At 42.3% G+C, this 245,710-nt stretch overlaps 3 protein-coding genes and 1 long non-coding RNA gene across 7 annotated transcripts; 3 read left to right on the top strand and 1 right to left on the bottom strand.

The window, feature by feature from the left end:
* Positions 1 to 36,999: 36,999 nt before the first annotated feature.
* Positions 37,000 to 158,005, bottom strand: MSH3 (mutS homolog 3). 3 transcript variants are annotated; one of them, XM_084833565.1, is made up of 24 exons: positions 157,555 to 158,005; positions 153,850 to 153,973; positions 151,772 to 151,980; positions 149,085 to 149,297; positions 147,936 to 148,052; positions 146,150 to 146,267; positions 145,258 to 145,400; positions 141,474 to 141,640; positions 120,059 to 120,171; positions 118,306 to 118,420; positions 107,870 to 107,954; positions 104,618 to 104,727; positions 79,856 to 79,988; positions 79,182 to 79,369; positions 72,284 to 72,452; positions 70,063 to 70,127; positions 63,420 to 63,536; positions 56,213 to 56,320; positions 55,829 to 55,943; positions 54,888 to 55,045; positions 43,623 to 43,809; positions 41,472 to 41,601; positions 41,031 to 41,199; positions 37,000 to 38,328 (listed from the first exon to the last, which is right to left on the bottom strand). In XM_084833565.1, exons 1-24 carry the CDS (start codon positions 157,744 to 157,746, stop codon positions 38,223 to 38,225), a joined length of 3,351 nt encoding a protein of 1,116 aa, XP_084689691.1. In that variant the 5' UTR covers positions 157,747 to 158,005; the 3' UTR covers positions 37,000 to 38,222. The 3 variants fall into 3 exon arrangements, with proteins under 3 accessions (XP_084689691.1, XP_084689689.1, XP_084689690.1); XM_084833563.1 differs by lacking the exon at positions 146,150 to 146,267 and adding an exon at positions 79,651 to 79,701 and having other exon boundaries at positions 145,258 to 145,380; XM_084833564.1 differs by lacking the exon at positions 146,150 to 146,267 and having other exon boundaries at positions 145,258 to 145,380.
* Positions 140,444 to 146,393, top strand: LOC146352241 (uncharacterized). The gene is made up of 3 exons (XR_014787642.1): positions 140,444 to 140,532; positions 141,132 to 141,243; positions 145,314 to 146,393. It is a non-coding gene; the product is annotated as an uncharacterized LOC146352241 (long non-coding RNA).
* Positions 158,006 to 158,010: 5 nt separating the features above from the next.
* On the top strand, positions 158,011 to 195,018 carry DHFR (dihydrofolate reductase). Of its 2 annotated transcripts, XR_014787641.1 has the most exons (7): positions 158,011 to 158,188; positions 159,892 to 159,941; positions 160,728 to 160,833; positions 162,291 to 162,417; positions 193,733 to 193,848; positions 194,310 to 194,500; positions 194,880 to 195,017. XR_014787641.1 is itself a non-coding variant. In XM_084833566.1 (6 exons), the coding sequence occupies exons 1-6, from the start codon at positions 158,103 to 158,105 to the stop codon at positions 194,386 to 194,388; spliced, it is 564 nt and encodes a 187-aa protein (XP_084689692.1). In that variant the 5' UTR covers positions 158,011 to 158,102; the 3' UTR covers positions 194,389 to 195,018. The 2 variants fall into 2 exon arrangements, 1 of the variants encoding a protein (XP_084689692.1); XM_084833566.1 differs by having other exon boundaries at positions 194,310 to 195,018.
* Positions 195,019 to 232,264: 37,246 nt separating this feature from the next.
* Positions 232,265 to 233,764, top strand: ANKRD34B (ankyrin repeat domain 34B). The gene has a single exon (XM_084832074.1). It carries the CDS (start codon positions 232,265 to 232,267, stop codon positions 233,762 to 233,764), a length of 1,500 nt encoding a protein of 499 aa, XP_084688200.1.
* The last annotated feature ends 11,946 nt before the right edge of the window (positions 233,765 to 245,710 follow it).

The raw sequence follows: 245,710 nt of genomic DNA, 5'->3' as shown, positions 1-245,710 counted from the left end.
CAAATTCAACAAGAGGAGCCTTTTCCTATCTTGGAAATGTAGTAATAACAAGAGAAACTGCAGCTGTTGAATCTCTCTGTGTTAGGCAGTTGTAAAAACGAATGGAACCCGGCCAGGAAAAGGGGGCAGTCCACAAGCAGATGAGAGGACAAAATCCACAGGTCGACAATACTTTTTATGAAAGCCAATAAGGATGCCACTAACTAGTGCGCAAGTTTCTGAGTTCTCCATCAGGTTGGATAGTACAAAAAGGAGGGGGTAAGAGAAAGCGGGAAAACAAGAGAGTACAAAAATTAGGCTAGATGTTGCCGCCATGAGATCTGCAAGACCCATGAGAAGGCTTCTAGGTCACAAGGTATGGCTCTGAGGTAGGCAAACCTCTTGACCCTTTCCCCCAGGTCTGCTAGGACCCAGAAGGGGAAATTAAACATCAAAATAAGAAATTTACTGTGTAAATGCCTTCATCATTTTTTCTTCAGAATATTAGTGAATAATTAGTGAATTATGTAATCACAAAACCTTGGGAGTTTTCTCCAAAGCACAGAACCTATTTTATTTTAGATTTAGGGATGATGCTTGATTCAATAAATCACAGTCAATTATGTGAGTTGGAGACTGCAATCCTATATAGCACTTACCCAGGGGCAAGTCCCATTGAAGTCAATATGACTTACTTCTAAGCTGACTTGTAAAGGATTGTGCTGTAAGCCCTTTATCAATTAATTCATCAATAAAATTTGCACATACATAAAACTAAATATTCTGATGGAAAATAATGTTCTTGCTTTATTTTTACTGCCATTAGCTTAAAAAGTATAAGAACACAGTTCTGTAATGATGTAGATATATCACACTCCCCTCCTTCCCAGAAACTAGAGTGGTCTATAGTGTTTAATGGAAACTAGTTCATGACAGAATAACTGCCTGATGCTGGTGAGATTAGAAAACAACTATACCCCCTCCACTATTTATTAAAAAAAAAACCACAGGTTGTTGCAATTATGTATTTACATTTAACATTTAACATTTACACTTAAACAAAAAAACAAAAACCAGCAAAAGTAAGACTGACAAACTCTTGCTGCAATATCAGCTCAACTCTAAGGTCAGTCAGACTTGCAAGATATCTGCCACAAGATCAAACAAACTGGCAAAATCTGAATTGACCAGCTGTTTGCAATTAGAATCTCTGTAGCACTGACATCCCTTGTCACTAATCACTGTACAGATTGCCAGCTACAGTTATACTGTAGCATTTTAACAGTAAACAGGATATGCAGTTTACAACTCATATGCCTAGCTCAAGAAACAAGTTATAGATTAATTATTTTTCTGTACAGTGATATACTTTGTTACCAAATTTTAGGGAACACATTTGTGAATCTTCTTTTCCATCTTAACAGACAACAAAACTCTGTCTGTAAAACCTCTCGCCATTTAAATGGTGCAGTCAAGAGGGTGGATGAGGAATACTTGCTCTCTAAAAATGGTTTATTTCTGGTTTGTGATTACCTTATAGTCCGAATACTTAAAATCTTATTTTAAGGACATTTTGCAGTTGCACGTATTATTATTTTAGGTGGTACATTCCCTAATTTTAAATGTGTATTTATTATTTACAGGGTTGTTGTTTTTTTACACAAATGCAGAATAATTATAACAATAAATAGATGGAAATTAGTCAGGGTGTGGAACTGAGAAAGCACAAAGAATCACTGTACTTTGAATTTGCTGTAAATTCATGGTTAATATACACCAACCCCATGCCTAAATGCCCTGATTTAGTTAGGATGGTGCACATGGAAACAAGCTTCCATGCTCATGTCATTTGGGGGTTAGGAGTAGACGCTACAGACAAGAGTTCCACACTGCAGAGTTCACATGGACCTCCAGTCAATTGGGCATAACCCCAGATTTTGGAAAATCCAAAATCTCTTAAATCATATTCACTGAAATTTACCACTCCATCTATTATCCTCAGTATGAAGAATAACATTGTTCCAAAATTGATTAGGTATTTGCCCTCCTGGTAATTAAAAAAAACTGGTGCTCACATTTTTTCCTTTATACAGTCCCAGTCCAACTGTAGTAGCATGCAACTAGTCACGCTGTGACAATTGACCTTGGCTGAGGAGGGTCCAGTGTTAGAGCACATGCTTTGCCTACAAAACATACCCTGTTCAATCCTTGGTACCCTTGAACCAATCCTTGGTACCCAATCCCTGGTAGAGCTAGCAAAGACTCCTGTCTGAAAAACCCTAGAGAGCTGTTGCCAATCAGTATTGAAAATAATGAGTTAGACAGGCCAGTGGTAGCTTGCTGTCTACATCAATAGACATATCGAAGGCCTTGTGTGAGTTCCAGATAACATTTGGGAAGAGCGTTCAAATTAACTCTTTCATGTGGAGGAGGTATTTGTCCATCATGACGAAGCCTGGATAATTGTTAAAACACCTAAATAATTCTCCAGTATCAGTGAACTGATTCTCCAATATGGGTAAACTGAAATAGCATGACAACAGAATTCAAAAAGCAAAATGTTTGGTATTGAGAAATGTATCAAAAGGAACTTGGTAACTATGGCAACAAAATTAGCACTAAAGCAACATGTTATATCAGGGTGAAATTTCACTGCTAATAGTTTATATTCAGCTTGAATGTTGCCCGAGAACAGATATTTGCAGCAACTGTGCCGCTAAGAACTATTGTTCCAAAATTTAGAAAGACTGTTTTTAGAAGAGAATATTTTGAAGGCAAGTTTCAGGCATTTTTGTTTTACAGGATAAAGAGCCCACAGACCTATTGATAAAGAAAAAGACAGCAACTGTTGGATGCATTGTTGAGAAACAACACTCCATGAGGCAAATGCACTGTGCAGACAAACTCTGTTAGAAAACCTGCAGAAATTCATTTCAATTCATAAACCAGATGTAGCTATCATTCCCTATAGTCCCCTCAAGAGAAATATTTAATGTATTATGCAATGGAGAACCTCTCAAAAATATAGTAGGAAACTCTATTTTCCACAAGCACATATGGCCTGTGGAAGTTTGCACATTAACTGAGTATAATCTTCCTCAAAATAAAGTGACTCTAGTCTCAAATGTGACTCCATTGAGAGACAGTCAAGTAAATAATTGGTGGATGGCAACTGAGAGTTCAAATCACTGGAGGATTTTACTTTTGATAAGGGGTTAGGATCAGTTTAGTTCTGGACCTGAATTCAGAATGGCTACATTTTTAATTTATTACTTTATTGTATTTAAAGTCCTGTTCAATATCTTTATCATTTAACGATTTCCAGAGGGGTAGCTGTGTTGCAAAAGCAATGAAGAGTCTTGTGGCACCTTAAGGACAAACAAATGTATTATGGCATAAGTTTTTTGGACTACTGGTGAATCTGATGAAGTGAACTGTAGTCTGTGAATGTTTATGCCATAATGTGTTAGTCTTTAAGATGCCACCAAATTCTCTGTTGTCTTATCACTGAAGACACTACCAGTAGCATTATTGCTTCCGTTTTAAAATGTTATATAAAAATTCAACCCATGTGGAGGTTGCTCTGCATTGTGACTATGTTCTATGCATTATGACTATGTTCACGTGTAATGCTAAACAGTAGTTTGCTGTGAGAAGAAAAGCATTCTCTGGTCTCTATAATGTTGGCCAGGGGGCTACAGACATCCCCTGCCTCCCAGAATGAGCATAATGGCAAGAGAAAGACTGACTAGGTCCTAGCACACTCTGGCCTCAGCCACCAGCCAGTGGAACAACAGCTACTGAGCCAGTTGCAGCACCTCTATCCAGGCAACTACCCTGACTCCTACTCTGTACAAATGCCTGTTTACAACTCTCCACTTTGTTCTGGCATTGTAAAACTGATCTTCCTCCTCTACCTTTTCCTTCCATCCCTCTTTCTTTGTGTGTCTTGACTTTTTAGTTTATATGCCTGGGAGCATGCCCCCTTCTTATTATTGATGTGAGCTGCTTTGGAAGACAATATGTGTTTGAAAAGTAGGATAAAAATATAAATAAAGAGTTTAGTATAACATGCATGAGTCATAGGCTCATACGCTGTCCCTTCCCTTTTCCTTTGGTTCGGTTATGAGAAGATTGGAAGCATGCACTGCCATGTGAAACTAATCATAGTTTGTTGTGATGTCCAAACCCAGACAAACTGTAGTTAGTTTTAATTATTATTATTTTTCAAACACACCAACTTCAAACATCCTGGCTTGTTCAGCTAGACAGTAGTTAACACTATCTGCAGTTCCTGCTTCAGACTTAATGGGACTATGATTCGTTGAAGACAGAAGGAAATTCTTGCAGTTTCATGGTCATGCCAGAGAAGAGAGGAGAGTATGAACCCAAGTCTTGTGCATGTACAATTAAATTACAATTAGTGTTATGTGCAAACCACACCCACATTTGGCTTGTCAACCCCTAGATCAATGCCATAATACATTACCCCAAAAGAACTGGGTTGCAGTGGTATATTTGGCAGATTAAGCTGACTAGCGCATATATATATATATATATATATATATATGGTTCACCATATGGAACAGATGGCATGAGGCTTGAGTTTCAAGTGGCCAGCATATGGCTGCTTGTTCATGTGAAGACACATACCTCTGCAGCATCACCAACTGCTTTTGCAATTCCCCTCCATTTAAGAATGAATTTGCCATGCAGTATCCTTCAGTGGGAGGGTATTACCAGTTAAGCAGTACTTTGGATTCTGGCTATAATCATGAGAACTTATGAGGGTACCTCTAAAGTAGGGATGGCCATGTTCAATATTCTTATGAGTCACTTTATTCTTCATACAGTGGTCTGAAGGCCAGATATGTACTTTGTTGCATAATGTGACCTTGTTACAGATAATCAGACGTTATTTAAAAAAAGTTTGCGCCACAATAGTAAAGGTTTTATAGCTGTGGCGCACATGCACCTGGGTACTGAATACAAACCTCAAAGCAGATATAACATTAACATGTGGAATATCTTGATCTCAAAAATTTTGAAAATGTGTTTACACATTTTGAAAATGTATCTCCCCCCCCCCCCGCCGCCTTTGCAGGTGAAGCTGGGCAAACCTTTTACCACATCTTCTTTCAAAGTTGGTATGCACACCAAGGGTCCAATTGGCCATTCTTGTACTAAGGCATTTTTTCTCCAGCCTGGTGCCCTTCAGATGTTTTGGGCTACAACACCCAGCATTCTTGATCATTGGCAATGCTGGCCGTCGCTGATGGGAGCTGAAGTCCAAAACATCTGGAGGGCACCCACGGTGGGGAAGTCTGTTCTAAGATATTAAATTCAAAATAGATGACTACATATATGGGGGAGAGATATTTTGTTACATCTGCAGATTTCATCATCAGTAATAATATTATGAATTCAGTGCAAGCATGATTGACAGCCTAGTTCTCTTACATCACTGAACCTGAATTATATAGGCCTTCCTCTTTGGGTTCTGTGCTGATGGTCACAGACAATGTATCTTGATCCCTTATGAATGGCATGATGTTTCTGGAATCAGGCTACCTTTACCCAGAAGGGTAACAAATATCTTCAGATAAATTCTGACCTAATCACATAGTCTAATTTGTTTGTTTTTAGTATGTATTATTAGCTTTCTTCAGTGTACATAGTTCTCTCTAAAGGTTGATTCCACTGGAGTTCAGTCAGGATTATAAAATGTTATAGTTATCATCACTTATTATTGTAATTATTTTGGAGGATTAAGCTTACCTATTCTGCAAAGCTGAACAAGTTTTCTACCCAAGGGTATGTCTTTATGTTTCTCTGTTATTCATCAGTAATGCAAGTTGACAAGCACTATAACCGGAGGATGGAAAATGAGGGTTCTGGATTAGAGGTTGCTATTATATAGAGAGGTATAAAGGAAAAAAATGACAGAAGAGTTAAGACTGAAACATCCTTTTGTCAGAGAAAAAGATGGACAATAATGAAAATATGGGGTGTTGACAGACTGGAAACATAACTCAGGTTAATTAATTTCTAAACTAGTGTGTATATGCTTTCCAGGAAGAAAACCGTCACCCTGATCCAACTCTTCTCATGCTTTACAAAGGTATTTACATGTGACTAATGCCAGAATGTGGATGTAGATGTGCATTTTAATGTACATACGCATCCCATTGACCTGCCCCTTGCTCCCGGAAGTACTACATCGCCTCCACAATTGGTAGGGGCCACTTTCAGACCAGGACCGGTGGAGCTGGCCATGTGCGGAAGAGCCCTATTGGATACTGCCTGAAAAGAGGAAACATTTAAAAGAGGAGGGAGAGGGTAGCCAAAGGAAGTTGGAAGGGGAGTTCAAGAGGATCAAACTGATTATAAATCACTATAATAAGACACACAGTAGTTTCTGCACACTTAGGGGGCAGCCTGAGTACTCAGAAACTCTGTAAATTACAATAAATAAAGGTTGAACCTCCACCCCAACAGGCCAAGAACCTCCAGGACCTACGAAATGCTGAGGGCAGTTGAGCCAGTGCTGAATGCTGTGTGTTTGTTTTTAAAGGGAGGGCAATGGGGGGGTGGCCTGCTTATATTTGCCTGGAAGTGCAGGTTGGGGGTGAGAGGATATGTGCCATGAAAATAATCCACTTCTCTTCAGAATATGGCAGGGGTGTACAATCCTCCCTTCCCTTTTTTCCCGTTTGCAGTAGGGGCTTTTGGAGGCTTCTTTTCCCACTTCCCGCTATAACCTCTTCACCCATTCAGCATGAGAGTTGTAGGGCTTTTGTCTGTCTAAACATGCATCGGATTGCACCCTAAGCTAGTGGCCATCATCACACTCCATGGCAGTGAATTCCATGAATTAGTGATGTGTTGTGTGAATTATTTTATTTTGTCTGTCTTGAATCAACTGCCAATCAATTTCATCAGGTGACCCTAGGATCTAGCATTATAAAAAAGAGGGAAATAATTATTCATATCTAATTTCTTTACAACATAAACCTATATCATACCCACCTCCACAGTAGTCTTTTTTTTAAACTTACTAGACCACTTTTTTCTAGTCTTTTTTCATAGGGAAGGTGCTCCAGCCACTTGATCATTTTGATTACACCTTTTTTGCACCTTTTCCAGCTCTATGGTGATCCTTTTTTTAGATGGGGCAAGCAGAATTGTACACAGTATTCCAAATTCAGCCACATTCTAGATTTATATAAAGGCATTATGATACTGACAGTTTTGTTTTTAATCCCTTTTCTACTAATCCTTAGCATGGAATTTTTCACCTGTGCTGCATAGTACATTGATATCATATTGACAAGCCAGATATCAATTTCCCAGTTCATCCATCATTTGATCCTGGTTTGTATTACTGAAACCTGGATGGATGAGCTGGGAAGAGTTTACAGTCAGGGCCAGAAATATGGGAACAAGGATAACTGTTTTGGCAGTTGGCCTCTGTACACCACCACATTGAAGTTGAAAGGAAACACACCCAGATGGGAGCAAAGTCAGGACTTTCAGCTGTAATTCAAGGGGTGTGACAAAAGTGGGGCACTAACCATTCAGGAAGGACAGCCAGTGGCATACACACTGGCCACACCCATCATTGGTGGCTCATAAGTAATGGAACGAATGGCTGACAAGCAGCTGCATGGCCAGGTGTGGCCTGTTTCCTGGGTACCCCATGACCAATCAAGCAGATAAAAGGCCTGGAGGTGGTTCTGAGTGTTATATTTGCATTTGGTAGCTGTTCACTGGAACTCCCAACATGAGGTCCAAAGAGGTTCTATGCGAGTGAAGGAGGCCATCATTAGGCTGAGGAAACAAAATAAAACCATCAGAGAGATAGCAAAAACATTGGGAGTGGCCAATATAACAGTTTGGAACATCCTGAAAAAGAAGGAATTAACTGGCAAGCTCAGCAACAGCAAAAGGCCTGGAAGACCACGGAAGACAACTAAAGTAGATGACTGCAGAATGCTGCTCATGGTGAAGAGGAATCCTTTCACAACATCTAGCAGGTCAAGAATGCTCTTGCGGAGGTAGGCATGTCATTGTCAACATCTACAGTCAAGAGACGGCTTAATGAATGTAAATACAGAGGCGTCACAACAAGGTGCAAACCACTGATAACGCTCAAGAACAGACAGGCCAGATTAGCCTTTGCCAGCAAACACCTAAAAAAGCCTGCCCAGTTCTGGAATAAGATTCTTTGGACTGATGAAACCAAGATTAACTTGTACCAGAAAGATGGGAAGAGAAAAGTATGGAGAAGGGAAGGAACAGCTCATGATCCAAAGCATACCACATCATCTGTCAAACATGATGGAGGCAGTGTTATGGCATGGGCATGTATGGCTGCCAATGGAACCAGGTCACTGGTGTTTATTGATGACTTGACTGCTGATAAAAGCAGCAGAATGAATTCTGAAATGTAGAGGGCTATACTTTCTGCTCAGATTCAGCTGAATGCTGCCAAACTGATAGGACGCCACTTCATATTGCAGATCGATAATGACCCAAAACATACAGCAAAAGCTACCCTGGAGTTTCTCAAGGCAAAGAAGTGGGATGTTCTTCAATGGCCAAGTCAGTCACCTGATCTCAACCCAATAGAGCATGCTTTTCACTTACTGAAGACAAGTCTGAAGGAAGAAAGACCCACAAACAAGCAGCAGCTGAAGGCAGCTGCAGTAAAGGCCTGGCAAAGCATTTCGAGGGAGGAAACTCAGCATTTGGTCATGTCCATGGGTTCCAGACTTCAGGCAGTCATTGACTGCAAAGGATTTTCATCCAGGTATTAAAGGCGATCCTTCAGTTTGAAATGATGTTGGTTTGTTCCATTACTTATGAGCCCCCAACAATAGGTGTGTGTGTATGCCACTGGCTGTCCTTCCTGAATGGTTAGTGCCCCACTTTGGTCACACCCCTGGAATTACAGCTGAAATTCCTGACTTTGCTCCCATCTGAGTGTGTTTCCTTTCAACTTCAATGTGGTGGTGTACAGAGGCCAACTGCCAAAATAGTTATCCTTGTTCCAATATTTCTGGCCCTGACTGTATCTCTCTCACCTCTTTTGATCTGGGGTTCTCAGAGCAATAGCAATTCCGTTTGATGGCCATGGAGGGGGGTCGCTGTAGTTCAGGCTTTCCCAACCTGGTGCCCTCCAGATGTTTTCAATTACAGCTCCCATTATCTACAGCTAGGGGATGATGGAAGTTATAATACAACACGTCTGGAGGGAGAGAGCTGCTTAGGGAGAGCTGCTGTAGGAATTATTCCTTTCCAGGATCCGTATTAGCCAGCCTGGGAGTAGGAATACTGAAGGGCAGAGTAAAAAAAACAATGATATATACATATAATTGTATTATAATTATATATACATATAATATACATACAATACACACACACACACACAATCAAGTTAGCAAAGAAAGAAGGACAAAAGATGAATAGCATTTACAACATACAGTTTCTATCTGTTTAATACTAGAATATCAAGTTTTGCTAGAGGTCGAATCATATAGATCCAGTTTGTACATAATGGTGGCAAATCATGGGTTAATGAATAATTAACCTACGATTTGCTAGGGTGAATGCCAGGTGTGTGCAACCTTGGGCTGATCAGAGGTTGCTCCATGATGTCCAAACCCAGACACTATGGGTTAATTGTGGGTTAAACAACCCACCGTTAACCTTCAGTTAGTTTTAGGTTAACTCTGGTTTGTAGAACCCAAGATGAACCCACAGTGTCCAAGATAGGACATCATGGAGTAACCTCCAATTGGCAGTTGCATATTCAAAATTGTACCAGCGATATGCTGCATAAATTATGGGTAATTTAGTTAACCCAAGATACGCTGCTCTTACATGAAAATGGGGCCATAGAGTAGGAAAGGAATCTTGGGGGTGATCCAGTCTAATTCCCTGCTCAGTGCAGGATTCAGCTACAGCATCTCTGACAGACAGCCATCCAGCTTCAGATTAAATATCTCCAGTGAAGAAGAGCCCATCACCTCCTGAGGCAGTCTGTTCCACTGTCAAACAGCTCATACCATTAGGAAATTTCTCCTAATGTTTAGCTAAAATCTGCTTCCCTGTAATTTCTACCCATTGGTTCTAGTCCTGCCATCTGGATTAACAGAGAACTTCTGTGTGTGATAGACCTTCAGATATTTGGAGACAGCTATGCTAAAATACCCATCTCTTTCAACTCTTCCTCATAAGACCTAGGGGGTGTCTTCATGAGTGATTTACTCCGAACTGGCTGTTTGGAGGTCATTAGGGATACGTGACATCATGGCCATCCAGCAACCACCTCGGAGCTTATCACAGAAACACCAGCTTTCCTGAGACTGCTTAAAGTCCAATAGTTTTCTTTCAGTTGGGTTCTGTGCAGTATAATTGTTGTGTGCCCCAACCCATGCATTTACCTCAGGTATGCTAGTCTTGCCCAGGGGTGTGCCTTTCACCATGGCCCCGGTCAAGGGATGTTTCCTGTGTATTGCCTGTCCCTGTGTTTCCCAGCACAAACCAATTAGTGTCTGCTCAAAAGTAATTCCCATTTTGGTCAATGAGGCTTGTCCTCTGAATGTGCACATCAGAATTTACAGAGATTCCCCCCCCCAACCCCCAATTGAAATAGCACATTTTAAAGCATTCATTCCCTAAAAGCTTTAAAGTTCTTTCCTGAAGCTGCGATTCTCCGTTGTTTTGTTTCAGAATTAACTAATTCACACCTTTGTTCCTGCACAGCATCAGGTTAGAAAGGGGGCTGGTTTCCCAGCCCTTTCTTTCCCTTCCCTGTCTTTCCCAGCACAAACGTATGTGTCTACTCAGAAGTAACTCCCATTGTGGTCAACGAGGCTTCTTTCCAAAATGCACACTCCCCAAATTACTGAGATTCCCATGAATCAAAATAACACATTTAGAGAGCAGTAATGTCAAAGCTTCAAAGTTTTGCTTGATCACAGCATGGCAGCAAGAACACTGTGTTCCTCTAATGATTATTTATTTAAGGAAGAAAGTAGTGGGGTGGGGGAGAGAAGGAGATTGTTCCTGTCCCCCCTCTGTTACCCAGCACAAACCAATTAGTGTCTACTCAGAAGTAACTCCCATTGTGGACAATAAGGCTTGTCCGCCGAAATGCGCATATTAGAATTTACAGAGATTCCCCCCCCCCCAATTTAATAGCACATTTTAAAGCACCGACTCCCTAAAGACTGTGGAGGAAATCTCCCAGAATTTTATCAAAGGAGAAAGGGAAGGGGAGCCTGGATAGGGGGAGGAGGCTGTCTTTTTGGTTGAGCAGCTCCCACCAGTCAGATGACATTCATTCCAACCCCCACCCCACCCAACTCCCGGAAGTATATTCTGTGCAGCAACTTTTACTGGTGCAATACACTTGCTTGTGGAGCCCTGCATGGACCAAAGCCAGGTCGTTGAAAAATCCAAGTAAGCCACATTTGGCTTCTCCTTCCATCATCATGGAGAAACCCCCTTGGTTCCCAGATCTCTCACCATCCTGGTTGTCCTCCTCTAGATATTGTAGACAAGTATCATAATGAATTCATTATATGTTCTGTCACATTATTTATTAAGCAAGGTAAGTATACATGTTACGGTTATCTAGATTTTTGCAAGAATCCAAGTTCTTGCACTGGAAGAGAAATGGACATGAAAATGGCACTATATTATTTAAGGAAAGGGTTTCTTTTTGAAAAACAAGTTTAAGATAAGATATAAGAAGATTCAACTTGAGGAATGAGGTGAAGAAACTTTTAGAACAGGCTCAATTTTAAGCTTATCTTGTCAAAGACATCTTAAAGCACTATAGTGAAACGCATCCAAATACCATTATGATTTAAAAAAATTACAGTAACATTGAAGACAGTTTCATAATTGCTCAAGTAATAGTTCACACTCCTTTATCTGTGTTCCACAGTGAGGAAGAAAATATAATAACTGGGGAACTAAGGTTCTATCTCCAGTTTATGTTTACCGTCTTAACAAATTGTCAACGCACATATCTTGAACTAGCACTTTCAAATGGATAGCCCTTAAAACAGGACTGGTGTCACAGATCTGGGAATCCTTTGAGGAGTGCCTGGCTTTCTTTTTACCCTAGCATTCCAAAGCAAGGCATATAATTCAAATAACAATTATGCTTATTTGTATGTATAATTACACTTTCCCTCAACTTTTTTTTTGTATTTCTCTTTCAGTGATTGGGGAAAGGGGGCTTGAAATGACACGGAAACATTTGTGTAATGTGAACAAAGCGCAGTGAGTTGCAGGAAGTATTCCCCTCACTCTAAATTTAGTTATTTGCCCTCAAACTATGTAGCATCATGATGTCATCAGGCTCAGCACATGTATCCTACTCAGCACAGAGTATGGACGATGCATTGCTTTAAACTTTGCTCTTACTCTGAATTGGCTTCATTTGCCTTCAGGAATGTAATTACATAGCCAAAGCCGAGCAGTGATGTGATGGCTTCACTGTTCTCAGGAAGAAAATAACCGAAGAAAAGAGGTGGGTGGGATAGTGCTGAAGCAGCACCTAATCAGCAAAGAAGATCTAAACAAGGCCATGTTCAGAAGCTAGGATTTCACACACCTTTAACCATGAACTGAAAATTATTAAATAATCTCAGTTGTACAAGGCTCTGCAAATGCCAGCTGGAAGCAGTCATGTCCGTTGAAATGTCTATGCAGATCTAATTATTAAGTTTCAGCTTTTCATTCTTTTTCAGCTTTGTTTCTGAAAGACTATAGCATTTTTACACCAACAGCTTAGTCTGAACAGTAGGGACAAAATAGAGGACAATTGGGTCTTTTCTAAGAATCATGCCAGAACAGAAGTCTAATATAATTTAACACAAATATTTGTATAAAATACACAGAATTCTGAAAGTTATTTTTTTTTTATTCTTTAAAAAAAATGAAACTGCCTTGAGAGGACTTCACCTTAAAAGCTGGCCTATAAATACTTTAAGTAAATAAATAAGTTAATAACATAAATATATTATAATGCTAATAATTATATTAGGTGCTTAAATGGTGTTTCTTGCAGGTTTTGGTACCAGATTAGCACATAATAAAGTGAAGATCCCAGAACATACTTGACTACGCTGCAGTGCCCTTCCTCTTGCTATGCTAGCTGTGGGATTTCCTTTAATTTTTCCTGAGTTAAGGGTGTTTTCACAAATGGACAAAGTTTTATTTCTCTTGGCACTTGCAAATGACAGTAATGTGGCATATGATGGGCCAGAGAAACCCATTTCAAAGCACGCCAAGAGCCAAAATGGAAGGGAGTTATATTTGCATGTATGACCAAAACTGGTGCATTTTGGTCACCTCTGACTGAATGGAATCTTAAAGACCATGCAAGAGAACCATGTCTGAAAATGAACCCTTCTCAGGAATTATTGGAATTAAAAGTGGCGAAGTGTTGCAATTCATGAGAAGTTCATTAAAATATCAATATGAGTAATTTAAACAGCTATTTCTGCATCACTTATAGAAATGATGAGACATTAATGCAGATCAGTGCATTAAAGGAAGCATTAAAGTAGTAAATAAATATAAAGGAGGCATGGAACAACAGGAAAATAATCATATATAATATTGGCCAAAAGAGAATTGCTCAGCTTGTATAAGCAAAAGGGACAGTTTGTCCCCATGCCACACACTGCAGTTTTCATTTGGTTAATTGCAAGGGAGGGAAGTGTTGTTTTGATTTATTTTTGCCTAGAACTTGGCAGAAACATCAGAACTCAGCTTTTTGACAGTAGCTTCTGCAACGTAGCAGTCTGACACATTTTAACTGATTCTGGTAAATTTTAATCTTTACCATTATAATCACACTAATTCAACTGTAATTTTATTAGCAGGAGCTGCTGACAGAATGTGTTCTCTCTGACAAAAAAACAGAACAAAAAAGAAGTATATGGCTGTGTTTGTGGAAGGCTCTAGGAGCTTTTGCACAACATTTCTATGTTGAAATTATTTTATGTAGTCCATTTCTGAATTACATTCTCTGAATTCTAAACTACTTCAGATTTAATGTGTTAGGGAAATTGTGTAAAAAAAAATACAGAGGAGGTGCTGTTTTTTATTTTAAATAAAAAAGAAATTGCTGTGCACTGTGGGGCATGTTGGATTTATAACCATAGTTGCAAATGCTTATTTATAATCAAATATCTAAACACTGCTCAGGATGAATGTCCATGTTATTCCCAAAATACTTGGGTATACTCAGTCACATCAGTGTGTCCAGCTCAGTATTAAAAACATCTGTATGTGGTTCTATTGAGCATGAATCTTCATGTATTTTTTAAACAATGTGTGGTTTATTGCATCCCAATCTAGTACTCTCCTGCTGGCACAGTGGTTCCAGTAATACATTTCAATATGCAAAAGGATGCATACACAGGACTGACATCTCTGCTGAAATGACATTCTAATGCACTTCTGTTTCAGAAAACAAACATCTTCTAGACTCCTTTCCAAGATTTTGCATTGTAAGCATGTATTTATTACATGTTTATCTCACTATTCCTCCAAAGCACTCAGGGTAGTGATGCAGGAGCTGGGCTAGATAATTGCTGCTGTAAGGAAGAGGAAGAGGCATGAAGAGGGGGTGTTTAATCCTTTTCCCAATCAAAATCATCCCACAACTGCTATTAGCGCCCAAGTGGAAAACATACAGGGAGGATTAGGCATTCGCATACAAAGTGCCCCTACTCCAATCAAAATTGCAGCTGCCCCACAACTACTTTAAGGATTAAAAAAGGGGGAGCTGCAATGACATCTCCCACATCACATCTGTTTTAGTCCTAAGAAAAGCCACTGTGGAAAGTCTAATTTGAAATAGAAGAAACACAATGTTTGTTTGTGAACTGATTTGGAAATCCAAGGGACATTATCATTTTAAGGCATCCTTATAGATTTTGCAGGGTGCAATCCTACACATGTTTAGTCCTACAACTCCCAGCATTTCCCAGCCAGCCATGCAAACAACAAAGCAATCAAGTAAACACAAGGCATCAGTTAAGTCATGAAAAATAAGCTTCAATTAAACTTGCTGTTACTAAAAGAAATACCCCCAAATTGGCTCTTTCTACATCACAGAACCAATACCATAGTGTAAAAGGAATTAAGCATTGCTGGCTGGGGCATGCTGGGAGGTGTAGGCCTTTTCTCTGTCTAAGCATGCATAGGATTGCACCCTTAGTGATTGAAAATGTATCAGCTAAAGAATTGTAGGCAGGAAGAGTAGGAGGTTTGTAAAATAAAAAGTTATTTTCTATGTGCATAACAGTGTGAAAACCAAGGCCGTGATTGCAAACATTTTTTAAAGCAGTCATTTCCTCTTTTAAATGTAAGTCTCGTTTAGGTGGGGTACAAATAAGTAATACACGACCAGATATCTTCAAGTCCCAGAACTATATCACGTTATATCCAGCATCTGGCAATAAACTATCTCCTCCAAATAGAAAAATTTAGTTAGTAGACAAATATGATTGCAAATAATTAGAGGTAGCATACAGATTTCTTTTTTGAATAATGTGTTATTAACTAGCGCAGATTGTAGCATAAGACAATTTTAATTCCTCTCTGCAACTGTTTTACTTACATAACGTGTTTGCCTTCCTACAACTCCTTTCAGGGGAAGATTTAGAAGCACTTTGCAAACATTAACACTTTATGGATAATGCCATCACTGCAGTGGAAGAATCGAACCATTATCGCTTACATTTTAGAAGTGGGAAAAGAGACAGCAGTATAGGCACCAGATAAGAGCAAAACTCAGAACAGAATCTAAATTGCTGACAGTTAAGGTAACCCATTCATACCTACATGGCTGTACTGGAACAGCATAGTTTTGGACTTCCATCTTACACTGACGTATGGATATTCATAATAATCCAGTGATCTAAATATGCATTATGTGCAAAAGAAAGAACTACATGTTTCCAATGGTTTGACACTACATTACAAACTCCTTCCGTTTTGAGAACAAAACTAATTGACAGAGAGACTTATCTGTCACATGTAGACAAGGTGAAAGATTGCCTTTATTTTATAAAGCTAAGGCATAAAAAAACACACCCCACCCGATTACAAGTACATGTCAAATTTTATAATTTGGCAAAGGTTACATTGTGTAGGGCCTCCATAGAACCTCTGTTTGTGAGCCTAGCAACAGATCACTCACCATTCAGAGCAGAAGTTTCATGAAATCCATTGAATTTATAGCACAAATTAGTTTTTTGATGAATGAAAGTGTGTGTGATGGGGGGGTGGGGAAGAGAGACAGAAAACAGCAACCTTGGCAACAATCAAAATAGCTGATGAATCTCTTTGGGGGTATTATTGTCAGCTCCATTCAAGGCATAGGGGAGACCTTGGGATCAGGAAAGGATATTGTCCATAACACCACTTCAAACTGACAGCCTTGATCAAAAATATTGTGCGTCTATGTACTGCATATGCACTCAGATTAGCCATTTAAATGGACAGGGACAAAGTTAATGTGACAATTTGGTTACCTGCAGGATGTTAAGAATAAAGGACACACATGCGCTTCACAGGCATAATTGCTACATGCTTGAAAAAAGGCAAGAAGACTTGGAATCTTCCCCAACTCTGGTTAATGTGTGACAACACCAGAGCAGTGCTGAGGAGTCATCTAGATTAAAATGCATTTTATACCTGGTAAATTCATCAACACATAGAGTTGGAAGGGATCTCAGTTAGCCCAATCCCCTGCTGATGCAGGAAATCCACTGCTACAGCATCCCTGATAGGTGGCCGTCCAGCCTCTGCTTAAAAGTCACTCACAAAGAAGAGCTGACCACCTTCCAAGACAGCTTGTACTGTCAGGAGGTTTTCCTAATGTTTAGTCAAAATCCCATTTATTGTAATTTGACCCCATTGGTTCAGGTTCGATAAAGACACAATTGTTGGATAACAGGAACAAGTTTGCATGCTTCCAGACACTAGGGGCCAATAGAGAATGTCCTGTAGCTTGATTAGCTCATATTTCCTGCTCCCTCCCTTTCTTCCTCCTCTTGCTTCTTCAACAAGTGCCATGCGGCTCCCTCTAGAGAGCAAGTAAGTAACCACATCTCATGCCTTCACCTAGCTTTAGGGGGTGCTTCTAGTTAAACAGTTTTAGATAGCCTTCTTTGACGATGTGTATAAAAGCACTGATATAAGTTGATTTGAATTTATTTTAAACAGGCTCTAGCCTGAGTTTATTGCCTCCAATACTAAATGCTGTGTTGCCACACTTTCTCTATATAAGGCAACTCCGCTGTGAGCCACACCAGACTTTCCAACAATTATAACATCTATAATAATAAAAGAGAATGTGTTTGCCAGTCCATCCACCTGCCAAGACTCTGAAACCTAGACACCTGAAACTTGATATGCATATTAAGGGGACTCTAGGGGTGTGCGGCTGTGAGAGCTGGACTATAAGGAAGGCTGAGCGCCGAAGAATTGATGCTTTCGAACTGTGGTGCTGGAGAAGACTCTTACGAGTCCCCTGGACTGCAAGGAGGTCAAATCAGTCCATCCTAAAGGAAATCAACCCTGAGTGCTCATTGGAAGGACAGATAATGAAGCTGAAGCTCCAATATTTTGGCCACCTAATGCGAAGAGAAAACTCCCTGGAAAAGACCCTGATGCTGGGAAAGACTGAAGGCAAAAGGAGAAGGGGACGGCAGAGGATGAGATGGCTAGATAGCATCACGGATGCAATGAATATGAACTTGAGCACACTCCAGGAGAGAGCGCAGGACAGGAAGGCCTGGCGTGCTATGGTCCATGGGGTCACGAAGAGTCGGACACGACTGAACGACTGAACAACAACAACAGGGGTGTGCAGCTCAGGGTTATTTTGTTTTTAAAATGTGTTAATTAATTTTAATTACTTTAAAGATGCAATCCTATGGCCACTAGACAGCAGCTAGATGGCCATAGAATTATTTGGTTTATGGGAATGGACCTTGGAGCCAGTGGTCTGAGGCTGGTTCCCAGAAAACTACTCCCTGCCCCCGCTGCCTTGTAAGAGGCACGTTTCATCCCTGGCTCTGTGCTCGTAAGAGCAGCACAGAGCAGGGGGAAAGGGGATGTTCCTGGGGGCAGGGAGGAGATGGTGGAAGCGTTGTTACAACGCTTCCTATGTGCAGTCCGGCCTCCTCCCCCCACCGCTCCGACCCACTCCAGCTAGTTAGCCGAAATTGGCCATCTAGGTGCTAATGCAGGGTGGCTGAAGCACGGAGAAGAAGATCCCCTCCACACTCTGACCACCCTGCATCAGATAGTAGGTCACTTCCGAGTTGGAGGCAACCGACTATCCCCACTGGATTGCGCCCTATGTTATCTGTGTGCTTGAAGTCTGCAGTAACATCTTTAGCCACTAGGGGCAGACTTCCCTAAACAGCAGGTAGCTTTGCAGTCCATTCACTTTCGACCCAGGGGAGATTGCATGCCTGCCATCTCACCCCTGCTGTGGGACAGCCCCCCCCCCCGGAAATGGAGTAGACAGACCCGTTACTCAGAGGTGCACCATGGCAGGGGATATGCCTGGGAGTGCCAGGGGTATGGCTTCTCTCAGACAGAGTGACCACAATATGTCCAACTTTGTGTAAGTTTGCTTGAAGGCTTCACTGTATAAACTAAGGGCTATTCCAACTACTGCAAAGCCAGGTCCATTCACTAGTTTTTAAAGAATTTTTCACACACAAAACCTAAGGAAAGCAGAGCATTAGTCTGCTGAGAGACTACTGCCATCTGGCTCCTCCTCTCCCCAAACTGTTTCCATTCCAAATTAATAATAACCTCTGTGTAAGGTTAAGAATTGGTGCCTCAGTTTGCTTATTTTTCTCTTCCCTCTTCATCGCTTTTTCCTTCTCTGTCATACCCTTTCCATTGTAAATATGTGGGAAGGGACCATCTTGTTTTTATTGATTTTATATAAACCACCCTGGTTCCTGCTTCCCATAACAAATTAATGGGCTCAGGGGTAGTTCAGATTCCTGGGTACTTGAGACCTATGTCACTATGATGATTGCTCTGTGAATATGCTTTTCACCTGAACCCACTGTTCCTGTTCAGTCATGCTGGCACTTAGAGCATATGGCCAGTAAAGAGAAACTAGGCACTGTGGTTTAATCTGGAAGGAAAATATGAAAAGCTCTGAAGTCTTTGCCTGAAGGGTTCATTATATAAACTAAGTGCCTTTTCTACTGCAGGGCTGGGGCAGTAAAGGACCCGCACTTTTTTTCATTGCTCTCGGATGACCCCATGATCCACTTACACAAGCCCATTCTTGATTTAATTGAATATTTGACTCAGCCAACTAATAGGTGATAATTTGACCACTCTGTTGACCAGCATTTCAAGACTATTTTTCTTTGCATTCAGAATTACACATAGGGTTAGTTGGAAGTAACTTACATTGAAACAGATGGGTCTTGCTTCAGAGGTAAATTATTTAGGATTGAGCTGTAACCTGCTCAAACAGTTAATATTCTGATTTAAGTCAATTAGATTACCCATCTTCTCTTCAATTATTAGAGCATGTCAAAGTAATCAGTATAAGTTCTATAAATGAGCACTCTCTGCTATGCAGAAACTTTGCAGTTGCTCCACATAATACCTCAATTCTAATTTTACATATGCAGAGAAGAAAAATCTCTTTCAATATGTAGGCAGGAGAAAAAGCTCTGTACTCCTCTGAAACTTTAGCTTGTGTTACATAAGCACAGAAGATATAAATATCTAGAAATCTTTGCGGATTTTTTTTAGTAAGCACTGAACATCCAGAATTAAAAAGAACATTCAAGCCCTCTGATAATTTTAATTATCACGTTTTTAAATATAATTTTATGAAAACTAGCAGATGATCAGATTAATAAACATATTATCAGGTTGATTAGACAGAGCTATTCAACAAGTAATAATTTGTGTGTGTTACTAAATAATTATATTTTGTAAACATGAATTAAAAATCAAGCTCACAATCCAGCAAGTGACAACACCTTTAAACTCAACTGATCTGCAATGCAAGTGTACGTTTAATCCATTGAAATCAATAGGACTGGAAAAGGTAGTAAACTTTTGCTGGATTGTGTTTTTTTCTTCTTCATGGATAAGGCTTTATTTTATCTGTATTCATAAGCAATCCCATTCCTTGAATGAGAAATCATAGTACAGATGCAGGTTGTCTTTCTTTAACCTGGGAGAGCTGATGTATATATTAACCACTGCAGCATGAAGCCACTTCCATGTGGTAGAATTCCACACTGCATCAGTAACACCTTTACTTGAGATCATAGGGGACAACCAGATGAATGGCATATGATCACTTCCTATACCAAATGCCTGAATGGAAAATAAATGTAGGGGAAATAGCACACCTACTGGAGGCAGAGCCTTTGATATCCTAGAATATTAAATTATCATGATCTTAAGACCTTCTAATTGAACATATCCCAGAGGCCTCAATACGCATGGAATTTGACTAGCTTTATGGCCTTAAAGGGGCTTGAACAGCCTTCCTTGTCCAACTGATAAGCTATTATCTTGACAAGGCATTCCCAAACTTTAAGATTTCAAGGGTAACACCGAACCTCACACAACTCTTTCTCCACTCCCGTTTCTCTTTCTCTTCTCCCCTCTATACACAGGATTCCTGCCTGATTAGCCATGTTTTAGGACCTGGAAGCCTTGATCCAAGTGTATAGGCTTTATGGTCACATAGTCTTGACTCATAGGTGGTTGAGTCCCCCACAACACCAATGTTGCTTGTGTGCAGGAACCACAAGGAATAGGTAGATGACATTAAATCAGTCTGCTAGTGAATTCAGTGGGTGTTACTTTATAATTAAGATTTTTTTCTCCAAAAGAGTCAAAGGAGTAAGGCAGCTTTCACCAGCTTATTGCCCTCCAGATGTTTTAGATTTCAACTCCCATCAGACCTAGCCAGCATAACCAATGGACAGGAATGCTAGAAATTGTGGTCCAGAACATCTGGAGGGCACCAGGTTGGGGAAGGCTGAAGTAAGGCAAAGAAAGCATATCACCATATAACATTACCATATTTGTATGTCCAGCCATATAATATTGCCCCATTCTCATTACGTCTATTGAGTGTCTATTGGTAAATGATGGGAAGTGTGAGGGGGTATGAGAGGAAGTAGCTGAGTGTAAGGAAGGATGTTGAGAATTTCCAGAGATCTCATGTAGAAGAATGAAAGGTGTGTTTCTTGCTTTTGTCCCATGTTGCAGTAGAAACTAGAGCTTTACACTATCAGGCTGGGGCAGGTAAAGAGAAAAGGAAGTGACTTGGAAGATTCAGTACTCTCCTTTTGTACAAAATGGACTTGTGGCATTACTGTATCACTTTCATGACAAAACATATCACCCATATATTTAGTAGGGAAAGTTAGCATTATAAGCTACTGACAGAATACTATGTAAATGTTTCTGGATCAAAATCTATACTTTTCCTATAATAGGAAAAAAATAGTTTAAAAACTATTCACATTATCCTTAATTCTCACAGCAAAGCTTCACAGTGACAATCTTGTCTCTGTGTTTTTAATAGTCTATGAACGTGCAAGCTTTAACAAGTACTCCCTGAAGAAGCCACACTTAATGGAATCTTCCCTTCTCCACTACTATTTAAAGGGTAGGTGTCCTCTCAGGGGCTGAACCTGGCAACCTCCTACCAATTTGGTAGGGAAAGAACAAAACCAGTGACATTTGGGAGAAATCTTTCTTTTCAATATAGCCCACTAATACAGTTATTCCTTTGTAGTAAAAGTGATCCCACTTGCAGTTAAATCCCTGCATAGGTTAATCCTTTAGTCTCATCCTACCTACAAAACCCTTTCAGATTAGAGTTGAGGACTACTCAGAACAGAACATAATAATACTGGTTGAGACAAGAAGGAATGGTGATGTGTAAGAGAAGCTCTTGTCGCCTTCCACCATTGTAGCCTGATATCCAGCACGAAATGAGCTGTGACAATGTGACAACCTAGCATGCAGTTGCTCTGCCTCCTCTGCTATGCTCAAGTGCTGGAGGGGTGGAAGAGCAAAGAGGTAGAGCAGGGCTGAAGAACCTGTGGACCTCCGATGTTGATGGACTCAGTTGCCATCAGCCACAGCCAGGAAGGCTAATAGTGAGGGATGATGTAGTACAACTTCCACCATCCCTCACATCAACATCTGGAGAGCCATAGGTCCCTCTGCCCTGAAATTGAGCCTGATAAGCTCTGGTATAGAGCGTCTTTTCCTGGAGTGTATCCTATGCTTCCATAAAATATTACTGGTCATTTGGGGCACAGATAATTTTCCAACAGAACAGGTATTCTATTAAGTTAAGAACCATTGTATATGTAGCACTTAGGAAGCTGAAAAATACAACTGGTCATTTATAGGAGGTTTTTATAAGGATCAAGGGTTGCTATTTTTTCTGGCAGGGCTCCTGAGCCTTTAAAGATAGCATGAAAATTCAACAGCTGAGGTTTTTCCAATACTACATCTACATGCCAGAAAAAAGGTACCAACCCTACAAGGATGTCAATATTGGTTTATTTTATTGAATTTATATCCCACCTTTTTTCCTCTTGCAAGGAACCCAAGGTGGCTTACATTATCCTTCTCCTCTCCATTTTATCCTCACAACAACCCTGTGAGGTGGGTTGGGCTGAGAGTCTGTGACTGGCCCAAAGTCACCCAGTGAGCTTCCATGGCTGAGTGAGGACTAGAACCCAGATCTCCCAGCTCCCAGTCCAACACTCTTGCCACTACACCACACTGGCTCTTATCTCAAGTAAACATGCTTTTTGCCCTCAGAAGTGATGCATTTAGCTATTTACTATTTTAAAGTAGAACTGCAAACATGAGAAAAAAAATTATATGTCACTATAAAGATACATTCTTGACAAGTTTAGAATAATTTTCAGTATCCATGTCACCTTCATGGAGATCAATAGAATCTTTAGAAACTGTCCAGCAGTGCATGTTCTGATGACATTTCAGAAAATATACAAAATTATTTAATTCCTCCATAAGCAAGGTATATTCCATTTCTATTAATTACCTTTGGGCAAAAATAACTCAGCAATAATTCTTAGAAGGAAATGTATGCCAATAGGATAGATAACTAATTCAGAAAAAAATATTATTCTCACATTACTGTACAATCCTCAATGTTCTTATACAACCAAATATTTTGTAAAACAAAATATTAAAAGCACAATTCTTGACAGTAGGCTCAGGTCACAAACTACTGCTGCGACACACGATCCGTGAATTTAAATAGGGCTTACATGTGGACCTATTCAGGCCCTATTGAAATGTGCTGCAGTAGCATATATTGGATTGCATCCATAATATTTTGCATTTCCATTGCTGTACACAGTGATTCCTTGCACTACTTTTGTACTCCCCAACCAAGCAATTCAGTTGAGCTGTTTATACAGCCACACATTTCGAACAGGAACAATAGAACTGACACCAACTTTGAAGATTTTTTCTGCTGCAATATGATCAAGTAATGATGTGGTTGAACCTGCAGTTCATATCTAGAATTAAATCATATTTTTAAAATTATTTTCAAGCCCTCACAATGCTCCTACTTCCAAGAGGCCTCTGTGAAGCTCAACTATGGCTACACTATGGCAACCTGGCTACTGTGTAATTCAGCTATGAGCTGCAAAGTGGCCATGCTGGTTTCAGAAACAAGCAGGGCAATAGCAAAAGGGGCAGCCTTGACCATTTTTGGTAGCACTATTTACCCATAATGTGCTATGACATCATGATGTGGCCTGTTGAAAAAAAAAATGGGCTACATGCTTGCAGACAGGTATTTTATTCTACTTGTTATGTGGAATTAATTGTGTACTTGAACCAAGCAGGAACATCGACTGCATGTTTAGTTCCTAATGTCTACTCCGGAGAATTTTGCTCCCTATTCTAATTTTAAAGTAATGTAGCAAAACCTGAAAAGCAATTAATGGTAATTACTAAGCCAAGTAATGACTACGGAGATACACAGCAGGAAATATTTATATCATTAATTTTGCTGAAGTTAAACATATAAAAGGATAACTTCAACAATATTAAAAACAAAGATTTGCCATCCTTGTATTGCCCAATTTCAAAGTTAAATCTCTTTATGCAGGTTATTAAGGAAACTTGATTTTTGTACTTCAAAAACTCCACATATTATTTTTCTTCAACATTATTCTTATTATAATCCCAGTTTACATTGTAAACTTCAAAAACAATACAAAACAGAACAGATTTACATTATAAACCATAGACATAATAAATCTACTTCAGTATCTTGACTGCAGTATGTTTACTTAGTATAGGTTATCATATTCATAGCTTTCTCTTTAAAATTTGAAACTAACACCAGTACACGTAAAAAAAGAATAAATTATGTTGGATGATTGTAATGACACATCATAGTTGTTCTTTCCAGACCACAAACATTTTTCAAGTACCTGTCATATCTGTTAGTACATGATGTTGTATTAATCATTAATTTTCTGAAGTATGGTTGTCTTTGGGGTGGGGAAACAATGATGTAGTACAAAGATCTTTCATCCTTTTACGTTTGACACTTCTCATTCATAATATTGTTATTTTTCTTTTGTCAGGTTCACATTTCAGCGCATTTTCCTATTCCTTATAAACTTATTTATAAATAACTCTTATTTACATAGGATCATTTACATAGCATAAGAATTTGCACCCATAGCTGTCTTCCATTAGTGCTTGTACCAGAAGTGTGCTTTTGTGAGTCCGCTATCTCAGTGTATGACATTATAAGCAAATTCTTACTGTAGGAAAAATGTAGCGAGTTAGCAATCCTACAATGTAGTGTAATTTTATAGATTTGATATGACAAGGTAAAACCTTTTTGTCATGAAACAATAATTAACAATTGATGAATTACACTAAGGAAATATGTCTCAATCCTTTAAACATGTGCTTTAAAAAAAACAGGTTTCTTACCTGTAATTGTGGTTCTTCCAAGTTGTCATCCGTGGTCATACATATGGGTTCTGCATCTTCACTGAGCAACATTTGAAACTTTTTAGAGGTAGGTGAAAAAGCTTTGGTGGGAAGCCCACCACCTTTCCTCAGTACACATGTGTAAAGGAGAGTGGCTTTCACCTTCCTGTTTAGTTCTTAATGGACCGCTAAACAAAGAAGCAGCAGAACGAGGATCAAAATTACACCTGCAGCAGGGGAGGGTGGATTGTATGACTGCACAAATGTTCTTCCTCAGTTTGGAAGAAACCTCCCTCAGGCCTGGTTCTGAACTGCTGCTCTAGTTTGCAGCTTGAAGGCCTGGCCTTTCACCTCATCCATCCAATTTCATCCAAACACCTGATCTATCCCTCATCCTTTTACTACTAAGTATTGATCCTGTATTTATTAGTTGTTTACTCCTTAGGTTCCCCTTCATGGATCACTGCCTTGTTGTGGCGAAGGGGCTTGCGTAACTCAGTGAAGCCATAAGCTATGCCGTGCAGGGCCACCCAAGACGGACAGGTCATGGCAGAGAGTTCTGACAAAATGTGATCCACTGGAGAAGGAAATGGCAACCCACTCCAGTATTCTTGCCAAGAAAATCCCATGGAAAGTATCACAAGGCTAAAAGATATGACGCCGGAAGATGAGCCCCTCAGGTCGGAAGGTGTCCAATATACTACTGGGGAAGAGCAGAGGGAATTTCCAAGTAGTGTCAGAAAGAGTGAAGCGGCTGAGCCAAAGCCAAAAGGACACTCAGCTGTGGATGTGTCTGCTGGTGAAAAGAAAGTCCAAAGTAAAGAACAATATTGTTTAGGAACCTGGAATGTAAGGCCAATGAATCAAGGTAAGCTAGAGATGGTCAAACATGAGATGGCAAGATTGAACATCGACATCCTGGGAATCAGCGAACTACAATGGACAAGCATGGGCGAATTTAATTCAGGTGACCATTATATCTACTACTGTGGGCAAGAATCCCTTAGAAGAAATGGGGTAGCATTCATAGTCAATAAAAGGGTGGGGAAAGCAGTGCTGGGGTACAATCTCAAAAACGATAGAATGATCTCAGTACAAATCCAAGGCAAACCATTCAACATCACAGTAATCCAAGTCTATGCCCCAGCTGTCAAGAGCGTCCTAGCTGCCTCTTGCAGCCCCCTCCAATAGCCAACTCAGGACACAGACGATGAGGATTCTTTCCAAGGCTTTATTCCTTTATGACTCTTTCAGATACTAATCACTAGCGACTAAGCAAGGAACAGCACTGGGGAAAGATAGCAGAGTAGCCTAAGCTCCAGGTAAGGCAGTTGGTCCCAGTTTGAAGGAGAACCATGGGAAGACTCTGAACTTATGGGCTATGGAGAGATCCTCCCTCTTTCCCTTGGGTCCTCGGGATGCGACCGTTGTTTGAGCGCCAAATGAGCGGAGCACCTCGTTTCGGCACCCTCCATCTGTCGTTGCTCCCTGCGTCTGCACCGAGCATCCAGCAAGCCCCCCTCCAGCGCTCTCTCACTGCCAGGGTCACTATCCCAGGAATGCTGGCAGGAGGAATCTCTGCCAGCTGCTGTGCTTGTGAGAGATGAGCGAACTCCTCTCTCATGGATTGCTATTCTTCCTCAGAATCAGAACTGCTCTGGGGCTCTATGGGCTCAGTTTCCACCCTGAAACTCAATATGCCAACACATTTGGAACACTCAACAGTGGCCACAAGACTGGAAAAGGTCAGTTTACATTCCAATTCCAAAGAAGGGCAATGCCAAAGAGTGTTCAAACTACCGTACAGTTGCGCTCATTTCACATGCCAGCAAGGTGATGCTCAAAATCCTACAAGCTAGGCTTCAGCAGTATGCGAACCAAGAACTACTGGAAGTACAAGCTGGGTTTCGAAGAGGCAGAGGAGCTAGAGATCAAATCGCCAACATACGCTGGATCATGGAAAAAGCAAGAGAATTCCAGAAAAACATCTACTTCTGCTTCATTGACTATGCTAAAGCCTTTGATTGTATGGATCACAACAAACTGCGGCAAATTCTTAAAGAGATGGGAGTACCAGACCACCTTACCTGTCTCCTGAGAAACCTGTACGAGGGTCAAGAAGCAACAGTAAGAACTGGACAAGGAACAACCAATTAGTTCAAAATTGGGAAAGGAGTACAAGGCTGTATATTGTCACCCTGCTTATTTAATTTATATGCAGAGTACATCATGAGAAACGCTGGGCTGGTTTTCCCAGTAGTAACGTATGGCTGTGAGAGCTGGACTATAAGGAAGGCTGAGCGCTGAAGAATTGATGCTTTCAAATTGTGGTGCTGGAGAAGACTCTTACGAGTCCCCTGGACTGCAAGGAGGTCAAATCAGTCCATCCTAAAGGAAATCAACCCTGACTGCTCATTGGAAGGACAGATACTGAGGCTGAAGCTCAAATATTTTGGCCACCTAATGCGAAGAGAAGACTCACTGGAAAAGACCCTGATGCTGGAGAAGATTGAAGGCAAAAAGAGAAGGGGACGGCAGAGGATGAGATGGCTAGATAGCATCACCGATGCAATACTTGAGCACACTTCGGGAGAGAGTAGAGGACAGGAAGAGCTGGCTTGCTATGATCCATGAGGTCACGAAGAGTCGGATACAACTTAACGACTGAACAACAACTCCTTATGTTAAATAAAGATGAAGATTTGAGTTGTACAGAAATGGATTAGATGGAGTGGATTTGACTGTATGGATAGTATTATGGTCAGATGTAATAGACCATATCCAGGCCCAGGGAAGGTTGGACCTGGGTACCTTCACTGTGGAATTTTCAAATGTGTACATGACCACCCCCACTCTCTCTCTCTCCCTGAAAAATGCAAGATCTACAAAGTTCTGAAAAGCAGTTTGCTTAAGCAGCAAAAGTTTCTATATGTGAACAAGCCACATAGGGAACTGCCTGTATGTTGCCATTGTCCAGACAGGCCAGCCAATGGTTTAAAAACTTGTGGTTAAGCTAGACTTTCTTTTTAGTCAACAAGCATTCTGTGCATGATAGGTGGCTGTGTAATCAATTACCTAATAAAAAGTTAGTGGTGTCTAGCATGAGGGGAGGAGTTTATTTCACTGTGCAAAGAGTGAACTCCCCCACTGCAGCATTGTTTTCTTGCTATCAAATAAAGGTCTGTTGTTACCTGAAAGTGTCTTTGAAGGTTGGGCCAGGACAATAAACACACAGCCCAACATGTGTTGAGGCCAGAACACTGCCTTGAAGGGCTAAGTATGGCAAAGCCAAGCAGAGAGCACTAAGTTTGCTAGTCTGCCTCACAGAGATGATGGCCAACAGAAAAATGTCCTCAAATGTGAGCATGTTCAGGTCACAAGTAGCCAAGACTCAAACAACTGTCAGTCAGTTAATTTTATTGCATATAACCATAGGTTCTTACAATTTTGCAACAACAAAAAGGAGACATAGTCACAGAAAGCAAACAGTTGAACAAGGCACTCAAATCAGTTCATCACTGCAGTCTTCTGGTTTTTAAGATTTTTGCCCACATCTTTTTAGCAGCCACTGCGAATAAGGCTACTTGATTAGTTTCATAAGGATCTGTATCTACAAGTAGTTTACACATCTCCTCAGCCAAAGTTCTATCAGACATTCCACCCAGCAGTGGTTCAGCAAATCTTTTCCTGGGACTGGCATTAGGTTCACAAAATATATACAATTGTTCTATTTGAGGAGCTCCACATATACAAAGGTACTAAAGTATGGGAACGTTTATATATCTCCCATCCAGATATCTGGAAATGTAATTCTGTAAATGGCTTCCTCCGTTCTGAGTGAATCTTACCGAATTAAGGTAATTAGAGAAAGATTGCTCACCCTTGTAAAGATTGTACTACCTGCTAAATCCTGTTTGTTGAATTGTTTTCACATCTTTATTAGCAACCCACCTCTAATTTTAACCTTAATTTAGATGAAAGGTAGTCTATGAGAGAGAAAAATGCTGCAATTTTTCAAAACAGGAAGTCTAACTAACCCTCTCCTTCTGTTTCTATATAGCAAAGTACAGCCAATTGGTGGTCAGGCATATTGATTAGGGATATTGGAGGAATCTGGTGGGACAAGTCTGTTGAACTTTCAGCAGCTCACCCCCCGGTCTCCGGCACACATACCCACGAGCTGGCCCGACTTGATCCATATCAGGTTGGGCCAGCCTGCTGATTTGCGGGTGTTTTTTTCCCACCTCAAAATCAGCATTTATACAAGTTGCGGACACAATTTGCATAAGTTATGCAAATTTCAGCTGTAATTTGTGCAAATTACAGCCAAAATTAGTCTAATTCATACAGATTGCAGCTGCAACTTGTGTAAATGCTGATTTAAAGGGGGGGGGGAAGAGAGCCAGTGTGGTGTAGTGGTGAGAGTTTTGGACTGGGAGCCGGGAGATCTGGGTTCTAGTCCCCACTCGGCCATGGAAGCTCACTCGGTGACTTTGGGCCAGTTACAGGCTCTCAGCCCAGCCTACCTCACAGGGTTGTTGTTGTGAAGATAAAATGGAGAGGAGGATAATGTAAGCCGCTTTGGATTCCTTGCAAGAGGAAAAAAGGGATATACATGCAATAAATTAATAAAAACTGCAAACGTTCCTGGATTTCAGGAAAAAGCCGCCAGCTTGGCTTGCTAATGCAAGCCGTGCCAGGGACTCTGGGGAAATCCAGCAGGCCCCAAAAGAGCTGGATTTTCCCACGATGTATATCCCTAATGTTGATCAATCTTTTCAGATAAAAGAAAATGGCCTTGTTCACTCTGACAGATGTTGACGGTAGCATGAAGTGCTGGAGTATTAGGAGGAAGGCCTAAAATTAATGCCTTAAAGAAATTCATTCTATATAACCTCCATATAGTCTGTTTTACCCAGACCCAAATTTTTTGCACCACACAGAATTTGTGTCAAGATCTTCTGCTCAAATATTTTCAATGCTGGGTACACCAAATGGCCTCCATTAGTTCTGACTAAGGTATAACAAGCTTTTGCCAACCTGTTTATGCACCTTCCAGGACAGATCCCCTGAGAAATGTATACTCAAATATTTGTATGATGCGCATTGTGCAATACAATGATTATCCGGGTACCATTTATGTTTTTTGGGTCTTTTGCTTTTACCATAATTTTGGTTTTATCACAATGAATTTTGAGAAATTCAGTTTTACAATAAGTTCCCATGTTTTCAATAATCTATGTATCCCTATCTGTGTAAGGGATAACAAGACCATATTGTCTGCATATAAGAGGACAGAGTTCTTAGGTAGTCCTGTGGGGGGCAGCTGGGGGTGGGGAAGAAGAAGATACTTCATCCATGATATTGAGGTAGAAGCTAACAAACACCCCTGTCTTACCCCTCCGAGAGTTGTGATCTTTTCTGTCAAAGTACCCAGACAGTCCATGCATACCTGCATACTTGTATGGGTGTGAAGCTCTTGAACTACAGTAAGAAGCCTCCTATCAATGTTTGTGGCCAGCAATTTATTGCATAGTCTGGTCCTGTTTACAAAATTGAATGCTGATGGAAGATCAACAAAAGCAGCAAACATAGATTTCAAAGATCCATAAACTGACTTCTGAATCAGATGCTGTGAAATAAACCTTGATCGATTGTACTGAACCCCTTACTAAAGCCAGCTTGTTCAGGATAGATTATCATATTAGTCTCTGCCCAGTCTTATAACCTATTTAATAAAAATCTAGAATAAAGTTTAGAATATCTACTCTCTAATAAATGAATAGATCTAGAATTACTGGAGTTTTGTCACTTTTTTAAAAATGGGGAACACAATCCAGTTTTTCCATCCCTGGGGCATCCAACCTGAAGTGTTAATAAAAGAGAATAGTCCTGCTAGAATTGTTGTTGTTGTTCAGTCGTTAAGTCGTGTCTGACTCTTCGTGACCCCATGGACCATAGCACGCCAGGCCTTCATGTCCTCCGCTCTCTCCCAGAGCGTGCTCAAGTTCATATTCATTGCATCGGTGATGCTATCTAGCCATCTCATCCTCTGCCGTGCCCTTCTCCTTTTGCCTTCAATCTTTCCCAGCATCAGGGTCTTTTCCAGTGACTTTTCTCTTCGCATTAGGTGGCCAAAATATTTGAGCTTCAGTATCTGTCCTTCCAATGAGCACTCAGGGTTGATTTCCTTTAGGACTGATCTGACCTCCTTGCAGTCCAGACTCCAGCACCACAGTTCGAAAGCATCAATTCTTCGGCGTTCAGCCTTCCTTATAGTCCAGCTCTCACAGTCATATGTTGCTACTGGGAAAACCATAGCTTTGATTATACGAACCTTTGGTGGCAAGGTGATGTCTCTGCTTCTTACTATGCTATCTAGGTTTGCCATAGCTTTCCTCCCAACGAGCAAGCGTCTTTTAATTTCATGGCTACAGTCACCATCTGCAGTGATCTTGGAGCCCAAGAAAATAAAATCTGTCACTGCTTCCATTTCTTCCCCTTCTAGATGCCAGGAAGTGATGGGGCCAGATGCCATGATCTTAGTTTTTTTAATGTTGAGTTTCAGACCAGCCTTTGCATTCTCCACTTTCACCCTCAACAAGAGGCTCTTTAGATCCTCTTCACTTTCTGCCATTAGGGTGGTATCGTCTGCGTATCTGAGGTTGTTGATAATTCTCCCGGCAATCTTAATTCCAACCTGTGATTCATCCAACCCGGCGTTTCTCATGATATACTCTGCATATAAGTTAAATAAGCAGGGCGACAATATGCAGCCTTGTCGTACTCCTTTCCCAATTTTGAACCAATCGGTTGTTCCATGTCTGGTTCTTACTGTTGCTTCTTGACCCTCGTACAGGTTTCTCAGGAGACAGGTAAGCTGGTCTGGTACTCCCATCTCTTTAAGAATTTGCCACAGTTTGTTGTGATCCACACAATCAAAGGCTTGTCTATCAAGTCTAATCCCTTAAATCTATTCCTTACCTCCACTGTATATTCATAAGGGATATGATTTAGGTCATACCTGAACGGTTTAGTGGTTTTCCCTATATTCTTCCATTTCAGCCGAAATTTTGCAATAAGCTCATGATCTGAGCCAGTCAGCTCCAGGTCTTGTTTTTACTGACTGTATAGAGCTTCTCCATCTTTGGCTGCAAAGGACATAATCAATCTGGTTTTGATATTGACCATCTGGTGATGTCCATGTGTAGAGTCACCTCTTGTGCTGTTGGAAAAGCGTGTTTGCTATGATCAGCGTGTTCTCTTGGCAAAACTCTATTAGCCTTTGTCCTGCTTCATTTTGTACACCAAGGCCATGCTTGCCTGTTATCCTGGTGATTTTGTGACTTCCCACTTTAGCATTCCAATCCCTATCATCAAGAGGACATCTTTTTTTGGTGTTAGTTCTAGAAGGTGTTGTAGGTCTTCATAGAACCGATCAACCTCAGCTTCTTCGGCATCAGTGGTTGGGGCATAGACTTGAATTATTGTGATGTTGAATGGTTTGCCTTGGATTCGTACTGAGATCATTCTATCATTTTTGAGATTGTACCCCAGTACTAGGGTTGTACGAGTCACTTACCTTTCGCACATTATGTTGATGGGGGGGGGAGGTGTTCCGTCCCTCCCCCTGGAATCCTGGACGGGGGGGGGAGGCGCTCCGTTCCTCCCCCCCCGGAATCCTCTGCGGCCAGCTGTGCTCCGCAGCAGCTCTGCGGAGCAGCCGGCCAGGCCCAGCCACGCCAGAGCCGTCCACAGCCGGATTTCCGGATGCAGAGGGCTCTGGGGGGAAAAAAACAACAACCGCGTATGCAAATGGCGGCGGCTATAGCCGCCGCCATTTGCGTTCCTTATTTTTGACGTCTTAAATCTACGTAAATATTTACGTAGACTAAGACGGTGAAAATAAGGGGAACGCAAATAGCGTAGTGGACGCTATTTGCGTTCCCCTTATTTTTGCCGTCTTAGTCTACGTAATTATTTACGTAGACTAAGACGGCCCAAAATAAGGAACGCAAATGGCGGCGGCCATAGCCGCCGCCACTTGCGTATGCCTTTTTTTTTTTACCCAGTTGTTTTAGGCTACATAAAAACTTACGTAGCCTATCACGTCTCTGTAAAAAAACACAAAAAACTGCAAATGGCAGCAGCGGAAGCTGGTCGGAAGACCAGCTGCCGCAGCCCGGAAGATCCACCCCAGGTAAGTCTCATCCCGGGGGGGGGGGGATCCATGGGGGGGCAGGCCATTCCGCCACAGATTTCGGGGGGCCGAATGCACTGGTATTCGGCCTCACCGAGATCCGTGGCAGAATTCTCTGCCATCCCTACCCAGTACTGCTTTTCCCACCCTTTTATTGACTATGAGTGCTACTCCATTTCTTCTAAGGGATTCTTGCTCACAGTAGTAGATATAATGGTCACCTGAACTAAATTCGCCCATGCCTGTCCATTTTAGTTCGCTGATTCCCAGGATGTCGATGTTCAATCTTGCCATCTCATGTTTGACCACCTCCAGCTTACCTTGGTTCATTGATCTTACATTCCAGGTTCCTAAACAATATTGTTCTTTACTGCATCAGATTTTCTTTTCACCAGCAGACACATCCACAGCTGAGTGTCCTTTTGGCTTTGGCCCAGCTGCTTCACTCTTTCTGGCACTACTTGGAAATACCCTCTGCTCTTCCCCAGTAGTATGTTGGACACCTTCCAACCTGAGGGGCTCATCTTCCAGCGTCATATCTTTTAGCCTTGTGATACGTTCCATGGGGTTTTCTTGGCAAGAATACTGGAGTGGGCTGCCATTTCCTTCTCCAGTGGACCACATTTTGTCAGAACTCTCTGCCATGACCTGTCCGTCTTGGGTGGCCCTGCACGGCATAGCTTATGGCTTCACTGAGTTAAGCAAGCCCCTTCACCACAACAAGGCAGTGATCCATGAAGGGGCCTGCTAGAATAGGTGCCAACCAATCTTTGGTTTTCTTTGAATAACTCTGGTGGCAGTATGTCCTCTCCTGAGGCTTTACCACTGGTCCGCTGAGAAATCAGTCTTTTGATTTCCTCAGCAGTTACAGGAGCCTATCCTGGAGTATCCTTCAAAGACCTCTCCTCCACACAAGGCCTCTCTTCTTTTGACTCACGAAAGATGGCTTGAAAATGATCAACCCACACAGAAAGTGTAATCTGGGCCTCAGAGAGAATTTGTACTTCTCAGACCTTCTCCAAAACCTGTGTTCTTTTTGTGGAGACAAGCCAATCCCAACTCTTGCCACAGATACTTAGAATATTCCAATTTCTTTGTTTTTATACAGACATTGTTTCTCAGCGATAGCCAAAACTGCCTGTTTGGTTTTGGAATATCTTGCCTTCCTTTGAAACCAAACTAGTTATTCCCTTGCTTTCTTGCACTCATGATCGAACCAGGAGGCTTCAAAAAGATAGCTGTTTCTAGGTTTAAAGGTTTTAACCAGATGAGGTGTCAAACTATTTATTATACTAACATAGGCATTTCTAATGTCTCCATTGCCATTTACAAATTTGCTCTAAGATGGATCATACTCTTATTTTATTTTGAAGTTGATTCATTCATTCATTCCATTTCTATACCGCCCAATAATAGGGATGTTAGAGGAATCTGTCCAGGGGATGATGTTCATAGAATCATAGAATAGTAGGGATGGAAGGGGCCTACAAGGCCATCGAGTCCAACCCCCTGCTCAATGCAGGAATCCAAGTCAGAGCATCCCTGACAGATGGCTGTCCAGGCTCGTCTTGAATGCCTCCCGTGTGGGAGAGCCCACCACCTCCCTAGGTCATTGGTTCCATTGTTGCATTGCTCTAACAGTCAGGACGTTTTTCCTGATGTTCAGCCGGAATCTGGCTTCCTGTAACTTGAGCCCATTATTCCGTGTCCTGCATTCTGGGATGATCAAGAAGAGATCCTGGCCTTCTTCTCTGTGACAACCTTTCAAGTACTTGAAGAGCGCTATCCTCTCTCTCCTCAGTCTTCTCTTCTCAAGGCTAAACATGCCCAGTTCTTTCAGTCTCTCTTCATAGGGCTTTGTTTCCAGTCCTCTGATCATCTTTGTTGCCCTCCTCTGAACCCTCTCCAGTTTGTCTGCATCCTTCTTAAAGTGTGGTGCCCAGAACAGGACACAGGTCTCCAGATAAGGCCTAACCAGTGCTGAGTAGAGGGGAACTAGTACTTCCCGGGATTTAGAAGCGATGCTTCTATGAATGCAGCCCAAAATAGCATTTGCCTTTTTTGCAGCCACATCACATTGTTGGCTCATATTCAGCTTGTGATCGACAACAATTCCAAGATCTTTCTCGCTTGTAGTGTGGTTGAGCCACGTATCCCCCATCTTGTCACTGTGCATTTGGTTTCTTTTTCCTAGGTGCAGAACTTGGCATTTATCCCTATTAAATGTCATTCTGTTGTTTTCTGCCCAGCACTCCAGTCTATCCAGATCACTTTGAATTTTGTTTCTGTCTTCCGAAGTATTAGCTATCCTGCCCAATTTTGTGTCATCTGCAAATTTGATCAGCATTCCCTGCACTTCCTCCTCCAAGTCATTAATACAAATGTTGAAGAGCACTGGGCCCAGGACTGAGCCCTGCGGTACCCCACTCGTTACCTCTCCCCAGTTTGAGAAGGTCCCATTGATAAGCACCCTTTGAGTCCGATTCTGTAGCCAACTGTGGATCCACCGGATTGTTGTTTCATGTAGCCCACTTTGAGCTAGTTTGCTCATCAGGATATCATGGGGCACTTTGTCGAAAGCTTTGCTGAAGTTGAGGTATATGATGTCTACAGCATTCCCACGGTCCCATGCTCCCCAAACTTTCAGCAGCTCAGGCCCCCCAGACTCCGGCGGGCTTATCCAGGAGCTGGACTGACTCTATCTGTATTGAGTCAGGCCAGCTTGCAGATTTGGGGGGGGTGTCCCCCTTTAAATTGTCATTTACATGATCTACAGCTGCAATTTGTGTAATTTATGCAAATTTTGGCTGTAATTGGACAAATTGCCGCCATAACATGTTTAATTGCGCAGGTGCAGCAGCAATTTGCATAAATGTCAATTTAAGATTTAAAAAAACCCAAGAGGTTCTCAGATTTCAGGAAAAAGTCCACAGCTTGGCTCACAAATGCAAGTCAAGCCAAGGGCTCCAGGAAAATCCAGCGAGCCCAAAAAGGGCTGGATTTCCCTGCAACAGCCATCCCTACCCAATAGCCAAAGCTCTCTGGGTGGTTTACAAGGATTGAAAACTTTAAAAATACAATATTGCATGTAATATAAAAAATATTAACATACAGACAATATGCACACATACGCATATCTTTTTTTTTAAAAAAAAATTAGGTAGATGGATCTCTTATTCCAAAACTCAGACAATTTGAGACTCCTCTGTCCCATTCTCAAACCTTCCAAGATGCCCTGCTCTTGGTAGGATTTATTCCACACTTTGTTTGATAGAAACAAAATGAATGACAAGTGATTGCTCTCAGCTCACTCCTCAATTTGAAACTTTGCCACATTGGGCAATAATGTAGTAGACATAAAAATAGTCTACCACACTTCTATTCCTAGAGAGCAAAAATGTAAAATATCCATCAGATTTATCAAGATAATTCCTATGTACACCCATTAACTGATATTTATAGAGAATCTTCAGTAGTTCTCAACCACTAGAATTTAAGATCTCATCTAATGAGCAATGGTCCAGAGGAAAAAGGCCTTCCCTGTAGGTAGAAATTGGACTACCCTCAGACTTCACTCTTGTGCCTACATGAGCATTAAAATCTCAACATATTGGAAGGTCAATACCAGGGTGGCATAATAAGATAGTTTCCAGAAGCCAGTCCAGACTATTCCCTAAAGACAACTCTGCTGGAGAAATGTAAACATTAATAAAAATAATCCTTCTACCCTTCCCATTGTGACTCATCAAAGTCTGGATGTATTGACTATTTATTAAGGGCAGGTCTTCCACTACAACCGTCAAAGTGAGAGAGATCAGAAGTCTCAAACCACCCCTGCCTCTCCCCATTTTTTGAGTTTTAATGGCTGGTTGATCATACATGATAAATGCTAGAAGTTATAAATTGGTATTCTCTAAACGCCATGTTTCTTGTAGACAAATTATGTCATAACACTTTAAGAATTAAAAAAAGTTCTTCATCTAAACTGATGGTCTTGCTATCGGTTGTGTGAGAACCAACAAAAGGCTCCAGGGAGGTGGGGGAAATCACAAATAAATGAATTACTATTCTCACTGTAATTATGTTAAGAATCAACATACCATTTTAAAGCCATTATTTTATTTAATACAAAATTATTTTCCTATAATTTATAAATATGATTTTCATGTTTTCCATCAGCAATTACAGTTAACGTCATCTAACAGCAAAAACCTGTTATATTCCACTGTATTTAAATAATAGCTGGAACCAATTCACAGGGACCATTTTTTGCTACAGATTTTTCTTCACATGATTACACCCGATTATGTCAAGAAGGTACCATGTGAAAGGTAAATTCTGCAGTGATTTCCAGTTACAGTAGCTACAATAGTTTATATAGGTCCAAAGTAGACAAGATGGGAGGAGACCCATGAACAAATCTCCCATGATTGTTTGTTTTAATGTTCAAAGCAGCTACAGGCACATTCCAAACTGAATCAGGCTACTGCACTGGGGAAACAGGGCTTAGCACATCCTGAATGTTTTCCTAAACTATGGAAATGTTTTTCCTCCCTGAACCACACAAAAAAGCTGCTATATGTACCCGGGGAGAAAACATACAAGTGCCATAATGGTTCCCTTTATGTTTCTCTCCACTGTGCAAATGCCAGTTTCAGGGTGTGGGTGTGTAGGAAAGTGGCATGGGATAGAAGGCCCCAAGCCCTGTGGCCGCTTTAAATTTTAAAAAAATTATGGAAGTTCTAAACATGGATCTCCTGATGTCTTAACTAGTTTGACTCACAGTATGCAGCTCTACATAACTACCTCTATGGTGCAGTTTACACAAATGACCATGTGAATCAACCATTAGCCAGTTAAAATCCATCTGTTAAGTGATCTGAAATTTCACTCTGTATGAATATATCTCTTTGTGTGATAAGTTATATTAAAACTATGTTATTTCCATTTTCAATTGGCAGGCTTTGAGGAATTTTTAAAGTTGGCTCAAATCATTATCCGTTTCACACACACTTTTCAAACTTTGCAGTTCTCCAGGATCGTTAGTATTCCATAGTTTAGCAAATGTCATCAGCCTTTTTCTACAAAATAAAAAAATGTTTAGTATTAGAACTTATTAAACTATCAATTTGTTAGCACTTAAATCTCTAAGTAGATATTTTATAAACAATAACTGACCAGCTAGGTAATTTATTCTCCAAATTAAACAAAGCATTATGAACACAATTCTCTTTCATATCAGAAGGATGATGTAGAAAGAAAAGAACAAGACAAAAATCCACCAGGAAGTTCTGCACAGGTCTCAGTGAAATTGAATTTTTATTGAAATAAAAGCTATGTTAAAACACATTACATTATAACTACAGTTGTTGTTGGTGGTGGTTGTTACTGTTTTTTGGAGAACGTACTGTTACTAAAAGAGGAAGGGCACAGTTCAGTCTGTTCCCTGCATGTGACAATGGGGAATCCCACACTTTGAGCAGCACATCAGGAATAGGAGAAATAGAAGCAATGAGGGGCTGGATTATCCCCTAATTATTGATTTTAGCCTCTGCTTCTTACGAATGAGTGAAAATTATGAGTTTTCTTGCTCAAATGCTCACTTTCGATATCTTCTAAAATAAATTCTCACATTTACTTTAATACCAATAATAATTAAGGGTGCAATCCTATTGGGATGGCTGTACGCCTCCAAACCTATGGCCATCCAATGCAGAGCAGGAAGAGTGGCAGAGATAATCTTTGACTCCATGCTCCTCCGGCTCTGTATTTTAGCTAGATGGGCTTTTTCGCCCATCTAGCGGGGGCATGTTGGAGGGGGAGGGAAGGAGGCTGGAGAAGCCTGGGGATACAGCGTAGCCTAGCCTCTCCAGTCCCTTCCCCCACCCACCGGAATGCCTCCTTTGCACCCTCGGAGAGACATCCAGCATGGTTCTTTCCACACCGGCTGCAAAGGGGAGGGGGTGGGGAGAGCAGATTCCCAGCTCTGAGGTTGGAGTGGTGCCTCTGACCTTGGATCTAGGAATCTGAAATATCCTATGGCCCCCCAGTTGCTGTCTAGGGGCCATAGGACTACGCTCTAAGTTGCCAAACATTATCAGTGATTTTGAAGTACCTTCAAGATGAGGCTGGACAGCCATCTGTCAGGGATGCTCTGACTTGGATTCCTGCATTAAGCAGGGGGTTGGACTTGATGGCCTTGTAGGCCCCTTCCAACCCTACTATTCTATGATTCTATGATACTGTATTTTCCTTGGAGAGAATAAAATGCAAGAGTGTTATAGCTCCCTAGTATTTAAGATAAACATTTCTTTCTAAAATTAAAGCACTGTATTCTTAGACAGTGCCTCACATCTTTGACTTTCTACAACAGAAAAATAATGTGCAATAAGAGCACAATCCTATGCATTTTTAGACAGAAAAAAGCCCTACAACATGCAGAATTTTTTCTATCTAAACATGCACAGGATTGCGCCCTGAAGTATTTTACACCTTTTTTTACATCAGAAAACAGAAGAAAACAAGTTTTTGAAAACATTAGGGCCATAAAAATTGTGATTCTAAATTCCCTGCCTCTTTCAAGACATTCAGTTGCAAATTTACTAAATGTAAGCAGTTTACATTTTTATTACAGTGAATTATTACCAAAAAAATCACCTACTAATGTATTTAGCATGTCAGGATGGCTGTGACCAAAACTATTTTTTAAAGCATACAGTTACATTTTCTTCTTGCCCTGGCACCTTAATGCAATGAACTGTGCTAGTTGAGACTTTAAAAATGCACATTTATTTTTAATACATTCTTTAAATATTAACCTTTTGTTAAGTACCCTGAGCCTTGGACAACCGTGGGACCAAAATAGTAATGAATTAGTACTGGCTCCTGATGAGCATGTCATGAGTACTGGCTCATTTTGTCTTTCCTCCACATTTTTAGAGAGTAAACCCCAGAAGTCATTTGTGTTTCCGAATCCTCACTTCAGAATTTAAAATTACATATTTCACCCCTACATATACTTGAGACATGTGCATGAGTCCTGAAAGTGGTGACTATAGTACTGTATATGGACATGCACATGGATAACGCTGGCCCTGAGCCATGCAATTAAATGTGGAAGTCATGGCTAGCATAAGCTCAATCACAATTAAGTTTTATTGTATCAGGCCATTATATGAGAAGTCATCACAATTTGAAAAGAAAAACCTAAGTTCCCTAAAAATCAGTTTTCTTTAATTCACAGAATTAAGGTGCAATCATATGGGTATCTTGCTGGCAGGATGGGTTGAACAATGTAGGTGATGTTTGCCTATCTGTCCTCCTCTGGATTTTTCCCCACTCTAGATGGTCCTATATGACTGTCTAGAGGAGTCACACTGCTGGGGCCACGGGATAGAGCTGATCCCAGCCTCTCTCCTCCTCCAAGAATGCCTTCCTTTTTTACCTCTATAAGGTCATCAGGGGTTGCTTTTGCTACCTTGGAAAGCAAGCATGGTGGTTCTTTCTGTGGTGACTGCTAGGGGCAGGTGAGGGATCAGATCAGATCTCAGAGTCCCTTTCACAGCTTCAGGACAGTGAATCCAAAAAATCCTATGTCCCCATAGGATTGCTCCCTTAATGTAACATGTTTAGCTGTCTAAACCATAGGTCATAACAACAACAAGTTAATGTAATTGAGCATTTAGGCATCTCTCAACCATACTTGTTATGGCTACTCAGGAAAACTTATCTAGCTACAGAGAGTTTTATTACTAATAAAATATGAATCAATTTATACTCTAACCTTTTCATATTTGTTAATCTCTCTAGTTCTTTTGATTTTTGAGCTGCCTTTTTTAGAATTTCTTCAGGAACATCTGCTAGTTTAGCAACATTTAGTCCATAACTCCTTGCAGCAACTTCTCTTGTTATTTGATAAAGGAAAGTGACAAATTCAGGATTCTCTTCAGATCCTAGAATAAAACACACTGTTGCATTAATCACAATTGAATTCACTTCAAATTCAGTTTATATTTGACTCTTTCAATAACTCTGCCAATCTCTGAAGTTACTTCTCACTAACTCCCAACTACAACCAGGTTTTCAACAACTCTAGTCACATTCCTGCAAATGTTAAAGTGTGGCAGGAAGCAGTACAACTGATTGAGGCCATCAGCCATTCAACCAAACAATGTTCAGGCACTACCAAAAAGAAGCTACAAGTAAGATATATTTAATATCATACCCTTTTCCTGTTCACTGTTATCTTCATTCACCAAAAAAGCCATGTGGTAGTTCCCAACTTGTCTTGGGTAGGCACTTTCTAATTCACACAATGGGGGATAATGGGTGACAAACAGTGTCAACGAACCCACCTAGAGAAATAAATACATTAATATTCCTAAAAGAGAAGTCATAGAGGGTAATAATGAGCCATTACTAAACATCTTTCATCACCTCTCCCCAGTGGCTGGAGGAGTTTCACCACTCACTATTCAACACATAATATCCTATCTTGCCCAAGTAGTTTGAGCTATGTGTCATCAGTACGCTGATGCCACATGGCTAACTCTTGCCTTTTCATCAATCCAGATATTGCAGTCTTTGGCTAGGATCCACAGCACTGTGTATAGAGAACTTTTCAGTGTCCCCCTTCTAGTGCCACCTCCCCCAAAGGTCAGGGGTCCTTTAGAGTAGCATTTTACAGAGCTCAAAGCACTACCAACCAGAAGTAAAAATCAGCTGGCACCCTATTCACATTTGTGTACTCTTCTGTGTGTAGAACCTTGAATATAACCCATAAACGCCTAAGCAAGTAAGCCCACTGAAACAATCCATCTGCTAGGGAAAGAAGGATGGGCAAACTGGATGAGTGGGCTCTATTTGTATAAACATTTATGATATAAGCCCACTTTATATTTAAAGTTCTGTGTGCAGTGGAGGAGACAGTGTGAGCCCCAAACCTATTCCCACGCCCCACTACATGTGCAATCCATACACCATGGTCATGTGTGAACTGGCCATGACAGATACAGGAGGTTGGTAGAAAGGGTATTAAAAACTGAGATTCAGCTTCCCTAGACTATACAGGTTCACAATCTTGGGATGCTACATCCCAAGACCAGATGGTCCAAGAGTGCCTTTCACCTCACATCTGGTGACGACTAACTTTTTCTAAAGTAGTGACAATCATTTATGCCTCCATAACTTAAGTCTAGAATACTATAATACTATATACTGCCCTTGACTGTTGGAAGATTTACCTGGTGCAAAATGCTGTTACCATGTTAAAGAGACATATAACCTTTGTACTACACCTTCAGCACTGGTTTCCTTTTGTCTTCTGAGCGCAATTCAAGGTCCTGGTCTTGACCTTTAAAACCCCTAAATTGCTTGGGTTCAACATATTCAAAACCACCTCCCTTATAGTTTGCAGTCCCTGTACATTAGAACCAGAGCTGGTGCCATTGCTCAAAGAATGGTGGAATGCTTAAATTGCAGATTACAGAGGGAAAATGTTTGGAATTTCTTGTTCACAAATACCTGGAATTGCTACATGGTAGAATGGGACCAAAACCACTCCTTCTCCCTGCAAGTCAACCCCAGTTTACATAAACCAGGGAAATATGATCTGGTAGGGCCAGAGGGGCCTGCTAGGGAAAGTCCACTGCTAGGAAAAGTGGAAGGCAAAAGGAAGAGGGGCCGACCAAGGGCAAGATGGATGGATGATATTCTGGAAGTGATGGACTTGGTCACACTTGGCCCTAGTGTGTTGGTTTCAAGTGTGATAGGGTGCGGGTGCTTGCACCCTCTTCCCCTCTGCATACAGAACCTTGATCATGAGCTAAGGTCTATGTTCATAAATGCCAAATGGAGCAGGCTCCACTCATGCAGTCTATTTCCCATGACACATGGACTATATAAGTTGTGCCTACTTGCTTAGGCACTTATGGGTCACATTCAAGGCACTATACACCCTGGGGACAAGGCTTGCTCTGCTATATGCTGAGGCTGTGTGCAAGCTAGTCCTTAGCTACAGAACATGAGCACCCTCTTAGTAAGACTGTTTCTGTGTCTCCTCTGCATTTGAACACCCCAGTGGAAGACTATCCAAAGTCAGGGTCTGACAATCCTTCAGGAGCACTGTACAATCAGGTATGAGGGTGGCTGGAGTTAACATGATGGGCCCTAGTTTTTAACATGCATTTCTACCTGTTTTACATACATTAATTTTTCTACGTGTCTTATATTAAATGTAAACTATCCAGAGACTTCAGGATTGAGGGGTTTTTTGGCTAAAAATCAGTTCCTCATTAAAAAATTCAAGATGTTCTGAGTGTACCAGTAGATCACACATTTTTACACCTAGATCCATTCAAAAAGACAGATAACATACTTCTCTAATAAAATGTTCTAGAGTAGCATAAGCAATTGCAATTCCATCATGCGTACTAGTGCCTCTCCCGAGTTCATCCAAAATTACTAGTGAATGTGAAGTTGCTTTTCTAATTATCTCAGCTGTGTCTGTCAGTTCTTCCATAAATGTACTGTGGCCTTTAAATATTTTGTCTGTGGCACCCATTCTGCAATACAAAACAAGACCATTCAGGTTTATTAGGACCAAAGTAAGCACAAACACACAATGCTATCCTGTTCTGGAAAACAAGCACACACACTCAAATGATGGCTTAAAGCCGTATGATCTTCCCCTAAATAATTCTGGTGCAGTCCTTATCCATCAAAATCTTATTTAGCTACTGGAATACATAAACAAAAAACCAAATGTATTATAAAATATTAAAATAGGCTTGTTGTATTATCTGAACCCAGGGACTGTAGAACCCAGGCCATGGTTTCTGTGAGTGTTGTTTTGCCCTTGCATAATCCACAGTACCTGGGTTCAGATGACACGACAAGCTGCAGCTTGAATATTCAGGATGGTGCCCATGGGCGCTACAGCTCGTTGTGGCTTAAATAATCCACAGTGAGCTGCGACAATCATGAGACCCCAGTCAGTGGGACTGTTTGCATGACATGACAGCCCAGCTGTGGCACATCTGGGGTATATGTGGCCACTGTTTTGAACATGCAACTCCTGCTCAAAGTTTGTTGTATTGTGCGAACCCAGTGAGCATGGTTTAAGCAAGGATAAAACAACTTTCGCATAACCCTGAAACAGACTATGCGTTATGTGAGGGTTGTTTAACCATCACATAACGCATGCTCACCAGGATTGCGTGACACGACAATCCTCCAAATGGGGGTTGGATATGCAACCTGGCTTGTCGTGAGTGTAGTGTGTTGTCTGCACCTGGTCAGTGTACCATTTTTTGGCCTGCTCCCAGTTCTCAAACTGTGTTTTACATTACATTCAAGGAAACTGATTTTTCAGAACTTCCTGAATATCAGTGGCCTTAAATTTCTGAGCCTTTTGCAGAAGCAGCTGTAAAAACAAATATTTCTTTCATTCACGATAAGCAACAAATCTACTCTGTCATGTACAACAGTGATAAAAGGTACAAATGATACGTAAAATCCACTGGATAAGAAATGAACTTACCATTCTGCATTTATTGCACACAGTATGAACTTGATACTGTGTGAGCGAACAGGGAGAGCAAACAGGAGTTGGCCAGGGGAGTTGAAGTGGAGGAGACAAAGGCAAAGAGATAAGTGGGCTGGAGGAAGCCCAGGGGGCTGTCCTTTTCCTTCCGCATGGCTGTGAGCTCACCAGGTGCTCCTGAGAGCTCCAACTGAATTGAGGAGGTGTGGCCTGAGTACTCCCAGCAGCTGTGTGGGCAGGAAGTTTCAGTTTGTTTCCCACCTCCCAGCTGAGCAGAGCAGAGCAGAGGAAGCTGCTCTGGCTGATCTAGGGACTATAGAAGCAAGCAAGCTCCCAGAGAGCGAGCGATCAGACAGAGCAAACAGGGAGAGCAAACAGGAGTTGGCCAGGGGAGTTCGGCGGGGGAGGCCCCTAACGGGTTTTTCTCTCTCTCTTTCTTTTTTTAAAACTTATTTTTCTTGTAACACATACTTCCATACCAGTGGGCAGGTGTTTTTAACCTCCAGCGAGTAGAGTACCAGGCACAGGGTACTCTAGAAGAATCAGAAAGCTATATACAAAAAGGGAATCGAGGCTATGGAAGGAAAAGACTCTCTAGTGGTGGTGACCTGCAACATTTGTGCCATGTTTGTTTTCTTGCCTGAGAACAACATGGCCTACACGTGCAACAAGTGCAAGTTGATCACGCTGTTTGAAGAAAAAGTAAGAGCGCTGGAGCAGCGAGTGTCAACCCTCCAGGGAATAAGAGAATACAAAGAGTTCTTGGACAGAACGGTGGAACTACAGCAGCAAATTGAAGAACAGAAGCTAGAAGAGCAACAGCAAGCTGAAGCAGAAGAGGAAAATGCTGAGGTGAGGAAAAATGCAGTAGAGAATACTCCTTGGAAAAGGGTGACAGGAGCAGAAGAACAAGAAGCCACTCTGCACCAGTGGAGGCAGTGGAGCTGTGGAATCATTTCCAGGTACTTGAGGATGAGACTGGAGGACAGCCTGCAGAGGAAGAATTACAGGGCAACCTGCATGAGAGTGAGCAAGAGGAGGAAGGTCAGTCAAGCAGAGGCGATGAAACCAAGGCCTACAAGAAGAAGAGAAGAGTAATAGTAGTGGGAGACTCCTTGCTGTGTGGGATTGAAACCCAAGTATGTCACGAAGACCACTCGCCAGGTATGCTGTCTCCCAGGAGGATGGATTAGAGACATGACTGAAGGGTTACCTGCACTCATAAAAAGCCCACTGACACGTATCCCTTTCTTCTCATCCATGTGGGAACAAATGATACCACCAAGCGGAGCTGTGAAGAAATTTGAAGCTTTGGGAAGGAAACTCAAGAACTTTGGGGCCCAGATAGTTTTCTCATCCATCCTTCCAGTAGTTAGAAGAGGGATAGAAAGGGAAAGAAAAATATGCCCGGGTGCATGGCTACGAAGGTGGTGCCAGTGTGAGAGATTTGGCTTCTGGGACCACAGGCTATACTTCCTGGAAGATGGGCTGTTGGCAAGGGATGGGTTGCACCTCACAAAGGATGGGAAGAATGTGTTTGGCCACAGCGTGAAGAACTTCATCAGGAGGGGTTTAAACTGAATCCTACGGGGAAGGGAGACATAAAGTTGGGGGTAACAACGGATGAAGGCTCATGCACCACAACGGAGAGAACAGCTCCAATAGCACCCAATAATAGTCTTCACAAACATGTAGGAAGAAAGCCAGACTATAAAGCACATGGTCTTCAATGTCTATACACTAATGCCCAGAGTATGGGAAACAAACAGAACGAACATGAACTCTTAATACAGGATGGAAATTATGACTTGATAGGTGTAACTGAAACTTGGTGGGATGATTCCCATGACTGGAATACAGCAACTGAAGGATTTAACTTGTTCAAAAAGAACAGGGGGAACAGAAAGGGAGGTGGGGTTGCACTATATGCTAAAAATACATATCTCTGCACAGAAATACAGGAGGATGAGCTTGGTAGCCCCATCGAGAGCATCTGGGTTAAAATAAATGGAGCAAAGAATAAAAGAAACATGGTGTTGGAGTCTACTACCAGCCACCCAACCAAAGAGAAGACGAGGATGAAACTTTTGAAAAACAAATAGCTAATGTTTCAAGGAAGCATGATGTAGTAGTAATGGGGGACTTCAATTTCCCTGATATTTGTTGGGAGACAAACTCTGCAAAACATGGCCCTTCCAAGAGATTTCTGACTTGTGTTGCTGATAATTTCCTCCTACAGAAAGTAGAGGAAGGAACTAGAGGATTGGCTAACCTTGACTTGATCCTAACCAACAGAGATGACGTAGTGGATAAAGTAGCAGTTACGGGAACTCTGGGGGAAAGTGACCATGTTATACTTGAGTTCTTGGTTCTAAAGGAAGCAAAAGCCGAGTTTTTGGTGGGAGTTTTTAAAAAAGGAAATTCTAAAGGCATAATTACAAACAATTCCAACAAGGAAAAAAGGCAGAAGACAACAGAAGAAGCCAATGTGGCTTCACAAAAAGCTTAGAGATGACCTGAAAACAAAAAAGGACACTTACAGGAAGTGGAAGGAAGGCCAAGCTAAAGGAAGAGGGCAGGGAGGTAGCACAGAATTGCAGGGATGGCATCATAGAATCATAGAATCATAGAATAGTAGGGTTGGAAGGGGCCTACAAGGCCATCGAGTCCAACCCCCTGCTCAATGCAGGAATCCAAGTCAGAGTATCCCTGACAAATGGCTGTCCAGCCTCGTCTTGAAGGCCTCCAGTGTGGGAGAGCCCACCACCTCCCCAGGTAATTGGTTCCATTGCCGTATTGCTCTGACACTCAGGAATTTTTTCCTGATGTTCAGTCGGAATCTGGCTTCCTGTAACTTGAGCCCATTATTCCGTGTCCTGCACTCTGGGATGATCAAGAAGAGATCCTGGCCTTCTTCTCTGTGACAACCTTTCAAGTACTTGAAGAGTGCTATCATATCTCCCCTCAGTCTTCTCTTCTCAAGGCTAAACATGCCCAGTTCTTTCAGTCTCTCTTCATAGGGCTTTGTTTCCAGTCCCCTGATCATCTTTGTTGCCCTCCTTTGAACCCTCTCCAGCTTGTCTGCATCCTTCTTAAAGTGTGGTGCCCAGAACTGGACACAGTACTCCAGATGAGGCCTAACCAGTGCTGAGTAGAGGGGAACTAGTACTTCCCGGGATTTGGAAGCGATGCTTCCATGAATGCAGCCCAAAATAGCATTTGCCTTTTTTGCAGCCACATCACATTGTTGGCTCATATTCAGCTTGTGATCGACAACAATTCCAAGATCCTTCTCGCTCGTAGTGTGGTTGAGCCACGTATCCCCCATCTTGTAACTGTGCATTTGGTTTCTTTTTCCTAGGTGCAGAACTTGGCATTTGTCCCTATTAAATGTCATTCTGTTGTTTTCTGCCCAGCACTCCAGTCTATCCAGATCACTTTGAATTTTGTTTCTGTCTTCCAAAGTATTAGCTATCCCTCCCAATTTTGTGTCATCTGCAAATTTGATCAGCATTCCCTGCACCTCCTCCTCCAAGTCATTAATAAAAATGTTGAAGAGCACTGGGCCCAGGACTGAGCCCTGCGGTACCCCACTCGTTACCTCTCCCCAGCTTGAGAAGGTCCCATTGATAAGCACTCTTTGAGTCCGATTCTGTAGCCAACTGTGGATCCACCGGATCGTTGTTTCATCTAGCCCACTTCGAGCAAGTTTGCTCATCAGGATATCATGGGGCACTTTGTCGAAAGCTTTGCTGAAGTCGAGGTATATGATGTCTACAGCATTCCCACGGTCTACAAGGGAGGTGACTTGATCAAAAAATGAGATCAGATTTGTCTGGCAGGACTTGTTTTTGACAAATCCATGTTGGCTTCGAGTAATCACGGCATTGTTGTCAAGGTGCTTCCAGATGGATTGCTTTATGATCTGCTCCAGAATTTTCCCAGGGATTGATGTCAGACTGACTGGTCTGTAGTTCCCAGGTTCCTCCTTTTTACCCTTTTTGAAGATAGGGACAACGTTAGCCCTCCTCCAGTCATCTGGCACTTCCCCGGTCCTCCATGATTTCTCAAAGAGAATAGACAGCGGTTCTGAGAGTTCTTCTGCCAGTTCCTTTATGACTCTAGGATGCAGTTCATCTGGCCCTGGAGATTTGAACTCATTCAAAGTAATGAGGTGTTCCTTGACCATATGCCTGTCGATCTCAAGCTGCAATCCTGCCCCTTCAGCCTGTACTTCGCCTTTGCCAGGGGGGTCATAGACCCTCTTTTGGGAGAAGACTGAGCCAAAGTAGGAATTGAGCACCTCTGCCTTTTCTTTGTCCTCTGTTATCATTTTGCCATCCTTATTTAATAGCTGAACAACCATTTCTTTCCTCTGCCTTTTACTATGCACGTAGCTGAAGAAAGCCTTTTTGTTGTTTTTAGCATCCCTCGCTAACCTCACCTCGTTCTCCGCTTTAGCCTTCCTGACGCCATCCCTGCAATTCTGTGCTACCTGCCTGTACTCTTCCTTTGTTACTTGGCCTTCTTTCCACTTCCTATATGTGTCCTTTTTTGTTTTCAGGTCATCCCTAAGCTTTTTGTGAAGCCACATTGGCTTCTTCTGTTGTCTTCCACCTTTTCTTCTTGTTGGAATTGTTTGTGATTGTGCCTTGAGAATTTCCTTTTTTAAAAGTTCCCACCCATCTTGGACTCCTTTTCTCGCTAGCATTGCTTGCCATGGGACCTTACTGATCATTGTTCTGAGTTTATTAAAATCAGCTTTCCTAAAATCCAGGGTACGCGTTTGAGTACACTCGGCTTTTGCTTCCCTTAGAACCAAGAACTCAAGTACAACATGGTCGCTTTCCCCCAGAGTTCCTGTAACTGCTACTTTCTCCACTAAGTCATCTCTGTTGGTTAGGATCAAGTCAAGGATAGCCGATCCTCTAGTTCCTTCCTCTACTTTCTGTAGGAGGAAGTTATCCGCCACACAAGTCAGGAAGGCTAAAGCTGAGAAGGAGCTGAGGTTAGTGAGGTATGCTAAAAGCAACAAAAAGGCTTTCTTCAGATACATGCATAGTAAAAGACAGAGGAAAGAAATGGTGGTGCAACTATTAAATAAGGATGGCAAAATAACAGATGACAAAGAAAAGGCAGAGGTGCTCAATTCCTACTTTGACTCAGTCTTCTCTCAAAAGAGGGTCTATGAGCCCCCTGGCAAAGGCAAAGTACAGGCTGAAGGGGCAGGATTACAGCTTGAGATCGATAGGCATATGGTCAAGGAACACCTAATTACTTTGAATGCGTTCAAATCTCCAGGGCCAGATGAACTGCGCCCTAGAGTAATAAAGGAACTAGCAGAAGAGCTCTCGGAACCACTGTCTATTCTCTTTGAGAAATCATGGAGGATGGGTGTAGTGCCAGATGACTGGAGGAGGGCTAATGTTGTCCGTATCTTCAAAAAGGGGGAAAAGGAGGAACTTGGGAACTACAGACCAGTCAGTCTGACATCAATCTCTGGGAAAATTCTGGAGCAGATGATAAAGCAATCCATCTGTAAGCACCTTGAAAACAATGCAGTGATTACTCAAAGCCAACAAGGATTTGTCAAGAACAAATCCTGCCAGACTATCTGATCTCATTTTTTGATCAGGTAACCTCCCTTGTGGACTGTGGGAATGCTGTGGACATCATATACTTCAACTTCCGCACAGCTTTCGACAAAGTGCCCCATGATATCCTGATGAGCAAACTAACTAAAAGTGGGCTGGATGAAACAACTATCAGGTGGATCAATGGTTGGCTACAGAATCGGACTCAAAGAGCGCTTATCAATGGGATCTTCTCAAACTGGGGAGAGGTAACAAGCGGGGTACTGCAGGGCTCAGTCCTGGGCCCAGTGCTCTTCAACATTTTTTTTAATGACTTGGAGGAGGAGGTGCAGGGAATGCTGATCAGATTTGCAGATGACACAAAATTGGGCGGATTAGCTAATACTTTGGAAGACAGAAACAAAATTCAAAGTGATCTGGATAGACTGGAGTGCTGGGCTGAAAACAACAGAATGAAATTTAATAGGGATAAATGCCAAGTTCTGCACCTAGGAAAAAGAAACCAAATGCACAGTGACAAGATGGGGAATACTTGGCTCAAAGATACTACAAGCGAGAAGGATCTTGGAATTGTTGTAGATCACAAGCTGAATATGAGCCAACAATGTGATGTGGCTGCAAAAAAGGCAAATGCTCTTTTGGGATGCAATAACAGAAGCATAGCTTCCAAATCCTGGGAAGTACTAGTTATCCTGGGAAGTACTCAGCACTGGTTAGGCCCCATCTGGAGTACTGTGTCCAGTCTGGGCACCACACTTTAAGCAGGATGCAGACAAGCTGGAGAGGATTCAGAGGGCAACAAGGATGATCAGGGGACTGGAAACAAAGCCCTATGAAGACAGACTGAAAGAACTGGGCATGTTTAGCCTTGAGAAGAGAAGGCTGAGGGGAGATATGATAGCGCTCTTCAAGTACTTGAAAGGCTGTCACAGAGAGGAAGGCCAGGATCTCTTCTCGATCATTCCAGAGTGCAGGACATGGAATAATGGGCTCAAGTTACAGGAAGCCAGATTTCGGCTGAACATTAGGAAAAACTTCCTGATTGTTAGAGCAATACGACAATGGGAGGTACTGGGCTCTCCCACACTGGAGGCATTTAAGATGAAGGTGGACAGCCATCTGTCAGGGATGCTTTGACTTAGATTCCTGCATTGAGCAGGGGGTTGGACTTGATGGTCTTACAGGCCCCATCCAACCCTACTATTCTATGATTCTTTGATTTAAGGAGGCTACAGAATTATTCAAAATCTATAACTTATAAATATATAACTAATGAAAAAAGTAAACATGTTAAGTAAAAAAATAAGCCATGGAGGGTGCAATCCTAGGGGGATAGTCGGTCGCCTCTGAACTCAGAGGCAGTCAACTATCCAATGCAGGGCAGGCTGAGTGCAGAGGGGATCTTTTCCTCTGTGCTTTGGCTGCCCTGCATTTGCGGCTAAACGGCTGATTCTGGCTGTCTAGTCAGGGCACCTTGGAGTTGTGGGGGGAGAGGCCGGACAGCACATAGGAAGCATCATAATGGCGCTTCCGCGGTTCCCTCCCTGCCCCTGGGAACACCCCCTTTTCGGCCACTCCCCACTGCTCTTACAAGCATGGAGCCAGGAATGAACTGCGCTGCCTACAAGGCAGCAGAGGAGGGGGCAGGGAGTCAGGTTCCTGGGAACCAAGCTCTGAGTGCTGGCTCTGAGCTTGGTTCCCAGAAACCGAAAAATCCTATGGCCATCTAGATACTGTCTAGGGGTCATAGGATTGTGCCCTTACCTACTTTATTCATTTATTTGCATTGTGTCAAAAAGTATTTGAGGTTTACTCAGCATTTTAAAATGATTATACATAAAAATACTTTAAAAATGATTTCATTATAAGTTAGCTTATCAACAAGGCCATGCTGCTAAGGCAGAACCTATATCCCCCCAACTTTAGCACAGAGAGTCAATCCCCAACAATCTATAGGCATATCTGCAGTTGAGAGAATACATACAACACAAGCTGGCAATACCAAGAGAGCTTTGATAGAACCTGGAAATAACTGTTTCTTTTAGTTGATATGAAAACAATTCCAAGAAAGTCAAAAAGGTTACATACAAATGTATGTATTATACATTTATGTATTATGTATGCATTTGTAATATTCCTTCCCCCCCCCCCAAAAAAATATGCATGTTTCTTAGACATGATTCTTTTTCCAGGTCTATTTTCAATTGTTATTAATAAATATGGTGAATGACCATCAAAACTACCTTGTCACTGAAATAATTGCCAATAATTTTTCATCTCTCTCTCTCTCTCTCTCTCTCACACACACACACACACACACACACACACACTAATACAGCTACATGTTGTAAACTGAGCAAAGAGATCCAATATAATGACTTCCTTTCAAGTGTTGATGAGAGACTCATCAGCACACAACAAATTTAATCTGGCTGGAAATAAACACTTAAATAATCTCTGAGCTAACCAAAAATACATTCCAACAGAATAAAGCATTTAACAATTCAAAGTTTTCAAACTTACTAAATTAAATAAACTGTTTGAAAACAAACTCATTCTTTCAAGTTTTTAAAAATCTGAACATGTGTGACATAAAAAATATGTTGCATTAGTTTGTCTTTGGTAAAGTTATAACAGATGATTGCCAATAATTTTTCATCTCTCTCTCTCTCTCTCTCTCTCTCTCTACTACTGTTGCCAGAATGTTTTTGATCCTTTTAAATGATGTGCACCAGGGGCTGATTTTCTTCACAGAACAGTAGCATTATTTTATTGGCTTCTACATTTGGATTAGATAGCCTGTACAAGAAAGTATACTCAATGGGTATGTGGAAGCACAAAGGGGAAAATGATTACTTGCTGTAGACCTAAATTATTAATATGAATGTTCAGTAATAATTACAAGCAATTGCATACAACTGCAACTCTGAAAAACAAAGAGCATTCAGGGAAATCCTAGTTTCTAGGAAATTTGTCCTGATTTCCAGCAGGAAATCACTTAAGCCAATAGGTGTATATTGCTTAGCAAAGTGGCCATGATAGAACCTATATGTTGCTTAAGATCATTACAGATGAACAATCATTTAATGGAAACATTCTGGAACCTGTTGATGTGGGAAATGCTAACAACTCCATTTTTGCAACCACTATTAAATGACTTGCTAACAGCAGCTGCTGAAGTTGGCTGTAAGCTGATTTCCCCCAGCAGTGGAAGCCTGTGTGCAGCAAAGCTGGGTCCTCAACTGAAGCTTCGGGTGGATGATCCAGCCAACATGTTGGCCCAGGACCAAATGACATTAGGGGGCATAGCCAGGCCCCCAGTCATCCTTTGGCCCAAGAGGGCTGGGTGGGAATCATCCAGTCACCCACCTGAAACTGTTTCCCCACCCCTGCCCTACCTGGTAAGTCTTTCAATGTTAGGGCTTTGGACTAAAGAATCTCCAAGGTCCCTTACAATTGTAAAATCCTATGATTCTATGAGGAGGAAGCTCAAATCAGGCTTACCATGTTAAGCATTCTATCCTGCTGAGTACTATTCCTGCAGTCTTGCACATTTTATGGGGAATTATGGAATTTTAAACAAATACCAATACTCTTTTTTTTTAAAGTTCAGTATCATCAACTTGTCATAGTGGGTTGAGGTCACTATTCCTCCCTGAAGCTACAAAATACACTTATATTTCTATACTAAAGTGAATTAATTTCTCCTTGAAATGGTGCAATATATTCAAACCATTTTAGTACCCACACTCCTAACCCAACTAAATAAGCATATCTCACATAGCTAAATTTAAGTGGTAAAGTCAATCACCCTTCAATTTGTATTATTTTAAAATAATGGAGAATAGAAACACACTGAAAAAATTCTGGTGTATATACAGTTTGCAAATTAAAAGTAAGAAATTTAACAGTCAACTTAAACTAAGCTAAATGGATTACACAGGAATCCTGATTCAGCATTCTCCTTCCTCCTCTTCTTTCAAAATTTGGAGCTTTTCTCTCAGGTCAGAAAAGAAAATGGGAATGTGACTCATAAGACAGAAAGATATTAGCCAAAACAGATGCAGGAATGGAGCACGTAGCAGTAGAAACAAGGAGCCACAACAAGTAAATAAACTTATTTCCTAGTTCAGGGATGGACAGAAAGTAGATCTCCAGATGTTTTGGACTTCAGTTCCCAGCATTCATGACCACTGGCCATGCTGGTAAGGGCTTCTGGAAGTTGAGGTCCAAAACATCTGAAGATCTACCTTCTGCCCACCCCTGCTCTAGCTAGTTCCTCCCAAATTCCTCCCAAATTATGCCTAGAATCTGAGCCTTTAAGCAGGCACTATCTTCATATTTCCAAACTATTCAGCAACCATGAGAGCTTCTTATAAAGTATGAAGCTATACATTTAGTCAATCAGCAGGTCTAGAAGACACTTAAAAACAGAAGTCTGATAAAGTGAAATTATCATTACTTTGAATCTATCCCCTATTCTTAAATACAGCTTTGATCTCACCTGGTGAATATACCATCCACAATACCAACTCTTGCTTCTTCAGCCGGTACATAGGAACCAATCTGTGCCATGACAGTTATCAATGCAACTTGCTTTATGTAAGAGCTCTTTCCACCCATGTTAGGCCCAGTAATTATCATTATTCTTTGACCATCTTCCTAGAAAAAGGAAAACTATAATTATAAATTTAAGAAATTGATTATTTAACAGTTTCAGAACTTCCATGGTCAGATAGTGATCATTTGAACTAGAAGACTTCCAAATTATTACTTGAGAGGTTTCTAATTTAGGGTTCTTACTAAGGTTTTACTTACTTATTAAATTTTCATTTCACTTTCCCCACCTACTCTTAGTATTCAGACCAGCTTAAAACACACATGTGTTTGCATATCGCTGTACCACAAAACTGTCTAAAATACAAATGGCACAGTGACAGGACCACCATCAGAAGTTGTTAAAGAAGTAAAACAAAATTATCAACTGAAGCCTAGGTGCTGGAACAAGGTGGTCTTCACTTTCCTCCTGAGAAGCTGAAGTGTTGCACTTAGAAGAGAACCTTTCTCAAGAGGGACCAGTACTGAAGGGTGTGTTCAAACCGATTGCTGTCCTTTGGCCAGGGCACATGATTGATGACTATCCTTTGACCAGGGCACGTAAATGGTCAAAATGCATCAGTTAAAAAAAAATCATTTGCATATTACCCTCCTGCCAGCATTCACTACTAATAGGTAATATAAGTAATAATTTTAATCTTCAGTAATAATCTAAAAAATGTAGCCTTTTAAAATGCCACCTATTGAAAAACCCATAAGATAATAGTCAAATATTTTTAGAGATATTGCAATTTGGAAATTAAGAAACCATATATACGGTGTTTTTTTCAGACTAAAAACAATGTTATCTTTTCCTGATCTATTTCCAATTCCTTATACCATACTTACCGATAAGTGTGTATCATTTGGAACATACTGCTCTTGCTCTCCCAATAACACATCTATCACAGGGTGCTTCCCCTTTTTTATCATTATCTCTGACCGTTCATCTTTTACGACAGGTCTGAAAAAATTATGTTATAGTATATTAGATGGAACATGGGTTGCGGAGTCTGAAATCAGACTTCTACCTTCTCCAATATGAAACAAGGCAGACCAAATTCTACAGGAAATGCAACTCTATCAATTCTATCCAAAAACAGCCTGATCTTGTAAGATTCTCTGTGTGTCTTCAAGTATGGCAAACAGGTGTTTGACAGTACTCATTTTTGTATTACACTAAATCAACAAAGTTCATCTTAATATGCTATTATTGTTTAGAAAGTAAATTACCTGCAATAGTCTCCTTGTTTGGCAACCTCAGCCAATGAAAAGACACAGTCAAGGGTTGCTAGGTGACCCACAGCTTTAGAAAGTGAGTGATAATGTTCACTAAAATGACTACACATAGGTAAGTTGGGGAGGGAGGGAGAGAAGAGAGAAACAAGTGAATTAAATATTAATATGGATAAATGTTTACTATCCAGTGCTGCCAAGGGAACTATTTTATAAAGTTCCTATATAAATAGTTGGAACTAAGCATTAGAGAAGAACAAAATGAAATTCAGGTTCCAGTACTATGTGCATTTCTTCCAAGAGTAAGTCCCTCTGAATTCAATGGGACATACTTCTGAGCAGTCATGCATAGGACTGCAGTGTAAATTAGACTGTGCAGCAGGTCTAGGGAACTTGTGGCCCTTCAGATGTTGATGAACTACTTTCCCCGTTGACTCTCACCACTGGGTAGGCTGACTGGGGCTGATGGGAACTGGAGTCCAACAACATCTGGAGGGCCAGATGTTTCCCAGTCTTGTCACACAGAAAGGATATTCTGACTGTGCAATGAGGACTGCAAAGAGAGTAAGAAAGAAACCCTCGTATTAAAAAAATGTTTTTGCCCTCCCTTTATGAGTTACTACAGCATGGCATTTTAAAAAAAGAACACAGATATCAGAGTATGACTAATATATACTTGCTGGCAGAACTTGTAACTTTCCGTTGAATGTTTATGATTTCTTTTTCATTCTTGAATATGCCTCAATAGAAGTACTGATCGTAGTAACGTACTTCTTGTTGGCCTTCCTACTACTAATCTTATGCCCCTCCACTCTATCTCAAGTATTGCTGCCCATTTGATGTTTTGCACTGATTGGTCAGATCATATTATTCCTTTGTACTATTCTCTTAGTTCACTTCTGTTCTTTTCTTGTTTTCTGTTAAAGCTTCTTACTGTTACTTTTAAATGTCTCTGTGGTCTCGCTCTATCTTTTCTTCTCTCTCTCTTTATATTCCTTTCTGGACACTTCATTCTGCAGGTAGCAATCATCTAATTCAGGAATAGGCAACATGCACCTCCTCCAGCCGCTTTGTAGCTCCCACAACGGTGAGTGCTGCAAAAAGCAGCAATTTTCTTTTAAAACAAGGTATGTGGGGAGTGCATGCCTCATTGGAAGGCAGAATCGCACACCCAGAAACCTCCTGGGACCACAGTTTTGCTTCTCAACAAAGCTCACTCTCCCTGCACACCTTGTTTTAAAGGAAAATTGCTGCTTTTCTGCCACTGCCACCACACTGCCAAATTTTGGCAGCAAAATCAGCAGCACAGCAGCTGCCTGGCCAGATGTAGGCCCTGGTGTGGGAAAATTGGCCCACGGACCCACAGAAGTTGCCCATCCCTGATCTAGTTAAACCTAAGATCACTCTGTTTTCCTCACCTACATCCCTTTTCCTTTTACCCGATTCTCTTCCTCTGTTTTTACATTGAAGCACTTCCTTAAAACACATTGATTTACTCTAACTTTTCCCAATTGTCACTTTTTTCCTTTTCCTTCCTTCCTAACACGTTTTCTCTTTACATTTAGATACAAGTCTGCAGGCACAGCCTGTTCTTGTTTTTAATTTTTATACAGCATCAAGCAGTTTTAGGTACTTTAATAATATAATAATAATGCTTGCTTCCCCTTCATGGATCACTGCCTTGTTGTGGCGAAGGGGCTTGCGTAACTCAGTGAAGCCATAAGCTATGCCGTGCAGGGCCACCCAAGATGGACAGGTCATGGCAGAGAGTTCTGACAAAATGTGGTCCACTGGAGAAGGAAATGGCAACCCACTCCAGTATTCTTGCCAAGAAAACCCCATGGAACGTATCACAAGGCTAAAAGAGATGACGCCGGAAGATGAGCCCCTCAGGTCGGAAGGTGTCCAATATACTACTGGGGAAGAGCAGAGGGAATTTCCAAGTAGCGCCAGAAAGAGTGAAGCGGCTGGGCCAAAGCCAAAAGGACACTCAGCTGTGGATGTGCCTGGTGGTGAAAAGAAAATCCGATGCTGTAAAGAACAATATTGTTTAGGAACCTGGAATGTCAGATCAATGAATCAAGGTAAGCTGGAGGTGGTCAAACATGAGATGGCAAGATTGAACATCGACATCTTGGGAATCAGTGAACTAAAATGGACAGGCATGGGCAAATTTAATTCAGGTGACCATCATATCTACTATTGTGGGCAAGAATCCCTTAGAAGAAATGGAGTAGCACTCATAGTCAACAAAAGGGTGGGAAAAGCAGTACTGGGGTACAATCTTAAAAATGATAGAATGATCTCAGTACGAATCCAAGGCAAACCATTCAACCTCACAGTAATTCAAGTCTATGCCCCAACCACTGATGCCGAAGAAGCTGAGGTTGATCGGTTCTATGAAGACCTACAACACCTTCTAGAACTAACACCAAAAAAAGATGTCCTCTTCATCACAGGGGATTGGAATGCTAAAGAAGGAAGTCAAGAAATCACTGGGATAACAGGCAGGCACGGCCTTGGTGTACAAAATGAAGCAGGACAAAAGCTAATAGAGTTTTGCCAAGAGAACACGCTGATCATAGCAAACGCTCTTTTCCAACAGCACAAGAGACGACTCTACACATGGACATCACCAGATGGTCAATATCAAAATCAGATTGATTATGTCCTTTGCAGCCAAAGATGGAGAAGCTCTATACAGTCAGTCAAAACAAGACCTGGAGCTGACTGTGGCTCAGATCATGAGCTTCTTGTTGCAAAATTTCGGCTTAAATTGAAGAACGTAGGGAAAACCACTAAACCATTCAGGTATGACCTAAATCATATCCCTTATGAATATACAGTGGAGGTGAGGAATAGATTTAAGGGATTAGACCTGATAGACAGAGTGCCTGAGGAACTATGGACGAAGGTCCGTAACATTGTTCAGGAGGCAGCAACTCAATCCATCCCAAAGAAAAAGAAATGCAAGAAAGCCAAGTGGCTGTCTGATGAGGCTTTACAAGTAGCTGAGGAAAGAAGGGAAGCAAAAAGCAAGGGAGAAAGGGGAAGATATATCCAACTGAATGCAGAGTTTCAGAGAATAGCAAGGAGAGACAAGAAGGCCTTCTTAAATGAACAATGCAAAGAAATCGAGGAAAACAACAGAACGGGAAAGACTAGAGATCTCTTCAAGAAAATCGGAGATCTCAAGGGAACGTTTTGTGCAAAGACGGGCATGATAAAGGACAAAGAAGGCAGGGACCTAACAGATGCAGATGAGATTAAAAAGAGGTGGAAAGAATACACAGAAGAACTATACAGGAAAGATCTTAATGTCCCTGATAGCCATGATAGTGCAGTCACTGAACTTGAGCCGGACATCCTAGAGAGTGAAGTCAATTGGGCCTTAGGAAGCATTACTAACAACAAAGCTAGCGGAGATGACAGTCTTCCAGCTGAGCTATTTAAAATCCTAAAAGATGATCCTGTTAAAGTGCTGCATTCAATATGCAAACAAATTTGGAACACTCAACAGTGGCCGCAAGACTGGAAAAGGTCAGTTTACATTTCAATTCCAAAGAAGGGCAACGCCAAAGAGTGTTCAAACTACCGCACAATTGCGCTCATTTCACATGCCAGCAAGGTGATGCTCAAAATCCTACAAGCTAGGCTTCAGCAGTATGCGAACCGAGAACTACCGGAAGTACAAGCTGGGTTTCGAAGAGGCAGAGGAACTACGGATCAAATCGCCAACATTCGCGGCATCATGGAGAAAGCAAGAGAATTCCAGAAAAATGTCTATTTCTGCTTCATTGCCTAAGCTAAAGCCTTTGATTGTGTGGATCACAACAAACTCTGGCAAATTCTTAAAGTGATGGGAGTACCAGACCACCTTACCTGTCTCCTGAGAAACCTGTACGAGGGTCAAGAAGCAACAGTAAGAACTGGACATGGATCAACCGATTGGTTCAAAATTGGGAAAGGAGTAGGACAAGGCTGCATATTGTCACCCTGCTTATTTAACTTATATGCAGAGTACATCATGAGAAATGCCGGGTTGGATGAATCAGAGGTCGGAATTAAGATTGCTGGGAGAATTATCAGCAACCTCCGATATGCAGACGACACCACCCTAATGGCAGAAAGCGAAGAGGATCTAAAGAGCCTCATGTTGAGAGTGAAAGAGGAGAGTGCAAAAGCTGGTTTGAAACTCAACATTAAAAAAACGAAGATCATGGCATCTGGCCCCATCACTTCCTGGCATATAGAAGGGGAAGAAATGGAAGCAGTGACACATTTTACTTTCTTGGCTCCAAGATCACCGCAGACGGTGACTGTAGCCATGAAATTAAGACGCTTGCTCCTGGGGAGGAAAGCTATGGCCAACCTAGACAGCATAGTAAGAAGCAGAGACATCACCTTGCCGACAAAGGTCCGTCTAATCAAAGCTATGGTTTTCCCAGTAGTAATGCATGGCTGTGAGAGCTGGACTATAAGGAAGGCTGAGCGCCGAAGAATTGATGCTTTCGAACTGTGGTGCTGGAGAAGACTCTTACGAGTCCCCTGGACTGCAAGGAGGTCAAATCAGTCCATCCTAAAGGAAATCAACCCTGAGTGCTCATTGGTAGGACAGGTACTGAAGCTGAAGCTCAAATATTTTGGCCACCTAATGCGAAGAGAAAACTCTCTGGAAAAGACCCTGATGCTGGGAAAGACTGAAGGCAAAAGGAGAAGGGGACGGCAGAGGATGAGATGGCTAGATAGCATCACCGATGCAACGAATATGAACTTGAGCACGCTCCGGGAGAGAGCGCAGGACAGGAAGGCCTGGCGTGCTATGGTCCATGGGGTCACGAAGAGTCGGACATGACTGAACAACAACAACAACACTTGCTTTCATCAGTGTGAGTAGAAAGCTTTAAAAAAGTACCGCAGGTATCAGTCATTGGCTCAATATTGTTTTCAGTCTATCCCAATAATTCATATGCCTCCATATGATGGAGTTGCTTTACTGAGAGCGAGACCTGGATTCTATTAAGAGGGAGAGACCTGTTGGAGAACTCCAAACCACTGATCAACAGCACTGTGTGTGCGCTGCTGGAAACCTTCCTTGGCACCCACCAAGGTGCTTCACCCCGCTCACTTATTATTATTTTTTTAAACTAACAAATTTTCTTACCAGCAGCTGGGATTACTTCACTGAAAGGGAGGGCCTCCAGCAACTGCCATCTTCATTTTCTATGAATGCCTCTGGGCCAAATATGGGCCCCAGTGACATTATTAGGAAATGAAGATGGCGGGCAGCTGCAGGCTAATGATTTCCTCTGCAGTGCAACTGCCAAGCAAGAAAAGAAGGGGAGAAAAGAAAAAGGAACTCCCGCCATTTCTGTCTGGGAAGCTGGGGACGGTGGGGAAGCTAAAGAGGGCAGTGGGGGTTAGAAAGAGCAGTGAAGAGTGGTAAGCCATCTGGGGAGGTCAGGGAAGCCAGCAAGGAAGGGGGTGAGGGACAGCAGCAGGAAGCCTGCAGGGGAATGGGGGAGCCAGTTGGGAGCAAACTGGGGGGTTGGAGGGTTGTGTGCTTGCATAAATGGAAGGGGGATGCATATGTGTGAGAAAGAGAGATGGAAAGAGAAAGGGTGTAGAAGGGGATTTTGGAGATCTTGAAAAGGCGTGCATTTTTGTGTGTGCTTGCATGCTTGCAGTTAGAAGGAGAAGGGCAGGAAGTGTGTGTATGCATGCATGATGTGTGTGTTTGTAAACAGATGGAGGATTTTGCCTGCAAAAAAGGCAAATACTATTTGGGGATGCATTAATAGAAGTATAGCTTCCAAATCACATGAAGTACTAGTTCCCCTCTACTCCGCACTGGTTAGGCCTCATCTTCAGTACTGTGTCCAGTTCTGGGCACCATACTTTAAGAAGGATGCAGACAAACTGGAGAGGGTTCAGAGGAGGGCAACAAAGATGATCAGGGGACTGGAAACAAAGCCCTATGAGGAGAGAGTGAAACAACTGGGCATGTTTCGCCTTGAGAAGAGAAGACTGAGGGAAGATATGATAGAGCTCTTCAAGAACTTGAAAGGTTGTCACAAAGAGGAAGGCCAAGATCTCTTCTCGACCATCCCAGAGTGCAGGACATGGAATAATGGGCTCAAGTTACAGGTAGCCAGATTCTGGCTGAACATCAGGAACTGTTAGAGCAATATGACAACGGAACCAATTACCTAGGGAGGTGGTGGGCTCTCCCACACTGGAGGCATTCAAGATGAGGCTGGACAGCCACCTGTCATGGGTGCTTTGACTCAGATCCCTGCATTGAGCAAGGGGTTGGACTCGATGATCTTATAGGCCCCTTCCATTCTATTCTATGATTCTATGAGTCTAGAAATGGCAGAGGATGTGGTGTGTACTTGCCTTCTGTGAAATAGGCTTCTCTTAGTGTTGAAAACTATGGGTTCAAAGGAGTTGTTTAGTGTGTTGGGGCTCAGATTAATCTCTGCCTTGTAATTAATCTTTTGGGCAGGTTACCGGTCCTTTGTGACTAGCCCTGCCTCCCATGACAGCCATTTTGTGGTGGCGTCTGGGACAGTTTATCAAATTGCCAAATGTGCTAATGAGTCCAAAAAGGTTGCCTAAACCTGTCCTACAAGGAACAGCTGCTTTCCCCAGCCCTGTTGCCAGAAATGCAGATGTGATGGTCTTGAGGTATGCTAATTGTTGCTTTTCTTTACTTTCCATAGATGTTATAGATGTTGCCTGGTAAAACAATGTGCCTGGTGGGAAGAAATGGGCAGTCTGTCACTATAGAATATTATTCTGAAAGTAACAAAGCCTGTCACTATAGAATTGTTACAGTTAAACACACCTGACATTGTTACTGTGTCAGTGCTTTTGATTAGCTTAGGGTTCTAACTAGGGTGCACTAGTACAACTAGAGGCGCACTGGCCCTTATTTGAAGCAGACTACAGATTAGGCTATCCTATAAGAACTATAAAATATGATATAAGCACTCAAAAAGATCATGATTGTTCCAAAATATTGGCTCTATGTATTTTAACTATGCCACCTTTTGAAGTTCAGGCAACCTTTTAAGCAAGCCAACCTATACACAATCCAATAACATTTAGTACAACAACAATAATAATCAGCTTCTACTTCTATTTTGAAGCTTACATTATAGTCTTATTTCAACAGCAAAACCTGAATTTTTAAACTCACTCTAAGAAGCGTAGCCATTCAGCACTGCAGTCAAGGACTAGCTGCTCACGTAGTTGATTCAGATGTCTGTAATTTTCTACAATAAAAGGAGTGTGGAAACGGCTGATGGCTTTTGTGCTAGAAGAGAAAACAAAATAGGAGATCAAGGTTACTAAGCAATCAGTCATATAGCAATGTGTAAAATTATACTATTTCTTTCTTAGGACTGGTTCACACAGTATATTTTTCCTACACAGAGGTAATCTCCATACAGAAAAACATATGATCCACATTATTTGAAGTGGGATTGTTCTTGAAGAAGCAGCTGCTGCTTATATCTGCTCACCAGTTAGTTTACTTGTAGCAAACATACCATGTGTACCACACATTAAAAAATACAGAACACACATTTACTACAATGGAAAAAAATGGAAAAGAAATTTCCATATAGAAAAAATGTAATGTGTGAAGCAGGCGCAATTCTCTATGTCTCTTAAAAACAGAATTCAAAAGAAAAGGTTATCTTATTATCTTATTGAACTCTGTTAATTCTGTTAATCTTCACTGCAAGTAAAATACCTGGTTACTAAGAACTATTAAGTAAGGAATACATTAAAAACGATCTTCAGCAAAGGAGATCGTTACCTTGTCGTGGTGCTGGAGCTTGAGCACCTCAATGACGTCATGAGCTAAACTGTGAAGGGACACCCAAGACGGGAAGGTCATGGCAGAGAGGTCAGACTAAATACGATCCCTGGGGAAGGAAACGGCAACCCACCCCGGTATTCTTGCCATGAAAACTAAATGGATCAGTACAACCAGAGATATGTCAGTATACCATCGGAAGATGGGACTCCCAGGTCGGAAGATGGTCAAAATGTTACCGGGGAGGAACAGAGGATAAGTTCAACTAGCCCCAGATGTGATGACGCAGCTAGCTCAAAGCCGAAAGGACAGCTAGCAGCCGATGGTGCTGGTGGTGAACGACGAATCCGATGTTCTAAAGATCAACACACCATAGGAACCTGGAATGTAAGATCTATGAGCCAGGGCAAATTGAATGTGGTTATTGGGGAGATGTCAAGATTAAATATAGACATTTTGGGTGTCAGTGAACTGAAATGGACTGGAATGGGCCATTTCACATCAGATGACCACCAGATCTATTACTGTGGACAAGAGGTCCACAGAAGAAATGGAGTAGCCTTCGTAATTAATAATAAAGTGGCTAAAGCACTGCTTGGATACAATCCAAAAAATGACAGAATGATCTCAATTCGAATTCAGGGTAAGCCATTTAACATCACAGTGATCCAAATATACGCCCCAACTACAGATGCTGAAAAAGTAGAAGTAGATCAGTTCTATGAGGATCTGCAGCACCTACTGGATAGTACGCCAAAAAGAGATGTTATTTTCATTATAGGAGACTGGAATGCTTAAGGTGGGTAGTCAAACGACTCCTGGAATTACAGGCAAGCATGGTCTGGGAGAACAAAATGAAGCAGGACATAGGCTGGTAGAATTTTGCCAAGACAACTCACTATGCATAACAAACACTCTCTTCCAACAACCTAAGAGACGACATTATACATGGACTTCACCAGACGGTCGACACCGAAATCAGATTGACTACATCCTTTGTAGCCAAAGGTGGCGGACATCTATGCACTTGGTAAAAACAAGACGTGGAGCTGATTGTAGTTCAGATCACGAACTTCTTATTGCACAATTGAGAATCAGACTAAAGAGAATAGGGAAGACCCACAGATCAGTTAGATATGAGCTCACGAATATTCCTCATGAATATGCAGTGGAGGTGAAGAATAAATTTAAGGGACTAGATTTAGTAGTTAGGGTCCCGGAAGAACTATGGACAGAAGTTCGCAACATTGTTCAGGAGGCGGCAACAAAAAACGTCCCAAAGAAAAAAAAACCAAGAAGGCAAGATGGCCATCTGCTGAGACACTGGAAGCAGCCCAAGAAAGAAGGAAAGCAAAAGGCAACAGTGATAGGGGGAGATATGCCCAATTAAATGCAAAATTCCAGAGGTTAGCCAGAAGAGATAAGGAATTGTTTTTAAACAAGCAATACAATGAAGTGGAAGAAGATAATAGGAAGGACAAGAGACCTCTTCCAGAAAATTAGAAACATCGGAGGTAAATTCCAGGCAAAAATGGGTGTGATCAAAAACAAAGATGGCAAGGACCTAGCAGAAGCAGAATCATAGAATCATAGAATAGTAGGGTTGGAAGGGGCCTACAAGGCCATCGAGTCCAACACCCTGCTCAATGCAGGAATCCAAGTCAGAGCATCCCTGACAAATGGCTGTCCAGCTTCGTCTTGAAGGCCTCCAGTGTGGGAGAGCCCACCTTTTTTGCAGCCACAAGAAGAGATCAAGAAAAGGTGGCAAGAATATACGGAAGATCTGTATAGGAAGGATAATAATATCATATTATTTGATAGATAATATGATAGATTTGACGGTGTGGTCAGTGAGCTAGAGCCAGACATCCTGAACAGTGAGGTTGAATGGGCTTTAAGAAGCACTGCTAATAACAAGGCAGCAGGAGATGACGGTATCCCAGCTGAACTGTTTAAAATCTTACAAGAGGATGCTGTCAAGGTGATGCATACCATATGCCAGCAAATTTGGAAAACACAAGAATGGCCAACAGATTAGAAAAAATCAACTTATATCCCCATACCAAAAAAGGGAAGCACCAAAGAATGTTCAAACTATCGAACAGTGGCACTTATTTCACATGCCAGTAAGGTAATGCTCAAGATCTTGCAAGGTAGAGTCCAGCAATTCATGGAACGAGAATTGCCAGATGTACAAGCTGGGTTTAGAAAAGGCAGAGGAACTAGAGACCAAATTGCCAATATCCGCTGGATAATGGAGAAGGCCAGGGAGTTTCAGAAAAACATCTATTTCTGTTTTATTGACTATTCTAAAGCCTTTGACTGTGTGGATCATCACAAATTGTGGCAAGTTCTTGGTGATATGGGGATACCAAGTCATCTTGTCTGCCTCCTGAAGAATCTGTATAACGACCAAGTAGCAACGGTAAGAACAGACCACGGATCAATGGACTGGTTTAAGACTGGGAAAGGAGTACGGCAGGGTTGTATACTCTCACCCTACCTATTCAACCTGTATGCAGAACACATCATGCGACGTGCTGGGCTTGATGAAGCCAAGGCTGGAGTTAAAATCGCTGGAAGAAACATTAACAATCTCAGATATGCAGATGATACCACTTTGATGGCTGAAAGCGAGGAGGAGCTGAGGAACCTCATGACGAAGGTGAAAGAAGAAAGCGCAAAAGCTGGGTTGCAGTTAAACCTCAAAAAAACCAAGATTATGGCAACCAGCTTGATTGATAACTGGCAAATAGAGGGAGAAAACATGGAGGCAGTGACAGACTTTGTATTTCTAGGCGCAAAGATTACTGCAGACGCTGACTGCAGCCAGGAAATCAGAAGACGTTTACTTCTTGGGAGGACAGCAATGACAAATCTTGATAAAATAGTGAAGAGCAGAGACATCACACTGACAACAAAGGTCCGAATAGCGAAAGCAATGGTATTCCCCGTAGTAACCTATGGCTGCGAGAGCTGGACCATAAGGAAGGCTGAGCGAAGGAAGATAGATGCTTTTGAACTGTGGAGGAAAATTCTGAGAGTGCCTTGGACTGCAAGATCAAACCAGTCCATACTCCAGGAAATAAAGCCAGACTGCTCACTTGAGGGAATGATGTTAAAGGCAAAACTGAAGTACTTTGGCCACATCATGAGAAGACAGGATACCCTGGAGAAGATGCTGTTGCTGATGCTAGGGAAAGTGGAAGGCAAAAGGAAGAGGGGCCGACCAAGGGCATGATGGATGGATGATATTCTGGAGGTGACAGACTCGACCTTGGGGGAGCTGGGAGTGGCGACGGCCGACAGGAAGCTCTGGCGTGGGCTGGTCCATGAAGTCACGAAGAGTCAGAAGCGACTGAATGAATAAACAACAACAACATTAAAAATGCTTTTCATAATAAAATGTGTGTGGCCAAAAGCTCAGCTTTAAATATTCTGGAGGTTTCCTCTTTAGAAAATCACAATGGAAAAAAATAGGTTGAGATTAATACTGATCACATGAAATGACATTTCAGAATGGACAGTTATTAAATGCACCTGTTTGAAATATGGCTTTCCCATTCACCCAGAAAGAAACTATCTGATGAACTTGACCTCTGGTGTTTTCATACCAAAAATATGTTATACACTCATATAAAGGTATTTCTGAAAGTTTATTAAGAAATGAATAAGAAATACTACAAAGAATAAATGAACACCAAGTGTCATTATTAGACTCTGAGCATTAAGTAATTGATAGCACAGGAAAAAAAGTTTCTCTCTAGCATGGCCAAGTGAAACTTAACTAAGAAGTGAATAACACATTATTATTTCACTGTACTGTTAGCAAGTCACTTGGTTTCAGAGCAGACCAAACAGACCCCATTTCGGTAAGCTTGGTATCTTTACCTCTTACCTCAGCTGAGGCAAGAAAACACAATCAAAAGGATAAGCCAAGCTGCTATGTCACATGTGCAAGGCTAGATTGGGCATCATCAGATTCTAATCAAACCTACAAATGTACATATGGCCAAAAGCAGGACAAACGGGGTAAAACTGAGCAAGGTATGCATATCTCACATAAAGTAATTTCTCGCCTGAATATTGCAGACAACCTGCGATGTGTCATGAATACGTTTCCTCAACGTTCATAACTGAGACAGCCATCTTCATAAAATGCTCCTTTTGTGTTAGAAATGGCTTGTCAGGCCCAGCTCCCTTGAAACACCAGCAACCAAACACGTGTTTAAACAGCAAACTCCTTTCTAACAACAGGACACAAACACAGGCACCCCACAACAGCCCATGGATCGGAGTTCTTAGTAAGCCCAAATTCAAACAAACTCAGATAATCCAAACAGGAGCCAGAAACAGGAACTTAAGGTCCAGCAGTATATTCCAAGACAGGGTCCCAAGGCATGATATTCAAGGCATGCAATACTGCAGGGTTTAGGAGGTGTCAGAGCAGATTGTCCAGTACCAGCGACATTGTATCCACAAACCTCTTTTGCCTCTGTGTCTGCTTTTATGCGGGGGCGGGGAAACTAAAGTTCTTCGCTGGTCAATTTACGGGAAAGATTCTCAGCATGGAGTCAAGAACCCCATCTAAGTGGGTGTCTTTGCTCTTGCCTTTTTAGCGGTTACATTGCAATAACCCTGGGCATGCCCCCTCCCCAGCTGAGTCTGTCTCTTGACAGCTTATTAAAGAATGTTTATCAGGATATGGCAGTTCGGGCGCTCCTTCCCAGGATAACTCCGGCTGCAGCTGAGGAGTAGCTGCCTCACCCTGATAGCATTCTTCTGTGAAACCAGGCAAAGACGAATTTCCAGCACCCTGACATTCCATACCTTGACAAGACCCTAAACCAGATTCTTCTATCTCTGAATCAGATTCTTCCTCTGACACCCCAGTATTAGGGGAAAGCATGACATAGCTTTTCCAGGAGGGACGATCAAGTCCTTTGGTTCAGGGCAAGCACTTCCATTTCCTATACCCAGGCAAGTTTTGCAAGACTTTAGCTGGGATTCCACACTAGTTGTGATGTCAGTTCTTTTGTTAAAAAAGTATAAAAAGTCAGTTATTTTAGTACAAAAATGTGCCATTTTCTTTGGGAATCAGTGCCAGCTGTGCAGCACTCTACCCTTAGGCATATCCTGGAATCTTGGCTCTTCCCCAGGTTCTGTTTGAGCAACAGTTTTAGGGCCAATCTCTTGGGGAGAAAAGCAAACCTAGCATCCATTTACTCTTGGACAAACCCAGCTAGAGATCCCCAGCAAGGGTATTGGATATTATATCTCTGTCCCCCTGGCCCTGCCCAGCCCCACCTCACTCTCTCTCTTGCAGTTTTTTACCCATCTTACTAAAGTCAGGTCTACATTTGGGGCCAATGATCACAATTTAGTTTAATCTACAAAGAACTGGAATTGTACAGAATAGTTCTCAAGGTAGCAAGATTGTAAGTTTTGATTTAAGTAAATATGTATAAGAACAGGCTGTATAGATTCTAATGGTAGCACATTTATTCTTGTTCTGAAATGGAACAGAACCTTATATTAGTGAGCTTCTGGGAATAAATGTAAACGCAGGAAATTTAGATTGCAGAGATACAAGTTATTTTTAGTCTAAGAACAGATAGATTAATGCCCTTTTCAAACTATTAAAAGGATGTCTGAACCCTGGTTTATCACACCTTCCCCATGAACACAGGAATGCTGGGGACTGAATATTTATTCTATCACATATTTATTTCATGTTCTTGAGATCTGAGCATTTTATAATTTTTATCCTACCATTCAAGGGTTTGAGATGTTTTCCTAGACATTATCCGCTTTATTGATCTAAACCAGCTGTAGGCAACCTGGTGCCCTCTAGATGTTTTGGACTACAAATCTTATCATCCCTGACCAGAGGGCCATGCTGGCTGGGGTATTTTGGAGTTGTAGTCCAAAACATTTGGAGGGCACCAGGTTGCCCACTCCTGATCTAAATAATAAAATTATGGGTAAACACATTAGGAATTATGTTATCTTTACATACCTGCTAACTTTAATCCAGTCAGGTGGTATGGAAGGCACAAGTGAGTTCTTAACTTCAATCTGAAACTAAGATATAGCAGATTTAAATATTAGATGAGTAACTGTAATTATATTTCAGAAAAAAAAGAATCTTGTGACACTCTAAAGACTAACAAATTAATTATGAAATAACCTTTGATGAGCCAGAGCATACTTCATCAGATATGTCTGGTCCACAAAAGCTTATGCCACAATAAATTAGGGTGCAACAAGACTCACTTTTTTTACAGAGTGAAATGCTGTATTTTACAATACAAAACTCTCAACAATATCAGTTCATCCACAAATGAGGAATAATCAGGCAACCATGGGATTAATAGGTGTACTGCTCCAAATTTCTACCACCTAATTAAGGCTATGTGTATCTAGGGAGGCAACATATGACCAAATGGCTATATCAAGCCCACATGGTTCAACTAGGGGGAGATTTTCATTTTAATTACGCACATCTTAGAGACCTTGGGATTCCTGGTATGCCCCAGTGGAGCTTCTGGGACTAACCAAGACAAAGAGGCTACAACCTATAGTTTATCATTATAGGAATGAGCCACAGCAAGCTTCAAGCTGGTGTGCTTCCCCATGCAGTCACAAGTTCAGATGCTTTCACTTCCATTTTTTTAATTAACCACTGCTTGTTGTTATGTCTGAACCCAGACAAACTGTGGTTAATTTTAACTATGGTCTATTGAAACAAGCCAACTTCAAACCTTGGTTATCATTACATCTGAAAGGCCAGTAAACAAGGGAAGCAATATAATTAGATATTGTATATTCACCTACAGTACTCAAGTACAAAACTTGGACCCAAATATCCATTTCCGTTGAGAGAATAATTTCACACATACTTTAAGTGAAAAAGGCAAAATGAGAGTAATATTTCCACCTTCAAAACTGAAAGAACGAGTCTTTTACCCATCTTGAATGACTGGCAGCTAGACAGGCTATATACTGTCAAAAAATAATAATGCCTCTGCAAGCTAAATGCTTTAGTATTTTTTTTCCTGATACCACATAGATATGCTACATAGTAGAAGTTAATCTTCACCGCTGTTTGTCCTACTGAAAAGTTTTAACAGGAGTGCAAATATAACAAGGACACCAATTTTATGGTACATGTGGTTCTCAGGTATGCAGTTCTTTTCAGTCAGACTGACAAAAGATCTATGATTTGTGTGATGATTACCAAATGCTCAGATCATAGATAACTTTAAATTACCATATTCCTTTGGCACACTGGTTTACCAAATGCCTCAGTTCTAAATCCTACATTTATTTTCCAAACTTCTCACCAATGTGCACACACGTAACCAGTATAGCTGCATAAATGTCAAATCATTACTGTCATTCTAATCCCATATATTAGATGCGGTTCTATATAAAGAGATTATCTTCTGTTGATAAAAGCAAAGAGCAAACAAAATAAGCTCAGGCTGTGGTTTTGCATTCAGGAATGGTTTTTAAAAGTATGCAACACTTGATGAATCAACCCCCCCCCAAACAAATAACATAATATTTAACAACAGTAACAGTAACAAACAATAAATGCAAGGGTTTGTGTGTACTTTAATTCATTAGAGATTTCTTGAGACAGTCTTCCCTAATCTGGTGCCCTACAGAAGTGTCGGACTGGAACTTCCATCATTCCCAGACAGCACAACACACCTGGAGAGCACCAGATTGGGGAAGGCTACCTTAGGATATTCCAAAAGATTCATTATTACGTTGAGTCGACGAAAAGTGTCTTTCTACGTTTCGTGGGTGCTTGGTGGTCTCATGTTCTTATCGTTATCATTTCTATAACTAATATTCAACTGTTGGCTTGTATTTGTACTTTTCAAGGAAGTACACTTTGAAAAAGGTTTTATCAGTTTTTCACTTATTATAGGATTCCTTTCAATGAAATTGCCATACAATTGTATTTTCAGAACAGAATTATGATGCTTTGAAAGAAGTTGTTTATTGCATTGAAAGTACCCATAGATAAACACATTAGTCAAAGCCAGTTATTCTTCACACGCTAAAAGCACTCTATTAAAATGGTACCAGTCTTGGAACAATTTAGGCAATGAAATATGATGGCTAAATATTTAATTAAAATGTGGTCATAATTATATGGTTGTGAAAAATCACAAAATGCTAGCACATATAAAAAGAAAAGAATATGAAGTCAATATTTATGTTACCTCTTGTCCTGATACTGTTACATAATCTGTAGAGGGGCAATTTAGCATTCTTCGTATATCCTGAAGATGTATCTGGATCTGACAGACTACTGCCTGAATCTCATCCTTCCTCTTCCTTATTAAAGGAAAATTTGTAAGATCCTTGAACAGTTGGGTTTTATCTCCAGTTCTAAGTATAGAAAATCCATTAAAAAAATTATATACCAAAAGTACACATATGGCTTAGTACTAACAAAAAGTGGTGAATATTCACATGTCTAACAATTATATAACTACTTTATTTACATATATCCCATCTTTCCACCAAAACATAGCACTCAAGCTGGCTTATAGGCACAATTAGAAGTGATTAAAACAATAAAACAATACATTAACGTACAATAAAAAATAACAGTTACTGGGAAGGATTAAAAACAGCACCCAACCCAACAGACCCACTTATGGACCAAAGGCCTTCCTGAATAAAGTGGCCTTTGCCTGCTGGCGGAATGAGGGCAGAGAGGGAGCAAACCTAGTCTCCCTTAGGAGGAAGTTCCACAGTCTGGAATGGCCACTGAAAAGGCCCTCTCTTGGGTCACCACCAAATGCACCTCTGAAGGTGGCGGTCTTGAAAGAAGAGCCACTCCAGAAGATCTTAAGAACTGGGCAGGCTTGTATAGGAGAAGGTGGTCTTTCAGGTAGCCTGGTCCCAAGTCGTATCGGGCTTTATAGATCATAACCAGCACTTTGAATTCTGCCTGGAAACAGATCACTAGCCAGTGAAGCTGCTCTACTAAGGAGCCACACACTCCCAGTAACCAGCCCCAGGCAACAGTCTGGCTGCAGTATTCTGGACCAGCTGAAGTTGCTGAAGTTTCCAAAAGCAGCTCCATATAGACATATTACATTAGTCCAAACAGGATGTAATTAAGGCTTGTGTGACCATGGCTAGAATAGGCATATCTAGGATCTACATACGTAATTAAATATAAAGCACTATATCTACAAACTTATGATGGGCAGAATCCATTGAGGTATTTATGCTCTCACCGATTCTTTTCTGCCCCAATGATTCCTTTCTGCAAGCAGTGGGGCCAGCCAATTCTGTTGCGCAAGAGGGACCCACCATTTATGAAAGGGACATCTAGCGTTTCGTAGGGAAGCCCTGAAACAAATGGAAATGCTTGTTTCTGGAGGGGGGCAGGTCGGCGGAGCTCCCTTATGTGAACTTGAGTGACCTGCCTCCTTCCAGAAATGAGCATTTCCACAGATTTCGGGTTGCCCCAGTAGCGCTAAATTGCTGTTGCGCAAGTGGGGGGGGGGGCACTTGCACAACAGAATTGGTAGGCAGAAGAGAATCAGCAGGAGCGGACGTGCCCTGTTGGATTCTACCCACAATATATATTAAGGGAAAATCATAAAAATCCATCAGCTTCCAAATTAAATATAGAACTTTAAGATTTTTGTACAACCAGATCAAAACTACATAAATAAGCCAAACTAAAGAGAAAGAAAGAAATCTGCCTTGGGGGATTACAAAGAAACTTCATACCATTTTAACACAGTGTTGTCAACTGGGATAATGACCACTGGATTTACAAAAAGGTAATAAACTGTAACCAATTAGGAGTATAATTACGCCATTTTTTACTTTGTTCTTGCACTCATATTGCACTCTTATATGATCAGAGAGTTAAGCCATTACAGCATAATCCCACCATTTTATAATACATACCTGGGCTGACCATACGTACTGTTTTAAACAAGCCAGTACCGTTTTTTTCATATTTCCCGACCATCCCGTCGTTTTAATATAAATGTCAATTTTGTCCCGTTTTTAATTTTTTGTAAAAAAACTGAACGTGTTTATCATAAGGCTCTATGCTAATCAATGCGTGCAGTGAAACTACTAGTGTGACGAAAGAGGAAGTTCCATTTACTTTACCCAGTCAGGGCCAGGCTTGAGTTAGCGACAATCAGACGCCACCCACTTGCTTGTCTGCAGTGGCGGGGAATTCAAGAGGTCGCTAAGCCCCATTCAGCGTGTGGGAGCCAGAAGGGCGAGTCTTACTGTTATTTCTACCATCATTCCGCCCATAGAGATTCTTTCTGCCCTACATTCAGTTTGATTCGGACTTTTCAGATTCATATTTCGGTTCAACAGGCTGTTAGCTATTTTTGTATTACAGCGGAACTCTCCGGTGGGACATTAGCATATACCAGCTCGTGATAGCAGTTGGGATGTTCATTCCTTTTTTCTTTCTTTTTGGTGTATGTTTATGATTTTTTGCAGTCTAGCCACTGTAGTCCTGCATTAGAGTGTTCAGTGTGGTATGCCATACAGATTTGTTTACTGCTCATGTGATAATTTATAGGTATTTTATATATGTATATTTATGAGTGTTTTTTGTCTGTATATGCAATAAATTAGTGCTATTCATTTGTGCCCCTTTCCATGTTCTTTTGCAGTGAGTTTAGGTTGTTTTTTAGGTCTCTTATAGCCTGAGAGACTACAAAGGGAGCTGCAGTTGTTTTTTATATTGTGGTTTTTCATGAATACAGAATATTACATAACCCCATCCCGTTTTTGTCATCCCAATATCCTGTTTTTGTCTCAAGGAAATATGGTCAGCCTATACATACCTGTATGTTAGGTATACAGAACGTCTTCCGATATTTTACATAAAGGACTCTAGCGACCATTCGTGTAATGAATAAATTCGTAATGCTGTATTTTAATGAAGCATCTCCGTTGAGTATCCTAAGTTTTTTTTTACATTCTTGTTTTCCTATTCCTCCAATATTTTTGACTAATGGACAAAGCCATCACATATGATATAAATCACCTCACCTCACATTTACAACACATTGGGCTACAAATAATATTTTGTGGATCTTTAGGCTATAATATACAATCTTGTCAATCATTTAAACAATTCTCCCTATATCCATATTCAAGAAAACATTACCACCTGATGACTACAGATGTTTCCAAACTGGTATTTCAACAGTAGTTTCAATGTCTTGAGCGCAGTGAATGAATAATAAATTGCTTGACCTATTTGATTTCACACTCATACTGTAAAAGCAGCATATGTTTCACACAATAAATGTTTAATATTAATGGAGATTATCATTTCAAACTCTGTGTTCCTTAACTCATGCTTGTTTCTCAAGTCCATATGTAAAAAAAATCTGGCATATAAGGGATACCATGCATGGAGGATTAATTCCATTCCCTTTATCTTTTAATTTAGCATATAATTCTTTTTATTTAATATCTTGATATCTCTAGATCTAATATTTCTTACATAACTGAGATGGTCCTATATCAAGATTAAAGTTGGGATCATGAATCACTGATACAACTGGAGATTTAACAGGACTAATCCTTCTCTTGAATTTATCCCAAATCTCAAATTATTATTAATTAAACTGTGTCTTTGAGCTCTTGCAATCTTAAATTTCTATAATCTATAAAAAAGCATGTAAAAGTGTTTTTATAAGTGTCTCTTTATTTTGATACTGAAGTATATATGTATTTCATACAACCCATGAGTCAATTTATACAATTCACATAATAATATACAGTACTTTTTACACTGGAGACAGCTAAGGCTCTACATCCTCATTGACCTTGTAGAATTAGTGCCTTGACTCATGATTTTTTATATTCCAACTACATTTAAATAAAACTTTTTACAGTTTCATTAGCTGATTATTTGTTATTTTGATTAGGATACTATTCAATAAAATATCCAATTTAGATAATAATACCATTTTAAATGTTGAAATATGACCCAAATAATAACTTCAGTTTTGATCATGGCTCCATTAATGCTGCAAAAAGTGATCAAAATTATTCTTATACGTCTTTTGTATTTTAAAAAAAGTTATATCCAGATATCCTATTGGTTTATTTATACAAAGATAGTTAACTTTTTTTTATTTGGCCTTCCATAATTTTTAACATATTTTATCTTTATTCAGTTATAATGTATGAATTATAATGTAACTCTGATGTTATTGAGTTACTTCAATGAGGTTTTGGGGTTGGTAAGTGTTAAATGTATGTAATCAGCATATAAATTATTTTATTACTGAAAGGGCTACCAGGGATATTAACAGTTTCTTGAATTAGAGTAATTACTGGTTCTAGGGCCATTACAAACAGAAGAGTAGGTAAAGGACATCTCTGGTGCTTTTTGATGAAGGAGTAGTAGGTGACGTGTCCATTTGGTATTACTTTAGCTTTAAGACAGGCATGTGTACATTTAATCCAATCTCTAAATATCAAAGCACAATTAAAAGAACTCAGAAACCACCTGATATTGTCAGTATCTTTTTCAACATCTAAAAAGAATAGGTATGTTTCTTCTTTAGTTTGATTCACTTTATCAATTAAGAATGCAATTCTATACATGTCTACTCTGAAGTAAGGTGCATTAAGTTTAATAGGAGAGGATTATGTCCAATTAGCCCCTCCTTCCAATGGAACACCTGCAGAATAGGGAGGGGGCAATTCCCCCTCTGTCCTGCAGCTCCTAACACACCCTCAAAATCTGCTCAATTTTTTTCTTTTTTTAAACTGAATAAAGTAACTTTTAGATCAACTGGGGTCATTAGAGATATATAACAATTTCAAGAATCCTGTGATATGTTACCAACTGATGACCATTTATTATTTATTTATTTTATTTATTTACAGCATTTACATACCGCTCCACATCTAAACAGATTCCGGAGCGGTGAACAATAAAAGATAAAAAGATAAAAGAAATAAAACACTGTATTAAAATGGTTATTTAAAGGAATTTGTTCCTTATAGGGCAATCCAAATTAGCTCTGTGGAAGAGCGGCATTGTGCCTGCTAGTGCCAGCCAGGGCAGAAGATGGGAGGAATGCCCTCTTTTTTTGCTACTCCAGTTCCAGGATCAGGCCCTTTGAAGGCTCGAGAGGATTTTGGACTGCGTCACCAATGCCCTGCACCTGGATCACCATGAAATACCCCACTTCAAGGCTTCCTGCTGTTCAGTTAGAGGCCCTTAATCTGCCACAGTTCCTAAAGTGAGCACAGACACTATTCTACATAGATATTGGGTCTATACAAAACTAATTATCTTAAAGCTAGTGTAGTATAGAGGTTGATAGACTTGAGTTGTGAGTCAGTAAGTCTGCAGTTCAAATCTTACGGATTTAACTGTAGCCCAGTGGTAGGGCGCATGTTTTGCATGCAGTATGTCCCAGGTTCAATCCCTGGCATCTCCAATTAAAAGGATCAAGTAGCAGGGATGTGAAAGACATCTAACTGAAGGCCAAACTAGATGTGCTGTTGGTAATATAGTTTATCCTTGCATGTTTTTGTTCTTGAATAAATAGCCAGTGTGGGATGGGGGATGAGCTGGATCGAGACCTTGGTGTGTTAGAATGGCCTTTAATTTCCCTGTCCTGGACCGGATATTCATAATAGCTGGTGTGTATGGTAAGTGGGCAGGATTCTGATCAGGACTGCAGCAGGGACAAAGGATTAAACCCCCCTCCCCTCACACCATGATCTGTATCTGACTCATTTCCCCACACCAGATATTTGTACAAGGGAAAACTACGTATCTGAAAACTATGTGACAAATATCTCATTTAATGTAGCCCAGTGACTCTGGAGAACCATTGCCTATCAGTGATCTGATCTGGTATAAGGCAGAAACCTATATTCCTAAATTTTAAAAAGGCTTTCATTGCTTTTGCTTTGTTGCATATGGTACATGAACATACACAAGCAGCTATCTGAATTCCACAGAGATTTGAATAGGTCACAACTGCGCCAGAATCCAAAAAAAGTAAACAGAAAGTAAGTGATCATTCAGAAGAACATCGCGAAGTCAATCATGAACTAGTGGAATATTATGTAACTCCCTCTCCCCATGACTCTGAGTAAGGTCTTGCTACCATAAACATTTTTATAAAATAAGGAAATAATGTGGAGCTTGAAAAATGTTTTCCAAGGTTTTCGCAAATTGATACAGTCCTTGAAAGAAACATCAGGATCAAGAACAGCCCCAGTCTCAGCCTTGAAATGTTTGTATGAGGGTATGAGCTCCCTTCGTACGTGATCAATCTCTGGCCTCTTATTGGTCCAGAGGTTTGCCCTCCTGACTCACTGAACCTGTAAAAAGGCCAGCTCTCAAGAGAATCAATTTAGCACCACTCTGATAAATAAACAGACCTGGATGTATGTGAGATAAGGTTAGATTAGGGCAAATGCAGGTGTTCCTTTACCTCAAGTGCACTGATATAGAAGCGCAACTTTTTTCCTTTTATGTATCTTACCCCTTAGACCACCTTAAAGCCATTTAAACCTTCTTTACTTTAAACTGCTTCTCTATGCATACGCTCATTTTCTCCACATGCTAGGTGGGTAGTGTGTCTAAGTTACTAGGTTAGGAGGCAAACACCTTTGCCTGAGGAGAGTTAAAGGGTAGTGTCACTCCTTGGGGGTAGCCCAGCAGGGAAGGAGGATTAAAAGAACTTCTGTCATTTATTTATTGCGTTTACTTATATGCTGCCTTTCAGGATACAAATCCTACCAAAGGCAGTTTATAAGTAACATAAAAATAATAAAATCACAATAAACAGTATTAACATTTTAAAAAATAATCAGGATCCTTATTACGGAGCAGTTGGTGGAATATGGCCCTAGGGGCAGGGAGCGTTCAGCTGGAAAATGAGTGTCTGGTATTATCGGCATCTATCTCCCTCTGTCCTGGAATTCTTCCTACACGGCAGTTGATGATAGATGGCCTTGTGGATGAGTGCAGCTGAGATCTTCCCCCACTCTGTACAACCACTACTTAATAAGATAAGGCCATTTCACCATGCTTTTCTAACACCAAATAACTAATCAAATGCTCAATTTACTTACTTTGCTGCTTCTTCATTAAGTATGCTTAAATATGTTTTTGTTGAACAAAGAAATTCAGGAATTTCCAAGAGGCTCTTATGCAATAAGGCTGCTTGCACCTGAGTACGTATAGCTGGAACCAGAGCTGTGATTGCTGTTTCCAACTGAGACAGCATGTTGACTACCAGATAGAACTCTTGAACGGAACACTGAAAGCAGAAACAATTGCAACTTGAAGGCTAATATTTTAAAATGAATGTTCCTTAATTCTCTCCCTAATTTTGGACATTTGCTGTAACTTCTACATCCCAATTAACAATGGTTTTTGGCATCTGAAGCACGAAGGGAAATTACATATCTATGATGCAATCAAATTGGTGAATTCTAATTAATGTTTTAAATCACATTAACACAAATGTTTTAATGCACAACTTGAAGCTGTAGGCCTACCATCCTGCTTAGTGGAGACACAAAGAAATCCACATTTTACCTTAGTCAGATGAACAAACATTTTCTTCAAGAGTTGTTGACTCTGACACTGCTAAAATAAAAAATGCTTTAAATTATCTCCTGTCTTTCAATATATAATCCTACACTAATCCTTAATCCTACACTGAATTTCAAGAAAATATTGTCTGTGAAAGCCATATTTAAATATAACGGATTATGGTTTTAATCATTTATAGTTCACTTACCTTTTTGTGATAAATACTACAGATTCCTCTCTCAACATCTGGCATCTTATACAGGAGAGTCTTAATTTGACCAAGGACACTTGATTCTGATAGGAGAACCTCAGACACTGCATCAAGTCGAGAATTAATTTCACTGTAAAAACAATAATTATATTTTTTAACTAAATTTCTAGTGTTCTCTACAGGACAATATGAAATTCTGATCTCTGTCAAACACTTTGTGGGGTGGGTAGACAGAAGGCAAAGTCACCTAAAGCAGTAACAGCATAAACATTAAAAAGCATTCAAAGTATTTTCTTAAGAAATCTTCAACATACCATCAGAAAAGAGTTTATAAGATCTCCAAGAAACAGAGTCAACTTTATATGATTCTGACACTACCTCGATGCTCTGAATATTTTAAAGAGTGTAATGACCATGGGGTCATGAAGAGTCGGACACGACTGAACGACTGAACAACAACAACAATGACCTCTGGACTTCTTTATTAATAGAACTGTGTGGAAGAAGGATGCATTGATTCTCTGAGTGCCGATCCTTATGCAGCCAAAACAATCCATTTACAAAAGGGATATATCAACAGGCTTAGAGGAATCCCAAGGTTTTCAGAAGTACAAAAAATACTTAGGAAAAAAAAACCCTATAGTTTTTTTGGGGGGAAGCATCCTGAAACAGTCCAATGGGGACTGCCTCTGCTTGGTAGGGGCGGGGGGATGGAAAATCAGAGGGGAGCAAGAAAGGGAAAATAAAATGGCGCATCATGGAAACAGGCATGGCTAGAACCCTAAAACAGAAACATTCCACGATGCAACATTTTGCTGCAGGTTCTACTCATATGATTTAATAAGCTATTAATTTGGGCAATAAAGCCCCATCTGCGTGGAAAACTACCAGGTCACTGTATCTTTATACCAAACCTAATTACATGTAGATCACATGTTTCATAGCTATAACCTCCAAATAATGCCTGCATATACTTTCTAATTGATGGAATTCACTGCCATAAGATGGCGGCCACTAGCTTTCAAAGAAGATTAGACAAATTTATGGACAATGTATGATGTCCATAAATGATGGTTATATGGAACTTTCAGGTTCACCACTGAATACTTGTAGGTAGGGAGAAACATTGACAGATGGCTATTGTGTTTTTGCCTGACCTGCAGGCTTCCTAGAGGCCTTCTGTTAGCCATTATGGGAAGCAGGATGCTGGACCAGATGGGCCTTCATCTTATCCAGCATGGCTTCTGTTCTCATCTTGAAGGGTCTTGAAAAAGGAGGGTTATATCTGCCTTTATTTTTTTTTAGATCAGTGGCTTAAGCAAACATTACTCTGCCTAGAATTGGGCTGAAAAGCATAGTTGATCAGTTTAGGGGAGATGTAAGGACTGGAAAGATATTCCAGAACAGTTTCCACTACATACATACACATAGTAATTTTAATGCAACCTAATAATAGGATATAAAATGAACAGTTTTATGAAAGCCTAAGATATGTAATTTTACCAAAAACAATTCTTCTGAGAGAAGTAATATTTATATATTCTTCGCAACCCACTGTCTTGTCAAAAAAATCTGATTCTTTTCCTGCCTTCCTAGCACAACATTGCAAATGTTCTCTCCTGTGTGTTGACCGGAAACAAATCACATAGTAATTAGTATGAACCTACTCCATTCTTCAGAAAGGGTAACCACTCCTCCTCCACTTTGACATTCTTTCTGTTCTTGTTCCCCATCACTTTTCTTTTTAAAAACTATACGGATATTGAACTTGTTCGATGTTGAACACAAATTTTCTGCTAAATCACTCCCTCGTGGTACCCCCTCCAACTCTGCTAGATGCTTAAACTCACATAGTAAAGAGAATAATCTTTGGAGATATCTGTGTCTGCCTTCTCTTAACCTCACTGAAAAATGGGTGCTGTATAATAAAGTGGTACTAATACATCCATCCACTATTTGTCCTTCTGTGATGAATTTCTGAACTATCTTTAGAATGAATGGTCAAGTTTTGCCTTGAATCTTGCTCTTATGAGCAAGGGGCCAGTAAAGTACTCCACACATTGGGGCACTTTTGGTAGCACAGAAAAGTGGGAGGAGACATAAACCTCTTACCTGGGTAGCTGATTAGTTGTTAGTTATGCCTACTTGCCACAGGATCTTGTCCAAAGCAAAATACGCATGCTAATATATGGCTAGCCTAGTAGCCTCAGATAAGGGTATGAAGCATGGGCTACAAGGAAAACATGACTATGGATATGAGGAATATTGACCACCCTTACAGAATTGCTGAATTTAAAATTTAAGTCATATCCAACACCAAAGCTTGTGCATCCTTTCAAATATCTAACTTATACAGGTTATAGATGGGCCTTCCTCAACTTGGTGCCCCCCCAGATGTTTTGGACTGCACCTCTCATCAGCCCCAGCCAGAATGGCCAATGGGCAGAATTGATGGGAGTTGCAGTCCAAAACATCTGGAGGGCACTAGGTTGGGGTTAGGTGATGATGCTACAGATGATATTATAGACTGTTCCTGTAAGTCCTTTGAGGGATTTTCTTTCCCTATTAAACAACATATAATATGGTTTCCAACATTTCTGGAAAAGTTTTAGTTTATATGTTTTGTTTGCTTTATGTAAAAAAGCCAAACACAGCTACTTATCCTGCCTGAAAATGTTTTGTTCTCTCTAGATTAAAGGATTTTGGTAAAAGGATTTAAGCCCACCTAGTACTAGTGTTAAAACAAAGCATAATTGAAAAATTTTAGGTAAGAAGATTCACTGTGAGCTTATTCACCTTTCTAGCCAAAGTTATAGCCAGAATATTAACTTATTTCATGATACTTAAGTCTCTCAAATATCCTGCTATTGATTTAGAAGTCTGCATTAGGTGCAAGAAAACTAAATTCATATCCCCAGTTGGCTCTGGCTTCCTAACCTGAGGAAACATACAATTTAAGCCCATTAAGAAACCCTCTTCCTATCTGTATGAGGTGTCACATACATTTATTTTCCACCCAAAGATTTGCAAAGAGTTACAAAATAGACTTTAGCGAGCAGGGAGATAAATCAGAACTCTAAATGTGTCAATAGAGCAGTAAATGTTTCAGCCACAAAGCATTTATTTATGCAGTTCAATAAATCATTTTTCCTTTTTCTTTAAAGATTAATGGCTTGGATCCAAACTTTCTGTCTGTGAATGGAACAGAGTTTATTTTCTTGGAACAGTTCTTTCCTGCCTTCCCCTTCCCTGTGCAGCCCTCTGCACATTCTGAAAATCTGCTCCTGGAAATTGAAGGAAACCTTGGGAGTGGGGGTGGTAAGCCCCTGCAGATTTGGGGAGGAACTTGTGGAAATTGCCCCTTTGTTTGAACAGAGGCATGACTTACGACCTAAGCCAATGTTTCATTGAACTATATTGTCATGGTGCGTGTTACCAATTTGTTCGATTTCTCTAAGTTGGAGCTAAAATCCCCCTCCTTTTTTTTTTTTTTCATCACAATGCGAATAGAATCATGCGAAGAATTTTGGAATGGTTCAAATAGTTACTCTCTGACATTGTACTTTGACTCATCTTTGTTCAGGTAATAAAGCCTGATGGAACAATAGTTATTCTCTCCTACCTTTCCATGTGGTGAGAACTTGGGCTCTGCTGTCATAGATGCTGTGTAAACCATGCAGATGCATCTGACCCTGGCACGTACTGGATAACCAATGCTACAATTCTCCTCCTGCCATCTTTTTGCTATTTTTGTGTACCTTTTAAAATGTATTCACTTAGCTTTAGATGCAGATCATTTATCTGCTGAATATCTGCTCAACAGGGAAAAACATGCATCTGGTCCTATAAGCAAAAATAAAATGTGCAGGATACTAGAAAAGTTCTCTTGCTTTGCCTCCAGCAGGAGTATGCTTATAATTTCACAAGGGTTTTTTTTAAAGCTGCATTATGCCCTGTTATTGTGCACATCTCTCCTGAATGTTCAAAAGAAGAAGACTACGGTCAATTTTCTAATGTGCTATAGATAGCAGAAAAAATGCAGGTTGCTAACCTGTAACTGTAGTTCTTCAAGTGGTCATTTGTGCATTCACACATACGGGCTCTGCGCCGGTGATGAGCCTCTTTTTTGGGAAACTTCTAAAGCTGAGGAACGTTTTTGGTGGGAACACTCCCGCACTGTCCATTGCATGTGTACCAGCAGCTTCCTGCCCTTTCCCTCAGTTCCTTGAGACCGACTAGCGTGGCCCTGAATCCAAGGGAAAAAACACACCTTGGTACCAACACTGAAGTCGACATCGACACCAAAGCGGGGACAGTGCATGGTTTGTGTGAATGCACAGATGACCACGCGAAGAACTACAGTTACAGGTAAGTAACCTGCATTTCTTTTTCGTGATCTCTGTGCATCACATGTATGGGCAATTAAAAAGCTCACTTACTGGTGGTGGGTAGGTGTCTCACGACAAGACTGATGACAGCACAACTCTCCCAAAAGCACAGTTGGAATGTGCCTTGACATCCAGTTTGTAATGCTTTACAAACATTGACGGTTTCGACCACGTTGCCACTTTACATAAGTTGACAATGGCAAACATCTACAGCCTTTGCCGAAGGCTGTAGATGTGGCAACTCCTCGCGTGGAATGCGCCCGAACATGAGATGGATGCTTCAAGCCTGATACGTCATAGGCCAGACCAGTAGTCTGCACAAATCATAAGGAGAGCCTTTGAGAAGAAACAGGGAGACCCTTCTTGGGACCACCACAACATATGAAAAGTCATTGCGTCTTACAGAAAGATGCTGCCCTCGACTTATAAAAAGCCAATGCCCTCTTTATATCCAAAGCATGCAACTTCTTTCCGGGTCAGAAGAAGGATCCGGGGGAAAAAGTTGGAAGTGTGATGGATTGGTTGACATGGAAATGAGAGACCACCTTTGGTAAAAAGTCAATGTCTGGCCTCAGGTCAATCTTGTCCTTAAGTTATGGGCTGATCAACTTGTAAAGCACAAATCTCACTAACACGTCTGGAGGACATGATGGCAACCAGAAAGGCCATTTTCCACGACAGCAACTGAAGATCTGCCATGGCCATAGGTTTAAAGGGCTTCCAGAGATGGACGGGCAAAACAACATAAACACTCCACTGAGGTACTATAGTTCTCACTGGGGGAGCCAAATTCTTTAAGCCCCGCAGAAACTGATGAATAGTAGGGTGAGTGAACAGCAAAAAACCTTGAACTTGCCCTCTATAAAAAGAAACCGCTGCCAAGTAGACCTTTATGGACAAAAACTGTAAACCTTTCTGAAACAAATGATGCAAAAACAAAAGAACATTTTCAATCAATCCCTTAAATGGATTGAAACCATGCAGACCAACAAACTTTGAAAACGATGACCACCTAGCCACATAGGATCAATGCATAGCCAGCTTTCTAGCGACGTCCAAAATTGCCTGGACTTCCAAAGGGAGTTGAACATCAGTATTCACTGCTGAATCCTCCGAGCTCTGAGTTTCAAGGTGTTGAGATCTGGATGTCGGATCCTGCTTCGATCCTGAGAGATCAAATCCAAGGATTGTGAAAGACGTAGGAACTGTCTTTTGGGCAGACGCAGCAGGGCTGCAAACCATGACTGCCTCAGCCACCAAGGAGTGATCAAAATGCAGTGCGTCCCATCGTGTGCTAGTTTTTGGAGCAGCCTTGAGAGAAGGGGAAATGGGAATAAGTGAAACAGCTCCCCGTACCATCGAAGTTGAAAAGGCATTGCCCAACAATGATTGGCTGATCCCTGCTCTCATGCAGTATCTCTTGCAGATTGCATTTGATGTGGTGGTGAACAAGTCTGTCCGGCCAACATTGGGAAGTCAAAGCCACCGCTTCAAAGAAGAGTCATCCTTCCATGACCTTGGCGATACTTCGAAGAAAGAGCGGTCTGCTTCTTCTGCTGCTGAGGAAGTTGGTAACAAGGATAACAATCAAACTGCTGCTTGGCTGAATACGATTGATGGTGGAACCATCTGTGTGACTTGTACTGGTGTTGTGGCGGTTGAGGACCCAAACCTATCTTTCAGGAGGTTGTCTTTGCCTTTTGAACAGAGTCCATTTGTTCATCAGTCTTGGCATTAAAGAGCACTTCACCATCTGTATTGGCCCCAGGAGCGTAGCCAAGTCATTTATAGTGTTAGAGGGGCCTAGAGATCCATAATGCTTGCTTAAGTACATTATTGGTGCAATTCCCTTGTTGGTTAAGTCTCTGAGCATATGCAGATGAGTCAAAAGGCCAATAACAGCCTTCTCAGTGCATTCCTTACTAATGAGGAGAAAGCCTTATCAGGCCATGCCTGAGAAGTGAAGCTGTGTGTTTATGCTGAGCTCCAGGTGGCTGTGCTGAGAACCAAGTGCTGTTAGTCTATGCTGGGAATGAAGCATAGGGGTGCTTGCTGGTGTTGTGCTGCCTCATGGCTAACATGTATGCTATAAAACCGATTGTAACCCATGGCTCGTGGTTCAGAGGAGCTGTCTGATCCAACCATGGGGTATGCCTGTGTGCTGTAAGTTACCCTATAAAGTCTCCTTGTAAGTAAACCTTTGAATCTGATTTATCACTATCCTGGCACCTCTAACCTAAGAGTTCAATGCCCACGGCCGGGAGACACACCATCAAAGGGCAAATCTTCAATTCACAATCAGGCCTGAGGAGTTAAGCGTGTAGACCGCAACCAAGCATGCCTCCAGAACGCGATCGCACCCACCACTGACTTGGCACTACAGTCAGCTTCATGATGGGAAGTATTAATCTGCTGCCTGGACAACTTGACAGCTTCTGCATGGAAAACCCTGGTTTTTCATCCACAGAAATGATGAGGTAACTATCCCTTTGGTCCTCTGGGAGATGAGTGCAAATAGAGTCCACTTTCTTCCATAGGAACAGCTAGTATCTGGCCGTTATGGCCAGATAGTTTGCCACACGGAGACCAAAAGCAGAGGAAGAATACAACCATCTCCCTAACATATTTAATCTTCTATCCTCCTTGTCAATGGGTGAAGCATGAATCTTCTGTGACCACCCACGATTCCATAATGATAGAATTTGGTTGTGGATGTGAATATAAAAATGCTGCATCTTTCTCTTGTATGCGGTACAGCCGCTTAGATTTGAGCCGCTTAGACATCGGTGCCGTGGAAGACAGGGCTTTCCATGATTGCTGAATTGTTTGGAGGAGGGTTGGTTGGAAGGGGACCGCGACTGGTTTCAATTATTCAGTATGGACTGCATCAAAAACCGGGTCCTGGACATGCTGCTCCAATTGCTGCACATCAATACCCAGTGAATGGGCCATTCTCCTGACCTGTTCAAAATTAAACATGTCCTCCAAAGGAGAAGGTCCCTCCTGCATCCCTGAGACATCATCCGGAGAAAGAACCGAAGATGGAACGGAGGAATACAATGAAAAGTCAGACTGGTAATCATCCACAGAATTATGAGGTGAAGACGGTCTAGAAGCCGGGACATATGGTGGACTAGTTTGCCCCACAGGTGAAGGTGGCAGCTGGTTGGCTTGAACAATGTTGCCTGGCTTTGTCGTAAGGATGACAAGCAGGGCAGCACAGGTGGAGGTTGAACAAAATAATCTCCCGCAGGGGATGAGACTGAGTCACTGACGGCCGAGGATGGTACTGAGGCGAAGTTGCCCCAAGACATCTTGTTCTGTTATAATAATATTCTTGATCCCAAGAATAATGCCAATCCTCGATCACATAGCGACGTGGCAGCGGGCAAGACCACTTAGGAGTTTCTATCCCAATCACCATGAGGAGACCTGGACCTCACCCTATACTGATAGTCATGATGATGTTTGCCATAAGGAGACCCGAATGCCTCATTAGGAAGGAAATGATGTTCTCGGTCCCAAGGAGGGGATGGTAATCACTGTCGAGAAGCCTCATTACTTACTGGGGATGACAACTGGTGATCTTCAATGGAGAATTTTCTTGGTCCCAAGAAACCGGCTGTGGAGGAGACAGCTCCAGTATTTCACCTTCCAACGCCATAGAAATTCCCTTGATTACAGGAGTGCTCGGTACTGACGGCAGTACCTGGATAGGTGAATCCAATAACGGTGGAGGGGTCGGAATCTTAGGATTAGAAGGTTTATCAGCAACCCTCTTTTCCTTTTGTTTCTTGATGCTATCAGATCCCAACTTTGGAACTTTAGCCTTTTTCGAAATCTTCCTCGCTACTGAAAGTGCTAAAGAGCACCCCGGAGTCGGAAGGTCAGCCCATTCAGCAGAACTGGAAGGACAGGGAGATGATGGCTTTGACAAAGACATAGCAGCCACTGCCTTCTTCACATGAGAGCTGTCCGAGTTTTGGGCATCTGTGGCCAACACAGCCCTCCTCCACAACTCTGCCTTGAGTCTGTCAGACCGGTTTTTCTGCACCTGTTTAGTGAATGACTGGCACAAAGAGCAAGCATCGGGTAAATGAGCCTCACCCAAGCAAAAAAGGCAAAGAGACTGAGGGTCAGTGGAGGGCAACTTATTTCCACATTTGACTCATTTACAAAATGGGGCCTTTGCAGCCAAATGAAGACTGCAGCCGCAGCAAACAAAAAGAACAGACGACGGATAAACTTCTCTCTTTTTTGAGGCAATGACCAAAACAAGAAAAAAATATTGGAGAAGATGAAAAAGAGAAAGGACCTCAGTGTCAGGGTGGACACTGAGCCCATAGAATCCCAGAGTAGTTCTGATTCTGAGGAAGAGCAGTCGTTCCTGGGAGAGGAGTGCGCTCCTCTTTCCCAGGGCCCACAGCTGACGGAGATTCCTCCCACCAGCATTCCTAGATTAGAAAGCAGTCCAGGGAGTGACCGAGCACAGATAGCAGACTTGGTGGATGCGCGACACAGACGCAGAGAGCGGCGCCAGATGGAGGGCGCGGAAAGGAGGCATAGTGCCCGGTTGGCGCGCAAACAAAGGCTGCGCCCAGAGGATCCAAGGGAAAAGGGGAGGGACTTTCCCTAGTCCTTAAGTTCAGGGGTCTGCCAGTAATTCCCTTTCAAACGGGGACCAACTGTTTCAACTTAGGGCATAGGTACTCTGCTGCTCAGATCTAGTTGCTACCTGTAGAGTAGTTAAGTTGTAAAAGAAGAATAAAGCTTTGAAAGGAATCCCTTTGTCTGTGTCTGGACTTGGCTATTGGATTAGACTGAGAGAGGCCTCCAAGGAGCCCTTGACACTCAGCACCAGTGTGAAAAACACTGACAAAAACTCTCTACAAACAGAGGAAGCTCCTGAAAAGGCTATCGCTAGGCAGTCGTAAGAGACCTGAAGGAATGGGCAGGAACCCACTGGTACATGCGCAGTGGACAGTGGGGGAGGGTCCCCAGCTTTAGAAGTTTCCCAAAAGAGGCTCAGCGCAGGCACCGTGCACATATATGTGATCAGAATCAGAGTTCTGACAAAATGTGGTCCACCGGAGAAGGAAATGGCAACCCACTCCAGTATTCTTGCCAAGAAAACCCCATGGAACTTATCACAAGGCTAAAAGAGATGACGCTGGAAGATGAGCCCCTCAGGTCGGAAGGTGTCCAATATACTACTGGGGAAGAGCAGAGGGAATTTCCAAGTAGCGCCAGATAGAGTGGGCCAAAGCCGAAAGGACACTCAGCTGTGGATGTGTCTGGTGGTGAAAAGAAAATCCGATGCTGTAAAGAACAATATTGTTTAGGAACCTGGAATGTCAGATCAATGAATCAAGGTAAACTGGAGGTGGTCAAACATGAGATGGCAAGATTGAACATGGACATCTTGGGAATCAGCAAACTAAAATGGACAGGCATGGGCGAATTTAATCCCAGTGACATTCTACTACAGTCTACTACTGTGGGCAAGAATCCCTTAGAAGAAATGGAGTAGCACTCATAGTCAATAAAGGGGTGGGAAAAGCAGTACTGGGGTACAATCTCAAAAATGATAGAATGATCTCAGTATGAATCCAAGGCAAACCATTCAACCTCACAGTAATTCAAGTCTATGCCCCAACCACTGAGGCCGAAGTAGCTGAGGTTGATCGGTTCTATGAAGACCTACAACACCTTCTAGAACTAACACCAAAAAAGATGTCCTCTTCATCATAGGGGATTGGAATGCTAAAGAAGGAAGTCACGAAATCACCAGGATAAGAGGCAAGCATGGCTTTGGTGTACAAAATGAAGCAGGACAAAAGCTAATAGAGTTTTGCCAGGAGAAAACGCTGATCACAGCAAACACGCTTTTCCAACAGCACAAGAGGCGACTCTACACATGGACATCACCAGATGGTCAATATCGAAATCAGATTGATTATGTACTTGGCAGCCAAAGATGGAGAAGCTCTATGCAGTCAGTAAAAACAAGACCTGGAGCTGACTGTGGCTCAGATCATGAGCTGCTTCTTGCAAAATTTCGGCTTAAATTGAAGAATGTAGGGGAAACCACTAAACTGTTCAGGTATGACCTAAATCATATCCCTGATGAATATACAGTGGAGGTGAGGAATAGATTTCAGGGATTAGACCTGATAGACAGAGTGCCTGAGGAACTATAACTGAGGTCTGTAACATTGTTCAGGAGGCAGCAACTCCATCCATCCCAAAGAAAAAGAAATGCAAGAAAGCCAAGTGGCTGTCTGATGAGGCTTTCCAAGTAGCTGAGGAAAGAAAGGAAGCGAAAAGCAAGGGAGGAAGGGTAAGATATATCCAACTGAATGCAGAGTTCCAGAGAATAGCAAGGAGAGACAAGAAGGCCTTCTTAAATGAACAATGCAAAGAAATCGAGGAAAACAACAGAACGGGAAAGACTAGAGATCTCTTCAAGAAAATCGGAGATCTCAAGGGAACGTTTTGTGCAAAGACGGGCATGATAAGGGACAAAGAAGGCAGGGACCTAACAGATGCAGATGAGATTAAAAAGAGGTGGAAAGAATACACAGAAGAACTATACAGGAAAGATCTTAATGTCCCTGATAGCCATGATAGTGCGGTCACTGAACTTGAGCCGGACATCCTCGAGAGTGAAGTCAAGTGGACCTTAGGAAGCATTACTAACAACAAAGCTAGTGGAGATGACAGCATTCCAACTGAGTTATTTAAGATCCTAAAAGATGATGCTGTTAAAGTGCTGCACTCAATATGCCAACACATTTGGAACACTCAACAGTGGCCACAAGACTGGAAAAGGTCAGTTTACATTCCACTTCCAAAGGAGGGCAATGCCAAAGGGTGTTCAGACTACCGCACAATTGCGCTCATTTCGCATGCCAGCAAGGTGATGCTCAAAATCCTACAAGCTAGGCTTCAGCAGTATGCGAACCGAGAACTACCGGAAGTACAAGCTGGGTTTCGAAGAGGCAGAGGAACTACGGATCAAATCGCCAACATTCGCGGCATCATGGAGAAAGCAAGAGAATTCCAGAAAAACGTCTATCTCTGCTTCATTGACTACGCTAAAGCCTTTGATTGTGTGGACCACAACAAACTCTGGCAAATTCTTAAAGAGATGGGAGTACCAGACCACCTTACCTGTCTCCTGAGAAACCTGTACGAGGGTCAAGAAGCAACAGTAAGAACTGGACATGGAATGACCGATTGGTTCAAAATTGGGAAAGGAGTACGACAAGGCTGCATATTGTTGCCCTGCTTATTTAACTTATATATAGAGTACATCTTGAGAAACGCCGGGTTGGATGAATCAGAGGTCGGAATTAAGATTGCCGGGAGAATTATCAACAACCTCAGATATGCAGATGATACCACCCTAATGGCAGAAAGCGAAGAGGATCTCAAGAGCCTCTTGTTGAGGGTGAAAGAGGAGAGTGCAAAAGCTGGTTTGAAACTCAACATTAAAAAAACTAAGATCATGGTATCTGGACCCATCACTCCCTGGCAAGGGGAAGAAATGGAAGCAGTGACAGATTTCATTTTCTTGGGCTCCAAGATCACCGCAGACGGTGACTGTAGCCATGAAATTAAAAGACGCTTGCTCCTTGGGAGGAAAGCTATGGCCAACCTAGACAGCATAGTAAGAAGCAGAGACATCACCTTTCTGACAAAGGTCCGTCTAATCAAAGCTATGGTTTTCCCAGTAGTAACGTATGGCTGTGAGAGCTGGACTATAAGGAAGGCTGAGCGCCGAAGAATTGATGCTTTCGAATTGTGGTGCTGGAGAAGACTCTTACGAGTCCCCTGGACTGCAAGGAGGTCAAATCAGTCAATCCTACAGGAAGTCAACCCTGACTGCTCGTTGGAAGGACAGATACTGAAGCTGAAGCTCAAATACTTTGGCCACCTAATGCGAAGAGAAAAGTCACTGGAAAAGACCCTGATGCTGGGAAACATTGAAGGCAAAAGGAGAAGGGGACGGCAGAGGATGAGATGGCTAGATAGCATCACCGATGCAATGAATATGAACTTGAGCACACTCCGGGAGAGAGTGGAGGACAGGAAGGCCTGGCGTGCTATGGTCCATCGGGTCATGAAGAGTCGGACACGACTTAACGATTGAACAACAACAACAACATGCAGATCTGGAGCCTTGCAACCCTGAGGGCCCCAAATGCATTCGCCACAACAGACATTTACAGAAATCTTTTTAAAAAACTTACAGAAGAGGTTGATCATGCTGCAGAGTGAAGCTGCAGTCACACCCTAAGCCCCTTGTGGGTCCAGAGGCACTCTGGAGAAATTAAGATGCTGGGTGCAACTGCAGCACTGTTCTTCAGTGCTCCCATATTTTTTGTATGTTGTAAAAAAGATGCTGCTGCTGACCTGGTAAGGGTTAAAGCATGAGCTGTGGAGGTTGGAAAGAGCAACAAGAGAGAGAACACACAATGATGTGTGTGGAAATAGTGAGGGGATGTATAGCGCACCAGGAAAGAGCAAGGGAGGGAAGAGAAACGGAGGAGGTGGAGTGCCCAGAATAGGGCAGGGGGTGGAGGGCATCTTGCCCTCAACCCTATCAGTATCACTGTATTCCATAACTGTAGTTTACCTCAGTTACTGTAGCACTAAATTGAAAGTAGTTCTAAACCAAAGAGATACCAACTAATGCAGGGATTTGCCAGTTTATATTCTGCTAGCCATGCTGATCCTACGAACATGTCTGGATGAGCAGCCATCTACGTGCATGGGGAATAATATAATGCCTGTGCAGCTTGCAGAAGTTAAGAAACCTAATTCCGCATACCTGACACACAAACTTTTTTATCTGAAGTTTCCAGAGTTCCAAAAATAACACCTAAGTCATCTTAAAATGGCTTAGCCATCTAAAAACCCATCTAAAAATACTAAGCTACCTAAAAATACTACTTTTATTAGTTATAGATTATATTGGGGCTGAAAAAAATATGTTTTGATTTATGAGATTTATTTATGTGTTCATAATGTACCAGCTAGAACCAGTAAGTGTAAATTGGGTGGGATAGATAATACCCTGGAAGACAGAAACAAAATTCAAAGTGATCTTAATAGGCTGGAGCGCTGGGCTGAAAACAACAGAATTAAATTTAATAGGGATAAATGCCAAGTTCTGCACCTAGGAAAAAGGATCTTGGAATTGCTGTAGATCACAAGCTGAATATGAGCCAACAATGTGATGTGGCTGCAAAAAAGGTAAATGCTATTTTGGGCTGCATTAATAGAAGCATGGCTTCCAAATCACATGAAGTACTAGTTCCCCTCTACTCAGCACTGGTTAGGCCTCATCTGGAGTACTATCTCCAGTTCTGGGTACCACACAAGAAGGATGCAGACAAACTGGAAAAGGTTCACAGGAGGGCAACAAAGATGATCAGGGGACTGGAAACAAAGCCCTACGAGGAGACTGAAAGAATTGGGCATGTTTAGCCTTGAGAAGAGAAGACTGAGGGGAGATATGATAGCACGCTTCAAGTACTTGAAAGGTTGTCACAGAGAAGAAGGCCAGGATCTCTTCTTGATCATTCCAGAATGCAGGACATGGAATAATGGGCTCAAGTTACAGGAAGCCAGATTCCGGCTGAACATCAGGAAAAACCTCCTGACTGTTAGAGCAATGGAACCAATTACCTAGGGAGGTGGTGGGCTCTCCCACACTGGAGGCGTTCAAGATGAGGCTGGACAGCCATCTGTCAGGGATGCTCTGACTTGGATCCCTGCACTGAGCAGGGGGTTGGACTCGATGGTCTTATAAGCCCCTTCCAACCGTACTATTCTATGATTCTATGATATACAGTAACACAGAATACAGATAAAACACTCCTCTCTTGAAAGGTTAATCTGCACTTTAATCATTTTCACATATGGCTATGGTACTATAGCTCCAGTAATCTAACATAAAAGAAGCATTCATACACTTTCCCTGCTGTAATCCTCAATATTAAAAAAGGGGATCAGGAGAACATAATCCAATATCAAGTGACCTATTTTTTCACCTCACTAGCACAAACACATTTTTGAAATACTGTTCCAAGAATATTGAAATATAAAGCCCTATAGAGAATTATCTTTAGTTCACATATGGAATAAACACGCCAATATAAAAAAGGCAGTTTAAAATATGTTTTTGCTTCTCTTACAAGCTGTTGCAAGTACAGTATAGCAAATATTATGAGGAAGTAACAGTTCAGTTTATTCCATTTTAGTCTAGTCTAATATCTATATCTACTTGAATAATCTATATTTTTATAAACGATATTTTATAAAAACCTGAATTGTGCTCCAAGTTTATTTAAATTTTAAAAGATTTACAAATTTCTTTATTCAGATTAAGTGTGATATAGCTTATTTCTCAGCAAAACACAACTGTAACACAAGACTAGTTGCAAAAATACTTAACATATTTACCTTAAAAACAGAACACAGTATCACTCATTCTGTAATATCTGTACAGATATTTAAGAATTATTAAATCAATATGGAATTCCTTTAAATTCTTATAACCTCTTTCCACAAGCAGTCTGTAAGGACATTATTAGATGGTTGATGCAAATGGATATGGAAATCTACAGTACAGAACGAAGTTCTTACAGCCAAACTAGTCATGATAGTGGCAGACCAATAAGGTTCTGCCCAAATTACATGTGAAATGGGAAATAGGAGGAAAATTTGTAGAGCAAATGGGGCCCATGGGTGAAGAAACTGAACACTCCCCACAACTTCTGGGAGGTATACTAGACCCCCCGCTCACCCCTTCCTACTATGTGACTGGGGCAGACCCATCTTTAAATAAATCAGTACGCTGTCACAGTTAATTTGGATGGAGCTAGAACCTGGATTTGCAAATCAACTTGTACAAATGCAACAAATCCTTCTAAGTCATTATGTTTCAGTAGCAGAATGTTGAATATGAACTAGCAGGATGACCTCAGATGAGGGGTAGGCAGCACGGCACCCACAGGTACACCTGTGCCCACCAAGACCCCCCAATGCATCCGCCAGACCCCTTTTGACCCCCACCACTCACTTTCAGATTGTCCTTCTCCTCCTCCCATCTGCCATCACAGCTAGTTACCCGACATTTCCACTTGCTTTTCTAGTCTCCTCCTTCCCCACTTTGCCAGCTAGGCTTCCTCTCCTTCCCCTCTGCAGGTGCCCTGCTGGAAAATTGCTTGAGAAGGAGGAATCTCATCCCTCCACCAAAGACACTTGGGGCAACAGGGTCCTTGGTGGGGAACAGGCTTCCCTCCCAATCAAACCATTTTTCAGCATTCATCAAACCCTTTCTCCCAGATCTAATAAAATCAATGGAGTGAGATTGCTCCACAGATGTTAATGGAGGTGGGGGAAAGGATCCCCCTGCCAAAAAATGGCTTGTGGAGAAGCTCACCATCTATCAAGGACCCCTGGGGCAAAAGGGTGCTTGGTGGGGGTTGAGCTTACCTTCCCTCAAGCTGTTTTCTGGCAGGGCACCTTTTCCCCAGCTCTATTAAAGTCAATGTTGTCTGAATGCAGCCAGAGTGGCTTGTTAACCATGCAGTGTGGCTTATTTTTCTCGAACAAGCCACCTTGAGAACCCATGGTTTGTTGTTGGGTTGTTCAGGTGGTGAACAAGCCACACTGCATGGTTAAAAAGCCACCCTGGCTGTATTCAGACAACACGATAACCCACCCTGTGGAAAGCATGCTGCATTCAGACAACACACTAATCCACGGTTCAACAATCAACCTATGGCTGCAAACAACTTCTTGATCATCCCAGAGTGCAGGACACGGAATAATGGGCTCAAGTTACAGGAAGCCAGATTCCGGCTGAACATCAGGAAAAACTTCCTGAGTGTCAGAGCAATACGGCAATGGAACCAATTACCTGGGGAGGTGGTGGGCTCTCCCACACTGGAGGCCTTTAAGACGAGGCTGGACAGCCATTTGTCAGGGATGCTCTGACTTGGATTCCTGCATTGAGCAGGGGGTTGGACTCGATGGCCTTGTAGGCCCCTTCCAACCCTACTATTCTATGATTCTATGAACCCACACTCAACTGCTGAGTGTGGGCTAGCATGTTGTGTGAACAGCCCCAGTAAGAAAGTTTCCTTTTCTTCTTCCAACCTTCCAATCATTGAGAGTCCTGAGAGACCACAACCTCAGCTTGAAACACATCACCATGGGTTAAACAACCCTCAAATAACCCATGGGCTGTTGTTGGGTTATTTGAGGGTTGTTTAACCCTCCAACAAGCCATGCCGGCTGGCTTCAGATGAGATGACAAACCACACCCAGGCAGTGATTATTCAAATTGTGCCCGGCACACGCTATGGTTTGATCATGCGAACCAGCTTCTACCACTACCGTGCAGCCCCTTTTTAGCACTTTTGAGATAGGCCCTCTTGTTTTTTGGTATATAATAGTGCAGCCCTTTTCATGTCTGCTGAACAACAATAGTGAAAATATGCATGAATGCCTCTAGAATGATTACTAGTAGTATGCAGATCTATATCCACATCTGTTAAATGACAATCAAGGGCTTTTGTTGTGCACAAGTAAAGTGTAATTTCAGCAACACTCACCATGAAAAAGGAAACTGAATCAACTGGAACAGATGATTAAACATTTACCAGTCTACAACAGTAAGTTGCCCATCTATTTAGCTCAGTGATTTCTATGTAATTTATATTTCAGTATAACTTCACAGGTTACAAAGATGCACATCTGTGGCCATTTTATGGCTACTTCCCATGTTACTTTTCCCAACTCACACTCTTAAAATGTTTTGTAGGGAAGCAGCACTTCAGTGTAACAGCACTTGAGAATATACCACATCACCATCTCCTTCCAGTGCAGCAGAGTAACAATGGCCTTGACAGGCAACCAAGATTTTTTACAATTCTGTGAACATGGTGTTTATTTTGAAACCAAGAAGATAAAACCATTTTGTTCACATTCATCATGATATAGATTTCCAGGCAGTGTCCTTACGAAGAGATCCAGAAGACGAAAAAGAACTCCTCAAGGCACTGCAGAACCTGACAGTTAGCTCACGATACCCTGGATTTCAACTGTTCTAGGCCATTAGTGCTGCTTCATACTCCTGATTGATACTCTGTTTCTTATAGCAGTGCTTGCAAACAATAGGGGTTTACAAGTTTAAATGCTCCCCCCACCCCATATAAAAACAATTTTCAAGCCAAACCTTCTCCCTTCTAGTTTTCTACGTTTTTATATGGAGGAGCATTCAGATATCCTCGTTTCTGCAGGCTATAGGTGTACAGTCCAGCAAGAGCTGTACTACATGGCCTGCTTAGTATGTTAGCTGGAGTAGCACGTGGTTGCTTCCATACCATTTTTGAAAAGAAATTATTAGGCCACATTTAATAAACATGTACGAGCAACATAAAATGTATAAAATCATTAACATCAATAAGACCGAAGCAGAAGAGAACAACCAAAATCAGCCAAATGCAATCTGGAACAAATGGTGCTTTCTTTTTTTTACATTCCTTCTGGAAGGCAGTTAGGGGAGACTTCCACAGGGAATTTCTTCCACACCAATTACAATAAAGGCTCCTTGAGGTTAATTTCTAACTTTGCCAGCAAAATGACTTGAAGGGACTTGCATCTTGCTTAAGATCCTGCAGGTGAACCTTTCCAGCAAAGGGAACGTGAAATGCATCTCAGTGTTAAATGATCTCCCATGAAGAAAAATGCTTCTGTGACATCTTGATATAATTTAATATATCTCAGGTATGTTTCTATTCACCAAACAAACCAGACAATGAGTTGAAAGTTTGTATGTGTGTGGGCACTATGACTCTGATTTACCTATTGTATATGCTGTGTATTTCCCTGTAAGGTGTGTTTTCCAAGGCCCAAGGCTACTTATAGACGTGTGCATGACTGAACTGCATTGGCAATATCCAAGGCACTTCCAGATGAGGCTTTTATTGTGCCATATTGCTGCCTCACTCACCAAATCTTATGGAGCCCAGACAATGACATATTCCACATGTAGCCCTCCCATGTTTTCCCACTGCTTCTTCTGTCTTTTTTCTTACAGAGGAAAATCCATAAGCAAGAAAAGACAGAATAGCAGCAGAATGCATTCTGATTATTAGTGCTAGGACCCCTCTATCTGGAAGCACCACCAGTTGTAATCCTATGGGATTTAAATATAATACTAACCACAAAGTATTTTTCTTCAAAATATTCACAGGAAAACCACAGGGATACACATCTTCAAAAAGCTCTTCCTCATTCATATAATCTTGAAAGGAGTTTGTCAGTTTGGTCTGACTCTTTTTGTATCTATTTCAAATTTCATTTGTTATGTTTCTGTTCTCTGCAGTCATCACTTGTTAAAGCTATATATTCACCATAATAACACAAAGATTACTAATTGAGAAGTAAATGATTGATAAACCAAATATGAATGCAAGGTAATAACAAGACAACATTTGTGTATCAGCATCAATTCCCCCCAGCAACTGCAACCTCCTAACGGATAAAACAAAGCTTTATATACTTCAAAAGAGTTGGTCAACGTTGGTATACCACCTTATCTGCTATAAAGCAGTATACAACCATTTAAAACAATAAAACCTTGCAAAAAAACCAATAAGAACATTAAAAACATAAAAATCAGATTTTAAAAGGCGAAGTTGAAAACGTGCCTTTGCACCCTTTCTAAACCACAAGAGAGTGGGGGCCAATCGCAGTTCTTGAGGGAGCGCATTCCATAGTTTGGGGGCAACGCAGGAGAAAGCCATTTCCTGTGTGCCTGACAAACTGGCCTTTGTGGGTAACGGTGTCCTCAAATGGCCTCTCCTGCAGATCTTAGTACTTGGGGAGGTTCACAGATAGGCAGTCCCTAAAGGATTAGGCTTGCAGCCTTGGGATGCTTATTGATCCAGCATTGTCATTAGAGGCTCAAAGTGCCTTTTATTAGCTTTGCCTGATATACCAGCTGCAACCTTACCAGGATGGAGATAACTCGGCCACAACTATCCACGGTCTGGTAACTTACCATTTAGACTATTGCAATGCGCTATATACAGGGGTTCCTTTAAAAATGGTTCGGAACTGCAGTATGTCCAGAATAGGGCTGCAAGATTATTAACGGGGACTGGGCAGTTTTACCATATTACACCTGTACTTTTCTTCCAGTCCACTTCTGGCCCAAGTTAAAGTGCTGGTTTTAATCTTGAAAAACCTAAACAACTTGGGACCAGGTTCTCTAAAAGACCACCTTCTCTGATATCTACACACCAAAACCTTAAGATCTTCTACGGAGGCTATGCTCTGAGTGCCCCTACCTAATGAAGAGAGGTGGGTAACCACCAGGAAGAGGGCCTTTTCAGTAGTGACAACCCAGTTATGTAGCAGCCTTTCCATAGAGGTTCATCTGGTACTATCCTTGTGGTACTATCCTTTTCAACAACACCTTTCTCTTCACCCAAGCCTTTAAATAATTCATGCAGTTATCTCAATTTTAAAATCTGAATTTTAGCTCTGGAGTTGCTGTGAGTTTTCTTTTCTTGTATTTATGCTGCTTTTAATTTTATGTTTTTGTTTTTATTTATATTGTTTTTATATGTATTTATGAAATCTGCCCAGTGCTTTCTTCATATTATGGGGCAGCATAACAATTCTATTTCTCCTTACCATCAAATCTTGGGTAGCGCTTGCGGTCAAGAAACCATGTTTGGATTAGCAACAGACTGAATTAGAGTGATTAAACTAACACTTAATCTGGACAAGATGGAGGTGTTGATGACTGAGGGAGAAGGGAGGGAATCAGCCTAAGGGTAGGTGTAGATACTGTTATCAATGGGACTACAGTCCTGCACTCCCCTTGCAGTCTGCAGGTGGTCCTGGTGAAGGCTTGGGGTGCAGCTGGCAGACTGGGGACACTCTGGTGAAAGCTTGGGGTGCAGCTGGCAGACTGGGGACACTCTGCCCCAGTAATTTGTGTGACATAGTGCTGTCAGTTTAAGAAGTCCAGCTTGGTACCCAGTGTAAAGGCAAGCCTGAAAGGAACTTCTCCAACCAGAATGAGTAAAAAGGCCAAAACAAGCCATCATGCCATGAGGTCATTAGCATCTGGTGACATACTAGGGACAGAAATTCAGCACTATGATTCAATCAAGGCACACCGAAATTCAGTTACTCATGATTTGGTTATGGCATACCTATCAGGAACTAGGCATGAATACACCCCAAGCAAAGAATCACATACCTTCAAGGTATTGCATAATTAGTAATAAGTAGAGTGGTTGGGTGGCGGTCCCCCACCCTTAAGCACCACAATCTCAGGGAGAAGTACTGTCTTAATTAGACTTAGCCCATCCTGACTGACTCTATTGAGACAATCGTCTGTTCTGCCCAAAGTAATCTTCCCTTCTTTTGTCTGCGTGGTTTACATTGGACCCAGAGCTTTTGTCCCTTTGTGCCCTTTGTAAAAACACCCAGGGCTCCAAGACTCAGGGTTCCAGGCTTCCAGAAAGGTTTAGTGCCCTACATCTCTAGCTGCATGACAAGTTCAGTGTTGCTGACACACCCTCTCGCTGAAATCACTTTAAGCCAAGGAACCTGAAGTTCTGTCAAAGAGCCTCATCAACCGTCCTTCCCAGAACACTTGTTCTGGGCACCTAGTGCCTTTTTCCAGCTTAGGTGGGAATACCAGATGCTTCCTCTCCTTGACAAGAAAGATCCGGCCAAGGCCTCAAGCTCCAGGCTTGAGGAGATCATGGGAAAAGTACCCTTAGTGCCCTTCAATGGCCCTACTGCCAGTAGACTTACCAGGAGATGGGGGCAGAGTGAACAATGGAGGGGGCCATAGCTCAGTGGTAAGGCACATGCTTTGCATGCATAAGGTCCCAGGTTCAATTCCCGGCATCCCCAGGTAGGGCTAGGAAAGAATCCTGCCTGAAAACCTGGAGTGCTGCTGCCAGTCAGTGTCGACAATACTGGGCTAGATGGACCAATAGTCTAACTCAGCTTCCTATGTTCCTAGTGGAGGTACAGGTGGCACAAATAGGAGCACCATGTAGCTGCAGTAAAGGAAATGCTATTTTAATCCTCTTGATGTCCCCAATTAGCATTCCTCCAGAGTGACATTATGTCAGACACAATGGGGAAGGATTAAACTGATGACTCCTTTGTGCTGCGGGGTTGGCACACTTCTGAGCACCAATCCATGAGGAAAAAGCATTCTTAAAGGGACCACCCAGCCCAGTACAACTGCCTGGTGGAACCTTTTAAAAGATTTTTAATTTCTGCTCGGTTCTGAGAGGAGCTCCAAGTGGCTGCAGCAAGCAAGGGAGCTGTCTGTTTAATCACTCTCCAATGTCCCTAATATAGTCCTGTTTTGGAGTGCAGCTACATGGGGAGGGATTAAAATGATGGCTCCATCGCTCCTCACTTCAGCTGCTTGGCACTTCTCTCAGTACTGAAGGACAAGAGGAAAAGACTTAGACGAGCCCATCCAGCCCAGTGCATTGGCAAGCAGCAGTGGGCCTGGATCTGACCATCACTCATGCTAATATCCAAAATAGAGTAATGTAATGCACTCTCCATGGAACTGTCTTCGAAAAGTGTTTGAAAACTACAACTGGTCCAGAATAAAAATCCCACATACACTTTTTTTTTTTTGGCCCTTCACATCTCTAGTCCAGAATGAGGAAATAAGAGTTAACTGGAGAATACTGTCTTCTTCATTTTTGAATCAACTCAAATTCTCTCACCCATAAAGTTGTCTTTGGTTCCATCTCCTTCAATACCCTGAATACGGAAGGTTTTCCTGTAAATCCAGCTATTTCAACAGAGCCCTTTACTATTTCTTACTTTTCTTCCCAGTTCCAGTGGGAATGAATCAGGGGGCTAGCCTCTGGAAAGAACCACAATTTTTAAAATGAGCTTTATGTTTGGAGGTTGCCTGTTCATGTTTTTCACGAATGGACTAGAATAAAAGTTAAAATCCGGTAGGCAATAGCAAATGAATCAGTTTCTTTTGTGTGTGCGTGTGTACTATTAGAAAATAGACCAATTTTTTTCATACACTGAAATGTTCTTGCTGCACAGTCAACACATCCCTATTGCTAAAAAAAAGTGGAGACGCAACATCACTATCTGCAGAGTGCTATCCTTCTAAAATAGCTCTGCACAGTTAAAAGAATGTGTGTGTTAAATTTTACACTGCAGTGCTAGCATTCATAGTTTTCTAGTCAAATCAGTGTAATTCTCAAGGGAGGAAGGGAGAGCCATTTAGTCCCTGTTCATGGGGCAACCTCTGCACTTTTCAATATTCGTTTCTGACCAATACGCTATTCTCTTTTCTGTCTGCAGTCACACAAAATGGCTAACTGCCCTCCCTGTATTTCAGCCATATCCAATTTTTCCTTCCTATAACAGTACCTTGGATTTCTCCACAACTGGGAACATGTTCACCGCTCCCCTGTCCTGCGAGATATTTTCAGCAGTGGGGGAAAAAATTTTAGTGCCTGTTATAAGAAACAGGATCACGACCCATGCTGAGTTGCATTCTTAACTGCATTGCAGTAGGAGAGGAGCCATTCTATAGCATTCTGTACAGGACAGTCAACCCAGCCATGCTTCTACAAAAATAATAATAATTTGCACCATGATTCTTACTTTGGGCTAGTTGATCTGAAAATCATTACAACTGACCATGAAAAACTTTTAGTCTGGGTAAGCCCAGCCCAATAGTGGGGTCAGCAACTAGATCATTTCACACATGACTCTTAGATCAGACACATCAGTCTCTCTCTCAAGATAAAGTATCTCACTCTTACATTTTCCTCAGAAGTCTTAGTTCCAACCAATTTATGTTAACCCAGTTCTCAGCAAAATTTACTATTGTGTCTAAAATAGGCTTTAGCCATATACATTCCATTTTTTAGAGACAGATGAGCCATCTAGTAGAATGCTTGTATAATGAAAATCTGCTACTATCATAAATGATTCTGAATTACAATTACAACATATTTAACTGCATCCGTAGTCATTCATGATGATAAGTTAGGAGAGGAAGCTGCTTAATGTACACTGATTAGGAGAAAAAACTGAATAAAAGAAACAGCATTCCAAGAGACACATCAACCAAGTACCATTTTTTCCGTTTTCATTCACATATTACTGTAAATAAACTGCTGACTAGTATTTTATATACAGCTCTAAATTCTGAAATTTGTTATGAGGCACCAAGCAACTACAAGCTTCTAGCTAACAGAATTCTGTCCCCTATCAGCAATCATCCCCCTCTAGATCAGTAAAAGAGGATGCTTCTCCAACTGATTCCATCTATTTCATATTGTATCATCAAGTTTAGAAAGCCAGACAATTAACATTCTTTGGTAATCATCATATCATTCCTTAACTGGACATAGTTCCTAGGATGAGGCATGTATCTGGTAAGCCCCAATGGACACAATGAAACTTACTTCTGAGATTGATTGATTGATTGATTGATTTAAACAAACAAACAAACAATTTTGTGGCCACCTTTCAGGGCAGAAGCTCTCCCTGAAGCCCTGAAAGTAATTTGATACCTAAATAAGAACACCCAACTATATTAAGAGTAAAATATAAAACATAAGCAAAAATGGCAAGCCAATGCCAATATATTTCAAGAGCAAACAAGAAAATGCATCTTTTGTGATTAGTCAAAATCTAACAAACCACATTTTATTTATATATATAGGACAGGGTCCAATAGGGGCCTTGCACATACGGCCAGCCCTGCTGTTTGCAGTCCAGGCATGCCCTGCGATGTAGCACTTCCGGGGGCAAGCACCAAAACAAGCAGAAATGCTCTTTTCTGGAAGGCACAACCTGGCCCTTCTGGAAATGAGCACATCTGCGCATTTCAAGGCTTGCTCCCGGAAGCACTACACTGTGCCTGCAAGCAGTAGGAGCTGTGTGCAGGCCACAACCCATGGGGCTGGCTACGCATGGACCGGAACCGCCCAGAGATCTTCGGCTATTAGGCAGTATAGAAATTAAATAAATAAAGCGGTGGTTCTGGCCACGTGCGCAAGGTCCCTACTGGAAACTGCCCATTGATTTTAGATACCCGAAGGCTGCTGGAACTTCTCTCTTTCTGATAAGAGACAGAGTGACAAGTGGCAGAGCTGGCCTGAAAGCTGAGACTTCCTCCTTCAAGAAAGCATCACTAAACTCAGTCTAAGACAGCCCTTACCCAGACTCTCACCAAACAAGATAGAATAATTTTACTCAACAAATCAAGATTCAGCTCAGGTGTTGGATGATAAAGCTATTTGGTAATAAATACCTGGATTTCAAGAGAGGTTGTGTCACCCATTTCTTTAGTCTTCGTCGCCCAAATGAAGTTTTTGTATGATCCAAGACCCAGAACAAGCTGCCTTTTGTTTTCATATCAGTCTACAGTAATGACAGTAATCTTTTATTCAATGAATTAAAGCACACATTCAAAATAAAGCATGAATAAATGGAACAATTTAAGGATCTCGTGTCTTTAAACATATTCTTCTAAATTTTTCAAGCACATTACGGTATGATAAAAAGGCACACAACAAAATATTTAAGCAAAAGAAGCTGTCCTTTCCCCCCTATAAAGTAATTTCCTTGATTCCTTATGGATCCCTTTTTACAAAATAGTTTTCATTGGCTACCATGGCCCTCTGATAAGGAGACTGATGTCTACGATAGTTACACATCTTAATTAAAATATTAACAAGTTCATCTCTTAATTGTTTAAGAGCTCTTGGGTAAATTACATATGGCCTGTGACTAATTACTTTATATTTCATCTGTTAGTTCTACAATTTAGTCATTTTTCACATCTAACATAGTTCTGAAAGCCTGAGAAGAATGCTCCAGACCTTCTGTAAACAAATAATGTAGTTCACTTCAACTTTCTCTGCCTTTCCTTCAATATTCTTTCTGGCTGAATTCATGCATCTAATATATTTAAACAAAGTTTATTTTTAGTTTTCATATCTTTAGCAATTATATATTTTTAGGAAATTCCTTCTCTGCTTGGCCTATTTTCTATATACAGTTGTGTTGCCAGAGTTGGTACTTTTTGTTCTTCTCAAACGGGCAAGAGGCATACTTTTAAAAAAGGAATTAGCAGCAGCAAAATAATAATAATTTCAACCAATGGCCTTTCAACCATTGTGGAACTGAAAGTTGTGCACATGATGGGCATATGTATAGGGTTTAGCTAAATCCAAAATCCAATGAGGTTGCTTTGGAAAGATTGGTTGGCTTTCAAAAGTGAAGCAGGATTCCCTTCACAGTGACGAGATCTAAATCTGGACTCTTCTGAAGTTTTGGGAACAATTTGATGCTTTGGGGGGCTGTGGAAAAGCAGACAGTGGCCCTGTTTAGACATGCATGACGGGGAGGGTGGTTAGGGTAACTATGGAGGGGAGGGTTGGGGCATTTAGCGAAACCACGATGCATGCACCTGTCACACAACTGGGAACCATGCAGCACCGCATGATTCTCGTAACCACTTCCCTCCGTAGTTACTGTAACCATCCTCCTGCCACCACCAGTGATCCCAGCGGCCTTCATGCCATGAAAACATGTGCACTGGCCGCTCCATCTAAATGCTGGTGATCAGAGAAAGTCCACACTGGCTAGACTGTCGCCAGAAGTGCAGGACACTCTAGACCACTGTCTCTATGGTCATGGCCTAAAAACCAGCAGGAGCCCATTTTAACCACCAGAGAGCCCGCCACATGTAATGGTAAGCCACACTGGGGGCCCTTAACCCTGCTGCAGGGGGATGGTTACCCAGAGTAGTTTTGGAACCACAGTTAACTCCCCCCCCCCAATGATACACTAAGCCACCGTGGTTAGCGCAAATTCCCTAACCATCACGGCTTCGCGTTACATGTGAACAGGGCCAGTGTGTCTACAAAAAAATGGCTACTTTTGCTTTTCCATATATGGAAAATGTCAGGGTGGAGAGAGGGAGAGGAGTTCAGTGACTGACATGTCTGTCGTCTAATTACAGGGAATGTTTTACCAGGGCTCTCCAATCACAGTGCATAAGGGTAGGGATGTTGAGTCTTACATAATTCTTTGCTCAAGTCTTTTCCTGCTTGTTGTTCTGTCTTTTCCAAGCACGAATGTTTTGAAGAGCTTCAGTGGAGTGAGAGTTCTTTGTGTCTTGTGTACTTAATCCTTTCCTTATGCTTCCAGACAATCCTCATTCTTCCAAACAATCTTTATTCCAACCTCTCAGCCCTTTTCTTTTCCAACCCATTCATTCACTTCCTGATCTTTCATATAGAAGTTTCATTTACTGTAGCTGGTGCCTCTTAGTATGTTTTGTTACAACTTAGTTGTACAGGCAGTGACACATCAATTTCCATCTACCCGTCCCCGACCTCCCTGCAACATCATTTTGGCCCTAGTTCTATAGGTTAGGTAGACACTGACATTCCTGAGGAACTCTCTGATGTGGTGGACATGCTGGCAAAGGAGGGAGATGCCTTTCACAATCCTACTAAGTTCCCTGAAGGAGGCAGCAACATTTCTGCGGCAAGCGCTGGGGAGGAGCAGGCAGACCACTAGCACAACAGGAACTAGCAGTTTCTGAAATAACCGGAAACAAGCAGCAACATCATTTCCAGAACAGGGCAGGACGAAGCTCCCCTGACTTGTCCCATTCTGGAAATGAGCATTTTTGCTCATTTTGGGGGTTGTTTCAGGAACTGCTAGTTCCCGTTGTGCTAGCACCTTTGCTAGAGCAAAAGAGTGCATGGAGGTGCAGCAGCAATATAGGATATTGCCCAATGTGTATAGTGGGCCAGAAATTAATAAACTTCACTACAGTCTGGCTTTGACTCACTTAGCTCAAAAATGTATGGTGAGACCCACTTCCGAAAGACCGCCTTCTCCCATATGAGCCTGCCTGGTCTTACGATCTTCTGGAGAGGCCCTCTTTCAAGACCACCACCATCAGAGGCACATTTGGTAGCAATGCCAGAGAGGGCCTTTTCGGTGGCCATTCCCAGGCTGTGGAACTCCCTCCCAAGGAAGGCTAGGTTCACTCCCTCTCTGCTATCCTTCTGATCACAGGCAAAGACCGCTTTATTCAAGAAAGATTTGGCCTGTAAATGGGTTTGGGTTTGTGGTTTCGGTGCTGTTTTTAGTTTGTAATTGTTATGTTTTTATTGAATATTAATGTGTTTTATTTTAATCTATTTAAACTATTTTTGTACACCATCTTGAGTGCTGTTTTTACAGTGGAAAGGCAGGGTATAAATCAAATAAATACATTAATACTTTACTAAACACCAATATCCTTTTTCTCCTACTCCCTCTTGCTCACTCACATCGCTCTTCGTGTGCACCAGGGGTGACTAATCAGGCCCTATGTATTTTTAAACTTATTACCAGCTTCTAGGATGTTGAAATTGTACTTAATCAAAAGCAAACAGAGTGCATTTTATGTAGTGGCCCAAGAGGTTTAGATAAACAATTTACATTCTCTGGGAATATTAATCTAGCAAACAAATGCACAGGATGAAGCATATTTTCTTACTTGATTCTGTAAGATTTCAAGACTCTTCAGTGTAGTCCCAGTAAGTGTCATGTATTCAGCTTCACTTGATAACTTCTTAAAATTACTGAAGGAAAAAAAAAATCCAGCTATAGTAAGGACACAAAGTAGTTACTGTTATGCTAGAAACTTAAACAATAACAGCATAGTATGTTGCTGGAAAAACACATTAAATATGCAGGATAAATAGCATCTAGGAAACATGCAAACTATTTTACTGATATGAAAAAGATAGCTTAAGACCAACTAGCAATGTTTATCCTTCTTAAAACAAGCTCATGTTTAAGTTCACAACAATTCTACTGAAATAGTGACTTCTTTCATTATGCAGGATTCTACCTCAAGGCAGATTTCATGCCTAAGACTCATCCATATGTGTTTCTTGAATTTAATTCTCCAAGTGATATTAAGTAGTCTGTCAGAGCAGTTATAGTATTACTCTGATCTGCTTCATGAAGAATTGCTGATAATGAATTAATCCTAAACCACTCTCATGCTGGAACATAGACAGCAGTCTAAGGTGAGCTGGAAACCAGGAGCTGTGGGACAAAGCCAACGGACAAACCAAAGGATAAATAAATATAACAGAGCTCAGGAAGACCTTGTTGCTCAAGCAAAGTTAACTGGAACAGGAAATCCTCTTATAGTCCTTCCCATCTAGGAGGAAACAACAGCCAATCTGAAGGAGCAGGGGCAGTCCAGGGCCCAAGGATATTAAACTGCCTGGGCAGATACTGCAATACACAGACCAATGGCACATGGGGGAGTTACACGCAGATCTGAAAGTTCCCAGTGAGAGCCCCAGCAGTTCATGACAATACTTCTCCTTATACCAGCAATGGAGGAGAGTTTCTCCACACCTTTAAGGATCAGGTTTGTCAGGTAGAAGGGCAGGTTGCTTACCTGTAACTGTAGTTCTTCAAGTGGTCATCTGTGCATTCACACATATGGGGAAACCTCCATAGCTGAGGAATGCTGTTTTTGGCGGGAACCCTCCCCCACCATCCTACTGTGCATGTCCGAGTGGGTTCCCGCCAATCTCCTCAGTTCCTTGAGACTACATATAGTCTCAGATCTGAAGAAAAAATCCTTGGTATCAATACCAAAAAGATACTGACACCAAAAAGGGGATGGTGGGAGGGTTGTGTGCAGCCCTCTACTGAATGCTGTAGACATTGACATCGCTCTCGTCGAGTGAGCTCAAATCTGAGACAGAGTATCTTGACCCATAAGCTGGTATGCTAATTTTATAATCTTTGTTATCCAAGCAGCCAGTCTTTGGGATGATACAGGTAAGCCCTTATTGGGTCTGCCATAGCAGACAAATAATCTTTGCGATTTTTGAAAAGATCCAGTTCAAGCTTTGTAAAAAGCTAGCGCCTTGCGAACACTCTGAGATAGGTGACGAGGAACAGGCTGGAATAATCACTGGCTGATTATATGAAATTCTGATGCCACCTTCAGAAGGAAAGAAATGTCAGGACAAAGAACAACCTTGTCCTTACAAAACACAGTAAATGGACTGTTGATACGAAGAGCACACAAGTCACATGCCCTCCTCGCTGAGGTGATGGCTACCAGAAAACCACTTTCCAAGAAAGCATACTAATGTCAATAGTAGCCATTTGTTCAAATGGTTTTGATTTCAAAGCCTATAACACCGAGGAAAGGTCCCAGTCTGGCACTATCCATCTCACAGAGGGAACCAGATTTCGTATTCCACACAAGAATAGCTTGGTGAGAGGATGGGTAGACGCCAAAGAGCCTTGTATTTCTCCCCTCAGGACTGATATTGCCTCTGCATAAACTCTAATGGACAAATATTTAAGGCCCTTCCGAAACAAGTGGTGAAGGAACAACGAAACTTCTGTAACCAAACACGACATGGGGAGAAACAGATTCCGCAAACTTCCTGAAAGTTGCCCATTTACTATTGTAAGAGTGGTGGGTAGCGAGACACCTTGCCACATCCAATACTTGTTGAAGAGGACCATCTCAATCCAAGGGATGAATCCTCCACACCATCAGCTTCAATGTGTGCATGTCCAGGTGCCAAATTCTCCCCCAATCCTGGGAGATCAGACCTCTGATGAGTGGAAGATTAATGTAACTGCCCTTCACCATGCCTGACAGGATGGTAAACCACGCTTATCTCGGCCACCACGGAGCGATCAACAAACAACTGGTCTTTGCTATGTCCTAATAGATGCTGGATGTCGTATGTGGAAAGCTGCCTTTTTTGGTACAGAGTGCTTGCCAATTGAACTGCCAGTTGAATTACATGGTCCTGAGGGAGATAAGCATGGCCAGTAGTAGCATCCAAGAGCACACTTATGAATTTTATAGTCTGAGTAGGGGATAAGCTGGATTTCTCCTCGTTGAGGCAGAGTCCTAGAGCGTCGAGAAGACTGTGAACAAAAAAGACTGAATGATCCATGGCCTCTTTGGAATTGTCGAGCAGGAGCCAGTTGTCTAAATACGGGTAAACTTCAATGTTCTTGAACCGGAGATATGTGCAGACAACGGCCACGCATTTTGTAAATACTCTCGGTATCATCTTGTAAGGCTGAACGGTAGCAGGCGGAAATGAAACATCTCCGACCCTATGGCAAAACAAAGGAAACTCCGGTAGGACTCTTCAACTGCTATGTGGAAGTAAGCATATTTGAGGTCCGCTGCCATGAACCAGACGCCTTTTCAAAGGAGGGGAAGAATTATTGAAAGTGTCGTCGTCCTAAATTTCTTGGGTGTGATAAACTCATTTAACTTCCACAGATACAGAATATAACGAAGTCTACCGTCCCGCTTTGGAACTGTGAAGTAACGGGAGAAAAAAGTCCTGTTCTGCTCCTTGGAAGAAATGTGCTGGATGGCCCCTTTCCAGAGAAGGGACTCCATTTCTAGATATAATGGTACTGACGGTGGGGTCACTTACACACTTCCCACTGGGGGAAGAATGTTGAATTCAGTCTTGTATCCGCGATAAACAATAGCTAACACCCAGTGATCCGAGGTTATCGCACACCAAGTAGGGAGGAACAGAGAAAGATGATCATGAAACTGCTGGAGAGGGACCGATTTGAGTGAGGGCAGAGTCAACGATGCCACTTAGATGAGTTGTCAGGCTTAAGGTGGTTGGTACGAAATCTAGCAGTGGAGTATTGCTTCCTCTGCTGTTGCAGCTGGTACCAAGAGGTATGGTCTGCCACTTGTTCCTGAAAATACGAAGGCTGATGTCTGAACCAACGACAAGGTTGGTATAGTTGTTGTTGTTGTTGAGGCTGCCAAAGTCCCAATCTTTTTTGCCGTCATTCTGGCCTTTTCTACGGAATCCATTTGGTCATCCATCTTAGAATGAAATAGACCTTCTCTGTTCAGCAGTAAGTCTTCAATTCTAGAATGAGCTTCAGATGTTAATCCTGTGGACCAGAGCCACGTGTGACGCCTTAGAGCAACTGAGCCCATCATCAACTTCGCATTGCAATCCATGAGGTATTGGTTTGTTGGTGTGAAAGTTGGACTGCTTCAGGTTGGAACATTCTGGCTAATTCTCTTTGATCTTCCAACAGGTAGGCACATAGGAAAGCCACCTTTTCCCACAAAAATGACTGATAACGGGACATCGTGACTTGGTAGTTTGCAACACGGAGTCCCAACGCCACCAATGAATAAAATCTTCATCCCATGAGGTCAAGCCTTCGGCCTTCTTTATCCACCAGAGATACATGAGTTTGTTGAGACTGACCCTGAGCTGACTTCACTGTTATTGAATTGGGGCATGGATGCGAGAAAAGGAATGCAGCATTCTTTTCTTGTACCTTATACATTGACTCCAATCTTTTTGAAGGAGGCACCACAGAAGACGGGACAGACCATGTCTGTTTCACTGATTGAAGAAGGGTCGGCAGGAATGGGATCGCCACTGGTACCAAAGATTCAGAATATACCACGTCAAAAACAGAGTCCTGTACCTTTTCTGTTGGCTGCTGAACATCTATTCCTAACAGTTGCGCCATTCATAAGACTTGTTCTGAACAATGTCTCGCATCTTCCGAAGGATAAGTTTTACCTCATGTACCTACAACATCATCAGGAGGCAAAATAGATGGCGGAATGGAGGAATAAGATGAAGAATCTGACTGGTAATCCTCCACTGAACCTTGAGACCGTTCATTGTGATTGGCAGTCCTTACTTGCTCACTTTGCTCCTGTACAGGTGGAGCTGGTAAGTGATCTGGCAGGCCCCGATATGTAATATCTCTAGCCACTTGCAAAGAAGTCGAGCGCAGGGTCATCAGTGGTGGCTGCAGGAAAATATCCGTGTCCAGTGGGCATGAAACTGAAGCTGATGGCCGTGATGTGTATCAAGGCAAAGTTGCCCCTAAATATCTTGTACGATCATAGTATAGATCGTAACCCCTTCTAAGAGACCAGTCATCGCATTGGTACGACCTTGGAGGAGGCATGGGCCATCCTGAGTATCGGTCCCCCTCCTAATGAGGAGAGGGAGATCTGCTTGCGGTAGTCATTGTCATAACAATGGAGGGGTGACTGAAACCAAGAGGAAGAATCTCCATGAACTATAGACCCTTGTGGTCTTCTGTACTGGCAGGGTTGCAATCCTCAGCCACGGGATTGTGTTTCTGGAGATTGAGAACGCTGGATCCGAGGGCTGAGACTGAGTCATAGAATAGTAGGGTTGGAAGGGGCCTATAAGACCATTGAGTCCAACCCCCTGCTCAATGCAGGAATCTACGTCAAAGCATCCCTGACAGATGGCTGTCTAGCTTCATCTTGAATGCCTCCAGTGTGGCACCACTCCCTCCCTAGGTCATTGGTTCCATTGTCGTATTGCTCTAACAGTCAGGAGATTTTGCCTGATGTTCATCCGGAATCTGGCTTCTTGTAACTTGAGCCCATTATTCCATGTCCTGCACTCTGGGATGATCGAGAAGAGATCCTGGCCTTCTTCTCTGTGACAACCTTTCAAGTACTTGAAGAGCGCTATCATATCTCCCCTCGGTCTTCTCTTCTCAAGGCTACACATGCCCAGTTCATTCGGTTTCTCCTCAGAGGGCTTTGCTTCCAGTCCCCTGATCATCTTTGCTGCCCTCCTCCGAACCCTCTCCAGTTTGTCTGCATCCTTCTTAAAGTGTGGTGCCCAGAACAGGACACAGTACTCGAGATTAGGCCTAACCAGTGTTGAGTAGAAGGGAACTAGTACTTCCCGGGATTTGGAAGCTATGCTTCTATTAATGCAGCCCAAAAGAGCATTTGCCTTGTTTGCAGCCACATCACATTGTTGGCTCATATTCAGCTTGTGATCTACAACAATTCCATGATCCTTCTCGCTTGTAGTATTGTTGAGCCAAGTATCCCCCATCTTGTAACTGTGCATTTGGTTGCTTTTTCCTAGGTGCAGAACTTGGCATTTATCCCTATTAAATTTCATTCTGCTGTTTTCTGCCCTGCATTCCAGCCTATCAAGATCACTTTGAATTTTGTTTCTGACTTCCAGCGTATTAGCTATCCCGCCCAATTTTGTGTCATCTGCAAATCTGATCAGCATTCCCTGCACCTCTTCATCCAAGTCATTAATCAAAATGTTGAAGAGCACCGGGCCCAGGACTGAGCCCTGTGGTACCCCATTCCAGTTTGAGAAGATCCCATTCATAAGCACTCTCTGAGTCCGATTCTGTAGCCAACTGTGGATCCACCTGATAGTTGTTTCATCCAGCCCACTTTGAGCTAGTTGGCTCATCAGGATATCATGGGGCACTTTGTCGAAAGCTTTGCTGAAGTCGAGGTATATTATGTCCACAGCATTCCCAGTCCACAAGGGAGGTTACCTGATCAAAAAATGAGATCAGATTACGCTGGCAGGATTTGTTCTTGACAAATCCATGTTGGCTTATAGTAATCACTGCATTGTTTTCAAGTCGATGCCAAACGGGGAGAGTTCTCTAATCCCCCCCTTCGAAACCATAGATGGAGGGTCCAACGGTATGGTGGCAGTCAGTACTGAAGGCAAGGTCAGTATTGGTGAATTTAAAAGAGGTGGAAGAGGAGGGATCTCCAGTTCCAATGATTTTGGTGGGGTTTTCTTAACCTTCATTCCCTCTTTTTCTTAGGCATAGCCTTTGTCACCGGCTTAGCACGCTTAGCCTTTTTGGCAAGTTTCTTAGTCACCGAAACTGCTAGCAAATGTCCAGGAGTAGGTGGGTCTGCTCTCTCCACTTCTGCCGAAGATCGAGGAGAGGCGAAATCAGAAATCGCCATCTCCTTAGCTCTTGAGGCACCAGATTTAGACCGAAGCTTCTGGGTGTCCACCGCTTGTAGAGCTTTTTGCCATAAAATCGCCTTAAGTCTATCAGAATGATTTTTACAGGCTTGCTTAGAGAATGACTGACAATGGTGGCAAGACTCCACGATGTGAGCCTTCCCAAGACAAAGAACAACAGTGGCAACTTGCTGCTGCAGTGGACGCACTTTCTGAAGGGGGCCTTCAATGCCATACACCTACAAGATGAGAAGAAAAAACAACTAATTACTATTCTAACCTGATAGATAGATAGATAGATAGATAGATAGATAGATAGATAGATAGATAAATAGATAGATAACAAGAGAACCATGAGCAAAGACTAAAGACAAAAGATGAAGAGGAGAAAAACTCAGCCTTAAAGTCCTAACAAAACGGACGAAGTTTCCAAAGAGGCAGCCATAATGGTGGTCGAAAAGGAACTGAGATCTATGGGAACCCACTCAGACATGCGCAGTGGGACAATGAAAGAAGGTTCCTGCCAAAAACAGCATTCCTCAGCTATGGAAGTTTCCCAAATAGAGGCTCTGCGCAGGTGCAGAGCTCATATGTGTGATGCACAGAGACCACGAAGAAGAAAGTGTGGAAAGCAAGCACCTTTGCTGGTGTATGGTCTGCTGGTTCCAGCATGTTGTTATAAAAACGGTAACTTTAACAACTGGTGCCTGTTTGCTTTTTTCTTCTTCCCTCTTTCTTCCCCTTTATTTGTGTTGTGTCTTTTAGATTATAAGCCTAAGGGATGGACTGTCTTGTTTTTTTAATTGATCTATAAGCTGCTGTTTTTTTCAGCTGAAGAACAAGGTAAAAAGACTTTGAACAAATGAATGAATAAATAAAGTGAACTGAGGAATACACAGCTGTTATTTAGATGGAGATCAGATGAGCTGGAGACTGCTGCTAAGCTTGCAGGCTTTGGCTGGCATACAAATGAGTTAGCAGGGCTCTCTGGACCTGGGGGCAGAGTCCACATCCTCTTCAGTAGAGCAGAGTTCATCTTTTTGAGATAATGTATCTGCTTTACCATGCTTTGTGCCAGGGCAATACATGACAACAAACTGGAAGGATAAAAAACAGGGTTCACAAGGCCTGATGGTGTTTTAGACATGTCATAGTCTCGAAGTACTCTAGGTTTTGGTGGTCTGTTGGATGGGGTGTGGAACCCATTCAAGTCCCTTCCCTTCATCTCCAATAGCTTTAGCTGGGTCCCTCACTTAAGATTAAATAACAGGCATTCCAGGCAGATGATCTCTTCCTTTGGGGGGCAGGGGAGGGAATCGCTATTGATACTGAAGCACTGCCTGTCTAGTACCGATTTTGGTCCACAACTGAAGAGCCCTAAGGGAGGATTTTTTCTCCCCCATCCACTTGGGTTGAGCCAAGGAAAAGAGCTTCAGTCCACTGACTTGCTCTTCTACCCCACAGTAAATAGACAGCCCTTCTGCACTTCTTGTATCACCTTTGTCCCCAGATCCAGGGGGTTTCCCTTTGCAAATGAAAAACTATCAAGACATCAGACCAAACAACTTCCATGGCCTCTCCTCCCTCCCTCCCTCCCATTTCTATACTGCCCAATAGCTGAAGCTCTCTGGGAAAATTTCTTTGATTTAAATACAGTAATCATTTTCCCTGTCCAGCAGCCCAGTACTGTACTTCAGTTGTAGGAGGCTGCACCCCTTGCCTCCCAGGAAGAACACCACAGCAAGGGAGAGGCTAACCTGGCCCCACACAACAGCCAGAGAGGGAATAGCTGTGGGGAATTTGCTTCATACCTCCTTGCCAGAAGGAGCACACAGCTCCAACTGATATTTCCCTGGACCTGCAGACCCTGGCTTCATCCATCGGCAAGAGAACCAAGGGCCACTGGGAGGCTGCACCCCCTGCCTCCCAGGAAGAACATCATAGCAAGGGACAGGCCAACCTGGCCACATACATCAGCCAGAGAAGGAACAGCTGCAGGGCACTTTTTTACCCTTCCCTGCCAGAAAGAACAGCTATAAGAACCTGGAAACAAGGAACAGGTGCCTTGAGTTTTGCTTTTTTCCTCCTCCCTCCCAATCCTTTTTCCTGTTGTGTCACGTCTTTTAGATTGTAAGTCTGAGGACAGGGACTGTCTTGTTATTAATCTTTTTAAGCTGTTCTGGGAGCTTTTTTGGCTGAAGAGTGGGATAAAATGCTGTAAGTAAGTAAATTAATAAGATTTCTGTGAACTACAAAATGTGACAGCAGATTGATTAGGAAAGCCAAGAGACACAGTTAAAGTCCAGCTCAGTATTAGTGGCTGGAGGAAGGATCCCCATCTTCCTCCCTTCTTCTTTCAACCTGTTCACCTTAAGGGCCTGACAGGCAACAGCAGAGCTATCAAAAAGGCAAAAGAGAGTGAAAAACCAGTAAAATAGCTGTGATTGATCAGCATTAGCTGGGGAAGCAAAACTTTGATGTTAATCCTGTCAGCCAATGGAAGGTGTGTTTTCAGTCTCATCTGTTGCTAGACAAACTTTAAAATACATTTTCTTGAGAACTGTAATAGTTACTGTAATAGCACTGGTTACCAGTTGTTTTCCGGGCCAAATTCAAGGTGTTGGTTTTGACCTTTAAAACCCTATATGGTTCCAGCCCAGCCTATCTTAAGGAGCGCCTCCAGCAGCACCAGACAGGCCGCTTAACAAGATCAGCCTCGGATGGCCTTCTCTCTGTGCCATCAGCCAGGACAGCTAGACTGGTGGGGACAAGGGAGAGGGCCTTTTCTGTGGTGGCCCCCACTCTGTGGAACTCCCTCCCTAGGGAACTCCACCATGCCCCCTCTTTAATGAGCTTCCGTCATGCATTAAAAACGTGGTTGTTCAGGCAGGCATTTGAGGTGGGTTAGGGTATTTTAGAAATGTTTTTATTGTAGAATTTTATTGTTTTAACCTGTTTTATTGTATGTTGTACATCGCCCAGAGTGGCTGGGTGACCAGCCAGATGGGTGATTAATAAATTTAATAATAAATAAAATAAATAAAAATAAACAACAGTTTTGTTCCTCCACCTACTTGAGTATCTTATTCAATCAATGACAGGACTGTTACCAATATCTGAGAGTTAGGAGAAATCCCCATTATACAAATTCCAAACAATCTGAGACACTTTTCAAAAACATGTCCGATTTGGACATATTTAAAATACAAGTTGAAAGCTGAAGAATGTACTTTGAGATCAACTATTTACACAAATAGCAAACAAGTGCAATTCTGTAAAAAGCCAAATATTTTATGAACGGGTGTCACAGAAATATCAGAAGCACCAGTCCTGTCCCCACAAAACATGCACAGTGTACAAGTATATTTATCTTAACTACACAGTGTACAGTGTATTTACTTATCTGTAAAACCTTTGCTGGATCACAATAGTTCTTTGCCTGTTCTATGTTAACCATTATCAGTAAACTCTTATCAACTCATTGTTAGGCTTGACACAATGTCAAAATTTAGATCTTCTTTTGAAAGCTTAATTTATTTTTGCATTTCAACATTTTTGGCTTCCATATTCTGTTAACAAATGAATTATTTCAGATTATATTCCTGAACAAATTGCAAGTTTATAAATTCTATAGTCTTGAGTGAATCACAGAAGGAACCAAGTTATTCAAGGATTAATTTGCACAATATTCATTATTAAATGTTTTCTTCAAATTCTAACTAGAGAGTGAAATATGGCACATCTTAGATGAATATGACAAAAACACCCAATTATAACCATTGTTCTGGCCCACAAAGTAGAACAAAAGTGGTGATTTGATAGAACAGAAAGGATTTTTTAGAAATTAATATCTCCTTCCCATAGCAGTTCTCCAGTTAATTTGTTTTTAATTACATCTGGTTATTGCACAACCTGTGTGAACTACTAGTAACACTAAATGGAACCATATAGTTTCGTATTGTTATTGTTTTCCCTTTTTTAAGCTTTAATTAAAATAGTTATAAAACACTGGTTTACAACAACTCAGTATCACAAGCACAGCGCATTAATTTTGTGAAAGGGAACTTGCTAAGTATGCAAAAATATCACCATGATATTATTTCTTCAGGATTCGTTTTCTGAAATTAAAATTACTTACCTAGGGTTGTAGAGTATCTTTTCTAAATTAAATTCTTTAAGATACATGATTACACCAGCCAAAGAGCAGAACACTTGCTTATCCAAGTTTAAAATCATGGACAATGTTTGCGAACCTGAAAAATACAACTGTAATTTGTTTGGTTGTATTCCAGCAGCTTGTACTGCAGCATCATATAAAATTCAGCTTGTAGGAGTTACTAGTCTTCTTCCACTATATTTTAGCCAGCTCTCCAAATTAGCATCCTAATCACCACTACAGCAAATATTTCTTTTGCTACCATATACATTTTCACAGTACAGCCAAGACAGCTCCTCCAGCAACTTATACGTAGCAACACATACAAACAACTTATATGTAGTTCACAGGAAAGAATCAATAATCATAAAGTTTCTGCAATTTACATTAATACTTTAAGACTGAAATCCTTTACCCATTTACATGTGAGTTCACCCATAGAACTCAATGGGAATTACTTCCAAGTAGATACATATTGGATTGCACCGTAAATTTGTTGAAATAGCTTAAGAAAGAGACTTTTTACCAGTGGAAAACAGGAACAAATTGTGTTGCCTGACTTGCTAAGGGGTATTATCAAATTTAGCATATTTAATTTACTGACATGTGTATCTAGATTCTACTTTCAGCATTCCTGTTCTGCACAGTGAGGAGGGGAGTCCCTTCCCACAATGCAGCAGAGTAGCCAAATGTGTCGGGTCTGTATGTGTGTGTGAGAAAGTGAGTTTGTGCGTAAGAGATGGGGACGGGAGCATGTGTGTTTATGTACACGTTTGTCACAGCCCATCTTTTTTATAATCCCACCCAATGCCGGAATGAGGTCCCTGGCCACTTTCCCTCAGCCTGTGTGTGTAGGGAGGTGGGGAGAAGAAGATTCCTGAACCCTGGTCTAGAACAAGCTTGCTCTATGAGCTTATCTAGAATAATTGTTTTCTACACTTGCATTAGCCCAGATTCACTAGTGCAATTTTCTTCTCACATCTAATGGATGTGGGTAGTTTTATATACAGTGCTGTGTAAGCAGAAGAACAGCATTGCTGCAGGGGAAAGAATAGCCTGGGGAAAATGATACTCTCATAAAATGTTGCTATTGTATATCACTTCATGGTTGAGGTGCAATTATCATCATCTCTATCTCTTTAAGGGAAACTGTCTACATCCAACACGAGTAACTAAGCACTTGTTGCTTGAAGAACTGGTTGCAAGAAAGAGCCTAAGGATGTAATTTTATGCAAACTTACCTCGGAGTAAGCTTCACTGAACTCAGTTCTGGTAACTTCTGAGTAGACATGTATAGGATTTCACAGTCAACTAGGAAATGGCCTGCCCACTAAAATGATCCTAATCAAGTATTCTACAGTGCTTATGTTGCTGTTTTTCTCAAAAGTAAATGGGGCCCAACACGCTATTCGATTTAATAGTGCAAATTATTCCTGAATTATCCTTTAAGTTTTCATCTGAGTCATTTGTAACTGAAGGCAAGTTTCTACTGGCCATCAGGAAATAATGATGACATAGCCTCTTTCTGCTACTTACACACTACAGTAAATAAAACAAAAGAATTTCTATAGACACTACAACATCTTAACAAGCATTGTCTCTGAATATTTACTTTTTTAAATTATGCAAAACTAACAATATGACACTGAAATCCACTTTACAAAATAATTAAGTAATCTTTAATACATATAACAGATAATCAGACAAATCTCAAGGACTTTTCTGAATTAGATACCTGTGCCATCAAGTGCGTGACTGCCATAGAAATCTGTGATAAGCTGGAAAGCACTGCTGTACTCAAAATGCTTGTTTTCCATTCTCTCTATTCGAATTCTGTCATCTCGTAAACTGGAAAAAATAAGTATTTTCAACCTTGCTCTGCTCTTATAAAAAGAACTAAAAGAAAACCACAATATCAGAAGCTCTCCTTGTCTTATTTCACTACTTGTAAACAAATCAAGACTAAGGCCTGTTTCATCCGTGAAATGTTTAAAATCAAATTTATGTTTAGAGTGTGCCCTTTCCTCAATGCAGTTTGATGGAATCACTTTGTAACTAACAGATTCGATTCCTGAGTAGTTTCATAGCTCAGTCTTTAAATTTTAGATGTTACAATGTTTTTTCTTCAGCTAAGGCCAGCAGCATTGACATATTTAGAAGAATGACTTTAATTGCACTCTTATTTAGTTAGTTTGATTAATAGCCTGATTCAAGGCTCAGAACAGATAACAACATTTTGTCACTTAATTCATCCTCATAACATTGTGATAAAAGCCTCTTGCTTAGGTTTGTAACATGGGTGGAATTAGGAAGTCTGCTTAGGATCTTCACCTTCTGACCAGCATTAAACCTAATCCTTTATTTTAGGGAGTTGAGTGTGCTTACTCAGTTGAAGGGAGATAGATTTTGCCATGTTTGTTTTTTATTATGGTATTTTGTTCATTTTAAACATTGTATTTTGTTTTCCTACACCTGTAAGATGTCCAGAAAATATCTGATGGGCAGCCATAAAATTGAATCTTATCGAATCAAATGCTAAGCGGCACTTTTTTTGCCAGCAAGCACAAAGTAAGCAAAATATACTTAACACATGCTATGGGAAATAAAGATTCCTGTGACCAAAAACAAGTGAAATATGTGTGATCCCCAACTGAAATTAAGCACTAAAAAATTGTTCTAGCTGGAACGGTGAAGCTGTGACAAACCTAGTTGGAGAAAAAAACTAGCAACCAGGGCCAGGTTGAAGTTTTTATGGCTCTGAAATTGAGCTTCTCCATCCACCATACAAAAGCTTGCCTCTCCCGTAATTAGAGTATGCTGTTCATAACGCTGAAATCACTCCACAATGGTATCCTGCATGCCAAGACTAGGAATGGATTAGGGATTGTGCTGGGTCCAATGCTTGGACTTTCAATCAGGCTCAGACATGGACTGGCAGACAGTGCAGATGGAAAAGTACTGACATAGTATGACCACCTTGGCCAGTCCCTTCTCACAGTCTTACTCCCCTATTTTGGCTGAAGTTTCCGGACCAATTTCAAAGGCAACCCCACATATAACAAATTGTCATAATCCAAACGAGAGATCAGAGCATGGATAACTGTAGTTAGGCTATCTCTGTCCAAATAAGGGCATAGTTGGTATATTAGCCTAAGCTGATAAAAGGTGCACTGCGCCATTGTGCCTTGAGTGACAGTTCTGGATCCAAGAGCACCCTCCAACTATGAACCTGATCCTTTATGGAGAGTGCAACCCCTTCGAGAACAGGTTGAACATCACTTAGCTGGGCAGACAAACCACTCATTAATAGTACCTCTGTCTTGCCTGGATTGTCCAATAAACTGAACTCCAAAACACAAAACCACTTGTTCGAACTCACATTTTTCTTTCACAGATGAGAAACTGCTGAGGCTGAGAGACGTAGCACCCAGACACATTTTTGGAAATAAAGATGGTGCTGGAAGCTGACACTTTGCTTCGGAGCATGCCAGCTTCCCACTTAATTTAATTTAAAATATTTAAAAATAAAAAGCAGGAGGGGCAGGGAACCTAACAGACACTATGGAAGGTACATCGGTGCCCTCAGAGACCATATTGGAGACTACAGACCTAGATGATTAGCACCTGAAGAGTGAAGGGTCCAAAGAGGAACACATAGAAAAATAAGAAGTTAAATACAGAGGAGTAAAACCATGGAGGCATTTGCAAGTAAGTACAAGAAGCTTAAAAGTTAAATGGCAAGAGAGAGGAAACCAATGAAGAGAACTTACAAAGGAGCTATATAAAAGAGTAGCATGCTAATCTACAGATGAAGAACTCAAGCAGGGACTGTTTTAATCAAAGAGACTAATAATACTTCTAGGCATTTAGAGAAATAAGAATTGAAGCACAGATTAAACTGAGTGAAAAACTGACTAAACACAACTGCAAGTAGAGAGATAAAAATGTGAGTTTAAATTGTTGGGCTGCACACGCTATGACAATCTGCAGTGCACACCACCACTGCACAGCCAGCCAGCAATGAGAATCTGCACTAAAGCAAATAGTGGACTGGACAAGTAACTTAAATGGGGTCTGTAGCAACCCACTGATCAGCAATGCCACCATCCTCCATCACCAAAACACTTTCCAAATAACCCAATGCATTAATAATTGTACAGTTACAAGAACATCCCTGCAAAACATCAAGGATATTTAGCTTACCTTACCTATTTCAAAATTACAATGACTTTCCAAAATGTTCTTATAGCACTCAAGCTTCAATTTGAAAACATGAGAATGACAGCCTTGCTCTAGCTTTAGGGGTGCGCTGGGGTGATGCAACCATATCATACACTAGACACGGGCATGCACCATGAATCAACTGGTATGATGTTTTAAAGGATTCCATGGAAAATTTAGCCACGACCTATTCTTTAAGTATGAGCTCTGAAATATGCAGTCAACTGGGAGCGTATAACGTAAACTAAGCTGCTTGAGGGTGACCTGACACAGAAAGGCTTTAATTAGTTGCAAAAAATTATCTTACATTCATTTAGCAGTTTCCTTAACAGAAGGTATTGGACAGGAAGCAGTGGACAGCTGATTATGCAATTACTCTTCTAATTAATGCTTCCTTTGATAAGCTGATGCAGATTTAAGAAGCCATTACGGGTGAGGAAAATGCCCTTGTCAATTTTCCAATTAATGATTTTAAGCTTTCCTGGCAGATTTTTGAAAATGTTTTAAAGTATATTGGTCTTGCAATTTCTTTATTAAAAGTCCTAGTAATCATATTTCTCAATGATTCTGTATATTTCAGTAGACATTGTATATATGTAATAAATGAACCATTTACACAACCAGGTGGTTTTGTTTATATGTTTCATTCCAGTAGTGTCAGGATTAACTGGAACGTGAACTATGAGCTCACAGATAATCTACCTTTGAGGGTTTTCGGACTATCGTGGGGGGAAAAGAAGCCACCGTGGCTTCTCCCCATCTGCACGACTTGTGCACCCGTCGTTTACATAACCCATGCTGCAGCGCAGGTTGGCATATTGTCCAAACACGGTGCAGCGGGAGTGACTTCATACTCACCCTACAACCCCTACTGCAAGTCATGGATTGTAGGGTGGACATGAAGTTACTCCCCACCACACACCAGGTTTAGATGACATGCCAACCTGCTGCAGCATGGGTAATTATGTAAACAAAGGGTGCACGTGCAGCACACACAAGGGCAGGAGGAGCAGCCACATTGGCGTCTTTTTCCCCTGTGATCATTTGAACCTGGACACTATCTCTTACATCTAACTACAGTAATAGAGAGTGTAGGAAAAAGAACATTGTATTCTCAGGTCTCAGCATGGTTCTACCCCTAAACAGTCCACTGTATCCTCCCGGCCTGGCCATAAAGGCTCCTGCCTCACAATTAATCTTTGCCTGGGCAACAAGATGATTTTGGCACTGGTTGTGCAGTTCCCTAGTTTTGCTAGAGGTGTTTCTGCCTGTCAGCCTGCCTCTCTATTCTGCTTCCCTGATCCTCTTTGTCTACTAAGAGGGTCTGCTGGCTCAGATATTGGCCTGTCGTTAACTGCCTCCACATTGACCCTTCTTTGAGTCTTCCCAGTCAGTGTTCAATCAAAATCTGATCCCAATCTACTGGGATCACATTTCAGCTCCCTGGATACTTGGCTGCCTGCTGACCAGTGCAGGAGAACATTTTTAAGTTGAAGCAGTACAGATTATCATACACATCTATGATATGAAAAGTTGTACTGCAGCATATCCAAGAGGATACTGGATCTTGGACTCCGACTGAACATATTTACTGTGTGCATAGCTGGTTTAGAATAGATTCTTCTGAGACAATTTCAATTCCAGCTATTACATTCATCATTCTCTTAGTGGAATGAGGATTTCCTTAAATCCAACTTTTTGTGAAGACTGCAAACATTAAGTATAAACAGGACAAAGTTACTAGCAATCAGTACTGGTTTATATTTCCTAGCAGGTTTTTTCTGCATAACAAATTAAGTGTATTTCTTTTAGAACAGGAACAGAAATAAATGAAGTTTCAATGAAAGGCCTTCTTTTAACAAAGATTCATAAGAATTGGTGTCTACATTTATGCAGTTTGCTGCAAAGCCAAGCAACAGATCATATTTTCCACTCTTTTTATAATCATACGTGCATAACTATCAATCCTGAATCTGAAAGCAAGTTAAGCATGATGGACTTCTCTAAGCTGCTCTCTCAATGCCAGTATCGGCAACTCTGAAGCTGAATCTAGTTATAACTGGTGAATTGCCAACAGCTGCATGTATATAGATGAGGCCAGCACAGGGATCTAGGAAGCACATGTCTGCATTGCATGAGGACTTTAATAAAGCAGCAGAAAGGAAGAAACATAAGTGTCCAGCAGATACAACAATTGTAACTCCATTATGTAGTTGCCTCACTCAGAGGGAAGAATTACGTAAGAAATTCCTCCCCATCACATGTAACTGATATTGCATAAAACATGTCCTAAAATGGATCAGGGAAACACAAATAACCTTAATAAATTTGGATGAAGCATATTCCAGATCAACAAGACACCCTGCAATTTTCTTCAGAGGATGCAAGATAGTCTTCAGAGTGATCCACAATATCTGTCAACCAAACTAACCTCTCCCCTGGTGCATGAGAAGAAATAGTTTGCATTTATAGCATACACTACTTTATTCATTTTATTATTTATGAATTTACAATATCTGTGTACTGTATCCACATCCAAAGATTCTGGAGTGGTGAACAGTAGAAAGGATAAAAGAATAAAAACTTGTTGAAATAAGTACTATTTTTAAAAAGAAACAGAGTTCGGCTCAAACCAAGTTATTTACCACATTATTTAATTGCTATTGCTTGTTAAATAACTTGTTTTGGTAGCAGGCCAAACCTTTCCAGTCCTTTAGAAAATTAAAATGGTTTAACTCACATCGATTAGGGCTGGAAATCTGGATTTCAGGTATTTAAACAACTGATTAGACTTTTATTAAAGAGCTTTATTCTTTCAGTCTACTCCTTGCCAATCTTCAGTGTTAGAATAATTACTGCATATATCACAGATAAGTGATTTTATTATACTCTGAAAAATGGAACAGAATGTGTTTGATAATCACAGACAAGCAAAGCAATGATTTGAACTTTGTGCAGATGTAATCCTGCCCAATTCAACTAACCATAATTAAGCAACTGAGAGCTCATCATGGGCTTGCACACTTCTCTGTCTTTCACTCTCATGTAGGCAATGACCCCTCAGTTTCAGTTACCTATGGTTAGTACTACAGATGGATTATTAATGGTAACAGTTAACTCAAATCATACAACTATGGTTTGGCGCTAACAAAGAAGTTTTAATGCTGGACACTACAAAGAAGTTTTTTTTAAGGAAAAAAAGGAGTCTTCATCTCCTGCTAATACAATGCTCAAGAGCCCCCCAAACTGCCAAAAGCCTATCCCCAAATTTGCCAGCTGCAAATGGGGCAGTGAATTTGGCGGAGGGAGTATTTTCATTCATCACTAATCAACTGAGTCCAGACATAACATTAATCATAGCTAGCTCAGAAACTGAAAGAGGAGGCATGAAATATCTGTGCAAGATGGAGAGTGAAGTAGGCAATGTTACATCTGCACTAGGCTTTACATATCATTATAGCTCTACTGAAACAAAATGATCTGTTGATTTGCAAATAGTTGAACTTACATATTAACTAAAATGTATCCCTCATTTCAGTCCATTGGATATTGCACTGTGAAGTGATGTAATTGTGCTATTCATAGGATGTACACAGTGCTGCAAAAGAACTAAGTGCTTTACATTATAAAAAATTACAAATGTAACTTCTTAACTATCAACCAGTTCTGTTACAATTCTGGCAGTAATACTTGAACTATGAAAATCCTGTCCCCAAATTTGCCAGCTGCAAATGGAGCAGTGATTTGGGGGCAGGGGGGATTAACTAAACATACCCATATTTTGTTTCCTTCCTCAGTTCTCAACATACTCGCTTTTTTACTCTTGCATTCCTCACAGTTAAGAGCAGAATATGTAATAGAAAGTGAAATGAATGTCACAACTTAGAGCCTGAAGGTATCACAACTGGAAGCAGTTGAGTAGCATGAACTTATTCAGCTCACACCACTGTAGCTATTCTGACATCCTATGCCTGGCAAACTGCCAGAGCTGGGTTGTGTGTGCAGAAGTCTATGGCAAACCAGGAGCTGGGAACCAGGTGTCATAGACAAGCCAGGAGTCAAGACCAAAGAGCAAATCGGGCCAAACAACATTGCTCTTCCTTGCCTCTTGCTAATTAGAAGTCAGGACCAAAGGTCAACCAAAAGATACAGGAACTTGTTAGAACATGGGAACACTTTGTTGCTCAAGCAACTGGAACAGGAAACCCTGTTATAGTACTTCCTGTACATGAGGATCCAATAGCCAGCCTGAATGGGCAGGGTCATTCCAGGACAGAGGATACTAAACTGTTTGCTTGCCCTGCTGCCACCACTTCCTCCTCCTCCGCCTATCCCTGCTTTTTCCTATCGCCATGCTCACCTCAGGAGCAAGGAAGCAGGAAGTCTGCCAACTTCCTGCTTCCTTGCTGTTGAGCTGAGTGTGGCAGGAAGAAGCAGCAGCGGCAGTAGTGGGGGAACAGGGGTCCTGCTAGGCACACCTCCTGGTGCTTTCTGCTGCATTTCAGTGCCACCACTCAGATGAAAAAGTGGTACTGCAGCTACTGGCTCAGCAGGTACAACCACTGCTGCTGATTGGCCTGGCTTCTCAGTCTGAGCGACTCACCAGTCAGGTGAGCTCTTACACTGTAAGAATATCTGCTTGTATCATCTCCAGACAAACAGCCTTTACAGTGAAAGTGGAAAGACAAAACATGAGCACTGTACATGGGACGGGGTGGGGGGAGTGAAAGGAAACTGATCAGTCCAGTGAATGATCTCTCATTTAGCAGAATGCAACACCTGGAACTCTGCTACCATGTGGAATTTGAGTCATTAATATCAGCTTGTCCTGGAACACAGAAAAACATAATGGCCAAAAATTCAGCTCACTGCAGCATTAAGGCACAAGGTTAGGAAAATTTCAGTGCCAAAAAGCAGAGACATCCAAGATCAAGTAATTTCTTTCCCCAGTGGTCTCAGTTGTCTTACTCACATACTCCTCCGCAATGATATGGGTTTTCCAGACAAATTTAAATCTGAAATAAACTGAAATCTGCTTTAACTTTTTAAAGAGATAAACAACATAAGACGAGCCCTCCTGGATCAGGCCAGAGGTGTATCCAGTCCAGCATCTTATTTCGCACATGCTGCATAAGTATCTTCAAAGTTTTCCCAACAGCCAAAAGTAGAACTGAAATATTTTACTGGGAGAGGGGGATCAATAATTTTGATAATAATTATTAATAATTAATGTGGCTGAAATGTTATAGCCAAACAAATTCAAAGCTTTAGTTGGAAAATATTTTTATTGGAAAACTTGTAAATATCTTAAGATGACTATTTAACAGCATATACTTAACTATATAGTTTAAAACAATTTAAGAAATTAAGGCACTGAAAACTGCTATCACACTAATTTTAGCACAATACTTTTATTATTTATTGTAAAGTACACATTTTTCAGGGGATCATCACATGAATTACAATTTTAAGCTACCATTTGACTGGCATTGTCAAATTGAATGCATTTTATGAAACAATGCATTTTTTAAAATACTTTTTTCTGTGGAAAATATAGCAGCAGAGAATTTTCCACCTCACATCACTCTCGCACACACATTAACTAAACCCAGGATCACCCCTAAGACCTATTGTGCCAGCAGAGCCTGAATACACACTGGCACAGGGAATCTATGACAGTGTACCTACTGCCAGCAGAACCCTTATACAGGCAAAGCATTCAGTTGACCAATAATTACTGCAAGTTAGCTGTGTTAAATAGAATATTTTAGAGCAAAAGCAAAGAGATATACTAATATCCAAAACAAGATGCCTCTAGCAGCACTTGATGGTCTGATGCCAGAAGGGAGTGAAAAGTCAGCTCATGTCAAATTTGGTACTTATATTAGAAAAAAAAAAGATACTGAGGAAGCTAGACTATTTCAGGTCACTGTAATAAAAGAATGCTGTTGTTAGTAGAGGGTTGCCCTGAAGGCTCAAATAAGGTTACACCAGAATGTGCAGATGTAAACCAAATTAAGAGGCGCTCAGATAAATCAATGATGCTGATATGTCTTCATTACTACAAGTCACTGACATCTAAATCACTGTGGATATGCTGCAGTGAGACAGACCCTGGACACCAGTGAGAGTAGCTATTGCCAGCACTTTCAGAGGAAAGGGAAATATCAAGTACTTTGAAAGGATATTTGAAGAAAAAGGATTTGGGATGTATTAAAAATGTGATGAACCTCAGAGAGAGCAAAAGAACCTTTAACCTTAAATTATGTAGGCTTCTTGTAAACAGAGAAAAAACATGGAAGACACTGCTCACCCCTTTATTCTGAACCAGGCACGGGGAAGCAAATACCATAAAGCAAAAAAAGTATTTTGAAAATAAGTTCCCCAGAGGAACCACGCTTACGAGCTAATTTTTGCTGACTGCTAGAGTCATGCCCTTTCATCGCATCGCAATAAAAATCCTAAGGTATTCTGGTTATGTTAATCACAGTAAGAAAGCCTTTGGCTTATTTGGAGGACTGAGAAACTTGGATTTTTCACACATTTAGCTATGTCATTAGGGAAAAGGTTCAAAGTTAGAAGAGAATTCTTCAGGACAGAGCTTACCAGTGGGGGGATGATGATGTATTCGATAAATATCCCACCCAGCAAAGTTAAACCATCTGTTCAGGTAGTCTGGGTAAAAAAAATATGGAGAAGCTGTTAAACAAACCCCCTAATAAAGGCTAGGGTAAATCCCCTATGGGACACAGAGTTGACTTGGACAGTTGATATGATTGCACCCAAGTGCCCTCTCCCACTTGGCCAAGCCAAATTAGTTTCTTGGTATACCTCGGCGCTGAGGGCGATAAAGCAAGATGAACATCAGTTGGAACGCAAGTGGAGAAAGGGTTGTGCTGAATGCAACTGGACATGGGTTAGAGCCCATTATCGAGCCTATTCTGTGATGGTGGGAGTGGCAAAGAAGGAGTTCTTTTCCTTCTCCATTGCATCTTCATGGTGTTGCCCAGCAAGCTGTTTCAAGTGCTGAAGGAGTTATTACAAACTGACCCTAGAAGGAAATTGGTCATACCCTCGGTGGCACACTATGATAAATTTACAAGACAATTCAAAGGTACATTTTCCCATATGTGACATGACCTAGACTCCACAGTTAGTGAAGTCCCATTAACTGAGGTAACCAGAGCACTATGAGGTCCAGCTGTATTGGATGAGTTTCAGTTGTTGAGGCACAAGGTGCTTGGTTGGATCTGACTGGCCACTTGTATGATCAAATCTTGCCAATCTTGGCTTGTTACATCCAGTATGGAGGGGAATACTGGTTAGGTCCAGAAGGTTATGAATTCCTCCTCAAGAGAGGGAGTGATACCAGCCTCTTTGAACGAGGCAGCAACAAGACCACTCCTGAAGAAACCTAACCTGGACTCAGAAATAGAGGACAACTAGAGGATAGTTGCTAATATCTCCTTTGGGGGCAAAGTGCTCAAGCAGTTGCCAATCAACTCCAGCATTCTTGGATAAAACTGATTTTCTAGATCTTTAGGCCTGGTTTTGGGACAGAAACTGCCTTGGTTGCCCTGTGGGATGATATTTGCTGAGACAGACAGTGGGAGAGTGATCCTGTTGATTTGATCGGCTAGCTGGGTTAGGAATTAGGAGCACTGTTTTACAGTGGTTCCAGTCCTACTTGGATGGCCATTTCCAGAAGGTGGTGTTGGGGAATTATTGCTCTGTGGCGTGGCAGTTATGTCACAGGGTTTTGCAGGGCTCAATTTTATCCCCCATGCTATTCAGTATCTACATGAAACTGCTGGGGCAGATTATCCAGGGACGTGGGCTGAGGTGCCATCAATATGCAGATGACACACAGCTTTCACTCTACTTTTCATCTAGCTCAGGTGAGGCAGTGGATGTCCGGAATCGGTGCCTGACCAGGGTAATGGGCTGGATGAGGGCCAACAAACTGAAACTCAATCCAGATAAGACATAGGAACTGTTAGTTGGTGGTTTGTCTGCACAGCTAAGTGATGCTCAACCTATTCTGGAAGGGGTTGCACTCCCTCTGAAAGGTTAGGTGCACAGTTTGGGGGTGCACCTGGAGCTATCATTGTCACTTGAGGCATAGGTGGCCTTTTATCAGCTTAGGTTGATACACCAACAGTGACCCCTATATGGACACAGATAACCTGCTGACCATTATCTTCATTCTGACAACCCCCCAGTTGGATTATTGTGTTGTACATAAGACTACCTTTGAATATGGTTCTGAAACGTCAGTTCATTCAAAATACAGATGGTAGGCTACTGAGACTAGGCAATGATTATGTTTTGCCAGTACTTCATCAGTGCACTGGCTTTTTACCCATTTCAAAGTGTTGGTGTGGAACTTTAAAGCCCTAAACAGCTTGGGACCAGAGTCCTAACCCTAAAGGAATGTCTCCTCTTGTATGTAACTGGTCTGACCCTTAGGTCATCTTTGGAGGCCCCACTCTGGGTGTCCCTGCCAAAGGAAGTTAGGTGGGTGTTTAAGAGAGAGGGGGCTTTCTAAGTTGTGATGCCATTTGTGGAATGCTCTCCCCAGAGAGGCTTGCTTGACGCCTATATTGTTATCTTTTTGGTGCCAGGCAAAGACCTTTCTTTTCCCACAGGCATTTTAGAGTTTAGTCTTTATGGCTGCCTTTTTATATTTTATATTTAGTTCAGTGCTGTTTGTTGTTTTGTACTGTAACTTACTTGTTGCTTTTATGCTTTTATATTATATTTTATTCTTCTGACTTTTGTAATCTTCCCAGAAAATGTCTATGACTGGACAGATTAAAAATATAAGAATTAAGTAAGCAGACATTAGACATTTGAAGTGTGTGTGTGGCGGAGGGGGGACATTGTTTACAAAATCAAAAACAAAGTGACCAATTAATAAGCACCTAATTGTTAACAGCTGTTCCAAATAATGGCAACTCCATGCTGCTATACATCAGCCTATAACACAACGCTTACAAAACCCTGTGACAAACCTTAATGCCACATATTTCTTACTGCTGTTTGATTAAAACAGACAGAAGACTTTCTCAGCAACCTCCTATTTCCAGGTGCACCCTCATCTCTACCAGTATAATAGGTATGAGTCAACCTTCCTGCTGCTTTCAATCTTCACAGAAAAAACTACGGAATTCCCAAGTGTACAAAGGTAGTGAATACAGTGTTAGTGTGAATGAGCAGAGCCACTTTTGAAGACCTTCATCCACAGCGAAGTTAGGTTTGCTTTTCTTTGCAATGGACCTGTTCAGTCACACTTAGACCCTGGCTACATACCTACTTCACTTTCCTTTCATACTGAATACAGAGTCTTAGGCTTGCAAGCACCTTCACAATGTTCAGTAATAAAACAGGAAGATGTTCTTCAGATGGATCTTTGCAGTTCTACAATACAGAACGTGCACGTGCAGACAGGCTGTAGTACAAGGTGTACTCCCCCTTCCGCTCAACAAAATCTTTTACCTGCCTTTCTTCATCTCAAGGGGAAAGGGAACATATACCTCCTGTCTTCCAATTCTTAACTGAACTGCTGTAAAGATACCTGCAAAAGCTGCCTCTTTCTTCATATTAACATATATGGCATAGTGCTTGATAACAGCTAACAGCACGGACAGTGACTACTTTAGTTGAACATCTTGACAGCTGCAGATATTGCTTGTGCTCTAGTTGAATGTGCACACATTTCCAACAGACACTGCCCTTGAGCTAGGCTATAACCAGTTTTGATAGCCAAAACAATCCACCTAGATTGGTATTTTTTCAGAACTTCTTTTTCCTTTATCCTTTTGCAGATATACAAAAATGATAAAAGTTCATCCTGAAATCTCCTCTCCTTCATTTATAAAAAGGCAAAGCTCTTAATCCCCTTCATGGATCACTGCCTTGTTGTGGCGAAGGGGCTTGCATAACTCAGTGAAGCCATAAGCTATGCCGTGCAGGGCCACCCAAGACGGACAGGTCATGGCAGAGAGTTCTGACAAAATGTGGTCCACTGGAGAAGGAAATGGCAACCCACTCCAGTATTCTTGCCAAGAAAACCCCATGGAACGTATCACAAGGCTAAAAGATATGACGCCGGAAGATGAGCCCCTCAGGTCGGAAGGTGTCCAATATGCTACTGGGGAAGAGCAGAGGGTATTTTCAAGTAGCGCCAGAAAGAGTGAAGCGGCTGGGCCAAAGCCGAAAGGACACTCAGCTGTGGATGTGTCTGGTGGTGAAAAGAAAATCCGATGCTGTAAAGAACAATATTGTTTAGGAACCTGGAATGTCAGATCAATGAATCAAGGTAAGCTGGAGGTGGTCAAACATGAGATGGCAAGATTGAACATCGACATCTTGGGAATCAGCAAACTAAAATGGACAGGCATGGGCGAATTTAATTCAGGTGACCATCATATCTACTATTGTGGGCAAGAATCCCTTAGAAGAAATGGAGTAGCACTCATAGTCAACAAAAGGGTGGGAAAAGCAGTACTGGGGTACAATCTTAAAAATGATAGAATGATCTCAGTACGAATCCAAGGCAAACCATTCAACATCACAGTAATTCAAGTCTATGCCCCAACCACTGATGCCGAAGAAGCTGAGGTTGATCAGTTCTATGAAGACCTACAACACCTTCTAGAACTAACACCAAAAAAAGATGTCCTCTTCATCATAGGGGATTGGAATGCTAAAGTAGGAAGTCAAGAAATCACCGGGATAACAGGCAGGCATGGCCTTGGTGTACAAAATGAAGCAGGACAAAAGCTAATAGAGTTTTGCCAAGAGAACATGCTGATCATAGCAAACACTCTTTTCCAACAGCACAAGAGGCGACTCTACACATGGACGTCACCAGATGGTCAATATCGAAATCAGATTGATTATGTCCTTTGCAGCCAAAGATGGAGAAGCTCCATACAGTCACTAAAAACAAGACCTGGAGCTGACTGTGGCTCAGATCATGAGCTGCTTCTTGCAAAATTTCGGCTTAAATTGAAGAACGTCGGGAAAACCACTAAACCGTTCAGGTATGACCTAAATCATATCCCTGATGAATATGCAGTGGAGGTGAGGAATAGATTTCAGGGATTAGAACTGATAGACAGAGTGCCTGAGGAACTATGGACGGAGGTCCGTAACATTGTTCAGGAGGCAGCAACGAAATCCATCCCAAAGAAAAAGAAATGCAAGAAAGCCAAGTGGCTGTCTGATGAGGCTTTACAAGTAGCTCACGAAAGAAGGGAAGCGAAAAGCAAGGGAGAAAGGGGAAGATATACCCAACTGAATGCAGAGTTCCAGAGAATAGCAAGGAGAGACAAGAAGGCCTTCTTAAATGAACAATGCAAAGAAATCGAGGAAAACAACAGAATGGGAAAGACGAGAGATCTCTTCAAGAAAATTGGAGATCTCAAGGGAACGTTTTGTGCAAAGACGGGCATGATAAAGGACAAAGAAGGCAGGGACCTAACAGAAGCAGATGAGATTAAGAAGAGGTGGCAAGAATACACAGAAGAACTATACAGGAAAGATCTGAATGTCCCTGATAGCCATGATAGTGCGGTCACTGAACTTGAGCCGGACATCCTAGAGAGTGAAGTCAAGTGGGCCTTAGGAAGCATTAGTAACAACAAAGCTAGCGGAGATGACAGTCTTCCAGCCGAGTTATTTAAAATCCTAAAAGATGATGCTGTTAAAATGCTGCATTCAATATGCCAACAAATCTGGAACACTCAACAGTGGCCACAAGACTGGAAAAGGTCAGTTTACATTCCAATTCCAAAAAAGGGCAACGCCAAAGAGTGTTCAAACTACCGCACAATTGCGCTCATTTCACATGCCAGCAAGGTGATGCTCAAAATCCTACAAGCTAGGCTTCAGCAGTATGCGAACCGAGAACTACCGGAAGTACAAGCTGGGTTTAGAAGAGGCAGAGGAACTAGAGATCAAATCGCCAACATTCGCTGCATCATGGAGAAAGCAAGAGAATTCCAGAAAAACGTCTATTTCTGCTTCATTGACTACGCTAAAGCCTTTGATTGTGTGGATCACAACAAACTGTGGCAAATTCTTAAAGTGATGGGAGTACCAGACCACCTTACCTGTCTCCTGAGAAACCTGTACGAGGGTCAAGAAGCAACAGTAAGAACCAGACATGGAACAACCGATTGGTTCAAAATTGGGAAAGGAGTACGACAAGGCTGCATATTGTCACCCTGCTTATTTAACTTATATGCAGAGTACATCATGAGAAATGCTGGGTTGGATGAATCAGAGGTCGGAATTAAGATTGCTGGGAGAATTATCAACAACCTCCGATATGCAGACGATACCACCCTAATGGCAGAAAGCGAAGAGGATCTAAAGAGCCTCTTGTTGAGGGTGAAAGAGGAGAGTGCAAAAGCTGGTTTGAAACTCAACATTAAAAAAACGAAGATCATGGCATCTGGCCCCATCACTTCCTGGCATATAGAAGGGGAAGAAATGGAAGCAGTGACAGATTTTACTTTCTTGGGCTCCAAGATCACCGCAGACGGTGACTGTAGCCATGAAATTAAAAGACGCTTGCTCCTGGGGAGGAAAGCTATGGCCAACCTAGACAGCATAGTAAGAAGCAGAGACATCACCTTGCCGACAAAGGTCCGTCTAATCAAAGCTATGGTTTTCCCAGTAGTAATGTATGGCTGAGAGAGCTGGACTATAAGGAAGGCTGAGCGCCGAAGAATTGATGCTTTCGAACTGTGGTGCTGGAGAAGACTCTTACGAGTCCCCTGGACTGCAAGGAGGTCAAATCAGTCCATCCTAAAGGAAATCAACCCTGAGTGCTCATTGGAAGGACAGATAATGAAGCTGAAGCTCCAATATTTTGGCCACCTAATGCGAAGAGAAAACTCCCTGGAAAAGACCCTGATGCTGGGAAAGACTGAAGGCAAAAGGAGAAGGGGACGGCAGAGGATGAGATGGCTAGATAGCATCACCGATGCAATGAATATGAACTTGAGCACGCTCCGGGAGAGAGCGCAGGACAGGAAGGCCTGGCGTGCTATGGTCCATGGGGTCACGAAGAGTCGGACACGACTGAACGACTGAACAACAACAACAACAAAGCTCCTAATGGATGCAATTAATGTCAGTTCCACATGGGCCTTCCTAAATCCTTTGATTCCTTTATGATTAAACAATCATCTAGATATGGGGGAAGGGGGGACCTGTAATCTGCACTTGTAGATGGACTACCATCACTGTCATAAGATGAATGGGGCTATAGATAAACCACTAGGAAAAACTGAAATGGTGCATACTATATTGGAATTAAGAACTTTCTGTGCATTTGCCTTATAGAAATGTTATTCATATTTTAAATATAAAGCCAAGAATAAAACAGTCTGTCTTGGAGTGACTGAATAAACTCTAAATAAATTACGGACTTAGATTTATGGACTTGGTTCAAATTTGTTGAAGGTTCTCAAATCCATAATCGGTTGTTTTTCTCTCTTCTTTCTGTCTGTTAAAGAGAACTGTAAGTAGAAACCTTCCCCTTATATTTTGGAAGCACCTTTTAAAAGAATCCATCTGCTTTAGCTGAGCTAGTCAAGCAGAAGTCCAATGATCCTCAGAACCTACAGAACGGTACGGCGTGAATCTACAGTGCAGGCTATCGGTAATATGAAAAGGAGCTATTGATCTGTTATCCTTGACCAGTGATCGCTGAAGGTGGATAATCTGTTGCTTAACTGGGCATACATGAATCCTCTGTCCTTTTAGTCTGTAAAGCAAATCCCTTAAACTAGAGCCAAACTTATATCCTAAGACTGACCAGTTCACATGTAATGAGAAGCCACCGTGGGTGAATTTCTAAGCGCGGCTTCTTGTTGTGATGCTGGTCACCATTTTGAAAATTCAAGCCACAACAGGGGTGCATTGCAGCTTGTTGTTACATGTGAACCTGGCCATGGTGGTTTGCTGGGATGGTTAACAAGCCACCCACAAACCTAAAACAGACCATGGATTCTGGGTGGCTTATTAACCACCCCAACAACCCACCCTGGCCAGGTTCACACATAACAACAAGCTGCAGCATCCCCCACTGTGGCTTGAATTTTTAAAATGCAAAACAGCAAACCCTGCAGGGAAATTGACCTCCATGCAAACCAGATCACTGGCTCAGTTGGGACTTCTGACAGAATCAGAGCAACAAAACGTCATCCTCTGGTTCTGAATTGGTCTGAATTGGATTTTACTTCTGAGTCAGGTAACTGCTTAGCTGGTACCTCAGTTGAGCTTTTGTCTCCAACACTGCATGTAAAAAGGATAAAGGAGGATAAAATGGAGGAGGATCGTATAAGCTACTTTGGGTTCCTTGCAAGAGGAAAAAAGGCGGAATATAAATGTAATAAATATAAATAACTGCAGGTTCACTTGTTTTATCTCTATAGTCTGATCCATTAGACTTGCAAAGAAACATTACCTCTTCTCAGAACCTAAAATGTATCAACTGTGGAAGAAAAGGACCATGCCAACTTGTATGTTGTCTTTCACTTACATCACACAATGAAGAACATTAGTCCTAATCTCATAATGAGTGATTATGCCAATGAGATTCGAATCGGCGGAATTGCGTGCTGCAAACATCTACTTGAACACAAGGCCATCTAAGGGATATCTCTCTAGGGATTTGGCATAGCATGACATACCCTTATTCATCTTCACATTAGTTATGGGTGCCAAAATCATAGACTCTTCATCCTATCTCTGATCTTCTGATACAGAAGGGATCACCTCCATATCTGACAACATATTCTCTCTCTGACAGAATAATCTCCCTTATCTTCTCCAATATGTATTATCAACACTCAATGAAAGTGGTTTCTTAAATCTTATCTCACATAGTTCCAAAACAGACTTGTAAACACTACCTTTATTTAGGTCAGTACCCGATCGTCTTTAGGTATATAACCTACTCTTTATCAAAGTCATGCTCTTTTGATTTCTGTTCCTTATGCGTAGCTGCAGCAGCAGCCTTTGGCAAGGCCAAAACTATTTTTTCCCCCGGACTCACTCAGCAGGGAAGCATTTCCTATAGCAGATGTATTCCCTATGGCTAAGACCTTCAATCATGAGACTCTAACAATTCTGCCTTCCATCGTGAAGCTCTAACACTTTGAACCTTGGGAGTGAATGGTAGATATATATTGCCTTTATATTGGCATATATTGTCTTTAGCGGCAGCACTATGCTCCTCTTCCAAACAAGGCATACAAAGTGCATTACCATCAGATGGATCAACCTTTCCATCACACATGGCACATTGTTTTAACAACCCCCTCTGTGCTATGAGTGCAACCCAACAAAATGATAAACTTATCCAAGGGCAAACATTAAATTATTATACTTTAATAACTATCCTGACAGGTACAACTTTGATCAGCTTGGAGAAGCTCTACTGATCCTTTCACCAAAGTGGCAAAGAGAGATTCAGGGAGGATTGGTGGATTTTCTCTCTCCTCAAAATGAGGAAAGACAGGCAAAACCATTAATCAATAGGACAGGGAACATGTCTTACGCTCAGGAGGAGTTCTGGGAATTTATGTGGCTGGCCTGTACATCTGCAGTCATGCAATGGGAAGTGATTAAGAGCTATGAAGAAAAATTAATGACTGAACAGTATCAATATCACTACTTGCTCACTTCTCATAACGGGTACAGAAGTTTGAAAAGGACTTCATAGTACAGTTGAAAATGGCATTCCATAGGGGATAAGTAGATTGTTCTTAATCTGCATGAGGTTTTTTAAAAAGAATATATCATTGTTTTTATTATGCTTATAGGCCATCCTGGGAAAGTTTTTGAAAGGCGAGATATAGATCCCTAGAATAAATAAATGCTTCCATTTCTTCCATTAAAACCAGTGACCTAAAGGTATAATTTTGAATAGATTGTGGCTACAAAAAGTATTTAGGAGTAAAGGCAGTAGCATTATAGGAGGCACTAATCAAAATCAAATATTGTAGGGCCCTCTAGTGGTGAAATGTTTATCATAGTAAACCATTTCATTATACAACTTTTCTATTTGAAAAATTAAAGCATTTTGGGGTTTGGGGGGTTTTAATTCCAGATTAATTACGTACATTTAGCCTGTGAAGCTGGTCTGTTATCATTCCTTTAGTAGGGTGAAAAAGTTATAGCTGCAATCAGTCAGGAGCTTAGCAAATATCAAATTCTTCCTAAAAAAAATAACACTAGTACATTCTTATTAACACCAGGTGCATATGTTGGGGGAAAAGGAAGAAATAAAGCTAATCTTATAAACGTTTGCTAACTGGCTTAAAACTGTAATGTTTTCAAAAATATCTGCTTAAAAATAACTTTTATCAATCCCAAATGCAAGACTAATTCTGAACTGGCTACCAATTCCAATAAACTCTTATCAAAGTGCACTGGGAACATTAGGAAATGATAATAAAATTAAAATGTATTCCATTACATTCCACTATAGCAAAATAAAATCCATAGGACAGGTCTGTTTGCTAGGTAGACTGACAACCAGGAGAGGTGACAGGTCAGCTCCAATACCACTGGGGGCTCCAATACCAGTGGTCTTGGGTAGGAGAAATATGGTGTGGGGCAGGGGCTATCCAGGTCAGGGGATATCCATCACAGAGAGCTTTGTTCTGTGCCACATTTCAGCACTTCCTCCAATTGTGGGTACGGCAGTTGTCTTATCAGTCAGCCCTTGGGCCTGAGTTGCTGATGCTGAATGCCAGATTGGATCTTAATAAAATCTTCCTTAGTCATACTCTGATCATGAATGAAGAGGCTGACCTGGCATAAAACTGAGGCCCATGCAGCTGAACGGAGGTGGGGTCCCTATTGTGCTCCCCTGGGTTTTCAGAGGGTCAGGAAAAGGGAGTTGCTGTCATCGGTAGGAATACCATCTCTTTCTCCTTTCTAGAATTCCTGTTCTATTGAGTGCCAGTCTAGAGTGTCTGTACTTGGCGCTGGGTGAACAGGACAGATTAGAAATTCTGCTAAGTACCACCTACCTCAGTGGCCACCTCACTGAGCTGGCAGAGTTGGTCTTGGATATGGTGTTGAGATCCCACAGGCTTGTTTGTTCTGGGGAATTTCAATGTCCATATCAAAGCTGCTGGATCTTGGGTAGCCCAGGTTTTCATGGCTGCCATTACAGCCATGGGACCATCCCAACATATCATCCACTCAATGCATGTGGCTAGACATACTTTTGATTTGATGTTCCCTATGGAGTAAGAAGGTGGTAATCTGAAGGTGGGAGAGCTCACTCCATTCCCTTGTCATGACCAGATTACCTTCTGGTGAGATTCAGAATGTCAGTGGCTCTCTCCTCTGCAGAGGTGGGGGATACATAAAGATGCTCTGCCCCTGGGCACTGATAGATCCTTTTGGTTTCCAGACAGCTCGGAGGAGGGGGTGTTCCAACTGACAAGACTGGCTCTCCTATCAAAGCCCTGATTGATCTATGGAATTCAGAGATGGCCAGGATAGTTGACACAATTCCACCTGACTGTCCTATCTCACTTAGCCAAGTCCAACTGGCTCCAGAGCTTAGGGCAATAAAGCAGGTGGGAAATGACTAAAACGCAAGTGGAGAAAGACTCCTTATGTATGCAATTGAACACTACTACATCATCAATATTGAGCCTACTTAGTGGCGGTGAAGACAGCGAAGAAGTGCTAATTCACTGCCTCCATTGCTCCCTATGCTGACCAGTGAAGCTTTTCCGAGTTGTTTACATGCTGACCCAAAGGTGATTGAACCCTTGGTTGCCTACCGTGGTTTATTTACTAGGAATTTGGACGATAAAACTGTTTGCATTTGTTGGGACCGTGATCCCACTGTTTTAGCAGATCAATCTCAAGAAGTGTCCAGAGCGTTGCTTAGCTCAGTGTTATTGGATGCGTTTGTTAGTATGTCCTGAGGATATGAACAAGGTGCGTAGACAGGTTTGGGCGGCCACCTGCATTTTTGGCCCTTGTGGCTGGTAAAATCTAATAGGAAGGGGGATGGCTGGTTGGCCCTGGACTGCCTGGAGGAGGGGGAGGTAAAACTTCCTCTTAAGGAATCCTACCTGGACCTGGAAAATCTGAATAACTATCGGTCATAAATGTCCCCTTCCTGGTCAAGGTTCTTGAGCAGGTGGTGGCCAACCAGCTCTAGGTACTTTTGGATAGGACTGATTTTCTGGATTCATTTCAATCAAGGTTGCAGCCTAGTTTTGGTGGAGACTACCTTGGTCACCCTGTATGATGACCTCTGTTAGGAGAGGGACAAAGGAGCACGTCTCTGTTGGTACTCCTTGATCTCTCAGTGGTTTTCAATACCATCAATAATGTTATCCTTCTGAAATGGTTCTCATAGTTGGAGACACTGCTTTGGGGAATATTATTGGGCTCTGTGAAGCCTCCAGGGTGGGTTCAATCTTGTCTCCATGCTGTTTAACATCTACATGAAACTGCTGAGTCGGGTCATCTGGAGTTTTGGAGTGTGTTGTCATCAGTATGCTGATGAAGTTTTTTTGTCCTTTATATAGTGAGCAGATGTGGCAGTGGATGTGCTGAACTGGTACCTGGCCTCAAAAATGGACTAGATGAGAGCCAACAAACTGAAGATCAATTCAGATAAGACTACAACATCGTTAATAGGTAGTTGCTTAGTCCAGATGGGTAAGGTGCAAGCAGTTCTAAAGGGATTACACTCTGCATGAAGGAGCAAGCGCATATCTTGGGGGTACCCTTCGATCCATCATTATCACTGGAGGCACATTTTAGTTTTTATATCGTCTGACTCCTCCCATTGTTGCCTTGGTCTATCTCAAGTCTGGCACTGATATCCAAATCAAAACATCAAATGCATCTATTACCTAGAAGCTTACCTTACAGAAGTCATAGTGTTGATAAGTTTCTCAGTTTGATCTGACACATATTTGGGAAGAATAATTTCAACAGGCTGCAGGCGTAAAATTAGACTTTCCAACTCTAAACGAACTACAGAATCCTGAAAACTGGTAAAGATAACTTCTCCTGTAGTAGGCTGGACAGCCTGAAAAAGCAAATGTAAACATAATAAAATATTTAGGCAGCAATCCTATACCCACTTACCTGGGAGTATGCCCCATTGAATGTAATGGTACTTCTGAGTAGATAGGTATACTGTTAATTTATTAAATTGCTATTGTAGCATAAACCTATACAGCTCAAAGGGTGCTTGTGTCTGCCTCTGTAACACAGTTATTGAACACAGAAATGGAGAAATTTTGAAGACTGCTATAATGAATCGGCAAAGAAAAATATCATACAGTTTCAGTTATTTATGAAAAGTCTTGTTTTCTTACTAGGCCAATAATTGATTTAAAGCAGGAAACAAAAATATAATGTAAGACATGAGAAAAAAGAAAAACAGAACAGTCTAAATAAGTTTGTTATCTCAAATACACTTCATATAATTCTACATGGATGTACTGACAATCACATCCCCAAACATTAAGAATACTATATAACCAAAATGTATTAGGAGTAAACTATGGACACTTAAATTCAGTGTCCTGGTTTGCATGACAACAATCCTTCGTGGGTTAACTTACTTTCAAGGAGCTGCGGTGTGTGCCAGCCGCCATTATGAATATGCAAGCCCTGGCCAGGGCTTGTTATGTTTTGCGAACCCAGCTGGCATGGTTATTTGAGAGTTAAACAGCCCTCAGATAACCCATGGTCTGTTTTAAGGTTATGCTGTTTAACGCTCAAATAACCCCTGCCAGCCAGGTTTGCATGACAAGCAAGAGCAACCTCCATCCAGGGCTTGCACATTCATAATGGCGATTGGCATGCATCACAGCTCCTCAAGGGTAAATTAACCCATGATGGGCTGTCTTGTCATGTGAACTGGCCCAATGCTTTCACCAGATTGCTACTTTATAGCCAAGGTTAAATAGAATTGTCTTCTGAGTTTTATAAACCTAAAGCATGAAGATCCAGGTCTTCCTGAAATCTACACATAAAAGCTGCAATTCTACACACAGGCTTCTTAACTCATTATAGGCAATGGGAGTGATAAGAAGTCTAACGGCATGCAGGACTCTAGCCTATAACCACAATCTAGGTGCTAAGTGCCACAAACAGACTGGGCTTTCCCACTATGGAATGGCTTCATAGACCTACGCCTTCTGTAGTCAGAACAGATTACAAATCGCTTGCCACATCAAAGCTAACTTCTTTCAAAAGTTATGTGCACTACTACTAAAAGAATGCTGCCCTCATCATGGAACTAAGGTAAGATCAGACCAAGGTTCATTTACTCCAGTATTTTGCTTCCAGTAGCAGCCAGCCTCTGGGTGTTCACAGGCAACACCTGACATTCAAAGGCTCCATTTAGCCATCATGACTAATAGCCATTAATGACATATCCTTCCTGAATGTGCCTAAATCCTTTTAAAAGACATCTACACCAGTGGCCATCACTACATCTGGTGAGAGTTCATTCCATAAATTAATTGTGCATTTTGTGAAGTAGCTCTTGATTTCCTTGTTCCACTGTCAATTAGTTTCATTAAGTGAAACCAAATTCTAGTATATGAGAACTAGATTCTCTGAAAAGAAGTGTAGATAGGCTTTTCTTTGCCATCCCAGAATACATCTCTGCCATCTCAGCAAGTGACCGTGTGTGGTTCCATTGCTGCTGTACATGAGCAGCCAAACAAGTGACTAAATTAATGGAGCAGAATTAAACCCTGTTAATTCTGCTCAATCCCTCATCAGCTTTTGATACCATCAACGGTATCTTCCTGGATTGACTCCGTGGGATGGGTGTCAGAGGCACTGCGCTACAGTGGTTCCAGTCCTATCTATGGGGCCAATTTTAGAGAGTAACATTGGGTGACTTTTCCTCAGCCCCTTGACAATTGAGCTATGGGGTTCCACAGGGTAACATCTTGTCCCTAGTGCTGTTTAACATCTATATGAAGCCGCTGGGAGCAGTCATTACAGGATTTAGAGCTAAATGCCATCATTATGGTGATAACATGCAGCTCTATCTCCCTGTGAGATCTGAATCAGGAGAGGCTGTGCAAGTCCTGAATCAGTGCCTAGACTCAGTAAATGGGCTGGATGAGGGCCCATAAACTGAAGGTGAATCCTGGCAAGACAGAAGCCCTGTGGGTGAGTGGTTCCTGAGTTTGGGAGATAAGTTCATTGCCTGTTCTAAATGGGGTTGCACTCTCTCTGAAAGATCAGGTTTGTAGTCTAAGGGTACTCCTAGATCCATCAGTGTCGCTGGAGGCCCAAGTGGCTGCAGCTTCCGAGTGCCTTTTACCAGCTTCAGCTGGTTCGCCAGCTATGGCCTCTAGTGGACAGGGATAGTTTGACCACGTGGTACAGGCATTAGTAACCTCAAGACTGGATTACTGCAACATGTTCTATTTGGGGCTGCCCTTAAGGCTGGTCCAGAAGCTGGAGCTAGTGGAGAATGCAGCAGCAGTTGTCAGGAGCTGCCCCTTTTCAGCATGCAACTCCTTTGGTGAGGGAAATGCACTGGCTGCCTATTCACTACTGGGTCAGGTTTAAGCTATTAGTACTAGTGTACAAAGCCCTAAACAACTTAAGACAAGGATACCTGACAGAGTGCCTCCTTCCTTACCAACCTGTCCAGCTATTGAGGTCATCGGAGGGCATGTACTTGGTGATTCCACGTGGACCCACGGCCTGGTTGGAGTCCACCAGGAAAAGAGCCTTCAGTGTGGTGGCTCCCTTCCTGTAGAACTCCCTGCCTTTGGAGGTCAGGCAGGCGCCAACGTTATGTTCCTTCTGGCACCTCCTGAAGACGTTACTAGCTCAGGAGGCCTTCCTTGAGTGACCAGCCGCAGTTTATTAATTTTTTTACATGGTGTTTTATTCCTTTTATTCTTGGTGTTCACCACTCCAAAATCTTTTGATGTGGAGTGGTATATAAATATTGTAAATACTAAATAAATAAATGTAGGTGTGGCATTGTATCTAGGCTGTCAATACCAAGCAATTTTCAAGATTTCCTCATATCAGGTTGCATCCAGTCAAAGTGAGTTGCACTTAGCTCCCATTCAAATCAACGGGACTGAAGTGCAAATTAACCTATATCCAACCCATAAATTCTTGTATAAAAAAAACTTAGCTTGGATCCAAAGAAGGATGTGGGCAAAATATTATTTTCCCACCCTCTCCTTCCCCTGGGAGCATCCTGAAAGGCCTATCCCAAATGCCATGGGACTCTCCTAAATGGTTTGTGTTGTAGCACGTGGGGGTACACTAACTGGGTTTGTCAAAAATCAGGCAGATGCACCTTTGTTGAGTGGGAGCTCAGATCATAGATGACTGCCCCACACCTGCTGATTTTTGACCAACCTCCCTCTTCCCCACAGCCCCTCCACACCACAACCCACCCCATTCAAGACAGTCCCTCAACCCTCAGGAGGCTTTTTGAAGGGCAAGCTGCCAGAGAGGAAGCAGTGAAAAAGTCACCTTCTACCCACCCTTTTCAGCTGGCACTTCTGTGGATCAAGTCCAACAAATGGTAGTATACCAAAACCTAGTTAGAGATACTGTTAACTTCTTTATGAACCCCCTCAAGCTATAAACAAGTACAAGTACAAAAAAGTATCAAGTCCACAGACGTTCCTCAAGAATACTTACCACTATGCCTATGACAATGTCCTGTCTCTTATCCCTTAAATTTTCTTTGCTTTCAGAGATACAGAGGAGATAATTATCACAGACATCAGATGGTATTTCCTCAGCATCCAAAAGACTGTCGAGCTTCAGAAGAGGATTCACATTTACCAAATGTTAAAGAAAACAGATTTTTAGATAAAGTATAGTTCTTACCTAGTCCAATATACCATGGTTTATTGGTTTGAGGTAATTACATCTGAACCAAGCCATTGTGTGAAGAAATACTCTCTCACACTCCAGTCAGGGTCATTTGGGTCACCCTGAATTCTAGTATTAAGGGAGAGGAAGAACATTTTCTGTTTTTCCACATGGGTTGCTTTATAAAACTCCCGCAAATGCGTTTGCCTTTTCTCAGAGGGAAAATAATTTAATCCTCCTGATCATTTTAGTTGTCTTTCTCTAGCTTCATGAAATAAACCTAACTATATACAGTATTATGACTATGACAACATCACAGATCTCTATCATGTGCGCCATTATATATCTATATCATGTGTACCATATAATGCAATACTATCTGAAGACAATGAAAAACAGTCGGGTGCAGGAAAGCCATTATTTCTAACTTGACAGACTGGGGAGGGAGGGAGAAAGTATGCATATGTTAATATGGACCATCTGCCTGCCTCCAAAGGAGGATTAGAGTGACAATCCAATATTTGCCTATTCGGAAGTCACATTAAGTTCAAGGGTGCTTACTAAGTGAGTGTAGAACTGCAGCCTGAGAGGATATGACATGAAGTAAGGAAAGAAAAATTTCATCAAAAAGAAAAACTGGATGAAGCCCAACATATTACTTTACTACAGTTATTCCTAAGAAAAACAATCCATATCGATTAAAATATAAGGATATCTTCTCCTAGAATTGTAGATTTTGTATACAATGCAGTTAGTTTTCGGGCAAAGAGGGAGCTTCTGTTCTCTCCAATAGCCTTCAAAGCAGCTGTTTCTGTTTGTTTTATAACTCCTACCTACAAAGCAAGCAAATGTAAAGCAACTAAGAAACAATGATTTATGAAAAAATCACATTTAATACTAAGTATAGCATTATGATGGCGTGGGGATAAAAATCAGGCCTATTAAATCATTCCAACTGCAACTTTCTTGTCCTGAAATCCAGATATAGAGTACACTCATCATGCACCATATTGAAGCAAAGGAGCAATGATTTGTTCTCTGTTCTACATAATGAAGTTCAACATTCAGCAGTGAAGATAGAAAAAAGGAGTAAAAGAAGTGTGGTAGTTATTCAGCTGCAATAAGTATTTGCTAATTTCTATACTTAGTCCAAAATTAGCACATTCAATTCAGCTGAAAATGACTGAAAAACACTTACTTCACTGCCAGAATTACATTATTTTGATGCTGTTCTGTATGAAGTGCTGCATCTTCTCAGCACCATTCTCCCCTTTGTTCTCATTGTCTTTTAATCTGAACTGTGGTGACCCACATGACTTTGTTATGCCATCACAACCAGAATTTGACAATTTTGCTCACCTTGCTCAACATAGCAACTCCTCAGTCAGGCTCTAGCAAGTGAGATGAGCCCAAGGATTCCTTCCAGCATTAGATCTGCAGAGGGGAAGGAATGATCCTCCCCTCAAACATGAAGTCGGGGATGGTTGGCACAAGCAGGAACTCAAAACAAAAGTCTCCCTTCTCTGACTCTGAGCTGGAGGAGGATAGCTGAAGTGTGTCAACTTGTATTTGTGTCTCCCAGGTAGTTGGAGCTTCAACAGGTCCTAAAGATGCAGAGGCTGAGAAAACTGGCAAACCTCTGCAGTCCCTAACCAATTCTGAACTGGAAGGGGATAGCAGGGTCATGTTGGCTTGTCTCTGCACCTGCCACGTAGTCAAAGTGTCAACTACCTGGCAAGTCCAGAGGCACACTTCTGTTGCCCCTAACCAGCTCCAAACTGGAGGGAAACAGTGGAGGTGCAACAGCTTATTGTATTTGAGAGGTGCAACACAAAATCAGGCACAACACCCCTTGGAGCAGGGGTATGACCTGGAGAGCACAAAATTTTGGTTGGCCACCAAAGCAACCCGAAATCTGTCAAACCCTGATCACAACACTATGCTTAATGTGATGTCACAGATACCTGTAAACAAAAACACATGGGTTGCCACAGCCAATCATTAAATAGCAGTGAGGGGAATCGAGGGAAGGGCTGTAGCTCAGTGGCAGAGTCCATGCTTTGCATTCAGAAGGCTGAGAAAGAACCCTCTGGCAGTCAGATTAGACAATACCTAGCTAAATAATCTGACTTGCTACAAAGCAGCTTCCTGTGTTCTTAGGCCAAGGGCATAGTAGTAACAAATGATACAGAAAAGCAGAAGAAAGGTAACTAGGGGAAGAAAAGGACACCAAATAGCACTGGAAAAATGCAGATAGGCTCACAAATAAAATCAGTGAGAACGAGAGGCACCTTCTGATGCTTTGGTAAACAGTTTGTCTCCACCTAATCATAAGTCTGGGTTCCTAATCAACTACGAAGGCTGAAACAGAAAGTACTAGTAGAGGGAAATAATTTATTTTGGAAATATTTAAATTTATTTGTAAAAAAAGGAAATTATAAAGCTATGGAACAGTAAGCTCAAATAAAAATAGAGTTAGATAACTAGTTTTAGAGCCAAACCTTATATCCCTTTGCTACAAGACGCCGAATATGAACAAATAGTCTATGAGTTGGTATGCTTGCAGTCATAAAGTTGTGGTTTTTATGACAGAAGATGTTCAGCTCCTTAGCAGCAATCTATAAAACATGACAATAATTAGCAATTCATTCTGACAGCCCTGCAAATGTCATGGAACTCTTGTGTGCATATAGCACCTGCTGAATGAGCAGGTACCCATGAAATAAATAGAAGTAATCTTAAAAAAAAAACCAGTCCCAAAAAACAGATAGAAGAAAAATACAACCTTGTTAACATGTTACTAGCAATGAATTTTATACCATTCCACCTGGAGATACAGCAACTCAAAACAGGCAATCACATGAACTTAAAAAAAAATCCTTATCCTTGCCAAGATTAATCTTATGCTCCAGGCAAGTTTTGCAATATAAGAAACGCTACAGACAAGATTATGCAGAAGCAACAGTATTCTCCCTTGCAAAGATCTGGATTGTATGCATGTTGTTAAATAAATACAATGCCAAAGCTTATTATATGAAATTAGATAGAGCAGAGTCTGCCTAGGCCCCTGCAATCAGCATGCAGTTGCTATGACTATGCTCTCCTCCTCCAGTAAATATGCATGGCCATTCCTCCTAGCTCCTGGTATACTTGGATGCTTGTAGAAAAGGGGTGCACAAACTTTTCGGCATGAAGGGCCACATCCAGTGTCTGATGGGGGCTACACATGCATGCATATACACACCACTACCACTTGTGAGGCATGTAGTTTCTCTGCATCCCAAATACCAAGTCTCTGTGTATCTACTCAGAAGTAAGCAGGAGTGAATCACTCAACAGCTTTCTCCCCCCACCCCCAGCAGAGTAAAGCTCTTCTCTCACATTAGCTGCTGACTGGAAATAAGAGCTTCTTCCTGCAGGGAGAGGGGACAGGGCCTGGGGAGGAAACAGGTGGATGGATCAGTTGAGCTGCTGGGGGAAGCGTGCGGAATGCCACTGACTTCATGGGTTGCACTGGAAGTAGCCAAGGGCTGCACGTGGGTCACAGGTCATGCACCTGTTGTACAGATTTCACATTTACAGCTCCATGCACAATGTTAATAATAGCAATGTATAAATGCAACACAATGCTGTTGATAAAAGTGTTTTACCTCGGCATCATCTCCAAAAAATCTGTATTTATACCCACACTCAACACACAAAATAGCATTCTTATACTGATTTTTCATTTCTAGGAATTGGAGTTCAAGCGGCGTATATACACTTTTCGTTGTTTTATTGAGAGTCGTATGAGATGTATTTTGAGTGTCTTCAGTATTTGTTTTTGAAGCTGAAAATGGGCTTATACTAAGCAATGTTTCTTCCTATGAGCAGAAAAGAGCAAATAAGCATGAAGAAAAATGTAATTAAACACAGTAAAAAAATAGTGTGATTCAGTTCGAGTTAGATATAGGTTACATTTTACAATCAGAACTAAGAAATGAATCTAGATCTGAATTCCAGCTCAATATTTTAACTTCATAGCATCCTTTCTTCACAAACCCCAACTCAGTGATAGAGTGTCAAGCCTGGACCCAAGAAGTAAACAGAGTTGAGAACCCTGCCAAGGTAGTAAGATGTAGCTTGCATCCCCAAATGCAATCTAAGGAAGTAATTCGAAAGGAAGGCCACCAAGCTAATGGGAGAACAGTGATACAATGGTGGAAGACACCGTACGGAGTACTGACTGCCCAGACAGTGTTGGAAAGTACCTAGGGTACAAGAACACAGGCAACAGAAACTAAGGCCACACATAAGGATAGTATTAATTATTAAAGTGGGATCATTCATTTTTGGTCTGGAGTCTGGAGCACACTGAGGATTAAGAGCGAAGACTAGAAACCTCCCAAGTATCACTAATTACTGTTGTAATAGCTCTTAATTGGATTGTGCTCCCAAAGAGAAAGAGTGCCCATCTTTATTTAGGATCACTTTTAGAAGATGGGCAAGTTCTCAGTAGTCACACCCTTGTCTTTATACCAACACAGTTAAATGAATTGGGGGGGGGGGGGGATTAGGAGGTCATCTGCCTTTTAACTCAACATCGCAAATCAAAAAATGTTCTATCCCACAGATGTTTTGACTAGCCTGCCTGCTTACACACACCTTTGTTATTTAATTGTGCCCCATCAACACACTTTTTCCAGTTTATGAAAGTTTCTCTGTCTGGTCCCCTAACTGGTCTTTTAAGCACATTATACAAAGACTAAAAAAGTAAGTTTTCAATATGTAGTGAAAATTTTGCAGCACAAAGTCGATCAGATGTTCTATGAGGAGCAGAAGAAAATTTCCAGTCATTTTTCTACGGATACATGCAATAATCAGCCTATATCTATAAAACTAATGACTAATGCAATCCTATACCTACCTGGGAGTAAGCCCCATTGAATTCAAGGAAAACCCTACTGCTGTCAAGATTATTTTAGCATTAATAATCACATAACAATTAACAGAGCAATCCTAAGTGGGGGCAGAGCAATAAGGCAGATCTCCCAGCAAGGGCAGAAGATAGCGGTATTGTGGTTTTTCTTGCTCTTTTTTACCCCAGCAGAGTGGAGGTTTTCTATTTTCCCTCCCATTAGTTACAACAGGAAGGAAATCTTCCACACCAGCTCCACCAGATCCTAACCCTCTCCTGAGATTGACAACAGGGGGTTAGGATCTGGTGGAGATTACATTCTGTTAAATAGAAAATATTACATACTATTAAGATTAACTGTTATTTTATAACTAATAACACTTTTGGAACATTTATAGATTATGATATGCATTAGGAAGGCATTTTTGAACTCAACATGCATTTTAAAATATCTTCATTAATAATGGGCTTTCAGCTCATTGCCTTTTCCAGCAAATCATCAACTGTAGATTCAATTAACTTTAAAGACAGCCTAAAATCCCCCACAGCCTCATACACATAGGTTTTTCTCAGGAATTTCCCCCACCAACCCATCAAACACTATTTTAAAGAAAGAGGGAGCTTAAGGGAGCAATCCTATGGTAACAGGCAGCCGCCTCGGAACTCAGAGGTGACTGCCTGTCCAATACAGGGCAAGCGGAGCACTGAGTGGATCTTCTCCTCTATGCTCCGGCTGCCCTGAATTTGCGGCTAGACAGCTGATTTCGGTGTTGGAGGGGGAGGGGAGGCCAGACGACACATAGAAAGCATTGTCCGCGCTCCCTGCCCCTCCCCAAGCCCAGGAAAGCCCCCTTTTGCCCCGCTCCACGCTGCTCTTCTGAGTGCGGAGCTGGGGGATTATCCGTGCCGCTTACAAGGCGGGGGGGGGGGGGGGGGGCGATTTTCCAGGAACCAACCCTGGAGCGCAGGCTCTGAGGTCAGTTCCGAAACCTGAACAATCTTATGGCTGTCTGGCCACTGTCTAGAGGCCATAAGATTGTGCCCTAAAAGTAGTTTGACATTATGCTTCAAGACGTTTTATACCGTTTTGATTTTATTAACTGTATTGAATTTTAAAATGAATAAAAATATTTTAGAAAAAAACAAGTTTGACATTGACCAAGGGAACTGTTGAAGCAAATAGAGGGAAAGAAATGTGCACAAACTGCCCCTCTCTCTTTCACACACATTACTGATTCCTCTGAATTGCAAACCACCGTCACCCAGTTCATTATCTTCTACTGACCTAAAACTTTAAACATCAAGCAGACCGCTCCCAGATTTAAGAATACTATATTACTGACTTAGCAAACCTTTACATTTGGGAGGACAGATGCCCTTATCCAACCAGAAGTACACAATTAAAGTACTTTAATTAAGAGGTATTTAAAAATTGCTTACCTTATTAGTGTCTTGAGGATGTGGAGTGCCACTTATTTCATTTTTTCCAAGCACAGAATTCTGGCATTTTTTCAAATCCACAGACTGAATTCCATGAAACGCCTCTGAATGAATTATATTACTTGGATGCTCCAAACGGTTAGTAAACTCTCTCAATCTATCAAGGGTTTTTGAACATATTTGAGGGCTGGTATATTTCTTTGGTTCTCCTTTATTAGCAAACATAGACAAAAAAAGTATTTCACCTTCAACTCAGTATGTCCAAGACTGAACTTTTCTTACTTGCTCCCAAGCCCTCCTAATCCCTCTGCATGCTTTCCTCATCCACTGACAACATTACTATCCAACCCTGTTGATACTGTCCACTTGGCAAAACCTCTGATCCATGCCCTGGTTACCTCTCATCTAGACTACTGTGGTCGTTGTCTCACCTTGGTCCTCTCACATCTATCCAGTGCTCTGCTAACAAAATAATTCCCCTTTCTTGTTGCTCTGAGCATGTGACCCCTCCTTAAATCCCTACACTGGCTTCCTCTCTGCTCCTGGATCCAGCACAAGCTCCTTGTCCTTACTTTCAAAGTCCTCCATGGCTCTACTTCTCTGCTTGTATATCTCTGATACATTCCAACATGTCATCTTTGCCCCTCACCATCCAAAAGTCTCCTGCTCCCTTAAAAGCCTCTGCCCTTTCTCCCCTGCTGCCCCATATGCTTGGAAGTGCCTCCCAGAACACCTGTGTGATGCTACCTTTCTTGCTTTATTCAAATTCCTCATCAAAACCCACCTTTTCTGGGAAGCCTTTGGCACAACAAACTCCCCAGTTCCCATGTCCTACTCGCTGTAACTGAGCCTATAACTAAACCTAGGCATATGCAACAGAAACAACCGCGTATTGCTTCTCTGTCTGTCCTTGTCTCCACTTCCTTTGCCTTCCTCTTGTTGTTTTTCCTGAGGCAGATTTTAATTGTAAACTCTTTGGGGCAGAGACTTGTCCTCTTTTACAATAAAAAATGCCGTGCACACTGATGACACTACATAAATTTAATAATAAGAAAAATAAGAATAACAATGTTTGTTATGTGGTTCACATCAAGAAGTTAGAAATACTATAATGCAATTCTTGGTTCTAAAGAACAGCCTATTAAGGTAATACTTGTCCTGCTGCACCTCTAAGCGTAGTAAGGTCAGAAGAAGGTATTAGGCTCAAACATGTAGGGTAAAGGGAGAAACTATCATCTGAATAAGCCCAAAGAAACCTTTTCATAGGCATGCTTTGAAAAAACTAGTTTACACTTTAAATTTAACTACAGAAACCTAGTTGTTTTATTTGTGAAAGTCTCACATTTAAAGCAAATAATTGTTGCATCTAATATTGATTCAGTTGCACTGATCAACAGTTTAGCTAGTATATAAAATATAAACGGAAAGCAAAACACTTAGACTGCAGTCCTGTGAACACTTAACCAAGCAATATGTCCCACTGTACTTATGGTGGTACTTACTTCTGAGTAAACATGCATAGGATTGTGCTGTTAGTCTTGAATCCAGAAATGTGCACATGTATCAGGGAGTTGCATGTAGTATGCATTACACACTAATGCACATGAGGATCAACCCTGTAAACAGATAGTTAAGTACTTCTACCTTTGACAGAACTCTCACTGGAATCTGACAAAACTAACACTACCTGCTATGGAGAGAATTATCCTATCCCTGAAAGAGTGAGAGTGCAATCGTATACATGTCTACTCAAAAGCAAATCCCACTGAGTTCAATAGGGTTTACTCCCAAGAAACTGGGTATAGGATTGTAGCTTGAGTGTTCCTTAATCCTGTGCTGCTCCTAGATTCTCAGGTGACAACAGTGGGTAGCTCCAGAAGTATGCCTCTACCTCAGGTTTCTGGAGCAGCTTCTGGGTGGGGGGGAAAAACTACACTACAGTAAGATGGGAGAACCTGCAGCAGATTATAAAAATTTGGCCCCTGGTTCTCACTCATTGAATGGTCGCGGGGGAGGGGGAGGTCTAAAACAAAAATCCATTATTGTAATTATAGCCAGACACTTTATTCAGAACTCACCAGTGTTTAGCGTAGCCACTGTATTCCCCTCTTCTTTTCTTCTACTCTGTAGAGGCTTTGTACTCTTGTCAATATGTTCTATGTTTTTTACAACTCTTCTCTTTTTCCCACCAGGCTCATGAGCCTACAGAACAATAATTGAAGCAAGTTCAATTTGTTTGTACATGAAATAAATTAAAAGATAGAGAGCAGATATACATATTTAAGATGAGGAACAAATGGTATACATCAGTTTAGTCTACAACATGAAATATTGTTATTGTATGAAAATGGTTTATAAAATGGATGATATAACATGAGTAGTGAAAGACCCACATATTCTTGATAATGCCATGTGATTAAAAGCACAGGGCAAACATTTTAGAAGCACAAGAAACAAATGAATGGAATCTAAGTTTTTATACTCTTTTATATCAGCCTTCCCCAACCTGGTGCCCTCCAGATGATTTGGACTTCAACTCCCATCAGCCCCATCCTGATGTTCAGGAATGCTGGGAGTTGTAGTGAAAAACATCTGGAGGGTAGCAGGTTGGGGAAGGCTGCTTTATATGAATGACTGTTGAAGATATCAGAGTGATAATTAGCAGATAATATCTGACACCCAGCTGCCAGGACATAATGGACCATGCCTTTGTCATCAGCTTCAAACAACAGTTGTGTAGGCAACAGTCTAGGTACAGATATTTCTCTGACAAGCCCCAAATACTGAGTGAAACCAAAGACACTTCGCTACCTTTCTATCCACAAACCACACATTCAACGAACATCAACTATACATTCTACTTTGAAGTGCAATGTATGTCCCACTAGTTGTTTACTGATAACTGAAAGTTATCTAATAGTTATCTAATATAAATATAATAGTATATTATAATAATATAAATATAATATAGTAAATAGTATAATAATATATAAATATAATAGTTATATTTTTGCCTTCTAGTCACAGTTAAAAGACTTTCTAGCTGCCTTATAAAACACCAACAAACTTCTAATCAGTGCCAAAAGACAAACATCAAAACTGAATTTAGAGACAGGAATCAGCACTTGCATTTAACAATGGGGCGTTCATATAATGTACCTACTCGATGTGAGACTGAGTGTAGGCCTTGGCCCTCTACTCCTGAGCATGCAGGCCTTTACTCCTGAGCATGCAGGTCTTTTATTCCTGAGCATGGAATTATACATTCTATAGCATATTCATATGTGCAAAATGTATTGTAATTTGTCATTCTGATCTTAAATGCATTTACTTGAAACTAAGCCCTACTTAATTCAATGGAAAAGCACGCTTATGACTGCAGCTTTCTAATCTATATTTACAAGAACCCCACAAGGCTGGTATCAGTTCTCTGTATCTTATAGATATAAAACTGCTACTGTGAGCCGATTTGCAGCCTTGGCAAATCAGGGCTAAAATGTAATGTAAACCTGTGCTTCCTAGGACATTATATCAGGTAGCGTTAGCCTTGGCCCAGAACAAGGATGCCTGGATTAAAAAAATCCCTGCTACAGTATTAAAATCACTGCATACCTATGTCAAATCACACCCTCTTTCTCTCAGTTTAACGTACATCACAGATTTCTTACAAGAGCAAAATACGCATTTGTGAAGGATTGTTGGTCCCACTCCAACAACCCTGCAAGGTAGGCCAGGCCCAACTTGGCCACAGGCTCCCCTAAAGTTGACCCAGTAGCTCCCTTCCCAGGCCAATAGGCACTGTATTTAGCACTGAAGTTATACAGGACACACCACACCAACTGGAAGTTGGATAAAAGTTTATTAGGGGAAAGGAACAAAGAGGAAGAAATGGGGAGAGATGGTGGGTTGTACAGAAAATTACAAGCAAGGGACAACACTCCAAGCAAAACCAGAAACGTCAAAAACCAAGGCACACGCTCCCAAGAGCAAAACAATAAAGCTAGCTAGCCTATCCTATACATACCAAAGCATGGGCCTCTCAGGATAGCCATCGACCAACAGCACACCCTAGTATCGTCAGGGCCAAGAAGAGACGCTAGGGATGTACGAAAGTCTTACCTGGCTCTGTGACGGGCAATCCGCGGTGGGGGGGAGGCGCTCCGTCCCTCCCCCCGGAATCCTCCCCCGGGCGGCTCTGCAGAGCCGCCGGGCTGCTGCAGCCGCAAATGGCGGCTGTTGTAGCAGCCGCCATTTGCGTCCTTGCAGTAGTAAGCCGTGATAGGCTACGTAAGTATTTATGTAGCCAATCACAGCAAAGGCAGGGCCGCAAATGGCAGCCGCTACGCCACTTGTGTGGCTGCCTTTTGCCTATTACAGAAAAGAGCAGGGGTGCAAATGGCATAGTGGCCGCCATTTGCACCCCTGCTCTTTGCCGTGATAGGCTACGTAAGTATTTACGTAGCCTATCACGAACAAAACCAGCCATGCAAATGGGGGCCGCTACGATGGCTGCCATTTGCAGCTGCCCAGCAGTGGCCAGGAGACCAGCTGGAGCCTCCGCCGCATCCGCCGCCAGGTAAGCTCCATCCCAGTCCCAGGACACCCCACTCCACCCACCAAGGAGGCTGAATCTTCCCACCAGGCACGGCTGTTATCATGGCTGTTATCATTTTCCCAATTGGTTGGAGCAGAGCATGGCCTTGAGCTGCAGGGCTGAGAAACGCCAAAAAAAACAAACAACCTCCAGGTGGCTACTTCGTACATGACTACCCAAGAGGCCCTCATGGCTCCCACTTCTACTAACCCATTCTTAACAGTGTTCTTTTATGAGTTCATTAGAAGAGCCTTATTAGATCAGATCAATATCTATGTAGTCGAGCAGCCTGTTTCCCAGTGGTCAATTAGAGGCTTTTTGGAAGTCCACAGTGAGGGCTTGAAGGCAATAGCCCTCTTCCTCTGTTACACCCTAGCAACTAATATTCAGTAGCACACTGCCTCTGAACACATGAGGTTTGATTTCGCTAGCATAGCCAATAGTCATTGACAGATCTCTCCTCCATGAATTTGTCTAATCCCCTTTATTTCCTTTTGTCTACCTTGAATCAGCAGCCAAAACAATTTTGCTGGGTGCCCGAGTTGTAATATTATGGGATACAAGTGTGTTAAAATGGGCAGGATGCAAGTGGCAAAATCAATATAAAAGACATTGAGCCTTTGAGAGTTTTCAAACAAAGATTAGCAGTTCTCTAGTCACTCAAAGCTTCTAGTACCAGTTCTAACCACCTTGGGGAAGTCAGCTGCGATGATCTACAAGGCAAGTGCTGTGCTTAGCTCTGGTCAAAATACCCAAGGACTAGAATGGAAGATGACCATAACACAACGTCCTAAGCTCTCCCAAACGACTTAAAGGCATGAGCTACATTAAGAGGGAGTACTAGCTCCTGAGAGGCCCCCAGAGCATTGCGTGTTCCAGGAACATTACGGGGTGCGATTCAGGATTCGCCTTTTCGACTTCCTAAAATAGGATTAGGACAGCCTTGTCCAACCTGGCGCCCTCCAGATGTGTTGTACTGCAACTCCCAGCCAGATACAGCACATCTGGAGGGCATTAGGTTGGAGAAGGCTGCAATAGGACACACACACACACACCCTTGATGGGGGCTGGAGGGAGATGACGGGACTGGGCTTCAATGCTACAGAGTGGGGCCGTCTGATCAGGGTCACAGCCACAGACCGCCACCCGCCACCCCCTCAGCCCTGTCCCACTACAGCCCGGCGCGCACCGTCTGCACAGCAACCGCCGAGGCCGACGAAGGGCCCTCGCTTCTCTCCTCAGGCGAGCTGAGAACGGGAGCAAGAGGAGCCGAGGCAGGAGCGGCTGCCTGCAGGCATCCCACCGGTCGGAAGAATTTACTTAACACCGGCTGCCCGCGGGGCCCGCCGCCAGGGTTAGGCCTTCTTCGCCCTCGCGGCATTACAGAACCGGAGGAGGAACCGCCGAGAGAAAGGCGGCGCGGCACTGCTGCGGCGAGGAGCCCGAGGGGAGCCGCGCGACCCGCCTCATGGGAACACAGCCCCACGCCGCTTCGCTCGGCCCTCCTTTACGGCAGCAAAAGCGCGCGCGCCGACGCGTGGGGGTTGGGCCGGGTCGCAAAAGCGTTCGGACTTTGGGTTCGCCAGCGTGGACGGAGTCCGTTTCATTCCCCCTGTCGGGAGGAGGCGCGCCTCTCTGAGCATGCGCAGAAGAGGGCTTCTCTCGCCTAGCGGGCTAATTCCCAGCTCAGGGGCGTCGGTTCCTGCGAGGAATTCCAGCCGGGGGCAAGAAGGGGCGATGGGGCGCTCGCTCAATTCCATCGCGGCGGTGTGCCAGAACATGGGCATTGGGAAGAACGGAAAGCTCCCGTGGCCGCGTCTCAGGTAAAGGACTCGTTCCCGCGTCCTTTCTTCTCTCCCGCGCTTTCGGCTCGCGGTGTGCACTGCTGCCTTTACGCAGCGGCAGCGGGGGCTGAGAGACGTAGTTTTTTGCCTTCTCGGATTCCTTCCGAAGTGCCGGTCACTATTATCGGTGTGAGGCCGAGACAGTGCAACGAAAATACAATACTTAACTATACGTCTGCATTGGTGCTAGTTCTGCCTTAAGGAACAACTTCAGGCTTGCGGATGAATCCCCTTCTGTGCAGGCGGTTTGCAGCAATGAGAAATGGCATTTTAAAATCATTTTGGAGGATTTCTGAGAACAAAACTTAAAAGTTCAGTTGATTAATTTAGACCTGGGGTGCAGAACCTCAGGTCTGAGGGCCAAATTCGGCCCACATTGCATCCCAGTCCAACTCTGCAGGGATCCCCAGAAGGCCTCGCCCCCTTTCTCTCAACCACCAATCATTTGCTCGTTTCCCAGTTTTGTACAGTTTTTTCCCTCTTCTAAAAGGTTGAAATGCCTCTCCTAAGGCTTAGTGACTGGCAGTAAGAGATTTAAGCCGAAATATGATGGTAGCTTAGCCCTGCCCCCTTTTGCCTTCAGCCCCATCCACCACCAGAATGCAACCCCTGAGAGTTGCATTTTGGAGAGTTGCTCCAAAATTGGATTTAGTCCTCCGGCTGAAAGAGGTTCTGCACCCCTGATTTAGACTGTAATTCTGAGGTCCCTAGGAGAGTGCCCCAAGGGTCATAAGATGATTTCAACCTCTCCTTCCATGGGCGGAAAGAGAGGTCCTGACCTTGGAGGGGGAAATCTGACTTCACAGATCCTCTCCCAGCTGCTGCAGTCTGTGCTTCTCCAACATCAGTAGAAGCAAAAAGGAGTGGATTGGGGGAAAGACTTGGATCTGCAGAATCCATAGCTTTCCCATTTCCCCACATGTACATTGGGGGCATGCCCAGAACTGGCATGCATAATTTCTCTCCCATTGCTTACAATGGGAGGGAAATTATGTATGCCAGTTGCAACCAATGGGAAGGAAATTATGTATGTCAGTTGCAACCAATGGGAGGGAAATAGTAAAAGTAAAGGGGTGGTGCCTAAAGTGGAAGGGGGAGAAAAATGCTGCTCCTGCCTTGCTGGTATGAGTGGTAGGGCTTTGGGTAAGGCGATTTCTCCACCTTTGCATTTCCTGAACCACAGGTAGTATTGCTCTGCCCAGTGATTTGGAAGTAGGGGAAAGAATGAAACACTTTTATTATAATAACTCTGTTTTTATGGCACCATTAAGACATTTGTTGTTCTTGTTGCAAGGCTACCCCTCTAGAATTTATTATTTTCCTGTGATGTTCTGTCCATTTAGGTGACAGAGAAGATGCAGGGGGTGGGGGGAATCATTATGTTGCTGGGCTACTGCTTTTTCTTTTTCATCATCTATCAGGGAATCTTGACACATTGTGGGCTTCTTATTCCTAATACCTTATAGAAACAGCAGTGATAGCCAACAGCCTGCACAAAATATGAATAAATAAAAAACCAGATGGTCGTGTGTGAAAACAGAAACTAGTTTACCTGTGTGAGCTGCGGTGATAGGGTTTACCAAAACAGTTGCCAAAGGCTTGAGAATAGAAAGAGAAGAGGGAGCGATATCAGTGTCCATGAAGGTGACATCATCACAACTTGTTTGTTTGTTTCTGAACAGGAATGAGTTTAAGTATTTTCAGAAAATGACCGTGACAGCTACACAAGAAGGTAATGGTGGTTGATTTTCCCTCAGCTGCTTTTTTTTACCGCCAGCACTTGTGTATGTAATACTTTTTGGTGATGTGCAACACTGGTCAAGATTACTTTGTCATTTCTTATGTTAAGAAAGTAAAAATCAGGTAAAAAGACTCTGAAATCTACTTTGAAATCCCACAGTGTCTAAGCATATTTCAAAATTTTGAACAAATGGTGTAGCGATGCTAATGCTGTTGATCATGTCAGAAGGCTACAAGTTGCTGAGGGAGAAGGATGTTGTATGTGCTATATGACTTCAATCCTGGTTCAGTTAGTCAGTGGGAAAAAACCTTCTGTGGAGTTTCGTGGGCAAGGTCTGCAACCTAAAAAGGTAATTTAATGGTAATACATTGCATTTATATTGTCATTTTAGTGTTCAAACATCACATACGTTATACTAGTGGACCCTTACAACAAACCTGCAGAGTGTGTCAGCATTATTATTCTCATATTGCAAATGAGGGACTGAGTCTGAGAGAGTGGTTTACTTAAGGCCAACTAGTGAGTTTACAGCAAAGGAAATATTTGGTTCATGGTTCAGTTTATTAGCTATCATGCTATACTAATTCATGTATTATTTGCATTCCTATTAAAATCTGGGTTTACATATGTCATGTATTCTCTTCCATTGACTTAAATTTTATTCAGAGTGTTTTCCGGACTGTGGTACTGTTGCTTAAACTGGAGTTGTGAGGAAGTACTACCACCACTAGATGTCACTACATAATAACATCAAGTATATTTTTATATATTATACAGGAAAACAAAATGCAGTGATAATGGGTAAGAAGACCTGGTTCTCCATTCCTGAGAAATGTCGCCCTTTAAAAGGTAGAATTAATATAGTACTCAGCAAGGAACTGAAGTAAGTACCTATTTTGGTGATCTTGTAGAGAGACATATAAAGTCAGCTACAGTAACTGAACTAGTGAAGAGGGAGCCATGTTAAACTAATTTGTAGCATAGCATCTTTTAACAATGGTACCTTTCAAGCACAATGCCCCTGTTCAGAGATAGTAGTTGACATCCTGTCAAAAGTGTTGTCTAGTAGTAATAATTATGTTATCTTCTTTGATGTTGTGGTTTGCACTTACAGGTATTTAATTCCAGCATCTCCTTGATTTCATGGGACAGGTTTAAATAATATAGCAGAAGTAACATGTCAGTTAGAAAGCCTTTGGCTTTTACATTATTTTATACAGGGTTGAACAACTTGTACAGTCCAGATGTTGCTGGACTGCAACTCCCATCATCTATCACCATTGGCCATGCTGGCTAGGGCTGATGGGAGTTGCAGTCCAACAGCATTTGGAGGGCCACAAGCTGACCACCCCTCATCTTATACTAGTAAGATGATAACTCAAAAGCCAAAGATGCTTAATGCTGTGATAGGATTAGTATGTTTTTACTAAGTAAATGCAAACTAATCCTACCACAGCATTAAGCATCTTTGTTGTTGTTGTTCAGTCGTGTCCAACTCTTTGTGACCCCATGGACCATAGCACGCCAGGCCTTCCTGTCCTGTGCTCTCTCCCAGAGTGTGCTCAAGTCCATATTCATTGCATCAGTGATGCTATCTAGCCCTCTCATCCTCTGTCGTCCCCTTCTCCTTTTGCCTTCAGTCTTTCCCAGCATCAGAGTCTTTTCCAGGGAGTTTTCTCTTTGCATTAGGTGGCCAAAATATTTGAGCTTCAGTTTCAGTATCTGTCCTTCCAATGAGCAGTCAGGGTTGATATTGTAAGCATCTTTACAATATACCTAGATCATACTATCAGGTTCAAGAAAATGGCACAGCCCATAAAGAATAGATTCAGTGATGTCATGCTTGCTCAGTGAACCACTTATACCCAGAATCGCTTTTGATCCTTTATTTTCATGTGCTTTAGGGTATCCTGAGCCTATCCCAGAAGAGATACTCTGTTGGTTTGTATCTGGTTAAGTTATTTGCTATTCCAGCATCATGGTTACTAGTATTTTGACTCCCAACCTGCCTGTGGATTGGTCCTAGACATAAAAGTTCAAGTAGGGTCCCTGGGGCAGAAGTGTGGTAGGAATAAACACTTGCAGAAGTGATGGAAATATTACCTGGGGAAATGCACACAGCAAGACTCATGTCGATGGTGGTTGGGCTTGGGTGTATGGTTGGGACTGGGTGTGTGGTTGGGATTGTGTGTATGTACACATGTTCGCTACAGCCTATTACCTAATTTCTAACATTGTAGCAATATCCCGATGCAAAAAAAGTGAACTATCATTGATACAGCTACATTCAGAATATCATGTTCAAATATACTAGGATATTAAGCTATCTATTTGTTCTAGGGAAATTCCTGAAGGAGCCCATTACCTGGCCAAAAGTCTAGATGAAGCACTAGATCTTGTAGAATCATCAGAGTTGGCAAGTAAGATAGACATGGTTTGGATAGTTGGAGGCTCTTCCGTTTATAAGGTATGGTTAAAACACAAGATCAATACTTTAAAATAGAATAACAGAATGAGAGACATACAATGGCTTATTTTTGTGTGACCATTTTCAAATCCTTGAACTAGACCCCCAGTTTATAATAATTTTCATAGTGTGTGTGTGCGCGGGGGGTGGGGTTCAAATATAGTATTCTTGTTCCTTTAACAAAAGAAAATCTGTTCAGATCCAACTCGTAACCATGACTTGACGCAAAGGAAAAGATCCAATGCTGATTTTAATTAAAATCAGCGTTCCAATAATAAACAGTTTCCAACTTCTTGCAAGTACTCTATTTATCTATTCCCTTCCTTCTCTGAATCACTAGGTATGTGAAGTTCACTATATTTTTTGCATAGATAGAACCCTTCTTAGCCAATCCTTTGTACATGTGCAGGTTCATTTCTTGGTTCTCTCTATCCAAGCCATAATAATCAGATTACTAACAAATTCTTGATTAGCTTAGGGAGCTATGTTATCAGTCTGGTCCAAACAGAATCTTAAGTAGCGATACAGATATTGCATAGATAGTTACCTTCCACCAGTAGTCCTGAATCTAGTGCTCATATTTGGTGAGGTTTTGCTGAAGTGGATGCACTAGACATCAATAAAACTATGATAAATAATTTCATTGATATCAATTTCATATGCTTCATTATTTTTACCAGTTTCTTTAAAACATGATAGTTGTTTTCTGTGAATGAAAATGTCTTTTTCTTAAGATAAGTCAGCAGCAATCCTAATATAAGCACACTCACTATTGATAGTAAACACCACTGAACCCAGTGGGACTTATTCCTGAGTAAACATGCATAGGGTTGTACTATTAGAGTTTTCTTTGTTTTTTTTTTCATGATTTCATTAATGTATGTAGTCATGGTAGCTTTTCTCCACAAAGGATGCAATTATAATATTGAATTGTGCAGAAACCAAGATTATCTGAAAAACGGGATATTGTGCACTCTAGTTTTTTCCCACTAAGGCTGCAGTCCTGTACCCACTTACCTGAGATTAGGCCTTTTAGAACTCAGTGGACATATTTCTGACTAGACCAGTATAGGATTTCACAAAGTTAGTCATGAGACTGGAGTGAGGGGTAGGAGATCATTGACCCAGTTCACTGTGGCTTGTTGCAGCCAGGTGCGTACAGGCTGGATTTCCCTAATTACCTACACTGGTGCAGTTTGCCATGTCATCCGAACCTGGGGGGCATGACTTGTTTGGGGTGGGCAGCAACCCTTAAATAACCCAACAACAACCATGGGTTGTTTCAGCTGATGTGAACGTGTCATTTTAATTGGATGGTTAGTTAGATAGGCTGTGGCTTAGAAATTCAAATTGTCATCTTAATCTGTCCAGGAACTTGGGGAAATGGTACAAATAGTAGATTTACAAATATTGGTTTGTCTTCTTCCTTGCAAATGTGGTTACTTCAATCTATTTGGGGGGGAAATATTCAGAAAATTTATTTATTCAGAAAAAAAGTTTCATTTAAATCAATGAAATCAATTTCATTTGCTTTTAAGCAAATGTGTTTAGCGTTGAACAGACTATATGCAATCCACTAAGCAAATTATTGTTTGTAAAGTTGTACATTGCCTTGGTGACCCTTTTGTACATTAAGATGATTTATAAATGTATTAGTGGAGAGAACACTCCTATGGGGATTGACGGTCGCCTCCGAACCAGAGGGCAACCGCCTATCCACTGCAGGGCAGGAGGAGTGGTGAGGAGCACACCTCCACACTCCCTCCGCTCTGCTTTCACAGCTAGACAGCTAATTCGGCTGTCCAGCCACGGGACTTCCGAGCATGGAGTAAGGAGGCTGGATGACACATAGGAAGCGTCGTACCAGCACTTCCAACCTCCCTGCCCCCAGGAATGCCCCGTTTCTCCCACTCTACACCGCTCTTTTGAGTGTGGTGCGTGGGGCCGATCCATGCTGCCTACAAAAATTTTTAGCACATTTTCCCCTCCAGGTTTCTGCTGATTCATATTTTCTTTCCTATTATATAATGTATCCTTATTATGATAATAGAACTTTTTAATAACTTTGGCCTCAGCATCCTTTAAAATATGCATGTTTACACTTTATTGTTTCCTTTTGGCTTGTTTATTGTATGACCTCGTTTTTCAGAAATGTTCATGTCTAAATTAATTAATTTGTTATGCTTCACTTAAACTGTGCTTCACTTCCTGTTACTTCAAAGAGAGCAGTGCCATTCAGTATTACAAAACTCAGTCATCAATGGTTTTGTTGTTTTGGTTTTGGGGGGCAGGGGGGTTAATGCAAGTGTTATAAAGTGCAGGCTCTATTATACTATAGGCTGTCTTGATCAAGAGAGGCTTTAGAGCGTGTTTCTCTAGTAATCAATGTAATGAATAGGACTTTTATGTAATAGATATATATAGCTTCAAGTTCTAATAATAAAGGCACTTACTAATAGCCCACAGGGAGAAAATACACTGGTTCTTGAGAGAGCTGTGTATTTGAGCTGGCATGACTATTTTAATTAGATGGGCTAGGTTAGAATGAACACCTCGAATAATGTTTAGTGCATTTATCAGGAATGTAATGTTCTGAATGATAAGGATTTCTGAAAGATTACTATTATACTATGAACAGGTGCGTGGGTCACGAAGAGTCGGACACGACTGAACGACTGAACAACAACAACAACAACTGGGTAGCTGCTAAATGAGATGAATCATTTTATTTGATGTAAACCATTTTCAGCAGGGATTTGCTTTTGAAAGCTTTGTTTTTAACATAATTTTTCTTTTAATAAAGCTGCAGGACCACATTATTAGGAAAGAAACAGTGTCAGGATCAATGTGACATAGAACTTTCCCATTGGAAGGCTAGTTTAAGAAGATAAGAAGAGCCATGCTGGATCAGACCAAGGGTCCATCTAGTCCAGCATTCTGTTCACACAGTGGCCAACCAGCTGTCGACCGGGAACCCACAAGCAGGGCATAAGTGCAACAGCACCCTCCCACCCATGTTTCCCAGAAACTGGTGTACATAGGCTCACTGCTTCTGGTACTGGAGGTAGCACATAGCCATCAGGACTAGAAGCCATTGATAACCTTTTCCTCCAGGAATTTGCCCAACCCCCTTTTAAAGCCAAATTGGTGGCCATCACTACATCCTGTGGTAGTGAATTCCATAGTTTAACTATGTACTATGTGAAGAAGTACTTCCTTTTATCTGTCCTGAATCTCCCACCAATCAGCTTCATAGGATGACCCCAGGTTCTAGTATTTTTGAGAGAGGGAGAAAAATGTCTCCTTATCCACATTCTCCATACCACGCATAATTTTGTACACCTCTGTCATGTCTCCCCTTACCCTCCTTTTCTCCAACCTTAACCTGCATTGTAACCTTCCCTTGTAGGGGAGATACTCCAGCCCCTTGATCATTTTAGTTGCCCTTTTCTGCACCTTTTCCAGCTCGCAATATTTTTTTTAGGTGTGGTGACCAGAACTGGACACAGTCTTCCAAATGTGGTTGCACCATAGATTTGTATAGGGGCAGTATGATATTGGCAGATTTAGTCTCAATTCCTTTTCTAATTATGCCTAACATGGAGTTTGCCTTTTTTACAGCGGCCACACACTGGATTGACATCTTCATTGAGCTGTCCACCACAGCACCAAGGTCTCTTTCCTGGTCAGTCACCACTAGCTCAGATCCCATCAAGCTATCCTTGAAGTTGGGATTTTTTGCCCCAGCGTGCATCACTTTATACTTGCTGACATTGAACTGCATTTGCCATTTAGATGCCCATTCTCCCAGTTTGGAGAGATCCTTTTGGAGCTCTTCACTATCCCTTTTTGTTTTAGCCACCCTAAAGAATTTGGTGTCATCCGCAAACTTGGCCTCCTCACTGCTCATTCCTAATTCTAGATAATTTATGAACAGGTTAAAAAGCATTGGTCCTAATACAGATCCCTGTGGGACCCCATGATTTACTTCTCTCCATTGGGAGAATTTACCATTTATTCCTAGTCTCTGCTTTCTGTTCTTTAACCAGTTACTGATCCATAAGAGGGCCTGTCCTCTTCTTCCATGACTGCTAAGTTTGCTCAGGAGTCTTTGGTGAGGGACTTTGTCAAAAGCCTTTCAGAAGTCCAAGTAAACAATGTCTACTGGATCACCCTGTCTACATGTTTATTGACACTCTCAAAGAACTCTAAAAGGTTAGTGAGACAGGAATTACTTTTGCGAAAACTGTGTTAATTCTTTTTTCAACAAGGCTTGTCCTTCTGTATGCTTACTAATTTTATCTTTAATAATGCCTTCACCCAATTTACCCAGAACAGACGTTAAGCTAACCAGCCTGTAATTTCCCTTATCCTTCCTGGATCCCTTTTTGAAAAATGGTGTTACATTGGCCATCTTACAGTCCTCTGGTGTAGAGGCTGATCTTAGGGACATGTTGCATATTTCGGTTAGATGATCAGCAATTTCATATTTGAGTTCTTTGAGAACTCTGGGATGGATACCATCTGGGCCCAGTGATTTATTTGCTTTCAATTTATCAATAAGGTTGAGAACTTCATTTTCTGTCACCACTGTTTGCCTCAGATCCTCAGACCCCCTTCTGAGGATCTGATGAAAACATCAGTTCAGGCACAGGTAACTATCCTATATCTTCTGAAGTGAAGACAGATTAAAAGAATTCATTCAGCGTCTCTGCGTTCCCTTTGTCCTCCTTTAGTACTCCTTTAACTCTATTGTCATCCATTGGTCCAACTGCCTCCCTAGGTGGTTTTCTGCTTCTGATATATTTAAATCTTTATTGTTGGCCTTGATATTGTTAGCAATATGCTCTTCAGAATGCTTTTTTGTATCTCTTATTGCCTGCTTGCATTGCCTTTGGGCAAGCTTGTGCTCTTTTGTTTTCTTCACTTGGGCAAGACTTTCATTTTCTGAAGGAAGCTCTCTTTTCTCTGATAGGTCCCTTGATGCTGCTCGTTATCCATGCCAGCGTCCTCTTGTCTTGGTGCTGCCTTTCCTAACCTGTGGTATACATTTTAGCTGGGCTTCTGTTATTGTGGTTTTGAGTCATCTCCAAGCATTTTGAAGGGATTTAATCCTCTTGACTCCCCCTTTTAAGTTCCTTCTCACCAGTTCCCTCATTTTAGAGAAGTTTCCTCTTTTGAAGTCAAATGTGACTGTGTTGGACTTCCTGGGCAATTTCCCACTTAAATATATATTAAATATGAAAGCACTGTGGTCGCTGTTTCCAGTTGGTTCAACAACATTTACATGTCATACAAGGTCCTGGGTGACACCATTTAGGATTAAGTCCAAGGTCGCCTCCCCTCTGGTCGTTTCCATGACCAAGTGTTCTAGGGCACAATTGTTTAGGGCATCGAGAAATGTAACCTCTTTGTCGTGGCTGGAACATGCATTTATCCAATCAATGTAGGGGTAATTGAAGTCGCCCATTATTACAATACTTCCTTGTTTGGAGGCCTCACTGATTTCATTTTTAATTTCAAGGTCATTCTGAGCATTCTGGTCTGGGGGACAATAGCACATTCCCAGCACTAAATTAGTTTTAGAGCCTGGTATTGTCACCCACAGTGCTTCTGTGGAAGAGCCTACCTCTTTTAGGTGTTCTGGTCCGCTCAACACGATGCTGTCTTTGATGTACAGGGCAACACCTCCCCTAGTACACCCTTCACTGTCCTTCTTACAGAGTTTATATCCAGAAATGACCATATCCCACTGGTTTTCTCTGCTCCGCCAGGTTTCTGTATTGCCCACTATATCCAGGTTTTCCTTTAAAATCAAGCACTCCACCTCTCCAATTTTGGCTCGGAGGCTTCTAGCATTTGCATAAAAACACCTATACATGGTTTCCCTCCCCAGATGCCTCTGGCATGTGCATCTTTTGCTATGGGACTTTGGCCCCTTTGATTGGCTATTATGTTCTACCATGTACTCCTGGCCTATTTTCATCTTCATCCCTTTGGGATGATTTAACCCAAACCAGATGCTTCCCAGCACCTGTCGGCTTTCCCCCAGGGTTTAGTTTAAAAGCTGCTCTGCCACCCTTTTTATGTTCAGCAGCAGTCTGGTGAATTTCCATTTTGATTCAAGTGGAGCCTGTCCCTCTTGTACAGGCCCAGCTTGTCCCAAAATGTTCCCCAGTTCCTGACAAATCTGAACCTTTCCTCCGTGCACCACCATCTCATCCACATATTGAGACTCCTCAGCTTTTCCTGTCTAGCTGGCCCTGCACATGTAACAGGTAGCATTTCCAAGAAAGCCACCTTGGTGGTCCTGGATTTCAACCTCCTACGTAGCAACCTAAATTTGGCTTCCAGGACCTCACAACTACATATCCCCACATTGTTGGTACCAACATGGATCACGACCGCTGACTCCACCCCAACACTATCTGCTAGGCTATCTAGAGGGTGTGTGATATTCGCACCAGGCAAGTAATTCACCATGCGGTCTACATGCCCATCACAAACCCAGCTGTCTATGTGTCTAATGATCGAATCTCCCACGACCACAAGTCCCCCTCCCCTCAGAGGCACATCCGCGGTGCGAGAGGATATTTGTTCATCTACTGAGGAATGGGTCCCTTCTAAGGGATCATTTTCCTCTTCCTCAGAATGATGCCCTCCTTCCCCAAGACCTGCGTTCTCCATGACAGCAGAGGAGCTGTCACCCTGGGAGTGGGACACAGCTAATAGGTCCCTGAAGGTATCATCCACCAACTTCTCGGCCTCTCTTAGCTTCTCCAGGTCAGCAACCTTGGCCTCAAGGGAACAAACTTGTTCCCTGAGAGCCAGGAGTTCATTACACCAAGCACGCACCCATGCTTTCCATCCAGGAGGTAGATAGTCATAAATGTGGCACTCAGTGCAATACAGTGGATAGCCCTCCCCGCTCCTCGATTTCTGCCTTCATAACTGGTTTTTTATTTGGGTGTGTTTTTCCTGGAAACTTAATTGTTTACTATGAGAAGGTGTGGAAATTATTTATAGTTATTTATTTATAGTTACTTATTGTGAGTACAGAATAGGGAGGAAAGAGTTGACTGCCTTGGCTTCCTTGTCCTATTGCTAAATTCAGACAGTTGCTTAACTTGCTTGTTTTCTGACACTTTGTCACTGGGGCTGAGACGCTTCATCACTGGTGCTCCTCGCGCTCGGAGAGCTGGCTCCCTCACAATCATGCCTCCTTATATAGATAGGCCCAACTGCTGCTGCAGTGAATCTGATTCAGTTTGATTCACTTTGTATTGATTCATCCAATCCCAAGAGCTCTTGCTGTACAACATATTTGGGATGAAAATATATAAATTTAAAATAATCAGTATATACTAGCCCACATTAAAAAAAAGTTTCATATCCAAAAAAAGAGGGACTCCATTACAATGTAATCTATTACAACTGTAATGAATCCAAAAAAGGGGGAATCCATTACAATTGTAATGGACATTGCATAGTATCCATCTGGGCTGCTGTGCTTCTGCCAATTCCGTTGCACCAGTGGGACGTGCTGGTTGCCCAACGGGGACTCGGGACTTCATAAAGCAAGCCCCAAAATGAGCAGAAAGACTCATTTCCAGATCAGAATAAGTCAGTGGACCTCTGTTATGGGAGCTCCCCATTCCGGAAACTAGCATTTCCATTCATTTCCAGGTCCTGTCTGAAGTACTAAATCCCCATTGTGCAAGCAGTGGATCTTGCTGGCGATTGGGCAGTGTTGGATACTGCCCATAGTTTTTGAGTTTGATTACAGAATTTAAATTCCCACGCAACAATGAAAGCTCTTTAAATTTGCAGGTGAATACCCTTGAAAAGTGGTGGGATTAAACTGTGTTTAATAAATATAGATTCGTAGGGTTGTTGTTCCTGGTATGCAAATAGTACTTTTTGCTTTAACAGCTCCAGAGCAGAGAGACATTATTCAGGACTAGTGATTCCCACTTTGGTGGTGGTGGTGGTGGTGGTATTATTATTATTATTATTATTATTTACATTTATATACCGCCCAATAGCCAAAACTCTGGGAGGTTAATAAAAATTAAATCTCTAAATGCAACATGATAGACATAATATAAAACCTTTAGGGCACAATCCTATGGGGATAGTCAGCTGCCTCCAAACTCAGAGGCAGCTGACTATCCAGAGCAGGGTGGGTGGAGCACAGAGGGGATCTTTTCTTCCTCACTCCAACCATCTTGTATTTGCTGGCTCTGAGCTCAATTCCCAGAAACCAAAAAATCCTGTGGCCAGCTAGACACTGTCTATCAGCCGTAGGATTGCTCCCTCCAAAGCTTAAAACAGAATAAAGCCAGAATAAAAACCACCATCCCCTTCATGGATCACCGCCTTGTTGTGGCGAAGGGGCTTGCGTAACTCAGTGAAGCCATAAGCTATGCCGTGCAGGGCCACCCAAGACGGACAGGTCATGGCAGAGAGTTCTGACAAAATGTGGTCCACAGGAGAAGGAAATGGCAACCCACTCCAGTATTCTTGCCAAGAAAACCCCATGGAACGTATCACAAGGCTAAAAGATATGACGCCGGAAGATGAGCCCCTCAGGTCGGAAGGTGTCCAATATGCTACTGGGGAAGAGCAGAGGGTATTTCCAGGTAGCGCCAGAAAGAGTGAGGCGGCTGGGCCAAAGCCGAAAGGACACTCAGCTGTGGATGAGTCTGGTGGTGAAAAGAAAATCCGATGCTGTAAAGAACAATATTGTTTAGGAACCTGGAATGTCAGATCAATGAATCAAGGTAAGCTGGAGGTGGTCAAACATGAGATGGCAAGACTGAACATCAGCATCTTGGGAATCAGCGAACTAAAATGGACAGGCATGGGCGAATTTAATTCAGGTGACCATTATATCTACTACTGTGGGCAAGAATCCCTTAGAAAAAATGAAGTAGCACTCATAGTCAATAAAAGGGTGGGGAAAGCAGTTGTTGTTGTTCAGTCGTTCAGTCGTGTCCGACTCTTCGTGACCCCATGGACCATAGCACGCCAGGCCTTCCTGTCCTGCACTCTCTCCCGGAGTGTGCTCAAGTTCATATTCATTGCATCGGTGATGCTATCTAGCCATCTCATCCTCTGCTGTCCCCTTCTCCTTTTGCCTTCAGTCTCTCCCAGCATCAGGGTCTTTTCCAGGGAGTTTTCTCTTCGCATTAGGTGGCCAAAATATTGGAGCTTCAGCTTCAGTATCTGTCCTTCCAATGAGCAGTCAGGGTTGATTTCCTTTAGGATTGACAGATTTAACCTCCTTGCACTCCAGGGGACTCGTAAGAGTCTTCTCCAGCACCACAGTTCGAAAGCATCAATTCTTCGGCGCTCAGCCTTCCTTATAGTCCAGCTCTCACAGCCATACATTACTACTGGGAAAACCATAGCTTTGATTAGACGGACCTTTGTCGGCAAGGTGATGTCTCTGCTTCTTACTATGCTGTCTAGGTTGGCCATAGCTTTCCTCCCAAGGAGCAAGCGTCTTTTAATTTCATGGCTACAGTCACCGTCTGCGGTGATCTTGGAGCCCAAGAAAGTAAAATCTGTCACTGCTTCCATTTCTTCCCCTTCTATATGCCAGGAAGTGATGGGGCCAGATGCCATGATCTTCGTTTTTTTAATGTTGAGTTTCAAACCAGCTTTTGCACTCTCCTCTTTCACCCTCAACAAGAGGCTCTTTAGATCCTCTTCACTTTCTGCCATTAGGGTGGTTGCATATCTGAGGTTGTTGATAATTCTCCCACCAATCTTAATTCCGACCTGTGATTCATCCAACCCGGCATTTCTCATGATGTACTCTGCATATATGTTAAATAAGCAGGGTGACAATATGCAGCCTTGTCGTACTCCTTTCCCAATTTTGAACCAATCGGTTGTTCCATGTCTGGTTCTTACTGTTGCTTCTTGACCCTCGTACAGGTTTCCCAGGAGACAGGTAAGGTGGTCTGGTACTCCCATCACTTTAAGAATTTGCCACAGTTTGTTGTGATCCACACAATCAAAGGCTTTAGCGTAGTCAGTGAAGCAGAAATAGACGTTTTTCTGGAATTCTCTTGCTTTCTCCATGATGCAGCGAATGTTGGCGATTTGATCTCTAGTTCCTCTGCCTCTTCAAAACCCAGCTTGTACTTCCGGTAGTTCTCGGTTCGCATACTGCTGAAGCCTAGCTTGTAGGATTTTGAGCATCACCTTGCTGGCATGTGAAATGAGCGCAATTGTGCGGTAGTTTGAACACTCTTTGGCGTTGCCCTTCTTTGGAATTGGAATGTAAACTGACCTTTTCCAGTCTTGCGGCCATTGTTGAGTGTTCCAAATTTGTTGGCATATTGAATGCAGCACTTTAACAGCATCATCTTTTAGGATTTTAAATAGCTCAGCTGGAATACTGTCATCTCCACTAGCTTTGTTGTTAGTAATGCTTCCTAAGGCCCACTTGACTTCACTCTCTAGGATGTCCAGCTCAAGTTCAGTGACCGCACTATCATGGCTATCAGGGACATTCAGATCTTTCCTGTATAGTTCTTCTGTGTATTCTTTCCACCTCTTCTTAATCTCATCTGCTTCTGTTAGGTCCCTGCCTTCTTTGTCCTTTATCATGCCCTTCTTTGCACAAAACGTTCCCTTGAGATCTCCGATTTTCTTGAAGAGATCTCTAGTCTTTCCCATTCTGTTGTTTTCCTCGATTTCTTTGCATTGTTCATTTAAGAAGGCCTTCTTGTCTCTCCTTGCTATTCTCTGGAACTCTGCATTCAGTTGGATATATCTTCCCCTTTCTCCCTTGCTTTTCGCTTCCCTTCTTTCCTCAGCTACTTGTAAAGCCTCATCAGACAGCCACTTGGCTTTCTTGCATTTCTTTTTCTTTGGGATGGATTGAGTTGCTGCCTCCTGAACAATGTTACGGACCTTCGTCCATAGTTCCTCAGGCACTCTGTCTATCAGGTCTAATCCCTGAAATCTATTCCTCACCTCCACTGTGTATTCATCATGGATATGATTTAGGTCATACCTGAATGGTTTAGTGGTTTTCCTTACGTTCTTCAATTTAAGCTGAAATTTTGCAAGAAGCAGCTCATGATCTGAGCCACAGTCAGCTCCAGGTCTTGTTTTTACAGACTGTATAGAGCTTCTCCATCTTTGGCTGCAAAGGACATAATCAGTCTGATTTCGATATTGACCATCTGGTGATGTCTATGTGTAGAGTCGTCTCTTGTGCTGTTGGAAAAGAGTGTTTGCTATGATCAGCGTGTTCTCTTGGCAAAACTCTATTAGCCTTTGTCCTGCTTCATTCTGTACACCAAGGCCATGCTTGCCTGTTATCCCGGTGATTTCTTGACTTCCTGCTTTAGCATTCCAATCCCCTATGATGAAGAGGACATCTTTTTTTGGTGTTAGGAACGTATCACAAGGCTAAAAGATATGATGCCGGAAGATGAGCCCCTCAGGTCGGAAGGTGTCCAATATACTACTGGGGAAGAGCAGAGGGTATTTCCAGGTAGCGCCAGAAAGAGTGAGGCGGCTGGGCCAAAGCCGAAAGGACACTCAGCTGTGGATGAGTCTGGTGGTGAAAAGAAAATCCGATGCTGTAAAGAACAATATTGTTTAGGAACCTGGAATGTCAGATCAATGAATCAAGGTAAGCTGGAGGTGGTCAAACATGAGATGGCAAGATTGAACATCGACATCTTGGGAATCAGCGAACTAAAATGGACAGGCATGGGCGAATTTAATTCAGGTGACCATTATATCTACTACTGTGGGCAAGAATCCCTTAGAAAAAATGAAGTAGCACTCATAGTCAATAAAAGGGTGGGGAAAGCAGTACTGGGGTACAATCTCAAAAACGATAGAATGATCTCAGTATGAATCCAAGGCAAACCATTCAACATCACAGTAATTCAAGTCTATGCCCCAACCACTGATGCCGAAGAAGCTGAGGTTGATCAGTTCTATGAAGACCTACAACACCTTCTAGAACTAACACCAAAAAAAGATGTCCTCTTCATCATAGTGGATTGGAATGCTAAAGTAGGAAGTCAAGAAATAACCGGGATAACAGGCAAGCATGGCCTTGGTGTACAAAATGAAACAGGACAAAGGCTAATAGAGTTTTGCCAAGAGAACACGGTGATCATAGCAAACACTCTTTTCCAACAGCACAAGAGGCGCCTCTACACATGGACATCACCAGATGGTCAATATCGAAATCAGATTGATTATGTCCTTTGCAGCCAAAGATGGAGAAGCTCTATACAGTCAGTAAAAACAAGAGCTGGAGCTGAGTGTGGCTCAGATCATGAGCTGCTTTCAAAATTTCAGCTTAAATTGAAGAACTTAGGGAAAACCAGTAAACCATTCAGGTATGACCTAAATCATATCCCTGATGAATATACAGTGGAGGTGAGGAATAGATTTAAGGGATTAGACCTGATAGACAGTGCCTGAGGAACTATGGACAGACGTCCGTAACATTGTTCAGGAGGCAGCAACTCAATCCATCCCAAAGAAAAAGAAATGCAAGAAAGCCAAGTGGCTGTCTGATGAGGCTTTACAAGTAGCTGAGGAAAGAAGGGAAGCGAAAAGCAAGGGAGAAAGGGGAAGATATATCCAACTGAATGGAGAGTTCCAGAGACTAGCAAGGAGAGACAAGAAGGCCTTCTTAAATGAACAATGCAAAGAAATCGAGGAAAACAACAGAATGGGAAAGACTAGAGATCTCTTCAAGAAAATCGGAGATCTCAAGGGAACGTTTTGTGCAAAGACAGGCATGATAAAGGACGAAGAAGGCAGGGACCTAACAGAAGCAGATGAGATTAAGAAGAGGTGGAAAGAATACACAGAAGAACTATACAGGAAAGATCTGAATGGCCCTGATAGCCATGATAGTGCGGTCACTGAACTTGAGCTGGACATCCTCGAGAGTGAAGTCAAGTGGGCCTTAGGAAGCATTAGTAACAACAAAGCTAGCAGAGATGACAGTATTCCAGCTGAGCTATTTAAAATCCTAAAAGATGATGCTGTAAAAGGTCTGCACTCAATATGCCAACACATTTGGAACACTCAACAGTGGCCACAAGACTGGAAAAGGTCAGTTTACATTCCAATTCCAAAGAAGGGCAACGCCAAAGAGTACAATTGCGCTCATTTCACATGCCAGCGAGGTTATGCTCAAAATCCTACAAGCTGGGCTTCAGCAGTATGCAAACCGAGAACTACCGGAAGTACAAGCTGGTTTTTGAAGAGGCAGAGGAACTAGAGATCAAATCGCTCCTTTGGAGGAAAGCTATGACAAATCTAGACAGCATAGTAAGAAGCAGAGACATCACCTTGCCAACAAAGGTTCATATAATCAAAGCTATGGTTTTCCCAGTAGTAACGTATGGCTGTGAGAGCTGGACTATAAGGAAGGCTGAGTGCCGAAGAATTGATGCTTTCGAACTGCGGTGCTGGAGAAGACTCTTACGAGTCCCCTGGGCTGCAAGGAGGTCAAATCAGTCCATCCTAAAGGACATCAACCCTGACTGCTCATTGGAAGGACAGATACTGAAGCTGAAGCTCAAATATTTTGGCCACCTAATGCGAAGAAAAAACTCCCTGGAAAAGACCCTGATGCTGGGAAAGACTGAAGGCAAAAGGAGAAGGGGACGGCAGAGGATGAGATGACTAGATAGCATCACCGATGCAATGAATATGAACTTGAGCACACTCCGGGAGAGAGCGGAGGACAGGAAGGCCTGGTGTGCTATGGTCCATGGGGTCACGAAGAGTCGGACACAACTTAGTGACTGAACAACAACAACAAAAACCACCAGCAGGGAAGGATCTAAAAACAATAACACACATTTAAAAACAAACTGAATTTTAATTTATTCACTTTTTCATTCTGTTTATACCAGATAGAAGGGAATTTAAAAAATGGGCAGCACCAGAATTTGAGGTCCTTTCTTCTGAATAATGTTGACCTAATGCTAGCGAATACTGACCTCTAGGTCATCCTGTTTTCCTATCTGTGTAGAAGAAAGTGAATATTCATATTAATTCAGCTGTGCTGTGGGCCACCCCAAGTTCATTTGTTTATGCTTTGTGCAGAAGAAGCTCCTTACATCATACCAGCTTTTTCCTTTATCTCATGGCCTAAAAAAAAGGTGCTGAAGTAGCGCGTAGGTGCTTGTAATAGGGTATGTTAACACAATAAGAACCTCCATACTGAGCCACACATGTTCCATTATGGATTTCTTACATGGAATGCATGGTACTCATGTGATGTGTGAGAATACTACACTTGTGTAATTTACTGTATATGCACACAGTTATTTACGTATAATCACATGGTGATCTGTTTATTACACAAAAATACTCTCCATGAAGAAATCACATAATATATCTGATGGTATTCTGACAGTGTTTGTTCCTTTTCCCAACTGCTGCCTTTTTCATGAGTTAATATTTTCATAGAGTTTTCTGTATATGTTCCAAGAGTGGTCACTGGACCTAATAAACTTCCTCTTTTCTTTGGGACAAAACATGGCATTACAGAGCATCACAGCCCAATGATGGTATAAAGTGCTAGTCATTCACCATGTCCTAATTCTCCATTTTACTGGCACACGTAGGCAGCATCAGTTAGTATCATGGAACAACACTACTTAAAAATCTCGGTGAGTGCAGCTACCACGTGACCGTTTATGAAAAATACTGGATCGTCCAGTGCTGAATGTAGTTTGTTCTACCTTTTCCCTGCTCGTTTACTATTCGAAAAAACAGTTAGTTTAGGGCCAAACTAGATGTGATGCCAAATGAGTCATTAGGAAGCCCATCAGTGTGTTGTGTTTTTAATATCTGGCACAGGAGAGGACCCAATCTTTATCCAGATCACCTTTTCCTCCCCTTCTGCATCCAAATGAAAAGCCAGCCCAAACTGTACTATTAATCCCATGACAGGGGCTTGGCACCAGCAGCAGCTTTTTCCCTTAAGCTTTTTTTTTCTTATAGCAGCGGTATAGCTATTTTGATTAGGACCATAACAAGGTAGGAAAGGATTAAATCTCCCCATGTCCTGTAGTCCTGATGAAAATCAAACCTCCCCACCCCCATGCCTGTTATAAGTTAAAAAAAACCACACTGTCATGCTTCCCGATGACATAAGTTGAGCATCACATGTAGCTTGACCCTTAGAGAGAAACTGATTTATTGTGACATGAGCTTTCATAAATCAGAGCCTATCAGAAGCACAGACTAGGAAAGCATTCCATCCATGTACACTGGTATTGAAACTACAAGAACAGAGGTACAAAGTACCAGTGAAATACGATGGAATACTGCCAAAAATATAATCCACTTTTCTAATATATACTTATAAAAAAGTATCATTTAGCCTTATAATTCATTCTGTCTCAAAAAGTAATGGACAGCAGATTACTAACACAAAAACTGCTTCTGCCACTCCATGACAACATCACTACAAATTTTATACAGCCACTACAGATTTTATACAAGCAAGCAAAAGGCACTGATTTAAATGTGCCAGTTGTTCAAATCTACTGAATAGATTTTCTGAGCAGTGGCTTATAAACAACTCTTAAGTGGCAAACATATTAGTCAAGACTGTTTTAAACACTTAGGAACAGCATAAACTGAATGCATTTTGATAAATGCATCATGTGAGATGTTATTCATTTGGCAAGATAACGAGGATATGTGATGTTTAGCTTATCAGTCACTGAACAATGGAAAATGAAAAGTCTTTGCACTCTCATATAATAAATACACCATGTTTAATGCACAATGTTAAATATAAAACTCTTCAAAATAACATATTTTATTCTGTTGTATTTAGCTTGGCTTTCAGCTTTTTCCTATTTTTCTTGCATTAAGAACCATGTATTTGAAATTAATTATTGTAGCAAATGTCTAGCATATGATCAATTCCTGTTCTAACTGAGTACTTCCTGACAAAGCAGTCAGCACGCCCCTTTGATATATGCAGATGCCATTTTTAATAAGCCTCAAACTGAATAGAAGCCCATAGCCAGAATGTTGGGGGAGTGAGGGGATGACATTGTAAGTTTGTGCCAAACAGCAAAGATCTAAATATAGGTGATCCAATATGTTTTAAATTATTACATTTATTAAATTTTGATACTGAAGTTTAATTTTAATAAGTGCCTTGTTCTTGTCAATTATACCAGTTCTTCTAAATTCACATACCAGTAGTCTGGAACAAGAAGGATTACTTATTACTGATTGGTGATTTGCTAGACTAGTACCTGGATGGTTTTCCTTTTTCTCCATAACTAGAGAGTCTAGAGAGGTAGTCCTGCTACTATTTTAATGAATAAAACATACTGGGAAGTATCCAGTACTGCTGCCATGCTCCTACTTGACCCACCATGCAAGCAATAGAAAGTGGTTCAAAAAGCAACCCCAGAAACAAACATTTCTACTCATTTTGCGGGGGCCGGGGTAGAATGGGGGCTCCCGGTTGCACCAGCTAGGGGTCCCGCTGGCGCACAGGCAGACTTGAAAACTCCTCAAGGAAGAAGCTTCAAATATTATTGATCCTGACAGCCCTCATCTTACTCTTGATGGCTATGGCCCTGTTTGAATAAGAACCCTGTCTGAATAAGAACCCTGTCTTTTTCTAAAATAATTTACTAAATGGATTACGTGAGATGTTCTGATGCATGAACACACATTTTGCACGGGGAGCAAGTCAGTGTACATTTGCAGTGTAGATATAACCTTGGATTGTTGCTAATTCTTTTACTTCCTCACCTAGCATGACAGTCAGCAGAGCAGATAGGAGAAACAGAAGAAAGAAAGGAGAAATCTTGCCTTTCACTTCTTGCCTGTTAGTTATCCTGAGATTGAAGCACATCTGGCTCACTCAGGATTGCTTGGAAAGAGTGTGTGTGATGGAGACTGTGGGGCTGTTCACACGTAACAGCAGCAAATCATGGGTTAATTAACCTAATTGTAGGTTAACTGTAGGTTGTTTAACCAACGATTAACCTATAGTGTCCAGGTTCAGGCATCATGTGGCAACCCCCGACTGGACTGATCAGGTATTGAATATTCAAAATGGCCACAGAATGCACCTGGCATGCACCGCAGCAAATCGTGGATTAATTAACCCACAATTTGCTGCTGTTTGTGTGAACAGCCCCAGAGTCTCCAGTTTGCCCCCATTTCATGTGAACTGGGTCTTTATATCATAACATACAGCAGCTTTTCTAGGACAGTTCACATCAAGGCTCAAGGTGGTTAATAATGAAAATAAAACTATCAAAATTACAATAAAACAAAAATATAAATCAAATGGAATAAAAGCAGCAGCACTAACATCCAATTCAAAATGCAACATCTAAAAATGCATGCTGAAATGAATAAGCTGCCAGCTAAATAGTGAGCAGCAATGGTAACACCTACCTAACCAAATCATTTGTTGTTGTTGTTCACTCGTTAAGTCGTGTCCGACTCTTCATGACCCCATGGACCATAGCACGCCAGGCCTTCCTGTCCTCCGCTCTCTCCCGGAGTGTGCTCAAGTTCATATTCATTGCATCGGTGATGCTATCTAGCCCTCTCATCCTCTGCTGTCCCCTTCTCCGTTTGCCTTCAGTCATTCCCAGCATCAGGGTCTTTTCCAGGGAGTTTTTTCTTCGTATTAGGTGGCCAAAATATTGGAGCTTCAGCTTCAGTATCTGTCCTTCCAATGAGCAGTCAGGGTTGATTTCCTTTAGGATGGACTGATTTGACCTCCTTGCAGTCCAGGGGACTCGTAAGAGTCTTCTCCAGCACCACAGTTCGAAAGCATCAATTCTTCGGCGCTCAGCCTTCCTTATAGTCCAGCTCTCACAGCCATACATTACTACTTGGAAAACCATAGCTTTGATTAGACGGACCTTTGTCGGCAAGGTGATGTCTCTGCTTCTTACTATGCTGTCTAAGCGTCTTTTAATTTCATGGCTACAGTCACCGTCTGCGGTGATCTTGGAGCCCAAGAAAGTAAAATCTGTCACTGCTTCCATTTCTTCCCCTTCTATATGCCAGGAAGTGATGGGGCCAGATGCCATCATCTTAGTTTTGTTAATGTTGAGTTTCAAACCAGCTTTCGCACTCTCCACTTTCACCCTCAACTTGAGGCTCTTTAGATCCTCTTCACTTTCTGCCATTAGGGTGCTTTCGTCTGCATATCTGAGGTTGTTGATAATTCTCCCGGCAATCTTAATTCCGACCTCTGATTCATCCAACCCGGTATTTCTCATGATGTACTCTGCATATAAGTTAAATAAGCAGGGTGACAATATGCAGCCTTGTCGTACTCCTTTCCCAATTTTGAACCAATCGCTTGTTCCATGTCTGGTTCTTACTGTTACTTCTTGACCCTCGTACAGGTTTCTCAGGAGACAGGTAAAGTGGTCTGGTACTCCCATCTCTTTCAGAATTTTCCACAGTTTGTTGTGATCCACACAATCAAAGGCTTTAGTGTAGTCAATGAAGCAGAAATAGATGTTTTTCTGGAATTCTCTTGCTTTCTCCATGATGCAGCGAATGTTGGCGATTTGATCTCTAGTTCCTCTGCCTCTTCGAAATCCAGCTTGTACTTCCGGTAGTTCTCGGTTCACATACTGCTGAAGCCTAGCTTGTAGGGTTTTGAGCATAACTTTGCTGGCATGTGAAATGAGCGCAATTGTACGGTAGTTTGAACACTCTTTGGCGTTGCCCTTCTTTGGAATTGGAATGTAAACTGACCTTTTCCAGTCTTGTGGCCACTGTTGAGTGTTCCAAATGTGTTGGCATATTGAGTGCAGCACTTTAACAGCATCATCTTTTAGGATTTTAAATAGCTCAGCTGGAATACTGTCATCTCCACTAGCTTTGCTGTTAGTAATGCTTCCTAAGGCCCACTTGACTTCACTCTCGAGGATGTCCGGCTCAAGTTCAGTGACTGCACTATCAGGGACATTAAGATCTTTAGCATCTTAATGTACCTGATCTTAGTAGCAGCACGTAAACATATTCTGATTTGAGAGAATATTGGTTTAGGCCTATATTTTAGGCAAAGTATAAGTATTCCAACTGATGATACCCAATACGGGAAAGAGAGCCACTAGGATTCCCTCTGAACAGTTTTTCAGCTGTGTGAGAGCTGCTTTTCTGTGAACAGATTGTAAGGGCTGTGTCTCAATGACCTATCTACATGAACAGGAACTGTTTGCCTAATAGAATTGACATCTATGCTATGGGAAAGACACATGCGATCAGCCCTGCCCATGTTATTGGGTCACTGAAATGTAGTCCTGAGTCCACTCGCTTCTGACAGGAGCTGGTCAGTCAGCACATATAACTCTGCTATTTTTTAATCTCTATTATCTACTAATTTCTTTCTTGACCCAATTGAAAATGCTGATTCTTACCTTTACGGCCCTAAAACAGAAGTGGGCAACTTGTGGTCCTATAGATGTTTTGGCTATTATTCCTCACTGTTGGCTATGCTGGCTAGGGCTAATAGGAGTTGTAGGCCAGAACGTCTGGGGGGCCACAAGTTGCCACCCTTGCCCTAAAGAGTCTGGAACAAGGATACCTTTAGGATCATCTCCCATACATACCTACACATACACTCACATCTACATGGGGAGAGCTGTCTGCTCTGTGTTCCTCTTCCATCTAAAGTTTAGCAGTTGGGTATATGAGAAAGGGTTGCAGTATTTCAAGTTTGGGATGTTCTTGCCCCATTACCTGTTTTGTGCCAGAAAGTGAAAGGAACTGTTCCAGAGGATTCTTGAGGTATATGTAAATTAGAGTGCCATCCTATGCATGTTTAGTCAGAAGGAAGTCCAACTGTGTTCAATAGGGCTTTCCCTGTAGTAACTGTGTTTAGGATTGCAGCTTTAGAGAGCAATCTTATGGCCTGCTGGACACAGTCTAGCGGGCCATAGGATTTTTCGGTTTACTGGCTCTGAGCTTGTAGACAGTGCTCAGAGCCAGGAAACCGCATTCCCCGCCTCCTCATAGCCTGTGCGGAGAGGACCATGGCAGCTGCCTCTCCATGCTTGTAAAACGGAGTGCAGAGAGGGTGAAAAGCGGGCATTCCTGGGGGTGCGGAGAAGACCGCAGAAACCCCTTTACATTGCTTCCAATGGGGTCTCTCAGCCCTTTCTCACCCCCTCTCTGAAGCCCTGGCTAACTTGTGCATCTAGCCAAGGATGCAGGGCAAGTGGAGCATGGAGGAGAGGATTCCTTCCATGCTCCACCAGAGTTCAGAGACTGACGTCCCTCTTGATAGGATTGCACCCTTAATTGTAACTTATTTATTTATTTCATTTCATTTCTATACCTCCCAATAGCCAGAGCTCTCTGGGCGGTTCACAAAAATTAAAACCAAAGAGCACACAATAAAACAGTACAAAATATATAAAACATTAAAACCACAGTAAACAATACAACCAGAATAAAACCTAGTGGCAATGCAGGAATTTAAAATACAGATTTAAAACAGCAAAGCTAAAAGTCTAAAAAGCTAAAATGTTTATTAACTTGTTGATTTGCTTTTTTTTTGGTAACATGAGGTGAAAGCTTTTCTCTGCCAGGAGAACAGTGCTGATGAAGGAGGCTGCTACCCTGGGACCCTAGTACCTGATCCAGCACTTCCTGGGAGCAGTGCAGCATAGGGCCAGATATTTAATATATTTCCATCTTAAAATAGGAAATAAATACAAAATGATATTTTTGACATAGTTTAGAATTAGTAGTCATCTGTTATTCATATAAACAACTGTGCTGATTTGACATTCCCTTGAAAAAAGTTATAAAGGGTGGGGGAAGGTTAGTGCATGACTCACTGATGGAATCGTAAGTCACTTAATCCCCAATCATCTGTATTTCAAGTGCCTTCTAGAAATGTTTGCTCAGATAGGAGTGGGAGGATCTGAACCTCTGTTCTGAAGAAGAGGTGTGGGGAAGGGATGTAAAGTGGAAAGAAATGTAGAAACTTCTTTACTGGAGCTGATGCTGAGCAACAGATTGTGGGTCATTAAAAAAAGAAAAGCTAGGATACAGTGGAATCTATTTCCTTTCTTTTGTGCACAGGAACTGTATGAGAGTGATGGTTAAACATTGCCTACTGTCCTATGTGAACCAACTATGTGCAGTTCACTGTAGGGTTCCTCTCTCATTATGTTAAGCTGCAGGTTCTTAGCAAGGGAAGATTTGGCTTGGCCAGAATGAAGGGAGTAATTCAAGTACAAATCCTCTCACGTGTGTCCACCCACCTGACTGCTCTCATGGGTGGGCAAATGAGAAGGGCCTCTCTTTCTGACCTTAAAGTGCGGGCAGGCTGATATGGGTGTAGGCAGTTCTTCAAGTAACTTGGTCCCAAACCGTTTAAGGATTTAAAGGTCAAAACCAGCATTTTGAACTGGGCTCGGAAACACACTGGTAACCAGTGCAGTATAGGCATTATATGATCGAATCACCTCCCCCTCCACCAATACTCGGGCAGCCGCATTCTGCACAAGCTGGAGTTTCTGAACCATCTTCAAAGGTGGCCCCACGTATAGTGTATTACAGTAGTCCAGCCTGGACGGGACTAGTGCGTGGATAACTGAGATAAGGTCCGTCCTCTCCAAATAGGGCCGCAGCTGGCATACCAGCCTAAGCTGGTAAAAAGCACTCCTGGGTTTCCCCAGTTAGCTCAGAGTCCAGGAGGACTCCCAAACTGCGCACTTGGTCTTTCAGGGGAAGTGCAACCCCATCTAAGGCCAGTTGTAAACCTCCATCTGAAGTAGTTGGTTTCCCAACCCACAGTATCTCTGTCTTGTCTGGATTAAGTTTCATCTTGTTCATCCCAAAACAGCCTCCAGACACTGGTTCAAGAGTTCCACAGCCTCCCTGGGATGTGCAGATGGAAACGAGAGGCAAATATTAGTTTCTTGATTCCATCTGAAGCATTTTTTTTTCTAGCAGGATACTGTTTGGAGTTGCTTTCACACCTGGCAGTTACTTACGTTCACAGCTGAATTTACAAAAAATGCTTAAATCCCCTTGTTCAGAAGGATGTGATCCTGTACCCAGGAATAAGTCCCATTGAACCCCATGTGACTTGCTTCCGGGTATAGGATAGTACTGTTTATAATTTAAGTAAGTCGTGTTCCTTCGACTTCAGTTCCTCCAGGTGGTTTCAAGGTAATCATTCTGACCACTGCCGCAGAATAGTTAAGGAGGACTACTTTGTGCACGCAAAAAAGGCAGACTAGGAGGCGGAAATGCAATAAAATTAAATTCATTTTAAATGTTAAAGATTAATTTAAATTTGAATCTTTGCTTTAAGATTTTTTTATCATGTAGGAAAAGTGTCCATTCAAAGTTTTGATTGAAAAAATGATATTTTATGTATTTAAATGATTCATACACTGTCCTTCAATAGAGGTTCCGGGGCAGTTTACAAAAACAAGTGATCCAAATTGTTTTTATTTTTAAATTTTGCATTGTATTTATTTGTAGCCAGTATGAAGTTCTCTTCTCTCGATTTTGTTATCTTTGTAACAAATAGGTGCTATATCCACATTTTGAACTGTGTACAGTTTTTGTCGCAAAGCTGTGATTCAAAAGTAAAAAGCTAATACTGAAGCTAATACTTAAATTGTAGTAGTTAAATTAATAATGCTATATAGTAAAAAAAAAAAAAACAGATCAATTTGTATCGAAAGCTTGCTGTAGAAGGACAGGCTAGAAAGACACAGTCTTTGGCTTATATAACTCATTATGGTCGGTTAAGCACAATCCTATGCATGTATACGCAGAAGTAAGTTCCATTGAATTCAGTGGGACTTACAGGTATGTGTATAGGATTGCAGGCCCCCTCTCCCCCATTTTGCCTTTCTCCTTGCTGAGAGAGGCATGGAGCTCTGTGGGGCTGTTCACACGTAATGACAACCCATCATTTTAAAAACTAATGAGTTCTCAGGGACATATGGACACATTGCTTGCAGTGTGCCCACTTCCACTTTATAGCGCAATCCATGATCGGTTCCTTCATAGGTTGTGCAGCATGATGTGAAACTTGGATTGCTGGGTTGTTTAGCCCCCCCAACAACCCAACAGTCTGGGTTTGCGTGTCATGCTACACAACCTACAAAGGACCTGATTATGGCTTGTACTGTAAAGCAGAAGAGGTGGGTGCACTGCAGGCAGTGTCCCCTCACATCCCCAACTAACGGGTTCTCATTACATGTGAACAAGGTCTATGCCCCTCTCAGTATGGAGAAAGGGACTTGATTGACACTGGGAGGAACTCCTCCCAGTGCCATCCAACTTAGGTGCTTCCTTTGTGCACCTCTCGGCATCCCTGTTGGGGTGACATGTGGTATATGAAGTTAGGACTCAGCGGATGCCCAGAGTGACACTTCCAGGCTCTGACCAGGCACCTCCTTCATGCTTTGTTTGCTGTCTCCATTGGAGGGATGGGGTTGACTCTTCTCCCCATGCTGTTTTCCAACTGAAAATTGCCTTCTGAAGCTCCTTTTTGACCCTGAAGGTTCTATTTGCTAAGATAGATGCTTATGTTCCTGCAGTTGTTGTCTACCCCAGATAGTACCACTAATCAAATGAGCACCCTGTACTGTGACCCACAGATCACTTAATGGCCACATTCGGCTTGCAGCAGGGGTTGTGGGATGGGTAAGAAACCACTCGTGCCATGCCAGGTTCAGACAGCATGGCAACCTGTGACATGGCATGGGCAATTAGGGAAATGCCGGTCATGTGACTGGCACATGCGGGGGAAACAACCCATATTGTGTTATTTCCCCCGCTGATTGTCCGAACGCTGCCAGTATAAAACTTGAAATCTTGTCCCAAAGGCTTACAAATCTGTTTCTGTCCGACATCACTTCCTTGTCTTTGTATTGGCTAGGTTTTTAATAGTGCATGCATTGCTGAATTTGATTGCGTGTTATGAGGTTAGTCAGAGGGGAATATTATCAGAAACTTACCATTTTGGTCCTATGCACCTCTTACGTGGAAATCGACCAGTAAATACTAGAAGAGTTCTAGCTAGCTCACTGAAGATGTCATCTTTTTACCTGAAGGCATTCACAATTGGAGCAGTTTCTTTAGAAATCCATGTTCCCAGCAAGTGCTGACTGTTAAATTATTGGATTACATCTGCATGAACAGACATTTGTCAAAGCAGTAGTTAGGAAAACAATGTTAGGTGAATCATCTTTAGAAGATTAACTGTGAGAGAAAAAGTGAGGAAGATACTTTTAAGTTTAATGGTAACTGTTAATGGTCATGCTGTTTTCACAAGCAATTCTTCTGTTTTTTTCTAAATCTATAACTAAAGAAGTTACACTGAACAGAATGTGCATGGTTTCAAAATGGACTGCTTCTGATTTATGTATCACATTGACCATTTTTGAGGCTCTTGCCACATTCCAGGCTAAAACGCTTCTTACCACTTGTGGATATGTTGTAATCTTCTTAAATAACCTTGTTCTAAAAAAAAAAAAAAAAAAACTTCCATGCATAAAACATTTTCTCCTCTTGGACCAAGTTTATGTTGGTGTGACATCAGTTTACATAGAAGAATGTATGCTGCTTCATAGTAATATGCATATATAGTAGAAAAACACAGGGGAAATATTTATGTTAGTGGGGTGGAAATAAACAACACCGTTAGTGGTCACTTTCCTGCCCAATTTGTGAGCTTCCAGAGGCATCTAGATAGCTAATACTGGTGTTCATATTCCAGCAAGGCAATTCTTGTGGTGACAGGTGTTCTCCCGCTTTGAGTACCTGTGTGCTGTCTTTGGCTTTCCAGAGCCTTTTCTTCTTTTGTAGCAGCCATATCGGGGATCAGACTAAGTAGCCTCATGCAGTCTCATGCTTCATGTTCTTGCTGAGCTCTTTCTCCCTTGAATATATTGTTGTAAGCTGACGAGACACAGGAATTCCTTATCTTGTCAAAGGTCATACAATTGTATATCTTGTTCTCTGCTGTTCTCTTCTGTTCTCTCCTTATCATGGCTACCCTATAACCCAGTTCTTGTATTATAAACAATAGTGCTAAGAGAAGAAATGTTGAGGATTGCAACCCCATGCGGGAGGGGGAGGAGGAGCCGTTTCATATGTGTCACAATGTCTATAAAACCAATGTGCTAATGTAAATCGGGGCTTCTGGCTCTTTGGAAATGATTCCAGCCTTAAGCCCGCGCGTTAAATAAAGAATCTCTTTTTCCTTCACTCCGTGGTCTCTCTGACTCTGGGTTCTGCAACATAAATGGTGCCGTGACTCGGATGTGGCAGGCTCTGAGCCAGACAGGTGGCAGTTGCCTGCTCTTGATCGCCGCACCGGGAAGACGAGCTCGGCGCATGCCTCCCTTTCTTGGCGCCACCGACCTTTTTGTCGAGTGAATGGGAGAAAGCCTGCACCGGGATCGCCCAAACGGCAGCGAGCGGCAAGAGAACCTTGGGAAGCGGAGGAAGGAACTTGAGCCCTGCCTGTATCGCAGCTGCAATTGAGTTGAAACCCACATTGGAAGCCTTCAGGAGAAAGGCAAGTATATGGGAAAAAGAGGGCCCCGCCTTTAGGGAGAAAGGCCACTGGGCAGAAAAAAAGAGGGCCCCGCCTTATGAAGAAGGTCAGTGTTGGTGGTACAAAAGAACCTACTCCTTGCGGGTAGAAGGGGGGCCTGATCACACCCCCGAGTGGGCGCCAGTACCTAGCACGCCAGTACTCAGTAGGAAGCTGAGGAAGCTGGGGAAGCTGTTTTCCGCTCTGGTAAAAAGTGGGAAAAGTGGGTGGCAGGGACATATGGATGTAGTGGAGAGATTGATGATTGTGTGAGTGGCTACTGCGGTTTCTGACGCATACCGTTGACCGTCCGGGTGCCCAGGCCAGTAGCAAAGTGCGTGGTGTGAAAAATCCTCTTGTGTCGGCCAGTGAGACCCCTTACTCACTGACCAATTCCCATTCCCTAATTGTGTCTGTCTTCAATTTAGGAGGGAGGCTATGGGTGGTGGGGGAAGCAAACCTTGCACCCCCTTGAGATGTATGTCAAACAAAGAAGGAAAAACGTTTTTTTTAAAAAAGATTCAGAATAGAGAGAGAAAACAGCAAAAAGCTCAAGGTCGAGCTGAGAGGAAAAAAAACAAGATCTGAGGCTGTTAATTAGAAAAATGTTGCAGGACAGTCTGGCTTTTAACAAAGCGTGGGAGCGTGAGAGTGTAAGGCCGAAAAAGTAGCTGTTAGCCTAGCGCGCCGAGAGAGGGGGGGCAGGAAAATTGCCCACAACGTTCTGAGTTGTGCAACATCATCACCTCGCCTAATTGAGATGAAATCCCTAAGAAATGGAAACTGAAAATGAAGACTCAGAAGATAAAGGCAAAATAGAAAATAAAGGTGAAGAATCAGCCCCCAGAGCACAGGCTAGACCCCTCTTCGAGTGAAAAGTGTGCCATAAGACCGTCCCAAAGCAGAATGAAGCGGAAAGACCACGTTGAAGATCTCTGTCAAGGTAACCGTGTTTAGCTTTGAACTGTGTTAGAATTGCATAGAGCCTGTAGCTACTGACCATCAGCTATATGATTTCTAAAGAACGTAACCATTAAGCTTTTGCCGTGGGATTCCCTGCAATGAAGAAATCTCACTGATTTGAGTGTCCAGTGTTACACTGCCTAAGTATGTGTGCTAAAGAGACCGAGAAACCAGACAGCATGTTCCTGGCCAAGCCAAAATCACGCTACTGCCATGCTCCTGAAAGCTGCAATAAACTGTGTAAGCTGGGAGACCCAACCTGATTGAGAAGAAAAGAAGATATTGGAGCAACTGTCTTAAAAAACAATGAGATCTGTGTAGCTGGCTGGCTGACGCTGTCAGTGATGTTACAACTTTAAATTAAGACTGTTTTCCTGTTTGAGACCCCAGCGAAGAAAGCTAACCCGAGTTATTTGTTGCCCGTGCCAAAGCAAGAATTTGGTGGCCCTGTACCTCATCGTGTCCTGTTTTGAGCTTGGGATTTACAAATACAAACAAACTGAGAAGCTTGCCTTTGAAGTCCTGCAAATCACCCCACTGCCTCCCCGAAGATTAATGGCTGCCTGAAAAATGCAAGTATAAAGCGATGCCCATCACCCCCCAGCGTCCTGAGTTTCGGCACTCAGTGTTTCAGTGCTTTCGTGTACCAGGTTAGAAGAGAAAAAAAAAGAGTAAGTTTTTAAAATGTCTGTGAGAGAACCTGACAGAAGTAAAATAAAATTTACAGAGGAGTTGCCCAGGTTAAAGCGTCACGGCTAGAGAGCTGAGCTGTGCCGCTCTGTTTAGATAGAGGCCTTGCTAAAAAAAGTTAAAGGCCCTTGTCTGTCAGAAGGGGTGTAGGGCCACACTTTCCCTTTTTAAACTGATGCAAAAGTGGAGAGCCTTTGCTGGAAACATCGCATCTTCATTGCCCAGAGCCTTCTCTGTTTGCCTCCATCAATGTCTGGGCTTTTTAGAGACACTCTGCACATGAACTAAAATTTTAAATTGTCAAAGACTTGCCATGGACAGTGCTGTGAAGCTTTGGATAAACTTGAACTCTCATCGCTGTAGACCATGTGTCTGTGTTTGTAGTCAGCTCAGTGTACAGCAGGCTGAGTTTGATCTGTGACTTTTAGATTTCCTTCTGCCAGAACTCATGCAGCATAGAGTTGCCGATGCAAAAATGGTGACCTAGAACTCTTTGTGTGTGTGGGTATGCCTGTCCCTTGATTTTGATGAGCCCTGAGCTTTCAGCCAGAAGAGCAGTATAATTGCTGGATCTGCTCCATCATGCCTTACCATGCAAAAAGTGTTTTCCATTCATTGTGTTAAATTGCAGAAAAAGTTTGTTGTGTATATTTTATGATTTCTTAGATATCATAAAATATATGTGATATTTGCAGATTAGTGTTAGTTGCAACTCCAAATGATACTAAGTGTGGTTCCCAATGGATGACAAGGAAAGAAAGACAAAAGCAAGTAAAAAAAAAAAATAGAGAAAGTAGCAGACAGATAGAGAAGAGGGAGGAAAAAAGAAGAAAGAAAAGGCAAGAGGCAAAGAAAAAAAACATTTGTAGAGAAGAAGCGTGGCCATAGTTGCCCCCAGGGTAAATTAAAAGCAGCTGATTGTGCCTGGAGCTTATTACCTGGGGTAAAGTAGCCACAATAATGTAATAGTTCTTTAAAATGAAGAAAATGTAACTAGGAGAAGAAGAGCCTATCCCAAATGTGTGTCAGTGGGACTAGTGTAAGGCAGAAAAGTTTAAGTAAGTTTAACTTGAAAAAGACAAATAAAGAGACAAGGCTGGTGCATGGAGCAGAAAGTTTTATATAAAAAGTTTGAAACATGATCTGCAATACAGGCAGATCAGCAAAGAAAAAGAAAGCAAAAGAAAGAGAAAAAATTTGTCTTCCCATACTAATAAATAAAAAGTGTTATCAAGCACTTTGGGAAGCGAAGTTGTTTACAGGAAGCTGTGCCTGAGAACCAAACACTTCTAGCCTATGCTGAAAATGCTTGCTAGTGTTATGGGTAACATGTATGGTATAAAACCCATTTAGCGCAATAGCTCGTGGTTCAGAGAAGCTGTCTGATCCAACCATTAAGTACGCCTGTGTGCTGTAAGTTACCCAATAAAGCCTCCTTGTAAGTACCCCCCCCCCCCCGCTGGAATCCCAAAACACAAGTGGGGCTAGAGCGCCTCACCCAGTATCAAACCCTGCTGTTAGAAGCCATGAAAGCAGGTATGAAGAAGTCAATTAATATGACCAAAGTGTCTAAAGTGCTGCAAGGTGCCACCGAGGCCCCAGAGCGTACTTGGAGCGTCTTTCAAATGCCTATCGCCAGTATACCCCCCTCCCTCAGCCCAGAGGCCCAAAAAGACGTGGACGAAAGAAAAAAAAAGACCCGGCAGAGGCAGAAGATTCTTAAAAAAGAACCAGTGTGCCCAGTGTGGACAAGATGGACGTTAGTGGCATGAATGCCCAAATAAAATAAATCAAATACACAAAGGAGAAAACCAAAGGGGCCAGAATGGGCGAAGAGGGAGACAGCTTGAGAGGGGCCGTGACATTGACTGTGAGGGGCCGTGACATTGACTTCATAATTGACACTGGAGCAGCATCAAAAGCAAGCAAACGTTAGCCTTAAACAAGAAGTCCAAACACTAAACAAAGTTCTTCAAGCCCAGCGTAGCTTTGTCTTAGAAAATAAGCCATTCCCATCACAGAAGTTCATCCTTTCCAATTAAGAGTTAAAGTATGAGTTAAAGAGGGATAAATAACCCTTTGACTCCCAGATAGAGAAGACTGAAAACTGTCATACTTTCCACCCCCACAGCTATGAAAGCAGCTGGAGTTAAACCCTGGATACACTGGACACGAGTCAAGAGAGCGAGAGGGGGAGAGTAGACTGTAAACAGAAATCCTGAAAATCCTTTAAAAATCATTCTGAAAAAGTAGTAAGAAGACTCAGGCTAGACCTTACTGTGGACACACCGGGAAACTGTCCCCCTGCGTACGGTCAGACCTGCAACTGGAGAACTGAAGAAGGGGACTAGACCCTACTGCAGCTTGCCAGGTGAATAGCTGCCCAGCGTACGGTCAGATCCCAAAGAAGATCAAACATGCGTGTTGTAGTGTTAGTAGTGCTGCATTGTGTTTCCTTAATAAGGTGCAAAAAGGGGGGTCTGCCCCTGGAAGGAGAAGTTTGTCCCAGTGATTTGCTGATAATTACTGGCTTCACCTGGCTAACATCATGAAAATAAAACATTTTTGTTTGCCAAGAGGTATACCTGCAAACAGGCTTATTAGCTCTTGCCTAATACCTGTCTGTAGACATCCTGAGAAAATTCAAAAAGATACCATGTTAAAAGTTTATGGTGTAAGTTTAACTTATTCCCAAAATGCTAATTGGGGCATGGTTGCAAAGATCCTACCCCCTACAGAGTTCACTCTACGCACCCCCATCATTGCTGAAACAAATGCTACGTGCGCACAAATGCTTAATTGTCAAAATTTTTTCCAGAAAATACAAAGCTATCCCTGGCCCCCTTCCACTGTAATAAAATTCAAAACATATCTTTTAATGATGCCCACATACTTTTGCCTCATGGATGGTTTTAGACATGTAATTCCCGCACTTGGTCATTCATTCCTGCCAACTTGTCTGATAACCACCCATGTTGCCTCAGCCGCCAATTGAACTGGTGCCAATTCTTCCCCTGTAGCCCGAGAAAATCCGTCAACGGCAGCCTCGAGCACTCCAACTAACTAAAAATTGTAATAGTCATGTGCAGTTATATTCTGACTCAGAAAAATTGGCCTTAGCAATGTCACTAGTTGGGGTTCCAGGTTTAGCCTTGGCTAATGGTCTAAAGAACAACTGGTTAGCTTGCAGCTTAGCCAAAAGCATAAATGCCACCTCACGAGCATTGTCATTGTTAAATAAAGAGTTGCGTGATCTAAGAGGTGCAGTTCTAGAAAATAGAGCTGGTATAGATTACCTCTTCCTTCTTCATCATTTAAGTTGTGAGACACACCAAAAGCTCTGTTGTTTTAACTTAACTAATAATGGCAATGCTGTAGATGAACAGATCAACAAGCTGCACAATATAGTAGCTAACAAAACAATAAAACAAAACAATTAGCTCAATTAGTTGACCCTTTGGCTTCCAGATCTTAGCTGGCTTGAAGCATTGTTCATCCTAATTCTACCAGTATTGTTCATAAAAGTTCTGTTATGTCTCTGCGTTCCTTGTCTTATGCGCTGTTTAACCAATCTGGTTTATGTCTCAGCTAGTAAAACTGCTGCCCTCTACGCTCTAATAGCCCAACAAGAGGCTAAGTAATATGTATGTCACAAAAAGCTTTGTATGGTTATCAGAAATGCTATAATTGTAATGAAATTATGCATTTAAGGGGGGAATGTAGCAGCCATATCGGGGATCAGACTAAGTAGCCTCATGCAGTCTCATGCTTCATGTTCTTGCTGAGCTCTTTCTCCCTTGAATATATTGTTGTAAGCTGACGAATCTCTTTTTCCTTCACTCCGTGGTCTCTCTGACTCTGGGTTCTGCAACACTTTGACCTGTAATTTTTCTAAAGATGCTTATTGTTTCAATAAATGTTTTGTCCCCTGCCTGTAAATGATTGATGGTATATTAAAGTCATCAGTCAAAATCTACATTAATGCTCATTGAACAAGCATAATCTTCAGTGTTGTCTAGTTAAGAGAACAGGTACTCATCTGTTTGACTTGCTTTTTTAAAGGCAGCAATGGACAAGCCAGTTCATCAGCGACTGTTTGTGACAAGAATCTTGCATGACTTTGAAAGTGATACATTTTTTCCAGAAATTGATTGTGAAAAATACAGACTTCTACCTGCGTAAGTATTATATGGACAATTCCTGTATCAACTAAAAAAGTAAGCCCCATTGAATTCAATGGGACTTACGGGTATATGTATAGGATTGCACCCTTAGTGCAATCCTGTGCACACCTACTGGGAAGTACATCCCATAGAGTCCAATTGGACTTTCTCCCAGGTAAGTGTATGTAGCTGGGAACTGTTTTCTGGTAGGAGGCCAAATTGCCCCCACCAGACCCTCCACAGGACAGATGACATCAGTGGTTGTGGCCATGCCCACGATCATCATCCCACCCACCCCCCCACCCCAGTAAAGCTTACTATTACTGACATAACAAAACATTTCACAAGTTTATGTATGCTGTGTGCTGGGGGAATTGAACCAGTGATATGTGCACAACAAAATAACTTCATTTTTTTCCAGTTCATCAATATGTATTTAATTTTATCAAATTAAATGTAAATTATTATCTCTCTAGTTATGCAGGTGTCCCTACTGATATCCAGGAAGAGAATGGCATTCAGTACAAATTTGAAGTGTATGAAAAGAGAATCTAGACCTTATTTGATGTGACACCTCTTGCCTCAACACATACTACTCATTTCATCCATTTTGCAGAATGAACCACAACTTTTGCCGGCCTCACATATTTTCCAGGAGGAAAAATAAGTCACCACTGTGCCTCTCCCAGCCCCAGCAGTTGAGACTATCATGGCAAAGAAGACATTGCTCCAGGAGTAGCACTCTGGAGAGCAACTGCTGCTGCAGTAAACAGCAGAGGACTTCTTTACAGAGATAGCCTAGCTGCAGCTGGTGAGAGTCAAGCAGAAGGAGCAGCTTCTCCTTTTCCCTTCCAGAGAGCAGGTGAAGATCCTGATCCTATGCAAAGTTACACAAAAGTAAATCCTACTGAAGTCAATGAGATTTATTTCCAAGTAAATATGCATAGGCTGCGCTTTAACCAAGTCTCTTTCACATACTATGCATCTCTGGCTCGCTCCTTCTTCCTCTTCCACTGCTCAGGCAAATGCAGCTGCTGTTGGCGGAGAGGCACAATCATAGAAACTGGAATGTAAATGTTATATTTTGTTCATATAAGCTTTCCATACTTCCATTGAAAGATACATTCCATGTTTATAGACAGAATAAATCATTAATGAAAATTTAATGAAAAAATTGTGAATTCTAGAACTTCATCTGTTCCTTCTGTAAAGATTTCACTATTTGCTCTCTTCATGCACATCTCCTTCACTACAGCTTAAATAGATTTTTTTTTTTAAGCTATCCAGGACCCTTTGGCTAGCAAACTTTCTGTCCAAAGGTATATGATAGGGCCATATCTGCCAGCTACAGTGAAAGTCAGATTTCTGACTTCATCTTCACTGTGAACAGCAGTATGAGCAGAACATGCTTGGAGTGCATGACAGAGGGGGCAATCCTATGTCCCCTTGACAGCATCTGTGGGACATAGGATTTTTTGGTTTCCTGGCTCTGAGCTTGTAGATGGGGCTCCAAGTTTGGAGGCAGGAAACCATGCTCCCCTCTCCCTCATAGCCGGTGCAGAGAGCGCCAGCTGCTTCTCCATGCTTGTAAAATGGAGCACAGTAACGACGAGAAGGGGGCATTCCCAGGGGAGGGGAGGAGACCAGGGTGGTAGTCCAGTCTTTCCTATGGCCGCCCTAGCCTCCTTCCATCCCCCTCCCCGGAGCCTCCACTAGATGGGCAAAATTGCCCATCTACCTAAATTGCAGGGAGGCAGGTGCAAAGCGCCTCCCTTTCTGCATAGGATACTTGTAAGCCTCCAAGTTTAGGGGCTTACAAGTACCCAGGGCGCAACCTGTATGATTGTGTCCTAAGTGATCCTAGGAAGCAAAAAGCTTACACGAACTAAGACCTCTTCCAATGTTCCCATCCTGCTGTATTCACACACGTCCTCAAAAAATACAAAAGAAAGGGCATTGATTCCAGCTGGCATTCCACTGTCTCTTTTAGAACTAATTGTTTATACAAACAGAACATACATACAAAATACCATCCCCACCCAAGGGTAAAAGGGGGGAGAAAGTGAGAGAGGAAAGACAATGAAAAGCATTCCGTTCTCTTAACTGTCAAAGCAAATGCAACATTTTGTAAATGAATATGTTCAAGGAGTTTGTCTCCCATAGCAACTGCCTCACTCCTTTTAAAGAGGTCCACTACACTTTCTAAGAATCATGGATCTTGAGAACCCATTTCAGTAAAGACCAGGTTGGATCTAGATTTAGGCACATAAAACTGGGTAGGAAGGAGCAAACCTTCCCACCCCAGCCTCTTCATGACAGCCCCTCCAGTCCCCTAAAAATGCTACACAGAGGGTTGGGAGGTGCTGTTGAATGGGAGGAGCTGTGAGGGGGGTTGGGGGGACCCCTGACAGTTGAGTGGAGGCACTTTCCATGAGCAGAAACCTTCTGTCTATGAAAGGCAAATCCTGGATCCAACCCAGTGTCTTAAGCTTTTCAGAAGTGTGACACTTTGCAAATTAAGATTTAACTAGTTGATTTAGATTGGCCTTGTCTTTATACTGGGCGAAGGTCATCAGAGGAGCCATACCCACAGAGTGTGTTCCTGCCTCAAATCAGAAAACACGACCAAATACATAACTTAGCAGTGCTACCAACTGATGTTTTTTGCTGTGAAGCATTGTTATCCATTCAGGTCTACATCTGGGGAACCCACAGCCTTCTGAGGCTGCCTTTTTGGCCCACTGAGAGTATGCATGCTGCCAGACTCCCCACCTCCTGCCAAATTCTCCCCATGTTGCTGCTACAATTGTGCTAAGGAAAGGGGCATGCAAGAAGAGTCATCCCCACCTGCCCTTTTCCTCAGCACAATCATACTCCCAACTGTTGGGAGCATGATTTAAATCAAGCACCTCCCCTGCGCAGCTGGTCAGCAGAGTAAGCACAGTCTCAGTACACGGGGAGGTTTAAACCTCTGTGTTGAGATGCAGGTGGGAATAGTGTGTTGATGTATGCATAGATGTATGTGATGCATGCCTGTGCAGATCTCCAATGTATCACTCATCCCATGCGGCCTCGGGGGCAATAAATTGCCAACCCCTTATCTAGAGTATGCAATTTCACTGCAAGCAGGCGTGGACTGTATTGAACTGATAGGCAATTCAAAAGTCTCTCTTCCTCGGTAGCTCAACTTTAACAGCAACTGGTCAATATATGAATTTTAATTTTATCAGTTTTTCCATTGAATGGCTCAAATCGTAGGTTTGAACAATTTGATGCTTAAAATCTAAGTGGGGTTTTTTGGAGGGAGAGGTTGGTGCTATTGACTAAATGAAAACTAGGAAGGAAAATTCAAGTTGCTTAGCAGCAGGCACTTTGTTTATGAATCACAGCCTGATGCACCTACTAATGGTAGGAAGTTACTATAATCTGCATTAAGAATTTTTAAAAGTGGGTAATTTCCAAAAATTATCAACTTGTGACTGATACATTTCTCCACAGAATCCAATTTTCTACAGAAAAGATCGGAAAGTAAGTGAAGTAGCACTAAGCATTCTCTTGATAATACCATATGATACGCAAGTCTTTTTTTACCCTCAGATGCTCAGACAGAACACTGTTGTCATATCATTTTCCATGATATGTTTTTAATTCCCTGCTACCTTCTTCCATTTAATGCTCTTTTTGTCATTTCAGAACAAACGCGTTTTCTGTTTACATTTGAGTTTAAAATGTCAACATGTAAAAGTCAAAGGAATATTAATGAGTCTACTGACTTTAACAAGAGTCAAAGAACATAAGAAAAGCCATTCTGGATCAGACCAAAAGCTTATCCAGTCCAGTATTGTGTTCCCAAAGCAGCCAACCAGATGTTCCAATGTGAAGCCCTCAAGCAGGACATAAGGGCAATAGGCCTTTCCCGCTGCTGTTCCCCAGCAACAGGTATTCAGAGGCATGTTGCCTCTGTTACTGGAGATAATGATATAGCTGTCATGTAGCTATCATGATTAGTAGCATTTGATATAGCTCTGTCTTCCATGAGTCTAAAGATAGACCATATTTTCAAAAATTAAATTCCATGGCTTTTAAGTTTAGCTCCTATTTTAAATAAAATTCATTGTTCATTATTCTAGACTTCAAAAGCACATTAAGGGTGCAATCCTATGGGGATGGCCATAAGCCTCTGAACTTGGTGGCTTATGGTCATGCAACGTAGAGTGGGAGGAGTGGTGGAGGCAGTCGTCACCTCTGTACTCCTCCCGCTCTGCATTTTGACGGGCTTTTTGGCCCGTCTAGCTGAGGTGTCAGAGAGGGAAGGAGGCTGGGGAGGCTGAAGGATTCCTTGTACGGGAGCATCCCCAGTCTGTTCCCCACCCACAGGAACTCCCCCTTTACCTTCCCTCTGAGGTCACTTTTCAGACCTCAGAGAGGCAGCTGTGCTGTTCCCCATGCCAGGGGGGAGTGGGCTTGGACTGCTGGGTCGGAGCTCTGACTCTGACCTTGGATCCAGAAATGTGAACTATCCTAGGCCCAACCCCCCAGATGCTGCCCAGGGGCCATAGGATTGCTGTCTAATAAACGTTTTTCAGCAAGATATTTTAAGACTTGGAATAGTACTTTCTACAAGTGTTCCTTCATTTTAGTTAGGAGTAAAAAGAATTTTGCCTTTAGTATCAGTCCCTGTCAACTGCAAAGTTATAACAACTATTTACTCGCTTAAACTTCTGTCAGTCATTTTCCTGATGACCTACACCAGCAGAGCAGAACCTCTCAGCCTGAGGGCCAAACTTCCTTCTGGAAACGTTCTCAGGGGCCACATTCCCATGGTGGGCGAGGATGTTGGCAAAAAGGATGGTGCTGATAAACCAAAAATACCAACATATTTTAACTTAAAACTCTTACTGCATGTAACTAAGCCTTAAGAGAGTCATTTAAACAATTTAGAATTGGGGGGGGGGGAGCTACACTGAAGCCAGGAAATCACCAAATGATCGGCAGTTGGGGGAAAGGAGGTGGGGCCAGGGAAGTAGGTGTAACCTGGAGAACCCTGGGTTGCCAGATGTGGCCTTTGAGCCCTTAGTTCTGCACCCCTGACCTACACACAGGGCTTAATCAGTTCATGGGTGTGGCTGGGCTCTCCAATTGTTCTGCATACATTGCACAGTTAACAAGGCATTGCCTGTATGCCTGAAAGTATTTCAAAATCACTAGCTTTTTAAGACACACATGCATCTAGAATGAGGTTCTCTATTGCCATTTCCTGTCAGACTCCATGTATATGACAGGAAAGGAAGGTTCTGGCCCACCTCCCACTTGTCTTCATGGAGACTTTATGACACAATGTATAGTTTATTACTATGTCTTCTCCACTCCATCCCTTGTGGATACAATGAGCTTTCAGTGGCCTGCTCTTAGGGATTACATCAACTGCTGCTCCAACATTTCCCACCTAATTAAGTGCTAATCTAGCTATCTAGGGGTAATCAGTTATTCCATCACATACAGATACAAGTAAAGGTAGATAAAGGAGACAGCCTATTAAAAGTATATGTAGGTAGGAAAACACCCACATTTGAACAGAGAAGTGGGCTGAACAGGAGTACAGCTAGCCACCTAGTAATGCACCACTACTGTGCATATGTGAATGTAGTGTGATAATTAAACTCTCCAAAATTTTGCTGAAGGCTGGCATAGTTTAGGTGAATCACCAGTCTCCTTTTGGAACTGTATTGCAGACCAGCTGGTTTCAGCATTCCCACTTGTGCTACTATTAAACAATATTTAATTTTTAAGCTGTTTAGAACACTTTGTTCCCAGGAAAGCATGATTGAGGGGGATTAAATTATATCTGTATTATACTTTTCTTAGTGACTGGTAATTACATTGTCACTCAACGTGCCAGGTTATTCATTGCACTTAGCAGCAGAGATTGGGAGAAATGATTTTATTTTTCTTATTCTACAACAAGAAGTTGTCTCAAAACTACTTCTAAAATGTCACACTAAAACCAACGGGCCTACTTGTGGGGCAAGATAGGCCAAGATTCTGGAGGTGAAGGGTTTCCTGCCACCTCAGAGTACAGTGAGGTATATAGAATAAATATGTTTTAAATCATTTTGTACTACAACCCTCAGAAGAAGATTTGAGTGGGCCTTGGGGGCTGCAGGGGGATTGGCAGATGCCATCTTGTCAGTGGATGGACACAACTGGATTTCACCCATGACTTGCTTGCTCTTTTGCGAACTGTAGTTCTTTAAAAGAAAAGTATTCTGTGGATATGAAGCAGTTCTCCACATAAGTGCAATGTTTTTAAGCACACCAACATAATCAGCAAAGAAACAGAAAAGAGATGCACTAGCATAGTTAAAACGGCTACTTTCACATTCTGCAGGTTCTACACTGTAGGACCAGCCATGGCTCTATCTTTCAGTAGCTGCCATGCCACAAGTGTAACACCTGAAGCCTCAGACCTATTGGAAATGTATTGGAAATCCTGCAACTTCTAAAAATGACATGCAGAAAATGCAAGTATCACATATCTAGGTATGTAAACAGAACCACCAAGTTTTAATCTTACATGCACATTGAAAACAGGATGGAAATAAATTTTAATACACAATCCACAGTTTCACTTTATTGGGAAAAGTGAAAAAGAGAGACACACGATAAGGGGCTTTAGAAAGTGCATCCCAGAGTAGACTCAGAAAGCAGTTATGCCCACACCTCCCCTTCTAAGAGGTATATAACTGCAAAAGATTTTGGTGGAAAAGATCCATTAGTATTATTTATAAGTTGAGATAGATGGATGGATAGAACTATCAATATTCATGGCATTTTGCAGATTACAAGAGGACAAGTCCGTAATGAAGCTTGCAATAAAAAATTTGACACGGTAAACTAGGAAAGAATGTGGAATTATTTAAGTTACAAGTTCTTTGGCTTAGTTACAGACATATAAATAACCAGGAAACTAAGGACTTAGGGAGAAACATGAAATTCAGTGGGTAGGATTTTATGGGCCTCTTAGGAAGGGTGAACATTAGAAGAGCATAACTTGAAAAGTCTTCCATGAAGAAACAAAATGGAAATCTGCAGGTATATATCCAATTATAGGCCTTAAAATGGTTCTCTCAGCCAAGCTAGCCTTAGGGGAAAGGAAAAAAGAGCTAGCCATATTCCTGAAACAGCCTACATGTTTCCTAGCAAGTCCTATCAACGGCCATGGAACTTGTGAAGTGTCTTGGTGCCTCTACATGAGAGATATTGATAACATAATAATCAGGACTTAGAGGAAGAAAGTCCTTAAGAAGGTCCACTGAAAACTTCACAGATCTCCACCTGCCTGAGCCTGCAGCGCATTCACTTTCTGGACATCATCATAAAACTATGTGATGGGCATATGAACATTGCCTTCTAGAAGAAAGCTGACTGCTACACTTACCTACATATTTTCTAGCTGCCTGTCAGGGCTCAGCTTCAGCACTGCAGTGGGCTTTGTGGTTTATAGCGAAGATTTGATTAGAAGTAGCTTGGAAGGGCTTGGGTCTACTCAGCCTCTGGAATGTCAGAATCTATGTGAGCTAACACTCTGTTAGTGTTTTCAGAGCAGAGCCAGGGGAGTCACCCTACTCTCTGTCAACTTGTTGGTCTGGCCTTGGGAGGCAGAGAGGCTGGAAGCTGTCTGTGGGAACTTGGCAGAGGTGGGGTGGGGTTTGCAGAAGAGTCACTCAGGTTGAAGCATCAATGCTGGAGGGCTGAGCAGTGATGGGCTTTGTTTAACCCTTGTTTAGACAGGGGCTTTGCTGAAAGTCTAAAAGCCTCTGTCTGTCAAGAGGTCTGGTGGAGGTGTCTTAAAGTCATGCTTTTCCCCTTTAAGCTGATGCAAAGCCTAGGAGCCTTTGCTAGGAACATCTCATCTTCATTGCCTCGAACGTAGTTTCTTTAGATTCACCACCGTCTGAGCCTCTGGAGGTACTCTGCACATGGACTGTCTTTTGAATTAGAACTTTGGATTGCTAAGAACTTGCCATGAAAAATACCACAATGCTTTTCACAGACTTTGAACTCTTGTTTGCTGTCTTCACTGTCATCAGCTCAGAGTGCCATCAGGCTGGGTTTGGTCTTGATTCTTAGACTTTTCTCTGTCTGCACTCATGCATCGTGGAGTTACCAAGGTGCAAGCTATTGTGTGAAACTCTTTGTGTGGATTTACCCTTGGATCTGATAGGCTTCGACCATGTAGCCTACAGTTTCCAACAAAAGATTCAAAGTTGGACTAACTCTCTGTGGGTATGCTTTTGTTTAGGCCTTTCTAGAATCTACTCCTTTGATTGCCTGGGAGAAATCATTCCAAGAATCATTCCCATTCCTTGTCCAGGATTTTGAACCCCATGTATGGATTGCCTGGGTTGGATATTACAGGAATCCTTAGTACTTTCCCTTGTGTTCAGAACCGTAGAGATGGCAATGGGGAAACCACGTTGATGAGGATCTCAGGCATGGTGATAGTGTTCTGCTTTTGACTGTTCTGGAATTACTTAGAGCCTAGAGCTACTGACCATCAGCTATATGATTTCAAAAGAGTGTAGCCATTAAGACTTGGCCATGGGATTTCCTACAAAAAAAAATTATGCTGATTTGGGTGTCTGGTGTCAGATTGCCTGAGCATGTGTGCTTGAGGGATCGTGAATGCTGACACTACCATCCAGAGTGCATCATATGATTGTTTGAATCCAACCCCACCATGGACTAGCAGCATGGTAATTGCTTCCTCACCTAAGGTGCTGGGTGGAGGAGTGATTCCCACATGCACACCAAAGCCAGGAGCACCATGATAAATAAGGGTAATTTGCACTTTATCTCCAATCACAAATCAGAGATAACAATGGGGAGTCCTCTCCCCAACACCCTGGCAACCTCTGAGCTTGGGGCTTGGGGAGGGGCCTGTGGAGGGAGTCCAAGCCTCAGTGGACCAGGGGTTCCCCATCCCTATTTTAGCATATTAAAATAGAGAATTCTGTAACTAGAAAAATGCAGCATCTTTATCCCTGCTATGGACTTACTGGGCTTTCTCCAGTGAATGTAAATGTATACAGCTTGGGTGTGCAACCTGATGCCCTCCAGATGATTTGGAACTACTACTTCCATAATCCCAGACCATTAGCCATACTGGTTGGGCTGATGGTAGTTGCAGGCCAAATCATCTGGAGGGCACCAAATTCCCTGCCCTAGTATACACCATCATCTAAAGCTACTTGTACGTTCCCAGATTCCATGGGTGTTGATAGGACTTGCTAGGAAACATGTAGGCTGTTTCAGGACTATGGGTAGCTCCTTCTTACTTTTCCCTAAGGCTAGCTTGGCTGAAAGAGCCCTTTTAAGGCCTATAATTGGATATTATACATCTCCAGATTTCCATTTAGCTTTGGTTTCTTCATGGAAGATTTTGCAAGTTATGCTTTTCTAATGTTCACCTTTCCTAAGAGAACCATAACATCTCACCAACCGCATTGTGAGGGGACAGGACTCTCAGGGAGCACAAGTGGAATGGGTGCTGCTAACAGGATGTATGAGTCAGCCAGTTGGGAGGGAGGGCCATTTAGGCCTGCTGGGATGCTACCTGGCCAGGTTGGCCTATCAGATGCTGAGTGGGTTAATGTTGTCCCCTTCTCTCTGGTGGGACTCAAACTCCCATCTTCCAGTTCCTGATTCCCTACCCTATGTAGTGGGCCAGTGTGTCCTGGCTCTTCCCCTTGGCTGTCAAAGGAATCTTTCCCTCCTAGAGTGGAAAACTCCATCCCAGGAAGACTGTAAGTACTCTCTTCAGGTGTCCTGCCCACAGGCCTATGTGGGTGCTGTGTTGTGTGGGCTCTTCTTCCTCCCCTGTGTGTATTGTGCTTCAAAATGGTGGTTGTGGGGAGAATATAAGGGGATTTGTTCTCCTCCCTGTAGGGATAGCTGAGGACTGGCAGTAGCAGGTAATTGCTGGCTGTGCCACTTGGGCTGATGTATTGGCAGTGTTGTGGCATTGTGTTGTGTGAATAGTGATACACTCACAGCAGTGCTGTGAGTTCAGTGCCTCCCTCTGTATGTGACTGGCTTGAGGGTATCACTACTGGTGGGCACTGTGATGCTGGAAGCATGCCTGTTGTTTTTCTGCCTTTTCGTATTTTCCTTGTGTGTTTTCCCCCTCCCTACCCGGGCTGAGGATACATTGGGTACGGTGGCCATTCTACTGATGTTTCTCATGTCCTGGTGTAAATGTGAGCATAGGATTGCTCTGTTAAAGGCTGCTCCACACTTCTCACTAGTTGAAGAGCTGAAAACATAAATTAGTATTTTACATTAAATAATTTTCTTTTAAAACTCTGGATGTATGCTGTAAGCAGAGACAACAATGCATTTACTGTTTCATTCCTCAATTCAACAAGTCATGTTTTTTCGGGTAAAAGAAATAATTGTTCCTTGTTTACTGTTCAGAGCAGGACTTCTTTGATTGAATACTGCTGTAAAAACAGCTTTGGAATTAAATGTTGGGCATACGTTCTTAGGTGGATTTAAAACTGAAGCCTTTCAACATAGATGGTAATCTTTAAAGTATTGACTTGTACACTTTTTATCTTCAATGGAAAAAAACCAAGAAGACAAGCTATCATGGGATAGCATTTCTTTCTATCATTAAAATTATCTGCCCAGTGCTGTGGTATCAAATATGGTTTTGTTTCACAGAACTTAGTACCAGTCTTGCAGTATACACATCCCAAAATTATAAAGCAATGAGGGCCTCATAAGCTTTAGATATTTTTTACCTATGCCCATCCAAGATGAAGTGTCAATTAAAAAAAACCCATCCCAACTCATTCCTTAGCTATTTTAACTTTAAATCTGCATGCATTTATTTTTGTCAACTGAGATTTTAACCATTGTTACATTTAAGAAACACGAATAGTAGAAATAAATGTGTTTATGCAGAAATGTTATTCTAAGCATTACTGGTCTTCAAAACATCGTAGAATATGGGTGCTGTGTTGTGTGGATAGATGCAAGTAATTCTCCTGATTGAAAAGAAATGTTTACAATAGGCAGTTAGCATTTTAATAATAGCTTACACTTCACTCCTACAAAGGAAAAAAAGCTTTTGAGCTCATTGTTCAAATGTGTACAATTCCCTAAATGGATATTACTGAAGTACCAGTGTCACAGAAGGACTAGCTATCAGACTGTTCCTCTTAAAATGCAATCCTAAATATGCATAGGATTGAGCCCTAACCACACAAAAACATAGTGGCACAATGGAAAATTGCTTTTATTGTATGCCTCCACAATGGTGCCCGCTACCTATTCTCTCATATTGAACCCATTTTAAAGTTTAAGAACGGTTCTACCAAGACTTAAGTTTGGGTGGCATATTGGAGCTACCGGCATTGCCACAATGTTAGTCTGATACCACAAGCAAATATACCAGTGCAAATTCTTAGGAATGAAGCAGCCAGCCTTCTAGCCTAACAGGTCTTACCAAGGAGAAAGAAAGTTTGCTGTTTTCATCCTGAGCAAACAGGTTTGATCTTGTACAGCTCCTCCTATGATTTTAAAATTGGGAATCTGCAGAGGGGTGCTCGTAAGAGCTTTTCTATTGTGCTCATAAGAGCTTGCCTACACAGCATAAGAAGGTATAGTTTTCAAAGATGTTTGGTTCATATGAATGCCCTCTCACATCAGCTATTTTGAAGTTTTTCCCTTTATTTAATTAGTAAGACATAAGTACAGCAGGCAGATTAAGTGAAAATGTAGGAGAGCTACTTTAGCCATGGTAGTGATGCTGTCCCCAACAACCACCTTGATAAGCCATCCATAAGTGTACACCACCCACATATCTTACATAATCCAGGCAATAACAGGTCAGAGAAGAGCAGTAACATTTCCAAAAGAGTGGGTGTCTTGCGTATTCATTTCCTGGGCTGTTCAATAAAAAAGCAGTATTATCAATGTGGGTGGTATGTAAAGAAATTAGGAAGCAAGGATAGCAAGACAGAGGATGAGATGGCATAAGCGTCCTTGGATGTTTTCATAATATGGACCTCTTTGTGATACTGTTTATATCTATGCCTTGTTCAGGAAGCTAGCTCAGAGTCATGGTAACATAACATAATTTGCTTTCAAACTATTTTTATTTATTATAACAATTCAGCCATTAGGGCTGAATTAACCATTAGATCCATGTGTTGCAGACTAGGGGCCTTGCTAAATAGGGTTTTCTTTGGAAAAAATATCATTGTCAGACTCCTTTAAAATGCCTGATATAGTGGGTGTTGTGATAGAAGAGCAATGCCTATGTTCCCTGTTTTGGGAGAATGTAATACGTGGTAGTCTGCACAAGACGATAAATGTTACTGAACAGTCTATGTTCTGGTTTGATGTTCTTGGAAGTAAGCCTCACTGAACTCAGTGAGACTTATTTCTGAAGAAACACATGTAGTATCAGACCATATGGGTGCCTTCTTACAAATATGTGCTGCTGCTTATACCAAAGGCTGGCGTGAGACAAAACTCGCACTTCTCTCCTCCTTTGGCTATGATCCAGAAGTGTAGGAAAAGTAAGTTCAAATGAACTAGAAACCTCAAAAGGGGCAGACTCCACCACAAAATCACAGTGGGACTCAAAAGTGAGGAGAAAGAGATGGCAGAGGATGAGATGGCTAGATAGCATCACTGATGCAATGAATATGAACTTGAGCACACTCAAGAGAGCGGAGGACAGGAAGGCCTGGTGTGCTATGGTCCATGGGGTCACGAAGAGTCGGACACAATGACTGAACAAGAACAACATGGCATTGCTCACTGACCAAAATGCTCAGGGTGATCTTGAGATGAAGAATAACATCAAGGACGCATCTAAAGGAGCAAATGTTGTAGTAATGCAGAGCAGGGCAGCCGAAACTGGGTGTGTGTCTGGATTATTCTCCCCTGAGCCCTCCATGGGTCAAATGAGGTCAGGGGACATGTCAAAAGGTGCATGGCCACACCGCCTGATGTCATTTGGTTCCTAGTGGGCATGTCAGGAGGATGATCCTCTCAACAGGTCCACTGGGAACCAACTTCAGTAACTGCAGACCTTCTACCATTGGCAAGAGGACGTGGGGTAGCCAAAGCCACCTGACTGAGCCGGCAGCTGCCGGAGCAGTACTTCCCCAGCTGCCAGCTCAGTCAGGTGGCTTTGCCCACAGAGTGGCTTCCCCAATGCCTTGGGGAAGCTGCTGCTTGGAAGAAGCATCCGGAACTGAGCCGGTGGTAAGAGGAGTGCTCCTCCAGCCACTTCCTCAGTTCAAGATGTTTCACCCATAGGGCAGCTTCCGCAATGGGGAAAGTGCTGTGCAGACAAGTCTTCTGCCCACATTGCCAGTGTTATCTCTGCTAACTGATCAGAGGTAATAGTGAGGATTTCTCCTGGGGGTGGGGCTTGGCCTCCAACTTCTGCCCCCTGGAGGAATCTTGTAAGGTGGCAGGCCAGATGGGAAACCTCCACAGGCCAGATTAGGCCCACAGACTTGAGGTTGCCCTCCCCTGTAGTAATGGATGAGCTCAATTACCTTCACATACACTAGGTAAATGTGTCTTCTGATGGTGACAAAGAGGTAAAATTTCTAGATATCCTAAAGGACTGTGCCCCAAAGCAGTTGGTCTTGAAGCTAACAAGAGAGGCAGTGACCTGGACTTAATGCTAAATTGGACCCAGGACCTAATGCAAAATGTGAGTGTTTTTGAATCAGTTGGAAATAGTGACATCAGTACTATCAAATGTATATGTAAGTAGAAATTTCCAAGGAAGTTCAACACAATCACATTTGACTTCAAATTAGGAAACGTCTCTAGAATTAACCATAAACAACCCAGAAAGAGAACCCATGATTTGTTGTTGCATTGTGAACTCCGAGTTGTTCGTGGTTAACAACCCATAGTTGAACCACAGCATAGGGTTTGCACATAATGACAACCTATGATTCAACAACAACCCACAATTCAACGATAACCCATACTCGGCCCCATACTCTGGGTTGTTATGTATGAACCAGGCCATGAAATTCTAGGCCTTATTGACAAACTGAAAATAAACAAATCACCCGGCCCATCCTAGAGTTCTTAAAGAATTCAAATGTGAAATTGCTGAACTTCTAACAAAAATATGTAACATGTCCCTAAGATCCCTAAGGCCTTGAGCACCATTTTGGGGGGAAAGGCAGGATATAACAGAAACAAGATTCACCTCTGGGACAGAGGTCTGGAAATTGGCCAATGAAATGCCATTTTTTAAAAGGGGATCCACTGGAGCGGGAAGTCCAGAAAATTAAAGGCCAGTTCGTTTTAACATATGTTTCTGGTAAATTGGTGGAAAACAACTCAATGGCCTTGTAGGCCCCTTCCAACCCTACTATTCTATGATTCTATGACTATTCTATGATTATTAAAGATAAAATTATTAAGCCTATAGAAGGACAAGCCCTGCTGAAAAACAATCAACATGGGTTCTACAAAGGTAGGTCATGTCTCACTAACCTTTTAGAATTCTTTGATGGTGGTGAAACAACTACCCAATGGACCGTGGGCCTCTACCCATGACAGGGGCCAAAGTGTCCTTCCCTATGCCTCTAAAGTCACAGGGCAACTGATAGTTGGAACAGAGGTTTTTCCTGGGAGGAAGGAGCAGGAAAAAATAAGCTCTTTGCGGTCTTTGTTCTCTGGCCAATGGTTGTGTTCATGCCAATCTTTTCCTTGCTAGAGAGTTTTTCTTGGGAGGGGGTAGTCAAACTCCCAATGATCCTATAGCCAGCAGTAAAATTCAGAATAAACTTCCCCTCACCTCTGCACTCACAATGCAACCAAGCGAGCCACACCAGGACATAGCTTGTACACTTCGCTGCTCCTGATTAGTTTCACAGTGCAAAAGAAGTGTGGATGCACAGTAAATGGGAACGGCTGTTATTGGAAATAAAGCTGTAGGTGGCTAGGGTTAAAAATGGAGATTCCTTGAGTAGATGGGCAAGTTGTAAGCAAATACTTGTTTCATGAAACTTACTGCAGAGCAATCAGCATGATGCATGGGGGCAAGCTAACTTCTCTCACTGAAGGAAGCAAATGACTAATAATGACACACAGCGCAAAACAGAAGTTACCAGCTTTCTGTACCAAGGCCCGGTGGTAGAACTAGAAAAAATATTGAGGGAAGCGGGAGGGAGACAAATAAATAGCAAAGTTTATGAGAGGACAGGCTCTCTTATATGCATGAACTGTTTGAGAAATGGTATTCTGCATGTGAGCAAAGAGAGCAGGAATTTATTTCAGAGGGGTACTCAACTCCTTAGCCCAACACAGTAGCACCTCAGACTGTCTCATTCTAACTTGTTTATTAGAAATCATTTCACACAAAATCACCACAGTGCAAGAATCATACCGTAGTAAGAGTCAGATATAGACCTGGTACACACAACATGACAACCCAGCCTTGTTTGTTTCAGGGTGGCTTGTCACGATGTCCAAACCTGACACAGTTTCTTCAGCGTGGTTTATTAACCACACACAAGCCGCCCTGAGAACCCAAGGCTTGTTGTTGGATTGTTCAAAGTGGCTTGTTTTCAGGGTGGTTTGTTGTGACATGCAAACCTGACATAATGGCTTGTGCATGGCTTGTTGAAAAGGGCTACAGAGCCACCTGGCAAAAATGGCGAGGAATCTGGTCTCTCCTTGCAATCTCACTAATGATAACCCCCCTATATTATTCTTGAATGACACTAGTTAATTTACTCCTCTACTTCATTGCCTTCCTAGACAGTGACACCTTTTTCTTCACCTTTGGGGAGATTTATGCAAATTTAACATTTTTCCACCTTTGGAGAGAGGATATGGAGTCAAGTGGAGGGGCCTGAGGGGCTGTCAGGATTCCTTTAGCCCCCATTTTATTTCAGCGCCAAAGACAAACACAGATGAGAGGCTTCAGTATACAGCTTTTAATCCATTACTACCAGGGTCATACAGATGCAAATTCTCAGTGACTCTCAGTCTACAAAGGAATGCCTTCAGGGGAATTCTAAAGGTAGTTAAGAGAGAGTTGCCTGCCCTTTGAAGAGGAAGGCAGGCTCGCTAGCCTAACTTAAGGGGGAGAGGACCCTCTGTCTCGTGAGGTCTCTGAGAGGAGCTTCTCACACAAGGCCAATCGGGTAGACGGTCTAAGTTCCGTCCCTGCCTTCTCCCTCTTTGCTCTGTGTCTGCACCTGGCGTCTATTCGATCAGATTCACCACACCCTGCCTCTATCTGTTCACTGTCTCTCACAGGGGTGTGAGGAGAGGAACCTTCATCCTCAGCCAGCTGTGTGTTGGTAACCTGAGAAGCCGGCCCGGTCATGTCTGGACTAGACTGGGAAAACACCTCGCCCGTGTCTGGCAGTTCTCCTTCAGAATCTGATCTGCTATCCTACTCCCTGAGCTCAGAAACAACCCTGACTGGGTGCCCCAATTAGTGTGGTTATAGGTAGAGGGAGATATGGCGTTAGGAAGCTGGCTAGCCAGGTTAGAACACATTTAACAGCGGTGCCATGTTCCGGCCTTCCCTCCCACCTGCAGGTTTGGTGGCTGGCGTGTCAGCCTGCCCTCAAGTCTCCAGATGCTGCTTTTAAATGTCAGATCAGTTCAAACTAAGACCCCCCTCATTCATGACTTAACAGTGGATGAGGGAGCTGATCTGGCATGTATAACTGAGACCTGGATGGGTGATCAGGGAAGAGTTAGTCTCTCCAAGCTATACCCACTAGGGTACTTGGTTTGGCATCAGGAATGACTTGAGGGCCGGGCTGGGGGGTTGCTGTGGTCTATAGGAATTCCATCTCCCTGTGAAGGCTTCCTGTGCATCTGACTACTGGTCAGGAGTGTTTGCACCTTGTGTTGGGCCAATGGAACAGATTGGGGATTTTGTTGGTGTACCCCCCACCCTGCTGATCAACAGTCTCCCTGAGGCAGTCTCAGGTGTGCTGTTGATACTAGGGGATGTCAACGTTCATGCCGAGGGCACCTCACTTGGGGTGGCTCAGGACTTCATAGTCTCCATGACTGTAAAGGTAGACAGTGGCACCATGACCCTGTCAGTCACACTTTATGCACTTCCATCACCTCCTCAGGTCTCCACACCTGAGACTTGGAAGAACCTCTCAGTTGCCTCAAACACACAGCCTGTTATTCTTAGCTGGTGAACCACTGGATTTAGTGCTGACCCAAGGGGAAAAAATAGCAGCATAGACTATTGAGGTAGATAGTTTATTTACAAGTTAGGGGTAGGGGAAATGGGAAAAGTAAATGGTAAGAAAATACAGAAACCCAAGAAGCAAAACCTTTATTGAAATCCCAATACAACTAAAATAAGAAAGCTAACTGGCCTATTCTACTTACTCCAAAGTAGGGTCCTTCACATCATAAGCCACAGCAACCTGGACACCTTCACCAAGACTGGATGGAAATGAAGGACACAGAGCTCAGAACCCCCCAGTCTTTACAACAATCTCTAACTGAGCTTTGGCCACTCCAAATCCCCCCTCCCTCCAGAGGAAGAGATGGGATATTCACACCTCACCAACTGTGGCTACTCCGTGTAGGCCGGAATGGTTTATGACCTTGAGATGTAGATAAGAACCCTGGCTGAAAACTAACAGCCTTAAGATAACCCAGGCCTTCCTCCCTTTCAGGTGTCACAAGGTTGCACTGTCTCCTTTCGCAGGGCCCTTAGTAATCTATTATAATACAATAAATTCCTAACTAAAAGCAACACAATACTTTGCCCCTTACCCCTAAGACATGGATAAAAATGGAGGGCAGACTACCATATAGAACCCCTTGTTCTTTTCATGACAACCATGAGAGTGTACCAAGATGGCATCAGCCAAACAAATGTAGTGGGTGATCTGAAGGTGGGGGACTTTGAATCAGTCCCTTTGTTATGCTCAAATCATCACCGGCTGAGGTTTAGACTTATGGCAGCTTTTCCCCTCTGCAAGGGTGTGGACCCATTAAGATGGTCCACCTCCAGAGGCTAATGGTAACTACTACACTTTAGTGAATTTGCACAAATCTCCCCAAAGGTGGGGAAAAATCTACAAAATAAACTCTGCTAATGAGCACATTTGCACTCATTAGCAGAGTGCGCTGCTAAGGTTGTGCCATATGGGATACATGCTGGCAGCAGGCGGGAGGACCAAGGGGGACACAAGCCAGGGCAAGCTTCAGAGTGCCTGATTGTCTGTCAGGAGTAATGTGGATTAGCAAGTGAACAACCAACCCACCATAGTTTATTTTAGGATGGCTTATCGTGACATACGAACTTGCCTGTTCATTCAGCTGTAGAGATACTACAGTCCCAGGGAAAGCATATAGAAGGGCTACTCTGAACAGGAATTGCCTGTCTCATCCAACATCTGGGACAACTTCATTTTAGTATGTACAATGTCTGGGAATAAAATAAGTTCTGCTGTAACTGGAAGATCTCTGTGATTTGTAGGCTTCCTTGTGTCTTGCCAGGTGTTTCTCTACTCCTGTTCTTCTGGGGGTTACAGCACATTTCTTTTTTGTTCAAGTATCAGCAATGAAAAATATTCATCAACAGAGGAAAGATTCCGGCTTTTAGACATTGGGCTTAGAAAAAAATAGTTTATGTTTAAAATGTACATCTTGATGCAGTAAATGGATTATTGCAATGCTCTTTATGTGGAGCTAGCCTTAAGGGTTGGTAACGGGAGCAGTTTATCACTAGCATATTACATCTATGTTGAAGGGACTGCACTGGCTGCCTAAATGCTACTGGGCCAGGTTTAAGATTTTGGTGCTTGTTTACAAAGCCCTAAATGATTCAGGACCAGGATAACTAAGAGATCGCCTGACCCCCTACATGCCTGTTCAATTGCTGTGTTAATTAGGAGATATGCTCCTAGTGGTGCCTTAGGTATCAGAGGTCTGGTCCATGATAGCTCAGAATGAGGCCCTTAGTATCATACCATCCATTCTCCAGAACTCCCTACCAGTATATATTAGACAAGCATCAATCCTTCTGGATTTTCAGTGCCTACTGAAAACTTGCTTGTTTTCCCAGAATGGTGATTATTTCCTTGCTGTCATGCTATTGTCTCCTCCAACTTTATACAGTATTTTATTATAGTTCTATACTTCCCAAAGAAAAATAAATGCAAGAAAGCAAAGTGGCTGTCTGATGAGGCTTTACAAGTAGCTGAGGAAAGAAGGGAAGCGAAAAGCAAGGGAGAAAGGGGAAGATATATCCAACTGAATGCAGAGTTTCAGAGAATAGCAAGGAGAGACAAGAAGGCCTTCTTAAATGAACAATGCAAAGAAATCGAGGAAAACAACAAAATGGGAAAGACTAGAGATCTCTTCAAGAAAATTGGAGATCTCAAGGGAACGTTTTGTGCAAAGACAGGCATGATAAAGGACAAAGAAGGCAGGGACCTAACAGAAGCAGATGAGATTAAGAAGAGGTGGCAAGAATACACAGAAGAACTATACAGGAAAGATCTGAATGTCCCTGATAGCCATGATAGTGCAGTCACTGAACTTGAGCCGGACATCCTCGAGAGTGAAGTCAAGTGGGCCTTAGGAAGCATTAGTAACAACAAAGCTAGCGGAGATGACAGTCTTCCAGCTGAGCTATTTAAAATCCTAAAAGATGATGCTGTAAAAGTGCTGCACTCAATATGCCAACACATTTGGAACACTCAACAGTGGCCACAAGACTGGAAAAGGTCAGTTTACATTCCAATTCCAAAGAAGGGCAACACCAAAGAGTGTTCAAACTACTGTACAATTGCGCTCATTTCACAAGCCAGCAAGGTGATGCTCAAAATCCTACAAGCTAGGCTTCAGCAGTATGCGAACCGAGAACTACCTGAAGTACAAGCTGGGTTTCGAAGAGGCAGAGGAACTAGAGATCAAATCGCCAACATTCGCTGGATCATGGAGAAAGCAAGAGAATTCCAGAAAAACATCTATTTCTGCTTCATTGACTACACTAAAGCCTTTGATTGTGTGGATCACAACGAACTGTGGCAAATTCTTAAAGAGATGGGAGTACCAGACCACTTTACCTGTCCCCTGAGAAACCTGTACGAGGGTCAAGAAGTAACAGTAAGAACCAGACATGGAACAACCGACTGGTTCAAAATTGGGAAAGGAGTACGACAAGGCTGCATATTGTCGCTCTGCTTATTTAACTTATATGCAGAGTACATCATGAGAAACGCCGGGTTGGATGAATCACAGGTCGGAATTAAGATTGCTGGGAGAATTATCAACAACCTCAGATATGCCGATGATACCACCCTAATGGCAGAAAGCGAAGAGGATCTCAAGAGCCTCATGTTGAGGGTGAAAGTGGAGAGTGCAAAAGCTGGTTTGAAACTCAACATTAAAAAAACTAAGATCATGGCATCTGGCCCCATCACTTCCTGGCGTATGGAAGGGGAGGAAATGGAAGCAGTGACAGATTTTATTTTCTTGGGCTCCAAGATCACCGCAGACGGTGACTGTAGCCATGAAATTAAAAGACGCTTGCTCCTTGGGAGGAAAGATATGGCCAACCTAGACAGCATAGTAAGAAGCAGAGACATCACCTTGCCGACAAAGGTCCGTCTAATCAAAGCTATGATTTTCCCAGTAGTAATGTATGGCTGTGAGAGCTGGACTATAAGGAAGGCTGAGTGCCGAAGAATTGATGCTTTCGAACTGCAGTGCTGGAGAAGACTCTTACGAGTCCCCTGGACTGCAAGGAGGTCAAATCAGTCCATCGTAAAGGAAATCAACCCTGACTGCTCATTGGAAGGACAGATACTGAAGCTGAAGCTCAAATATTTTGGCCACCTAATGCGAAGAGAAAACTCCCTGGAAAAGACCCTGATGCTGGGAAAGACAGGAGGCAAAAGGAGAAGGGGACGGCAGAGGATGAGATGGCTAGATAGCATCACCGATGCTATTATTATTATTATTTTATTATTATTATTATTTATTGCATTTATACCCTGCCTTTTTTCCCTTGCAAGGAACCCAAGGCGGCTTACATTATCCTCCTCCTCTCCATTTTATCCTCACAACAACAACCCTGTGAGGTGGGTTGGGCTGAGAGTCACAAAATGGGGTCACAAAGAGTCGGACACGACTGAACAACAACAACTGTATTATTTGTATGTTACTTAAACATTCCTTTTAATGTTAGCAATTCATAAATATTGGTAAATAAATTAAAAAATACACAGGAATTGGTTTTGCAAGTCTGGAATCCTGTTCAACATAGTATGGAAAGAAAATAAGATACAAGAGCAGAAGATGGGATGGAGAGTAATCAACAGAGGGCCTCTAGGTCACTAAATGGATAAGGGTGTGATACTATGCATGTTTAGACAGAAAAAAAAATCCAATTCCCAACATTCCCCAGCCAGCCATGCTAGCTGGTAGATGCTGGGCATTGTAGGACTTTTTTCTGTCTAAACATGCATAGGACTGCACAATAAGATTATCTTCATGGACACCATACAGCTGGATGACTGGACAGAATAGGCAGGCAATCAAGAGGTAAAGGGTGGTGCTCAAGTTACATTGAGGTTATTTTCCTACATAGATTTTTTGTACCTATGATATTACCTACATCCATGTGAGCAATTTAGCATGCAACTAGTAGATCATGAATCTTTGCTGCAGTAACCTCATCTGCTTGTATATTTCAGGATTGGTTCAATATCTGAATAAGTAAGGAAAGCAGAAGACAGACTTGTAATATGCAAAGCAGAGGCTGTGTAATCACTTATGGCAAAAAGTGCCAACTTTGCCAAACATGTTAGCTTTACACAGGCAGAGAGATGTTTTGCCATGAGGTAGGGGTGCACGAAAGTCACTTACCTGGTCTCGCAGCTTTTCGCGGTGGGGGGTAGGCGCTTCGCTGCTCCCCCCGTGAAGTTCCAGGCCGGGGGGGGGAGGCGTCCCGCCTCACCCGGCCAAAATTCAGGCCGGGGGGAGGCTTCCCGCCTCGCCCGGCCGAAATTCAGGCCGGGGAGGAGGCGCCTCGCCTCGCCCAGCCGCGAAATTAAAAGTTAAAAAAAAACAAAAACACCCCCGTGATAGGCTACGTGACGATTAACGTAGCCTATCACGGCTAGATCTGCAAAGTCAGCCGTGATAGGCTACGTAAATCGTCACGTAGCCTATCACAGGTTACTTAAAAAAAAAAAAGCGTGTATGCAAATGGCGGCCCCCATAGGGAGCCGCCATTCGCGTTCCTTATTTGGTCGCTGTAGTCTACGTAAATCTTTACGTAGACTACGGCGACCAAATAAGGAACGGGAATGGCGGCTCCCTATGGGGGCCGCCATTATCCGTACGCGCTTTTTTTTTTTTTTTTTTAAGTCACTATGGAGTCATAAGACTATGGAGGTGAGTTTTAATCTCTACTATTTCAAATACTCAATCTATGCATTAATCTGAAAGGTAATGCATTGTATAAATTGACCGATCTCCTCAGTCTGCTTGCAAATGTCAGTGCCATTTATTGATCTTGCTATGGAGTCCATCAGCAGTACATTGCATGGTCCTATGAGCACCTCTTTTCACAGTTTTGCACTGTTAATAAGAAATTATATATGTATAATTATACATATAATAATTATATGTATACTAATTAATTATAATAATTAATTATAAATAATTAATAATAAATAATAAATACATATAATTAATTATATGTATAATAATTAGAAAGCCAAAGGCTTTTCTCAGCAATATATACAGAAATGTCAATTTATGTATAATGGAAGGAATTGGACCAGAGCTGACTGGCAACATTTGCATTTTCAATATCTTGTTAATTTGCTTGGCTCCGAGGCTTGTCCCGTATCCATCTCTCACTAGATGAATGTAGCAAGGTTGGTGAGGCACGATGTTCTGTATTGGGAAGTATTGTCTCATCCACCTTTCAGAGTTCTTTGATGATGTCAACAGGTATTTAGGTAGGGGTAAACATAAATAGACAAACTTGGAATTTCAGTAAACACTCGACAAAGTCTCTCATCAAATGTTCCTTTAAGAGGAAATGTCCTATGACTTCTAGATACATTTTTTTTTTTTTTAATGAAGAGGTGGTAGGAAGCAAATACTGCAGAACCCCAGGATCTATGTTGGGGTGTCTCCTATTTATAAATTCATTAATAATCTGGAATTGAGGCTGAGCATTGAAGTTGCTGAAGCTGATATTGCAAACAGATGCTTATAGGGCTTCTCAGAGGATCTCTCCATACTAGGTGACTTGGCAGCAAAATTTTATTTATTTATTATTAAATTTATTAATTGCCCATCTGGCTGGTCACCCAGCCACTCTGGGCGATGTACAACATACAATAAAACAGGTTAAAACAATAAAATTCTACAATAAAAACATTTTCTAAAATACCCTAACCCACCCCAAATGCCTGCCTGAACAACTACGTTTTTAATGCACGACGGAAGCTCATTAAAGAGGGGGCATGACGGAGTTCCCTAGGGAGGGAGTTCCACAGAGTGGGGGCCACCACAGAAAAGGCCCTCTCCCTCGTCCCCACCAGTCTAGCTGTCCTGGCTGATGGGACAGAGAGAAGGCCAACCGAGGCTGATCTTGTTAAGCGGCCTATCTGGTGCTGCTGGAGGCGCTCCTTAAGATAGGCTGGGCCGGAACCATATAGGGTTTTAAAGGTCAAAACCAACACCTTGAATTTGGCCCAGAAAACAACTGGTAACCAGTGCAACTCCTTCAGTACTGGAGTGATGTGATCTCGCCGGCGGCTGCCTTTAATCAGGTGAGCCGCCGCATTCTGTACCAGCTGCAGTTTCCGAACCGTCTTCAAAGGTAACCCCACATAGAATGGTAGCAGATATTCAAAATAAGTGCAAAACATTGGGACAAAAAGCACTTACCTTAAGCACCAACCCCTACACTTATCATTAAGTACTGAAGAAAGAGGTCTTGAGTTTGTAGCAGAAGAATCACTGGAAGTGTGAGCTTGTTTTGTGGCAGTAAAAGGGACATTTTAGGTTAGGAATTATTAGAAAGAGGGTTGAAAATCAAATTTTGCCATGCTGTTTATATTTAGTAGATATATTAGCTGTATTTGAAATACTTTGTAGAATTCAGACTCCCGATCTCCAAAAGAGATATTATAGAACTGGAGATCGGAACTAGGCATCTAAAACCATCAAGGTATTACAGCATCTATGCTGCAAGGAAAGGCTAAAATAATTGGAGATTTTCAGATTTTAAAAGAGGGGGTAGGGAAGCAAACAAAGTAGAAGTTTATACAATTATGGCTCTCTCTCCCTTTTTCCTCCCTCTTCAGAAATACTGGAAAGTTATGTCATCCAGTGAAAATAATTGGCACTAAGTTCAGGAAAGAAAAAAGAAAGTTTTTCAGTCCATAATTGACTTCATATGGCAGACGGATAATGACCAAAAACATACAGCAAAAGCTACCCCAGAGTTTCTCAAGGCAAAGAAGTGGGATGTTCTTCAATTACCAAGTCAGTAACCTGATCTCAACCCAATAGAGCATGTTTTTCATAGGGGTGTACGAAACCCCACTTACCTGGCTCCACCGGATTCCGCTGGGGGGGGAGGCACTCTGTCCCTCCCCCCGGAATCCTCACCCCGGGGGGGAGGCAATCTGGTCCTCCCCCCCTGGAATCCTCGAAAGCCGGCTGTGCTCCACGGCGGCTCTGCAGAGCAGCCGGCCAGGCCCAGGCCAGGGCCATCCGCAGCCGGATTTCCGGCCGCGGAGGACTCTGGGTAAGGAAAAAAAAAATGCGTACGAAAATGGCGGCGGCTACGGCCGCCGCCATTTGCGTTCCTTATTTTTCTTCGTCTTTTTTTTTTTTACAGAGATGTGATAGGCTATGTAAAAACTTACGTAGCCTATCACGTCTCTGTAAAAAAAAAACACAAGACAACACTGCAAATGGCAGCGGCAGATCGGAAGACCAGCCGCCGCAGCTGCCACCGCCAAAGCCCCTGCCGGAGCCGCCGCCGCCCGGAACATCCGCCCCAGGTAAGTCTCGTCCCGGGGGGGATCTGCAGGGGGGCGGGGGGTGGCAGGCCATTCCACCACGGAGTTTGGGGGGGCCGAATGCGCTGGCATTCGGCCTCACCGAGATCCGTGGCGGAATTCTCTGACATCCCTAGTTTTTCACTTACTGAAGACAAGACTGAAGGCAGAAAGACCCACAAACAAGCAGCAGCTGAAGGCAGCTGCACTAAAGGCCTGGCAAAGCATCTCGAGGGAGGAAACTCAGCATTTGGTCATGTTCATGGGTTCCAGACTTCAGGCAGTCATTTGACTGCAAAGGATTTTCATCCGGGTATTAAAGGCGATCCTTAAGTTTGAAATTATGTTGGTTTGTTCCATTACTTATGAGCCTCCAACAATGGGTGTGTGTGTATGCCACTGGCTGTACTTCCCGAATGGTTAGTGCCCCACTTTTGTCACGCCCCTTCAATTACAGCTGAAAGTCCTGACTTCGCTCCCATCTGGGTGTGTTTTCTTTCAGCTTCAGTGTGGTGGTGTACAGAGGCCAACTGCCAAAACAGTTATCCTGGTTCCAATATTTCTGGCCCTGACTGTATATTATCAAGGGGTTTGCTATATGCCACAGGGGGCTGTGGTTTGAAAAACATAAACCAAAGGCCCCACTGAGTTTGTGGAACTAGTTTTGTAGTGCTTTAGATCCCAGCCAGTATATTTTGCTTGGCATGTAAATACCAGGTCCAAATGCCAGCCTCTGAAGAGATTATGTTACTTAGAAATTACTCGTGCCCGCTGCCTCAACCTGCATGGAACAACCCATGATTCACAAATCATGTGAATCTGGTCAATGTGAAACCTGGGCCTTGGACTTATTAAACATTACAAGGCAGCGGTAGGCTTTTAACCATGGCAGCAGCTTCTACCCCATATATGACAAGGATTTAAAATAACTCCTGAGATGGATTTTAATGTCTGAGCAAGTTGTCAAAACCATTAGTAGGATAGGTCACTTGTTCTTGACGAACACTTTATTCCCTTGACAGCTTTCCCATTGGCAGAAACACAACAGGTACAGGTTTACTGTTGCTGCATCTCAGTGCTGGAGATAAAGTCTGCATCCGTTGAACTTCTGCATGACACATAACTTCTGCCTGGCTCAGAACGTTTTTGAGGAGAAAGGTGGGAAACCTAAGGTTGCAGTCCTGTAACACATTTACTTGGGCGTGTGCCCTACTGAATTCAGCGGGACTCGCTTCCGAATAAAAGTGCACATGCGTTGGCTACGACATATCGCAAACCAGACTCGATGAAGAGCCATGTCTGCCTGGCCAACCCAAGATGCGTTGCCGCCCGAAGAGAAGCAGCAAATGCCGCCCCGCCCCAGTCAATGTACATAGAACCGTAGTCTGGCCAAGTCATTTTGGCCCCTGAGGCAGAAAGTTCCACACGCGCCTCTCCCTGGCAATAAATGCAAAGTCTAATACTGTACCGCCCTTTCTTGAAGCCGGCATTCAGTTGCTTGGAGGCACCTGCCTCGCTCTGCCGAATGGTTGGGCCGGTCTCGGCTGGGGAGGGGCAGCGCGCGCTCCCACCGCCTCCGCTGGCTTCCCGCCTTCTGGAAAGCAAGCGCACCTTTGCCGGCATTTGGCTGGCTCCGCGCGCGCACAGGCGATAGACCGCCCTTCCTTCCACAGAGGGGGAAACTAACGCAGGCGGCGCGTCCTCGGAACCGTAGCTGAGCGCGGAGGCGGCGAGCCCAAGAGGTGGGAGAAGCAGCAGTCCGAGTGCGGCTCCCGCCAGCCGCCTCTCCAGAGCAGGGGCGCTGCCTACCCGCCAGCCGGGGGCGTCTCCTCCTTCCCCCATTTCTCACAAGCGGCCGCTGCTGCTGCTTCCACCGCCACAGGAGGCGCGGCGTCGAATTCCTGCGCAGCGAAGCCTCGTGCTAGAAAACCCAGTTCTCCGCCCGGCGTCCCTCAGCCGCCGCCTCCTCGGACAGGTAAGAGCAGGGCGCGGGTGCTTCAAGCACGCCGGGCGGGCGCTGGGATGCCGGGACGCGGAGCTTCCTACCGGCTCGGCGCGGGGGCCCTGCTGCGTATTTACTAGCGCGGCTGACTCCGCCGGCGGTGGCTGCTTGTGCCGCTGCTCGGTGGCGCAGCGAACGACACGGGTGACGGTGCCCGGGCAACACTTCCCGCCATCCGTCAGCCGTCTGGTTTTAAGCGGCGCTGACTGGAGGTAGGGGTGCCCCGCCTCTGCGCGCCTTTCAGCACGGGACAGTTGCTCGCGATTGCCCCCGGGTTCCCAAACGCGTGCGGAAAGGCGGGCGAGAGAGTATACAGAGTATCACTAATCGGCGTTAGTTTTGCAAATAGCCTGGGCTGCCACCCGAGACTCGCTTATTTGGCAGCAAGCCGTATTGAACTCGGTGGGTTGCTGGTCTGTAACAAACAGCGTGTGGTCCTACACCGTTTATTTGCTAGCTGTGTTTGGATTCCGGTTATTTTGTAGCAGTGGCGCCCTTCAGAAGCATTTCACACACACACACACACGGAATATCAGATGGATTAAAACGACGTTGTTTCAAAGTAAAGGTTTGGGGGGGGGTTGGGGGGGTGAGTGGTGCGTCACTCTGGTCACCGTGACATACAGTTAGAGGCATTTACGCATTGTAGCATATTAAGCCATTTGAGCTAATAGTTAAGTTTAACTCAAAGCAATTATCTTTCTACCCTTTCAGGGTGCAGTGGTGAAAGCCGCTGTTGGGTGATACTGAGCAAGATTGCCTTCCGTTGGGCTGAAGTGAAAGGGGGGGGGGGAATTCCTGAAAAGGTTTGCCTCTGGATGTAGTTAATAAAATAGAGAAATAAACACTCTTCTGCTGAAAACAAAGCTGATCTATACAGAGTTTTTATTTTTGTGGTTGTACTGCCCCACAGCCTGATAGTAACTCATATTTGCAGAGAAGTATCAGGAAGGCTGCAATATGATGCATACTCACCTGGGAGCAAAGTCCACTGAAAATAGCAGAGATACTTAGGATTGGGCTGCATGTTTGCTGGGGCTTACTTCCTAATATGTAAGCATGCCAGGGGTAATCTGTTTCCATTATTCCAACTGTTACAGAAGTTGTGATATTGATTTCATTTGGACTTGCTCCTAGGTGTGCATAAGATTGAAGCTTCACAAGGGAGTAAGCATCAGGCTGCATTTTATTTCACTGAGACCTGCAAATATTACCTGGTATGATGGAATCAGTAATAAAGCATCTTTAAAAAGAGAGCTAAAAGAAAAGTAAAATTACCGTTGGGTTTCTAAGCTTCTTTCACTTTTCTTTCAATTTGATTACTGGGGGGAGGGGTGCATTTTTCCCCCTGCTACACCATAATGTTTTGCAGATTGCTGGTACTCCATACCTGATGCTTTTTGCGTAACAATATTTTGTTTGGCAAAATAACAGAGAAGGGGCTACAAAGGTAATCTTACTTCTGCATGCAATTTTAACTGTTACGGGGAAAAGCCATTTAAACTGGCTTTTCCCTGTACTTTTGTATCATTTATTTATTTATTTATTTATTTATTTCATTTCTATACCGCCCAATAGCCGAAGCTCTCTGGGCGGTTCACAAAAATTAAATCCAAGCAACACACAATAAAACAATTTAAAATATACAGAACATTAAAACCACAATATAACAATACAACCACAATAAAACCTAGCAGCAGTGCAGGAGTTTAAAATACAGATTTAAAACAGCAAAGATAAAAATTTAGAAAGCTAAAATGCTAAAATGCCTGGGAAAATAAAAAGGTCTTCACCTGGCGCCGAAAGGAATACAATGTAGGCGCCAGGTGAACCTCACTAGGGAGCTCATTCCAGAGCCGGGGTGCCACAGCAGAAAAAGCCCTCCTCCTAGTAGCCACCCGCCTCACTTCCTTTGGCAGGGGCTCACGGAGAAGGGCCGCTGATGATGATCTTAAGGTCTGGGCAGGCACATATGGGAGGAGGCGATCCTTCAGGTAACCTGGCCCCAAGCCGTTAAGGGCTTTGAATGTTAACACCAGCACTTTGAATCGGGCCCGGAAATGGACTGGCAGCCAGTGCAGCTGGAAAAGTACTGGCGTAATATGAGCTCGCAGGCCAGTCCCTGTTTATATTATATTATATTATATTAATTATATTATATTATATTATATTATATTTTTGAAGGGAGGTGGGCTGACAGATGTGGATCCACAGCCCCTTGCATGTTCCAAAGTATACCTGGTGCATGTGTGGACATCCCCATTCATTTCGATACAGGGGGCAGTTTGCATACACAAAGGGGTAGATGTGTGTGAGCTGCATGCTTCACTGAAGTTAATGGGGAAGCCCTGACATACAGAGATCCATCATGTTCATATTAGAGCTCCTAAATGAAATCACTGGACTAACGCAATTGATACTATAAGGGTGCAATTCTATGCATAGTTAGACAGAAAAAAGTCCTACAACTCCCACCTTAGCATGGCTGGCTGGGGCATGCTGGGAGCTGTAGGACTTTTTTCTGTTTAAATATGCATACAAATGTGCCTTAAGATAACTGTGCTTTCCCCAGTATGCAAGAGAATTGTTTTGGCTTCCATAATCTTCTATTTTCCCTCCTCCCCTTGTAAATTTCACATTAAAAATGTAAACTTTCACATTTCTGTATCTTTATCATTCATACTTCTTCTAGTTAAGCATCCTTTGCTTTCTGTGTTAATTTCTCATCCTGAAAACCCTAAATCAAAATTCCCCAACCTGGTGCCCTCCTGATGTTTTGGATTACAACTCCCAGGATTGCTAGCTGTTGACCATGCTGGCTGGGGTTGATGGGAGTTGAAGTCCAAAACGTGGAAGGCACCAGGTTGTGGAAGGCTGCCCTAAATGCTCATGAAGTAGGATTGTACAATGACATCAAGTATTGACTAAGGAGTAGGGGTGGGGGAGCTCTGCAGTCCTCTTTCAACTTGGGACAGGTTAACAAGGAAATGAGACAAGGAAGGGGCTGGGATTACCAAAGGCACAACAGCCTCAGCTGCAGTCAACTATTAACAATGTCATATTTTCAGGATGCCTATTCTTTCTTTTCGTTCTTTTTAAGCTGGAAAACTTCTCCCATTTCAAGCTGGTACTGTATTTTTCAGTATATTAACATTGCACCTGCATAAAATCTTAAGATGTTTGCAGTACAAACAAGTTGGGTCAGATATGCATCACAGATGGTTATAATTTATAGAGAATAGCTCAGAGATCACTCCTGTCTGTAACAGCTCTACAAACAGTTGCAGCTGTGGCTTATCTTAGCTGGGGGCAAACAACAAGGGAAGGCTATTTACTTTCATGCATTGCTAATTGGTTTCCCTGAAGCATCGTCTGGCCACTGATAGAAACAGGGTGCTGGACTAGATGGACCCTTGGTCTGATCCAGTAGGCTTCTCATATATCTATGGCTTCTGCTTGCCTGATCTCTTTGCCTACACTCCATGCTGCTTAGTGTAGACATTTGTTTTGCTCCATAATAATCCAGGGGCAGAGGATGTATAGCAGGACCAAGAGATGAGTGGAGCAGAAGAGGCCACAGCTATATCCGCTTTTGTGGCTGTGAATCTATTAAGGAGACAGGATGTCTTGCCAAGCTGAAACTGTACATGTGCCGCTAATTGAGCTGACCCACAGTAGAAGCTATGTTTCATATTTACCTGATGAACAGATGATAGGCTAACACTTTTAGCATATTGATGCTACAGTTTTGTTCCTCAAGTGAGTTTTCCCATTTTCTCCGTTCTTCACAAGAATGATGTTCATTTCTATGTGGTTTGTGTTTGTAAACTATGTCGTCCATGTTGCTCAGGATAATGCTACAATTTGTTTTATTACTCTCACAATATTGTTGAGAACTGTACATTTACAATCTGTTTTTTTGCAGAACTGTGACATGGCTGAAGAACACTTTAAGACAGAGATGGTGTTTAGTGCAAAGGTCATAGGGACAAAATAAGCCAGTGTAGTGTAGTGGTGAGAGTGACGGACTGGGAACCGGGAGATCCGGGTTCTAGTCCCCACTTGGCCATGGAAGCTCACTGGGTGACTTTGGGCCAGTCACAGACTCTCAGTCCAACCTACCTCACAGGGTTGTTGTTGTGAGGATACAATGGAGAGGAGGAGGATAATGTAAGCCGCCTTGAGTTCCTTGCGAGAGGGAGAAAGGCGGGATATAAATGCAATAAATAAATAAAATAAATAAAATAAGACAGCATGCATCTAGAATGCTTTCCTTGGAAAGTTCTATTATTAGACACTTCATAGACATAGACACCATCCTTTGGATGGTGAAAAATATTTTTGATGAAAAAAATTACACACTTTTACAGGATTAGGAAGTCTTTCCTGCTGTTCACCCCAAATCAGCCTTCCTGAGGTCAAGGAATAAGTCTCTGGAAGCCATTTTCCAAAATGGCCACCAGCCATCTTCCTATAGCATCTATTTCATAAACCATGTACACCTACATCCATATAAAATATATGTAAAAATTTAGATTGGTAACACCCCATAATCTTTATCAGCGAAACATTTGAAGTTATACAGCAAGTATCAATTTCTTTTAATAAGTCAAAGTTGGAAAACATTGTAATTTGAAATTGTTTATTAACACAAGAAGTGTGCAGACAAGAGTGCGTTGTTAGTAGCTAAACAATATTACAAACCGTTAAATGTAAATGAGTGGAAATTTATGGATTACAGTGCATTCCGTTTGCAACTGACATATTTGCAAAATAGATGCATCTTTTTGTGCAATTATTATAAGCAATTGAGTTGGGAAATGTAGCACACTTTTTCTGGATAACAGCATGTCTTCAGATTCTTACCATCCAGAAATGTATGAGGCAGGTAGCTGAAAGGTTTCATCCAAGAGATTTGTATGTTGTACTAACACAGACAGGCAATGCTGTCAGTGACTTTGTAATGAGTGCAATGTTGGTGGTAGGTAACTCATTGAGAGATGTCTCTTTGTGTACCAAAAGAATTCTAGTTCATCAAAACTATATAGTTCATCAAAACTTTTGGGGTTGTATATTTGGTTGCAGTATTTGTACACAATATTCCTCTGCCCTATTAAAATCCAAATCTGAAGCATTGGTGTCTCCTCTAAAATGCTGAAGAAATGTTTTTAGCTCAGCCTTCATTGCAAGGAAAAATCAGGAGGGTAGCACCAAAAAAATGATGCAAAAGATACAAAGCCTCAAAGGTGCTAAGATCATTTATAAATAAACTCTTAAAAGTTCTTAAATACTAAACAGCCCAATGTATTTTGATTGAAATCAACTTTCCTCCAGGACATAGAACACTAAGCAATCTTCTAACCTTGTCAAAACTGTGATATTTCTCTCAAAGCAACATCTCCCTGCAAGATCTCTGAAACTGGATAGGAACGGCTGTGCCACATTAACATTGTCACAAATTCTTTCACATCCTTTAATGGAGTGTTCAGTGCAGCTATCAAAGATTAAGGGTGCAGTCCTATGCATGTTTAGACAGAAAAGGTCCTACAGCCATAGGATTGCACCCTTGGCCAATATCAGGCCTGGCTTTCTGACACACTCTGGCAACTCGCCACAGGTCACAAATAACAGTGATACTCCTTATTGCCACAGATCAGTTTACATAGACCAGCTTCCAGAGCTTGCAGCAAGCTTACAGCATGTATAGATCCCAATACATCAGATAGCCTAGGCTGAGGCTATCAGAACATGGCTTTGTTCAAGAAAAAGTTCCAAGGCTAGAATCCACACAGTCACAGTCCAGGTCCAGCAATAGATTTCAAGTCAGGATCTCAATGGAACAAAAATCAAGGCAGACTAGGGGCTCCTTCACTCATCTTTGTTGCCCTCCTCTGAACCCTCTCCAGTTTCCCAGTATTCCAGATGACACAGTATTCCAGATGAGGCCTAACCAGTGCTGAGTAGGGGGGAACTAGTACTTCCCGGGATTTGGAAGTTATGCTTCTATTAATGCATCCCAAAATAGCATTTGCCTTTTTTGCAGCCACATCACATTGTTGGCTCATACTCAGCTTGTGATAGACAACAATTCCAAGATCCTTCTCGCTTGTAGTGTTGTTGAGCCATGTATCCCCCATCTTGTAACTGTGCATTTGGTTTCTTTTTCCTAGGTGCAGAACTTGGCATTTATCCCTATTAAATGTCATTCTGTTGTTTTCTGCCCTGCACTCCAGTCTATCAAGATCACTTTGAATTTTGTTTCTGTCCTCCAAAGTATTGGCTATCCCACCCAATTTTGTGTCATCAGCAAACGTGATCAGCATTCCCTGCACCTCCTCCTCCAAGTCATTAATAAAAATGTTGAAGAGCACTGGACCCAGGACTGAACCCTGTGGTAACCCACTTGTTACCTCTCCCCAGTTTGAGAAGATCCCATCGATAAGCACTCTTTGAGTCCGATTCTGTAGCCAACTGTGGATCCACCGGATCGTTGTTTCATCTAGCCCACTTTGAGCTAGTTTGCTCATCAGGATATCATGCGGCATTTTGTCGAAAGCTTTCCTGAAGTCGAGCTATATGATGTCTACAACATTCCCACAGTCCACAAGGGAGGTTACTTGATCAAAAAATGAGATCAGATTCATCTGGCAGGACTTGTTTTTGACAAATCCATGTTGGCTTCGAGTAATCACTGCATTGTTTTCAAGGTGCTCGCAGATGGATTGCTTTATAATCTGCTCCAGAATTTTCCCAGGGATTGATGTCAGACTGACTGGTCTGTAGTTCCCAGGTTCCTCCTTTCTGCACTTTTTGAAGATAGGGACAACGTTAGCCCTCCTCCAGTCATCTGGCACTTCCCCCGTCCTCCATGATTTCTCAAAGAGAATAGACAGCGGTTCTGAGAGTTCTTCTGCCAGTTCCTTTATTACTCTAGGGTGCAGTTCATCTGGCCCTGGAGATTTGAACTCATTCACAGTAATTGGGTTTTCCTTGACCATATGCCTATTGATCTCAAGCTGCAATCCTGCTCCTTCAGCCTGTACTTCGCCTTTGCTGGGGGGGGGGGTCATAGACCCTCTTTTGGGAGAAGACTGAGCCAAAGTAGGAATTGAGCACTTCTGCCTTTTCTTTGTCATCTATTATCATTTTGCTATCCTTATTTAATAGCTGAACCACCATTTCTTTCCTCTGTCTTTTACTATGCACGTAACTGAAGAAAGCTTTTTTGTTGCTTTTAGCATCCCTCGCTATCCTCAGCTCGTTCTCAGCTTTAGCCTTCCTGATGCCATCCCTGCAATTCTTTGCTACCTCCCTGCCCTCTTCCTTTGTAGCTTGGCCTTCCCTCCACTTCCTATATGTATACTTTTTTGTTTTCAGGTCATCTCTAAGCTTTTTGTGAAGCCACATTGGCTTCTTCTGTTGTCTTCTGCCTTTTTTTCTTGTTGGAATTGTTTGTAATTGTGCCTTGAGAATTTCCTTTTTTAATAACTCCCACCCATCTTGGACTCCTTTTCTCGTTAGAATCGCTTGCCATGGGACCTTACTTGTCATTGTTCTGAGTTTATTAAAATCAGCTTTCCTAAAATCCAGGGTACGAGTTTGGCTACACTCAGCTTTTTCTTCCTTTAGAACCATGAACTCAAGTATAGCATGGTCACTTTCCCCCAGAGTTCCTGTAACTGCTACTTTACCCACTAAGTCATCTCTCTTGGTTAGGATCAAGTCAAGGATAGCCAATCCTCTAGTTCCTTCCTCTACTTTCTGTAGGAGGAAGTTAGCCACCACACAAGTCAGGAATTTCCTGAAGGGGCCATGTTTTGCAGAATTTGTCTCCCAACAAATATCAGGGAAATTGAAATCCCCCATTATTACTGCATCATGCTTCCTTGAAACATTGGCTATTTGTTTTCAAAATTTTCATCCTCATTTTCTCCTTGATTGGGTGGCCGGTAGTAGACTCCAACCATCATGTTCCTTTTATTCTTTGCTCCATTTATTTTAATCCAGATGCTCTCGATGGGGCTACCAAGCTCATCCTCCTGTATTTCTGTGCAGAGATGTGTATTTTTAACATATAGTACAACCCCACCTCCCTTTCTGTTCCTTCTGTTCTTTTTGAACAAGTTATATCCTTCAAGGTAGGAAGTCGAGAATTAAGGGCCAAGTACTAATGAATAATAATAATGTATAACTCTTGTGTTAAATAAATTTGTGTTTGTTTGTTTTTAAAAATCCAAATTCCCATGTGTTGTTTGATTTTACGCTACCTTTATTATACCTATCTCCTGGTTACTTCTCCCATAGTGGGTTGATTTTATTTATTTATTTATTTATTTATTAAATTTATTAATCGCCCATCTGACTGGTCACCCAGCCACTCTGGGCGATGTACAACCCACCATAAAACAATTTAAAACAATAAAATTTTACCATAAATTTTTTTTTTAAATACCCTAGCCCACCCCAAATGCCTGCCTGAACAACCACGTTTTTAATGGTTGAGAGAACTAATTGAGCATATTCCGTTTCTCTGGAACCCAGAGAGAGTAAAAGGGCTGAAGCTTGTGGGACAGTGGGTACAGCTGTCCCAAAGTGAGCACAGGCATTCCTGAGGGGTTTGGTTCTCAGTTTCTGAGGAGGAGGCTGGGGAAAGGTATCTGCCTGAGGTTCCACATCACAAGTTTCTGCCAGTCAGGATGAACCTCCTGATGCACCCTAGCCTGTTCAGCTGCTTGGGGAGTTTCTGAGCCATATTGTGAATGACCCCTCCCTTCAGCCCAGACCTAGGAAAAAAGAAAAGTGCTCTGGACTTTCCTCCCAAAGCCCAGAAACAGAGTACTTTCCAACCCCCTTCTAAAAAACTTAACATACAAGTGGTCACTTTGTAATCTTGTGGTCTTTCATGTGGGGAAGAGTTCAATGAGAAATCCCTGTTAAAACAACACAGCCAGACATTCAATATAAAAAGTTTATTTAGGAGGGAAAGAGAGGGGGGGCACTTCAGGAAACGCAACAATCACACACACAGAATTCCAGATAAATTAGTCAGTCTAACTTATCTAGTCACATTACTTACTTGAGTACAGTTTTGGGTCCTAGAGCATATGCTGAGTTTATTGAAGAGAGGATGTTCTGAGGGGGAGAGATAATGTATCTGGCTTCCAGTTAGATGGCATATAGAAAACCTCTAGAAGGACTGAGGGGATTTTTTTTATGGGGACCTCTGCTCAGTAAAAGCCAGCCTATTTGCAGAGATTGATGGTTGGTCTGTTCAGTAACCTTCATTTCTGATGTCAGCCAGCAAATCAGAGAATTACCTAGTGGCTGGACCCACCTTCTTAACAACTGTAACTTATCTCTTCAAAGCCGAAAGTGGTTGGAACCAGTCAGCTTATTCAAGAAAAGGGATTAAGGTTTTGTTTGCATTTTGGAGGACAAAGAAGATAAAACTATTCAGGTTGTCCTGCAGGGTGCCAACTAGGGGGCACTATATCAGAGGTAGGGGTTTGTCAAAGAGGGCATCTCTGTTCTGCCCTCTTTAGTTGATGCCTTAACCTGTGTGACACCCTCCAAACCGCCCCCCCCCCTTGCAGAATCTTCCTTCTGCTCCGTTCTCACAATCCCAGGCTGTAAATAAGAGACCTCCTTCAAAGCCAAATTTTGCAGCTGTGGCTGATTGGGAGTATCACCCTCCTTTGGCCTGCAATCAGATGGGAAGCTAGGCAGAGTTGGGCTCCCAGGCCCCACGCTTCCCACAACTGTACTGGGTTCTAAATCATTCTGTTCTAACTCTGAATCAGACTCTGGCTCCAAAGCCTTATGGCCCGCAGTGGTGCTTGGAGTAGACCCAACAATCTCAAATATCACAAATGTGAGTACAGTAATGCCACATACTTTGAAATTTGCCTTCAGCTTTGATGACATGTCTGCCTGTTATTCACCCAACTGTAGACATAAAATCAACAATAATAGATGCTGGAAGTGGAAATGTGCTTATGAAACCATAGTCCGGATCTGTAATGTTTTCTCCAGTTCTGATAACAGAACATGTTTAGCTGGTTTTGTTTTCAAATAAAATGTTGTTTGGCAGTATATCAAACTTCATAATATCTGCATGTGATTCTTTTGCTGTTACTATGTCAATTATTTTCTGAGCACTTAAGATGTTCTTCAGATCTATTTTGCTTGAAATTTTCTTAGCAAGTTAATTGTGTGATGGAATAACATGAAGTGGAAGTGGGCAACTTCACTTTCTTGACTGGGTCAATGAGTTTTTGTTGTTGACGAGCAGCCTGCCATTTTGAAATTCAGTGTCACAGGCAGTGCCATTTACCATTAAATGTGGAAGTCTCAAAGCTCTGAATGGATGTGCTGTATAGTGACAAAATTGTGCAGTGGCTGCACAACATGCAGTGTAAAATTTCCTTCTTTATACCATGTACTGATGAACCTTGGCTAAATTCGCATGCAACTCTTGGTTTGTATTACCAGCTATCTCATGCTGTACTACTCTTTCATGCTAGCCCTTCTCAGCATTTGTGACTTGTCAAAAGATATTGCAGACTGTTAAAATGTGATAGACCAATTCCCATTGAGAAACATATTTAACCTGTCCTGTTTGTCCAATTACACCTTTAATACTCTTCTGGGATCTTTGTATCCTTTGCTCCAGTTTCATGTCAGGAGCAAATTCATTGTAAATTTCTCCATTCTGCTTCACAACAAAATGGCCTGTTTCAGAGTTTAGGTAAGTATCTGCACCATCAGTTTCAAGTTGCTGCATTTTCTCAGTGTAGCATGATATGTACTATAGATAATTATTGCTGTCACATTCATGTAAGACTGGAAGAATACTCTGCATTGTCTGAAGGTGACCTTCCCACTCACCTTCCCTGTCTGAAGCAATGAGGTTTTTCAAGAGTCCAACAAGATCAAGAAACAGATCCCAGTAAGCAAACATTTGTGATTTCTTCAGACAAGTCTTTGAGAACATTTGGAAATCCAGACACATGTTTCTGAGGATAAGCATGCATTTGGAACCGTCTTCCAAAGCAGATTTTCCTGAGAGTCAGATTTTTGTTATGTGTAATGCATATTTCAGCCTTTAGTGTTGGATCAGAATGAGAAATATCTTAAGACCGCTATTCACGCAGACAGTTTATTTATATATATATATATATATTTAAAAAAAACTAGAATATGCTGTTTAGTAGAGGCTCCTATTTTTCAGCTTCGCAGTAGCAAATAAGAATGTACATTAGATTCTTAATCTTTCTCTCTCTCTCCAAATTAGGTATCATTTCCAACAGCTATAATCTTCAGGTCAAAAACAGGGAAGATGGAAGAAGCCATTGAGCTTTCACCTGAGGGAAACTCTCTGATAAAAGCTGTTTATCACAGAAGACTTCGCCTCACAAGATTGTTATTAGAAGGTGGGGCCTATATTAATGAAAGCAATGACCGTGGTGAAACACCCTTAATGGTTGCTTGTAAGACAAAGCATGTGGACTGTCAAAGTGTTAGCAAACTCAAAATGGTGAAATATCTTCTGGAAAATAAGGCGGATCCAAACATACAGGACAAAACTGGGAAGACAGCATTGATGCATGCATGCTTGCAAAAAGCTGGCCCTGAGGTGGTTTCTTTACTGCTTAAAAGTGGAGCTGACGTAAGTCTACAAGACCATTCTGGTAATTCAGTTCTTGTTTATTCGGTGAATTCAGAGGATAAGGAAACCCTCAAAGTTATTCTAGATGCTTGCAAAGCAAAAGGGAAAGAAGTCATAATCATTACAAAAGAGAGATCTCCATCTGGAAGGCAAAGAACTAGGCAATACTTAAATGTGCCTCCACCTGACACTGATGAATCTCAGTATCCAAGTTCTTGCACTTCTCCATCAGAAGTAGAAGTTAAAACATCTCTGTCTCCACCCACAAACTCAAAAGAAACAGAAAAGGCTCTCTTTAACTTTAAAGAGTCTAATTACCCTGGAAGAAAGGAAGATGCGCCTGAGCCACACTCTCCTTCAAGAAAAACCCACATGGGACCTCAAATGCAGCACCTGTATTCTGAAACCTGGATGAAACCTCCACTCTTGGATCAGGATCAAATATCCTCCTTACAAGAAGAGCTTCAGGATATAACTCCAGAGGAAGAATTGTTTCTTAAGATCAATAGTCTGGCCCTGTCTAAGAGATTTATCACTAGACATCACAGCATTGATATAAAGGACACCCTTAATTTCTTGAAAAACTTTGAGCAAACTGCCTCAAGAAAAATGTCATGTGATGAGATAAATTATAAATCGCTCTTTGGCGAGTCAAATCAGAGTGAAGTTCCTGCAGACCAGAATCTAGATTCAGCCCAAACAAGTTTTGTTTCCACACTGAAAAGCATTGTTCAAAGGAGAAATTTGGGAGCAAATCACTACAGTTCTGATTCACAGTTAACCACAAGTTTGGGTCCTCTTACAGAAGATAGCAAATTGCTTTTAGGGAAGAAAAAGCTTCTCTCCCCATCTCCGTCACTGTCATCAAGTTCCAGAGAACTAATTGAAAACATGCCTCCCAGTTTCTTGAGCAGGAGAAATCATGCTATTTTAGAGAGGCGGGGTTCAGATCATACCGCCCTAGCTAGACCTGGTTTCCTTCCCCCTTTAAATGTAAACCCTCATCCCCCCATTCCTGATATTTACAAGATTAATACAATTGTTTCTTGTGGACAAAAAACACTAATCCCAACTGCACCCACTTACCCCAAGGACTTAAAAAGTAAGACACTATTGACTAGGAGGCAGTCATTACAAACTGAGCAGATAAAGCAGCTGGTGAATTTTTAAGTGATTACATGGCAACAATGGTAAAGAACTTGTACATATGAACAATATTCTTTTGGAGTATGACAGTTGGCTGCAGAAGGATCTTGGTAACAGCAGTGCTGCACTTTCTCTAACTCACTATTGAACGTTTGCTTTTGAGATGCAGCTGCTGTATCTGCATCCCAAAACTGTGTCCTGGTTGGTTGCGGTTAATGTATGCTACAGGATATTGCTGCCTTCATCATAGACTCCATAATAAAAATGAGAAACTATGGTTATGATTCTCCATTGTCTACAAACAGAATGGAAGTAGAATTTTCTGAAGAGGTATTTTGGCCCAGTCTTTTACAATGAGTCTGTTGGTGCCTTATCTACAGTGTGTGACTATTTTTGAACAGCTATTAGATGACTAAATTCTGTGCAGTGCAATAGAGAATTGGACTTTACAATGGGAAAAAAATAGTACGTTCTTACCCAGCATTCTTAAGTCCATTGATTTCAATAGGCTTAGTCACGACTAATTCTGTGTTGGATTGTGGTTAGTGTCTATTATTCTTATGTCAAAGTGATCTTTTTAAAAGGTTATAAATAGCTAAGGAAAGGTGATTGAACGCTGAGAAAAAAATTACATAGATTTAGCAACAACTAAAAGGGAAATTTATGAACAAAAGGAAATACAGCAACATATTATAAAACAGCTACAATTTATTCCAATTGATAACAGATGGAAGAGCTGGCTTGAAATCTAACATGCTTTTCCAGTTTTAAAAAGCAAATGTTATGCTCGTATTTATTTTTCTGAAGCATTTGATGTTTCTCCATCTTGAGTATTTTTTAGTTTGAAAATAACAACCATGGAAGTGATAAAAATCAACCAGTACCATTTTGCTACATCACGTTATTTTTAAAAAATCTAGATGATTTCAACTATTTTTTGCACTATTCAAACAATTGTTTTCCTCTGTCCACATTCTTGAACTTCTGCAGACTTGAGTGCTTTGTTTTAGGCCCTAGAGTCTGCAATCCCACTTACCTAAAAGAAAGTACCATTGAACTCAATGAGACCTATTTCTGAGACATGTACAAACTTGCTCTGTAAATAATGATAGTATTGTATTCATGTGGTGGCAAAGCTTCACCATGAGGGAACCTCTAGGTGCATAAAATAATTAAAGATGCAGGAGTCTGATGAGGGGGAGGGAGAGAAGGAGTAAGGGAGTGAGAAGAAGCTCCCATTACTCAAGCTGCTGCCCTACCTCTGCTGTGTTAGCTAGGTGCTTTTCCATAACAACACATGCTTGTATGGAAGCTGTTTTCATGTGACTTCTCTTCCACAATGTGTGTGCAAAATCATGTATATAAGGCTTTGGAGCACCTGGTTTACACTTTCTTTTGAGGTATGTGGTGGAGGGGACTGTACACTCCTGCAGAACACAAAGCCAGCTGCTATCCGAATGTCAGCTAGGGCAGAGACAGACCAGAAGAGGGTGGGAAGAGAAGACAAGTAGGAGAGACAGCTGGTTTGCATGATCAAGCAGCCCACTGTGGGTTATTTGAGCCATGGTGGGCTCCGGCACGGGCAGGACACTATATTGAACATTGAAGCCACAACGGTGGCTTGTTGTTTTGTTTGAGGGTGACCCCACCCTCACCCACCTGGTGAGGGTGGGTTGTTGGTGTGTTTAACAACCCATCCACAACCCTAAAACAGCCCATGCATTCTGGGTGGTTTGTTAACCACGCGAACAACCTACCCTTGCTGGGTTTGAATGACACAACAAGCCATATCTAAAAGTCACCAGGCATATGCTGTAACCCACCATGGCTTACATATGGCACAGTGGGCTGTGGTGATTATGCAAACCTGGTCAGTATGTGGATTTTGGAGAAATTCCTCCCATGGTCCTTTGATTTGAGGGATGAATTTACTGGCCAAAACACTGGCTGTAAGTCTCTAGTACAATTAAAGTGCAACGTAAGTATAAACTCATCTCCTGCTCCTCTCAACTGCAACTATCCAGGCCCATTCCAGTTCTAGTTGTGTGCAGCTTCTGGGGCTCCTGGATGGTAATGTGTCATCAAAAGACAAACCCAGTCATTTCAGTGAGGTCAGGATGAGCATCATGACAGGGATGGGAATGTTCATGTGAATATATATCTGTATCTATATTGTCCGTGCATGCAGAAAGCTGCTTCCTCAGATAGGCCTTGCTGAATTAGGGCAGGTGCTTTTTTAATGTTTGCTCGACATCTTTCAAGTTCTACAGACATATGCAATGAAAAACAGCTTTGTTAGTTACTTGTGTTTTATGGGAGTGGGAAAGAGTGCTCATATTGTAAATGTCATCATTAACTTTTTGTACCATTGTACCAGAACAGTTCCTGTGAAGAAACATTAATCAGATTTCTGTACTCACTGATAACTAGCACTGTGTGGTTCCTTTAAAATGTTGGAAGTTTTAATCTCTCAATTTCTGACTAATCCCAACCGGTAACAATAAAAAAATTCTTGACTGAAAGCCCTGAATTATTAGCAACATTCACTTCTCTGTTGTTAGTAATACCTTGGTAGAGTTTTATATAAAGAAAGTAGATCAATTTTAAGGAAGACAGTTATCTTATAATGGTAGTTAGTGTAGCTGGATATTAACATTGTTCTCTACAATCATATTCTCCTCAGTATCCAGATTCTCAGTTAGCCACCTCATCAGCTACAGCTTCCCCAATAACAACAAAGAATCTTGTGGCACCTTAAAAGCTAATTCATTGTATTATGGCATAAACAATTTTGTGGACTAGAGCCCACTCTTATGCCATAATAAAATGCATTAGTCCTCAAACTGCCACAAGGCTCTTCGGTGTTTTTGCTGTAACAGACTACCCCCTTTGAAAATAGTTTCCTCCAGGAGTCTTCTAGAATTAATCTGCCCAGCAATATCTCCTCTCCTCTCCTTGTCCCCCAACTTTTCACCTCACTGATTTCTTATCTTCCTGCAGATGAGGAGCATTGTGGGAATTATCTTCAAGGAGCCATCTTCACAGTCAATTTAGTGCAGAGTGGGAGCACTTTGAGGTTGTTCATGTCACATGACATCGCCTCCAATCTGCAGCCTTCCAGCAGCTTCTGTCTTGAAAAGCCGCATTTTCGGAAACTGCTTTTACTGTTTTTTAAAGTTAAAGCAGCTCCCAAGTGGTCCTGCTGCTGTGTGCCCCCTCCCCCAGCATTAAATGCTGGGCATGCCTCTATGATGTAGCTGTGACCTGGCAGTGACATGGTCAAGGGGAGAAGCCACCCTCCCCCCCATTCCTTTTTTTCCCATTCGCAGTAGGGGCTTTTGGAGGCTTCCTTTCCCACTTCCAGCTGTAACCTCTTTGCCCAGTGACAACAATAAGCAGCCTTCCTTTCTGGACGAATCTGGGAGCCAGGGAGGGAGCAAGCGAGAGGCAGCAGGGATGGTGGGCCGGGGAGCAAAGTAGCAGCTCCACTCTCTCTGTTTCTCATTCATAAATTGGGCAGGGTAGGAGGAAGCCGCCATCCCTCCCTCCTCCTACAGGAGGGCAGCTAGTCCCATTGAAGTAAATCGCCATTCTGAGAGGGAGGAATAGCGCTGTGGCACTTTTATGCATGAGAAAGGCATGCTAGTCTCACTGAAATAAATTACCATTCTGACGGGGAGGTATAGCAGTTTGATGAATGGGCAAGGCAGGGTAGTTACAGAATTGGTATTACTTGCTCTCCGATTCATAAGAGGTGGGGGAGCTAGGGGTGGGAAACAAACCTCTCTCATTCACTGAGCGCCACTTCCCAGGGTGATGCAGTTCAGCTCTCCTCCCGGACTCTGCCTACCCAACCCCGAAGTTTCAAGCCCCATGTGACTGGAAAAGCAGGTTTTTTTGGTGCTGTATACTCCGCTTTTCTTGTTTCTTGCTTCCCTGATGGACCAAAGCTGATTTCATGGAAATCTGGATAATACCCTGACGCGCTTCTCATTCCATTGTTGTGCCCAAACTTCTCTTGGGCCAGATGTACACATCTCTTTTTCCATATTGCACTTTCATAAAGCAGAGGGAAAAACAATTCACCATCAAATATCCACTTGTACAACTCCAGTAGGGATCTGTAAACCTTTTAAGAAGTTGTGAGGCAATGTTTAGAGTGAAGCAGCAGATATTTGCACAGTCAGAATTGTTGCTACTAATTTTATATTGAGTTTATTGCTCTAAACAATGTGGATGATGTGAAAGTAAAAAGGAACAAAGCACAGCAAGAGTTTAGTTTTGCTACTTCAGGGATGTGCCCAGTTGCTGCATGCACATTAAGTTAAATGCTTGATTTCTTAATACCGCATATTGTGCATTCCTTATTTCAAAACAACCCTATAGCAGATATCACTCCTCAGTAGTGTGTCTTGTTTTTTAAAGCTAGATCAGGTAAAGTAGGAGTACAATTATGTATTATGAAATGGCAAAGGCCAGGATCCCCAACCTTTATGGACCAGTGGACGCATCTGTAATTTTTTTAGAGTGCTGTGGATACTCTCACAAAATGGCTGCCATGGTAGGTATGGCCAGTCACAAAACACCCATTTCCCAAAGGCAAACTTGTGAGATTAAAAGAAAAATACCATGCCTAAGAGGTGCGGTTTTATCTCCAAAGCAAAAAACCATTCTCCTGAACAGTTTTTACTAAAAACATTGGGGCTCAGAGAGAAGTAATATGGCTAAGAAACTGAGTACAAAGCAGAGGTGGCATCTGAGCCCTATAAGCAAATCACATATTTGCTCCCACAAAGCACAACAAAAGACCCATTTTACAGAAGACAAGCTGGTGATGCACAGAGAAACATACACACAAAACTAGACAAAACACATACCACAAACAAGCCAGCTAACAATCCTGCCAGGCAAAACACACAGAGGACAGGAAAAATATCACCACCCCTCACTCGCTGCCACACCCCAACCCTCCAAAACGCTCTCCATCATCTTCAGCCTACCTTTTTCTGTTTTCTAGGTGACTGAGCATGCTTCAAAATGAAGCGCTGGGCTCCAGCCACCCACTATATTTTCTGAGAATGCCTCTAGAGCCCGTGTGGGGTTGAAAGGCAGTCTGGGGGAGGAGAGATCATGTTCATGGACAGCATGTCACTTTACAATGTGCCAGCCCCAGTTAGAAAAAAATAATAATTAAAAAATATTTTTTAAAAAATGGGTGTCAGGGAGCATGGAGGGTGCCGTGGGAGGCGTTCATGGACAAATCCTGGTTATCCAGTCAGAGGCAAATCTTGTTATAAGCTTTAAATTGGATGGGGAACCGCTTTCAGCCCAAGGGCCAAATTCTATTTCAGTGAAGCGCATGGGGGCCATGTTCTAGTGGTGGGTGGGGCTGGAGGCAAAAGGGGTTGGGCCAAAAACACAAACAATGCCAGTATATTGTAGCTTAAAGCTCTTAATGCCAATAACTAAGCTTTAGGAGGGGTTTCAACCTTTTAGAATGGGGGAGAAATTTCACAAAAGCCGAGAAACAGCCAAGTGGGGGAAGGGCCATCTGGGGAACCCAGACCTAAGTTTCCCCTGCCTTAAATAGTAGTCCTAGCCATTGGAAAGTGTTACCCACATCCATTAATTTGTTAGCCTGACTGTTCTTCCTGGTGTATTTATCTTTGCTCCCTGACATATGTGCTATAAAGAATCCATTCCTATTAAACTTTGTGCATGGCAGCCACAGGTTTTCAAAATAAAAACCCTTTTGATTTTTTTTTCATATTGTACAATACTCCTACACTTATCTCAAAAGTTTTTTTTTCTAAATTTAATCTGATCTCTGATAAAGAGGTCTCAGTCTGTCTTGACTTCCAGGTGTGGGTGCTATGTACCAAGGCAGTCATGGGAATGCTGATGACATATCATCATCACCATCATTAATTACATTTATATCCCACCTTTTTTCCTCCTTAAGGAACCCAAGGTGGCGTACACAATGCTGTTGGGTCTGAGAAACTACCCACAGTGCAGCAGTATGCAAATCATTGTCATCCAGTGAAGTCCTTGGGCTTCATCGCACCAGGCTTTCTATCCTGCAACTTATTGGGGCTTCTGCTTCTGGATTCTTTGTTGGATTAAGATCGGCTCCTTACATGGGGTGACACAGGCTGGGGGGGGGGGGCTGTCTTACTTGGCAAGTTCTATATGTTTCATTTTACAGCCACTAGATGGTGCTGTGATTATAGCACAACTCCATCATTACACATGGCTTAACATTCCTTATTGGGTTATCTACAATCTTTTAAAACTGGGATAAAGGTCAGAAGGCACAGAAGACACCCTGGGGGTTGACAACATTGTGTAAAGGACCCGAAAATGTCCGTGAGTGACCAATCACAAGCATGCAATAAAAGCCTCATATAGAAATGCTCCCTACATGTGCCCCTTTGGGTCCCTCCGTTGGGGAGAGAAGAGTCAGAGGGCACCACCCCTGTCTCGAGCAACTGTGTGTGTGTGTGTGTGTGTGTATGTGTACGCCTGTGCATGAATGTCTTGGGTGAATAAGCTATCCAAGGGTGAGAGTGTGGGATAGCTGGGATGCTGAGGTCCAACCATTCCTTAGGTGAGAGCTGAGGGGTGGGGGCAACTGGCTAGGGTGAGTGGCTAGCCATAGCCTGGATGACAGCCTTATTGGAGTGTATAAACGTGGCGTGCTTGAGGGGGGAGGTGGCATAGGTCTATTTTAATTTTAAGTTGATGCTACAGTCTTTTACTGGCCTGTTTTGTTTGTCTGGCTGTACTGGCCTTTTGTTGTTAGTTTTATATTTTAAAGTTGTATATGTGCTCAGGTGAATCCCAGGGGAGGGGGGAGGAATGGAGTACCCCTGTTGGAGTAATCTCGGGCAGAGGAAGGTATGGCGTTGGGGGTTGGACATGTCAGGTAAGGGTAAGGCAGGACAGATTTTTGAAATCTGTCCCATCTTTCGGTCCTTCCACCATACCTCAAAATCTCGGTTGCCCTATCAGCCCACCCTCTGATCTGTTTGTGCTGCTTTTGAATGCCAGGTCAGTCCATAATAAAACAATTACTAACTATGATTTGATTGTGGATAAGGGGCTGACCTGGTGTGCATTACTGAGACCTGGGTGGATGAGCTGGGCAGAGTAGATCTGTCTCAGCTTTGTCCACCTGGGTACTCGGTGCAATGCCAAGGGTTGGGGGGGAGGAGTTGCCATCATCCATAAGGATTCCATATCCCTCATGAGGAAACCCATCCATCCTAGCACCAGTTTTGAGGGTCTGTACCTTGTGTTGGGCCAAAGAGACAGAACAGGTATGCTGCTGGTATACCACCCACCCCACTGCCCAGAAGTCTCCCTCCCTGAGTTGGCTGGGATGGTCTCAGAGGTGGTGCTGGAGAACCCTAGGACAGTGGTTCTGGGGGACTTCAACATCCACGCTGAGGCTATCCTGACAGGGCCTGACATCAACCATGTCATGGTTGACATGGCAACCATGACAACCATGGGGCTAACATGTGTTAGACCACAGGTCTGACACATGTGGCAGGATACACCCTGGACCTGGTTTTTGCTGTTGGGCGGATGAGGGATGACCTGGTTTTGTGGGTGGTTTCAACAACCCACTTGTCATGGTCAGATCATTTTCTTGGTTCAGGAAACCTGTGCTTTGTTGGTAGAAGATCCACCCTGCAGGGGCGGGGGACCAATTAAGATGGTCCCCCTCCCGGAGACTTATGGAACCTGATGGATTCCTGAATGCTTTGAGGGATTTTCTGGCTGATAGGGCTGGCGATTTGGTTGAGGCTTTGGTCTCACTATGGAATGATGAGATGGGAAGGGCCATCGATACAATTGCTCCCAAGCACCCACTCTGGTGTTGTAATTCACCTTGGTTTACAGAAGAACTACAGGCAATGAAACAGGCCGGATGACAGCTAGAGTGCAGGTGGTGCAGGTATTGGAGCGAGTACGATCGAAGATTAGCAAAGACTCTTTCTTGTGCCTATTATGCGGCAGTGAGGATGGCAGAAAAATCTAATATGTCTATTATCTCATCCTCGAAATGTCGCCCAGCAGAATTGTTCTGAGTGGTGAAGATCCTGTTGGGATCTTGCTCGGGCTGAAAGAAATTGGGACTGGAACCCTCAGTCATTTGCTGTAATAACATTGCTAGGCACTTCGAGGAAAAAGTCGCTCATATTTGCTCAGAACTTGACGTCACAGTTATCGCAGAGTCTGGGGAGGTGTCCAGTGTTCGGTCTGGTTGTGTTTCCTGGGATTAGTGTCAGTTGTGCCTGATAGTGTGGTCAGGACGCTTGAATCAGTCCGTCCCACTACATGTAAGCTTGACCCTTTCCCATCTTGGCTAATATGACCTAGCAGGGGTGGACTGATTGGGTGGGTCCAGGGGGTGGTAAATGCTTCACTCTGTCAGGGGGTGGTGCCTGCTGCCTTGAAAGAGGCTGTAGTGCACCCTCTTCTGAAGAGGACGTCCTGGACCCAGAGGTGTGTGAGAACTATCGCCTCATTGCTAATATTCCCTTTTGGGGCAAGGTACTTGAGCGTGTGGTGGCTGGGCAGCTTCAGACGTCCTTGGAGGAAACTGATTATCTGGACCCATTTCAATCTGGTTTCAGGCCAGGGTACGGCACTGAAACGGCCTTGGTTGCTCTGAATGACAACCCACTCCAGGTGAAAGTCAGAGGGAGTGCTACTCTGTTGATCTTCCTGGATCTTTCTGCAGCTTTTGACACCATTGATCATGGTGTCTTACTGGATCGGCTCTGCAGGATGGGGGTTGGGGGCACTGTGCTACAGTAGTTCCGCTCCTACCTGCAGGGCCAATTCCAGAGAGTGGCATTGGGGGATTCCTGCTCTACCCCATGGTATTAAGCTGTGGGGTGCCACAGGGTTCTATTCTATCTCCCATGCTGTTCAACGTCTATATGAAGCCCTTGGGTGAGGTCATTAGGAGTTTTGGGGTGATGATACTCAGCGCTATTTCCCCTTGTCGTTGGAGTCAGCTGAGACGGTGAAGGAGCTGGACCAGTGCCTGGAGGCTATAAATGGGCTGGATGAAGGCCAATAAACTGAAGCTAAGCCTTAACAGGACGGAAGCTCTTTGGATTGGTGGTTCCCGACTCCAGGAATTGGGTAAGCAAACTGTCTTGGATGGGCCTGCACGCCCCCTGAAGGAGCAGGTGCGTAGCTTGGGAGTACTCCTATATCTATCCCTGTCACTGGAGCCCCAGGTAGACTCCTTGGCCCAGAGTACTTGGGGCCAGCTTCAGCTGATCTGCCAGCTACGGCCTTTCCTGGGCAGGGATAACCTAGCCACAGTAGTACATGCACTGGTAACTTCCCAATTAGACTACTGCAATGCACATTACGTGGGGCTACCCTTGAAGATGACTCAGAAGTTGCTACTAGTGCAAAATGCAGCAGCTAGACTGCTGACTGGAACACCTCATAAAAGTCATATAACACCAGTTTTAAAGGAATTGCACTGGCTGCCAATATGGTTCCGGTTGGAATTCAAGGTTTTACTGATGACATTTAAAGTCCCAAGTGGCTTGGGACCTCAATATTTGAGGGAGCGCCTCTCCCTATATATGCCTGCCTGAGGACTGCGATCTGTGGGGGGGGGGGCCTCCGCTGCATCCCACCAGTGTGAGACATACACTATGGTGGGACGTGGGTGAGGGCCTTCTCTGCTGTGGCACCCCAGTTGTGGAATGCCCTCCCCTTGGAGGCCCGATTGGTGCAGACATTGGTCTCATTATTTCAGCACCAAGTAAAAACATGACTTTTTACCAAAGCCTTTGAGGGCTAAATGCATTCTCTAAAGTAGCACACTGTTTTATTGTTTTAGATTTTAATTGGTATTAGTTTGTTTAATGGTTTAATATGTTTTAGGTGTTTAAATTATTTATTGTTTTATACTGCTTAAATTGATTTTATCTATATGCTGTCCTGAGATCTTAATGATATAGGGTGGGATACAAATGTTTAAAATAAATAAATGAATGAATGAATGAATGAATAGATAGTGTATAACTGTAGTATGTAGGCTCTCTTTTCAAACAGTCCACTGAATGTATGGACATCGGGGGCAGCCTTGCACCCGCCCCCCCTTCTTTACCATATCCACAGGGGACTTACAAGTGAAAACCCTTTGCTTTCTTCATATTGAAAAATATTCCTACACTTATCTCAAATGTATTTCTAAATTTAATCTGATTTATGTTTGTAAAATTACTTGCTTTCACAGACTAAAAAGTAGCACCAACCAACCTACAGGTAAACAGATCATGCTTTGATTTTATTAATATATAATTTACTTTTAAAATAATTTGATGTTGTGTTAATTAAGATTAACCCCTGTAAACCACATGTAATTTTGTATTTTCAACTATTCAGTACAAGAAAGTTCTACAATGGCCATGCTGGCTGGGAATTCAGCTCAACACATCTGGAGGCCACCAAGCTGGGGAAGGCTGATGAAGACGTATGCACACTTTCAAATGGACACGTGTTGACTGGCCCTACTCTTATCCCCGCATACTTTGCAATCAGATGCAAATTGTCAAGGGCTCCTTGGAGGCCTCTCTCAGTCTAATCCAGTAGCCAAGTCCAGACACAGACAAAGGGATTATTTTCAAAGCTTTATTCCTCTTTTACAACTTAACAACTCTACTGTTAGCAACTAGATATGAGCAGCAGAGTACCTATGCCCTAAGTTGGAACAGTTGGTCCCTGTTTGAAAGGGAATCACTGGCAGACCCTGAACTTATGGGCTAGGGAGAGTCCCTCCCCTTTTCCCTTGGATCCTCTGGGCGCAACCGTTGTTTGCGCGCCAACCAGGCACTATGCCTCCTTTCCGCACCCTCCATTTGGCATCGCTCCCTGCGTCGGCGTCGCGCATCCAGCAAGTCTGCTTCTCACGCTCTGTCACTCCCAGGACTGCTATCTAAGCTAGGAATGCCGGTGGGAGGAATCTCTGTCAGCTGTTGGCCCTGGGAAAGATGAGCGCGCTCCTCTCCCAGGAGCGACTCCTCTTCCTCAGAATCAGAACTACTCTGGGATTCTATGGGCTCAGTGTCCACCCTGACACAAATATGGACAGCTCAATGTCAATCTAAGGGTTTGATATTCCAGGTTAGAAGAAAGGATTAACGGAAACACTGTTTTTCAAAAATATCAAATATGCTGTCATAAAAAAATGGAGAACTGCTCTCTTTGAAGAAATAAAAAGAAACAAGCAAGCTCAACTTGCAGCAGAGCAGGTTTAGATTGAAAATTACCAGGAAATAACTCCTTGCTCTTAACAGCAGTTCAGAAATAGAACAAATTGCCCAGTGCAATTGCAGAAATTATTTATTTGATGCTTTCAGAAAGAGGCAGGATGGGCTCCCTTTTCAATGATGATTCAAACTTTAATACCCATCCAGAAGTTTAGGAAGGGGAAATATGATTTCAACTGGGATATTTTGGTGCCCACAGATTTCCTCCATCTAACTCACAATTCCCACATGCTTTATGCAGACAGTTAAATTAAGTAATGTATAGGCACCATATGTCTTAACATAGTGGATACCCAGAATTAAACCTCCATGTGGAAGCTGTGGAGGGTAATGCAATGAATTATACCATGACATTTATTGGATGATATGATGCTTATCTGGCAAGAATTATACTTATCTGACCCCATCTCTTTATGAAGACCAGTAAATCAGCATGCCAGAAGAATGTAAAAGAAATGTATGGATTTCCCATGGAAGCTGCTGTACCAGCAACCCTGCGCATGGTATGCAAAGTCCAACTAATTCACTGGGTTCTTTTAAACAATGGTGATTTCCACATGTGCATACCTCAGACACTGCTTCTTTGAGTTGTCCTCCAATGTCTCTTGCACAACTTGGCCTTACACTGGTCTTGGGTCCTTCAACCTTCTTTGTG

This window comes from Heloderma suspectum, chromosome 2 (assembly GCF_057233095.1).
Source record: "Heloderma suspectum isolate Gila_16-S chromosome 2, 16-S_ref, whole genome shotgun sequence".
Classification (NCBI taxonomy): Eukaryota; Metazoa; Chordata; class Lepidosauria; order Squamata; family Helodermatidae; genus Heloderma; species Heloderma suspectum.
Note: the sequence above shows the minus strand (reverse complement) of the source record. Positions and strands in the feature narration are given on the sequence as shown.

Bases quoted from the DNA above. Each gene is read 5' to 3' on its own strand.
- DHFR (XM_084833566.1), top strand. From the start codon at position 158,103: ATGGGGCGCTCGCTCAATTCCATCGCGGCGGTGTGCCAGAACATGGGC. The intron at 159,942-160,727 runs GTAATGGTGGTT...TATATTATACAG, and splicing joins CGTGACAGCTACACAAGAAG to GAAAACAAAATGCAGTGATA. The intron at 160,834-162,290 runs GTAAGTACCTAT...TATTTGTTCTAG, and splicing joins GTACTCAGCAAGGAACTGAA to GGAAATTCCTGAAGGAGCCC.
- ANKRD34B (XM_084832074.1), top strand. From the start codon at position 232,265: ATGGAAGAAGCCATTGAGCTTTCACCTGAGGGAAACTCTCTGATAAAA.
- MSH3 (XM_084833565.1), bottom strand. From the start codon at position 157,746: ATGCCGCGAGGGCGAAGAAGGCCTAACCCTGGCGGCGGGCCCCGCGGG. The intron at 107,955-118,305 runs GTAAGTAATTTT...TTTTTCCTTCAG, and splicing joins AAGATACTCTACAACCCTAG to TAATTTTAAGAAGTTATCAA. The intron at 70,128-72,283 runs GTAACATAAATA...GCTATATCTTAG, and splicing joins TAACAGTATCAGGACAAGAG to TTTCAGATTGAAGTTAAGAA.